Below are 266,289 nucleotides of genomic sequence, written 5' to 3' on the forward strand. Positions count from 1 at the left end.
TGCAAGTGCGATTTTTCTCACAAGCTACTGGCATGCTGTGGTTCACAGAAAGCAAAAAATTTTAACACTGTGGAAAGCAATGCAACAATTAGCATTGGTGTCAGTTAGAGAGTCAGTTAGATGGGTTTGCTAAAAAATGACCAAGATGTGGCTGCATGCTGTATGTGCATTTGTGTGCCTGTGCTCGGAAATTCGCCTGTCCTGGGATAGGCACTAGTGTATACATGAGTATGCATTCTATATAAAGATCTATGTAATATGTCATTGCTGTTTAAGTAAAAGATGTTATTAATAGCGGCATGAGCTGCTAGGTCTCGTTTTCCAAGACTGCCTTACTAGTGAACACAGAAAATGAATTCCCACTTTAAATTAAAGTTATCATCATATGCTATACATTCTAATCAGATTTTAATCAATAAATATACTAGTATCAGGAACTGCGTCAGTTACCCATCCTAACATTACAATAAGAAGATATGGCACAAAGCCAAATGTGACACCAACCTCTCAAAAACCTGGGGGCTCAGGAGTTTGTACGGATACCAGGGAGATCAAATTTCTTTATAAATGCAAGTTAAAGGCAAAAAAGCTTCTGAGCAATTTTCCTCTAAGCTGTGTGCTCGTGTGCATGCGCACAAATTTTGAGGCCAGCGCACACAACAAATCGTGAAAGCACAAAATTTAGCATTTATTCTGACCTGCACACACAGTTTTTAAAAATGCACACACAAAAGAATTTTTTTGCGCTCATAGCTGAGAAGGATTTAGAGGGAACATTGCTTTTGAGACCTCCTGCGGGTGCCAGCTCAACACTGGTTTCTATTTGACAGGCAATGAATACACAGACAGAGCAAGCTCAGGAATATTTAGCAGGAATGCTGCACATTAGAGTGAGATAACCCCCTGGTACTGGAATACAGTGTGTTGGTGGTTGTTTATGGCTGATTTAGTTACAGAATTGCAAATGTGAGTTTTTTCTTTGCCACTGGTCTCTTTCCCTCCCTCTGTGTCTCTCCATCCCTCCCCCTCTTCCTTTCTTCTTCCTGTAGCACAGATCTGAATCAGCTGCAACTTCAGACACTGTTCATCCTCACCATCCCGGAGCCAGCAGGCAACTCAGTGGAGATGTTTTCCTCACCCAAACCCCCGGGACACAGCATTTAGATCCACGCATAGATCACAGACTGTTCTATTTTAACATTTTACTCTAACTTCTCTCACCCTGTAACCTCATCTCCTTTTCTCCCTGAAAGCCCTTTCCGTTCACCAACAAACTTCTTCAACGAATTCATTAAAACCCCTCCCCATCGATATTTATTTTGTAGTTATAGTCCTTATAACTATTATTTTTTCATTGCTATCCTGTCCTCTACATAGAACAAACTCTGTTTCACCACAAGGACGACTCTCTCTTTCCTTTCTTATTAACATTACTTGCTTTCTTTACTTTGCTTTTACTGGGGTGGTCGCTGCGTGGGGATGAGTGCACAGGAAGATGACAAGTCGGGTGGTTTTGCTCTGGATACAGAATTTCTCAGATCTCCAAAAGGACGAATACTTATTGCTGAGCTGGTAACTGCAGAATAACCACCTTACTCACAGGACGCAATCTTACTTTGCTTTCTTACCTTGCATTTCATTTTAGATCAACAAATGTCCCACAATGCACACACATGGGGCTTGCTTTCTGACCCTATAACAATTAGAGTATCGCTACTGTAATACAAATTAACTCTGTCTATGCTGTTCTGGCTTTCACTTACAAAAATCCCCATTTTTTTAAAAGACCTTTTTAAACCTCTCCAATTATGAGTGCCCTTGCTAAGCATTAATATTACCCTGCTGATGCTCCAGCAGTTTATAATGTAGCTCCCACTCTGATCACTAATCTACACATGCTACCTACATATCTTCTTCATAATCCAAATATCATCTTCATGAAGCAGTTCCTTCCATAGTTACAGTACCTGCTGGAATAGTGGGGTGTTATCCACAGAGATTGTTGGCATTCATCATGGGTATATTTTCATTGTAAATTGTATCCTGATTAATTCTTCTTTTGTCCCCAGATCCTCTGCTTTGTGGTTTTCATCTGCTTTGCTGCCTACTCCTCGTCTTATTTGGCAGCCCCACTGCTTGAGTTCATCATTACGACTGTCTTCTTTATCATTGTCTGCAGCCGATACCATCTTCGCTTAACAGCTCTCAACTGGCCTTGCATGGTGGGTATTTTGGGTTTTGAGACATTTGAATAGGTGCTCAGTAACATACTACTGTATATGGCCAAAAGCATAAAGACACCTGCCTCTCCCGCATCTCATTCCAAAAGAAGTGTTGTTTTTTTTGCTGCTTAAACAGCCTTTGCCCTATTCTCTTCTGGCTCATATAGGACCTCATCAGTTCAGATGCAGGCCAGTAAAGTTTTTCCATTACCATCTTAGCAAACTAAATCTTTATACACCTTGCTTTAAAGCAGTGGTCCCCAACCAGTAGCTTGTGAGCAACATGTTGCTCTCCAACCCCTTTTATGTTGCTCCCAGTGGCCTCAAAGCAGGTGCTTATTTTTGAATTCCAGGCTTGGAGACAAGTTTTGGCTCCATAAAAACCAGGTGCACTGCCAAACAGAGCCTCAATGTAGGCTGCCATTTCACATAGGGGCTACTAAATAGCCAATCACAGCCCTTATTTCGCACCCCAGGAACATTTTTCATGCTAGTGTTGCTCCCCAACTCCCTTTACTTCTGAATGTTGCTCATGGGTTCTAAAGGTTGGGTATCCCTGCTTTAAAGGATTGTTATGGCAGTGACTCAGGAAAGGTCTACAAACTGTTGCCACTTATTTGTCAAGAATGTAATTGAATGATTTAGTGACACTGTATCAGCTGTGTAAAGCCAATTCCGATAATTAAAAAGGGTGTCCACATACACATGTTGTGTATATGTGGGTGTTACGTTAAGTACTGGGAATAGTAGGAATTATGGAAAAATCAGTTGGCACTCACGTAGCAATTGTGCTGATATTTTCAGTGCTTTATTGAGATCTCCACAGAATGTTTTGGGGGCTCCTCCCCCTTCCTCAGGTGTTAGCCCCCGAAACGTTATGTGGAGATCTCAATAAAGCACTGAAAATATCAGCACAATTGCTACGTGAGTGCCATCTGATTTCTCCATAATTCCTACTGTTGAATGAAGCTGTCCTAATCAACAGAGCTTCCATTATATATATATTATATATTATAGTGTAAGTACTGGGAGTACCCACCAGAGGATAATGTAAAAACACTCCCAAATTTGCTCCAGGTCTACTAACTCACAGCAAGCAGACTTTAGACCAATGAAGTGAACAGCATACCAGTAAAGGCTACCTGTTCTAGTATACCAGGAAAAACTGTCTCAGTGTAGTAACCAAAAGCAACCAATCAACTATTTGGTTTTGGTATTCTATCTGCGGCAGACTGAGCTAGGTGGCTGAACAAAAACAAAGGATATTTCATTAATTTGTTTATAAATATAACTTTTGCTATATTAATTTCTTATTTTAGCAGTTTGCACTGTTTATGAATTAATCCAACAATAATACTGATAGGTAATCCAGTAGTATAAGAAATCTTGCAATAGGAAAAACTAATATGGTTTTTAGTTAACTGGAATAAAAACTCTTTAGAATTAAAATGAGTAATCTGTATTTAGCAAGGGCTTGCAATGTTATCTTAACAGGTGCTCAGCAATGCACTGCTTTCATTGCTTGAATTTATTAAATGTATGTTCAGGTGCATACTTTAATATTTTCCATAAGCAGAGGGATGCTGTCCTTTTGGTGGTTTGAGTAACTTTATTAATTTATAATCTCTGTAGGATTTCCTGCGTTGTGTCTCTGCTGCATTAGTTATTCTGGTTGTTTCTGTTGTGGCCGCAGCTCGCGGGGCAGGAGATGGTGCGGCAATCACAGCAGCTGTAAGTATTGGCACTCCCCCCAATTACCGTGCTATCTCATGTCTCTACTTTTTTACCTTCTCCTACGTTTTACCTACGTATATTTATATTTTATTATACCTAATATAAATTATTTCCAAACAACAGCTTTATCCCGATTCAGTTAATTATGCCACTCATGCTGGACCTAAAACAACAATACTTGTCACAGCACTGCTACAAATTTCCAGTCATTAACTGGCTTTACTTCCCTCTCTCTGTTAATTCCTTATCCTTCTGCTGTGTTCTTCATTCTATTGTCTAAATCAGTGGTGTGTAACCTGTAGGTCATGACCTCATTTAGCATCACCATGGGGGGGGTGGGGGCGATTTGTGGGGACGCTGATAACATTTAGGATACTTTCAGACTGACTAAGGTGGCCATAGACGTGCAGATTTACCTTCATATCAGACAAATGATCTTTTGTTGCCATCTCTTGACCTGCCATTAACCATTCAGATCAAGTAGTAAAAGAACAGATCAGACGATTTTCTGCCACTAACAGCAATTGTGTGAAAGTTATGTCCGAAAAAAGCTGGTGACAGTCTCCCACTGATATCGTCAGATCAGCAATACATGCAGTAGCCGACACAAATGCCCTGAAAATCGCACAAAATGGAGATTCGTATGATCAAATCTTTTTATCTATGGCTAGCATTAAGTAGTATAAATTATGGCAGATCTCTACACTATTGTTTTGATTCTTCACCCTTATTATTGCTAATTCACACTTGCCAGCAGTGGCGGAACTACCGGGAGTGCAGGGGGTGCGAGCGGGCCAGGGTCCGCACCCCCTCAGGGCCCTTCGGCAGCTTGCGCGCCACTGAAATGCGGGCCGAAAATCGCGTATGGAGGGGGCTGGGGCCTGGCTTCACGTCACGCACTAGGGCCCTTCCCCCTCTAGTTAAGTTACTGCTTGCCAGCACAATAATAAGGCTACAGTCACAGTCACACACGTAGGGGGTTATTTATCAAGGTACGAATTTATCTCAATATCGACTGCTACAAACTCCGATCTAACCCGCTAGGGTTTTTTGATTTATTATTACATTTTCCTGAAAATTTGCTTTGCTTTTCACCCGAAAGCTCCGAAAATATTGTGAAATTGCCCGAAACCCCCAACACAACCAAAAATCAATGGGACTGTTCCCATTGACTTTTATGCAACCTCGACAGGCTTTTTAGCCCTCGGGGTTTAATAAATTCCGAAAAATTCGTGATTTTTTTAAAAGTTGGACTTTATATAAAAAATCACAAATCATTTGGATTTCGGGGGAATTTCGGGTATTCAGAGATTAGTAAATAACCCCCTAAGTGTATCCTAGTACATGGCAGGTAGTGCCCTCCTTCTCAGGGGGACTGGGCTCTTAGCCCACTGCCTGCCCAGACCCTCTAGGTAGTGGGCCCTGCCTACTAAGTAGCATGGGGACACAATTTAAAAAAAATCACTTAAAAAAATCTACAGATGATCATGCCCCTGATCTGGCATGCCCATATTCCCTTTTATGCCCTGTTACACCCAAACACAATAATCCCACTTTCATATGAAGTGTTTTATAAAGGCTTAGCTATCCTTCACATATATGTTTCACTGAAACACCAAAAGTGACAATGATAACAAGGTACAAAGTTAAACATGACCATTAAAATATCACAAATATTAATTAAAAAAAAGAAAAAACTGAAATAACTATTTTACCTGGGACACAAAAAGCTTTGATAGATCTGAAGTTTGTTCATGAGTAGAAGCTGCCACACCAGGCATTACCCACAGATCTTCCTTAGAAATGTGTATTTTTGTATAACCACTAGATGCTCCTTTCTATGATGAAAGCCTAACAGAACAATATTTTCTGTGATTTCAGGACAAAACTACAACTTTTACACATCACAAAGATCTATGATACTTTCACATTAGCACTTACTAATCTATTTATTACCTCATTAGACTCATTACTCAATAGGGGTACAATACACAATAACCTGCATGGAAGCGTTTGCACACCCCCCTGCTTGGACTTGCTAATCTTATGTGTAAATCTTTCATAGATACGGAACCCAGCTGCGATCTCATTTATTGGATTCTAGTTCTTCTTTTTAGTTTTGTATTCCATCTGTTGAAGTAGATTGTTTAGCTTTGAGTACTTATCCAACAACTTGGATAGTTGCCTTGAATGTTTTTTTGCCTTGCCCTTTATTTCATACAAGGGAAAGATGTAACATATATACCTTCTAATTTAGGCTTCATTACAATTATCATTTATAATATGGTTTATTTCATTGCTGCAGTGACAATTCTCTGCAAAAGTTTAGAGCAACCTATCAGATATTAGAATCAATTATGTTGTCACCTTTGCTACCTATTATTATATGAACCACTACTGGTAAAATTACTGAGATCATTTTTAGCGTGACTTCTTATCAGCAAAACATTGATTTTAATAAAATAAATTCTTGAGGAAATTAAGAGAATTTGGGCAATGACACACAGACTTTTGTCAAATGACACACAGCACTATTTGTCACTCCACGTTTTGTGAGAAACAATACTGTGAATTGGCTCTGCTAAAACACAAAAAGAACATAATTGCTGAAATATGCATTCGAAGGCATTTTGAGCGATTATGCCATTTGATTGTTTTAGCAGAGATAAATCCCAGTATTTTCTATGGCAGGGTATTTGCTTAAGGTTTGTAGCCACAACAAAATACTGAGCGACAAATAGCGTTGTGTGTCATTGACTTACTTTACACTTCCTGTTGTTCTATTCATTCAGACTGTTAGCATAAATAAATAAAACAAGAGAATGGTGGCCATACCATGTATGACCCCTTGTATGGTATCTGCCTGTTTTTTCCACATGAGGGAAGTCTAATCCTATACCAGTGACGTCTGGGAAAGGTAAGTAAGATGACAACATTGCATTGCACTTCTTTTTTCCCGCCAGTGTATTTTTTTCTAAAAGGATTACTACTCCCAGGGAAAAAAATGAGTGAATGAATTCATGGGGGTGCCTAATATATTGGCACAATGGCACGTATCAGTGAATTTGCCTTTTCTTGTTCTTTGAATGAGCAAATTTTTGAATGTGTTTTAGTACTTTGCATTGGTTCTTCCATTCTTATATGTGCATAAAGCTGTATGTCACGGAAGTGTTTTTTTTTACATTTCTGAATGCTGTTCTCTTCTGTCTTTCAGCTTTTTGGATTTTTGTTAGTTTGTGTGTTCTGCTATGATGCATTCACCATTTACAAATCAGAGACCACAGCAAATACAGCAGAGACAAGAGATGGCGAGTAGGTATGTGAATGCTCTAGTCTAGTGGTACTGTAGTACGATTGAGTATTTTGCAGTCTCTTTCACAAATATAGAGAAAGCAATGCTGTTCGTACATAAGCAATGATGTATAAGTATGAATTGCTTTTATATAGAAAGCTATACCATAACTATATGCATGTCAGTGATTCCTCTGACCTGCACTTTATATCCACGCACCCCAAATATAACCCATATTCAGCTAACAGAGTTACATTGACCCCCTTCACACAAACATCTAATAAGTGCACTGTTAAATTCTGACTCACATGTTGTTTCATTGAAAACGTTGATACCCAACCCTATACATTGCATGTGTCACTAAATGACCTTAAATTCTGTTCTAGGATCTAACATCTGAAACTGGAAGTACATGGAATTGACCATCACCAGTCTTCTTAACTCTGCAGATAACAAAGTTGTCACATATCTTCAAAATATTGTCTTCACAAAACCTGGAATGAACCAAATTCCAGATGAACCATAGAGTTCTGAGCTTATTGAGCATAAACACAAAAATCAGAGGCGAATGCTCAAGTATCAATTTTAAATTATTTACTACTCTAGTTACCAGAGGGTTATTTGCATGTATGATGGCAGTGTTAGTAAGTTATTCATAGTATGCCTTACGTTGGTGCTCTTTATATGTGACTACACTATACCAAATGTATGATGAGATCTCTAATCTCAGTATCCATGGAAGCCCCCAGAATACAGCTTCTTTTGATTGGTCTACATATCACATATACATTAGCAATGGTTTGGCCATGGCTTTTATTTCAAGAGTTTTTTTTTTTTAATACACCCCAGGTTCCTGAAGACCTCTTTGGATGACATGATTTTATTATGTCATCCCTCAAATATCAACTAATAATGATGTGAATAATGGCTCACTGGAAAAAAATGGACAACACTACAACGCTTAGGAAAATATATAAGTAGGGGTTCAGTGGTATTTTTTAACTGATTATTTTCTTCATGCTATTTAGAATTAATATTTACATTTATGTTTACATTTTGGCCTAACATAATTAAGGGTTACTTTTTTTCACACTACGACTGCGGCTAGTAGGATCAAAACAGTACTGCAGAGAGGGCTATTATGTCCCTGCACTAGAAGAGACAAATTTCTAGTTAAAAACACCTTGAAGCACTTTGCTACCATAGACGTCTTAAGGCAAAGGCACATTGTACGTTTTTGTCACCCATGCTTAATCTTATCCAACATGGGTGACCAAATGTTTCACAATACCATTGCATTTGTGTCAGTGTAAACCACCACCAGAAAAATATTTCAGTTGTATAACCATTTTAAAATCTGGAATAAGACTATTTCTGCAGATTATGCGACGGACAAGTTTTAGTGGCAAAGATCTACACTGAAACCAACAGAAAGGTATTTTCTGACATTTTGTCATATAACTGTAGGGGATTAAGTCCGACAAAATGTATCATGTGCCATTAGCCTTCAGGCAGTATCACGTGTTAAATCATTTTTTTTGCTAGTAGAAAAGTGGGGAAAAAAACATGACTGACGTGACCCTAAAACAGTCTAATTCAGGAGAATGCAAATAAGGGAGACTTACCTGCTGTGGTGACAGACAACTAGACAAGCCCATTTAAGATAGCATTTAACTAGATTTTTCTATATGCCTATATTTTGAACAAGTTATAGAAGTGCTGTGCAATGGCTTCTGTGTTGTGGGCCTGTGATCCAACAGAAAGCATTTTTGAGGGTCAATCTACTGTATATTAAAATGGTGATGTCAGAGAAAGCAGCTTTTTCACCATTGACAGAATGAAAGATGCTGTATTTTTATAGCATTTTCTCTCTAATTTTCTAAACTATGTGACCAAAATTTAAATTAGAGTAAGTTAGGCAATTTTTTTACCATGTTTGATATTTTATATTACTTGCTAATATAAAAAAAAATCTTTTAAGTCACCCTGTTTTATGTGTTTTTTTATTTAAGGCGTTCTCGATATTATTATTATTTTGTTTTTGCACAATAACTGACAAAAATAAGCCTATATTTACAAGGAATAGAAAGACAAACTGGCATATATAGTGTTAGATTGGCATTGGCTTAAAGGGTCAATAAAGGAATCACTTGTTCAAGATGAATGCAGTTAACAGGATCATAAGTATATATGTAGGATCCAAGCAATGCCTGAAGAAATACTCACAGAATACTGGTGTCCACCTGATGGCGTGAGACCACTTCGAAATAAACTACAATTATGGACAAGGAGAATGACTTACAGCTGGTTCAAATATTGCATTAGTCTAGCATTATAAGCAGAAAGAGATAAGGGAATGGCAACAGAAGAATGGCTAGACAAGTGGTTCTCAATTTTTTCACAAAGACATTATGTATATATTATAGTTAAAACACAGACCTCATCTATTCAAATATTACATTTAGGGAAAAAAAAGAACCAATTAAACAATTGGAATGCAATATTTTATGTTAGAATACAAAAAAACCCTTAGGACTAACACTTCTAGCATACAATTTTGAGTTAGGATTCAATGCAGTGCAAAAAATGAGAAGATTGCACAAGATCTTGGGTTCCTGTGAACACTGAAGATTACCAGTATAAAAAAGAGAGAATGTCACAAGATGGTAATGCTAGACCATCTGAAACTATATGTCACCTCATGGAGACCATTGTGCGATGCTATTGGAAAAAAAAATGGCAAGAGCCTAATCCCTGACACAGAGCAAGGGGAATCTATGAGAAGCATAGTCTTTCCATTGAATCTGTTGTTTAAAATTAAATTGCTACAGATCTCACTATACCATTAGTATCCAAAGCTGTCTTAGTACTGCCTCAAACAGTCTGTTGTGGATACTCTGATCAGCAAATGTAGATCAATCAACAGCACAGGGGGATCCATCAGAAATGCCCATCAAACAAAGCATATGTCTGGGCTCTGTGGGGATATAGCTGCAAGGTATGCACTGCTGGGAGCCTCACGACAGGTTTGGGAACCCTTGGCTAGGTCCTCTGTAGACTCTGCAATCAATAATTAAAGACCATTCCTAATACAATAAGAGGCTTTGTTTCTATTGTAGTGAATAAAAGACTGAACAAACATTAAACTCATCCCCATGCACCACATGTCCTGATTTTCCTATCCCTATACATATACAGAGATGGATTTTGCATTTCTTAGTGCCCCTAGAAATGGCAGACCTTCCACCATATTAGTTACTATACTATCTCTCTAGTTTCTTTCATAAGATTCATGTGTCCTCCAGGCTTGCACCAAAGCAGTTCCCCATAGCAACTAATCATATCAATATTTTCGAACTTAAGATAGTAGATATATTGTAGTAGATAGGTCAAAGTTAATTGTTGGTTACTAAGGACAACTGCAATTGCTGTGTTGTGCTGGTTTTGTACTTTAAGCCTTGTCACGTATTGGATATAATATTATATAACAACTCTTTAGATGAGGCACCAAGCTGAATTTTGTAGAGTTTTTGGGTAAGCTGGTGATATCTTCTGATTTGTGCAGTTTATTACCTTAAATCTGTTTACACCAAGTACCCCAATCTTTGTTTATTTGACCATCACAGTATCTAACATGGAACGCCTAAGGCTAGTGGTACACTGTAAGATTCGGGGGAGATTAGTTGGCCAACAACAAATCTCCTCTTCTTCAGGCGACTAATCTCCCCAAATGCCTTCCCACCGGCAAGAATTTGAATTGCCTATGGCAGGATGGCATACGTAACGCTTCGTTTTCCGAAGTCGTCCACAGTTGCCTCACGAGGAAACTTCTCGCGACTTCGGAAAAACAAATCGCTATATATGCCATCCCGTCGGAGATTCACATTCTAGCCAGCGGGAAGGCATTTCAGGTAGATTAGTCGCCTGAAAAAAGAGGAGATTTGCTGATGGGCGACTAATCACCCCCAAATGTTACTATGTGCCACCAGCCTAAAAAGAGCTATTTCTGCAATTAAACCATTCTGTTTGATGTAGCAGTGTCCAACTTGGAGAACTCCAACTGTTGCTAAACTACAGAGCAGACACTATGACTGCAGGGTGGGGGGGTGGGATCAAGAGGAGTGTTGCCCCTGGGGTGGCCCTGAAAATACAATGGCTTTTTCACTTCTGCTGGCCCCCTGACCAAGAACTGTGAATTCATTTAGAACAGTGTGGAGGGTAGTGGGAACTCATCAGAAGCATTCTCTTCACAGGACTACAATGATCAAAATGTCTCCTCCAAGAGCCAATTCATATTCACTTAAATGGAAAACTAATTATTTATGATAGACACTAGCCACCTAATTCGAACATCATTTGGAATACCTGCATGACAGCACTACAGTCTGTAAAGGTGGTATTGTATTCAAGTAAATGTGGCAGACTGGGCTATTTAAGGCTGTCTAGACAACAAGACATCCAGGGCCCACTGTCACAACAATTAGACAAAGTTGCTGCCAAATGGTTTAAAGGTTATATTGGCTTACATTGGAAATAAGAAATGGCCGGTGAAAAATATCCAAGATCTTGGTCTACTGGGAGATATTTTTCCTGAAAAATAGTAAGTAAAAATGATAAAACACACTGGATGGAAATCAGGGGAAATTTCAGCTCATTTGGCATAAACAAGTAGATGTTATGATGTATGGCCAGCTTTAGCAGTACAAGGATCAACTTTGCCAGTTACAGAGTGTTCTCTTTGGTAAAAACAGATTGTATCCATAGTTAGTCTGCAGGCCTTACTTTATACATTAGGGTTGCCACCTTTTCTGGAAAAAAATACCGGCCTTCCTATATATTTATATAATTACCATTGGGATCAATCATTATTTTTACCTGCCAGGACAGTAAAATACCAGCCAGGTGGCAACTCTATTATACATTAACCATAAAAGTCAAATAAAACAGGAAAGAGGAAGTGTACAGCCGCAGGCCCCAACCCAGATCCCACCCACTCCACACCACAGTTAAAAGACCACACAGACATCAGCGCTAAAAAAGGTAACCCCCCCCACACACAAGTTATAAAAACTTATTGATGGTTAGGGCCCCCTTATAAGTTAAAAAAAACTGTGGCTCCAGGGGTCCCCATAAAAGTTTTTTTTAAAACTTTGGTTGCCAGGGCCCCTCTTCAAGTTAAAAAAAATAATTGGTGACCAGGGCCCCCCATAAGTTAAAAAAAAACATTGGTGCCAGGGCCCCCATAAAAGTTTTTTTTTTAAAATTGGTGCCAGGGCCTCCCTTACAAGTTAAAAAAAATTGGGGCCCCAGTGAATATTTTTAAAAAAACCATTGGTGGCAGGGGCCTATAGATTATTAAATAATACATTGGTGGCCAGTGTATTAAAAAAAAAACACACACACATTGGTGTTCAGTAGAATTGAACTTGTGGCTTCAGGACTTCAACTTCGCCTCCTTTAGTGACTTCGGGCTTTTCCCCGCTTCAGGACTTCAATTTCGGCTGTTTTAGTGACTTCGGGTCTTTTCGCCGCTTCAAGACTTCAATTTTGGCTGTTTTCGTGACTTTGGGTCATTTAACCACTTCAGGACTTCAATTTTGGCTGTTTTTGTGACTTTGGGTCTTTTCGCTGCTTCAGGACTTCAATTTCAGCTGTTTTCGTGACTTTGGGTCATTTAACCACTTCAGGACTTAAATTTCGGCTGTTTTCGTGACTTCGGGTCTCTTCGCCGCTTCAGAACTTAAATTTCAGCTGTTTTCGTGACTTCGGGTCTATAGCGCGTTCAGGACTTCAATTTCGGGCTGTTTTCGTGACCTGGGTCTTTTCGGCGCTTAGGGACAGGCCCGGACTGGCAATCTGTGGGTTCTGGCAAATGCCAGAGGGGCTGCTATAAGGTCCCATAGAAAGTCAGTATTTAGTGGGCTGGTGGGGGATGTTTGGGCCTCTATGTGGGCTGATTGGGCCTCTGTGTACCTGAAATGCCAGGGCCTATTTTAATTCTCAGTCCGGACCTGCTTAGGGACTTTGGACGCATTCAGGACTTCAGGAGAGGCAGCATGGCTTTGGTGCGGTCAAGGGGGGCATGGCTATTTTGACAAGTGCAGCACAGCCGGGCCCCCCTTCAGGCCCGGTACAGCAGTACCCCCTCTGCCCCCCTGATGGCGGCCCTGTGTACAGCTCAGTCTTTTATGGGCTAATACTGTGAACATTTGAATATACAAGTGAATGCACTGCCCAGCCCACTTCACTCCAGCACCTATTTACTGGTGTTGTCTGTTTAACATTCTAAAGCTGGCCATAGACGTGCAGATATTCTTTTAATGACAGACGTTCAGATATTGACCGTTCATTTTAATGTAACGATCTATAACTAACCACTCAGATGAAATAAAGTAGTAAAAGGAACAAATCAGATGATGTTCTGGCCATTGACTGATAGACAGCAATCATACAAAAGTTATGTTCGAGAAATAGTAGTGACAGTTACCAATTGATATTGTCAGATATGCAAAACATGCAGATATATTATCGTTATCCAACAGAATTTTTCTAACCTGTCGGATCGCCTAAACGACTGACCACCATGGTACAAAAAATGTCAGGCTGATCATTCTCTATGGTCTGAAAATCATACGAACCTTTGTTTCTTAAAACTATATCTTTGTATCTATGGCCAGCTTAAGATCTTCAATGCAATTTTGGAACAATAAACAAGGGCCCGCAGGGGCAATGCTTCTTTTTTCATGGCTTTGATTCTCATGTATACAGAGTGCTGCCTGTCTGCAAAGTGTGATTGGCTAAAGAATCCACTAGAAAACCTCTTGCTATTATTATTAATAATAACAACAACTCATATAAAACACCAACATATTCCACAGCGTTGTACAATAAATGGGTCTATACATTAAACATAAAAGAATACATACAAAAATGACCAATTACCAATACTTGAGGTAAAGGGCCCTTCCCAAAAGAGCTTACAATCTAACACATAGAATAAGAGTGAAAATAACTGAAACCATTATTTAATGGTATTTTTAATTGTATTCTATGAAAAGTAATGCTCCAAAAAGTGTTGTATGCATTTTCTGCCATTCTGGTAAATGTAGACTTTGCACTTTGGTCATGGATATATAAACCATATGTATAGAATCGGGTAGCTGTGAAAGTACTTTTGGCATATCTATATATATATGTATCTCCAAATACTTACACCCTTCCACACTTCAGCCATAGCATCTGGCACTGAGATCATGTTACACCACTTTAGGAGCACTAGTGACAGTGTTTGCACATCCCCCATTACTATCCAGCTGTCCTGCATAGTCTCCAGCTGCTCAGCTGCTCTGCATGTTCTCTGCGACATACTATGAATAAACAGCAAGATGTGTGATAGGGAACAGTCCTGCAAAACTGAGCAGATTGACTGCGTGGTCTGCATCAGAAACCATAAGTTTTAATGGCATCAATAAATATTTTAAAAAACGATAGGCACTCCTTTGATGCCAGGCTGAGATTATACATGCTGCTTAATGTCCCCAAAGATCTTTTGTTGGTGAACGTTCGATTTCAGTGCAATCTGACCAATCGGTCAAATTATTGAAAGGTTAGTGGGAATCGAACGATCGTGCATCTTACGATTTTTCATCCATCTGTCAGACAAATTGATCGGCCAGGTTAAAAAAACTGTTATCGGTCCCAGTGCAATCCATCTATGTTTGCAGGGCCAAGCAGGCAGCTACCCTCAGTTTTCCTTTTTTTAAACCAGGGGTGTCCAAACTTTTTGCAACGAGGGCCAGATTTGGTAAGGTGAAAATGTGTGGGGGCTGACCATTCAACCGGACATCCATTCCGAGGTTGCTAGCTTGCGATCAGGATCATTCACCCCTGGAGATGGACACGTACACTGCGTTTAGGTGGTGGAGAAGTGGAGTCTGTTTGGACTTATTCTCCGCTCCTCATTTAGACAAGGAATCGAGTAGCCGTAGCATCAATGTTTGGGCACATGATTAGTGAAATGATTGTCTGTACTGCTGCCTGTGTGCTGAAGGTGTTAGTAATAGACACGTGCTGGCACATAGTGATGCACCGCCCTCGCCTGACTTTGGACATGCCTGGTTTAAACAATCGTTTCGAGATACTCGTGATCTCACGATAACGAAAAGATCTTTTAAAAATCTTTACATCTATAGCCTGCTTAAGGCTTAAGGGGAACTGCTTGGAAAAATGAAACCAAATTTGCAAAAAGTGCTGAGCTGCAAAGGAATCACAGGGGGTCCTCATTTGCACCGGACCACCCCCTACTCTCTTCCCCAAATAGGCAGCTTGCCACCACAGTGTCACAGTCCTGCTGCCTCAATGCCGACAGGCAACTCCAGTGCAATTTTACCCCATGCCCATGATAGCTACAGTTAGTAGTGCACTTTTGCCTTGATTAGAAGGCTACATCTACAGAGATTGTAAGCGCTAAGGAGTCGGGCCCTGGTTTGATTTGTCTCTTTAACACTATGGGTTTATTTATCAAAATCCAAAAATATCTCATTATTTTCTGAAATATACTCCGACCAAATCAATACGGTATCAATACATTTTCCCAAAAATTTCCTGTGCAGGAAAAAACTCCAAAAAATTTTGAAAAATTTGAATCGTACGAGTTTTTCATTTTACATTTATTTTCACTTCTTTTTGGTTTTCTGAAATATGTGTATTTTTTTAGACTGCTAACACCAGGGGTTTGGCCCAATAGGAAATGTATAGAAAGTGCATAGACAGTTAGGGCATTGCGACCTTCTTAGCACGTTTGGACTAGGCCGACCCGGTGGGCCCCGGCCCACACCCTCTACCCTGTTCTGCTGGCCCCCACAGAAAATAAACCAATTATATGCTGAACTCGCTTCGGCTTTCGTGCATTCACATCAGCATTCTTGCATGCACAACGGCATTTGCAACAGCGTTCAGGGATGCTCGGGGGACCACTGGAAGTCGGAACCCGATAGGCCTCCAGTTTGACCCTGCTTCTAAGAGAGCTATTAAGCTGAAAGCCTGACATTCAAAGTGTAAAACTGCTAAAATCTAGTGAAGCACTAAAGATAAAAAATGTATATGAACTGCAAATATGCTTAGAGGATCACTATAGGTTATAGAAGGTTACCTCATAGGCTAAACAGCAATTTGGCAGGTTTAAGGTGGTGAAGTGTCAAAGTTTTTTAAAGAGACAGTACTTCGAGTTTCGAATGGTCGAATTTGTGAAGTATTTTCAATTCGAATCAAATTTTGGCCTATTGAATGGTCGAAGTACCCAAAAATTACTTAGAAATTCAAAGTTTTTGAATTCTAAAATTCACTTCGACCTTTGATAAATCTGCCGCCTTGTGTCTCATACCCCTTCACCTTAAGATCGTTTAAGGCAGGGCCATCTTTCCTATCACTTGTATCAGTTATATTTTTGTATCTAATCTGTGTTTACACCCATTTATTGAACAACACTACAGAATATTTTTTGTGACTGATCTGACAGAGCTGTCTGGCTAATTGTTGTTAGGCCATCTGTGCTCCAGGTGGGGTAGAATCTCAGTAAGTAGCATTGAAAGTCTAGGGTTTCAAAAGGGTTTATTACTCATGGCAATTGTTCATATTTTAGTGAAGATTCCATCATTGGGGAGGCATGGGTGTCTTTTTCATTTATCACAAGGGGCAAAACAAAATAGGAAAGAATGCGCCGCCCTCCAGGCAATGCCCTGGCCTTCTTTCTAAACATTGTAACAGAGTGAGCGAAGACAGAGGAGGCTGAAAAATGTAGGGTGGGCCAAAGGGTTTTTGGTTAAAAAAGGTGTAGACAGGGGCCAATTAAAACACATGACAAGCAGAAGACCCTCAAACTAAAGCTGGCCATAGATGCAAAGATCCGATCGTACGAATCATCGTACGATCGGACTTTCCCATCTCCCGACCCGCCACTAACCATTCCGATCAAAGCCTTACCAGTCAGATTAGTTAAAGAAGAGATCAGCCAATGTTCTGCCCCTGACAGCAATCGTACGATATCTATGTCCAACTAAAGCTAGTGACAGTCTCCCACAGAAAATCTTATGATCGGCAATACACGCAGAGATATTATCGGCAGCCGACAGAAATTTTCTAACCTGTCCGATCGACCAAATGACCGATCTCGGCCGGACGAAAAATGTCGGGACTCTCCACACACGGTTCGAAAATCGTACGAATCCTCGATTCATACGATTAGATCTTTGCGTCTATGGCCAGCTTAACCTTTCCTTTTGTTTTCCATCTCTGGCAGACTGAAGAGAGGAAAAATAAACACACCGGGGCAGATTTATCAAAGGTCGAAGTGAATTTTCGAATTAAAAAACTTCAAAGTTCGAAGTAGTTTTTGGGTAGTTCGACCATCGAATAATTTGATTTGAATTGAAAATACTTCACACATTCGACCAGTACTTCGAAAATCGAAGTACTGTCTCTTTAAATCGTACAAATCGAACGATTCGAAGGATTATGATTTAGCGGAAAAAACCTTCGACTTCGACTATTGTACTACACCTATTCGATGGTTGAAATTCAACCCTTGATAAATCTGCCCCACCATGTTGATACAGGGACCTTGTCTGGTTGCCATTAAGGGACCAGAAAGGAACGTATTCCCCAAACCAACACAGGTTGGCGATAGTGTTAGTTGGGATTTCTGCCATATACTTTCATTGAGGACCCCCTCTGTGGACTGGGTGATTTAGATATAAATTGTCAATAAAATTACCTCCACATTTTGCCACTTACAAATTGTGTCTCTCTCCTGATTTCATTGTTTAATATTTCAATTCATGGTGTATGTTAATATTTTATTGAAGGCATTGGTTTTCCTTTCCTATCTCACACTAGTGTCACTTGCAAACTACACAGATCCAACAAATGTGTAAAAACAAAAAAACTTTCTATGCTCACAATAGGGGGCTGATTTACTATGGGTCGAATATCGAGGGTTAATTAACCCTCGATATTCGACTAGGAATTGAAATCCTTCGAATATCGAAGTCGAAGGATTTAGCGCAAATGCTACGATCATACGATCGAAGGATTATTCCTTCGATCGAACGATTAAATCCTTCGAATCGAACGATTCGAAGGATTTAAATCCAACGATCGAAGGAATATCCTTCGATCAAAAAAACATGGGCAAGCCTATGGGGACCTTCCCCATAGGCCAGGGGTCCCCAACCTTTTTAACACGTGAGCCACATTCAAATGTAAAACGATTTGGGGAGCAACACAAGCATGAAAAAGTCCCTTGGGGTGCTAAATAAGGGCTGTGATTAGCTATTTGGTAGCCTCTATGTCGACTAGCAGCCTACAAGAGGCTCTACTTGGGACTATAATTAGTTTTTATGCAATTAAAACTTGCTTTCAAGGTTGGAATTCAAAAATAGGCACCTGCTTTGAGGACCCCGAGAGCAACATCCAAGGGGTTGGAGAGCAACATGTTGCTCACGAGCTACAGGTTGGGGATCACTGCCATAGGCTAACATTGACTTCGGTAGCTTTTAGCTGCCGAAGTAGGGGTTCGAAGTTTTTTTTAAAGAGACAGTACTTCGACTATCGAATGGTCGAATAGTCGAACGATTTTTAGTTCGAATCCTTCGATTCGTAGTCGTAGTCGAAGGTCGTAGTAGCCCATTCGATTGTCGAAGTAGCCCAAAAAATACTTCGAAATTCGAAGTTTTTTTACTTCGAATCCTTCACTCGAATTTAGTGAATCGGCCCCCAATTGTCTAGCCACAACAATCTGATGCTCCCACAAAAATGATTTGCTTGAATTTTAGCCTATGAACTTGAAGGGATTTTTATGATATAGTTTTTATTTCTAAATTAAACTGTTTACACTGCAATTAATTCACTCAACAATATTAAATTTCATTCCTGAACCAGCAAGTGTATTTTTTTTAGTTGTATGCAGCCATCTCAGGTAATTTTGCCTGGTCATGTGCTTTCAGAAAGAGCCAGCACTTTAGAATGGAACTGCTTTCTGGCAGGCTGCTGTTTTTCCTACTCAATGTAACTGAATGTGACGCAGTGGGACCTGGATTTTACTATTGAGTGCTGTTCTTAGATCTACCAGGCAGATGTTTTCTTGTGTAAGGGTAAGGGCACACTGGGCGATTTGGGAAGATTTAGTCACCTGGCAACTAATGACCTCGACTTTGTGGCGACTAATCTCCCCGAACGCCTTCCCTTACTCTGCGCTGGCTAAAATGAAAAATCGACGGGGCTAATCACACAGCGATTCGTTTTCCGAAGTCGTAGTTTCCTCACCCATTGTGTCCTTACCCTTAGGGAGCTGCTATCTTATTACCTTTCCATTGTTCTGAGAATTAGAATATGCACTGCTAAGTATCTGCAGGTGTGGGGAGTGATGTCATTACCTTCCAATATTTGAACCAAAGGAAAGAGGGACAAAATATCTGCTGCACCTTGAGTGGCAAAATTTTGAATATGCCCATTTTATAACCACACCCCTTAAATACCATGCCTGTTTTACAGAATTTGGCAATATATGGAAAGTTTGAACACATTTGTGGTGTTTTAGGGTCATGTTTTATGTGTTATTGCAGTTTTACTTATGAAGGTGAATTGCCCTTTCAGCTGAAAGCGTCAGTTCTCCCAAGAGACCTGCTTTTCTTAAATAGTTACAATTGTTTTTTTGCTTATCTTAAATTGTTACAAATATATCTATGTGCAGGGGCTGAGTGTTCTGAGCTTTCTGCCAAGAGCCTCTTATTTATGTACATTTCAGAAATACTGTATCTTTTTCTGGCGTCAGTGCAGGAGAACAAAGACAAACTTAGGACATCAACCCAGGACTGCGGTCTGAGCTGCCAAAATCAAAACTGTTTCGAGAAAAACAGGACAGTTGGTTGGTATGTCACCTGGGGGGGGAGTTCTCTTCCAAGGAACCAAGAAGTGTGTGAAAGTGCACACAAATTAATTTTCAAATACATTTCTTGGTACTAATATGACAATATCATATTGCAGGCCTATGCAGACCTGTTAGGATCTGTAGAAATGCCAACCCGGAACTGAAGGGATTCCACACCTGTTTTGCCTTGGCATGTCACTCGGCCATGCTTCCTATTTCACTTCATATATTTTAGAGGCGTTTAACTACATTTCAATGGTTTCAGATGCATATTACTAACATATAGTTATTGACCTGTTACTGTGGATGATGGCTCTGTTACTGCTGGTCACTGGATAAGGAGGAGATAAATAGAGCTGACATGTAGCCATGAGATCATTTTTTTGCCAGCCATCGATTTGTGGTGAAAGTCTGCATTTCATTATCTGCAAAAATTTGCCACAGAAACATTTGGCGCGACAAAAAAGTCGTCAAGACAAAAATGTTGCAGAGTCACAATAATAAAAATGCCCATTGACTTTAAAGCATTTGGACAAAAAAAGTTGGGCCAAGAAAAAATACACAATTGACTTTAATGCATTTGGAGCAAGAAAAATTGTTGCACTTAACGTAAAAAAAATGCTTTCTTATAGATTGATACCCTATTATATATTTTAAAGCATCTTGTAAGTAAAGACCATAAAGATATTAAAGGACGTCCTTTAGGGCAGGGGCAGGTTCTTTTATCCAGTATAAATAAATAGCTTTTAAATTAAATACGTCATCAGATAAAGATGGAGGTGAATTTCTATTTTTCACTTGAAGGTTATCTCTAAGATCCAATAAAGAAAACTGGCAAAACCCTCATTTTGGCTAATAAGCAGCAGTGTTGGCAGCCAATGTGTACTTGCAGCTCGTCAATTTAAGATTGATACATAGAGACAGGTCTATATAAATGCTCACATTATAGATTTAACAATAATATTTGACAAACATTGTTTATGAAACATCCATTGTACCTTGTTATGTTTTTAAACACAACACAACAGTTGCTTCTTCTACCCAAAACTGATGATTGCATAATGAAATGAATTGTGATTGTTCCCAGTCTATATAGATTAAATTAAGTTTCTGTGGTTTTATTTGTTTATGTTATCGCAATTGAAAGCAGCATTTGTTTATCCCTTTCTGCTTTCTGAAACAATGTAGCAGAAGTCAGTTCTTCAGGCCTGTAAATTAGCTGGCTTAGACAGCATTGTTCCAGGAGTCTGAACCAACAGTGCAGAGACCGTAAAGAGCAAGACAGATACTGCTTTGGGTAGGAATTACTTTTAGATTTAGAATTGGAAAGTTGTTTAGATTTCTTCTGAGGCCTTTGTCTGACCTTAATTTTTGTGGAGTTTGTTGTAATATTTCTGTACACTAGATGGCTCTGCTCTGCAACTAATAGGTATCAGTCTCTTACTGTTTTATCCTCTTGTTTTAGTAGAATGAAGGTCTCATTGATGAACACTGTGCACAGTACAACATTGTGATGGCAATTGCCACAGTGCAGTATTTCCCCCAGAATTCCAGTATTATATTGGACAAAGTGAGTATCGTGATGCACCAATGTGGATGCAAACTACAGTTTTTTTCTGCATTTGAGTGCAAATTGTGTCAATTCTGGTACATAGTGAGAAAACAGCATATGATTCAGTTGGTGCAAAGCAGATTTGCCTACAAACACAAGTGTCTTGAATTATCTCCAGGTACTTCAAGCAAATCCAGGGGTCCCTCATGTCCATATGCGCAATAATTCATCAGAGGCGTCTAAAATTTACCTTTGTGGATATCTTCAATGCATGGTCATTTTTGCACTTGGCAATGAGCCCTAGTATAGTTTTGGTACAAATGAAGTATTCTTTTTTTTTTATATTATGAGGTATAGGATCCATTATCTAGAAATCCACTATTCAGAAAGCTCAGAATTACAGAAAGGCCACTTTAATCAAAATGTTAAAACACATTTCCTTTTTCTCTGTAATAACAATAACAGTGCCTTGTACTTGATCCTAACTAAGAACAAATTAATCCTTAATGGCGGAAAATCAATCCTTATCGGGTATATTTAATGTTTGAATAATTTTTAGCAGACTTAAGATATAGAGATCCACTGGGAGAGATCCCTTATCTGGAAAACCCCAGGCAGGGGCGCTCCACCGATGAGGCGAGTTGAGACACTCGCCTCAGGCAGCAGTGCCCCCCCCCCTGGTTGCCAGGGGCGGCAAAAATGTTGCCCCTGGTAACTAAGAGCCGAATTTCTGGTTTTCAAATTCGGCTCTTCTAGTGCAGAGAGCGCAATTGCGCTCTCTGCACTAGCGACGTGCACCGCCCGACCCCCTCAAGCGCTGAAAAGGTGAGCGCCGTGAGGAGGGGTAGGGGCGGCAACGGAAGGCCGCCTCAGGTGGCATAAAGGCAAGGATCGCCGCTGACCCCAGGTCCCAACCATTCTAGATAACAGATATCATACCTATATCTTATTTAATGTGTAATACAAAAAGTTTGATACTGTTCTACTGTTTATACTTTATGTATCTAAAATATTAAAAACTTGGTAGTATTCCATAAAAGAATTTTGGAGGATTTTGTAAAAGGTTTTGCAGGAGTCAGTGTCAACAAAGTGCAAAGTCAGGAGTTACAAATATAACGCAAAATGTAGACTCAAGGGGGCAAAAAATAACCTAGATCTATCAAGGTGCTGTATTACTTCAATAGGGCTACACTATTTTGGAGGGGTGTACTTTTCGTGGGAAATACACTAGTGTAGTTTATTTTCAGTTAATATGTACTGAAAAACTGCAGTATGACTTTTTTTATCTGGAAAAGGTAGGCCTGCAAAAGGATTATGGATACAGAAATTGCACATGCATCAAGTTCCTGAGGCCCTCTATACTCCTGTTCCTGTAGCAGATATTGTCATGCCTAATGGTACAGACAACCACCCTAACCGTAACCCTTTAAGTGCTTTAGAACGTGAAATCTACAATGCCTGTATAAAAGCTAGCTGTCCCTTTCATAATTTGCTGTGGGTAATATATAATTTCGAGCACACACACAATATCAAACAAGGCAATGCCAAAAACTGTGCAGCAACTCATAATAGTTTTTTTATTGTTTGGCACCTCCCAGTGAACAAAATTACTAACTTATTTCACTGGTGCCTCTTTTAAAAATGTGCTGATCATTCTATGAAGATGTATTGCTCATGTATCTGCTCTTGGAGGAGCAAGGGATAAAAAATGGAGCCATGATATTCTGAACTTAAAATGTGGGACTTTGATCAATGTGGAGAGGGTGTGCCTAACAAACTGTCACCTTCCCTGTTTGCAGCTTTCAAGGGGTCTGTTTAATAAAGGTCATAAATGAAGTTATTGCATAAAATGGAGGTCATTTTTGTATTTATATCCCGGTACTACAGGAATTATTTTGCAGAGTTCCATTGCTGTAAGTGGAAAAGAACATTAAAACCAAAACCATAGTGGTCCAAGATCCTATCTGAACTTCATTGTTTTCATAATTGCAGGACTTAAATAACTGATTTTCAGAGCATCTGTAATACAAAAGATCAAAAATACAGAGGTGACAACTCCACAGGATAATAATTTCATGGAAAATGCATGTGGATATTTGTATGACACCAGACATGCAGCCCTGTAAGGGGACATTACATTGAATGAAGACATGACAAGCATTGATTGTGCTGAATTTAATGGTCACATTTTATTTCATGCTGGTTAACAGGTTATATACAATTTAGGCATTCATGTGGTGCTTCTGTGGTTCCATGATTTCTACTCTTCCTCACTGAGTTTCTGCTGTAGAAAAGAAAGTTCCGGCATTACTAAAGGGAGCAATACATTGAGGGGAACCCAAACCATTAGTCATATCCACAATGGAACAAGAGCCATCAACATAAATAATCCAAAAATGTGCAGAGCTGATCCAATCATAGCTAAAATCAAATCAAATATCAGTGGGATAAAATACTTGACACAAAATGTTTCAACAAGTGACAATATTGGAGAAACAAATATTAAAGTTATTAAGTTTATCTTAAAAAGTATCATTTGAGGGGTTATTTAATAAATTCACGAAAAATTCTTAATTTTTTTTAAAAATAAAATTGGACTTCACGAATTTTTTGGAATTTATTAAACCCTGAGAATGGAAAAGTCCGAATCAGAAAATCCAGCATCTCAGACCTGTCGAGGTTGCATATAAGTCAATAGGAGAAGTCTCAGTGATTTTTTTGATGTGCGCTGGGTTTCGTGCAATACCCCGAAGTTTTCGGGCAAAGATCAAAGTTTTCTGGTTAAGAATTCAAAAAAATCATGAAAATCTGATGAAAAATCCGAAAAAAAAACGTGAAAATCAGATTTTTTTCCCGCAAAGCAAATTTTCGGGAAAATGTAATAATAAATAAGAGGAAAATACTAGAGCGGATTTGATCGGAGTTTTTAGCAGAAAATATTGAGATAACTTCAGACTTTGATAAATAACCCCCTTGATATACGACATACCTGCAGTCATGCACTCTGTTTAGATATGATACCTGAATCAAACTACCTTAATTATACCTGCTGAACAGATGGCTGTGAACGCTTTTACAAATACAGTATAAAGAAAAAAAAAAAATGGATACATAGGTAAAAAAAAAAATCAAAAAAAACATGCCAGAACTTTATTACAAAGATCAAGTTTCTAGCAGCATCAAGCGTTTTTTAGGTTTATAGTTGGAATTCAGGAAATGAGTGAAATAATTTTCATATTTATTGGGTTTCAGCTCTAGATACATCTCCTTCTCATGAGCACCAAATATTTTAACCCCAATCCTCTATACTCACCTTGCCTCCCACATCCCGGCTTTTGGCTCTCAACTTGTTGACCTGAGACTCGGCAATATCTGCTCTTTCTTCAGCCTCATCCAGCTCGTGCTGAACTTTACGGAACTTGGAGAGGTTTGCGTTGGCTTGTCCCTCCTATACATAGAAAAGACAGAAAAACAAATTGAATAGTTTTAGAATAGTTCTTGAATAGTTGTGGAAAGAAGAAAAAGAACAATCAAAAACAAGAATACAATTAAGTAGAAAAATCAGATGTGAAATAAGATTTGTAGCTCATAAAAGCACTTACAGCTTCCTCTGCCTGTCGCTTGTAAGCCTTTACTTTGAGCTGCAGCTTGTCTACAAGGTCTTGCAGGCGTGCCATATTCTTCTTGTCTTCCTCAGTCTGAATGGGGGATACAGGTAGATATTTTAGTATGTTATCTAAGTCTGTAACTATCACATAGTTGTGATGTCTGATAATACAATTTGTGCATATCCTGACACAGATAATAAATATAATAATCTCTTTGTGTGTAGTATGGTGAGTAGTGGTTGGGTGATTAAACCATGGTAAAGTAATAATAGGATAAGCATAGTATTAGCAGCATTTGGATTATGCTTGCAGCAGCAATGGGGGAAGTGCAAAAGTAATTTGCTGGCACAGTCTTTACAGACATGGCTACCATTGGTGTGTATAGGGTTGCCACCTCCTCATAATCATACAGGTCTTGTGCTTGATGTAAATGTTATTAATTGGAAAAGCTCTAGATAAAAATATTGAAAGATCATCATTTTTCCAGACAAGGTGGGAACCCTGGATGTTCCCCATAGGCCAATATATAAATTTTCAACTTGTATGAAGCACCCTATTTCTGTCATACCTGGTAGCTTAGCTCCTTAATGCGCCTCTCATATTTTCTCATGTTCTTAATAGACTCAGCATTTCGCTTCTGTTCAGATTCCAGTTCATTGTCTAGTTCTCGGACTCGGCCCTCCAGCTTCTGTAGCTGTTTCTTGCCACCTTTCATGGCAAGCTGCTCAGCTTCATCAAGTCGTTGCTGGAGGTCTTTGATAGTCTGCTCCATGTTCTTCTTCATCCTTTCCAGGTGGGCACTTGTGTCCTGCTCCTTCTTCAACTCTTCTGCCATCATTGCAGCCTTTGGAGATTCAGAAAGACAAGTGAGACCCATACCAATCAAAAAAAGTAGTTGAAATTCAAATTTCAGATCCATAAAGATAGCATACATCAGTAATAGCCTTCTTAGCCTTCTCCTCTGCATTGCGACATTCCTGAATAGCTTCTTCCACTTCTGTCTGCAGCTGGGCCAAATCTGTCTCTGTCTTCTTCTTTTGATTTATAAGACTTGTATTCTGGGAGATACAGAAATATAAGTATATAAAGGACATAAAGAGGTATGTGTTGTTATACTGTACACAAAACAGATATACGCAATTGTCAGTGTACATTAAGAGATATATTCTCACAAATAGGGATTTTGTCATGATTATTATGGTGTAGTTTTTATTTCTAAATTACACTGTTTACACTGCAAATAATTCACTCTACCATACTATACAACATTTTATTTCTGAACCAACAAGTGTATTTTTTTTAGTTGTAATATTGGTGTGTAGGGAGGCATCTCTGGTCATTTTGTCATGTGCTTTCAGAAAGAGCCAGCACTTCATGATGGAACTGCTTTCAGTTAAGCTATTGTTTCTCCTACTCAATGTAACTGAAGGAGTCACAGTGGGACTTGGATTTTTACTGTTGAGTGCTATACTTATATCTACCAGGGAGCTGTTATCCTGTGTCAGGGAGCTCTTATCTGGTTACCTTTCCATTGTTCTGTTATTAGGCTACTGGGGGGTAGGGAAGGGGGTGATATCACTTCAACTTGCAGTGCAGCAGTAAAGAGTGACTATAGTTTATCAGAGCAGAAGTCTCATGACTGAGGGCACCTGGAAAACTGACAACATGTCTAGCCCCATGTCAGATTTCAAAATTAAATATAAAAAAATCTGTTTAAAAAAAGGATTTCAGTGCAGAAGTCTGCTCGAGCAGCGCTGTTAACTGATCCTATGACAGAATCCCTAAGTTTTGTGAGATAATGATATGGCATTGTAAGCCTGTTATTTCATGATGTTATCCTTGTGTGTTAATTTAACTACCGTTTCTTATAATGCTATTGTAAAATGCTGTGTAATTTACGGGCGCATTATAAATGACTGATAACCTTTGTATAGAAAAACTCTATTGAGCAATTTATATAATGGGAGGATACATGACAAATAAAAATCAGTGAAGGTAAATGTAAAAATAAAAATGAGAGTTGATACTGTAATTAATAATACAATAAAACAAAGAATATTAAAACTGAAGTACAGCAAGGACGTCAGATCACTCCTTACCTGGGAGTGAAGGAGTTGGACTCTCTCACTGGTTTCAATCAGCTCTTGTTCTGCAAGTTTGCGTGATCTCTCTGTCTGTTCTAAAATAGACCGCAGTTCCTCCAGCTCAGCTTGAAGCAACATGTTCCTTCTCTCCACAATAGCAGAGTTTTCTTTGAGATCATCATTGGCTCTTATAGTATCATCAAGCTGTATCTGGGTGTCCTGGAAATGGCATATATAGGACAATTAATATTGGCAAATAATTCTAGTTAGAACTCATGTTATAATTCCTTTCTTCCAATTAGATCATCTTGGAGGTACCTTTATAATAAATATGTACACCTATAGCCCCAGCACAAGCTTCTTACCTTGAGACTTCCATGTGCTGCCTTCAGATGTTTGTGAGCCTCAGCTGCTGAGCGGTTGGCCTGGCTTAGCTGAATCTCCATCTCATTAAGATCCCCTTCCATCTTCTTTTTTACTCTTAGGGCCTCGTTACGGCTCCTGATCTCAGCCTCTAACTGGGTTTGAAGTGCATCCACCAAGCGCTGATTGTTTCTCTTTACTTGGTCCATTTCTTCATCTTTCTCTGCTAATTTGCGATCAATCTCTGACTTTAGCTGATTGAAATCAAGCTGGGCACGTAGAATCTTGCCCTCTTCATGCTCTAGCGATGCCTATAAAAAAGCAGAAAAATGATCATGGCCTTACATTTATTCTAGGGATGGGTATACATTCATGCAAATAACCCTATAAATAATTTTATCATTTCATATCAACAGGCCCGGATTTGTGGAAAGGCCACCTAGGCCCAGGCCTAGGGTGGCAGGATTTTAGGGGAGTGGCATGCTGCCCAACCACACCCCCATTGGTGCAGATGATGAAAATTTGCACGAAAAAAGGGGAAGGGACAGGGGCGACAAACGGCAGTGGGCCTAGGGGCGCCCACTATGTAAATCCGGCCCTGCATATCAATGTGTTTTATATGTTATGTATGTAACATATGAATCTTCTGAAACAAATATGTATTGCAGTATTTAGCTAACAGAAATTTCCTAACATAAAATTTCCTCACCTCAGCTTCTTCCAGTGCAGTCTGTAACTCCATTTTCTCTTGCTCCAGCTGCTTGCGAACCTTCTCTAACTCATGGATACTCTTCCCACCCTCTCCTAGCTGCTCTGTCAGGTCTGATATTTCCTCTGTGAATAAAAAATCCCATTAGTTGCCTAGTGTGGGTATGTCTTTGCACCTATTAATTCGGATTTGGGTACAAGACACAGTGTGCATTAATATAGAAAAAGGCCTATGTATTTACCACTTGCCATTGAACAAAGCTAAAGGGTACCCTTTGTGTGCTATTATTTTGCAACTACTAAATTGCCTGCAAATGGAGGGCATGTAAGTGAAGGCTCAGGACATGTCTGCATGACACGCATATATTTGCAACCATAACATTAATTATGTATTAAGTCGTACATCTAGTGGCAGATGCAAAATTATGCGAGGAATACAATGATGAAAACATGCTGCATTGTGGGACTGCTCTTATTAAACGAGATGCAATGTTTTAAGTGTACTACTGAACAAAGCACAGTCACTCCTTAACTAGTGACCATTTACATGGCATTTGCTCATGATAGTCACTGGTTGATCACAGTGTAGAACAGGTGGATCTATCAGAATTACCTATTTAGTGAATAATTTGCTTGTGCTATTCACAAACACTGTGATGGCAAGGGTTGGTTACCTACTGTTAAGATTTTTCCTCTCACCTTGTAAGTTTTTGTTTTCCCTTTTAAATGTCTCCAGGTGTTCAAGAGACTCTTCATAGGCATTCTTCAGCTTGAAGAGCTCGGTGCTCAGGGAACGAGCATCTTTTTGTGAGGACTCCAACTCTGTCTGTGACTCTTCGAACTTTTGCTTCCATTCAGAAAGAATCTGTAAGGTGCATAGACAAATAGTAGAAATGTAGTTCTGACTCTCTCGCTATCTCTTATTATTACTACCTTCAATAAACACTTTTTTCACCTTGTCAAAATTCCTCTGTTTCTTGTCTAGAGCAGCAGCAGCAGCATTTGACCTCTCTAGGTCCACCATTAGATCCTCAATTTCATTTTGCAAGCGGTGTTTGGTCTTTTCCAAGGATGAGCATTTGGCATTTACAGCCTCTACTGCCTCCTCTGCCTCCTGCAGTCTTTGAGCCAACTTCTTTCTGTTGGGGTTAAGGGGAGATTAAGAGTGGTCAGGGAAACCAGATTCTTAAGGAACAACAAACTAAAACTAAACATCAAATTGACAACAACACAAAAAGCTTGTTAAAAGATTATGCCTATTGCTTATGTTTCTTCAAATGTAGTCTCCCACCTCAGCAGCATAGGGCGAAGCGCAGCCTTCTAACAAACAAGCTTTATGCTCGTCTTATACAATAACAGGAAACATAATCCAAGCAAAAAGCTTGCCTGTTGAAAGGAGTTGTACATGTAGGGTTTGCATAGGGCACCTGAGCAGGAAAATGTTAGGCTAGGGAGTGATCACCAAAGCAAAGCAGGACATAGACAGGAATTACTTGATGGGGTACAAAAAGAATATGTGGCAGGGAGGTAAAAAAGCTTCTAAACAAACTGGTAAATAAAGAAGCAGCGATGAGTTAAAAGAAAGCCATCCATGCAATATTGCTCACTTGGCCTCTTCTAGCTCCTCTGTTCTTTGGATAGCGTCAGTCTCATACTTGGTCCTCCATTGAGCTACCTCTGCATTGGCCTTGGACAGTACTCTTTGCAACTCTGCCTTGGCTTCTTGCTCTTCTTCATACTGTTCCCTCAAAAGATCACAGTCATGGCGGGCTGATTGCAGTCCATGAGCCAAAGCATTTTTAGCCTAGCAAAAATGCAAACGGGAAAATAACAAAACATTAGTTTGCAATAACAGCTTGATACCCAGCCTTTTATAGAACCTTTTTTTTTAGGTATAATATAGAAACTGGTTTAGTGCCCGATCATCTTCATGACATCATTTTAACTTTATACCACCAACTTGGGCATCACTATTAGATAATGTATAAAATACATTTATAAATAGATCTATTTTTATTTTATTTTGATGTTACCTTGCTTTCCTCTTCTAGCTGTCGCTTTAGGTCTTCTAACTGCTGGGAGAAAGTTTGTTTGCCACGTGTCATCTGCGATACTAGTGCCTCCTTCTCATCCAGTCTTCGGGTCAACTCCCCATTCTCTGTTTGCAGCTTTGCCTTCTGGGAAGATAGGTCATTAAGAGTCCTCTGAGACTCTTCAAACTTGGTGCGATTTTCATTCATCTGATCTTCTAATGTGCGACACATCTTCTCAAGGTTTGCCTGCAAATCAAGCACAAAAAATTATATTAGTGGAAATGTAAGAAAGATATTAAGATCACAAACACTGGTAACAAGGGCAGAAAGGAAGAAGACATGACCAGAAATGCATACAGAAAGAAACCATGCAAGAAAACTTTTTAGAAGGCAAAGTAAGTTACAGTGGAGAGAGGGATTAACATTTTAGTTTAAATAAATCTCACCTTGGATTTAACAACTTGTTCCATGTTAGCTGCCACATCATCCAGTTCCAGTTTGAACTCACTCTTCTCTTTCTCAAGTTTCTGCTTAACCCTCTGCAAATTGTCAATTTGCTCGCTCAGTTCTGCCACAGAGTCTGCATGCTTCTTTCTTAGTGTGGCTGCAGTAGCCTCAGATTGCAATGTGGACTCCTCAAGATCTCTTCTAAGTTTGAGGAACTCTGCCTCCCTCTTCTTGTTTAACTCCATCTGCACTGAGGTGGCTCCTCCAGCTTCCTCCAACCGCTCACTGATTTCTTCAAGTTCTCGAGACAGATCAGAGCGAAGTTTTTCCACTTTGGCTCGAGCTGTTCTTTCTGCTTCTAGTTCTTCTTCTAACTCTTCAATGCGGGCCTTGAGAGAGAAAGGGATTAGTATGAAATTATTGACAGGGAGATATTACTGATATAATTATAGTAACATATGGTGTATAAGTGGTAATACGATAAGCATTTGTTTAAAATAGGAGGTTGTATTAAAAAAAAATTTACCTGGTGCTCTTTCAGCTTCTTCTGTAGTTGCATACCCATGATCTGTTCATCCTCAATCTTACTGTTCAGCTGGCTAATCTCAAACTCTTTCCTGCAGAATAAATTTTTTTTGAAGGGTCAGTATACCCTCTTTTTCAACAATAGTTCTATGAACTAGGTTTGTGGTAAAAATACTTTTTGCCTTTAGAAATATCTTGGGTTTAAATAGGGCAGAAACTGAAAGTAAAGTCACATTGAATTTCCTGTTCTTGCAAGCACAATCAAAGCAAATTACCATGCTAATTAGAAGTTCTACAGAAAAAGATCTGATCCTTATTTCAAAGTCTTTCAAATACATAAATTATTTTCTTACTATTTGTCTCAAATATTCATCTTATAATTCCACACACGCACACTCACTTTTTTGACTTCTCTTCTAGTTGCTGCTTGTCATTCTCCAAATCCATAACATTTTCTTGTGTTAGTTTGAGATCACCTTCTAGCTTTCTCTTGGCTCTCTCCATATCCATTCTAAGTTTCTTTTCTTGTTCCAAGGAACCTTCTAACTGTAAAGGCATAGTGATTAGATGCCTTTAAGGGAAATATCAAATCACAAAAAAACACACACTTCTATTATTACTTACATCATCCACTTGTTGCTCAAGTTTGGATTTGGCTTTAGTTAAGGTATTGACTTTGTCTTCCTCAGCTTGTAGGTCATCAAGTGTTTGCTGGTGGGCTTCCTGGAGGGCTTTCTTCTCCTTGGTCAGTTTAGCAATAATGTCATCTAAACCGGCCATCTCTTCAGTTAGATTTTTGACCTATTAAAGAACAACTATGCTTGTAAGATGGGACAAGAGATGTGGTCTGATGGTGGTCTGATGGTAATCTGATGCAGAAAGTTCATAGTAAAAAACAAAATCATACCTTATTTTCTGTTGCATGCTTCTCTTTTTCAACTTTGGCCAAAGTCAGCTCAAGGTCATCAATATCTTTCTTTAACTCAGAACACTCATCCTCCAGCTTCCTCTTTTTTGCTGTGAGCTCTGCATTCATTTCCTCCTCATCCTCTAATCTCTCTGTCTGCTCCTTTAGCTTTGCCTCCAGCTGGATTTTATTTTTGATGAGCTGTTCACACCTCTCTTCTGCATCATTCAGGTTGTCTTGTTCCTATATGAAAGTTGATTATGAATGCCTGGCTAAAGCAGATAGCTGGTAGAACAATTAAAGACTAGATCATATTTGATTAATTGTTCTTTAAATTAGGGATGCACTGAATCCAGGATTCGGTTCGGGATTCGGCCAGGATTCGGCCTTTATCAGCAGGATTCGGATTCAGCCGAATCCTTCTGCCCAGCCGAACCGCATCCGATTCCTAATTTGCATATGCAAATTAGGGGCGGGAGGGAAATTGCATGACTTTTTGTCAGAAAACAAGGAAGTAAAAAATGTTTTCCCCTTACCACCCCTAATTTGCATATGCAAATTAGGGTTCGGATTCGGTTCGGTATTCGGCCGAATCTTTCACAAAGGATTCGGGGGTTCGGCCGAATCCAAAAAAGTGGATTCGGTGCATCCCTACTTTAAATTGTATACCTCTTTAAATTAATGAAGTTTTATTTTGTATTCTATATTCTAACATTCTTATATTCATTCAATTAAGACTCACAGACTGGACTTGCAACTGAAGATCATTCTTCTCCTGCAGCAAGGACACCATTTTCTCTTCTAGTTCCTTACGTCTGGTCTCAGACTTCTCTAGGGCTTCCTTCAGCCTGTGGAACTCTTCCTTCATGTTTGCCATCTCCTTTTCAGTCTCCGCTGTCTTCAGCAAAGGTTTAATCTTGAAGTAAAGTTTCATCCATGGCCAGTTTTTGACACCCATGAAAGCACGGATGTTCCACTGGATAACCAGAAGAGCATCTCTGCAGAGAATAAAAGAATACATTTTAATAATGTTGCTAGATTATTTGAGGTGTAAAAAATAGTTAGATTACATTTTACAAAATCCAAATCCAGACTAGTGCAATCCAGACTTCAGGTGAGATGAAAATAGGGTAGGTAGGAATAAGAGGTACACACCAGTGCCACCACTCTGTTTGCCCCAAGGCACGTGCCTTTCTGCCTACCCCTAGTTCCAACCCTAATAATGGAACCTGCATATGAAACTCACCTGCGCTCCACAATTTTCTTAAACTCTCTTCTCATTAGCAGTCCTCGAGACTGTGCCTGGATTCGAGTAATAATCCTTGAAAGACGCTCATCTCTCATTTCTTCCAGTAAACCCAGTAAACCAGCCTTGAAGAATACCTTTAAGGGGGTTAAAAAGAATGTTTACCTATATTTAAGGAGGGTTGTGATGCACAACAGTTGACTGAAAGAACCACTGGTTTACCTTGGTATGTCCAAATTTGTACTGGGTATGATCAATGTCAAGTGAACCCAGGAGCTTCTCTGACCCCTTTCTGCTGTCTATAAATTGCCCTTCAGGGATGGCTGCAGGGTTCAGAATTCGGTATCTTAAGAGAAAATCACATCCAAAAGTTATATCATCTCACCATTTAAATGATCTGCTTTATCCTTGTTGCATCTTAAGATTTATAAAGGAAAATGTACCTCTGCCTGAAATCTCCATACAGGATACGGTTGGGAAATCCCTTTCTGCAGATTCTAATACCTTCCAGCACACCATTACAACGCAACTGGTGCATCACTAGAGGATTGTCCATCTCTCCTGCAATGAAGTCATGAAAAGGCAATTGACAAGAGAATGAGAACAACATGGGGATGAATATTATTAAATACTCAAAAGTTGACATGGTTTGCCTTTTTATTACACTTTTTATTTACAACCATAGATGGCATGTTCTAACCTTCTGAATTTTAGATTTCTTTAAATTGTGACAACCAAATGGTTTCTATCTATAATATAATTATTTTACCTGGAGATTTGCGTTCATTGGGGATGATGCAGCGCACAAAGTGTGGGTGAGTGGTTCTCAGATTTGTCATTAGCTTGTTAAGATTCTCCTGTAAGAAAAGGCATTCAGTGAAACTATGTAATGGCAGTAAATGTTTTAAGGTGTTATGTCAGACTGCTCAAAAATGCATATGTTTATATAACTCCTTTTAAATAAAATGAATATAAAACTGATTCACTCCTGCCCCCATGCATCTGCAACAACAGTTACTATGTCCCAGTAGGAATGATGTATTCAGTAAGTGAAAAAGATACAAAGACACACAGAGAAACAAATATCAAAATGTGCACTGTAATTGCAAGAACATTTTATATGTAGGATAAACCCCTTACCCTGTGCAGAGCAGATACTGTCTGGAAAGAAGAACCCTTCTTTTTTCCTCCTTTTCCTTTGCCACCAGCATCTTTAGAAGTAAATTGGCAGATGAAATTATCAACATCTCTCAACAGACAAGTACAGCTTCACTGCAATGCTATCTATGGATGTTTTACTTTTTTGCAAACTCAAGTATCTCCCTTAGACTTGGTGAAATCTATTTATAATTATAATAAATTAATTTTAGCAGAGAGTTGGAGAGTTCAGCATTTTAAGCTTATCCATTTAGGCTATGGGAAAATGTTTTCTAAAAGTATTTCTAATACTCCCCCATAATTTTGCCCTAAATGTGATGAGACTAATGTTTCACTTTTCCATTACTTATGGTCCTGTCCAAAGATTCATTTATTTTGGAAGGAAGTCACTAGTTTTTTGAATGCAAGATTGAAGATAAAATTTAAATTGTCTCCGGGTTTTGCATTACTGCATCTAGATAATAATATGCTTTCTTCAACTTCTAAGTCAATGTCTATCTCACATGAAAATGAATTACTTACTACTTATTTTCTAGCTGCTTCCAGGAAAGCTTTACTTAATTTTTGGCTACAAAAGGAACCCCCCTCATTATCGGACACCATTTCTTATATGAATCAGCTTTGCTGGCAAGAAGCCTTAATTATTAAATCTCAAGGAAGTGATTCTAAAGATTTTTTTAGGCAGATTTGGTCTCCTTATTTTGAAATATGCAACTCTAAAACTGGTGATCATATTATGCGGTTTCTTCAACTGTAAAAGATCTATCTGACATTCCAGATTATTAATGGGTTTTTTCTTTCTTTCTTTTATTATATTTGCATCCACTGACTTAGTTAGTTAGTTCATTTTTGTTAGTTCTTGTTAATTTTCTAATATGGTATACTTTTTGACAATAACATACTATTTAGTTGACTGTACCATTTTTTGTTTTGTTTTTTTTCTCTTCTTCTGCATAATATTTGCTGTCTATCTATTTTATTTGTTTAATGTGAAAAACTGGATGTTTTACCTGAATCAGCACCAGTATAGTTAGCAAACAAATTTCCTAAGAGCTTGAGGGAGGACTTCTGGTAGAGCCCAACAACAGTCTCATTCAGGGGATCCTTGTTTTTTTCCAGCCAGCCAAGGATGTTATAGTCCACTGTGCCAGCATAATGCACAAGAGCAAAGTGGGCCTCAGGCTTTCCTTTGATGTTTCTGGGCTTTTGGAAGTTGTTTGACTTGCCCAGATGATTGTCATATAGTTTAGCCTTGAAGGTCACATCACTCGCTTTGGGAAACATGCACTCCTCTTCCAAGATGGACATGATGCCCATAGGCTGTAAATGAAGCAAGGTGTCAGAACTGCATAATTTAACATGTAAGATATAGATCATATACATAAAACCTTTAAACCTATACCCAAAATGCTATATCCTAAACGTAAGAGCATTAAATATAAACACTAGTGTTAAATGCAAGCAATACTAGAATAAAAAGGGATAGGAGTCAAGATAGTTTGACAATATTTGACTGCATATCTGATTGCATATGAAAGATAGTTTACATTTGCAGCTCATACTGGAAACCTACCTTCTCTATAAGATCGATGCAGGCCTGCAAGTCCATACCAAAGTCTATAAACTCCCATTCAATTCCTTCTTTCTTGTACTCTTCCTGTTCCAGCACGAACATGTGGTGATTGAAGAACTGCTGCAGTTTCTCATTTGTGAAGTTAATGCAGAGCTGCTCAAAGCTGTTAAACTGAACGGGATCAGCAAAGAATTGAAATCAAGAAAGGTAAAAAAGATATTTTTAAGGCAAAGGGTACCAAGAGAATTGTTTATATTCAGCGAGAAGTTACATTGCATTTTATACTATATTTTAAAATCAACACAGGGAGTCACAATTATCAAAGGTCGAACTTCGAATTCATGTGAGTTTTTAAAAAACCCCTATAAATTCGAAATTCGAACAATTGAAATTTATTAATAAAATAGATTTTCTCAGCTCTGACAGATTGAATCTACCCGAAAACTCTAATCAAATTCAATTTGAATTAGAAAAACTCAATTTGAATTTGATGCAAATTAGAAAAACTCGATTCGAGTTCGAGATTTTCTCCTGGACCTCTCCCATTGACGTATACAGTAATTCGGCAGGTTTTAGGTGGCGAATAGTTCTTAAAGGACCAGAGTATGATAAATCTTGAAATTCTAACTCAAATTAAAAATCAAATCTAGTTTGGATAATTAACAATTTAAATTTGAGAGATTTGACCAAAAAAGAAAAATTTGAATTTTCATTTCGACCCTTAATAAATTTGCACCTTAAACTAAAAATAGGATTTTTTAAAATTCCAGTTTACAAGTGAAATCATGTAATCTGTCCCTTTTATTGTGAACCCAATGGCGCCATTCTGGCTTACATCAAAGATCTCGAAGCCTGCAATATCCAGCACTCCTATGAAGTATTGTCTGGGCTGCTTGGTCTCTAGGGTGGAGTTGATTCTCACCACCATCCACAAGAACATTTTCTCATACACTGACTTGGCCAGAGCACCAATAGAGTAATAGACCTAAAACACACAAGAATGCAAAAATCAACAAGACTGTGGACTTACAAACTAGATATAGAAAAAGCAAAGGAACTCATGGAAATGGCAAAAGCAATAGGTCCAACAGAAACTACAATAAGCAGTATATGGAATACAAATAAGTAAAACAGAAGGATAAGAGTAAATGAAGGTGTGGCATATCACACAATACTAACCTGCTGGACACTCTGTCCCTTAGTCACGTACTCATTTCCCACCTTGACACGTGGGTGGCACAAGCCTTTTAGCAAGTCAGCAGAGTTAAGTGCCATTAAATAGGCAGCTTTATCAGCCTCTGAGAAAAATACAGTGATAAAGATATAGAATTAATCCTGTAGTGAAATATGTTAGATATTCAATAAGACTATTTGAGAGGAAGGTCATTGTGTCAAAGAAGGCATTTGTTATAAACCCTTTCAGTGTATTGCATGTAGACTCCTGAGACTTAATTTATTAGCAATGTGCAAATTTGCACCAGGGCTATTACCCGTAGTTGTGGCAATTTGCCCTAAATCCAAGATGGCTACTGCATCTGCTTGTTGCAATTGGTGATATCAGTGGCAGGCCAGAGACAGGTCAGCAGGAGGAGCAAGTGCTCCCACATCCAGTATGGTGTCACTCAAAATGCAGTACACAATTATACAAAACTTTGTAATTATAGAAAAATAAATAAAGGATAAATATTATGTTTATATTGGTTTCATATTCTCCTAACATTTTTAGGTTATTCTCAAGCAGCAATGCTTTCTGTGTTATATGATATATATGTATAAAATAAATATTTTAATTATATTTGAAAAGGGCATTTTATCTTACCTTCTGTCCCATCGGGTTCAGCTTGCTCCTCACGCTGCTTCTGCTTGAACCTCATGTTTCCAGAATGCATAATGGCTCCGGTCAGTTTGTACACTCCAACTTTTTCCTCAGCAGTGAAGCCCAGCACATCAAATGCACTCTGAAGGCATCAAGACAATAGGGACATTAATGCAAACCACAGACAGATAAATGTAGGTGTGGGGTGAGGGTGCAAAATAAGATGTATTTTTCATGTATTTTCTACTAAAATAGTGGAACTATCATGAAAACAAACATTTACTACAAGCTTCATCTTGTGAAAATAAGACATTTTGTAAATATGATAAGTTAAACATTCTGAAATAACCAAGTTACTCTTCACTACCCACCCAATCAGCAAAGTGTCTCTCTACATGCAGCCTTTGTGCTGGAGTATACCTCTAACTGTCTATTATAAAAACTGACTCCTGTATGTAGCAAGAAAAGTTGTGGAAACAGAGAGAGTGATTATTTAAGAAATGCTACATAATGAATTAGCCGTTTTATTTAAGGGGCAGATGTATCAAGGGTCGAATATCGAGGGTTAATTAACCCTCGATATTCGACTGCCGAATTAAAATCCCTCGACTTCGAATATCGAAGTCGAAGGATTTTGCGCAATTCGTTCGATCGTTTGAATAACGAATAATCGTTTGATCGAACGATAAATCCTTCGAATCGAAGATTCGAAGGATTTTAATCCATCGATCGAAGGATTATCCTTCGATCAGAAAATTGTTAGCAAGCCTATGGGGACCTTCCCCATAGGCTAACATTGACCTCGGTAGGTTTTAGGTGGCGAACTAGGGGGTCGAAGACATTTTTAAAGAGACAGTACTTAGATTATCGAATAGTCAAACGGTTTTTAGTTTGAATCGTTCGATTCGAAGTCGAAGGTCGAAGTAGCCAATTCGATGGTCGAAGTAGCCAAAAAAAACATTCGAAATTCGAACTATTTTTCCTCTATTCCTTCACTCGAACTTAGTGAATGGGCCCCTAAGTGTCTTATTTTAAATGTATTTATTATGACAATAATATCCCTTTAAGATTATATACCTTTGTTTTTGTGATATTTCCCCTTTAGGATCTTATGGGCCCTATTTATAAATGATTTAAATAAGAAAATCAGATTTTATAAGTTTTGACTGTTTATAAAAATATTTTTAGCTTTTTAGCTTTTGTCATTACTTGTATATTTCCCCATGTGTAAAACATTACACAAAGCCATTGAAATGGTATAACGCACTTGCATGTCTCAGGTATTATATTATTTCAAAATAGTGCCCATTTCTAAAAAACATTTTTCTTTTCTATAATTAGATATTTCTGGATTGCAGGCATTAGTGAGCAAGGCCCATCTGTATTGCGCATTATTTGTATGTAATCTGTATGTGTGATGTATACACCCATGTATTAAATATATTCTGTATTGAATATGTTGGTGCTTTTAAATACATGTCAATTAACAATAAACAATACTCTCACAAAACCCATCAAATGTCTAGATTCCTGTTTTACTTTTAAATTATTTAAAAATAGGCTCTTAATAGGCAGCATAAAGTATAAATGTTCACACTGTTATATATTCCTATGATAAAGCAAGATGTTTGTATATTTCTATTTATTTCTTGTAAGGAGATTTAATTGTCTTACATCTGTTGCCATCAGCTCATCAGAATCATCAATGGAGGCTACTGTTACTTCTCCTTGGGAGATGTAAGAATAGTCATATGGATTGTTGGTGACTAGCATCATGTCTGCAAGGAAAGAAACAAGGATAACATATATATCAGTCTAACAAATACAATAAATGACTACCTATCAAAACCTGAGTTGGACATCCTGTGTGTAGTATATCTTCCTAGTGTGCTTATTTAAACTGCACAGCACATAGATAGAGAGTGAGTCAATTACAGAACTTAATGCCTTAAAGGTTTTGTAACATAGGGACATTAATAGTCTGACAGATGCTTCTTATATGTATTTTCAGGATTCAGAAGCACCATGTTCAAGAAGCTTAATTCTTATATGACAGCATTTTAGTATTATGAGTCTTTTGATTCCCTGGGCAACAATCTTTATTGCTATGTAGTCTAAGCTAAATAGTTCTCATGACAACAAGCTACATATGCATTTTAACAAATTACAAAAGGCATTTCTTATCACTCTATTGTTTTAGTTGTACTGAAGCAAAATATCCATAATATTAACTATTGGCTTTCAAAAAATGTACCCAAAAGCTCTGGCTTTTTGTTGGACAGAATCTGATAGAAGATGTGATAATTTCTCTCGGACTTCAGCTGGAAGATAACTCGAGATTTCTCCAGGAGATCTGCAAATAGATAGAGAACCTAATAAGTTATTGGAGGAGAGACAGAAAGAGCAGCAGGTGTGGAAAGAAGAAGAAAGTTACTTTACTCACAGGTTTCTATATCAGCAGATGCCAACTTCCCAGAGGCACCAAAGTGAATTCTGATAAATTTACCCTGAGCAGTGGATAGAGAGAGAGAAAGGAATTTGACAGAAAGATAGATATTAAAGAAAGGAAAGGATAAAGAGAACACACCAACAGTATATGAACAAGGGGAGACTGAAAGATTTATGGAATTGTAAAACAGGAAACAGATTAAGCAAGAAATTCTATTTTTAGATAAAGAGATACAAATGAATTTAGAGTTATTGCACATTAAGTAACAGAATTTCAGCACATAGAAATCCAACGATAATGGATAAATGATTTCCCTTAGGGATGTACCAAATCCAGGATTATTTTTTAGTAGGATATACATTTATCCAGATCTGAAGTGCTTTTACAAATTAAAGATGTAAACCCTAAACTCATGTAACTTTAAGGGGCAGATTTACTAAGGGTCGAATATCGAGGGTTAATTAACCCTCGATATTCGACCAGGAACTACAATCGTTCGACTTCGAATATCGAAGTCGAACGATTTAGCGCAAATCCTGCGATTGAACGATCGAAGGAATATTCGTTCGATCGAACGATTAAATCCTTCGAATCGAACGATTCGAAGGATTTTAATCCATCGATCGAAGGATATTCCTTCGATCAAAAAAACGCAGGCAAGCCTATGGGGACCTTCCCCATAGGCTAACATTGAGTTCGGTAGCTTTTAGCTGCCGAACTAGGGGGTCGAAGTTTTTCTTAAAGAGACAGTACTTCGATTATCGAATGGTCGAATAGTCGAACGATTTTTAGTTCGAATCGTTCGATTCGAAGTCGAAGTAGTAGTCGAAGGTCGAAGTAGCCCATTCGATGGTCGAAGTAGCCAAAAAAACACTTTCGAAGTTTTTTTAATTCGAATCCTTCACTCGAGCTTTGTAAATGTGCCCCTAAAACACAAGACTTTTGCTAGACGGATAATCAAGTGGAACTGCCAGATTTTTAGGATGATGAGAAGTAACAGAATTCATGGTACATATCTGGCAGAACAGTAAGAATTTCGATATCCCGTATGAGGTTTTAATATGTAAAACATAGTGGACAAATCCAAAGGATTTCGATTTAGCCAATTCAAAGCTGATCCCCTGATGTCATGAAACTTTAAAGCTCTAGACAGCCAAAAACAACAGTTTTTGTTCAGAAATGTTACAATGTTTATGGTTTTTCAATTTTAACATGCAATTTAGGATTTTGTGCAGTTCTTAAAAGGATAGATGGCAATAGGCGCAGATGTTTGAACTTACAAAACGTGAAGAGTTGTCATTCCTGAGGGTCTTGGCATTACCAAAAGCCTCCAAAGCAGGGTTGGCCTGGATGATTTGATCTTCCAGAGTTCCCTAGAATGAAACACAGTGAATAGCATTAGCACTGTATAAACTCACTGACCTTCCTTTGTAACATCAGTGATGATATACTGGGTAAAACACTGAGTGGCTGCCTCCCAAGTGTAGCTTTAAACAAAAAAAAGCCCCCCAAAATGCTGTTTTAGTGGGAAATATTTTCTTTTCTTTCATGCAGCCATGCCCTGCCTCTAATACCTAAAACTGTATCTTTGCTATAGCTTCTATATTCACTTCTCTCTCATTATACCAGCTTATTTTACTGTTTATTGATGTTCAAACTTTAGTTTCTTCAGTGCTCCACTCACCTTATTGGAATTTGCTTGATCTTTTTTGCCTCCAACAGATGCAATACTTGCAAAGTACTGGATGACACGCTTTGTGTTCACAGTCTTCCCAGCACCAGATTCTCCACTAAGGTAGAAATAAAAGATTCAAATAGAATGTTTTAATAAGGAGTAGCAAGAGGAGTAAAGGCTAAACAAACAGTTGGAAGAAAGTCAACTTACGTGATAAGAATGGACTGATTCTCACGATCTGCAAGACCAAACCAGAAAGGTTTAGTCAACAGCAATGTCACAATCCACACAGTGCCATATATAGAAGAATAATATGGGAAAGGGACATTAAACATTAAAATGAATGTGTTGATTTGTGCAGTTATCTAACTTGGCTTTTCAAATGTTTGGTCCCTATGACCTGGCCATACCCCTGAATACATCAGGGACATTCCACAGGAGTAATAAGTTGGAAGGTACCAAATTCAAAAATCAGTTCAGTATTTGGATAGGATTCTGCCTTTTTCAGCAGGATTCCAAATGCCTGAGAAACCAAATTATATTGCTTAAAATGATGTGACTTTTCATCACACAAACAAGGAAATTGCATTTTTTTCTTCCTTGCATATGAAAATTAGGGTTCAGATTTGGTTCTGTAGTCAGCTGAAAGATTTGTGGTTTGGTCAAATTACAAAGTAGTGGATTCGGTGCATCCCTATAGAGAGATATGGATGTTTATAGAATAAGAACAAAATTGTTGTGCAAGGCAGAGCCTAGAGAGTCACTAGTATATTCATAAGAGCTAGAGAAACAATGAAACATAAAATACACATTAATTCCTACTCTTACTGCAGGAGTAAGCTCTGAAAATCTTTAGCCCTATTACAGTTTATAGCAATACTGTACCTAGACCTCAATTGTCTAGTACTGCAAGAACAATGAAGACAAATATCTGATTTCTATGGGGTGCTAAACCACTCAGGATGCAAAGTTTATTTGTCTATACACAAAGATACTGACCCGTCAGCATGTACTGATATGCATTATCAGAGATGGAGAAGATGTGTGGGGGGGCTTCACTTCTTTTCTTCCCACGGTAAGCATTCACAACCTCTGAATTGTACACAGGAAGCCACTTGTAGGGATTCACAGTCACACAGAAGAGACCCGAATATGTCTATAAGCATTGAGAACATGAATAACAGAATTCATGGCACATATTTGGAAGAACAGTGAGATTTTGAATATCCAGTAGGGGATTTTAATATATAATGCATAGTGGACAAGAGTAAAATTAAGCAAGTTTTACAAACTGGATGATATTCAAAAAATACTCTTGACTATTATTCATAAGATACTTATGAAAGTAGTGGCTCAACAGACATGCAATTTAAAAAGTCACATAAAAATAGGTCATACATGTGATTGGATACTTACGTAGATCATCCAGGCTGCATAACGCTCTTTGAGGTTATACAGTACGGCTGGCTCATGCAGAAAGGTCAACATCGCCATGTCCTCAATCTTATCGAACTTGGGAGGATTTTGCTGGTGAACATCAACGTCTTTCACTGTGACTGTCTGAAATCAAAAACAGATGATAGCAAATGAGAGACAAGGAATTAGTATAAAAATTCAGGTACAATATACAGACCACTACTCTGGCTGAAGGTAACTTATTAAAGGATATGCATTGCGACCCCTGTAGGGTAATGCTGTTCAATTTTGCAACCAACCACATATTGTATAATTGCACAATACTGCTTAAAGGAAAACGAGGGAATGTCTAGAATATACAGTGCAGTTTTGGTCTAATGAAATAAAGAAAGTCCTAAGAAACATGACTAAGCTGGAAGGTCACAATTATGAAGACAGATTCTTTACGCTGGTTAAAGGGGTGGTTCACATTCAAGTTAACTATTATAGAATGGACAATTCTATTGGTCTTCTTTATTTATTTTTAATTGTTTTTAAGTTATTTGCCTTCTTCTTCTGACTCTTTCCAGCTTTCAAATGGGGGTCACTGACCCCATCTAAAAACAAATGCTCTGTAAGGCTACAAATTCATTGTTATTGCTACTTTTTATTACTTCTCTTTCTATTGGGTCCCTCTCCTGTTCATATTCCAGGCTATTATTAGAATCATTGCATGGTTTTCAGGGTAATTTGGACCCTAGCAACCAGATTGCTGACATTGCAAACTGGAGAGCTGCTAAATAAAAAGCTTAATAACTCAAAAACTACAAATAATAAAAAATGAAAACCAATTGCAAATTGTCTCATACTAAAAGTTGATTTAAAGGTGAACAACCTCTTTAAGGGGGTGGAAGATAACTATGAATAAATATGAAATGAGACACATATAATAATCTCTTTGGTGCTTTTTTTAGTGGTAGCTCCTTTCAGTGAACACAAGGGCACTTAGATTAAAGAAAGGAGACTTAATTTTAATAATCCTGAGGGTGTCAGGTCCCAGGGCATCTAGTTGAGTGGTCTTGACATGTGGTATATAAGTCAACTGTGAAGGCGTGCATCTAATTCCTTGATATTTTCTGTGGCATGATATGCTCATGCACTAACCATTTCACTTAGAAATGTAATACATTTCTATATAAATTACATGTTAATAATAATAATAATAATAAAATAATAAATAATAATACCTTTCCATCCTCAGTTTCAGCTGTCGCTTTGCCCCCTTCACGACTGATAATTTTTGCTTTCACATATTCTTTTGTGGAGTCAGGCACAAAGACCTCAGTCTTGATGTCAAAAATCCGGGTCTGAGCCTCCAGACGTTCTTTGTCTGATTTTCGGAGGAAGGGGGCTGCAGGCCCAAAGTCTGCCATCGCGGCATCACCCATTGTGGAACCTGCAGGGTACAATAGTAGGAAATTAGGATATCGAACTGGAAATTAGGATATGACAAAAAGAGTGACTGGCAATAGGTGCAATAAACTGTTTCCCTTACCTTGTGTTCAGCAAAGGACCAGAGACAAATTCTGCATAGAAAGAAATGGATTTGGGAGTTAATAAGAGGAAGTGAATGTAAGAGAGTTGTCTGTAGGCAACCTACAATGAAGGGGAACACAAATGAGAAGCACACATTTGCTAAATACTAACTGAACAGCAAAGTCAAAGAAAGATGCTTTACCATAAGAGGGAAAAAATATACAGAGACCAGCTGAGAGATAGCAGGATGGACATACAGTCGTTAAAATGCATTTATGTCTGCTCTGTTATACAGTCAAAATAAATAAACCTGCATACAGTTTTATATGCCACCCACATATACACCATTAGAATGGAACCCTATTTACACAAACACTTTATGCTTTCCATTATACTGTTATTAGAGTCCAACCAATTATACAGACAAAATATCATACATTATTTACTCTGGTGAGTTGTTATAATCAAAAGCTACCATCATTATGACATTAAAAGATGTCAACCAATAACTGAACTATATCTAAAACCAGCAGCATACTCAACAAATTCAGAGATTGGACATGGTCCAAAAGAGAGGAAAGTGACACAGAGATAAAAGAGATAGCAGCATGGTGTTTCGGAGACAGACAGTAGATAACTGATATTTATAGAATAGGGAATAGTAAAGGGTGGGGGCATAGGAGTGAGTGCAAGATAGAGAGAGTGGATGGATAAGTGGAGAGATGAGCTTCCAGAAATTGCACTGTTTTAAGAAAAGCAACTTGCTTTGAGGTTGTATGATTTATTTATGCTAATAAAAATCCTATGAAAAGGTATTATGACAAAAGGGATGGCTAAACTGCAGACCTTCCAGCATCCCACTGGAGATTTCTTAGTTTAATAATAAGAACTAGAGGACAGCACTTTGGAATTAGACCATTGTATAACAATACAGTAAAGCTAAAGTCTATTCTATTGATATATTTTAGATGCTGTGCTTGTGGAGTGTGCCATTGAACTGCCTGTAAATTCAACAAATGCACAGAATATAAGCTTTCATCTAGACCTATGTTGGGTTGCACAACCCTTTCCTAGTTAATAATATATGTCAATATACTGCCCAGGTATACAGGGATAACATATCTCAGGTCTGTTTACTACACAGATCTTTTTTTTTTAATGTATACATCACAGTTGTATAGAATTGAAATTGCTACAAAGACACCCTTATAATAAACCCCTATAATAAAGATACATTTATATTTTCCTTTTACACTTCCCTACAATAAGACAAATATTGCAAGATAAAGTCCTCTTTTAATATCAGTGCTTTAGCACACAGGCAACATTTACAATCATTTTGCAAGCAATCCCGTCTTCATATCCCTGCCTCCCATGAAACATGCTAGTTATAGGGAGACCAAGGCATCCTCTTATAACTATGCTCCCTGTTATTTCGTACACAGAGCTACAATTTATAGCCGCTACAGAATGCTAACCCCAGTTACAGTGATTATTTACGTATTAGATAGTCAAACTAGAGAACCAACACCTATACCATAGTGATATCTCATTCTATAACAGAAATCCCAATTATACTACCATCCCTCTAGAAAATAAACCAGAAAGAGAAATATCCCATTAAGCTTTTTCTGACACATATGCACTGTAATGTAAACTCTTCAGATGTGCACACAACTCACAATACAATGCAAAATGAAAACTCATTCTGCGGCATAGAAACGCACAAACATCTCATTACAGTGACACCCAATGACACATGCAAGAAGGCAGCTCTTAACGGGAGTAGTCTCAATTTTCCATAAGATTTTGTGTTGATTCCCTGCATACTGGAAGAGTTTTCTTGTAATGGGACTGGCAAAAAACCCAATGAAAGGGAGACAAGCACTAATATAGCGAGAAGAATGAGGGTAAGGTAACAGTGCAGGGTTGAATCTTGTCTATATGCTTGTTTACTCCTTTGCACACATTACTGCCTTGCTTGTCATATACTATGTCAAGGGAAATAAGAAGTGAAAAGTGAAACATATCCTCATTATAAATAAGTCGTGCTTTGTCTTTATATTCCTTAGACAGCAAGGTGAAAGATTGTGCAAAGAATAATCTTTCCTCACTGCATTTATTTATGCAGTATGTATTCTGACCCTTAACAAACTCTTTGATTTGTATGCATAACAATTCCTATAATGACATTTTTGTTCACTGTGTATTTTATTCCAAAGCATACATACATACATACATACAAAAGATGCTTTTTACTCATTTGTAGAGGCTCCCTCTTCAGCAATAAAGTGCTTTGGGGTATGTATATACTGTTCAGTAGTGAATATGGCACATTTTTCCAGGCAGATCCCAAGGGTTGTTCAGGTTATTGGGGGATATAATAGTGCCAAAGATTCATTAACATATTGTGATGGTAGCATTGTGCTGTGGGGCTGGGAATCTTGTTAATATAGAAAAAAGAATGCAAAAACTGAAAAAATCTGCTAAAAAATCTGAAGCTTTGGAGAAAGTTAATTGTTCAGCAGGACAAAGGCATGATGGCTTATTTTTCGAAGTGCAAAGTGCAAACACAAAAAACACAAAGCACTATGGCTCCCAGGAATTGCGTCTCTAGAATGGAGCACAAAGAATGGCACCTGTCTCTGTATGCCAGGTTGCCTGCATCTGCCAGCATCACTCATCACTCTCATCCTAACCTCCCTCTGGTTCTCTCTATGTACTTGATTGTGCCTCTCTGAGTTACTTGACCCTACTTCTTCATTCGTGCACCTACTAGCTTAGTCTCACATCCATATCTACTTGACTCTATTTTAGCAATATGGGTTGTTGCTCTGGCTTTTAAAGGAAAGGCCATATAGCTAAACAATTGCACATGCAGCTGGAACAGAAGAATCAACTGGTGAACGGGGTATTAGTTTTAGTGGAACACTGGAGTATTTTTTGTCCAGAATTCAAGGGGGTTTAGTATCAATGGTTAAATAGAATACATTAGCAACTTGCCCCAGAACTGCTAGATTGTTAGCCTTTGTGACTAGTATAAACCCAAGGTTAAGTGTGAATGCTCCTCACAGACTCCTCAGTAAACTCACCAGCTGCAACTTCTTCTCTCTGCTTTGGTAATAGTATTCACTGGCCACTCTTTTGTTCTTTTATACTCTTAGCTCTCTACCTTATTAGGAACGTGTCCATTGTCCAATTCTATTGTGAGCTTTTCCCCTCCCCATACCAAATCAATTATCTTCCCATTTACCTAGAGCACATTGTCTCTGCCTATAGGAGGGGGGAGTGTGTGTAACACAACCCCTGAATGACACAGGACAGATTGTGCGGAGCTGACAGAGACACAAAAAAGCAGGTTTCCCATGTAAGGAGAGGCAGGGGCCTCTTAAAAATTCACACCATTCCCTCCCCCTCTGCTCCTTGGACCCTATGCACTTTACAAGAGCTGGATATAGGATGCACTTGTACACATTCCTGAGCATAGGACAATAGGCATAGAGAGAGTGAGGCACTATTTCAGGGAACGAGATGGCCTTGAGCTGTCCACATACAGAGGAGAGGGGCTCAGTCTTCACTATGGTCTTTCCTCTCATCCTTTTGTTTCAGAAAGTTATTTTTAAGAAGCAGCTGATGAGGATTCTCACTCATTTAACTCCTAACCGTCTGATGTCTGGGAGACACAATAGCTCTTTATTTAGCAAGCAGAGTTTGCTTCTTCAGTGTAAACTAATATTATGCTACGGGAGAAACTAAATATGGAAGCACTCAAGAATAATGGAAGACTACTGCAGATGATATAGAAATAAATGTTCAAAGTTTTTAGAATTTTAACAATACAAACAATACCACAAGCATTTATCTATGATTTAGTTATAGCAATATCTGTGTTGCAGTGGAAATGAGAAGGCAAGAAAACATATGTGTGACAGTAGCATCCTATGGTGCCGCAACTCGCCATTTTGATTGTAAGCACATATGAACAATGCTTTTTAAACCTGTTATTACATTGTGCAAACACTGCATTTATATATGCATTTCATTATGTATCATTTTTTGTGATCATTTTTTTTAACTTTTTCCTTTATTTTTGTATAACTTTAAATAGTGTTACTATTATCCACAGAACATTTTTACAATACTGACATTGTACAAAGAGGGAGTAATAGGACACACACTGTAATAAATAAATACATAAAAATACACAGTTACAAAAATATAAGCTATGGCCAAGGAGGCACAAGAGGAAAGAGGTCCTTGCCCTAGTCTAAGCAGGCAGGTAATTTACAGCTACAAACAAAAGGTTAATAAATGCTACTATTCACAATGGTTCAGAAATTGGCCCATGAGTATCAAGAATGGACCTAACACTGTTCTAGAGCTCCAAGCTCTCAGGGTTCATTTTTAAAGAGTCTTAACTTTAACACCTCGTTTACAATTAGTGTAAAGAGATAACATGGATGCAAAACTCAGTGCACATTGATAGGTACTTGTGCACAATCTTTGCACTTTGAGTAATTTTGGAGAGCACCACAGCACCTGCCTGCTCTGATTAAAAGCAGAGTTTACAATAGACTGCTGGGGTAAAAACATGGCAATTTGCACAATGACATAAGCAACATGCTCTACATTTGTAAATGAGTCTGTAAAGAAGGAATTCAGGATTGGATTCCAGAGGTGAAGAGCAGCAAGAGAGGAAATGTTAAGATCAAGGTGAATAGATTCAAAAAGGGCATTGGTGAGTGTTTGAGTAGCTGCATGAAAGGAAAGGGGGTGTAACTCATATCTCCCAACATTTTTATGATATAAAGATGGACAAAAAGATTTGGCTGATGTTTTGACCACGCCCATTTTTGTGGTCACACACCCTAATTACCATGATCATTTTACAAAATTTGGCAGGTTATGAAAGTTTGAACATGTGGTTTCTTTCAGTTACTTCAGTTTTGCTAATGAAGGTGAATTGCCCTTTAAACTGCTAGTCTCAGACCCGCTCATCTTAAATTGTTACAATTACTTGTTTGCTTATCTTAAATTGTTACAAAAGTATCCAAGTGCACCTTATGGCTGTTCTGGGCTCTCTGTCAAAAGCCAATTAAGTTAGAAACTTTGTATCTTTTTTTTCTGCCTGTTCAGTGCAGGAGATCAAAGAGAAATTTGGGACATTTCAGTAACAAGCCAGGACTGCAGGTTGAGCTGTCAAAATCAGGACTGTCCTGCTCAAAACGGGACAGTTGGGAGGTATTTATTTGCAGTGGAATTATTAGCATTAACGAACGAGAGAAAAGGAAAATCGAGTCAAAGTTCACCCTAGACAGTGTTTCTAATCAGCTTTTAGTTTATATAGTGACCAGAGCCCCAAGATGTTTAATAATGCTGATTTCCGTGCTTGTGTAGGAGCAGCACATCTACCATGCATAATGCCATTCCTTGCTATGGGACACTAAATGACTTAAGTGACTAAGAAAAAAATATCAACTATGATGACAGGCTTACTTTAAATTCCTTATACAGTGAATGTAGCTAGTCACCACACGTAATATAACTGCAAATGCCCAGGGAACAGTAGGATAGGGCATAAATAAAGTTTTGGGGTTATGGTTTTATTTAACGAATTTAGGCAAAACTGAACTTTTTTATAGTAAATGACACCCATGAGTGTAGGACTGGCCAGACCAGGTATGACTTTGACATAGTTGGCCAGTTTAAATATATTGCAATATATGGACAAACAATCCCTGTTTTGTTTAAAAGGTAAGGCATTTTAGTATCTTAAGACAAAATGTCTCTATGTCCTTAATATGTGGGTAATGGGTGGAGTGCAGAGGATCTCTTGTATTTGTCTATATGAATTTTGTGGTCACAACCTCACTGTGCTTTGGACTGATGAGACAAAAATTGAGTTATTTGGTCACAACAAAAAACGCTTTGCATGGCGGAAGAAGAACATTGAATTCCAAGAAAAACACGTGCTACCTACTGTTAAATTTGGTGAAGGTTTCCTCATGCTGTGGGGCTCCATCATGCTGTGGCTACGCACCCCAACTTTTTGTCCATGCCTGTTTTTGCGGCCACACCCCCTACTTACCATGTTCGTTTTTACAAAATATGGCAGGTCATGAAAGTTTCAACATATTTTATGGGTTTTTTTTCAGTTATTACAGTTTTGCTAAAGAAGTTGAATTGCCCTTTAAGCTGTGAGTCTAACTTTTCCCAAGGGACCTGTTAACTTATATTGTTACAATTACTTATTTGCTTATCTTGAAATTTACAAAAGTATCTTATCTGCAGCTGTGGCTGTTCTGGGCTCTCTGCCAAAAGCCTATTAGGTTAGAAACTTTGTTTCTTTTTCTGGCTGTTCAGTGTAGAGAAAAACGGGACTTTCCAGTACAAATGAGGGACTGCAGTTGGAGCCACATGGCATTTCTGTCTGTAACATAAACATTCACCATGCTTCTCTTTTATTTAATAATTTCTCAAGATCTCCTTTTCTCTTTCCTAGCTTCACATGCTCAATACCTTGAAATGATATACAGCTGTCTTACCATTGTGCTTGGCTAAAATATGTTCAGCAATAGAGGAAGATCTATCTTTTCTACCAATGCATGCTTTTCTACCAATTTTCTACCAATGCATGCTATATGTTCCAAAATCCTATCTTTCATTCTCCACCTAGTCCTCCCTACATACTGACGTCCACATATACAAGTTGCTAAATATACAACATAAGCTGTTTTACAACTTATATATGTTCTACAATCATACTCTTTCCCAGTAACTGTACTCTTAAATTTTTTAGATACATTAATATAACCACAGGCTTTACAAATTCTTGCTCCACATTTATATGTACCCAAATAGCGTATCCAACTGGATGTATTACATTTAGGGTTGCCACCTTTTATAAATTTTTTTACCGGCTGCTGGGGTGGGGGCCTCAAATGGGCGGGGTGTGACATCAAAAGGGGCGGAGTGTGACGTCAAAAGGGGCGGGGCCACGTGGCGAAGACCCGCGGACGCTAGAAGAGGCAAAAAAAAAGGTAAGTTGCAGGGGATTGGGGGCAGGCCGAGGGCTCCTTTTGATCGTATTACAAATTTACCGGCAGCTACATTAAAGTAAAGTAAATTTGTAATACCGGCCCCGGCCTTGGCAGGTATTTTATCGGCTAGGCCGGTAAAATACCGGCCAGGTGGCAACCCTAATTACATTCCATTTTATCAGGTAACATACTAGGAGATACATGACTCGCAATCGATCTATCTTTTCTATATGTAAACCTAGGTTTTTCTACATTTAGTAAAGGATCTGAATTGATCAAATGCCAATGTTTGAGGACTATTTTTTTGATTATACATGCCTCTTTACTATAATCTGTCACAAAGTACGTGTTATTTTTACCTCTCTTATTTCTTTTCTGTTGTTGTCTATGTCTATCCTTTCTCCACAGGCCTGCCCACTTCTGTTTGCTTATTGGTACATTTTACAGTCTGTAAGAAGAGCTGTGCTCTGATTGGACAAGCTTCAAGGTGAAAGCTGGTTTCTATAGTAACATAGCTTGCCAGCAAGAAGGCTGAGATTTATGAGATTTGTGGCAGGCCTGGACTGGCAATCGGTGGATTCTGGCAAATGCCAGAGGAACTGCTGTAAGATACCATAGGCAATCACTATTTATTGGGCTGGTGGGGCTGTTTGGGCCTCTGTGTACTTGGAATGCAAGGGCCGATTTGTATCCCAGTCCAGACTTGCACTGTGTGGGTAAGCCCACTCCCCCATTGCAACCCAAAATGGTATATGTGAGGGATCAGGCTGAATGGTAAAGTGAAGAGCTAGAGAGCTGCTGAATAAGAAGCTAAATAACTCAAAAAACACAAATAATATAAAATGTAAACCAATTGCAAATTGTCTCAGAATATCACTTTCTTCATTGTACTAAAAGCTAATTTAAAGATGAACAACCCCTTTAAAGTAAATGCTTATCTGCTGTTCTGAGTACTGTTGTAACTGATAGAGTGTGACAGCAATGGCAATGCTATTATGTATCTGTAGCACTGCTTTGGTCATATGGTGCACTGAATGATGTAGTGTGAGAAGAAGTTTGAAAAAAAAATAAAAAAAATTACCACCATAAGATAACCTTGTAAATCAACTTGTGTTTGGGGAGGCTACAATAGAAGACTTTCTGTGTTTGGCTTATGTCTCATAGAATGTCTGTAGAAAGAGAATGTGGACTGTGGCATTTCCAAGTAATAGGTGCTGAAGTGAGCCATAAGTCAAGCTCTTTGTTTTTACAATCATCAGAAGTGATTAACAACAGTTCCTTTCCGTGGTTTAACTACAGGCTGCTTTGCCTCGACACTAAAATAATTCCAGCTCGCACCTAAACTTTTGGAATAAGACATTTTTTATAAACATGTATTAAAACACTGCTTATCAATGAGTGCCCCAATTGGTCCCCTATAACTGCTGGGCCCTCAAGCAGTCTCAGGGTCTGCTTTCTCTATAATTATTAATCAGGTACATTTGATGGATCCCAGAAATACTCTAACTGGGGTGAAACTAGAGCTCACTTCAGTCCACCAGAGTGAAATTCTGCCAGTCTCTATTTACTTCTGTGGGGCTTTTATGGACACATTTATCAAAGGGTGAAAGTGAGAGTGGAATTTCCCCTCTGGAGATCTGTGGCAAGCTCTATTTCACCTTTTGATAAATATACCCCAGACATTTAAACGCCATTATGCCATTATTAATTATATAGCACTGGCATATTTGCACATCACTTTACAAAGATTGTTCATATTAGTCCTGCTTCAGTGGAATTTATAAGTTCCCAATACATTTACATACACTAGAATCAGTTTCATCATTAGTAAATAGGAGTGGGGAGAACAAACAAATACTTGGGGTATTTACTAAAACTCGACTTTTTATCACTCTGATAAAAAAAATTTGACCAAACTGCCAAACCGGAATCTTCTTGTAATTCTTCTCGAAAAAATCAGTGAGAAAAAACTTCAATTTGAATTGTGCGACTTTTTCTAATTAACGCTCTGAAAACTCAACTTCATCAAATTGTTGCCGCAACAACCCGAATTTATCAGATTATCGAACGAAAACCAGAACAAACAGTCCGAAACTATCGAGAATCTTGAAGGTAAAAAACATGTTCCAGTTGTTAAAGGGACTATCTGCCATTGACTTCAAGTTTCAAATTTCAAGTTTTAAGAAACTCGACCAGAAAAATTTGAGGTTAAATAAATAGGCACCTTGGAGTACATGGCCTATTATTATCCTATATTTATATAGTGCTGACATACTCCACAGCTCCTCTTAGACATTATGCATCATTAACAGCAGCCTGTGCCCCAGCAGAGCTTGCAATCTAAGTTTCCTCTTACACACACTATAGTCAATTTTATCAGGAGCCAATTAACATTCCAACATACTTTTTGGAGTGTGGAAGGAAACCAGAGAACCTAGATCAGAAACAGATTAGGATTCCAGAGCTGCAAGGCGGCAGGGTTTACCACTGAGCCACTACAATGCCCAATAGCTACAGATCTTGATGTACCCATATCAGACTATTTGGTTTAAATAATTAGCACAGATATACTATATGACATTGTTTAACAAGTCAAAGGATTACCTGCAGTTCAGTTTAATCACAGCCGCTGCATTTTAAGTAAGATTACAAAATATAACACTGACTTCCGTGCTAATCTTCTGACTTCTCTCAAGGTCACAGTGACCTCTAACTAGAGCACAAAGACTTGCAAGCACTAGTAACATCCAAATAAAACATACAACAGAGATGGCTTCACCTTTATCCTGTATTAGAGCATTTGCCATTAGTATGGTCAATAGAAATACAGCAAAGGGCTACGTAATTTAAAATATATGCCAATCAAATCATTTAAAAATATATATGGATTTCCATGTTTGACCATGGCAAATATATTTACATTTTATGTACAGTTGCTTTGTATCTGAGTGCTACAGCTGGTATTTATAGTGTTTTAAAGACAGTCCAGTGCAAATAGAAGAGAGAAAGAGAGTGGCAGAATGTCCCTCTGGAAAGCTGTGGTGAGCTTTATTTTTACCTTTTGATATATAATGTATGCCCCAATGGTTGCAGCTTGATTCTGTAAATCTTTAGGCCAAAGACCAAACAAGTGACTTATCTGTCCCTGCCCGCAAAGACTGGTAGCTGGTATTTGTAGCTGTTGTCAAAGGTAGCGTGTTGCACACCCACAGGAAAGTATACTGATTCTTACACACAGAGTTTGAATGTGTATCTTTTTAAATGCAAGTTGAACATGAATTTCTAGATTTAAATATACTTTGAGCATGCATCACACAATAACATAAAAATGCAGTATTTTGCTTTTGGAAAACTAAATGGAAAGCCTTTAAAGTGAATGACACAAGAAGAGACGGTCAAGTTATTAATTTTGCAGCATGAAACCCCTTGTTCCTGCCTTTGTAAAAGCCTCCTTTACTAAAATATGGGCACAGTGCAGTATTTTCCACTTGCCCTATGGGTTGCACCCAGAAGTTGATGTTAAAATAGATGATTTGTGTTTAATGTCTATGTATTACCTACACTATTGACATAATTAAAGGGCAAGTCAACCTCAAAATAAAAATGTGTCTAATAAAAGAAAACAGAAATCTAAGCAACTTTATACATTTATTAAACATTTTCATTGCTTTAAAATCATTTGTAAAAACAATTGCTATTGAAAGCAGCATTTTGCTGTTGTTGGAAAAGTGTTAGTTCTCCAGCAAAGACAGGTCTGTTAATCAGCTGCTTTACATTGTATCAATTGCCTCACGAGGAAACTTCGGGCAACTTCGGAAAAAGAAGCGCTCCATATGCTTGCCCCCAGGCAATTTACATTTTAGCTGGCAGAAGGCAGGGGAAGGCAGATTGGGAGATTAGTCGCCTGGCAACTAATCTCCCTGAATCTGCCCGTGTGGCCAGACCCTAAACCATACACAAGCTCTGTAAGCCCTGTGCCTTCTTTGATCCATCAATTTTCCCATCAGGGAACAGATAGTAGTCCTGTTAGGAGCCCTATCGCAGTGGGTGGGGTACAGGCCTTCCTGCTCACCCAACCATTTAGCCTTTTTTGTCTTTACATGGCAAAAGAGATTGTGCTTGTTGGGTTTAGGTGGATCATGTGTGTGCTTTTGTATAACATGAGTGTGACCATAGAAGACTAGGGGTGTTGCTGCTGGGGGGGGCAGATAGGGAGTTGGCTTAGAACCTGGTCCCCTTTGGGAAAGGGTGATAGTATGGGTCTATGAATTCTGATGTCAGCATTGGCGTTATCTCTACAAATGATTAAATGATGTCTGTGCAGAGAGAAGCCAGTCACATAAAGCATATCATCCTCATGCTAAATTAGCGTTTTGGCTTCAACATCCAAGGGCATCTTTGCAGGGGCTGCAAACGGATATGTCCACCCAGTTCAAGTGACAATATTGTCATGGAATTGCACCTCTAAATTTGTACAGCAGCCCCGTGATATTGCTTTAAACAGCAGGAAATCTTGCTACTAAGAATTTTATTTAGCAATATGCTCGCCTCCAAATAAATATGTTGTGTAAAATATAAAAATCAGTAACTTACATGAGATCTAAGACACAGAAGTACAAATGTCTGCACATTAATTAAAATTCAAACCCAGATATAGTGTGACGCACACCATGCCCTGATACACACAACATGCCAGGACAGGATTATTACTGCCTTGGAGTTCCATTCTTAGAATCCCAAACATGCCATGGGGCTAGTGTTCCACTTGCTATCTCCCAGCCGGTTGTGCTTTGTCTGTCAGAGGAGTCGGTAAAGTGAGACACAAGGGGCCTTGTAATTCCCCCGGGATGGGGCCCAACTTTCCTCATGTCTAATCTGATAATGGCACAGGGAGGGGAGAACAAGAGAAAGTACAGATGATGGATGGTGCCAAGTGTAGGTACATAGGGGTAGTGCATGGAGGTGTAGTGACATGAAGGAACAGAGAGTAACACAGGAGCAAATATAGAAATGCCAGATAAGAGTGGAAGAAGGAAAGAGGAACGGGCAGGCAGAAGGTAGCAAAATAACTGTATGCAGAGAAAGAGAAAGGGTGGAAAAGATCATCATCAAAAGATGAAGGAAATATGAAAATACAGGGGAGTTAGTTTGCGCAGAAGATGACATAAAAAAAGACAGGGAGGATGTTTTAGAGAAAAAGAAGAGGTGATGCTGCCAAAGATCACATGTGCTATATTAAATGACCCAGAAAGAAGAAGGGGAACTAGTCCCCTGGGGTCTTCATGGAGCCCACACTTTAAATCTTCCTCAACAAACTTGCATGCCCCTTCATCTCACTGTACTAACACACGTTAACTGCAACTTGTCTCCACCATTTATTTGAAGTTATTACATCTAACAATCTCTCTCCCATAGCATGCATTTTATTCCCCCAAATTGCTTTTCCAATCAGTATTCAGAATTTCAAGTCTACTTGCTGCTTCTTTGACCTGAGCATCTCCCAGCTCCCAATTTGTGTAATCACCCTACCTGTATACCTCAGTGGCAGAAGGTAAGTTCTGACCTGCTATGTAATTGTTAAGCACTGGATGGTTTGAAAGCAGATACAGTTAATGTGGAGCAGTAATTCTATTTTGGAATAGTATTGGATGCATTGCCATTTCTGTTATGCATTGTCTTGCAAGCTAATGTGTTGTTGCAGCCAAATCATCACACTGTTACAGCCTTTGTGACCTTAGTCATTCATTTCTATGCATTGAGAAACAAATACTTTATATACAGTATGTTTAAAATTTCATGGGCGATATCACACAACAGGGGCTTAGTGCAAGCACAAAAGTACAGATGTGGGATCCATTATCTGGAAATCCATTATCCAGAAAGCACCGAATTACAGAAAGGCAGAATTCCTTTTATCCAAATAATCCAAATTTTTAAAAATACATTTCTCTCTGTAATAATAAAACACTATCTTGTACTTTATCCCAACTACTATAAAATTCACCTTATTGGAGGCAAAACAATCCTACTGGGTTTACTTAAGGGCATATTTATCAAGGGTCGAATTAGAAAAACTTCGAAATTCAAATTTAAAAAGACCAACCGAAATTAAGTCGAAGTCTGTTTTCGAATAGGTCCGTATTCGGCCGAATTTGAATCATACGAAGTAATAGTGCATTCGATCGAATTTGAATCAAAGTTTTTCCCAAATTGACTCCAAATAGGTTCTAGGAGGACCCCCATAGGCTACAACAGCAATTCGCAGGTTTTAGATGGCGAATGGTCAAAGTCTAATTGTTAAAGAGACAGTACATGATAAATTTTGATATTCGAATTTTTGAATTGTTTTCAAATTCGAATCGAATTTGGACTATTCCCGAGTCGAAGTACACAAAAAATAGCTTGAAATTCGAATTTTTTGAATTCGAAAAATTCACCTCAACCTTTGATAAATCTGCCCCCTAATGTTTAAATGGTATAATAGTAGAGTTAAAGGAGAATTCAACCCTAAAGTAAAAAAAACCATACCCTACATAGACCCCCCCCCCTGCCTAGCTGGGGGCAAATGCCCCTAACTCTTTACTTATCCCTCGGTGCAGATTCTGTCCAGCGGAGTTCACTGCAGCCATCTTCTTCTCTTCGGTAATCTTCGGGAAGTAATTGCCGTATTGGCGCATGTGCAGTTGGAGCATTTTCCCAGTTTGCGACAACTGCACATGCGCCGAAAGTGCCGAAAATTGCTGAATCACTGCTCTCATTCCGAAGATTACCGAAGAGCTGGAAGATGGCTCCCGTGAACAGAATCTGCACTGAGGGTTAAGTAAAGAGTTAGGGGCATTTGCCCGGGGTAGCAGCTAGGCTGGGGGGGGGTCTATGTAGGGTAGGTGGTAGGGTTTTTTTTACTTTAGGTTTGAATTCTCCTTTAAGGAATGAAGATCCAAATTACAGAATTATCCATTATCCAGAAAACCCCAGGTCCCAAGAATTCTGGATAACAGCTAAAAGGGCAATGGTGCACATACACTGTAAAACCGCTGACGAAGAAAACATCTATCCGCTTTGATTCACAGTTGAATACAGACTGGCATCTTATTCGACTTTTAGGCTTTGGGCACAAAATGCTAATGCTCTTTTTGCAGGCTGAAAGAAGTAGATCCGCTGTGTGCCCCTGCTCCATTTATCTGTGGTTCACACAGCAGAGCGCACGCAGGCGGATCCAATTCAAATCAACTGAGATGGGGCATGAAGTGGATCCACTTCTCTCGCAGCATACAGCTTAGCTTGCCCAAAACCTTAGAAAATGGTGGCCCTTAGAGCCCCCTGTATATAAGTGGTGCTTTGCCTATACAGAACTTCCATTTGACAGAGCAAGAGAAGCCTGTGCTTTATGTCTGCTATAAGCAGTTAGTGACTGTGGCTTGTGTGTTTTGATTGATACCAGATGGTGCCCAACTCCCACAATTTTTTGAACTCCAATTCAGGTGTGCAAACAGTTCAGGGCTTCAGGTACAAATTCCACTGCAAAACACATAGGACTCTAACGAACCATGATTTTTGCAATTTACTCCTTTTTGATAAACGAGGCCTTAGGTGTTTTGGCATTATATGTAGCGGTACAGTATATGAAGTGGTGAAAGTGCCTACGATAGCGAAAATTTATTGCGGGCGACTAATTACCTCTTGTGCCAGTACCTTTAGGAATAAGCAAGTAAATCTACTAACACATGGTTTTTTCTTATCATTTAAAGAGAAGTCAGTATAGTGCTTTGGGCACAACTTTGCAATATATGATGTAGTTCTTAAAGTGCATTTTGGTGAAATGGTTTGAAGTTACAGCACTGTTAGATGGGCTGCTATGTCCAGATTTGGTTGGGTAGTTTGTTAATTTTGATCACATTGCTTGAATGTGTGTTCATATATGATTGAGGTTGATGGTTGGTTTCAACAGACTGTGCTACAATCCTGTTCGTACTTAGAAGATGATATGCCCAGTTTGCTAACACACCATACTGAATAGTGCATGGTGCAAAAGGCATATAAGAAAGTGAAGAGGCACCTGTAGTTTCACTTGTATGATATTTATCAGATACTGTGAAGGACCAGTCAGTTTTTGGCCACCTTAAAAACGACATGAATCGCTTGCAGATATTTTGCTTTGCTTTCTGTCCAAATTTTAATCTTATTGATGGGCACCTGAGTCAATAATAAGACTGGTAACGTTGCAATTCAGAACTGCTGTGCCAAAATCCTGAAATAGAAATGAAATACATTTTAATAAAACAGTTTTTTAGGCTTAGGACCCTGTGGCTTTATTTCAATTTTCCCAAAGCTATCTATGTTCTCCTTCTTCCCATAGCTATCAATTCTCTCCCTATATTTATGTGATTCTGAATAATATAAGTACATGGGCAGAAACAATTGCCATAGGCTCTGCATAAAACATTGAAAATAGATTTGGCTGAAACGTTTGTAGAGGTATTCCAATGCCAAAAATGACAGAATATATACAATAATAACCGATAATATATACACATACATTTCTTATGGAAATCAAATTGATTACATAAGGACGAATGACTGTTATAAATACAAGTGCCATAACAGATTCACAGCAAGTGCTTAAACAGTGACACCTAGAGGCCATATTTGTTTTTACTTTGCTACCTATATTCTTTTATGTACTTTCTGGCATTCTGATTTATTACTGATTAGGCTTTCAGCCATGTTATTTGTATCTCAATGTATTCTTTATTATTAGTTAAAAAATATATTTAAAAAAGGCCAGGACAACATACTCCTCATATATTTTACTTTATAAACAGGATTTTTTTAAAACTCTGTTAAATAATCAGATGTTAAGAACAAGGTATTCTTAATCGCTTTTTCTTTTCTTTTTTCAATGATATGTATGAGAGAAATAATGTTGTGTAGTATAATACCTTAGTATGCTTTACAACCGTTAAATGGAGACCTTTACTCTGGCAATCGAGTGTGTACATCATTCTGTTCTTTTCGTAATTCCAAATTCCTTTGTATTTGTTTATTTATTTTATTTGCTATGAAAATTTTTTTTTCAATAAAGACATATTTAAAAAAAAAACTCTGTTAAATTCGAATATACTCGAAATTCGACCGGGGGTTTATTTATAAAAAAACCCTTAAATATCTAAAACTCGGACGAATTTTACCGACCAGAAAACTCAAGTCGAATTCTAATTGACCAAACTCGAATCGAGTTTTTCCTCTGAAAAAAACTCTAATGTTAGGAAGGCTACAAACATCTTTAAATTGGTCACTGAACCTCTCCCATTGACTTATACCTGAATTCGGCAGGTTTTAGGTGGCGAATAGTCGAATTTGAATTCTTAAGGGGCCAGAGTTTGATAAATCTCGAAAACAGAATTAGAATTTTTTTAAAAATTCAATTCGAGTTTGGATAATTCACTAGTCGAATCTGACAGTTAAGACCATAAAGAAATTCAACCCATAATAAATCTGCCCCTAATTTGTATTACTGTATTATTACTGTATTGTAAAATAATCAGCATGTATGTATAAGTAGTGCAATACTGTATCAATTAAGATATTCAGATGCAAGTTTCTGGGCTGAATTTTCTAGAAGTGTCCCAGATTTTTCACATGATCTGACAACCTTAATGTATAATAAGCAAAATACATCCATCCCCTGCTGTAAAAAGCAGTCATTAACTAGGCTTCCAGCTTTGTGCCAGGCAGCTTTTTAAACCCCCCCCCCCAATGAATTCATATGCCCTCATAATATGCTATAGGGTAGGATGTGTTCCTTGTTGTTGTGTTATTGATACAGATGTTTTCCCAATTTAACCTTAAAATTAATATGGTATAAATATTTTTTTTCTGTCTGCTTCAGCTCTTTTGAAACCCCATGACAGCACATTTCAGTCCTGGCTATATCTTTTCATTAGCTATTTTGAATTTTGCAGATGACATACTATATAAAAATCCCTTATTATGTGCTCCTTTAGGGAGCGCATAATAAATCCTTAATTTATTTTTGTTTGTCAGAAGCTTTTAACATAACTCCTATAATCCAATTCTCTAAAAACATTTACATAATATATATATATATATATATATATATATATATATATATATATATATATATATATATATATATAAAGAATCCAAACTGGTGCACTCCACAATGAAAAAGTTAAATGCCTAGGTGCTGGTAAAACTTGCATATATTCAAAGAAAAAAGACCACACTCACAGGACTTGTATGGAAAAAAAGCCACAAGGGCTGTGATTTATTCCTCAATGTTTCGGCTATCAAACTCTAGCCGTCCTCAGGGTGGTCTTTTTTCTTTGAATATATATATATATATATATATATATATATATATATATATATATATATATATATATATATATAATCTTTGAAATGGACCAGCACTCCAAACATTTTCAATTCAATTATTTATTAAAAACATCACTCTTGTATCCAACGTTTTGGCCCTCATTGGGATGTCCGAGCACCCACGAGTGGACTAACGAGTAAGAGTGCGGGCACCTCCAGAAGCATTATATACATATATATATATATATGATCCTTGATAAAGGCCCCAATGTGGACTGAAATGTTGGATACACGAGTGATATGAAAATAAAACGATTTTGAACACTTGAGAATCTGGTGTGCTGGTCCATTTTGAAGGCTATATAAATGGTCTCAAGTGCACCGGTGGACAATATATATATATATATATATATATATATATATACACAACAGATACAAGATGGCCACACAGAGAAGAGTTCATTACACACATGCTGCCATAATAACCAAGGCTTTAACTTCAAAGAAAACTTATCTACATCTATGGGACAGAAATAGATGGTATGTCAGGTCAAGACCTTGTAAGAAGGGATCCTGGCACTTGCAGTTTCAGTTCAGCTACTTAGAGATAAAAGCAACAAGCTGTCCCTGAGGTTACATAGTTACATAGACAAGTTTGAAAAAGGAACATCAATCAAGTTCAATTGTGTGTCCTGGCTGACTTATAGATGATTCAGAGGAAGATGAAAAAACAAATGTGAAGCTATAAAATTACTTTTTCCAGTAATGGATCTTCAACCTCAGTGCAATGAATAGGGCTTGTGCTGAACATACCTTTTGCCAATTGTTTTAATTACAATTTTTTTTCTGTGACCAAAACAAGAATTTGAACCTACTCTGTGTTTGGATCTTGTGACATAGATAGTTAGAGTACCAGTGCACAGATAACCTCCCTGCATAATGGACTTCTGCTAGGTTTGCCACCTTTTCCCCCAGTAAAAACTGGGCAGGAGGCGGGCCATGATGTGGAGGGGCAGGAGGCGGGCCATGATGTGGAGGGGCGGGACTGCGACATTGAGGGGCAGGACTATGACACAGTGATCTGCAATTGCCCGATTGCCGTGTCAATCACGGGGAATCCTGCAGGAAGTTTTGACCCAGGCATCCCAACAAAATACCGGGCTGTCCAGGTCAAAACCGGACAAGTGGCAACCTTGACTTCTGCTAATTAGTAAACCATAAGAAAAGGTGATGGGAGGGGGCTGTTTATACAGAGCTCAATATCACAAGTTAAACTAACACAGCTAAATACTGATAAGATAGGAAATGGGAAAGCATAAGAATGTTCTGTTACTGCTTTATAATAAAATTAACTAGGAAACATTCCATTTCCCCAAAAGGTGTACAAAGGTATATAACGCCTATATTATGTTACCTGTGCAGAGGAAACACCTCTTATATTATTGTACAGTAATGTAAAATAGGTTGGTATGATGGAAAGGTTTAAAGATTAAAATAGTTGAAAAGCACAAATCTTTTATCAGTATATTTTTAACTATATATATGAAAACTGAAACACTGGTAAAACTGCTGTGTTTGCTTCAGAAAACTATAAACAAGCTGCTGTGTAGCAATGACTGAAATTGAAAAAAGGCTATGTGGCACAGGATAAATAGTGGATAACAGGTAAAACCATTATGTTCTACAGAGCTTATCTTGAATAACGTGATATGAAGAACACCATTCTCCGGCTTTGCCTTTAAAGCATTTTATTACAGCAGAAAAGTAACACAAGCTTTCGGGGAGAACCCCTTCCTCAGGTGCAATGCTATCTGCTGTAACTTGAACCTTTTCTCCTTTAAATAGCTGTCCCCATGGCTACACAGCAGCTTATTTATATAAACAATAGTAGTGTTTCTGAAGCAAACACAACAGTTTTACCAGTGCAGGGCAACACTGCATTATATTTGTATTACTTTAAGGGTCTGGACACACGAGCAGATTGGGGGAGATTAGTCGTCCCAGCGACAAACCTCCTCTTCTTCGGGGCGACAATCTCCTCAAACTGCCTTCCCCTGCCCTCCGCAGGCTAAAATGAGAATCGCCTTCAGCAATGCACACGCGGCACTTAATTTTCCAAAGTTGCCCCACGAGGCGGTTAGGTGGTCCTGGACTTTAGCCATATATGAGTTCACTTGTGTTGGACGGTCCTGGACTTTAGCCATATATGAATTCACTTGTGTTGTACTTGGTGTTTGGGTGAAAACAGATGGTGTTAAGGAAGAATTGAGTGGTTCCCAAATTGTGGCGTTGTCCCCTGGGGGCCTGGAGCACTGCCTGGAGGAACTATCCTTAATGACAATTAGGGTGCCCTTTAGAGAATGATTCTAATTGCTCTCCTAGAAACTCTCAAATGCTAAAATCAGTAAGAGTCAATGCTTATTTATTGTCTTAAAAATTAACTAAAAAATAACTATAAATAGTTATACAATAATTTTAGCCTCCAGTAAAGTATACTAGTATCTTATTGTATATCCCAAACATTCTTTTGTAGTATGTGCATTTGTGCCTTTCAGATAAAGAGATCCTGCCATTCTGAAGCAACTGCTCTGACCCAGAATGTTCTTGTATATATGTGTGCGTTTGTTTGTATGGCATGAAAACATTTATAGAGAGATAGGCCATGCCATAAAAAATGCAATGATTAATCTTATGGAACAGACTTTTGTCACCTTTGTGTACCTAAGCAATATGTCAGAATGAATTCACAAAGGTGTCACTATCACAAACTGCATTGGGTAGGCATATATATTGGGTCTAATGTTAGCTTGTTCTTTTCTCAAACACGGTAGCAGAGATATTATTTGACACTGTGCATTACTGTATGCTGGCATTATCTTATGTTGGCAGAATTGCTTACCTAAACATAGCGTAATGAGCAGGTAAGGCAAAAAGTGTTAGCGATAGATGACATATTCTTTATTCTATGTGATATACGTGCCCTTAGGGCTCATTAGTAATATTTTTGGAACAACAACACTATTTTCCAGTAGGTATTTTGATAAATCCAAAATGTCCTGAATCTATCAGATTAAATAAAGACAAATATAAAGACAGATATGCTAGCTGTTGGCAATGCCTGTGAGCACCAGGTGTATCTTAATTTCTGAACTCTGGTGTGGATATTGCAAGTGTGGCATCCAGCAGGGCATAGTTTATTTTTCAAAGTGTTAGTTTTACTGCAAAATCTTCTAATAAAAAAAGAAAATTCAAGCAAATGTAGTTTGTGCTCTTTATTCTTAACAGGGAGACAAATTAAAGGAAGAAGGGTCTTGGACCCATGGGTAAAGAAAGAAGCTTGATTATTCCTCATTCAGACTTTTCTGGAGAGGGAAGTTGGGATCCCACATGAGACAGAAAGAAAAGAAAAATAAGGAGAGACAGAGAGAGAGAGAGAGAGAGAGAAAATCAGTTATTTACATGCAATTTATATCTTCCCTCATTCCCCATTCCTACTTTACCTATTGCTATGACACCATTCAATGGTGTGTTGTTGACTGTTCTCATAGTATCCTTCCATGCAGCATTTACAATTTATGGTCTGTACTATATTGTAGTTTGTAAGTGTCTTTATTGGTTTTCTGGTATCAGTTGTTAAACTGCTATAAATGTCTTAGTAATATGGTGGTGAAACAGTACAGGCATGCCAAATGGGAAAAATGATCATATATATACTTTAACTTATTTTTGTTATGGCTTCACCTTTTTTACCACTTCAGATTTCAGTTTATCGTGCTCTATCATTTAGTTTTTCTCTCCTTTTCATCCCTCCTTTCCTCTCACTCTGAAGGCCATAACACTCACCTTGCCACCAATATCCCGGCTCTTGGCTCTTATTTTGTTGACCTGGGACTCTGCAATGTCAGCTCTTTCTTCAGCCTCATCCAGCTCATGTTGAACTTTACGAAATTTGGAGAGATTCATATTGGACTGTTCCTCCTAAAGGAAGGTAAGGAGATAAAAGAAGGTAAGTCACAACTCATGAATGAAAATCAAATGAAAGGTCATCCAAAAACACTCACAGACTCTTCTGCCTGCCTCTTATAAGCTTTCACTTTCAGTTGCAGCTTGTCCACAAGGTCCTGAAGACGAACCAAGTTCTTTCTGTCTTCCTCAGTCTGCATGAGTAAAAAGAGAAATATAGATGGAAATAGAATTAAGACAATCATTTGATTATGGGGTAGCAAAGTTATTTTAGCATGGTTTGCAAAGTGTATACAGCAGAAGCCTCTGAATGAAGTATTTTATACAAAATCTTCTTCTCAAAGTCAGTCCCTGTACAGTTTGATACCTGCCCAATCCCCTGTATCTGAATTTTTTTTCACCTTTTCTCATTTGACCAACATGTGATCTATTTTCATGAGGTACTTTCATACATGTATGTACTGACACACACACACCTGATAGGTCAGCTCCTTAATGCGCCTCTCATACTTTCTCATGCCCTTGACGGACTCAGCATTTCGCTTCTGTTCCGCTTCCAGCTCACTATCCAGTTCTCGGACTCGAGCCTCCAGCTTCTGTAGCTGTTTCTTGCCACCTTTCATGGCAATCTGCTCAGCTTCATCAAGTCGCTGCTGGAGGTCTTTGATGGTCTGCTCCATGTTCTTCTTCATCCTTTCCAGGTGGGCACTTGTGTCCTGCTCCTTCTTCAACTCTTCTGCCATCATTGCAGCCTGTGTAGAAATGGTTACAGCTAAGATACAGATACAGACACAGGTTAATGACATTTGTTAAATACTCATATGGCCAGTTGTATCCAATCCAACAATATAGAAGACAGTAGAATCAATATATGCATTAGGAAATTACATCGGTGATGGCTTTCTTGGCCTTCTCCTCTGCATTGCGACATTCTTGCACTGCTTCTTCCACTTCGCTTTGAAGCTGGGACAAGTCATTCTCCATCTTCTTCTTCTGATTAATCAGACTGGTGTTCTGTGTGTAATTTGATTACATGTTTTTAGATTTGACACACAAAACCATAGAAAAATCACATATGGGTTAGGAAGTGTTGAAAGGGTAGGGGTATGGGTGGTGGAGGTCAAACTATTGTTATAAAGACAAAAAGCAATGGAAACAGCCATTTATAGGATAATGATACTGATCTATATATGGAATAGTAAGGCAAGTCAAGGGGAGTTCTATTTTGGGATTGACAGACGGAGAAAGAAGAAACCATTGTTATGAAAAGCATGAGCTATTTGTGTATTTAAATGGAGTCATAAAACATGATGCCAGTCAGACCTGGGAGTGAAGGAGCTGCACTCTCTCGTTGGTCTCTACCAACTCTTGTTCTGCGAGTTTGCGTGATCTCTCTGTTTGTTCTAATATAGAGCGCAGTTCCTCCAGCTCGGCTTGAAGCAATACATTCCTTCTCTCCACAATTGCAGTGTTTTCTTTCAAATCCTCATTGATTCTCAAAGTATCATCCAGCTGAATCTGTGTGTCCTGTGGAAATGGAATCCCAAATAAAAAACTGTTAAACTGAACATTAAAATTATTCTGTCTAGTGAATAATTGATCCCAAACTTCGGTTATACTTAAACATACTGAGGCCATTCTTAACTATTTAAATCTTCATTCCTCTGGCAGACAAATTTAGACAATATTCCAGATAAACCATGGTCTTTGAGCATGTACTGTACATGCTGTACAGACAAAGAGGCAAAACAGACAATTTTTCACAGTACCTTTAGGACTCCTTGAATGTTTTTAAGTTGTTTCTGTGCTTCGGCCGCTAGACGGTTAGCTTGGCTTAAATGGATTTCCATCTCATTTAGATCCCCTTCCATCTTCTTTTTAATTCTGAGGGCCTCATTGCGACTCCTTGTTTCAGCTTCTAGCGATGCCTGAAGGGTATCTATAGCTCGCTGGTTATTTCTTTTGGCCTGATCAAACTCCTCATCCTTTTCAGACAATTTCCGTTCAAATTCAGCCTTTATTTGCTGCAACTCCAACTGTACACGCAGAATCTTGCCCTCCTCATGTTCCAAGGAGCCCTGGGTTTTGAAGGAGACAAATTCATGAAGGATGACAGTTTAATACATGACATAACTTTGTGTGACACAAGGAGAGTTAAAGAATTCTATAGATCTGCATAAACATATTTACTATACTGCATTTAAATATTTACTATATTGTGTGTTTGATACAACTGTAAATGCCCCCTGTCAGGTCCTTCATTACTACAACCTTCTCTCTGCAACTCAGACCGAAAAGACTGCAATGCCCATTTACTAATAGGGGGCAATGTAAAGGACTTGAAGCAGGTAGTGTTTTCCCCACAGCAACACAATTTTGTGCATGGTGCTAAGAACAACCTAGTCTGTAAATTGGCACACAAGTTGCATATACATCATTACTTGTGCCATCCAGGAGAAGTCATGGGTTTTCAATCTACTCCCTCCAACTCCAGCTTTGCTGACACAAAAAAAGCCACATGGGAACAAAACTCAAATACAGCCCAGTAATTGTACCTGGCTATTGGTAGGTGTAAAATAGAGGGCACCTGTGCACCTTGCACACCAGTCACAAGAATATATGCATTGATGTAAACCTCAAGAAAACAAATGTTTTGTGCTTAATGCTGCACCTCTTAAGGCTAATGGCACACTGGAAATTTGCCAGCGGAAAAATGCCAGTCACTGTCTGCAAGTCAATGGAAGCACGAGTGTTAACAGGTGTTTCTCTAGGGGGGGGGAGAATGCCTGGTGTGCCATTAGCCTAAACATAAATAAACATGGCAAACTGATTTTCACCAATATCAAAGTCAATATTTCAGATAACCTAATGTGTCTTTCTTGTACACTGTGTGATTCAGAAACATTGACTTTAATGAGAATGTTTTGATGAACAAGATCTTTTGAGTGTATGGTGAAAGCTGTATATATAGTTTGAAGATGATGCCTCTCAAAAACATATATTTTTATGTATGAGAATTGTATATATCGATGCACAGTAATGATGGTTATTGTTATACTGTACATGTGATTTTTGCTAGTGTCCTTGCAGCAGATCAACGATCCTTGGATGGCCTGTAAGGATAAAGATATGGCCTCACCTCTGCCTCCTCCAGTGCTGACTGCAGCTCCATCTTCTCCTGCTCCAGCTGTTTACGGACTTTTTCCAGTTCATGGATGCTCTTTCCACTCTCTCCCAGCTGCTCTGTCAGGTCTGAGATCTCCTCTGTGTACAAGGTAAACACAATTTTCTTAACAAGCCTATTCTAAGGGATATTATAATACAGTATGGTATGAAACACTGACCAGCAGCGTGTATAAACAGGAATGCTTTTTCATATTATGTTGACTGTATGATGTGATCCAAAGCATCCTGAAGCTGTTAGTACCTATGAATGCTCCTTATTTCTCTTACCCTGCAAGTTCTTATTCTCTCTCTTGAAAGTCTCAAGATGCTCTAAAGATTCCTCATAAGCATTCTTTAGCTTGAAAAGTTCTGTGCTGAGGGAACGAGATTCTTTCTGTGAAGATTCAAGTTCTGCCTGAGACTCCTCAAACTTTTGCTTCCATTCAGAAAGGATCTGCACAAGAGATGACAATTAACATCCCCACCTACTACATTTTCTCTACTACAACTTCTATTTCAGTTTCGACAGTTATCACCTTGTCAAAGTTTCTTTGCTTTTTGTCCAGTGCAGCAGCTGCAGCATTTGACCTCTCTAGATCCACCATTAAGTCCTCAATCTCATTTTGTAGGCGGTGTTTTGTTTTTTCAAGTGATGAGCATTTCGCATTTACAGCCTCAACAGCCTCTTCTGCCTCTTGTAGCCTCTGTGCCAACTTTTTCCTGTAACAAAATATTGATGATTACCACAGACAAGGAGAAGAGAATATTAATATAAATTGTAACATTTCAATGCAGGGATTTTGAATAAATGCAAGGACTGTTAACATCTAGAGATGTTTCTATGTTGCCTATTGGGGTGACAAGGCACAGTGAAATCTTACTTGGCCTCCTCCAATTCCTCTGTTCTCTGAATAGCATCGGTCTCATACTTGGTCCTCCACTGAGCGACCTCTGAATTGGCCTAGGACAGTATTCTTTGTAACTCTGCCTTGGCTTCTTGCTCTTCTTCATACTGTTCCCTAAGAAGGTCACAGTCATGGCGGGCTGATTGTAGAGCATGGGCCAATGCATTTTTAGCCTTAGAAAAAAAAGGATACCCATTAAAATGCTAGATTCAGAGTGGACATTAGTATCCATTAACAACACTCACATCTATGATAAAGGAGAAAAGCAACCACTCAACCACTGGCATCAAAAGATGGATTTCTCTTTCTTCTTTTCACTTTTCAACATAGTAATACTGACATCCTCAGCTGTATGCTATATACATACCTTGGCTTCCTCCTCTAGCTGCCTCTTCAGATCTTCTTGCTTTTGGGTGTAAGTTTGTTTTCCCCGTGTCAGTTGTGATATCAGTGCCTCCTTCTCATCTAGCCGGCGGGACAATTCCCCTGTAGCATAAGAGTCAGAACTTTATAACCCATTGCTTAACTAATTTACAAAAGGATTAACAACTATGTACTTATTAATTAGACATATAACTAACTGAAATGTATGAATGAAAAGATGTTTCATGTTTCATCCTGGGCAAAACAATGACATTTCATATACATATGTTTGGAAAGATCATGCAAGAGTCTGGCCATCTTGGACTGCCCCACAGGGACTGGACTAGCAAGTAACTAGATATGGATTTTGTTTTCTTGTGGTAGATGAACCAGTATGATGTTCTCACATCAGCTCCTGTATGTGATTTATATAAAAGATCTATCACACATGTACTGTATTACTCATAGTAAACTGAGTATATTTCCCCTTTGAATTATAGGGGTGTAGAACAAAAGTATAAGCAAGAATGATACTAACACTGCCTACTTGGAGAATGTATACTATGTACTAAGAGCTACGAGTACTGGAGCTATAGCTGAAGAACTAACTGCTTGCCAGAAGCTTTGTATGCATTTCATGCAGTGTTCCTTCAGAGGATTCCTTGCTCCTCACATACAGTGACAAGCTTCTGCTATTCTTACTTACAGGATTGAGTGAAAAAAATTACGGCTAGTGTAGCAGGTGTCTCCATACTGCTCTGTTTTATTTGCTGATATTTGCACTATGGATCATTATACAGAAACAGTTCTGCTATTTTTACCATTATTTTTTACAATACAAAGGATGTGCTTAAGCTCAGTTCACTACTGTGTTTTCTCTGTCCAGAAAAAATAAGTCTAAGATTGTGCCTGAATTTACAATGTTTCTTTACCGTTTTCAGTCTGGAGTTTGGCACGCTGGGTGGAGAGATCATTGGCCAGTCTCTGTGTCTCCTCAGACTTTGTGCGATACTCATTTGCCTGATCCTCTAATGTCCGGCACAACTTTTCCAGGTTTGCCTGCAATGAATTATAGAAGAATTGCATTAAGAAATTGGGAGGAATGAAACAGAAGTAAAACAGAAATGTTAATTTAAGATTGTTCACTATAATGTCTGAATTTAGACAAATAATGTTCTTAGCATAAATTTGTTTTTATAATTCCACATTAATTTCATTTAACTACTTAGAAAATCCTGACTACAAAATGTTTATCTTTGATAAATGTGCCCCCTAGTGGGAGAGATTAATATTGCAGGTGATGGTTTATAAATGGGTTTCAGTGCTTCACTACAACACACTCTTGCCTAGTGTATATTAAAAAGTGATTAAAACCCTATTTGCCATTAAGGGGCAGATTTATCAAGGGTCGAATTTCGAAGTAAAAAATACTTTGAAATTCGACCATCAAATTAAAATACTTAAAATTTGAATATCGAAGTCGAAGTATTTTTCACTGAATTTGGCCATGGAACGATCGTAGTAACGAACGATTAAATAGTTCAAATTGAACGGTTCAAACTATTTTAGCGTACAATCAAACGATTTTACTTCGATGTGTAAAGACTTAGAAAATGGTTGTAGAAGGTCCCCATAGGCTAACTTAGCACTTCAACAGGTTTAATTTGGCGAAGTATTGAAGTTTTTTTTAATCAAATTCGAAGTAAATTCGAAGTCATAGTATCCTATTCGATGGTCGAAGTATCCAAAAAATTACTTAGAATTTTGAATTTTTTTACTTAGAAAATTCCCTTGAATTCACTTCGACCCTTGATAAATCTGCCCCTAAATGTTTTGGATTGAAACAGAATACATTTGCATGCCCCGTGTTTTTCACAAAGCATTTCCTTAAAACTAAACGTTACTCTCCCTCTCATTTAGGCATCATTCAAATGGACCCTGTACTTAGGTTGTAAGAACAGGTCAATCCTGTACTTGATCTGCATCCTGCATTGCATTTTATTATGTGCCTCAAAGTGCAGATCACATCCAGACCTCAAACAGAAGTGCAAGAAAGCAATCCCTTATGTGAATAGTATGGGACATGTGAATAGCTTCTCTTATAAGAAGACTTTCAGTGCATTTATTGGTGTGAGGGCTTTTTGACTCATTTTAGCCCTCTTCACTGTAACCTCTGGTTTCTTCATTTAATTTCAGCCAAACATTTTCACTGTAAATGTAATAGGAAATATAATAAATGATCCCTACCAAAACTAATTTTGTTTGGCCATTGAAAAATATTTGGAGGGACAATGGCATGTAATCCTGGTGCTTAAAACTCCATCTTACCTTCCCCTTTACAACCTGTTCCATATTGGATGCCACATCATCCAGCTCCAGTTTGAGTTCACTCTTCTCTTTCTCCAGCTTCTGCTTAACCCTCTGCAAGTTGTCTATTTGTTCACTCAGTTCTGCCACAGAGTCTGCATGCTTCTTCCTTAGTGTGGCTGCAGTAGCCTCAGATTGCAATGTGGACTCCTCAAGGTCTCTTCTGAGTTTGAGGAACTCTGCCTCCCTCTTCTTGTTTAACTCCATCTGCACTGAGGTGGCTCCTCCAGCTTCCTCCAACCTCTCACTGATTTCTTCTAGTTCCCGAGACAGATCAGATCGAAGTTTTTCCACTTTGGCTCTAGCAGCTCTCTCAGCTTCTAGTTCCTCTTCCAACTCCTCAATTCGGGCCTGTGTAAAGAATTAAGAGATAGTGAATGAGGGACATTACAGGTGGTGCCTAATAACTCAAATGACTCAATGGTCTACCTGTAACTCTTTCAGCTTCTTTTGGAGCTGAGAAGCCATATTCTGCTCATCCTCAATCTTTGTGTTCATCTGGCTGATTTCAAAATCCTTCCTAAAGCAAGACAATGTGCACAAATAATATTTAAAGGATTTTTGCTCAGAAAAATATCAATTTGCCTTTAAATTCACAAATGAACAACTACTTTGCATAATTATTTTCCATTTTAATCCCAACATTTAATACAGTTTGTCTAATATCACTCACTTCTTCAGCTTTTCCTCCAGTTGCTGTTTGTCATTTTCAAGATCCATAAGACTTTCCTGTGTCAGTTTAAGGTCTCCTTCCAGCTTCCTTTTTACTCTTTCCAGGTCCATTCTTACTTTCTTTTCCTGCTCCAGAGATCCTTCCAGCTGTACCCATTAGATATAAGTTTATTATTATTGTGCTTTCTTGTTAAAAATGAAAACATCTGCTTTTGGTCTGTGATTTCACTTACATCATCCACCTGCTGTTCTAGTTTGGCTTTGGATTTGGTCAGGCTATTGACTTTGTCCTCTTCTGCCTGAAGGTCATCCAGTGCCTGCTGGTGGGCCTCCTGAAGAGCTTTTTTTTCCTTGGTCAATTTGGCAATAATCTCATCAAGAGCAGCCATCTCCTCTGTCATGTTTTTGACCTGCATAGGGAAATATTAATTCCAAATTACAAAATTAAGTAAGGGGACAAAAAAAGCAGGTGATATAATGCATTTAATGAATGAACTTAAAGAGACAATTCTCACCTTGTTTTCAGTAGCATGCTTTTCTTTCTCTACTTTTGCAAGTGTCAGCTCCAAGTCATCAATATCCTTCTTTAGCTCGGAACACTCATCCTCCAACTTCCGTTTCTTTGCTGTCAGTTCTGCATTCATTTCCTCCTCATCCTCTAGTCTTTCTGTCTGCTCCTTTAACTTTGCTTCCAGGTTGATCTTGTTCTTGATCAATTGTTCGCATCTTTCCTCAGCATCTGACAGATTATCTTGTTCCTAAAAAAACCAAAACAAAGCAAATTAGTAAAATGTGTAATGTAATGGAAGTCATTCAGGATTTCCAGATTTAATTTTGGTAAATCCAGCCACATGTTTTTTTGCCCACCATGAAAAACAAATTGTGTCTGCAGCTCTAACAAATCTTTCGGAGTTTTTGGTATGAAGTCTGTTATGTAGGGGGCATGCTTGTGGGTTTAATGTCACAGGAGTTGAACTTAAGTTAAAAAGATGATTGTATCATTCATGCCAATGTATTGAGGCTTTTTGGGGCCATAACTCTTTACTTTTACATACACAACTTATTACAGGGAAAAAATAATATTGTGTTGAGCATATTTTGGGAATTGGTTTGATAAATGGGCAGTCCACGAATATGAAATTGAGGGAAAGGGCTTTTCTTAAGCTCTAAGTCCATGGTCATTCTGTGCTCCTCAAACATGGCTGCAGCTATTCCTATGGATTTGTATGTTTTGCAACTGAGCACTCACAGCCTGTACTTGCAGCTGCAGATCATTTTTCTCCTGTAGCAGGGAAACCATCTTTTCCTCAAGCTCCTTACGCCGGGCCTCTGATTTCTCCAGAGCTTCTTTCAGTCTCAGGAACTCCTCCTTCATATTCTGCATTTCCTTTTCAGTTTCTGCACTCTTCAGTAGAGGTTTGATCTTGAAATAGAGCTTCATCCAGGGCCAATTTTTGACTCCCATAAAAGCTCTGATGTTCCACTGGATGACTAGGAGGGCGTCTCTGTTGAGGACAAAATACGAGTATTTTTAAACATAAATGTAGACATGAATATATCCATTCATATGTTTATATAATGTCACTGTCAGGGTGGCAGCCTTTTGGTGAATAGGGTTGCCATCTTTTTTAATGAAGGTCAGGGAGTGGGTGGTGATGTCATGTGGGGGTGGGACAATGGCATCACTGGGCAGGGGAGCCTGTACTTATAAGCGGATATCTCTCAGTGGAGAGGGACAGGATTTATATGGTATTACAAATTTACCAGCAGTTATATCGCTGTAAATTTCTAATTACAGCCCCGGCCCTAACTGGTGATTTACCGACTGGGCATGTAGGATACAATATTGGTAACCCTATTGTTGAATGGAAAATATGTACAATGTCTTTATATGGTTCACTTAAAAATTACACGTCCAGTAGGATTAAGGAAACACTATATGTACAGCTTGGCATATAATGAGCTGGTCATTACACACATTTTTAAAAGTATTTGAGATAGGAATTACCTGCGCTCCACCATCTTTTTGAATTCTATTCTAGACAGGACACCCCTGGACTGTGCCTGGATACGTGTGATGATCCTGGAGAGGCGTTCATCTCTCATTTCTTCTAGCTGACCCAGCAGACCAGCCTTGAAGAAGACCTAACAAGGGTACACATATTTAGGTTATTAAACCTAAACGGATCTGCTACATTACATCCTTGCTTTAGTAAAGGATGTTCTGTTACCTTGGTGTGTCCAAATTTGTACTGAGTATGATCAATCTCCAGTGAAGCCAAGAGTTTCTCTGCTCCTTTCCTACTGTCTATAAACTGGCCATCTGGAATAGCTGCAGGATTTAGGATGCGATACCTGAGAAACAGAGAAACTCAGAAACATTTTATAGCAATATTAAATGTTAAAGGACTACTATACATTCAAAGAAAAATAATTGTTCTGATTTATGTTATTACTCTATACAGTCTATGAAAAAAGGGAAGTACTCTAGTATAGAAAGTGCCATTATAGCATGTTCAATTGGCCAATGCCCAAAATGTTTCAGTTCATGGCTCTAGCATGCTAAACCATGGCCTCTTTTGGCTTCTTTTTTGGTAAATATAACACAAAAGGAGGGCTTTTTAGTATACGAGAAATGAGGAGAGCACTCAATAAGCATAAATGCTGTGGTTACTTTATTCAATGCCGACCACCAGTACACGACATGTTTCGGGCTTCTTTGCCCTTTATCAAGTGTAACATACAATCAGAACGTGCAGGTTTTTAAACAGGTTTTTAGACCTGAATTCAAGTATAGACTACACCAGCAACATATACGAATAAAATTAATGGTAAGATAAATAATAGCTGGTGTAAAGTACTGATAAAAGTTAAATATTAGACTTGAGTTTATTAGAAGGTAGGCACAGAAGTGTGCAGTACTGTTTTTTTACCTTGTATCAGTTAATCAATTGACATATGGTAACAATTTCCCTTTTTAACAGATTGGAAGCAACATAATAACAGACTTTTTGATACTTGAATATGTGATTAACCTTGTGTGAAATGGACACAGACACCGGGCTGTTTTTGATACTTTAATATAGAAGGCACACACAGTGGATTGAATATCCACATATGGACTGTAAAATGGACTTAATACACACCTCCTGTTTTTTCTGGAACCAATTACTCACAACGATGGTGGGGGATGGTAGGGGAGTGTTTAAAAACCTGCACGTTCTGATTGTATGTTACACTTGATAAAGGGCAAAGAAGCCCGAAACATGTCGTGTACTGGTGGTCGGCATTGAATAAAGTAACCACAGCATTTATGCTTATTGAGTGCTCTCCTCATTTCTCGTATACTAAAAAGCATAGGAAAGTGGTGACCTGTAAGAGGAAAGTTGCACTAGCATCCTGCACTGAATAGGCAGAGCGTTTTTGGACATCTTCAGTATTATACAAAAGGAGGGCTGTGAGAAGTAATCAGAATAATTGTGGCCAACTAGAGAGACAGTGGCTATAGAAACAATGCTACAATGTCACCATTTAGTAAAAACCCATCATCATATAGCCTCAACTTTAAACTTCATGACCAGTTTATTATCTTCTTCTATACCTCACAATTTACAGGCATTATAGCTTAAATAAAAATATATATCTCAGAATATTGTAGAGTTCTTAAGCTGATATAAAAGATATATCTGCTATTTCTGAGAGGTGATTCATTCTAATATTATTGCAGTTAGAATTAATTGATAAATAGGTTAACAGAACATTAGTTCTACATTAGTTCTGATTTTTTCTGCAATTTGTGGGCTGCAGATGGCCTACTTTGTCTTTAGTAGCTAAATTATTTAATATTGGCCCAGGTCACTCATTTAGGGTCCTGGTAGTGCAAATTAATTACAGCTGGCGACAAAACTCCTTATCTGCCAATGCCCTTTGCAAAATAAAGGAATTTGGTTCAAAAGCGACAGATTGTTTATCACCTTAAGAATTGGCTTTCTTGCTCCATATCACAGAAAGATTTTACTAATTGGAAACCCCTGCAATGCAATTGTTATATACTTTACTGTGACTGCTTGGAAAAGTTACCCTGTAATGGGGCAGTCATTTATAATTCTGATATTTGCTTTGTGTATGTATTATTGACTCACCGTTGCCTGAAATCTCCATAAAGAATGCGATTTGGGAATCCTTTCCTACAGATTCTGATACCTTCCAGGACACCATTACAGCGAAGCTGGTGCATCACCAAACGGTTATCCATCACGCCTAAAATGAAAGCAGGAAAAAGGTGAATAGATAGTTTTATCATGATTTATGTGGAGTCAGCTTGGGTTCATTTAATCTTCAGTAGAAAAAGTAATCTTATTAGAGCAACAACAATAAGAAGTGACATTTAGCACCTGGTGCCTTGGTTTCATTTGGAATGATGCAGCGGACAAAGTGAGGATGAGTGGAGCGAAGGTTTGTCATCAGCTTGTTCAGGTTTTCCTGTGAAGAAAATAAAACATAAAGTACTTGCATGCAAGAAGTAGACTTAAAATGGCCGTGCACTTGCTGAGATTAGCTGTTGACAAAGTTAGCAACTTATTGGCTTGTACGGTGTCATATTCTGGCAGTTTTGAAAGTTCAGTTGAGCGAGGGTTGTTGATACCATCCCTTCCTGGCGGGACTCCACTGGCGCATATTGTGATCCCATTGTTGGCCCAGAAGCCAAAATGATTGGATCAGTTTTAATAACTCATATAATGAATATATAAAAGAAAGCAATAACAAGGTAAAAGGGAACAAGGTGAACAAAACTTTTGTGTTTTACTTACACGATGCAAAGCTGACACTGTCTGGAAGGTTGAACCTTTCTTCTTTGTACCCTTCTTTGTCGATGGGTCAGCTGTTGAATACAACATCAGAGAATTTCTTATACAGAATCCTTATATAATAATGCATATTATATTGCCATTTAGGCAATGATGTGTATGGTCTTGCAAAAATGTTTAACAAAGTTACAAGATGATGACCCACTGCGGTCAAATTTGAAAACATAAATCATTTGTTTAATTAGGCTTCTGGTGCAGTAAGTTCATGTTTATGTTTTGTATACAAAATACAGCATTTCTAGCCTTATTCTATTTTAGACTTTAGTTCCCCTTTAAGTGTCTTTTTCCAGTTAACACTGGAGAGGAAAGATTGAAGCCTTGTGGGGATTGGACAAATTCAATCAATCACTGCATGACACCCATTATATATACTGTGAGTGTTGATTATTAGCATTAAAGCTAAAAAAATATACAACAAAAATATAATTAAAGGTAGGGAAAAAAAAAACAAGGAAGCATGTGTGGATCCTTTATACTAGAAATAGAGAGCCGAATAGTATGGGTTATGGTTGAGAAAATAAACAGTAAAATCTTGGCTGGTTTTTGGTGTCCAAATGCCCTCAATGTACCTGAATCAGCACCGGCATAATTTGCAAACAGATTTGCTAGAAGCTTGAGGGAGGACTTCTGGTACAGCCCAACTACGGTCTCATTCAGGGGATCCTTGTTCTTTGTCAGCCAGTTTAGGATGTTATAGTCCACAGTGCCAGCATAGTGCACAAGAGCAAAGTGGGCCTCAGGCTTCCCCTTGATGTTTCTGGGCTTTTGGAAGTTGGGTGACTTGCCCAGATGATTGTCATATAATTTGGCCTTGAAGGTCACATCACTCGCTTTGGGAAACATGCACTCCTCTTCCAAGATGGACATGATGCCCATAGGCTGTAGTGGTAAAGTATTGGAGTTTTTAAGTAAAAGTATATAATGAATACAATACAGATCACAGCGCAATTATGATATATAGTTTCACAAGTAAGCAAAAGCATCACCCATGCACCTTTACTGTTTATATTGACAAGATTGTATACGGTTATTTCATGTTGACAAAAAGGCCAAAAAGGTCTCCAGATCTCCACTAATAAACTCCATGAAAATTCGCCTCTAATAAACTCCTTGTTGATATTCCTTGCTTGTGGAAATATACTATATATATATATATATATATATATATATATATATATATATATATATATATATATATATATATATATATATATATATATATATATATAGAGAGACAAATACAAGAGTCCTCTGCACTCAACTCATTATCAATATATTTAAGACATAGACATTTTGTGCATACTGCTACTAAAAAATGCCTTACCATATATATATATATATATATATATATATATATATATATATATATATATATATAAAAACATCCAAAAATGAAGGTGCACACGGGGAGCCTTTGAAAAATTATTTAAAAATCCATATAAAAAAAACAGGGGGTCAACATTTCTGTCTGTTCCTAAGACCTTTCTCAAGACCACATATAGATATATATATAACTAGATAGGTGCACTGGAACAAAAAGTCACTTCCGCACACATACAGTAGGTCTTGATAAGTGAAAAAAAAAAAAATATATATATATATATATATATATATATATATATATATATATATATATATGTACAATATCCCAACAAGCAGAAAAGTAAATTGGATGAACATATTGTACACTAAAAATAAGTTCTAAATATAAAGAGTAAAATTTAAAGAGTAATAATAATATTAATAAAAGTATGAGAAATGTAAGTATTCATTCATGCCTAAAGCTCACTGAGATATAATGGGTCATTTATGACCCCTGGGCACTAAGGGGCACGGCATTCAGAGCAAAGAGCAGTGTTAGAAGGCGCACCCCAGCCCTGTCCTTACCACCTTTATTCCCAGAAACAGTTGAGCGAACACTTCCACCAGTGAAAGAAAGAAAGATTGCAAATTTTATCATGCACTAACTATGTACTAACCTGACAGTAGTTTACCTTCTGGAGAATATGCGACTAGTCTTTCTTAGACTGTACTCACCTTCTCTATAAGATCGATGCAGGCCTGCAAGTCCATACCAAAGTCTATAAAGACCCATTCAATTCCTTCTTTCTTGTACTCTTCCTGTTCCAGCACGAACATGTGGTGATTGAAGAACTGCTGCAGTTTCTCATTTGTGAAGTTAATGCAGAGCTGCTCAAAGCTGTTAAACTGCACAGAATTGCAGGACAAAAATTGAGACACATGAGTGGGAAGTGTAACAGAAAAATAAGAGTAAATTAAAGTGGTTTGTAAGAAGGTTGATAGGAAAAAACAAAGAAAGCAAGAATAACAGAGAAGAGCAAAGGATTAGATAAAAGATAAAGTAAAATACAAAAATAAAACAACACTCCTGCAGCACCCCCACGATACACATCATTCATTTTAATCCAATTAGCTATCCTCTGTTACATAACCAGTCTGCCTGCCTCATCCCTGATGTTTCCTCGCTATAGTGATTTTGTTTATTGATGCTTTCATTATCTCTTTACAACGACCTGACTAATCCACTTAGGAGAGTGCACATTTATCAAAGATTTAAAAGACAATCGGAATCATTTATAAACACCTGGCAAATAAATGAAATAAATGAAAACTTTAAAGATGCTATACACTATCTAGAGCTGTCTGCAGGCCCGGACTGGCAATCTGTAAGATCTCATAGACAGTCATGATTTAGTAGACTGGTGGTGGGGGCTGGTTAGGCTTCTGTGTAAATGAAATGCCAGGGCCTATTTTGAATCCCAGTCCAGGGCTGGCTGTCTGGGTGTTCTTTGGAGAAGTGTCTGTTATGCCTTTCACCTACTCAAACCAAAGAGTATTCCACAATGTTTGGTCTTCTTCATAATTTCTTACCAAGCCCACACTCCATAATCAGTTTAACCCTCCTCCTCAATAAATTAGCTCTGCCTCCTTCCTATACTTCTTTTCTTTACCACTGGTACCAAAACACACTCATGTTTGATTCGTACATCAAAGATCTCGAAGCCTGCGATGTCCAGCACTCCTATGAAGTATTGTCTGGGCTGCTTGGTCTCTAGAGTGACGTTGATTCTCACCACCATCCACAAGAACATCTTCTCATACACTGACTTGGCCAGAGCACCTGTGGCATAGTTGACCTAGAAAAAATAGGTTTTTTTTCAGTGCTTTTGTAATATTGTTTTTTATAGTAGCTTAGAAGATTAACTAGATTTACATACATTAGATATTATGGTTAAAATGCACTAGTTTATAGGATGTGAGAATGACACTAACCTGCTCGACAGTTTGTCCTCTAGTCACATACTCATTTCCCACTTTGACACGAGGGTGACACAATCCTTTTAGCAAGTCAGCAGAGTTCAGTCCCATCAGGTAGGCAGATTTATCAGCCTCTGAAATAATCAGACAGAATACATGTAGAACACTCTTTATCCTTTATACCAGTGATCCCCAACCAGTAGCTCGTGAGCAACATGTTGCTCTCCAACCCCTTGGATGTTGCTCCCAGTGGCCTCAATGTTTGTGCTTATTTTTGAATTCCAGGCTTCAACGCAAGTTTTAGTTGTATAAAAACCAGATGTACTGCCAAACAGAGCCTCAATATAGGTTGACAATCCACATAGGGGCAAATGGCCAATCACAACCCTTATTTGACACCCCAAGAATATTTTTCATGCTAGTGTTGCTCCCCAACTCCTTTTACTTCTGAATGTTGCTCACAGGTTCAAAAGGTTAGGGATCCCCGCTTTATACTGTATATTAACTACTTAAATTTATAACACCTGAAATCTGCTTGTCATCCTTTGTGTATATACTCTACAATATATACTGTACATAACTACTCTTCTAAACAAATACTTTACAAGTAATCTCCTGCCCATATGTTATGGGTATATTTAATACAACAATTTATCTTGCAATGTTAACCATCATAAAATTTTCTGTATTTTGTAGCGCTAGCAATGCCCGGTCTTTCACAAATTCATACATAGTAATAAATTATAGGGGACAGCCAACATGGAGTAAAAAAAAGTGAAATGTCCAATGCATACTTTTCTTGCCAAGAGTCCATAGTTTAGCTGACACATGGAACAGTTTATACTCTCATGTCACTACTTCATTTTTATATCTAGATAAACTTAACTATTGACTTTGTTGCTCTGTCTACAACTGGACTGCATTACACAAGCCTGTTATTGACCCAGAATAAAACAGTTATATTTAGAAGGCATTTAAAGTACTGATATATTCCATGCAAATTCAGCATTTACTAAATCCACACTTCTGTTTAATCTAATAACCTCCATTAACCTTTTTCAGTTATTAAAATTCAACAGTTATGCCTTTTGCCATTAAGATAGGCCCAAAAAATTATGCTAATGTAGATCTGACTTTTCTTGAAACCTTACATTTGTTTCTATTTTATATTTAAAGTTACAAAATGCCTTATCTCTGAGTATGTTGAAAATCATACTTATACTATCTATCTCTCTCTCTATCAAACATTTTGATGAAAAAAGTTCTGCAGTAGGTAAATAATCAGCAATATAGGCAAAAAACTTGCAAGGCTTACTAAAAAAAGCATTTGAATAAATAGGTGTTAAAATGGCACACAATGCATTACTGATTTTCTAAATCCTTAGTTGTATAAAATTGCTTTTAATAACTAACAACCTCTATCCTCCCTCTATCCTCACTGTTTGGTTTTGGAGTTATAACTTTGGTGCTTCTTTTTGCACTCCCTTCTAAAATATACAATAAATGCAAAATGCAGAGAATGTCTATTGGAATAGGTTTTAGAGGTGCTTTGACCTAGTAATTATCTGAAGTGGGAATGTTGGGGTTGGTCTGTCCTGTCTGATTAGTAAGGTGCAAACATGCATGTCTCACCCTCAGTCCCATCAGGTTCAGCCTGCTCCTCTCGCTGCTTTTGCTTGAACCTCATATTCCCATAGTGCATTATGGCTCCAGTCAGTTTGTAAATAGAGTTTTTCTCATCTTGAGTAAACCCTAGAACATCAAAGGCACTCTGTGGAAATGGATCAAAAGGGAAAATCTTAATATCAGTTATTTATAGATGTTTATAAAGGGCAGCAGCAGCTCTAGGTGCATATCAGGTTGATGCAAAATAGTGTATTGTTTATCTTAAACTTTAGTGTTACAATCCTCCTCCTCTCATCTAAGAGAGAAGATAACTTACAAAATCTCTTCACTTCTGTCTCCATATATTTCTGATTGTCTCATTAGTTTCTCTTCATCTCCTGCCTTAAACCTTCTTGACTCTAAATTCTTATACCTGAATTCATTTGTAAGGGACTCTCCTACACCCAGAGGAGTTTCAGCACTATAGGAGGCTTTCCCAATGCCACCCCCTCACCCCTGTGCTTACCTTTTTCAGAGGAGTTCTGGGGGCCGAAATCTCTAGCTGCACTCTCTGCACTAGAGAAGCCAAATTTTTTGGTTTAATAAGTAGTAACTTAGTTACCAGGAGCATCATTTTGCCACCCCGGCTCACTTGCAGGTGCAGCCATCTAAGGCAAGGTTCACACATTGCCTTGTGGCAGAAGAGCCCCTGATCTCACTTTCTTTAGAACTAAAATCCTAGCAGAGTATCTAATTTAGTCCTAGTACTAATGGACCAACACCCGAAGCACGCAAATATTGTGAATGGCTGCACTTATTACTTTCCTGTTTGTGTAAATTAGCCACCCACAATGGGGTAAGCACTGTGGGACAGATACCTCATTTCTAGTGTGTCTCTTAACACATAGCACTTCATTTTTGGTGCTATATATATTTTTATTTATTGCACCTCTGTACTATTAGGGGCACATTTACTATTGGTCGAATATCGAGGGTTAATTAACCCTCGATATTCGACCGTCAAAGTAAAATCCTTCGAAGGATTTACCGCATTTCCATCGATCGAACGATCGAAGGAAAAATCGTTCGATCGACCGATTAAATCCATTGATCGAACGATTTTCCTTCGATCAAAAAAAGCTAGGAAAGCCTATGGGGACCTTCCCCATAGGCTAACATTGGTGCTCGGTAGGTTGGAGGTGGCGAAGTATATGGTGGAAGTTTTTCTTTAAAGAGACGGTACTTCGACTATCGAAATGGTCGAATAGTCGAACAATTTTTAGTTTGAAACGTTCGATTCGAAGTTGAAGTAGCCAATTCGAAGGTCAAAGTAGCCAAAAAAATACTTTGAAATTCAAAGTATTTTTTATTCTAATCTTTCACTCGAGCTAAGTAAATGTGCCCCTTAATGTATTTCAAAAAATATCAGAAAAGTATCAGAATAGGCTGATTGCTGCTTAAAGATTGAGCAGTATCCTATAATTTTGTAACATTATTCCGGTGTTATTTAGCAAACAATGCTACCTATATTATAAATGTATAATATAATGATATTTTAAAAAGGTATGATTTTACCCAACACACTCCCTACAACAAGTGCCATTTTATAAATATAGAATATATACTGCCTCTCAATTATAATATTATATATAAAATGTGTACTCACATCTGTGGCCATAAGTTCCTCTGTATCATCAATAGAAGTCACAGTTGTTTCTCCCTGAGAGATGTATGAATAGTCATAAGGGTTATTCGTCAGCAGCAGCATTTCTGTAAAATAGAAATAGAGCAATGACATGTCTCTGTGCCCAAGTCAGGTAGGCATTGCACATAAAAGCATGGATAGGTTTTGCTTACCCAAAAGCTCTGGCTTTTTATTGGAAAGAATCTGATAGAAGATGTGATAGTCTCTCTCAGACTTCAGTTGAAAGATAACTCGAGATTTCTCCAGAAGATCTGAAAGAAAATTATTACGGAATAAAATCTCAAAGGAATGCAGTACAATATAGGAAGTCCATAAGTCTAGTGCCACACATGGCTTCTCTGTCTGCACTGACAGACACTGTGTTGGTTCGGGTGCAGACACACGGAGCGGATTTCAAAGCGAAAATGTATACTCTTGCATTTTGCCCCTAAATCTACTCCATGTGTCAGCACAGAGGCTAACACAGTGTCTGTCAATGCAGATAGAGGATTGAGGGGATAGGCAGCTTCATGGCCTGAGTTTCTACGCATGTCATGTGTGGTATTAGCCTAAGAGAATCAAACTAAACAAACAGAATGGAATAGTATAAGCGGGTAAAGTGGGTAGACAACATAGAAAACAAATGATAGTATGAGAGAGAGAGAGAAAGAAAGAGATAGGCCAAGAATGGAAAAGCTCCTCACAGGTTTCAATGTCAGCAGATGCCAGCTTCCCAGTGGCACCAAAGTGGATCCGGATGAATTTACCCTAAGCAGAAAAGAAGAGTATATTTGGAGAGAAATAACCACAGATGAAAGACAACATACGTCATTATGCTTTTTTTTTTTTACTGTCAGCTTCAAAGACAGAATGATGTTGAGATAGAGAGAAGCGGAAGAAAAAGAGAGGAAGAAGAGGAGAATGGAAAAGTAGTAATAAAAGGGTGATGAATAAAAAAAATTGCCTTCAGAAAATGCAATTACCTCAGGCTATTTTGTCTCCTGTTTTGAATTAAAAATGTAATCCAAAAATATATTGTTATACGAGAGATAAAAAAAATTTAATCTTTTAAACTCGGACGAATGTAATTGACCCGAAAACTCGAATCGAATTCAATTTGAATTTTAAAAACTTGATTCGAGTTTTTTCACCAAAAGAAACTCGAATGTCAGAAAATCTGCAAACAACTCAAAATGTATCCCTGGATGTCTCCCTTCTTCAGAAGAAGGGAGGCTGTGTTCCCCCCGAAACGTTGATTGTTGGTGGCATTAATAAAAGGGGCACAATCCCCGACTGCAACATTGGTGTGTGCGGACCGTTTTTTGAAATTGCACAGCAGTAAGGAGACCGGGCTTGGTCAACGGAGAACCAGCACCACCACGCAGAATAGTGGAAGGAGGTGTGCGGTAATACAAGATTTCATTCCCTGGATGTCTCCCATTGACTTTAACAGCAATTCTGCATGTTTTAGGTGGCAAACAGTCGAATTTGAGTTCTTAAAGGGACAGAGTATGATAAATCTCGAAAATCTAATTAGAATTTTTTTAAAAACTCAAATCGAATTTGAATAACTCCCTAATTGAATTTGACAGTACTGACCATAAAAAAAACATGAAAATTCTAATTTCGAATTTTCAGATCAACCCTTGATAAATCTGCCCCTTTGTGTATGTAGATTTCCACAGGAGCCCCCCTGACTTGGATGGATTCTGTTCTCAAGCTAGCCTTGGTCTTAGTACCCTGGCCTTGAGGCAGAGCCACCTTCTTGAAAGCAGTTAAGGAGAATAGATAATTAAAGATAGATGTAGCTGAAAGGATTGAAGGTAAGTTTAGGAAGTGAAATAGGAATATTGAGATTTGTACAAGGTGTGATCAACAGCAGAATACTCACAAATCTTGAGGAGTTATCATTTCGTACAGTCTTTGCATTGCCAAAGGCTTCCAAGGCAGGGTTTGCCTGGATGATTTGATCTTCCAGAGTTCCCTTTGGTTTAGGTGAAAAAAGAGAGTGTGTGTAATATAAATATACATGGAAAAATGCTCAAACATAAACTTATGGGGTTATATACTAAAATCCGAATTTTTCTGATTATTTAAATAAAAAAGTCAGACTAAACTAGAATCCACGATTTGACCTTATTTATTCTTATAAAAATCATGATTTAATCGGATCAGGGGAAAACTCGATAAAAAGCCAAGTTTTTACAGAAAAGCCAGAAGTATCAGATTTTTGCCCGAAAAGCCCGGGCTAATTCCAGAGCAAACCACAGAAACTTCCAAATAGGATAGGGACCTCTCCCATTGTCTTATATACAACCTCGGCAGGTCTGAGATGGGGGATTTTCGGATTCTGACTTTTTGAAGAATTGGACTTTAATAAATCCCGAAAAATTCAAGTCTAAAAAAACAAAAACTAAAAATTCGAGTTTTGCACCAAAAAGCCCGACTGGGCTTTAGTGAATACCCCCTTAATGTATTAGCTCAACTAATACTGTTAATGCCAAGAATTAGGGATGCACCGAATTCAGGATTCGGTTTGGGATTCGGCCATGATTCTGCCTTTTTCAGCACGATTCGGATTTGGTCGAATCCTTCTGCTCAGCCGAACCGAATCGAATTAGGGGCGGCGAGGGAAATCACGTGATTTTTTGTCACAAAACAAGGAAGTAAAAAATGGTTTCCCCTTTCCACCCCATATGCAAAGTATGATTCGGATTCGGTTCAGTATTCGCCCGAATCTTTCGTGGAGGATTCGGCCGAATCCGAAATAGTGGATTTGGTGCATCACTACCAAGAATATTATTCTATAATTCTAAAAGCACAGGGCCAACTCAGATTGAAATTATGTTATCTCACCTTGCCACTTGAGTTAGTATCTTTTTTCCGATCACCAACAGATGCAATATATGCAAAGTACTGGATGACACGTTTTGTGTTCACAGTCTTCCCAGCACCGGATTCTCCACTGGGAGCAGGAAAAGGTAAAGTAAGAGTAATAGCCAGATGTATACAAAGAGACAGAAGCAGCAATTTGTAACTATAACTTACGTGATCAGGATAGACTGATTCTCTCGATCTAGGAGAACAAAAACAGAAAATACGTTTTCAATGATAAGATATAGCAACTGAGGGGGCAAGTGTAGAAAACCCCAATCAGGCAAAAAAAAAAATTCCACACAAAATAATATTCTTCATGATTTCCAGACACAGGTAAGCATCAGCTACAGTATATGTAACTCCCCTTTCCCCCAACAGGGTTATTTGTACTGGTTACATTATGAAACAAAAGTCGGGCTCATTTTTACACACAATACTATGTTCTTAGACAGCATTTCAGCGTAATTGCGCTTATTGTGCAACACAGCTTGCACCTTTTTCATCAATATGGACATTTGATAAATTAAGTGCATGTTGCAGCACTAATAATACTATTTGAATGCAGCATCAATAGTGCTATTTTAATGTGATTCATCTCAAGGCAGATGATAATTCTTCCTATCCTATAGGAAGATATTATCAGCTATTTTGTCAGCCGTGAAGAGTGTCCATGGCCCTAAGGCTAAGGCCACACTAGGCGATAGCGCCGCGATTTGACTCGCGGCGACTTTTCGCGGCGACTTTTAAGCCGCAATCGCTGGGCGATCTTTTTTCTATTGTCGCTCGAAATCGCCTAGCGAGGCAATTTCGAGCGACAGTAGAGAAAAGATCGCCGCGTGTGTTTTTACGCTGGCGATTTTTCGCGATTCCCCATAGACGCCAGCGCAAAAGTTTCCCCAGCGATTGCGGCTTAAAAGTCGCGGCGAAAAGTCGCGGCGAGTCAAATCGCGGCGCTATCGCCTAGTGTGGCCTTAGCCTAAGGTTTGCATTTTTTTTACCCCTAAGTATTTCAGCTATCAACTGTTATTTTATAGTTAGACAACAACTGGGATTGCACACTGACATGAATATGCTCATGAATCCCCAATACTCCTCCCCACCTCATTTTCTATTACTTATTTGCCATAATAATGCTCATATTAACTCAAATATGTCAAATAGAGGTATATTCAATCACAGCATTACTCTTATTAGTTAAGTAGCATAGTTCATTAAAAGTTATATAGCCCTTAGCTGTTTCTTTTTACACTGACTTGCTATTTCTTGCTTTTGTGTAATCCTGCAGGCTGCTTGTACTCTTAAATATATATTGTACATAAAAAGCTAGCAAGTCCCCAAAGAAAATTGTTCTCTCAAATACTTGCAGCGGCCACATGGGTTATTATAGCCCTAAACTGGGTAGCCCCTAAGCTATCGCTACTACAATTACACCAAAGACTTAATTATATTCAAAATATGCATATCTCACAGCTAGACTGGAGGACAATTTGGATGCACATTCAGAAATATGGGCCTTTTGGGACACATATAAAATTATCAATGACTTGCTTAAAGAATTTGAATTCGGTACTAGTAACTTAATGAACGTGAATTAACACTTTTATGGGAAAAATGCATAATTGCTACAATATGTCATAGAAATGCTATTCAAGCCTGTTATTTTATTTTGATTTTAATTCTATATTTTTTGGCCTGTTTTTTGTTTTTATTCTTTGAAAAATGACAAAAAATTATAAATAAAGAGATTTTAAAAAAATACATATTTTACATATAGTTATTTGCAATTAGCCGAAGTCTTTGGAGAAACCAGGCGCCATTTTTAGTAGTAACGACCACAGAATATCTTTGTAAATTTGAATTTTTAGGTAAAAGGTGGCGTAAAGTATTTTTGTTGAAATTCTGCTATGTGTAGCTACCGCAAGACATTCCGTACCTGTGAGCATGTATTGATATGCATTATCAGAGATAGAGAAGATGTGAGGTGGGGCCTCAGCCCTCTTCTTCCCACGATATGCGGCCACAACCTCTGCATTGTATACTGGAAGCCACTTGTAGGGATTCACAGTCACACAAAACAAACCTGAGTATGTCTGGCAAAACAGAAATTATTTTCATGATTATAAGACAAATGTATTAAATCTAATTTGGTTTCCCATAAACTTTCCATTTTGATAAAACATTAAATGTTTTACTTGACTTGAATATGGCACTTTATTGATCTATTGTGCAAACTCAGATGTATCATTCTAGCTTATCTTATATACTGTATGTATTATTCTAGCTTATTTTTTATACTGTATGTATTATTCTATCTTATCTAGAAGGCATTTTGCAGGATTTTATGACATAACTGATGAAATTATCTAGCAATATTATAAATAAGCTATAAACATAGTCATTCAGCATGGTTATTTTTTGCCTCAAATGGGAGATAGTTGGCATGTGAGACGCCAATATGAATGTTCTGAGCAATGAATAGTTGATAGCACCTCATGAACTATATAGTTGACTACCCTAGACATGGGGTTTGGAAATACTTCCCAAATGCCCAAATACAGAGTTTGGTGGTTCCTGTTTTTTTCATAACTGTTAAGGGGTAGAGTTTACTAAAAGCGTGGCAGCTCAGGTGGATAGAGGCAATGCTGTACATAAGTGGACATGACTAGGCAAACTGGATATGTTTGTGTGCAGTCTGAATTGTTCTTGTTTCCCAAATGGGAATGTTAGTATGGGCAAAAACCGTAATTAATTAATGAAACAACTGATGGGCCATTTATGAAAGTGCAACAGAATGCAAAAAAACAGGTGCAATCTACTATGTTTTCTGAGCTGCACTTCTTGCTTATGCACTCCTAAACGGAGCTCAGAGGCCTATATTTCCTAAATGAGTACAGTCTAAATTTGGTGATGTTCTATTCATGTGGGGCAAGCAGGGGGGAACTTTCCCCCGCCCTCCCATTCTCTAACATCAGTTAGATTAGTAAGTAAGGCAGCACTGACACACACAGGCCTCAAGGCTCTGCATAAGGCAGTAAGGACAGGGCTGTGTTGCACCTGCTGACACAGTGCTCTGAATTTATTGCAAGATTTTTAATCCGGTGTGAGGTGCAAATTGCAGCCAGACTCCATATGCAAGTGCTGTTTTGCTCCCTTTAGTGTCCTTGCTTCCCGCTGGAGTGTTAGAAAGAGAGTTTAAAGGAGAACTAAACCATAAAAATGAATATCACTAAAAATCCAATTGTTTATATACTGCACTTATTGCACCAGCCTAAACTTTCAGCTTGTCAATAGCAGCAATGATCCAGGACTTCAAACTTGTAACAGGGGGTCACCATCTTGGAAAGTGTCTGTGACACTCACATGCTCAGTTGGCTCTAAACAGCTGTTGAGAAGCTAAGCTTAGAGGTCGTCACACATTAACAAGCAGAAAATGAGGCTGGCCTGTAATATAAGATGATGCTACAGGACTGATTATTAAATTCTGATGCTAGTTGTACTGGTTTCTGTGCTGCCATGTAGTAATTATCTGTACTAACTACTAATCAGCCTTATATTGTGACATTTATATTCTATGTGTACTGTATATTGTGAGTGGGTCCAGGGCCGGAACTAGGGGGAAGGCAGAAGAGGCACGTGCCTAGGGTGCAAAGTTGGAGAGGCGCCAGGCACAGTACCTTTTCTGCCGGATTCCCCCTAGTTTGGAGCCCTGTGCCTCCACCTGCCGCAGCAATTTCAGCATTGCGTGCACTCGCGCCCCTCCACGCATGCACGTGTACGCATTGTCAGTGCGTGCGCTGGGCATCGCATGCTCACGAATTTGTTAGCATGCACTAAATTGTTCATGCGCACGCATGTGAAGGGGAGCGACATAGTCGGCTGGGTTGCCTAGGGTACCCAGCCAACTTGGCCTGGCACTGAGTGGGTCCCTAAGCTCAGTAAGTGACAGCAGCACAGAGCATGTACAGTGAATCAGCAGAAAAGAAGATGGGGAGCTACTGGGGCATCTTTGGAGACACAGATCTTACCTGCTACAGGGTTGTGGTTGCCTTGCGCTGGTACAGAAACTCAAAACATAATGTACAACATTTCTAGCCTACTTCTTAAGTTAAGCTTTAGTTCTGCTTTAATAGTGGCATCAAATGAAAATTATGCCCAGATAAAACTTTACAAAATTTTCAAATAAATAAGATCCTCACATAGATCATCCATGCAGCATAACGCTCTTTGAGGTTATACAGCACAGCCGGCTCGTGCAGAAAGGTCAGCATCGCCATGTCCTCAATTTTATCGAACTTGGGCGGGTTCTGCTGCATCACTTGAGTGTCCTTCACAACAACCGACTGGAATACAAATATACACAAACCCATGACTTAAAAAGATATGCCTTGTACACGTATTGGGATGTATTAAATGTAAATAAAAAAAATATATCAGTAGTTAGCATCATGAGTTACTCTGGAACATAAGATTACCATTTAAAAACACGCAGGGCAACAGGAACTTTTCACTGATATAATTGGGATATGTGTGTGGAATAAGGAGTATTTTGTCCTCTGCTTTAGCAGTGATCAAAGCAGCCCATGTAGCATTGCCACGGTGTTATTTGCACAATTACAGTAACAATAGATCCCACATTCATGTTTGTAGCTTTGCCCATTTGTTCAGACATTCTGAGGTCCATTGATAAACCAGTCTGGGGCTCCTGTTGGGCTAATATTCCAAAGAGTGTAAGTGCCTTGCCATTCCATATTGATGGAGACAAATCTCTTCAATTTATAAGTGCTCCCAGAATATTTGAAGCATGGTAAAAAAAAACACTAGTGCATGTGGGGCAGTAGAGGTCATAGTTTCCTTTTTAATCTTTGCTTAGGTTCTAAAGCCTCATAGCCCTTCCCTAATGCTCACTATTAGGTTTAGTTCTGATTCAAATATCCTACAAATACTGGGACAATTGGATAATTCAGATGGAGAATAAAGGTGGATCATTATACCAACATGTTCCATATGGTATGAGATAGAGCAAGAGAGAGAGAACACATTCAATTATTTCATCCCAGTCGCAATTTATGATTTGAATAGGTGTTGAAAAAGTCATTAATGTTCCTTCTGTACATATAACAATATGGTATGTTGTTACCTTGCCATGCTCAGTTTCCGCTGTGATCTTTTCCCCCTCACGGCTGACGACTGTTGCCTTCACAAACTCTTCCTTGTCATCGGGGACATAGATATTCTTTTTTAAATCAAATGGCCGTGTTTGGGCCTCCAAGCGCTCCTTATCTGACTTACGTAGGAAAGAAGCAGCCACCCCGAACTCTGCCATCTCAGCATCACCCATCTTTGATTCTGCAACAAATAAGCATGGCCATCTTAGAATATACAGGTATGGGATCCGTTATCCGGAAACCCATTATCTGTAAAGTTCCGAATTATGGAATGGCTGTCTCCCATAGACTCAATTTAATCCAAGTAATCCAAATTTTTTTCTCTGTAATAATAAAACAGTACCTTGTACTTGATACCAACTAAGATATAATTTATCCTTATTGGAAGCAAAACCAGCCTATTGGGTTTATGTAATGTTTACATGATTTTTTAGTGGACTTAAGGTAGGAAGAACCAAATTACAGAAAGATCCCTTATCTGGAAAACCCAAGGTCTGGATAACAGGTCCCATACCTGTATAAACAAAGGACTGTGGCAAAATTATCAGTGAAAATACTGGCATGTGTGTATTGTATACCCAGTTACCCTCTTCTTTCATGTCATGTTTTACACATCTGATTTAGATAAGGACCATGAACCATGAGTATTTTGTGCTCTAACATTATCAAAAGAATATAAGACATTGTTTTACTTTTTTCCCAGTCACATCTCAATGCTATAAATAAGTGTTATTCATATTTATCATACATATATAGTTTGGTTACCATTTAATGGATGGAACAACTGCAGTATATTGATAAAGATACCTTAATACATTAATTTAAAAAAATCACTGTACATTATGGAGGAACACACATACAGTGAAGACAAAAGTAAAAGAAAGGAGATATTTCAGTTTCCTGTAGCACTGTATCTGTTGGAATGTGGTTTGACTACTAAAGGGGTAGTTCACCTTTAAGTTAAAGTGATACTGACACTAACAAACTACTTTTTAAAATATGAATGTACCATAGCTGGTACAGCGGAAACATTTATAAGGTACAAGGAGGCCAATAAATCATGCAAGGAAGCTATAAGGCAAGCTAAAATTGCTATAGAAAAGGATATTGCAGCTAGCAGTAAAAAAAATCCAAAATTATTTTTTAAATATGTTAATAGTAAAAAATGAAGCAGGAAGGGGTGGGACCCTTACTATCAGAGGGCGGTCAGCTGGTTGATGAAAACAAAATAAAAGCGCAGATTCTGAACTCATATTTTTCATCTGTCTACACAAATGAGGAACCAGTAAGTGAAGGTTTCCTACTTAACAGTCCCAATTCTAGTAATACAACTAATGATGCATGGTTCACACATGAAGAAATTCAAAAGAGGCTAGAACATGTTAAGATTAACAAAGGACCAGGGCCAGATGGTATTCATCCCAGGGTAATTAGCGAGCTTAGCTCTGTGATTGCCAAACCTCTTTACTTAATTTTTCAGGATTCATTGAGATCTGGCATAGTGCCGAGAGACTGGCGAATTGCTAATGTGGTGCCTCTATTCAAAAAAGGATCCCGTTCTCAGCCTCAAAACTATAGGCCAGTTAGTCTGACATCAGTGGTAGGAAAGTTTTTCGAAGGGTTAATAAAGGATAAGATACTGGACTTCATAGCAAATCATAATACTATGAGTTTGTGCCAGCATGGTTTTATGCGTAATAGATCTTGCCAGACTAACTTAATTTCTTTTTATGAGAAGGTAAGTAGAGACCTCGATTCTGGGATGGCAGTGGATGTGATTTACTTAGACTTTGCTAAAGCATTTGATACAGTGCCACACAAAAGGTTACTGGTTAAATTAAGGAATGTTGGCCTGGAACATAGTATTTGTACCTGGATAGAGAACTGGCTAAAAGATAGACTACAAAGAGTGGTGGTAAATGGAACATTTTCTAATTGGACCAGTGTTGTTAGTGGAGTACTGCAGGGCTCTGTACTAGGTCCCTTGCTTTTCAACTTGTTTATTAATGACCTGGAGGTGGGCATTGAAAGTACTGTTTCTATTTTTGCGGATGATACTAAATTGTGCAGAACTATAGGTTCCATGCAGGATGCTGCCACTTTGCAGAGTGATTTGTCTAAGTTGGGAAACCGGGCAGCAAATTGGAAAATGAGGTTCAATGTTGATAAATGCAAGGTTATGCACTTTGGCAAAAATAATATAAATGCAAGTTATACACTAAATGGCAGTGTGTTGGGAGTTTCCTTAAATGAGAAGGATCTAGGGGTCTTTGTAGATAACACGTTGTCTAATTCTGGGCAGTGTCATTCTGTGGCTACTAAAGCAAATAAAGTTCTGTCTTGCATAAAAAAGGGCATTAATTCAAGGGATGAAAACATAATTATGCCTCTTTATAGGTCCCTGGTAAGGCCTCATCTGGAGTATGCAGTGCAGTTTTGGACTCCAGTCCTTAAGAGGGATATAAATGAGCTGGAGAGAGTGCAGAGACGTGCAACTAAATTGGTTAGAGGGACGGAAGACTTAAATTATGAGGGTAGACTGTCAAGGTTGGGGTTGTTTTCTCTGGAAAAAAGGCGCTTGCGAGGGGACATGATTACACTTTACAAGTACATTAGAGGACATTATAGACAAATAGCAGGGGACCTTTTTACCCATAAAGTGGATCACCGTAAAAGAGGCCACCCCTTTAGACTAGAAGAAAGGAACTTTCATTTGAAGCAACGTAGGGGGTTCTTCACAGTCAGGACAGTGAGGTTGTGGAATGCACTGCCGGGTGATGTTGTGATGGCTGATTCAGTTAAAGCCTTTAAGAATGGCTTGGATGATTTTTTGGACAGACATAATATCAAAGGCTATTGTGATACTAAGCGCTATAGTTAGTATAGGTATGGGTATAAAGAATTTAATTAAAAGTAGGGATGGGTGTATGTATGAATGCTGGGTTTTCATTTGGAGGGGTTGAACTTGATGGACTTTGTCTTTTTTCAACCCAATTTAGCTATGTAACTATGTAACTATTAAAAGTTACCTATAGGTCATGCTGATCGTTCAAGGTCTGTTTTTGTAAATAATTGTTAGTTGAAGTTTCTAAACCTGGCTGTTTTGTCAACCTGACTGTCCCATCTTAGCCTGTCAGTTAAAGTTTCTAATGCTAACGGACTCCTGCTGCACAAATATGGCAGCCCCCTCATACAGGAACATGGGACAGGTAATGTAAAAGCATGGTGCAAATACGTTATGGGAAAGTTATAAGTAGCTTTCAAAGGCAACTATTATGATAGATGTAAAAAGGAGTTTGATTTCTGGTGTCAGTGTCTCTTTAACTTTCAGTATGTTATAGAATGGCCAATTCTAAGCAACTTTTCAGTTGGTCTTCAATATAGTTTATTCCATTATTTTCCTTTTTCTTCTGACTCTTTCCAGCTTTCAAATGGGGGTCATTGACTCCATCTAAAAACAAATGCTCTGAAAGGGTACAAATGTATTGTTATTGCTACTTTTTATTACTCCTCGTTCTATATAGGGTCTCTCCTATTCATACTCCAGTCTATAATTCAAATAAATGCATGGTTGCTAGGGTGATTTGGACCCTAGCAACCAGATTGCTGAAATTGCAAACTGGAAAGCCACTGAATAAAAAGGCTAAATAACTCAAAACCCACAAATAATAAAAACATTGTCTCTGAATATCGCTCTCTTCAACATACTAAAAGTTAACTCAAAGGTGAATTTATGCAATATGTATTGAAAAAGCACAATGAAAATGTATGGTGCATTTTACAGGGAGAAACGCAAAATGTTAGACAAATGTAAGGAAAGCAAACATTACTTAATGTTTTGATTATAAAGCTCATGCTCACCTGGTAGATTTTACAGTCTCTGTGCAAAGGGATCCTGTGGTAGCACAATTATTAGAACTTTATTATTCACACACACATATATATATCCACACCTGTCTCTCCCTAATTGGGCTTTATTGTCTGAGCGCCACCCCCACACACACCCCCAAATACAGCCCAGAGAACAATTGAGGGTCTAACGTCATTGTGCTGGAATCAAGGTGGGGTAAAGCAGGGGGGCCAAATGAGAGACAGCTATATAGCAAATGTGATCTGTCCTTTAGGATTTGCCATGGAGCCCTTATTAACCCCTTTCCTTCTAGAGAGACTAGACAGTCTTATCCTAAACTATAAAGATCTAGTGCTGAACAGACTTCAGCCTTTTGTTGCCAGAATGGCAATATAGTAAATGCTGTCAGTATGAGGGACTTCTCTGTCAAAGAAGAGAACACACAGCTACACACACAGACACAAACACACATACTTTAAACAGTTATGCATGCACCATACATGCTTACAGCACTGAGCAACCCCTACCATTTTTTTTAAAGTTTTTATTTTACATTTTTCAGGGAAGGGGAGTACAAGGGGATTAAAACATAAACAAAACATAACATGGTTCACAGGCATAGTTGGATTATACATACATTATCTCAGTGTCTCAATATACCATAGTACAATGTCACAATGAACCTGTGCTTAAGAACGCATTATTATCATCTTGTCCCCAGCCATGGGTACTGAGGATCTTATGCTGAAGGATAGGGCTAGTTCCTGTTTTGTCAAAGGGGGCTTAATCTGGAATCTCCACCAGGTTTATGTCTAACCACGGGTTCCATATTCTATCAATATGCCGGGCAGCCCAGAGCCACATATGTAGGTTTAATGGATGGTAACAGTTTATTTACTAATTTGACCCAGACATTTATTATTGGAGTATAATTTCCCATCCAGCCCATCACCACCACGCATAGTACAGCAGTATTCTCATGAGTGATCAAGTCTTATTCAGGGGGAGCAGAACATCCTCTACCAACCCCAGTAGACAACCCTCAGGGGAGCACACTTGGGGTAGGTTCGGATTGTCTGCTAAGTATTTTATAACCTCCTCCGAAAATCTATGTACTGGGGGGCAACTCCATGCCAGATGCAAAAAGGACGCCTCAGCTTCCCCACACCGTGGACATTCACCTCTAGTCTGAACAACCCCTACTTTTACAGAATCCTATGGTACAACAAATATAACAAAGTATACAAATATAAGCCTACATGAAAGCTAATGTAATACTTAACTGTACAGCAATGCATTAAGGGTGCTCCATAATTCCCCTACAGCAATATACAGCAAAAGTATTGGTATATATAAGTTCAACTGACCCTGAGGCTCAAGTCCAGAAGATGATGATAAAAATTTGCCTGCAAACACTTTTCTGGTCATTTGGCACACTTTAAGAGCAGGGGTAATTGAGATCACACCCGATGGTGCTTTTAGATCTGTTTAAGGTGCAGTACATTTGTATATGTGTCAATTCCACCATGTAAAGGGGTCAGTTGAATAACAGGAATGAAGTATGGCTGAATCACAGCTACACACAAGTTGCAATTGGTGCACTGTTTTTTCGCGGAGTCTGAGTGTGCCATTCACAGTTTGGCCTAAAGTGTGTTTCTATTTTATTCTTTTAGATATGCTCTGAGTTTGGTGCACATTGAAATTACAATGAACACATACACATGTAATGCAACATTAATACATGTAGAATAGCCAGTGGTTTAAAGCGGATCCATCAGGAATTGCAATGCCAGTATGAATCTTATTGTTTGTACCTGCACATAATCAGACATGGTTGTTTATATATGATAGGTTACTGCCACACCGCAAGCATTTACGGTCCTCTGATACAGAGCCTCTGGGTGCAGACACCAGGGGGGTTATTTATCAAGGTCCGAATTGTATCAATATCGGCTGCTACAAACTCCGATCTAACATTTTCCCGAAAATTTGCTTTGGGAGAAAAGCTCAGATTTTCAAGATTTTTTCGTGAATTTCCCCCGAAATCTCGAGTTTTCACCCGAAAGCTACAAAAACATAGTGAAATTGCCCGAAACCCCCGACACAACCAAAAATAAATGGTACTGTTCCCATTGACTTTATGCAACCTCGACAGATTTGAGATGCTGTGTTTTTATATTTGGGCTTTTTAGCCCTCGGGGTTAAATAAATAACGAAAAATTAGTAATTTTTTTTAAAAATCCAATTTTATTACAAAAAACACTAGCTTTTCAGATTTCAGGGAATTTTCGGGTATACAGAGCTTAGTAAATAACCCCCACGAGTGGATTTTGGCACAAAAAATGCATAATCAAACATTTCAGGGCCAAAATCCTTTCCATGTGACACAGGAAAGAGCAGATGTGAGCAGAGGAGCTGTTTCTCAGCTTGCGCTCATACACAGCACATTATTATTACCTCCTGAGAAATCATGAAAATTAGTATTGAACTCATTTATTAAGGGTGTCAAGCAGCATAGAAAGTGCAGATATGAGCCTTTACAAATAGTTTGGCATGCACAAAACCGTAATTTATAAAGGGCAGTAGGATGTGCCATGTGCCTGCAAATACATGTGAAAATGATCATATTGAGTTAGCATAACAGATACGTTTTGTGGAAATATTTGCACTTTCAACACAAAGCAAATTCCACCAACCTTTTGTATGAATTTATCATATTCGAAGAGGGAGACGTGAGTTACATGGAATTTAAATGACGATCAACTTTGGCTCCCGCACACCCTCTGGTAAATAACAAACGATACCTGGTGCACAAGGGTAGAGGATCCGCCGCTTCACAAAAAGTATAGCAGAAAGAATCCCAAGGCACACAGGGTCAATGCAAGCAAGATGCCTTGCGTGTTTATTGCAAAGTGCAACGCTTCGGGGTCACGCCCCTTTCTCATGCTTGAGAAAAGAGCCTGACCCCGAAATGTTGCACTTCGCAATAAACACGCAAGGCATCTTGCTTGCATTGGCCCTGTGTCAAACAAAAGAACCAGTTTAGTTCTTTTGAGAGATGGAAGGGCCCAGTTAGAATCCTTAAAAATATAACTAGTAAATTATACCCATGAGCTAAGGGCTACTCTTGAACTGCAAACTGACTTAAAGTGTAAAAGCAGAAAAACCTAAAATGATGGATGGGAAGGCAGTTAGCGAGCCATTTTGGAAGATTGGGATGAATGCTCCCTGTTAAATAGTAGAGCAGGGTTACACTTACATTATTATATACATGTATGGGACCTGTTATCCAGAATGCTTGGGACCTGAGATAATTCCATAACATGGATCTCCATACCTGAAGTCTGCTAAAATAATAATTTAAAAAAAAACAAAAACAAAAAAACAAACAAATGGGATTATTTTGCCTCCAATGAGGATTAATTATATCTTATTTGGGATCAAGTACAAGGTACTGTTTTATTATTACAGAGAAAAAGGAAATATTTTTTAAAAATGTGGATTATTTGATTATAATGGAGATGGCCTGCCCATAATTTGTAACTTTCTGGATAATGGATTTCTAGATAACCATACATGAATCTGAAACTTTAGAGCAAGCCCGGATGTTATTATTACAACGAAGAAGTATTCACAAAGCACCCAACTATTCCAAAGGAGAAGGGTTCATATACATTAAAACATACAGATACAGACTAATACAGAAATTCCTGTTCACTATAGCTTACAGTCTGAAAGTACTAACCAACCAATTCAACACAAGCAAGGGACTTGAATCTGTACAGTTTGAAAACGGTCCTGTGCGCTGTTTAGCCTAGACCCACTGCTTACTACAACATCTAGAATATGATGAATATCATTTGTCAGCACTTGTCAAACAGACGGCAGAACATCACAAGGAGCGGGTGCAAAGGTTAATATGGAGGGCGAGGGTCTCTATAAATATCGAGGTATCAGTGTCCTTTATCTGCATATCATAGCTTTATAAGGCAGAGCAGGTCTGCAGAGGTCACTTCTACTCTGTTATACAGCAATTGTTGTCAGCTGCCCCTTTCTGGCTAAAACAAGAGGGGGGAGATACCATTCTACCCTTGTTGCAGCTGGTTGAATAGTTTTTACTTTAATAACAACAAATAAAAAAAACAAACAAATACAAAAAGTATTGTAGAAGTGATACTTATATTATTAGTATTATTGTATTATTACTTTAATAATACAAAGTGATATATATTTTGAAAGCTCCACGTTTATAGGGCATTATAAAAACCCTATCCTTTCTAGGTAATACTTTTTTTTTTCTAATAAGCAAAATCTTGTGAACCGCTAACCATTTCCACAGCTTTGAGATGCTCACAGTGTTCATTTAATTACAGTACATTTGACATTACAAGTACTTAAGTTTAGCATGAAGGATGTTTTGGACTCCCCCACTTACCTTTCCTTTAAACAGGGTTTTTAGATGTAGATGGTTTCCCTCTAATTGGGGACTCCCTGGCTGTTAAGGGGTATATTAATAGAATGAGTACAGTCCTAAACCATTTACAGGTATACTGTATGAAAATGTTGTCATGTCAGGTATCTTGTCATAGATCTTAGAATAATCAGAACAATATATAAATGTTCACTCTAAATCTACCCATACAGGCTTTATCCTAGGCTTCCAAATAAACCATGGAAAGAAAATAATAATTTACCTTAAAATGTCACATTAATTAGTGTCTAGTTTTGCTTATTTATGATTATGTTTGTCCTCTCTGTGTGTAGTTTTTTACCTTTTAAAACTGTAGAGCACTGCCTATCCCAGTAGTGCTAAAGCTATACACACATTCATATACTTGCACTCCCATCTCTGCCTAGGCCCCATACATTTATACCCCCTGAATGTGGGTACAATTAATATATTTGACTAGGGGGCAAATTTCCCTAGGGTCAAATATCGAGGGTTAATTAACCCTCGATATTCGACCGTCTAAGTAAAATCCTTCGACTTCGAATATCGAAGTATTTCCCGCTATTCCTACGATCGAACAATCAAAGGAATAATCGTTCGATCGAACGATTAAATCCTTCGAATCTAAGGATTTTAATCCATCGATCGAAGGATATTCCTTCGATCAGAAAATTGTTAGGAAGCCTATGGGGACCTTCCTAACATTGGCCTTGGTAGGTTTTAGGTGGCGAACTAGGGGGTCGAAGAATTTTTTAAAGAGACAGTACTTCGACTATCGAATAGTCGAACGATTTTTAGTTTGAATCGTTCGATTCGAAGGTCGTAGTCGAAGTAGCCCATTCGATGGTCGAAGTAGCCAAAAAAAACATTTGAAATTCAAACTATTTTTCCTCTATTCCTTCACTCGAACTAAGTAAATGGGCCCCCAAGTGTCCTATGGGCATGAAACGTGTAAGGCACTTTAATTAAAATTATATTTTTATCTGCACCACTTTGAACACGTTGGTTCAGTTTGTGCCAGAAAAATGACGGGACTCTCTACACATGGTCCGAAAATCGTACGAATCCCTGATTCGTACAATCTGATCTTTGCGTCTACGGCCAGCTTAATTCAGGTGCAGACTTTAACCTGTTACAATTTTGCAACATTTAGTTGATACATTTCTCAGCAGCTTCTCTGGAGTATTAGCAACTATTGTATCAATTCTAACAGCTGCCTGTAATGAAACCCAGAGATTCTGCTCAGCTGGAACAAAAATAAGAAATGTATCAACTATATGTATGCATTTAGAACAGGATACACGACGACCCCCCCTCCCAGAGCTGCTTCAGAAGGTGAAAAAAGACACTTGACACTTCGATATTAGAAAAATGGTCACACATAGAAAATAGAAAGTCATTGGAAAAAGTCATTATTTCTGGTGATCTATCTGAAAACAACTAGTTGTTTGAAGGTGAACCACCCCTTTAAGTAATCCCAAACCTGTACAGGTATAGGATCCTTAACCTGGAATCTCATTATACAGAAAGCTACAAATTACAGAAGGCCGTCTCCAATATACTCCATATTAAACAAATAATTTTATTTTTTTTAGAAAGAATTTCCTTTTTCTCTATAACACAAACAGTACCTTGTGCTAAATCATAAGTAAACTTCATAAATCCATATTGGTGGCAAAAAAATCCTACTGTGTTTATTTAATGTTTAAATGATTTTTTAAATACTTACGGTATAGAGATCCAACTTATAAAAATCCTTCATCAGGAAAACAGATAATACACCTTATACTTGTATAAGGAAAACTTTAAATTTCAAAGGACCCTCAACATGGTAATGTGGTTATAAAACGAATTTTGCCACCACCAAAATACAAATGAGTGTGTTGGGTATCCTACTGTATGTTACTTAGAAGTTCTAGTAAGTTATGACTATTTCTCACACATACTAGTGGAATTCAACAAATGTACACATAACTAAACAGAATATATTAAACCCAGTCCTATTAGTTTTCTATTAAATAGACCCATGTTCTGAAATATAAGTGCCTAGCAATGGTCACACATATACATATCACTCTTACTCAAATACAAGGAGAGAGAGCGACACAATGCGTATGGTGCTTACTTTTCACACAGCTCAGCTTTCATTTAAGAGGGTAAAGGGCAATGCCTTTATGAGCTAAATGCTTCAGTTAAGTCTGCTACAGGCTGTAAAAGAGTGTGTGTGTGGTCCATTAGTGAGAGGAAAAAAAAGTAATTTGTTTATGCTGAAGTATGTATGTATGAATGTATATCTTTACTCATATAGTGCTACTTATGTACGCAGCACTGTACAGCAGAGCAATACATTAATAGAACAAACAATAATACATTCAAATAAATACAAAGTACAGTACAATTACATTCAAAATTAAATAAGAATAAATAAGAGTATGGGGATCCCTGTCCTGAAGAGCTTACAATCTACAATTGTACTTGTCACCTGTAAAAAATATATTTGATTTAATACAAAAGATGCACTGCATGTTCTTATGTTTGATTCCTTCATTACTTCCTTAATGTTACTGAGATAACACTACCATCATTTGTGCTTGTTGGACTGTGATGAATAGTTGCATATTCCCTGGTTATATTTTTTACAAGATATTTGTTTTTGAAAGTTTCTACATTTTCATGAACACACATTTTCAGGCACAACAAGTTTTCACGTGTTTAAAACTTGAACCTTGTTATTTTTCAGAGCAGCTGTGTCCTGCAACATTGTGCCAGATGTACCCTTGATAGAAACATTGGCCTAACAATGTAGTGATCAGACCCCCAGTGGGGCTTGGGGTACTGGGGCCAGGTATAGAACTTTAATGGCCTCATGCTGCCAGATTTATAGGTAAGGTAGGACAGCAGGTCTTGCATGCCCAGGAAAAACTGTCTGGGGAAACTAGGACAGGAGTATTTCTGGATAGGAAGTCTGGCACAGATTGATATTAGTAGAGTTGTAACTCTGATATCTTTATTATACTAACCGAGGCCTATCTAATTCAATTTACTCACAGACCTACTGGGAGTGTCACGGCACCAGATAAACACAACAGAGAATGACAGAGACCTGGCATTTGAACCAGCCTGGAATGCATCACAGACTTTGGGTATAAGTCAGAGCTTTAATATAATCAGTGTGGTCAGACTGTTTCCAATCTGTGGATCATGATAAAGATATAAATGCTATTCTCTGGAGAGTGAGGGTGAAGTCCGATAATAGGAAAGTCAGAAAACATCTGTGCTACTGAGGCTTACCCAGAAATATCATAACACATTCATAACAACTGATCTTGGGTGTCTTGTTGGGAAAGATCCATGATAGAGAAAGTGCTAGGGATAATGAATAATAAAGTTGTTACATAGAGGTATGTGCATATATTTATGTACAAAGGTAAGTATGTGTATGCCAGTTCTTCTATTATTTTACTCTTTATTAACCAGAATGCATTTCCACCCATGCTGACACCTGCACCTTACCTGAAGTGATCTAAACTCCACCATGTCTGTAGCATTTCCTTATTGCATAGTGAATCATAAATCTAAAAATCTGGTAGGGGTGTCTTTAAGTAACTACAATAATCCAATAACAATAAAATGAAATTGAATTATTAGCAGAGAAGAGTAAGGGGGGATAGGCCTAAATGGCCAAATGGTTGAGTGATAAAGATGGCATACTGTCATTTGGTCCTTGGCAATTTGGCAATTCCAACGAAAGTGAAAAGGCAGGTATTGTTGGGCACTTCATCGCCTGCGGTAGTGGAGATTTCCAAAACTTTCAAAAGTAGAAAACTGGTTATAAACATTTAAAGATTAGATAGGAAGTATAATTAATTGGATATGAGAATAGCTGACACTTGAAACACATTCTTTGGCTTTTATAAGGGACCAACATATGTTCGGAATGTTCTGCTGTGGTTCCAACACATGTACATGCTTAAAATAACACATAGATGTCTAAATATGATTTAGGTCAAAAAACATTTTGTCAGTGTTTGATACATGTTCTAACATTGGGGTTTTGAAATAATGTGAAATGCACAAAGATGGATCATTCAAGTATATTGTGGCCACATTTTGGTTTATGGGTATATTAGCATTCTAAACACATGTACTTTCATGGTAAACATCTGGCTCTGGTGAACTCCCCACACATGCTGACACTGGCTGCTCAAAACCGGCTATTATCACAACAAGGTTTGTGAGTGCCTGTGCACCCTGAAGCTTATCCTGAGCACCATATGCATAAAAGAACTTTTAACCGCAAATAGGCACGTCCGCATTAGGTAAAAGGGGTGAATATATCTGCAAGCACCTTTGTGAATGCCGATTTTAACTGGTACAATTCTATGCCTATTTCTATACCAAGAGCTAATGATCAATTTTAAGCCCTGTATTGTTTATAGTATACCACTGGCAGTAGTTTACAAAGTATAAATACCTCAATTTTACATGAATTTAAGGGGCACATTTACTAATGGTCAAATATCGAGGGTTAATTAACCCTTGATATTCGACCCTCGAAGTTAAATCCTTGGACTTCGAATATCGAAGTTGAAGGATTTAGCGCAATTCGTTCAAACGATTCAAAGGATTTTAATCCATCGACCAAATGATTTTCCTTCGATACCAAATTGGCTATAAAGCCTATGGGGACCTTCCCCATAGGCTAACATTGATGCTCGGTAGGTTTTAGGTGGCGAAGTAGGTGGTTGAAGTTTTTTTAAAGAGACAGTACTTCGACTATCAAATGGTCGAATAGTCGAACGATTTTTAGTTCGAATCGTTCGATTCGAAGGTCGAAGTAGCCAATTCGATGGTCGAAGTAGCCAAAAAAATACTTCGAAATTTGAAGTATTTTTTATTCTAATCCTTCACTCGAGCTAAGTAAATGTGCCCCTAAGTTTCCTCTCATTATACACCATTTTCTGTGGTCATATTTAATGCATTAAGCATTTCCCTGATTTTCCTTTTTTCCTGGACTGTTTTTTTCTGATTCCCTGAAAAATGTAAAATGGGGGTTCTACTGTATATTAAGCACTCTTTTACCCAAGCAAACAATTATAGAGGGATGGTAATCTGATGTTTTATTGGCATTTCATAAATAAGGAATGTGGATAGCTTTGTGGAACACAATTGTGTATGCATATGTAGATAAATAGGAACCATGCCATTTATGTCACACCTGTAGCTATATGATTGCCGTAAAATAGTAATAGTAATTTAGGTTGAAAAAAGACTAACATTCATCAAGTTCAATCTTTTCGCATTAATGAAACCTGCCTAACTGCTAGATGATCCAGAGGTGAAAAACCCCATCTGAAGCCTCTCCAATTTGTCTCAGAGGGTGAAATTCTAACTCAGAACAGTCTCTGTCCCTTTACTAAGTTAATTACAGTAATACTGTCTTTTCCACCTTGAAACCTATTCAACCTCTTTCTTGAAGCAATCAAATAAACAGTTTTAATAATATAACCCTCAACATATGGTTGATCCAGGTTCTAGACCAATTGCTATAAAAAGGCAGGCTGCAGTAGCATTACAAAAAGCCTGTGGGGGGTAGACCCTTTAACCATGAGTGATTCTCTATTGACTCATAGGTGAGGTTCAAAAATGGTTATCGAAAGTTTTAAAAATAAACATTTTGGGGCAGATGTAAAACTGAACTGAAAATTCTAATTTGAATCTTCTATTTTTTTTATGGTAAAACCGTCAAATTCGACTAGGAAATTATCCAAAATCGATTCGTCCGTGTTTAAGATATTTGATTGTTATAATAAATCATTGAATATTCGCATTAAAGTAAAATCCAATTCATGTGAGTTAAAAATAACTATCATGAATTCTGAACCTGTGGGAAGTCAACATTATATTTTTGCAAATGGCTCATTTCTAGGCTAACATATACTAACAAATGAGACTCTGGGGCCAATATGCTAACATGAGTGTAACAATTTACCGCTGCGGTTAGCAAGAGGAAACAATCAGCAGTTAGTTAGTTGGAATGTGAACACTAATGAGTATGAGTAACTCTATCCACCATGCTAAAATTGATAGATTGAAGGCACTTAAAAACGTAAGTAATTCTAGGGGCACTGCCCTAACTGGTGCTCAGATGTAATTACTACTAAGCTAGACTAGATAAGTACGTTGGGAGTCAAACTGTAAAACAGTGAGAACTTCTAGAACGTTTGTAAAACTGAATATTTAGAAGAAAAATCTAAAAACCCCTTTTGCTAGAGCAATGCATTGCTTGGTACTAATATCTAGAAGACAGACAGGTTAGACCCTATAGTCAGAATAGAAAGTGTGGGTCATGAGGAATAACACGATCTCAGTTAAGTAACAATAGGTAAATGATGAAGACAAAAGGAATGAGTTTCGAAATATGGATGTGGTCTATTCTCTCTAGCGCGCTCTCTACTTTACTCCTATTGCTGACATCTAATAACTTTAATGGACTGACATAATAAAAAAATATCTCAGAGCGTATGTGTTATTGCAGACATTTAATAATCGCAAACATGGTCTCTTGGAATCTGTAAACCTCTTAATCTCTGTAAACCTTATTTACTTTAACACAGTAGATGGCTGGGTAATGACAGGTGGTGGCAGACAGTACCTTTGGGAAAATAAATCCAAAAGTGAAAAATGCAATTTTTAAACCTTCACAGGAAGTGCTACTCTCACAAGTGTGTATATTACATGTGCCTCAACTGCACATTTCTACGCCTAAATGTAGAGCATACTCCTACTCCTAAAGTGAGTTTTAAGGGCTATGTCTCACAGGGAGATTTGTTACCCATGTTACAAAAACTACTGCGGTTAACAAATCTCCCCAAAAATGCCTTGCCATTCACTTACTTTGTAGTCTCATCAAGTAAATGATGTTACTTGCAGTCTGTGGCAAATACAGGGTGTAGCAGGGCATTTTCGGGGAGATTTGTTGCCAATGGTAGCAATTTTTTAACGCATGCCCTAAGGCAGGGCAGAGACAGCATTTACTGTAGTCCCCTTTGCTAAAATACGTATAATAATTATTGCAAGTCATATTTGTTAGTTTTCTTTTCCTCAGAGGTAAAGGGTGTCAAGTGTGGCATCCCTGATTTGGAAATAGGAAGCAGCTTAAGAAAAACTAACGCTTCAACATTTACAATTTGGATTGGCTTTTATAATTACATGTGCAAACATTTTCCTTGCACCAGTTACTCATATTAACCAATTATACATTTTCATTTACTGATATAATTCAGTTAAGGGAAATGCAACAATCTATTTGGCTGCTATTGATTATTGCATTTTATCAGACTTTGCCACTTCTAATATAGGTATGGGGACAATTTTCTAGAAATCTATTATCCACAAAGCTCCTAAATAACAGTCCTATTTAAAGTGGTCCTGTCACCCAGACACAAAAAGCTGTATAATAAAAGTCCTCTTCAAATTAAACATAAAATCCAATTTCTATTTTTTATTAAAACGTTCATAGCTGTTGTAAGCTCATTTAAACATCTCAGCTTTCAATCAAATATTGTCTGCCCCTCCTCTATGCCCTGGGCATAGAGGCTGGGCGGACAATTACTTTCACTTTCCATTCAACACTTCCTAGAAATCGCTGCTCTCCACACATTCCCCCGTTCTCTTCACCATTTAATTGTGTAACCAGTGCACGGGGATGGACATCAGGTCGCCCATTCTGGTGCACAAACAAGATTCTGAGATGATGCAAGGCTTGTCTTAATAACAGTGTCCACAAAATGGCTCCTGCCTGCTTGCTATAATGATGAATTCCCAGACTGAAGGAAACAAGATTCAAAATAATTTATATAGTTTAATTAAAGTTAATTTTGCTTGACTAATCTGATAAAATAGGATTATGAATATCTTTTTGGGTGACAGGTCCCCTTTAGTCAAATATTTTTGAATATTTCTCTGTTTTTCCAAATTATAGAAAGACCTGTTATGCAGAAAATCCCAGGTCCCAGGCACTTCAGAGAATAAACCCATACCTATAAATACTACCCTCACCCCCCAAGTTTCTAAATATGTATTGAATAGTGCATTAGCTTTATGTAGCTAACAAATACACATTGCAATGAGGCCTTTCTAAGCTGAACAAGTAATTTACCAATTCTGGTAATGGCTAAAAACTAGATAATGTCTTGCCTGAAAAATGTATTCTTTGTGGATGCACTGGCGAACTAACAAGATTGATAAAGGTTGTTGTACAGCTGGATTGGAAACCCACATGCTCACTGCCTGCCCAGAAATTACCATTTGAATATTACATAACATGAAGCTTAAAAATTTCTTTTGCTAGTGAGCACATGTCGTTCTCATATTATAAGCTTTTCTGCTTCATGCAGTAATTTTTACAGAATCAGAGGGGGAAGATATTTTCAGTGGTGGAAAAAAACCACTTCAGGTGGCTCATGCAGTGTGAAATGCCTCCTCATCCATAAGAGTCGCTTTTAATAGTGATCAATAGGACGGTGATCACAGACTATAAAGAAATTGCCTAATAAAGGGATTATAAAACCGTGAGATGAAGGCACTATTTAAAGGGCATGATGCTATAAAAACAGTTGCTGTGCATTTGACACACATGTATTTTTTATAGCTACCCCCCAATGTCCTAGATCTTAATTTATATATATGCACATACAGCCCATTACCCTTGGAATAATGGAGAGACACAGAGAGGAAAGATTGACTGTGGCATTAACAGCTGTTGTTTATCCATAAGTATGTATAATCCCTAGCTCCATTCTGGGACTTTCTGGGGTTTAATAAAAGTATTTCGGCTATCTCAGAGCTCTGGGAGGAGACAAGCCAGGTGCAGAGCAATTTATGGGGTCTATTATGTGTACTGAGAAACAAAAGATCCTCTCCTCCTTAATGAAACATTAACATTGTGTTCATATGTTTTCTTACCCAAACTCTGTTCTCTTTCATTTATGTGGAGTGGAACACAGTTTGCGCTGTATGTAAAGAATAATATCAGTCTCTCACATCAGGCTTTGTGCACTTTAGTTCTCATTGAAGAAGCACCAATGCTCTTGCTGTGCTCTGCACCTCTGAATGCCAGCAGTTCAGTATTCATTTGGAAAGCACAGGGTCTGATAGCAGGGCAGGGTGCAAAGTGTAAACGGCCCCTTACATTTTGTAGTATGTCATATAGTAGAGATGTCCCACAGAGATAACACTGTCCCAATAGAGAGGGATTGCTTTTTCTAGGAAGGGAAAGTTACTAGTAATGAGACTGATGCCTTTTATAGTAAAATACATCTATGAAAAACAGGGATGAATGAACAGGGCTAGAGCCATATAATGACGTCACCAATCTGTGTATCTGTGTATGCTTTATGGTTAGTAAGAAAGATCAGCTTAGTGCCCAGGCATGTAGAGACACACCAGTCAGGAACATTGTCTATTGCCACTTTTTAAAGGGGTGGTTCACCTTTAAATTAAGTTTTAGAATATTATAGAATGACTAGTTCTAACCAACTTTTCAATTCATCTTCATTAATTGTTTTTTATAGTTTTTTTATTTATTTGCCTTATTTTTTTACTCTTTCCAGCCTTTAAATGGGGGTCACTGACCCCATCCAAAATTACATATTCTGTAAGGCTATAAAAGTTTTGTGATTGCTACTTTTTCTTACTCATCTCTCTATCCAGGCCCTATTCTATTCATATTCACATCTCTTATTTAAATCAATGCATGGTTGCTAGGGTAATTTTGACCCTAGTAACCCTGACCTTTACATTCAGTAACTGGTGTGCCAAGCTTGGGCAGCAATAGCTGCAACTACACTTTTCTAGTAACTACCATACAGAAGTGTATGCTGTATATTTTTCCCTCCCTGACCCTTTCCGACACATTAAAATGCCTACCTGCCACAAAGTCAGTAGATGGGCAGACAGTTTAGCGGCAGGTTTGGTGTGCACCTCCCACCTCCAAACATTCTTTTGGGCGAGGGCAGCCGTGTCAAGTTATGTCACTGTAGTAAATATTGACCAGTCCTGCACATTGGTAAATTTAACACACTCCTTACTGAAGCAAACAGATTGAACTGTTGGTGGGATTCCTCATATGAACTGCACACTTCAGGTCTTTACTCAATATTTCTATAGGATTAAAGTTAGTACTGTAGACTCTGCCATTCCAAAAGATTTACTTTCTTTTTATTAAACCATTCTTTTGTAGATTGACTGTGTTTAGGATTGTTGTCTTGCTGCATGACTTACTTTCTCTTGAGCTTAAGTTCAAGGATGGTCACCCTGAAATTTTCCTGTAGAATTTGCAGGTACTTTTCAGAATTTCATAGTTTCATCAATGACAGCAAGCTATCCTGGTCCAGAGAGAAGTAAAGCAGGTCCAAGCCATGACACTGCCACCACTGTTTCACACATGGGATAAGATTCTTAGGGGTATATTTATCAAAGAGTGAAGTTAGAGATTGCCATAGTCCTCTATAGTGAAATTCCGCCATTTCCATTAGTTTCTGTGGGATTTTGAAAGGTGTATTTATCAAAGGATGAACTTTCACTTTCACCCATTGATAATACTTTAAAAATCCAATAGAAATGAATGGAGAGTTGGGGAATTTTACTGTAGAGGACTGTGGCAATCTCTAACTTTTTGATAAATGTATACCCGTATTCTGAAATGAAGTTTGCCTTTTATTAAACATATTATATTTATGTTTTAGTCTCCAGTGTCCAGAGAACATTCTTCCAGCAGCCTTCTGACTTATCCACATGGATGTAAAGGAAAACTATACTCCCAAACGATGTAGGTCTCTATAAAAATAAATTGTATAAAACAGCTCACGTAACAGGTCCTCGCTCATGTAAATAAACCGTTTTCATAATAATATAGTTTTTTAGTAGTATGTGCCGTAAAGTAATCTTAAATAGAAATTTGCCATTTTAAAAAATCAGGGCTGCCCCCTGGGATCCTACGATTCATGGTGCATACAAACAAACCATTTATTTTAGGTCACATGAGGAAATTAACAGACAGAGTTCTGTCTTTTACTTCCACACTTCTTCCTGTTACAGTTAGGGTTGTAGTATTTCTGGTCAGGTGATCTCTGAGGCAGCACACAGACCATCACAAAATGGTGGTTCAAGGCAAGAGATGTAAAAGGGCAATATTTACTTAAAGGAAAACTATACCCCTCAAACATTGTAGGTCTCTATAAAAAGATATGTCATAAAACAGCTAATATGTAAAACCCTGCTTCATGTAAATAAACTATTTTTTTAGTAGTATGTGCCATTTGGTAATCATAAACAGAAAACTGCAATTTTAAAAAAACAAGGGCCGCCCCCTGGGATCGCATGATTCACGGTGCACACAAACAAACAAAACAAACTATACTTGTAAGGTCACATGAGCCAATAACCGGAAGAGTTCTGTCTTTTGCTTCCACACTTCTTCCTGTTACAGTTAGAGTTGAAGTATTTCTGGTCAAGTGATCTTTGAGGCAGCCCACAGACCATAACAAAATGGTGGTTCAAGGCAAGAGATTTAAAAGGGCAATATTTACTTAATATATATTCCAAGTTGATAAGATTCTTTAATATGCCACTTAATTTGATATAAACTATCTGTTACTTAAATATTCATTTTGGAGGTATAGTTTTCCTTTAAATATATATTCCTGTTTGGTAAGATTCTTTAATATGCCACTTAATTTCATATAAACTATCTGTTGCTTAAGTATTTATTTGGGGGCAATTGTAGATAATAGTGGCTTTCTTCTCTCCTTGCAAACCTGCTGTGCATATTTATGTTGTTCAGTGTTCTCCTGGTGGTGGACGATGATGATTAACACCGACATTTGCCAATGCAAGAGAGGCATTTAGTTCCTTAGATTGCAACCTGGGAAATCTCTGTCCTCAAAAATCTCTTTTGACACACGTCATGACACACTTCCACAAACCTGTATTAGGGTTAGTTCACACGAGGAGAACTGCCTCAGCGTGTTTTCCCATAGGCTATAATGAAAAGTCACCTGCGCTAATGCACACGTGGCGATGCGTTTTCTGTAGTCGCCCAAAGTTGCCTCAGCATCACCGCGTGTGATGAGTTTTCAATATAGCCTATGATGAGCACAGGCGAGTTTTCAATATAGCCTATGGGAAAACACGGTGAGGCAGTTCGGGGACATAGTCGCTCAGAAGCAGGGGCGATCCGCCAATGAGGCGAGCTGAGGCGCTCGCCTCAGGCGGCATCGCCAGCTAGGTTTCCAGGGGCGGCAAAAAGCCGCTCCTGGTGCCTTTAAGAGCCGAATTTCCGGTTTTTGAACCGGAAATTCGGCTTTACTAGGGCGAGAGAGCGCAATTGCGCTCTCCGCACTAGCGTTGCTGCCTCCCCCCGGAAATCGAATCGGGCTGGGGGGGCGGCATTACTGGAGCTGCCTCAGGCGGCAATGCATACAGAAACGGCGCTGCTCAGAAGACGAGGCGATTAGTCGGCAGGAGACAAAATCTCCCCGAATCTCAGAAATCCTTTTCAAATTAAACATGAAATCCAAATTCTTTTTTTTATTAAAGCATTGATAGCCGTTGTAAATCTCAGTTGTAAAACAATTTCTCTTTCCATTCAGCACTTCCTAGATGTCACTGCTCTCCCCACAAAAAACTCTGTGTTTACCATTTAATTGTGTAACCAGTGCATGGGGATCGACATCAGGTCCCCCATTCTGGTGCACAAACAAGATTCTAAGATGATGCAAGACTTGCCTTAATAAGTGTACAGAAAATGGCTCCTGCCTGCTTGCTATAATTATGAATTCCCAGACTGAAGGAAACAAGATTGAAATAATTTATATAGTGTAATTAAAGTTCATTTTGCTTGGCTAACATGATAAAATAGGATTTGGAATCATTTTTTTGGGTGATGGGTCCCCTTTAACATCAGACTTGGATAGTGAAGATTTCTGTTATTTAAATAGGGCAGAGCCTCTCACACTCACACCTGATTATCATCCCATGGATTCCAGGTAAAGTTGTTGTACCGTGTTAGCCAGTCACAGGGCAAGAAAAATAACAAACAGGGGGTATAAAGGTGATACCTTTATTGGCTAACTAAGATAATCATAGCAAGCGTTCAGAACATTTTAATTCCTTAGTTTCATTAAACTTGAAAAAGGAATTTAAATGTTCTGAAAGCTTGCTATGATTATCCTAGTTAGCCAATAAAGGTATCACCTTTATACCACCTGTTTGTTCATTTTCTCATCCCATGGATTGAAACACCTGGCTTCGCATCTAACAGGAATTGAGAATCCTAGAGATTTACATACTTTTGCCACACATAAATATCTGTATCTTTAGATCATTTATTTCAATAAATAAATGCACAAGCATTATGTTTTTTGTTTGTTTTGATTTATTGATTTTCTTACACAAAACAATAAGACAAAAAGAAAAGATGGTGTAAATCTGGTTATCTTCCCATACAGTAAGAGCGATTGACAGTTCTTACATATGTAATTAAACAGACTTTCTAATTTACCTCTTGTGGAATGCCAGGGAATTGTTTGGTTTACTGGTGATTTTCATTATCTGTTGGATGGATGGATATCTATCTAAGGGGACCAAACCTGTTCAAATTTGCCTGGATACCCTCTGCTTTCGTAGGTGAGTCTAATGGCAGGAAGAATTTTATTGACAAGATTAACCCATTGGTCAAATAAGCATTATGTTTTTGACTTATTTGTTTAATTTGGTTCTTATTATTAAGTTTTAGGACTTGCATGAAAAACAGATCACATTTTAGGTCATATTTATGTAGAAATCTACACACAAAGAAAACCTTCTGCTGAGCCACAGGCTACACATACCTGATGACAAACTAGTCATATGTAAATTGAATAAATGAGCAACAACAGAGAAAACAATAGCAGCTCATTAGCTAAAGTATCCAGAAGCTGATATATGACTTCACACTGCCATTCCACAATGCCTTTACTGACCGTCTGGTATCTGGTTTGGATGTTCTGCATTCTCCCAAAACATTGCTGACAAATGTGCCTAATAAGTTGTCTGTTTAGTCTAAAGGTCACATTACCCTTCTGATTCTTTACCACTGACAGCATTTGACTCAGGCATTAACTTGTTCAAGTTCACACATCTCAATATGTCTAATCAAGTTGCCTCATAGCTCATGACTTTCTTTTTCAGTCACTTCTTCTATGCATACTTCCTTGCCTTTCATCCAACTACTGACTACATCCACATTTAGTCCATCATCTGAATGTCTTTCAACAACTAATCTGTAGAAAAAAGGCCATGAAATGGTGTCTTTTTACATTTTGCTTCAGTGGGCCCATGCAGGCTCCAAGGATGCATTTTCTGTTCACATCTATACCCACACTTGTACTTATACCTATACTCACACACAAACACACACAAGTGTGCACCTATATATACAACTTTACTTAGCCTTTATTATAGTCTCTTCATTATCACATTTTTTAAAAAATTTGGGCAGTCTCTCTTTTAAAAGCCGCATATGCAGATGGTGGGGGAGGATCTAGTCCATAGATTGAAACCAAGCTTCAGGAGATTTTTACTCCAAGTAATGCTGTTAAGCAGAGAGGTATATGACCTTTTATATCTTGATCACAGGTAAACAAGTTAGGGACCGCCGTATGGGGTTTACCTTGATGTGGTATGGTCGCTTATCAACTTTATGATCATAACTTTGTAACATAAAACCCTGTTTTTCTTTTTTAAATACATGCACTTGCCTTTTCATTGAATCATTTAGACAGGGGATTATTGTACTTAAATATGTTTTTATATGGCCTTAGGAGTGCACCCACAACCCTCCTTTTTTGTACCTCCAAGGATGTTACCTTCAATACTTCAGCCCTGATTTTTGAACTCTTCGCCAAAGAGCTACTAGAACTGTTCTTATCTCAGGATTCTTGTTTGTAATATTTTTAATTTTCCACGTGTGATATTGTCTGTTTCACTTATTCACAAACACCAGTTTATCCAGGAAATGATTTGGGTTATAGACATGGACTTGTCCAGGTTTAGTATTGGTATTGTAGCACAGTTTATTGGTCTTATCATCTTCTTTGCACACTTTTACTAGAAAATCCAAAGAAGGGTTAGGACAGCTAAGAGTTGGCCCTGTTTTTACAGTTGTGAAGGGGTGTTTCTTTTCCACGTCAAAGTATTGTCCTTATAGTTCATTAGTTGACCAGGAGGTGCCAGGATTCCCTAGTTTATAAAAAGGGTCAACATGTGCTTCGCCTCTTTCTGTGGATCCCACTTGCTGGAGGGGATGGTTTGTGCCAAAAGAGTCTGAGGTGGAGGTAGGCTTAATTAGTAGGAGAAGACAGTGTGAGGGCAGTTTCTCTAACATCTTGCTCTAGGAGTGGAAGACAGAATCAGGGTAGCCAGTAGAGCAGCCAGAGGCCCCAATGAGGTGACCAGAAGTTAGTACCCTGCGGTGTCATTCACCAATATAAGGACTTAAGTGGTTAGGCTCAGGAATTTCTGGAGTGAAGACAACTGCGAGCATTGACTAGCTTTGGGACAAATTGACCCAGAAGTGAGTACAAAGACATCAACCTGACCCATGTCATGAGGGAGATAATGAACCACCCCTCGTGACATGGGACTGGTTGACATCTCGTAAGCTGGCCATAGATATATGAATCAACGTACGATCGGACTTTCCCATCTCCCGACCTGCCACTAACCATTCAGATCAAATAAAGTACAAAAGAACAGATTAGCTGATGTCCTGCCCCTGACAGCATTCGTACGAAAATTATGTCCGACCAAAGCTAGTGTCTCCCTCTGAAAATCGTACGATTGGCAATACATGCAGAGATATTATCAGCAGCCGACAGAAATATTTTAACCTGTCCGATCGACCAAACGACCGATCTCCGCCGGACGAAAAATGTCGGGACTCTCCACACACGGTCCGAAAATCATACGAATCCTCGATACGTACGATCAGATATTTGCGTCTATGGCCAGCTTAAGAGCAGTCCCAAACTGCCAATCTGTTACACAAGTGAGAATAATGACGGTGCTGTTTGTTACATATACTAAACGGAGCTAAGTCTAAGGTTATTTATCTAAAGGAAATACAGAGCACCCATTGTCTTAAAATAGTGTTACATCAATGAAGAGGGCCGCCATGGGGAGGGACAGAAGATGCAATCATCCCAGTGGGTTTTCTGTGGGGGGGCAGCCACACTGCACCTTCTTGAAATAGCCGGCCCCCCCTGCTGTCAGTGAGCTGAACATTCGTGTGGGAGTTCCAGGGGTTGTTTTTTTTTTTCTGATAAGAACTGTCTGTGAGCCCATTGGTCAATGATGTTAAGTTCTGGTAAAGCCGCATGGGGATTGGATAGACTGGAGGGGAAGTTTATCTTTACCCATCCAATCCCTGTGCAGCTCTACTGGGACCTAAATTTCAGTGACCAATGAGCTCACTGACAGCTCTTACAGGAAAAAAGAAGCAGGAATCAATCAAAATTTTGATTCCTGCTTTTTTCGAGGAGAAACGAGGATTGTCGGGTTGGATAACAAAGGGGAAGATTCAGAAACTTTGGTCACACAACTTTTTATAGTAAACTTTATTTTATTAGGAAAAAAGAAGCAGGCATTTGAGTACCCACCCTCCCTTCTGAAGTGTACAGCTCACGGACAGTTTGTAGTATGCATATTTCTACACTTTACATGCTTAAAACATTTGTTTAGCATGTAGAATCATATGTTGTTCAGGGAGTGAGCTGAACACTACCAATATATAACATATAAATTGCTTGCAGTGCATTAGTTGGTGCTCCATGATGTGCAAGACTAAGCAGGTGTCAAGTTATTGTGCAGTTCCTAGCAAATGATTACAGTGTACAATGTTCCATTTTCAATACAATATATATATTTTTAAATGAATTGAAATGCTCTATGTCCTATGCCAGGATAATAAACCTGCAGAAAGGTTATTTTCTGGTGTCAGTATCTCTTAAAGGTAAGGCAGTCCAACTAGAGGCCCGCTGCCCATATAATTAGAAAAGTGAGGAGAGCAATCCAGGGCAGAAGATCTGCAACAATGTAGTTTATTAGCAGCTACAAAACACACAACATGTTTCGGGCCTCAAACGCCCTTTATCAAGTGTAACAAAAATGGAAACAAAGTGACCTTTTAAAACATATCCTATTGGAATCCCACCCCTTAATTGCAGGGTCAAAGTTCATCCCCTCCATGTTTCATGTGAAAGTGCCAATTAGCAGTGTTAATAATATAAATACAATAAAATGTGGAATAAAATTGTCGATCTTACTCATAAAAAGATTTTTTAAAATATTAAAGTGCGTTTGTGAAAGTGTACATATAATCTTTCAGACATTTACAGATTAGGCATATATCAAAAAAGTGTATATCAAAAAATAGTCCAGCATTATACAAAAAGAGTTTTTTCGACCTTAATCCATGGCATATTCAGTCCATTGCCATATCGCCAATTACCACCTATAAATAAAATAAAATTCACTGATATAGCGCCTGGGTACTGCACATCACAGTGCCTACCTAGGTTTCACGAAGCATGCAAAAAACATTCATAAGGCAGAAACTAGAGTAGCTTCCATAATATTCATTCTGGCAACTTACATGGTAATATTCATTACTATAAAATAGTTAAATGGCCAAGTGCCAATATATAGTTGAATCATCTTACCCTTATTGCGACTAAGTTGCTAGTATTTTCTATTATCAGAACCTGTAATAGTGAAGACACAAAGTTAAAGTTAAAGATACGGTTTTAGGCTCCAACTATCATTCATTCCATCCGGAATAAGAGTGTTCAGCTTTCTGATCCATCTGCCTTCAAGTTGCAGAAGTTTGTTTAACCTGTTCCCACCTCTCTTATCTAGCACAGCTTCATCTAGGACACACCATTTCAATTGCATAGGGTTGTGTTTATGCTCTACAAAATGTCTGGATACAGACGTATCTGTTTGTGTGTTCATCTTGAAGTTCCTAATATTCCCTCTATGCTCTTGAATACGGATTTTGATTTCCCTTTTTGTTTGCCCTACATAGCCCATGCCGCAGGGACATTTCAGTAGGTACACTACATGGGTCGTGTTACAGGTGGCGTAAGTTTTGATTTTTATTTCATAACCTCTAGTGGGATGGTTAACAACATTGCCTTTCATAATTGATGAGCAACAGTTGCAGCTCATACAAGGAAAAGTTCCAGTTTTGGATTTTCCAAGAAACCTAGGCTTCTGTAACCTCGTGTCCGAGTATATCCTTAATCGACTGGCCTTTTTTTATAGCAAAACAGGGGTGGTTGCTTAAAGAGGTGCCCAAATTGTTTATCAGCTTGTAATAGTGGCCAATATTTCTTAACAGCTTGTTCAATTTTTCCACTATGCTAATTATATGTGGAAACTAGGTTTAACCTTAGATCTTTTTCTATTTTTTGTTTTTTTGACAATAGATCGATACGAGGGACTAATTCCACCTCTTCTACGGCTTTTTCTATAAGTTCAGGCCTATACCCCCTTTCCAAAAATTTACTCGTAAGGGCAGTTTTTGCTTCCTAATAAATTGGCCTTTTGGAATTGCTTTAGTAACTTTACGATTATAGAAGCTCTTCGCGTGAAGTAGATTATTCTTGTCTACAGGTTTCCGATATAAATCAGTGTGTAGTTTACCATCGGTCAAACTGATCTTCACATCCAGAAAATTAATTTCTGATTTCGACCATTCGTAAGTGAATTTTATGGTATCATGGCTTGTATTTGCTTCCCTCAGCATTCTGTCTAGTTGTTCAATACTCCCAGTCCAAAGGATGAGAATATCATCCACATATCTGTAATAAGCATGTATAGAATGGCAATACGGCTCCTTATTAAGAAAAAATTGTTTCTCCAAATGGTGTACAAACAGATTTGCATATGAGGGGGCAACCGTGGCCCCCATTGACGTACCCTGAGTCTGCCAAAAGAATTCATTCTCAAATGCAAGATAGTTCTTTGTTAACACCATGTTCAAACAATCTAATATGAAGAAAATTTTCTGATTAGGCAAATTGCTTTCCAATAGCACATCTTCAATACAGATCATACCTTCACTATGGGGGATAGAAGTGTATAAACTTTGAATATCTATCCCGCATAATATAAGATCGGATGGAAGTGTATCAATTGCATTTAACCTGACTAGAGGCCCGCTGCCCATAGGTGGCCCTCCAATGGATTTCTGTGGCCCCCAGTCTGCTGAATAGATTTCATTGTATGACATCATCATTTTAATTTAATCAGACTCTCAAACATGCTATATGAGAAATAATCATCCCAATAAATGTTATACATTGGAAAGCACTGATGGGTTTTGTTGAACAGACACAAACAGCACCTTCATTCTATTCACTGGTAGGGCTGCCATTAGAATTCACGAAGCCCCGTATAACGATATTATCATCTTTCTCCATATTATCAGCCCCCTGGCATTCTAGTGGAAAAAAAAATCAAAACAAGGTCCCTAATTTAACTGGATTAGCTGGGCTCCCCTGCTGTGAGCTGAAGACTTGCAGGGAGGGTATGATAATGGGTGCCTGCATGTTATTCCCCTACACTCACACATTACTGGATTGAAAGTTATAAAAATGCCTTTACTGCTTTATGACTCCAAAATAAAGTGTTCCTAAATATTAAAAAAAAAAAACCCTTTTTTTCTATCTATCATAACATTTGAATGCTATTTATTATTTTGCTATAAAAGTATTTGCCTGATGCTTTTACTTTACCTTTCTTAACCCCATGTCCTCTATGAGGAGGCTGCCATATTTGTGCAGCAGTAGTCCGTTAGCATTAGAAACTCTGAACAAAACGCAGCGAGAAGGCGCACACCCTTAAAGTAAGATGAGGGGTGCTGATCCATAGGGGACTCCCCATAAGGGTCTCCAAATAATGCTATAAATACTGAGATTAATGGATAGCACACCCAATTTGAAAAAATAATAGAAAACTGTATTACAAAAAAGAAAAGCAAAATTACAAAAATTATAAATAATATAACAGTGAGCCCAACGCGTTTCAACCTTAAGGGTCTTCCTCAGGGGCACAAATGAACAAAAAATCAAAAAGGCAGAACGAGTCTTAGCATTAGAAACGCTAACTGGCAGGTTAAGAAGGGACAGTCAGGTTGGCAAAACAGTCAGGTTTAGGAACTTCAACTAACAATTACTTACAAAAGCAGAACTATAAGCAAAAAAAAAGATCAACATGACATATAGGTAACTTTTAATGTCAATTAAAATTTTGAAAAGAAAATGTTTAGTGTCTTTATCACTTTAACTTACACATGGCAGAGTTCTTCTGGTACACAGAACCCCATTCACTGCTAAACCCATCTCGGACTCTATGTTATCCATTTCATGGCATGTAGCATGTTAAATAACAGGAACATGAGCCTGCCAATGTATATGAATTAGGGCATCGTGGAGCCCCTATAACTCATGGGGCCCCCTGCACCTGCAGGGCCTGCTACCTCTGTAGTCACGCCCAATACATTCATTTAGCAGTTCACTTTGATACGTTATATATGAAACTTAATTGCAGTCATTCGCTCACAGAAAATCGTTCAGCACTTTTACTCTTTAAGTCGTAAACTCTGCTTCACGGCCTGAAACGGAACCTTTTTGCCATTATCCCCATGGCTACCTTCTGCCTCTCCCTTTGCCAAGCTTCAGGTTCATTTTAATATCATCGGAGGAGTTTTATTACCTTCAAAACCCACCAGCAGAGGACGCGCTTGTGAAATGATGGGGTCTGCTAGCGCCATAATCTATGTACAGGCAATATGTCGCTGTTGTACTTTACGCCCTATTCTACACGGTGAACACCTTTGCCCATGTTAAATATGGACGCAGAACTGAGCTTCTTGAGCCTGCTGTGTTGATTGGCTAAAAGCTTATGGATACCTTGTCACGTGGATAACTTCTAATTGCTCTCTACCAATAGCTGCCCTGAACTTTAACATTACCGATGACGTTCTAAGCAGGTTGTTTGTGGATTGGTTGTTTAGAGGACAGTGCATGTTGACGCTCTAGTGAGACGCCGGGTAACACAGACGTGGGGTACAATGGCGGCTGCCGGGGTGAGCATGGGTTTAATGGGCTTGTGAATGCAGATTTGGGTGTATATAAGCTGGTTTCTTTAGTAGGGGATGTGTTACCGATGTTTATGTGCAGTGAGTGCTTTTAAATGGCTCCTGCCTGAAAGCACGAGATCGGTATTGGTGTATTCCGTGCACGTGGGAGTAAAAATGCCAGAATGGGGAATGAAACGCTGGGGAAAAATGTAGTGTCGCACACAGGCGCTTGATGAATATATTTAGCTTTATAGCATGTTGCCTCTTAAAGGGACTGTTGACCTTCAAAGAACTAGTTGTTTTCAGATAAATCACATGATAAAACGACTTTTTCCAATGACTTTGTGACTGCGTGTAAAGTGTAATTTTTCACCTTCTGAAGCAGCTCTTGGAAGGGGGGGTCGCCGACCCTGTAAACTGTTCTAAATGGATATAATTAGTTGATACATTTCTTATCTTTGTCCCTGCTGAGCTGAAATCTCTGGATTTCTTTACAGGCAACTGTTAGAATTGATACAATAGTTGCTAATATTGCAAAATTGTAAGTTTCGAATCAGCGCCTGAATTACCGAGCTGCCAGACACCAGAGACACAAACATTTAAAAAGTGGTAGTTCCCCTTTACAGTAAATTTTATGATGTTATAGAATGAACAATTTTAACTTTTCAATTGGTCTTCATTATTTATTTTTATAGTTTTTTTCTTCTGATGCTTTGCAGCTTTCAAATGGGCATCACTGTCCCCTTCTAAAAAAAAAAACAAATGCTCTGTAAGGCTACAAATGTATTATTATTGCTACTTTTTATCACTGATCCTTCTATTTAGGCCCTCTCCTATTCATATTACAGTCTCTTATTCAAATCAATGCATGGTTGCTAGGGTTATTTGGGATCTAGTTACCAGATTGCTTAAAATGCAAATTAAAGAGCTGCTGAATAAAAAGCTAAATAACTCAAAAACCTTCAATAATAAAAAAATAAAACAAATTGCAAATTATATCAGAATATCACTCTCTACATCATATTAAAAGTTATCTCAAAGGTGAACAACCTCTTTAACTTTAAACTTAAATTTTGGAAAAACAGTAAAAATAAAAAATGATCTTTACACTTTTATATATTCAGAAAAGCCCTTTTGCCGATAAGAGCTTCCATAGATATACACAAAAATAGGAACAAAGGAACACTCACTGCAATGCTTCAGCAAAAACTCAAATCTTTTTCATTTTTATTTCTGGTGAGATCTCACCAGAAATAAAATGAAAAAGATTTGAGTTTTCACAGAAGAATTGCAGTGAGTGTGCCTTTGTTCCTATTTTTGTTAATAGTAAGAACTCGCAGAATGTATTGATTCTTAAATGGGAAAACCATCATGTTTGTTCTTTTTTTGAAGTACAATGACACTGTTTAGATTATTTTGCCTGCTGCACAATATATGCCAGTGCCTATAGTGTCCCTATTGTGGATTTTATGCTATACATTATCACACTTCTTATGTAGTTGAATTTCAGTCCTGCAGAATTTTGATATTTATGAGAAGTACGGCTCAGATCAGAAATCCGTGTGAGATCATTGCTGCTTACTGGTTAGAAATGAATTGGAAGCAGCTTATTGCCTTGTCTTAAGGTGCCCATACACTGAGAGATCCGCTCGTTTGGCAATGTCGCCAAACGAGCGGATCTCCCTCCGATATGCCCACCTTAAGGTGGGCAATATCGGGCTGATCCGATCGTGGGCCCTAGGGCCCAACGATCGGATCCTAACGATGCCTAACGGGCGGTCGGATTGCGGGACCGCATCAACGAATTGATGCGGCCACGATCCGACAGGATTTTTTTGTCCCATCCGATCGAGATCTGGCCGACTTTTGGCCAGATCTCGACCGGTCAAGCCCGTCGGGGGGGCCCCATACACAGGCCAATAAGCTGCCGACACGGTCTGTCGGCAGCTTTTATCGGTTCGTGTATGGCCACCTTAACCTTTGTGGTTAGTGCCTCATAGTCTACTAGCCAGATGGAGCTGGCTGACAAACACTAGGTGCATATTGCTAGGACATCTGCCAGCTACAGCTATGAGTGGCTCTTATGGCCAGTGGCATAAAAATGTTAAAGGACTTTCTTCTGAACAATGAATGAATGAAAGGTTTTCTATACTGTGTGTCTAAGATTCTTTGTTTAGTTTCAATAAGTTAAAACACCCTCAGGTTTTCTATTTACTTATTTTCTTTTGAGCGAGACCCTCTTTACATCTTGTATCAATGTTTGTATGTAATCTCTGTTTACTGTATACACCAATCTATTGTACAGCACTATAGAGTATGTTTGTTACTTTATATCTGGGCTGTGGAGTCGGTACATAAATCTTCGACTCCAGCTCCTCAGTTAATGTTATTTCTGACTCTGTTTTTAATATACTAATGTATTTTCCATGTTGATTGAAAGAACACAACATACAAGGCATTATATTCCTGCCAAAGCTCAGCAGTTATAAAGATTTTTATCAAGATGGTGGCTACTAATGGCTAGGAAACTGATGCACTACCTCTACCCTATTAGCCATCCAGGCCTGTTGCTGCCAACGTCAATGAGGATACTGTTCAATTTTCGGCCTAAATCTATAGCTAAGCCTATGGTATTATGGCATTTTATTTATTAAAAAAAATCAAACAAAAATACATAAAATGTAAACAATACAATAGGCTTTATTCTTACAACAGAGAAGTACTTTACTATGACTGTTATCTGTGAAATAGGACATAGTAACATAATGTATTTTTTTTTCAATATAGTTTAAATTTAGTATGAGTACATTTTTGCCGACCATAGCGCAAAACTATGAACAGTTTCAACATGTTTTATTTGTATGATGTTTAATCTTATAGTGCACTGATGAGATGCACATTTTAATTATCTAGTAGGACGAGAGGGGCCATAGAAATTCCTTGGAGGTCACAGTTCTCAAATTAAATGCCCAGCACATTGTAATTTCTGTTTTTCCAGCATTAGCAGGAAACTAGGCTACATCTGACAGCCAAAGAGTGACCATGATTGTAGAAAGTGAGGACTATAGAGACATAGGAAAAGTGCCTTCTTTAATTCTTGTTCAAGGCATTTAAGTGCCTTCTTCTTTATATAATAATAATATTACCCATTCTTATTATTCCAAAGAACCCAAAACCCAATAGCCATATGAGTTTTACTTTTGTGTCTCTGTTTTCAGGATGTTATTTTAGAAGATGTGCCTGGATCAGTGAACCTGTTCAATACTCTTCAGGATCAGGTAAAGCTTATTATTATTATTATTATTATTATTATTATAATATTATTATTATTATAATACTCTTAAAGGTGTTGTTACACAAGCTTTCTACTAAAATAAAATGTAAAATAAAGAAATGTATATTTTTTGGGCTCAAGGGTCTACAGATTAAACAGGAAGTACATAGACAGTTAGGGTCACTGACCTTTAAAGAGGTCCTCTTAAAGGTCCAGTATCTCAAAAACCACTAAAAATATAAAAATAATAGAAATCTGATATAAATTGCAAAACTACTTAGAGGTCTACTATGAGTAAGTTTACATTTAATCATTCTTTGGGTTTAAATATCCTTTATCAGTTTATAATACATGAGCCATGAATATCCTGTAAATTATATCCTTATAAACAGTGCTTAGTGATGTAATTTCTGTCATGACACAAACTGGTGTATTATAATAAAGTACCCCCTGTTGCAAAATATCAGGATATTAGAAGCCACCTCGGAGTTCCATGACCTGTATAAAAACACTCTTCCTTCGGGCTTGTGCTTTTTATATATACCATAATTGCTAAGTACTTCCTCCTGGGGTGAGGGTGCTGTACTCCACTGGTGCTTGTGTTTTTGAAAAAGCTGCCAAGAAAAGTTTCAAGCCTGCATTTAAAAATCAGTAAATATATTATATATATATATATATTTTTTTTTGTGGTTCTTTTACACCTGGTAGTTTTGCCCCTTTTGAATGCTTCATATGCGTTGGTTTTTCTTCAGATAACAAAAGTCACAGCACATGTTCAAGACCTGACGCAGAAGGTCCGTAGCAGCATATATAACACTGACAAGGTGAGGTGCATATTCTGCATATAGTCGCGTGACTTGCTTATAGGTGTGTTGATTCAATTTGGGACACTCCTCTCACCTTTTACCGTCAGGGTCTGAGCTTCCTAGAGTTAAAGGATCAGCTTCTTCTGTTTTACCTCCAAGACCTGACCCACTTAATGCTGGAAAAGACAAATGGCAAATCCATAAAAGGAAATCCTGGAATTCTGAGACTTGTGGAGCTACGCACTGTAAGTGACCACCATAACAAGATAAGGATTTATTCTTACTGAGCTGTGATAGTTTATTATTTTATGATATTGTATTGTGTGACTTTTGTTTAGAGTTCATTTGGGCTAATGTTGTCTTATAGGACATGTAAAGCCTACATTTTCCTACCATGTATATAAGTTGGGCACATCCCCCCCCCTACCCAAATGGCATTATTTGTACTGCATAGATCCCGTCCGTTTCCAGCGTCTTTACATTTACCTAAAACAAATAGCAATTTTCACCTGGGGGCAATTTTCTCTCACACATCATCAGTGCATTTATATCTGCAAACCGCACATATGCAAGTAAAGAATGCAGGCTAACACAGGCAATTTACTATGGTGACTGGGATAGTAAATTGCTGCTGGGATTGAGCACTGTAATGGTTACTCTGATCTCAGGAGAGGGGTTATAATTTAAAAATATGAGCAGACATCTAGAGCAGAGTTTCTGTGGGAACCAGCAATGCCATCTCTTCATTGGCCGCTAGACTGGTGGTTGTGTTTATTAATCTGAGTTGAGAAGAACTGAGCATGCTCATGAACCAACAGCCAAAGGAAATTCCTGAGGGAGGGCGCTAAGTAGGTTAGAGGAGTAGAAGGAATCCTAAGTGATCAAGGGGATGCTCCAGCCTTACTGTTAACCTTTGAACAACCAGAGTGGCAGGTATTTAGAGATTTCAGAGGATCTTCAGTGATTACATTTTTGCATGGGGGGTTTACATGTCCTTTAAAGATAATAGAAGTTAACAAGGTTATGTAACTCTTAGGGACATCCTATCCTTATGCAAAAAAAACAAGACCACCTGTCATTGAAATTCATGAATAAAATCATGGAAATTCTTTGAGATACATTGTTTCCACAATGATTTCGATTTTACCTATTGGGGGGGGGGGGGAACTAGCAGCATAGGAAAATGTGACAACCTCACCTATTCATTCTATCAAAAAATACTCTTATACGTTTTAGTGAGATTTTTGCTGTTGCATTGATAAGGGATTTTCTCTTTTCAGGTATTGGAGAAAATGCGTCCCATTGATCAGAAACTGAAATACCAAATAGATAAATTGGTTAAAGCTGCTGTGACAGGAAGCCTGGGGGAGAATGACCCCTTGCGCTTCAAACCCAATCCGCAGAACCTTATGAGCAAGGTACGTTTTGCGAAAACTGTGAATTACATTGATGTATATGTTCAGACAAGACATTTCTTCTTTTACCCCAAATCAGTTCTGAAAGGACCAGTAAAATGAAAAATTTTTACAAAAAAATTCATTAGAATACAATGAAAAAAAACAACAAGACAAATTAAAATTTAAAATAGCTAAGCCTTTATTAAGAAATAACTTGCAGAAACTCCACTTCCTGTCCTCTACAGAAAGGACGACCATCCATCCTGCTGGGCTCGATTTCTCTTCCCTGGCTCTTCACTGACAGCGTGTCGATCTCCTTCTCCAGCGGTGTCATTATTCCTGTCCCCACTGTAAGATAGCAGACCGGCAGCATACCTTCCATGCACACTGGTAACCCAGAACCCCCTGCATTATTTTTAGACTCTCTATAATAGTAAATGCATCATTTCCGGATCAGCGAAACATGGCTATCCTGGCACCGAGTAGATTCCTTCTGCCTGCTGCTGCAGGCTGCTGGGGAGATGCGCAATCACTATGGAGCAGTAAAGGGAGCCGCATTTCTCTGCAGAGCCTGCCTTCGGGAAGTGAACCAGCTGGGCGGCGTGTTTGTGAATGGTTTGTGAATGTGAATAACCTCCGCTCCGGAGGAATCGGGAAAGGAGAGGCGGGAGTGGCGGAGGCTCTGTGCAGGGGACTAGGGCTGGAAGAGATTGGTGCCATCGTGAAGGCGGCAGTTCGCCTGGAGGATGTGAGGAGAGAGCTCTCTACAGACAGCATCTGCAGCTCACATCCGCAGCCGGATAGCATTGGGCAGGTCCCTGCCATTCATAAACACGCCGCCCAGCTGGTTCACTTGCCGAAGGCAGGCTCTGCAGAGAAATGCGGCTCCCTTTACTGCTCCATACAGTGATTGCGTGTCTCCCCAGCAGCAGGCAATATGAATCTTCTCGGTGCCAGGATAGCCATGTTTCGCTGATCCGGAAACAATGTATTTACTATTAGAGAGTGCATGGAAGGTATTCTGCCGGTCTGCTATCTTACAGTGGGGGCAGGAATAATGACACCACTGCGGCCCTCTGAAGAGCTGGAGAAGGAGATTGACACGCTGTCAGTGAAGAGCCAGGGAGGAGAAATTGAGCCCAGCAGGATGGATGGTCGCCCTTTCTGTAGAGGACAGGAAGTGGAGTTTCTGTAATTATTTCTTAATAAAGGCTTAGCTATTTTAAATTTTAATTTGTCTTGATGTGGTTTTTTTTTGTTGTATGCTAATGAATTTTTTTGTAAACATTTTTGATGTTACTGGTCCTTTTTAATGATTTTTTTTTTTTGATCCCTTCAGCTCTCTGAGCCTGATGAAAGAGAGTCAGACAGCGGTGAAGAAGGTGCTGAGGGTGGGGTTGCCAAAAAACCTCAAAGCAAAGTGAAGAGATACATCCCTCCAAGGCTTGCCCCAGTTCACTATGGTATGATTATGCAGAGTGCATAAAAATGGTAACCAACCTTCATTAAAGGGGATGTAAAGGCTTCCTATTAAGTTAAGGGATTCTGAATGAATCCATAAAAACAAGCAACTTTGCAATATAGTTGATTTATTTTATTCTTACTGTTGTAAAGATAAAGGACCCGGTGTCTTCAGCTCTAACGAGCCAGCCCTACTTCAGCTGTTCAAGAAGTGTATGCAGTCGCCAGCTGTCCTTATCTCTCAGTCAGAGCCCATTGGAACAGAGAATACACAGGCATCAACGAGCATGCTTGCCTCTGATTGGCTCCTGCTGCACACATGGGACTGAGCAGTGAGAGAGGGATCGGGTTATAGCAGAAATAAAGCAAGAAGCTGACTGAGGCCGCCGGTGGCTGCAGAGGAAATCAGATTGATTATTTCAACAACTGTAAGAATGAAATATATATTGGAAAGTTGCTTGTTTTTATGGATTCTGTAAGAATCTCTTAACTTAATGAGAAGACTTTACATCCCCTTCAAATGTGGAGTACATATGCTGTGCTTACAGCTATGGATATCCAAACGTAATTTTTTGGACTTTTGATGCTCTGTTTATATACTCTCTCCCTTTATAACAGATGACACAGAAGCAGAGCGTGAGCACAGAATTGTAGAAAGAGCGAAGAAGTTAGCCCTTAGCAGCTCAACTATACGAGAGCTAAAGGAGCAGTATTCCGATGCTCCTGAGGAGATCAGAGAGGGTCGGGCTTATCATATGATGCGCCATGATAAAGAAGAGCAGCATAGGTGAGAATTCAATAACTGATTCTGAACACTGACCCAGTAGCATACATTTTAAAACAATTAATTTTTAATGCCTACATCTAGCATTCCAGGGCCCTCTGATTGGCCAACTATGATGTATAGATCTTGGTGTTATAAACAGTCTTTTTTTCTTTGCTACCTTCTTCCTAACCCAGGATAAACCATGAGGAGTCCATGATGGTGCGTCTGAATATGACACGCAAGGAAAAGGCTCGAAAAAAGAGAGTGCTTTCCATGACATCACAACTCAACTCATTGACGCACTTCTCCGATATCAGTGCGCTTACTGGTGGAGAAGGCAGGGCAGAGGTAAGTTTGTTGCATGGAGATTCATGTCACATAGAATAACTATGCCAGTCATCAGGAATTTATCACTAAAATGTATTGTTCTTCCATGTTTAGGATATGGTCCCTTCTATGAAGAAATCAAAGAAAGGTCCCAAAAAAAGCAAAAAGAAGAAAGGTGCACATTTGATTTTTTTCACAGTTTTTGGCATGCCTTAGGGATTAGGGATGCACTGAATCCATAGTTTGTGGATTTGGCTGAATATTGTTTACTGCACAAAAGACCTTTCCCAAAACGAAACTAAAACTCTTATTTGAGCAAAATAAAAATGTTGACTCTTTCATTTGTTCAGATCTTTAAAGTTACACGACACACAAGGCTAATATTATGTTGTGTGTTCTCTGCTGGTGGAAACAACCACCAGTGATCTGTGCACCTTTTTGGGACAAAATCCTCCCTCTGTGAGTACTGCCAAGAGTATTTCTGCACTGTTAGTGAAAACACTATGTGATATAAACATAAGGGTTCCGATTGGGTTGAACACTTAAGGGTACAGTCGAAACCAAATCCTGCAAAAAAGAGCTGGGGTTCAGTGCATCTCTGGTAGGGATATGTTGCCTCATGTATATGATGTGATATATGTATCTGGATCACATGTAAATTTTTTCTTTCACAGGGTTCAGCAGGAGACGTCACTGAGTCATTGTCACAGCGAAACCAGACCTTTATTTTTTTTTTTATTTTCTTTTTAAATTGATGTTTGGTTGGTTTGTACCTCTAGTGTTGGACCATCATTGTAGCATTCAACAGCATTGTTGGTGACTGTCTACATTACTTTGATCTATATATATTTATACTCCTGAAGTGAATTAAACAAACTCTCCTTCTGTTGTCCTTGAATTCCAATATCATTTTCTAACCAGCTCCTTTCCATAATGACGTCCAAGAAAATAATATATAAAATATACTTTTTTTACTGTCTAAGAGACATTTTTTTGTGAGAATGGGAGTTTAAGTCTACATTTACAGTGAGACCAGACATTACTGATCTTATATTGCACCAAGTTGCACCAAAGAAACACATTTTTTTAAAAAAAAAAAATTGTTACTGGTCTTTTAAGTGTTACTTAAAGGGACACTGTCATGGGGAAAAAGGTTTTTTTTTTTTTCAAAACTCATCAGTTAATTCTGCACTGAAATCTGTTTTTTCAAAAGAGCAAACAGATTTTTTTTTATATTTAATTATGAAATCTGACATGGGGATAAACATATTGTCAGTTTCCCAGCAGCCCCCAGTCATGTGACTTGTGCTCTGATAAACTTCAGTCACTCTTTGCTGCTGATATCACCCCTTCCTTCCGCATCCCCTAGCAGCCTAACAGAACAATGGGAAGGTAACCAGATAGCAGCTCCCTGACACAAGATCTGCTAGATCTAAGAACAGCACTCAAAAGAAAAAAATCCAGGTCCCAATGCGACACATTCAGTTACATTGAGTAAGAGAAACAACAGCCTGCCAGAAAGCCGTTCCATCCTGAAGTGCTGGCTTTTTCTTGAAAGCACATGACCAGGCAAAATTACCCAGGATGGTGGCTACACACCAATAGTAAATTACCCTTATAGTGGCCAGTTCTTAAGTGTACATTAGAAGGTTTAAGGCAAAATGAATTAGTGAATGTGCTAACTGGCCCTACCACTTTATTCTGGAGTGATACGGTAGTTCACCTTTACAAATATTGTTCATAAATAGTGCACCACTTTTTTCCCCCTTACATTTCAAAAGTGAATGTATTTCTCCTACATCCTCTCCCATCCGTTTCACATTTAAGGAGCTCAGTAAGCCAGGTCTCCAATATACATATATATCAAATGTTAAGTTAACTCAGACTTTTAGGTTTACTTGGGAAAGCATGCTCTCAAGGGGTTGATGTTGCTAACAAACTTTTAACAGATATTTATTAAGCACCAACATATTCCACAATGCTCTACAGCATAATGATATACATAAGACATCGATTATATACAAATAGACACACATAAAAAAGGCTGTGGTAATTAATACTTACACTGTAAAAAAAAAAAAAAAAAAGCAATGTATGACAGAGCAAGCAGGCTTTCTGGGATGGTGCTATAAAGCAATTTTCAAAATTGAAAGCAGTAGCTGCCTATTTTTACACTGCCAGTTCAGTCTCTTGAAACAAAGTTTCAACTTAGAAATTTAGTTGTGGTACAATTAGCATTTCTGTCAGGGAATATATGTGGGAGTACATATGCTAGCATATACTGTTGTGATCTCTGAGAAAGTGATTTGTCCCTATTTCCTGGAAGGATGAAGAAGGTGGACAGCTAAGCATTGGCCATTCATTTCCATGCTGACATCTGCAGCATCTCTGGGTGCAGACACACCATTCTGTAGAACGGAGCAGCGGTTTCTCGGCCTGTGCTTACATTCAGGCTGAGAAGCCGCCTGCGTGGTAGTAGCCTTAGGGCAATGGCACATATTGTTTTTCCCAGTTTAAAAAAATTATTTTGCCCATTGGCTCCTTACCATATACCTTGTTTTCTCCCAAGAGCTGTGACAAACTACTTATGGTTAACAGTTAAACTATAAAGTTCATCCTTTTCAAGAAATTAAGTCTAGTTCTTTAGTTGCATATGGGGGGCAAATTTATCAAGGGTCGAATTTCAAAGTGTAAAAAACTTCGTAATTCGACCATCGAGGGGCATTACTTCGATAGTTGAAGGGTTTTTTTATCAAATGTGGCCATATTCGGTCGAAGTAAAATCGTACAATGAAATCCTTCGACTCAAACTATTTTACTTCGACTTCTAAAAACTTAGCCAAATGTTGGCTATAGGTTCTAGGAGGTCCCCATAGGCTAACATAGCAATTCGGCAGGTTTAAGGTGTTGAAGTAGAACTTTTTTAAAGAGACAGTACTTCTATTTTCACAGTCAAACTTTTTTACTTCATATCAAAGTCGAATTTAGGCCTATTCGATGGTCGAAGTACCCAAAAATTAGTACGAAATCCGAAGTTTTTAAATTCGAAAATTCACTTTGACCCTTAGTAAATGTGCCCCATAATGTTACCTAATTGATTTACAAAAGGAATAGGCTGGTAAATCTGCTACAAGTTCAGGGATACTGTCATGGAACAAAACGCATCCAGCTGCTGCTCCACCAGAATTCTGCACTGAAATCCATTTTTCAAATGAGCAAACTTTTTTTTTATGTATTTAACATGGGGCTAGACATATTGTCAGTTTCCCAGTCATGTGTCTTGTGCTCTGATAAACTTCAGTCACCCTTTACTGCAAATTTGAGAATCACCCCCTGCCTAACAACCTAACAGAGCAATGGGAAGGTAACCAGATAGCAGCTTCCTAACACAGGATAACAGCTCCGTGCTAAGAACAACACCCAATTGTAAAAATCCAGGTCCTGCTGCGACACCTTCAGTTACATTGAGTTGGAGAAACAATAGCCTGTTAGAAAGCAGTTGCATAGTGCAGCACTGGCTCTTTCTGAAAGCACATGACCAGGCAAAATGACCTTGAGATGGCTGCCTACACACCAATATAACTAAAAAAAAAAAATTCACTTATTGGTTCAGGAATGACATTTTGTATGGTAGAGTGAATGATTTACAGTGTCATTTAGAAATAAACAGTACACTATAACATTCACGGCAGAATCCCTTTAAGATATTATGCATGAATATTTTTCTACACCACTGAGACTCTGAATTCGGCATGCTCACAGTAAAACCAAACAGAGAATTGCTGATAACCGCTGCAAGTATACTCACTGTTATTGCCAATAAGCTGCGCTTGTGTATTAGTCATTTATTGTAGGAAAGCTTGCTGAACCCCTCCTGATATGGTCAGTGCATGTCCCTTTTCCCTTCTTTCCCACACACTCACCTCTCTGGCTAGAGCAATCTTGTTAGGCTATTAGTAGGAACTGGTGAGATCGAAGGTATTGAGCGGGGAGAAGGCAGCGGATTTCAGACAACTTAACACTGATCAGCACTAAGTGAAAGTCAATATGCACAAGCGGGAAATCGATTCAGGGCAGGGAGGGTGCACAAGGGAGTCTGAGGGTGATAGGAACTGACTGAGAGGGTGCTAGAAAAATAAAGTGAGAGATCTTGACAGAGTTAAGAGACAGACAGCTGAGATTAACACATACTTCTCCACATTCACGTCAGTAATTGTACTGTTTGAATCAATGTGCTTCAGGCAGTATACAATATCTAGACTTAAATTCTTCAGGATAGAAAAATAAGGGTGGAATTTAAATGAAAACATGGAAAATGCAATCATGTGACTAGGCAGAGGCTCGCCCCGGTAAATATTATGTGTCATGGATAAATTGGATGATTCAGTGTATTGGAGGATGGTAATTGTTGTCACATGATAGTGTGGGAATCGGTTTGATACAGAACAGTGGTAGAGGACATATGCTAAAATTAAAGCAGGCTATCATTAAGCAAAATCAGCCTTAAGAAGGGACCTCAAAGTTCTGAAAGGCTGCTTACTTAATATTCATATAGTTAACATTAAAAGGTATCAAAGAAAAACAAAGGAGACTTAAAATACTTAATTATATTGTGGTTGCTTGATGCATATATATGGGACTGCAACTAACAAAAGACATGGCAATTGTATCCTGGGGTGGTGCATTTTTCCAGGTTGCTATGGTTTATGTACGGCACTTTATAGAACATGTGCTTCCAGAAGCTGCTTGTAATGATCTGCTCGATTAATCTTGAGAAATGTTGACATTTTCCCTGGAACTGGAGAATCGCTGAGTACACCTAGGGCAAAAACACAACACTACTAAGTAACACTACTCAATACTTAATTACAGAATATATGTGTACTACAAACCATATAAAAAAAGGAATAATACTCTAGCCCCAAATACTTACCTAGCTGCTTGCAAATCCCTTCTACTTCCTTAAGGGCACTCTGCACTTCTTCTTGGGTCTCCACTAGAACCTCAACCTCGCCCACAGAAAAGCCAAAATCTGCTGTATCTAGGTCGACAACCACCTTATGCTTCGATCCATTCCTCGGTGGAATATCAAATCTACGCCTCTTTGTCACAAAGCTGGCAAACTCCTGCAGTTCCAATAAGTCCAGGCTACAGGGGCATGGGATATTGAGTTCTTCACTCACCCTGCGGGCAATATCTGTTTCACAACTCAGCTCCAGGTACTGTGTAGAGGCTCCATTCAGGCCTCTGGTTCCCCGCTGTGGTGGGTATTTGAGCTCCCAGCTGTCTTCCCTTAGCCGCAGCCAGACGTCACCCAGTGTTAGCCGACAGTCAGAGGTGTCATAATAAGAATCTCGGAATGTCAGTTCCTTCTGCAACTTTGCTCCCAATCTGTGCAGTTTATCCTCAAATTGGGGGCCTGGAACAAACTTTCGTTCCACTTCAATTGGGCCAGATAACTGTGTTGGCGAATACATGTTCTTGTAGAGAACTGTAGACCTCTATAAAGCAATACAGGACCTGCAGGCAGTTATAGGATGAAAGGAAGATGCAGAAAGGAAGAGAGAATAAAGTTCACAGTTAGATGAATATCTTGCTATCACAAGACCTGGAGGGCAGAGATTAACCACTTCTATACAAGAGACCTGCTGAGCAGCTATTAAAGCAATCCATTCATTATTGAATGCTCCCCTGCTAGAGGGTTTTGAAGGGTGGTGATTAAACTACTCTGTGTCTGCAAGTAGCTGTTTTGGATTTTAGTGATTATGCTTTCCCTGCCAGAATAATGTGACATTTTAACAGTTCCCTTAAAGAAACCCAAACCTGCAATATGCAGTTGTTGGAAATACAGGTTATAAAACTAGCATAGAATGAAAAAAGTACCCTATGGATTGTTAATGGCATTTCATATTTAATGTGCTGCCTATGTTTCCAAGGAGCTGCAATTTAGCTCAAGCATATCTGCATTAAAATTCTGATAATAAAAATATATTCCTCCATATTCATAATAGTAGCTTAAAGGGGCGCTATACCATTTTTCTCAGCAGAAAATGGGTTAATTTTGTTTAAAGGGGTTGTTCACCTTCCAAACACTTTTTTCAATTTAGTTGTTTTTAGATTGTTCCCTAGAAATAATGACTTTTTCCAATTACTTTCCATTATTTATTTTTTACGTTTTTTCCAAAATCTAAGTTTAAAGTTGAATGTCCCTGTCTCTGGTGTTTCAGTCTGGCAGCTCAGTAATCCAGGTGCAGATTCTGAACTGTTACAATTTTGCAACATTTAGTTGATACATTTCTCAGCAGCATCTCTGGAGTATTAGCAACAATTGTATCAATTCTAACAGCTGCCTGTAATGAAACCCAGAGATTCTGCTCAGCAGGGACAAAGATAAGAAATGTATCAACTAAATGTATCAATTTAGAACTGTTTACAGGATCGGCGACCCCCCCTCCCAGAGCTGCTTCAGAAGGAGAGAAATGACACTTTATACTTCAATATTAGAAAAACCGTGACACATAGAAAATAGAAAGTCATTGGAAAAAGTCGTTATTTCTGGTGATCTATCTGATAACAACTAGTTGTTTGAAGGTGAACAACCCCTTTAAACACACACTTTCTTTTTGACATAAGTCCAATTCTTAATCAACACTAAAATAGCCAAACATTTCCTTTCAGCATACAGAGGGTTGAAGCACACAGCTACACACTTTGGGCTATGGGTTCATTTAGAGCAGCAAAGATTTAATGTATATAACCTTATATTTAGTATTACAAATAGGTGAATAATGCATATGTCTAAAGGATATTACAAAAAGCACAGACATCTATGTGCAAAGTATTTAAAGGTTTGTTAAGGGAACACATTCAAAGTTATTTTCTGGAGATAAAGGATAGATCATGCCAGACAATTTTGATTGCCGTTTATTATGAGGTAAGTATGAACTTGGACAGTGGGGTTGCAGTACATGTGATCTACTTAAGATTTTGCCAAACTAATGTCTGTTAGGCTTAGTAAAGTTGTTTGTACATGGATAGGAAACTGGCTTAAGGCTCTTGTACAGGGGGCGGTTGTCAATGGAAAAAGCTCTGCTTGGAGAAGGGATATTATTTGGTTGCCCCAGGGTCTTTATTGGGCCCACTTTAATGTGTTCTCTTTAATTTGACTTGGGGGTGCACTGTAAGAAATTTTTCTCTGCTGATGACAAAAAGCTTTGCAGGCAAATTTTTCCTCTCTGTGACAAATTGAAGAGGTTGCACGGTGGTGTTTGTGTTTGTCTTCCTTTAAATTAACTAGCTGTTAGACAGGTTTTCCAAGTTGAACTTAATGGACATGTATCTTTTTTTCAACCTCATCGACTATGTTTCAGTATATGTAGCTTTTCTGTGTTTCTGACTCCAAAATTCTATACGTTCTATGCAAGATGTAACTCCACGAGGCTGCCTTGCATACTTCTTCCTTCGAGACTTCTGCCTGAAAAGCCTATGAAGCACTAATTGCCCTAGTAGAGTGTACCTTTATTCTTCTTGGTAACTGCACTTCAGCATTTTCACATTCCAACTTAATGCAATTAATTATCCACCTACGTATCGTAGCTTTTAAGGCAGCTTGTCCTCTTCTGCTTCCCACTGGGATTACAAACCATTTCTTTGACTTTCTCCAAATCTTTGTTTTAGTCAAGTAGACCGATAGACATCTGACCATATCTAAATTATGCCACTCCTTCTCCTGTTCTGATACAGGCTCTGGAAAAAATGATGGCAACACAATTTCCTTATTTAGTGCTATTTTACTACTTTTAATAACTGGTACTGCTCTCAACAATACTTTGTCAGCTTGAATAAAAGTATGAAAATACCTGCAAATCAGAAATCATCTTCGCTGAAGTGACTGCAACCAACAAGGTTGTTTTTAATGTTAATAACATGTCTGGAATTGTTTCCAATGGTTCAAATGGCTCTGTGGCTAGTCTTTTTAAGACTAACAGCAAGCTCCAAGTCGCAGACAATATACTAATTGGAGGTCTTAAATGAAGTACTCCTGCCATAAACTTTATAACTTTTTAATTTTTCGCCCATTGTCTCTCTGTTAGGATTGAAATCGCAGATGTTTGCAGTTTCAAAGTTCTCATGCTCAGATTTTTTTCAAACCCATCTTGCAGAAAATCTAACACATGTGACACTGTCACTTGTTCCATAGTACTTTCTCGGTCATGTAATCAAGATAGAAATATTTTCCAAATCCTTTGATAAGTTTCATTTGTAGACAATTTTCTTGCTGCCAACATTGTCTTTATTACTGCCTCCGAGAATCCTTCTCTTGTTAGCCTGACCCTTTCAACCTCCATGCCTTCAGAGGTAATGTTTGTGGGCAAGGGTGGCTGACTGGCCCCTGCATCAATAAGTCTCGTCTGTCCCAAAGATTCAGAGGCTCATCTATCATAGACCTCAACAGTGGGTACCAGACCCTCCTGGGCCAATCCGGCAGTACTGCTATTATATTGGCTTTCTTTTTCCTTATCTTCCTGAGTACTCTTGAGATCAAAGGAATTGGGGTAAAAATGTACAATAGACCTTGACTCCAATCTTGAGCGAGAGCATCCATTGCCAATGCTTGGTAACATTGCTTACTCGAGAAAAATTGATTCACCTTCCAATTCCTCCAAGTCGCCATTAAGTCTATCACAGGTCGTCCCCATTTCTGGACAATTTTGAGGAATATTTCTTGATTCAACTCCCACTCGTGTTTGCTGATTACACTGCGACTCAAGAAATCTGCCACTTGATTGTTCTTCCCCCAGAATGTGCAGTGCCGTTAGTTCTTGCAAATTCTGTTCTGCCCACCTCATGATGGGATTCATTTCTTCCAACAAACTCATACTTTGAGTTCCCCCTTGCTTTTTTATATACATTACTGCAGCCAAATTGTCTACTTGCACCTTTAGACAAGACCCTTTCAGCTGGTGATGCAATCTCTGAATTGCCTTCCATACTGCTCTCAATTCCAACACATTGGACGACAGGTACTGTTCCGCCGTACCCCATCTTTCTTGATGCCAAGTTTGTCCCAGATGAGATTCCCTGCCCCATGGGCTGGAATCTGTAGTTAACACTTCCCAATGAATGTCGTCCAAAAATTTTTCTCTGGCTAAATTCACATCCGACAGCCACCATTTCATCTCTTCCTTCCTTGGTTTGGAGTGATCCACCTCTGATTCCAGGATTGACTGGAATCTCCATTGTTGAATGAAAACCTGCTGCAAAGGTCTTATATGCCACTTCACCATTGGCACCACTGAATTTAACAGACCTATTATACTGGATATCTCTCTTGCCGACATCACTATTGTCTATAGTAGACTCATACTCACTTCATTTATCTTGACCTTCTTCTCTTCTGGCAGAGTTACAAGTGCTTGTTCTGTCAAAAATCTTGCCCCTAAGTACACTAGGTCCTGTGATGACAAAAAGGTCTTGTGATGACAGAAGTTGACTTTTCTCCATATTCAATTTCCACCTGTGCTTCTGAAGAATACATATCACAACGTCTCGATGTCTTATCAATGTTGTCGGATCCCTTGTTCTTAAAAGAATTACTTTACTTTTAGATATGCATTTATCGGTCTTAAATCCAACACGGGACGATAATTTCCTGTTTTTTTCTCCAACAAAAACATCACTGAATAATTTCCTTTCCTCCTGAACTCTTTTGGAACTGGAACAATCGCTCCATCCACAAGCAGCTGTTGTACATAATTCAACATGATCTCCTTTTTCTCCTTCTGCACAGGGATTTCTGATGAAACAAACAAACAAACTGTGTCTTGGGGCCAGAAAATAGCCTCTCCGTATTGTTTGCAATACCCATTGATCTTTGATGGACTCTGTCCATCCTCATCTGAATTGTCTGAAAAGGCAAAATCTGGTTGTTGTTGAACTTTTATATGCAGTGTCCCCTCTGGTTCTTGCTCCAAATCTCCACTTTTTCTCTTTGTGGCTGCTTTCATTCCTTCAGTTACTGCTTCTCTAATCCATTTAATGATAGCTGCCGTATCTGCTGCAGCATCTCCAGCTAATTTCCTTGCACATCTGTCACAAAATTTTGAATGCTTCTGTGCTTGATTTTGACAGGCAGCACAAACTTTATTTTTCTCCTTGCTGCTCCTTTTTCTAGGTGAAGACACACTGCCAATACATAAATAATAAATCCATTAACACCAATGCGCTCTTTTTCCCAAAACCAAAAACCTACCTTAAACATGGCTCACCTCCTAACATTGCAGGCAGCAATTTGATGTCGTCACGCTGCCTGCACCTGGACGTAATGATTTCCAAATTTGCCCACAAACAAAATGGCGTTGCGGCTACTTTCTCCCTATCTTCTCAACGGAAAGAAAACAGAAGTTCCCTGGTGCAGCCCTCAACTGGTGTAACACTCAGGTATAACACACATGCTACCTCTGCTGCCCAGATTAAATCCAGCAAGGCAAAAGGAGCTTTTTAAAATTATCCCAGGCTGCCGGCTAGCTGGCTCCTCTGTGAGGTAGCACCCTGCAACAGCCCTTCCAGGGAGATAGGCCAACTCCCCAGGTCAATGGATCCCATTTTTCGGGTCTTGGTGAGCCATAAAAAAAGCCCTTGAGCTGTAAAAAGCCCATAAAAAAACATCCACCCGTCAGCAGCGAGGACAGGAAAAAAGACAAAGGGCAGATGGGGGAAGGGGGTATTTATAGGTAATTAAGTTGATGAACTCGGAGGGAATTTGTTATTAACCTTTCCTGTCGGCTTGAGGAGCAGGGGAACTCCCTTAGTGTAGAGGTTGCCATAGTGACCATGGGAAAACTATTTTCCCTGATGCAAAAGCATGCATTCAAAATTGATATATACTAATGAACTTTTAAATCAGGGGCCTTTATATTTATATTCAGTACTAGTAATATACAATATTACCCATGTTAACATCTCTATGTGTTCAAAATTAAGTCAGGGCAGTTTTCCATTACTATGCATATTTTAAAGGGGTAGAAGGAGAAGGAAAGGTTAAAACTAAGTAAGCTTTATCAAAAAGGTCTATATAAATACACCAGTAAACCCTCAAAGTAATGCTGCTCTGAGTCCTCTGTCAAAAGGAATGCTGCATTTCTGTCTTTCTATTGTGTACACATGGCTTCTGTATCAGACTTCCTTCATTCAGTTTAAACCTCCAGGGCATGGGGTTGAGCATGCTCAGTTTGCTCCTTTTCTCTCCACCCCTTCCTGCTGTAATCTGAGCCCAGAGCTATGAGTGAGCAGGGAGAGACTCAGGCAGGAATTGATGTCACACCAAGCTAATATGGCAACTGTTATCCTAAACAAACAGAGAGAGTTTCTAGAGATGTTTACTCAAGTATGGTAAAGCATTCTAGCAAAATCATGGAACTGGATGGCACTCTGGATAAAACGCAGGTTTTTTGCACAAGACTGATGATTACACCTGATGCATTTTGGGAATCACTCCCTTATTCATACGGAAAAGCATTCTATAGAATAAATGCAGTATAGCGTTCTAGCTTACACTATTGTGTTCAGTGCTTGAATTGGGAACAAAAAGGTAAAGGGATGGTGGGGTGTGCCGTGTGTAGCCCCGCCCACTGAAGAAAGTTACGAGAGCGAAGAAGTGTCGGCGCGCGCAACGCGCCAAATTTTTTTTTAGGCCATGCCCCCTTTTATGGCCACGCCCACACTAGCGCAGGATATAAATCAGGACTAAATCAGTATTAGCATGTACCCCCAGAACCCATAGCACAGAGGCAATATCACGTATAAATACCCCCAAAAGTCATAGAGGGTGTCACAGTGGCAATATCTATAAATACCCCCAGAAATCATAGCAGTGACTGATTTACAGAAGGCATGGAAAGATTTAAAAGTCAATGGAGGTCATTTATCAACACTGGGCAAATTTGCCCATGGGCAGTAACCCATGGCAACCAATCAGATTGCTGAATTCATTGTTCTACTTGCAACTGGCTTCAAAAAGCTAAGCACTGATTGGTTGCTATAGGTAACTGCCCAAGGGCAAATTTGCCCAGTGTTGATAAATGAGCCCCAATGTGTGGAAGAAATGATTTAAGGGAAGAGTTAGGGGGCGAAGTGCCAGCAGGCAGTACAAGTAATAAAAACTGCTTACAATTATACTGCTGCACTTATCAGTTCAGGGGGGAGAGGGGGAATCTGCAGAGTAGCCCTGCCAGACACCAATTTCTATTAGCCAAATTCCAGGAGTCCAGTGCAAAGAATCTGCTTTCCAACCCCTTCCCAACAGTTAGTGTGTGGGCGGGAGATTCGAATATTGTGATTGTCACCTATGCATGCTTCATATATACAATACAAAGAAGCTTTAAAACAGGGCAAACATTTTTAAGGACTTTATGTATGATGGTTGCTACGGCCAAAATTACCCTAGCGTCCATGCATTGCTTTGAATAAGCAACTGGAGTCTATAGTAACATTGGGATAATAGTCTCTGGGAAGGGAGTGTGACTGTGGGATAGCAGGTATAGTAGGGAGGGACGGTGTCTATAGTAACAGTGGATAATAGTCTCTGGGAAGGGAGTGTGACTGTGGGATAGCAGGTATAGTAGGGAGAGATGGTGTCTATAGTAACAGTGGATAATAGTCTCTGGGAAGGGAGTGTGACTGTGGGATAGCAGGTATAGTAGGGAGAGATGGTGCCTATAGTAACAGTGGGATAATAGTCTCTGGGAAGGGAGTGTGACTGTGGGATAGCAGGTATAGTAGGGAGAGATGGTGTCTATAGTAACAGTGGATAATAGTCTCTGGGAAGGGAGTGTGACTGTGGGATAGCAGGTATAGTAGGGAGAGATGGTGTCTATAGTAACAGTGGGATAATAGTCTCTGGGAAGGGAGTGTAACTGTGGGATAGCAGGTATAGTAGGGAGAGATGGAGCCCAACAGATGAAAAAGATTGAAACAGATCCTAGGAATAGTTCTTTGACAACAAATAAAGAAGTATTTCTCCTAATTGTTATAAATAAGATGTCTATGCCATTGCCAAGTTAGATTATCCCACAATCCAAATGACAAACCAAATAATATTATACATATTAGTGGGCACAAAGCAGACCAGGGCATAGGGTCACAACCATGTATATAGACATAAAAACGATATATATGTAAATAAAATACTCAACATCCTACTCACTTCCTCGGTTGTTTTCTGCTTTTCTTTTCTTCTGTTTGCTTGTCTTTCTCTCCTGCTTTGCTTCACTACCTCTCTGTATTTTTCTCCCTGTTACAGCATTTCTTCTGTGCTGTTTTGCTTTTTTATTCTGCTCCTACTTTTTTTTTTAACCATTGTGCTACCACTTTCCTTCCTCTTCCCAGGCTTCCTTTTGCCCTTACATGAATCATCCATTCTCCCCTTAAATATTCTGTTGATCTGCACCTTTCTGGCAGTGTTTTCAAATGGGTGCTCCATCCTGTGCAGAGATATGCCCCAGCGCACAACTCTAACAGGCAGCTGCTAACAGACATGTCCAGCCCACAGGAAAGAGCCTGATGCGCGCCAGCTTTGAAGCAATTCAAATACACTGCACAAGAGTTGCCAAACAGTTCCGCCTGGGAGTCCTCCGCACTGGCGCCAAAAAAAATAGCCCTTTGTGCAGACAATCAAACGGCGCGCCATGAAGAACCTGATGCTCCGTACAGAATTTGACTCCTTTGCTGGGGTGCGGGCCCCATACGCTAATGGTCCCACTGCTCTGAGGACTTGGCAGAGCCGCAGAGGCAACCAAATTTGCAGAGATCCGGGAGTGAGGTGGGCTCCTACGTCCAGCCTAGCGTGCGTGTGTGCGTGCGTGCCCCCATTTGCGCCGCCCCTCTAGCCCTGCTCAGCCCGCCCTCCCTGTCCTGCTCAGCCTAGCCAGCCCAACGGACGGAGACGGAGGCGGAGCTAAAAAAAAAAAAAAAAAGCTCCGTCTGGCCCGGGGAAAGCTCCGGTATTCAAAAACGTACTGGCAATAGCCTAAGTAGCTTTCCTTCTCCTTTATGTTAAATTTTAGTATGTTATAGAATGGCCATTTCTAAGCAACTTTACAGGTCGTCTTCATGATTTATTTTTTTAATTATTTGCATTTTTATTCTTGCTCTTTCCAGCTTTCAAATGGGGTCACTGACCTCTTTTAAAAAAACAAATGCTCCATAAAGCTACAAATGTATTGTTATTGCTACTTTTTATTACTCATCTTTCTATCCAGACCCTCTCCTATTCATATTCCAAATTACCCTAGCAACCATGCTTTGATTTGAATAAAAGACTTAAGTCTTTTATTGAAATCAATGCATGGTTGCTAGGGTAATTTTGACCCTAGCAACAAGGTCGCTGAAATTCCAAACTGGAGAGCTACTAAATAAAATGCTAAATAACTCCAAAACCACAAATAGGAAAAAATAAAAATCAATTGTAAATTGTTTCAGAATATCACCCTCTATATCATACTAAAAGTTACTTTAAATGTGAACAACCCCTTTAAAAGTAGTGTAACCCTAATGGTAAGTGACTATAAACAGCAGTATGTAACATTGCACCTGTACTGGCAACAGCAGACCTAAGCTGCTGCTTATTTTAGGAGAGCAAAAATAGTAGCAGTGCCTCCAGTCAGTATGCGATTGGCATAATAGTAGTTATGGGATCTATTATCCACAATGCTCGTAACCTGGGGTTTTCTGGCCACCAAAATGGATTTATGCAGCTTTGTTACCATCAATACAAGGTACTGATTTATTATTATAGAGGAAATAATTGTAAACAAGTAGAATTATATGCTTAAAATTAACCATATTGGAGATGTCATTTCTGTAATGTAGAACTTTCTGGATATCAGGTTTGTGAATGAGATCCCTTACCTGTACAGAAAATTCTACTTCTCATTCAGTTCAGTGGTTGGTGCATTATTAGCAGAATCGTTACAAATAGGCTGCAACTCATTCCCCAGATAAATGTCCACTGTTGCTATATCAAGCAGTAGAGTTCTCTGTGGAATATGTGCCATTAATACAACCTGAAATTGTACTCTCATCTCAATCCAGGGCCTTCTCACACAAGAATTTCAGCTCCCCGTATGTGCACTCTCCTTCATCTTTCATTTTCTGGAAGGCCTTTTTTTAGCAGCATTCAAATGAGGAAGTGACCCCGCTGTGCCGAACAGCACACAGCAGCCATCTTGGAGGAGGCAAAATACCTACTACAGGTAAAACATTCCCTACAGTAGTAGTACTCTTCTTTTCAGTGCCTAGTGCTAGCTTTCATATCTGAACAAGTGAACAATTATTAGTTAGTGCCTAAATAAGCAAAAGATTTCAGGTATATCTTACCTCTCACTGCTCTGAAATCTCAGGTGTAAAGGATGACAAGACTGCTGTTTTTTACCAAATTAAAAAAAAAAAAAGTCACATGAGTAACCGGAAATCCTTTCAAATATAGAATTACATACCCCCACACACAGTTTAGTAAAATCACTTTTCCCATAAATTGCTCCTATTGACACAATGTCCTAGGGTTGCCACCTGGCCGGTATTTTACCGGCCTAGCCAGTAAAACACCCGCCAAGGCCGGGGCCGGTATTACAAATTTACCGGCAATGTTGCTGCTGGTAAATTTGTAATATACCTAACTAAAGCCCTTGGCCTGCCCCAATTTTCACAAAATCTACCTTTTCTTCGTGCCTGCCAATTGCACACCGCGCCCTACCGCCCCCAGCACCGTCCGGTGCAAATTTTATTGAAAGGTGGCAACCCTACTTAAGGTGCCAGTACAAATCAATCTACCCACGAAAAAATCCATTTTGTGCTTCCACGACAACCTGTCTGGAATTCACCTGACTATTTTTATTCACCTTTTGACAAAAATTCTTACTCTAGTCAGTTTCCTATCCATGTACAAACAACATAAGCCCAACAGACCTTAGTTTAGAAAGCAGTCATTTTGTGGGGATCGGTATCAAATGCTTTGGCTTGTCTTCTAGAAAGCGTCAAATGAGCCATACAATGGCAGTACTCTATTGGCCTGACTATGGGTAATTTCCAACAGGCTGGCTGTTCGTTACTGTATAGTTGCTTAGATATTCTTTTTATGACTACCATTTGCTCATTGGAAATGATTTTCCTTATTTTATACCCCTCTCAGCTAACAAAGTTCATACTCTGGATGGGGCAAACAATAGTATTTTTTCCGATCCCCACCCCCATGAGTGTTCTTGTTGCTGAACCAGGATGGAGCTCCCACTGCGGGCAGCTATGTTAAAGTGCATGCATGCACATAATAAAGGAGCGCCTTCCCATTATGCATATGCGTGTGATGTAGGAAAAGGGGGTGCACACAGATAAGATTTCATCTGACCCCACATCCCCACAGATGTTTTGACATCCTAGGCAACCTAACTTTCAACCCCTTCAACATTTGTTCTCCTGATTTCTATTTCCTTTCACTCTTTTAAAATTGTTGGTGTTTATTAATGTCATATATCTATGTTCTCTGAAATTTCCTTCTCTTTACTGCCACTTTGCTTGAATTTATCCTTTCACTTTTCTTCATACTGTATGCTATTTTATCTGCTTCCCACCAATTTCCACCTGCAAAGTACTCTGTCCCCGCATTCTTTCCTTTACCCCCATGTGCCCTTACCCTCTATGCCACTCCACTGCTTGTGCAGTCTATTTAAGAGCATTCAAGTAAGTGACAAGTAGGGTTGAAACTTCACAACTTTAATAGCCACATCCTATTGAATCCCCATCTAATGGTGGCCATAGCTGTAGAGATCTGCTCATTTATTCCGGCAAAAGGGTTGATCTCTCCCCGATATGCCCACATTGAAGTGGGCGATATCGGGATGATCCGATCATGGGCCCTAGGGTCCAATGATCAGATCATAATGGATCCAATACGGGCGGTCGGATCGTGGGACTGCATAGACGCACAGATGCTCCCACGATCGAACAGGATTTTTTAACTTGCCCGAACGAGATCTGGCCAACTTTTGGCCAGATATCAATTGGGGAAGCCCGTTGGATGGCCCCACACACAGGCCAATAAGACAGACCGAGTCGGCAGCTTTTTATCGGCCCGTGTATGAGGGCCTTAACATGACTAGTTAGCAGGTAATGTAGTTGCGTGCTGCATAGCCTAGGGCTGAACTCGACAAACGTGTTTTGACGGATGGTGTCGCTGCGATAAAGCGCAGGCAACAGGTCAGATTTAGTCACATGATGTGTCCAAATATAATGGGAAATTGCAGGTCTTCATCCGACAGTCTTGTCATGTGTAGTTTATACCTGCAATTTTTCTATCAGTCCTGCAGTACAAGGTGCCTGCTGTCATGCAAAGTAAAATGTAACACAGGGACAGAGCAAAAAAGTAAGAAGGGGCACTGCTGACGGCCCCCTATATGACCAGGCACCCAGAGCAGATGCATTGTCTGCCTATCCATAGTTCCAGCCCTGGAATTCAATGTCCGGATCATTGTGTAATTTCAAATACATGAAATGCAGATTTCTTGGAGGGGATTATTTTACCTTCATTTCTTTCAGGGGAAATATTGTGTAATCCTAATCTCCTAGTATTATACCCCCCCCCCTCCCTTTATATGTATAGTATCCCAGCAAAAAGATTATTTAAATCATATTTTTACCTTTAAAACATGTAATTATATCAGAGCTGCAGAGAAGTCCTCTCTGCTCTGTCTCTGTGCTCAATTAAGGGCTGGATCCAATACGGGCGGTCGGATCGTGGGACTGCATAGACGCACAGATGCTCCCACGATCGAACAGGATTTTTTAACTTGCCCGAACGAGATCTGGCCAACTTTTGGCCAGATATCAATTGGGGAAGCCCGTTGGATGGCCCCACACACAGGCCAATAAGACAGACCGAGTCGGCAGCTTTTTATCGGCCCGTGTATGAGGGCCTTAACATGACTAGTTAGCAGGTAATGTAGTTGCGTGCTGCATAGCCTAGGGCTGAACTCGACAAACGTGTTTTGACGGATGGTATCGCTGCGATAAAGCGCAGGCAACAGGTCGGATGTAGTCGCATGTGCATACCTCCCAGGAAGTTGTCATAACTGTGAGTGACACACAACCCTCCCTCCCATTTTTCTTTGCTCCCAGCCATGTCATACTGTCTCAGCTTGTTTCTGCTCAAGGTTGCTAGTAGAGCATCAGCTTTCCCACAAAATCAAATACTATTTTGTCCCATTATCTATTACCAGCACTTTTTATTTGCACTTTTTCTGTTAAATAGTCTTCATGTGTGACATACACCCAGGGCCGGCCTTAGGCCAATTGGACCAATTGGGCCCAATTGGGCCCAATTGGGCCCCGCACCTCTGGGGGGCCCCGCACCACAGGGCAGCACAGATAATATTTCCCTCAGCACATGATGCTGCCTGGCCTGCCCCCAACTTTGAGAGTCCAGCCCATCCCCAAATCCATAGGCCTAGCCTGCCCCCAACTCTCATAGGCCCAGCTTTCCTCCAACCTTGATAGGCCCTGCCTGCCCCCAATCCAACCAAGCCTGCTCCCAAGCTGAATCGGCCCAGCCCCAAACTAATTGGCCCAGTCCACTCTCCTATTTCCTCCCTCTCTCTCTTACCCTGTGTGCCCCTATTATGTTACCTTGTCTGCCCCTTTCCTTTCTATTTTGTGCCTGTATGCCCTTATTTTCCTAAATACTTGGTGTGTCAGTAGCCAGCAACACTTTGTCTAGGGGCCCCGCCAACATGGTCCCAATTGGGCCCCACATTTGATAGGACCAGCCCTGCATACACCCTCCATTAAAGCTGTAGATTTCATACTTATATCATACATTTTATTTCCTACTCTATCATCCACTTTTATCTGTCTGTGTGTATATGTTCAGGGCTAAAATCCACCCCTCGTGTGCAGGCAGATGATATACGCTGGTTTCTGCCAGTGGAGAAAATGCCACCTAACATTTGCCTTATAGCATGTGGCCTTACGGCAGCAACAAGTCCCTTCAATATTAGACACAGAAAACTGTCATTTGTGACACTGAATAATGAAAAAATATTTAAATTCCTGCATTTGGCCCTCCTGCTTGCACAGGAACAACAAGCTTGAAGAGAAACGGCTGTAGTTCTATGACAGCTGGAGGTCCACCTGCTCACATTGAGAAAAAAGCTTTTTTGCTATCTAGAACAGGGCTGTCCAACTGGCGGCCCGCGACCCCCCCTCATGTGGCCCTCCACATCAAAGTCTGCCTGCTGTGTCTGTTTACCATATGTAAACTTTAAAAGGTATCACTACAGAGATTAATTGGCCCCTGCATTGTTTAAAGGCTCTTACTGACGAGCGTTTTTACCTGCGCTCCCTTGCGCTCCGTTTTTCTGCGTTCAGCCGCAGGGGAGCGCAGGAATAGACGCATTACATTTTTTCCAAAGGGGCTGTACTCACACAGGCGCGTGTAGGCGCCGAACGCAGGAAAAATGCAGCATGTTGCATCTCAACCTGCATTCGGCGCCTACACGCACCTGTGTGAGTACAGCCCCATTGGAAAAAATGTAATGCGTCTATTCCTGCGCTCCCTAGATAAACACTTCAAGTCCCTAAATAAACACTTGAAAAAAGTGCGCCCCTCAATTATGGCATCCTAGACAGCCGCCTACTCTGCCTACCCCTAGTTCCAGCCCTGATCCCTGCAGTGAGCACAAACCATTTGGTTTTTTGGTGTGCTATTAATGTGGACATGGTCTTGCGGTAACATGGGTGTGGTTTAAAGTGGGTGTGGTCTAAAAACAGGGAGTGGCTAACACTGGCTTCCGTTATCGGCCCTCCACCATGTAGATTGGAAAAATTCCGGTCCTCGGTACCATAGAAGTTGGACAGCACTGATCTAGAACATATCAAGGTGGCCTTCCAGTTACAAAATAAGAACTGTCTGCACCTTTGAACTACGGTAGTTGTTGTACAGGTAGAAAAATCAACAAGTCAGCACACACTCCTCCACTCTGTAGGTGCACGTTCCAGCAGTGGCCACAATCCACTCAGTACGGCAAAAATCTTAGTAACGGACAGCACCTTTTCATAGATAAAAAGCCTTTATTGTTGCATGGCTACGACCAACGATACAGTAACGTTTCGAGCCAAGTCCTGGCTCTTTGTCAAACTAACTGATACATTTATCAGACTTCCTTTTAAAGCACTCCAGATAGCGCCCTCTGGTGTGGTAAGATAGATACAAAGCATGGTCATTTTAAAACAATACACACAAGGTTTTCCAAAATTATACAATGTAACGGTAAACAATATATTCTGTTGCCACTGGCACTTATCTGTCCAAGTAATCCGAATTGTTCGCCTTATTGTGTGTACATAAATCTGTAAAATATAAATATTAAAATTGCAATTAAAATTAGACTCTAATATATTGTCTGCAAATCGTACTCTTTATTTAGGCCTTTAGGGGTTAAGGTCTCTAGGCGGCGGATCCAATATGCCTCCCTTTTTAAGAGTTTTTTCACTCTTTTGTTGTACAGGAACAGCTGGAGGGACACCTGTTATGCTATTGGATAAGCATGTTCTTTAATGTGAGCAATAATATATATAACATCACTATTTGCTCAATGTAAGTTTGAAGAGAGTTGTGGCTGACAGCAAGAGGACCACAGCATAATATAAGAGCAACTGCTTTAATTGAGGGAGTTGTATCAAAAATATGAATTGTTGTGGAACAAATCCAGGGCAGCAAACTCGACTGCAATATTCTTTATTGGGAAGCAGAGTTACACAACATGTTTCGGGCCATGCCCTTTGTCAAGTGTCAAGTGTAACACTTGACAAAGGGCATAGCCCGAAACATGTTGTGTAACTCTGCTTCCCAATAAAGAATATTGCAGTCGAGTTTGCTGCCCTGGATTTGTTCCACAACAATTCACATTTTTGATACAAAATGTGAATGCACCCAAAGCAGGACCACCAAAATGTAACTTTTAACACTTTCTAGTAAATATAGGTCAATATATCATTGCCTTTACTTCTTCCCACATAATTGTAGATGTACATACCTAAGAATTACCTTCACTTTCTTTTGGCAAACCAATGGAATATTTTTGTTACAACCAATAACCCTAGATCCACCAAGATGGCAGGGTAATTGGTCTGAAATTGCGCCCAACTGGCTATAAAGATGGTTGGGTAGTATGGTCAAAATTACCAAAATGGCCAACCAAATCCAAGATTCAGTTGGGATTATACCAAATCCTAGTACTTTTTGCAGCATTTGGACAAAAGCCAAACCAAATTGGAACACTTTAAAGCTCTGTATGATGAGAAGCAACAATTATATTCTATTTTTGGATCACAGATGTTTTTCTTGTATTTTAATATGCAAGGTTAGGTTTCAGAATTATGGTTGAGGTGGCAGTAGGGTTGCCACCTGGCTAGTATTTAACTGGCCTGGCCGGTAAAAATGATGGTTGAGTCCAATGTTATTAATAGGGAAAAAAGATACATTTATAGGAAGACCGGTATTTATTTCTGGAAATGGTGACAACCCTAGGCACAAGCCCGTACGTGGCTATGGAGATACTGTGCTATATCTTCAACTGGTAGGATTTCAGTTTAGATTTGAAGAATTGGAGGAATGTAGTTACAGAGAAAACAAGCAACAACAGAGAAAAAATTTAAATTAGAGATGGCAATGGATATGGCTGCTGTGGGAATTTTGTAGTTATGCGAGGGACATATTGGACCACCAGGAACATATAGAGATGCAAGTGACGAGAGAGAGAAATATTTGCTAGAATCCTTCACTCACTTCAAATAGAACCCAATCCTTGCTAATTATATCTTTAATTCTATGTTAAGCAAACGTAGTCACAATAAAGATGTAAAGAGCAGAAGTGGCTGTTCAATTTGAAATTTACTTTTAGTATGATCTAGAGAGCAATTTTGCAATAACAATACATTCGTAGCCTTACAGAGCATTTGTATTTTAAATGAGGTTAGTGACCACCATTTCAAAGCTGGACAGAGTCAGAAGAACAAAGCAAATAATTCAAAAACTATAAAGAAAGAACTAGTGATTCTAGAACATACTAAAAGTTAACTTAAAAGTGACCCACTGCTTTAAGCACGATGGTTGTATGTGTGGGCTGGAACCAGTAATTATATGTAGATGTGTTCATACAAACGGAGTCTAGACGATCACCAAAAGATGCTATCCAGTCTTAAAAAAAAAGATTGCAAACACTGACTCTATTTCATAAAGTTGTCCCTGGAAAAATCTATGTCCTTATACTTGAGTCAGAACCAATGTCTGTCCTGTGCTGAATGCAAACTGGTAGCCTGACTCCTTCAGAAAATAAAGCAAATGCAAAGTGGATATCAAAAACTACTGAACAATATGGTGCCATATGTAAAAAAAAGTTATGATGAAGAAATTATTATAGGAGTAGGGCCTTCTTCTTAATATGGAGTTCTAGAAGGAGGCATCCGTTAAATAGATAAGATATACATTCAGCAGTGTCTCTGTCACTAATCACAGAAAAGCTATCCTTTATGATAGTCATAAATCAACCTTCTTTATAAGAACAGTTTCCTCATTTTATAGCCTGCCTTTAATCCTTGATTATATATAGATGTTACAAAGAAAAGTGTCCACCTTGCTCACAAGCTATTAATAGCTGCTGACTTCCATTTGCAATAATCACATTGAATCAGGCCTGGATTTGTGGAAAGGCCACAAAGGCCCATGCCTAGGGTGGCAGGATTTTAGGGGTAGCATTCTTCCCAGCCACATCCGCATTGGCTCAGAAGCACTGGGGATGTGCATGAGTTTTTAACATTTTGCATGCGCCAATCTCCAGTGCCCCAGCCCCCATGATGAAAATTTGAGCATGTGCACAAACGGCAACTGGCCGTATGTAAATCTGGCCCTGCATTGAATTATCACTACGTATCGTAACTAGCAAGTAACATACTATCCGTATGAGAGCCAGTGAAGGGCAGAGAGCAGCAATAATAAATTGGTGGGTTTAGACTCACGCTCTCACTTACACAAATTTACACAATTTTTGACACTTGCACTTTCCCTAAACCAGGGGTCTGCAACCCGCGGCTCCGGAGCCTCATGTGGCTCTTTATCCACCTTGTTGCGGCTCAGTCTTGTGGCTTTGCCGTCTTGTGGCTTTGTCGTGTGCGAGGAATGTATAGTCATCGCAGGAGTGACAGGGGTCGCTTACTCAAGACATAACATCGACCCATCCCTGCTGAACATATCCGCAGTCACAAGGATAAGTCAGCCCAATCTTGAAATGGAACTGGTCGACATAGCGGATAAAGACTTATGGTTATGGGTGTCCAAGTTCAAAAGCCTGACAGCTGATCTTGAAGAAATCACTCAACAGAAGGGAACTCTCGCTAAAGAGCACAAGTGGAATGATATCGAAAACCTCCCCAAACCCGACAAACTTTTTTTTGAAACATGGAGTGCCATTCCCGACACGTATATGAACATGAAAAAGTCTGCATTTGGAGTCCTGTCCATCTTTGGCTCAACATACTTATGCGAGCAAATTTTCTCGAATATGAACTTCATAAAATCCAAATATCACTCCCACTTAAGAAATGAGAGCCTACAGTCCTGTGTGAAGATCAAAGTCACATCTTACAGCCCCAACATAGGGAAGATCAGCATGGAGCTTCAGATACAGAAGTCACATTAAACAGATGAGAACACTAGCATTTAATAGGGCTATTCAGTGTTTAATTTATTTCAAAGTAGCCCTGCATATACACAATGCACTTCTGTTTGTTGTATTCTGTTGTTGTAACAGTTGAAATTAAAAAAAGGTTAAAACCTTTAAAAGTTTATAATCTGTGTTATGTTTTGCGGCTCCAGGCTATTTTTCTTTAGTGGAAGAGGGGGCAAAATGGCTCTTTTGATAGTAAAGGTTGCTGACCCCTGCCCTAAACTATTAGAACATTATGAACTTTCGCCTAGGACCCAGTCTCTAGGTAGATATTGGACTTGATTACTCTACTATTAATGTCCCAAATATACAATCCCAAGTGCCCTTTCTTCACACTCAAGCCTAAAATTGTAAATCTTAGGTTGTTTATATACCTATATATCCTGCACTTCTATTCTCTTGGTGCAGAAACATTGTGGTGGACCAGAAGGTTACTTTTTATAGCTGTAGAACATTTAAATATATTTTGAGAGATAATGAGGGACCAATTTATTAAACCAAAGTACCACAAATTGAACTCATCAAAAATTCTTCTAGAAAAATGTGTGCGTCAATTCAATTGTACCAGTGTGCTCCAAAAATTCTACTTTGTTGAATTGTCGCTGCAAAAACTCGAATTTATAGAATTTTTGTACGAAAACTCCAACTTTATCAGATTATCCAGAGCAGATCAGAATGTCAAGAAAATACTTAAGGGACATGACATTGACTTCTACAAGACAACAACAGGTTTGAGATGGAGTATTTTCAGATTAGGATTTGTAGCATTTTAGGGGTATAATAAATCTCAGAAAAAAAAGGTTTCCTTTAAAAATTTAAATTTTACCCTTTAAAAACTTGGCCAGAAAAATTTGAGGTTTAATACATAGGCCCCACAGTAACTTCTGAATTATGATGATGGTATGGGAAAAATGTTATTTACAGCGAAGGATATTTTAGGAATATAATGAACTTTATAATTTATAATTTGGTCAAAGCTGTGGCCGACTGGGAGATTATTTAGCACTCTAGTAAACCAGTCTGTTGAACTGGTGTTTTTCTGGTACTTTCTTAGTTAAGGAGAGAGAAATAAAAGTGCTATTTATCAGCCTACCTAATAATCTCTGTGAAATCGTTATTGTTTTGTGTGATTTCCTATCTGTAGTTATATACACATGCCTGTGGTATTGGAAGCTTACTCCTCATTTTATACCACCAATTTCTGAACTCAGTAGGCAGAATCTAATGCAAGTGGTGCCATATTGATTTATAACCTGAAACATACACACTGTTTTTACATCTTTAGTTGCATAACCCATTAAAGCCAATGTGCAACATCCAGGTGTTATTTTTTACCACCAGTTATACACAGCACAGCTTTATAAATCCCAGCATGGTGAGATGTGGTGAATTGTACATAACTTTTGAAATACTTCCCTTAGTTATACAATTGTTGCTAAATGTGTTGGATTTGCTCACTAAACTTGGAGTCCACAGGTCTCTATACTCAATTGTGACATTATTACAACTCAGCACCCAACCCAAATTGCCATAATTGTGTAAGAAACACATGCATCCAAAAAGATGAAAAAGAGTGTTGTTGGGAACCCCAGATACAACATTGGCAGCTGTACAAATGTTTTTATTGGATACTGTTTGCGCATATGTTCTTCAGCCTGTGCATTAGATAAATGTCCCCATTAATAGAGTTCTGTTCTATCTACTGTTTTCCAGATGGAGAAGGGACCCAATATTTATTTGGCTATCCATATTTTAGCCAAAAAGCTTCTACCAAAATTTATGCTGAAGCAGGGCTTTAGGTTTTCCTTTGATATTTTGATCCTTTGATATTTAGGTTTTCCTTTCAGTGTAATCTCCCCTGCTCCTGCCATGAATCTTAAACAAAAAGCAAATGTGGTGAAAATTGACAGAAATTTCCTATAAGAAATGGGCTGATTTACCCTCCAGTATCAACAGAACCCACTATATTATTACCCACCAATCACTATCCCTGCTTGTCTCCTGATAATGTTGTTCCATAATTTCATACACAATGCAAGTTAAGGTCGTGTACTTACCCTCCCCACCACGTATGACCCCCACCCCCAAGCATTATGCCTGATTCTTGCATATATCCTAATTACCATCACCACCAGAAGTGGTTCTGCTCAAAGATTCGTCATGACTGGCCATGGCACAAATGAGAAGGCAGGTCAGACAGCTGCATAATGGGAGTTAAAAAAGAGATGGCTAGGGAGTTTGGGGGCTGTGGTCATAATTGAGCAGCATATGGTTCCTTTATGTGGGAAAGTATGTACTTGTGCAAGGGACTTGTGCATTACTCTTTACTTATGGAAGCAAATCTGTGAGGCTTTAGCTCCCCTTTAAGTGCAGAGGTTGAGTGGTATAAATTCTTTAAGAGATTGAGTGGTAGAAATTTCCAGCTTTGGCCAAAGCTGGAAATGAGACATTCATTATAATCATTCCAACTGCACTAGAGTAATCAAATGTGAATTTTAATTGGTTGTTATAGCTTACTGCACCGTAGCAAATTTGCAACATGTTACTGCAAAAGACTGTTTAGTGTTCCTTTAAATGCAATCACTGTTAATTGCATTTTTTATAAGCATCCTTCAGTAATTATGTGAGCTGATAACCTTTGCCCCAGAGATACTTCTTTTTACTGCTCATTGATTGGCAGCTGAAACAGGGCTGTTACACTAATTTGGTAGCCACATTATTAAAAAAAAGTACAATCTAGATTACCCATGGGTCTTATTGTTATAGTTTATTTATGAAGCTCCAACCTTCATCCCAGTGCTTTGCCGTAGATATAGTCAACAAGATGTACCCACATGATTATACACTCTAATAGTTGTATCTTAATTCTGTGTTTTTTACTACCGATTTGAAGGCTATCAGATTCAAATTATGACATGCTACATAATGTTGATTATAAATTGTAATATTTAGAATCTCTCCAGTTAAGCTCATTTGTATGGATCAAAATGTGCTAATCCTGTCCTTACAACCTCCAGCCTCCAAGTCACCTGAAATTATATTAAATTTTAATATCATGCAGTATTTAACCACAGGGCGGAAGAACTTGTGCTGCTAACATTTTTGTTTGATAAGCCACACCACTCAGGGACATTGAGGTGTTTATGTTTGATACTTAGTGATACGGGCTATTCCTGAGGCTGCAATTTTTATTGCATTAATAATACAGTACAGCCTAAGAGATTGTTTAGTGCAGCACTATTCCACTGGCAGAGTGCCGCTGATCATACTACAGTATCATTTTATCTAAATATTTTTGGCCTTTTAGAATGTTGGCCTGAAAAATAACCACTGAAGTATTCATTTCATGAATATTTTATTTGTTTAGTTTGTATTTCTTTGAGATAATTTGATCATCAACACTTAATTTTATAACTACAGCTTCACTACAATAAATAATGATGTTAAAAGGATAGTATTCCATAATACTTGGGACCTGGGGAATTCCTGTAATTTGGAACAACATTCCTAAAATGTAAAAAATCCAGAAAATAATCTCTGTTGGATTAGTAAACATTATATACATTCATTGTCATATTATTACAGAGAAACCATGAATTAGGGAAGAATTAATATGTTTTAAACTTAATAATACATAGTGCACTTTCTCATCTTTGGTGCATACAAAGTAATGGGATTGTTTTTTTTGTTTTTTGTAAACTGATTTTTATTGATTTCAGTTAAGTATAGAACAGGGGGTACAGAAGGGAAAAAGGGGGGGAGTGAATGACAGAGTTGCATATCATAACAATAACAAGACCTTGATTTGCCCTTATGGTTCATTTATGTAGGAGATATGTGGCATGGGGACATTGCCTACCTAAGTGAAATTCTAATTCTATGTTCCGCTGAACATTTCCATATATGTTTTAAGAACTCAAAAACTGCTTATACTGGGTAGTGTCCCCATAGAAACCAGCGTATCCAGGTATCCCTAAAGGTAGAGTACTGTTTCCCTGTGAATGTGGACAGCTCCTTAAATTTAGCTATCTCATTGACTTTCTATATCCAATTCTTAGGGGTCGGAGGAATAGGAGATTTCCATAGACCAGGAATGAGTAATTTGGCAGCGTTGAGTAAGTGTCTTTCTAGTGTGCAGTCGGGGGTCACTTCTGTGTTTTCCGCGTCCCAGAACAGTAGGGTTCGAGTAGGTGAAGCTGGTATATGTCTACCTAGAATCTGGGTGCAGGCTTGTAAGATTACTGGCCAGTAACCTGTGAGATTAGGGCATTCCCAGAATATATGGAGTTAAATTCTCTTTGTTTCATTATAAAAAATCTCAGCAATGACTATCATAAATTATAATGTACAGTGTACAGTACAGTCACTTATATTATATGAATCAAACATTTGCTATTAACTTATTGTGCACATATTTGTGCAGTGAACTAAAACTACCATTTGGGATAGGCATACAGCATTAAGCTCATGTTATGTTTTTGATGCAGTGTTAAAAAGCCAGCATCTGTTTAGGTTTGGATGCCCAGACCATGCTGAATGGAGTGCCACTTGAAATGTCACTGAGCTGTTGTAATGAGAAAATAAAGGCTTTTATTGGGACTCAGGAGTGCAGTCATGACAAGCACATGGTATGCCTGGACCACCCCATTATTTCTGTCATTGACAGTAATATAAATCTGCCTGACACTGCTGGTACAGTTGGATTTTGCCCCCAAAAAAGCTCAAATTCTGCACTGCATGATTCCTACAGCCTGATACAGCAATAAGTATCGCACTGCATGTCCTAGATAGATGCAGAGGTCAAAGTAGGTTTCTGAGTGGCTATGCACAAGGCACTACATTCCTAATCAGAATGTCTGTATGTAGATGAAAAAGCAATCCAGCATTATCATTACATGCAAAACCAACCCTATATTAAAGGGGCAGTATATCCCTTGTTCAGCATGAGTTTGGTGAATAGGGAACATACTTTTTGTCTATTGTTTCAATCATGAAAAATCTATGGTTGTCTTATTTCTAGAGCTAATTATCACAAAAACTGAAATGGAAGCTTCTCCATGTTAGATGCTAGTGATGTAGAAAATAGATTACCAGTACAAAAAAAAACTCCTCCCTTTGTGCTATGCTATAACTGGGCTGGCTTACAGATAAGTAGTCCATTGAACACAGCCTACCCAATGATCTCTGTTATATGATTATTGTTTTGTGTGATTTCCTATCTGTGGTTATATACACAGGCCTGTGTATTGGAAGGAGGTTAGCCTTGTTTCCCATACATTGCACGTAGCTTATCCATCTAATAATCAGTCCAAAATTCCTACTGCATTAGAGCAAGGTTGTCCTGTCAGTATATTTCATCCTACTCAGAGAAAACCAGCGCTCATTCTGTCATTAGCATCGAGAACCATAACATTACCTGATCTATTTTAAAGCTTTCAAATTGACCTATATGTTTACCAGCCTGTCACATATTTTCATAACATGTTTTTATTGTTTTTACAGTTGGTTGGCTATTTAATATGTGATTGTTTCCTTTATTTGATCCCCCCGCTCCCATCTCTCTTCCTCTGTGTCCCTTTCAATACTCTAACCATCTCTGTGGCTTCTCTACTATTTCCTGAGTTTCAACTGAAAAGGTGAATGCTCTGGCTCTAGATTGACACCTCTGATTTCCTTTGAACTGTCCCTTTGCCACCTCCCTCTGCTTACACCCTTTCACTGCCAAAACTGAGCATCTAGTTCTTCCCAGCGTCTCTCCCAGACTGCTTCTCTTTGCACCTGCTCAGTCTCCCAGCACTGTGCTGTGTGTGTGTGCGTGTATTGATTATTCCATTGTGCAAGGGAGAGAGAGGAGCTGTCTGTGAATGGATCTGGGAGAGAGAGGGGGAGAGAGAGGTGTCTCGGAGACTGTAAATCAATAGGAAAAGCCCTGTCCACACAGAGAAAGTACCTCACACCACAAAGACATTGATTTATTTTTTCCTAGTCTTCATCTTCCCTCTGTAAAGGGGGGAGCAAGAAAGCCCGAGAGAGAGAGAGAGAGAGAGAGAGAGAGAGAGAGAGAGGGAGAGGGAGAAAGAGAGAGACCGCCTCCTCAGCATCCCTCAGACACAGCTTTATCCTCTCGCACCAGCTAAGCTGTAAGTAGCATTGATTTTACAATCTATTTCTGTTTTTTTCCCTCTCTCTCTCTTTTCGTCTCTCTCCCCCTGTCTCTCTCCCTCTTTCACTCTTTTTGTGGCTTGTGGGTCAGAAGGCGATTGATTGAGGGCTAACCATTGCTATTTAAATACTGAGTCATATATACTGGAAATCCTATTCATATAGACAATAGTATTTTCATATATTGTTATACACACACACACACACATATGAATATGGCAGACATTTATAATAGATCGGTTTCAGCAAGTGTGCTTATACACGTATATTTGTGTGTGTATAAGTATTTATGAACAGGAATTCAAAGAAACATAAAGGTATTAATATATTAATATGGAATATTTAGTCTACAGCTTGGTAAGGGTACTTTATATAAAACATTTGTAATGTAATGAACAATTACTTTATCCAGTACAAATATGTGTATAATACCTACAGATGCACACATATACACATATCATATGTGCATGTAAGCATTTATGTGGAATCAAAGAGGTGTGACCAATGTTTTCTTTTTAATATAAATGTGTGAGTGTAAAATATTGGGATCTTGTATTTACATATGTATAGCACATGGAAGGAGGTATAGGTAATGACACAATATCTTTGTGTAGTCATTACACATTCCTCTTTATTGCATTTCTGAGGTTTTTATAGGTAAACCCAGGACAGAGAATGGTGGGGGTACTGGGGTCAAAGTGAATGAAAGACACAGGGAAACGTCAGCGGCCTGAGAGTCCTTCACACCTGCCCCAAATGGTTTGTGACATCACAAGCTTTGCGTGTCTGATTATCTGTCTGATTGATGGATTTTGTTTGTTGATGTTATATTTATTGAGGTGAAGAACACTTTTTATTCTGGTAACACAAACCACAATGTATAGTCAAAAGAAAAAATACTAATGTATACCAGTGTATAGACATGTACAGATAAAAGGATATAAAAGGAACCTGTTTGGTACTAGCACATAGAGATGCAAAGGGGAACTGTGCCACAGTTATACAGGGATGCAAAATAAACTAGAGAGACAGAGCAGTAGATATAGAGAGTGGAAGATGTATTTATGTTGGAATAGAAAGAATCAAATAGTGGAATGCACTGAAAAAGCAATGAACAGAAAGAAGCTAGGGAATAAGGAGAGAGAACATATACATGGGGGTTGGAGAAATATAGGCAGGAAAGCATTTCATCTGGTAAGACAGATGAGTATAGGCAGTGTGGGTGGGAGAGATGTGCAGATAAAAAGAGAAAAGCATATAATGTATGCAGAGAAACACAGCTACATATAGAGGTAGAGATAAAAAAGAGGCAGATCTGTGTATGGAGAGGTGCAATATAAATACCAAAAGAGAAATAAACACAGTGGAAGAAAGGAGTAGGATTTACATAAATAGGGTAGAAGGTTAACGAAAATAAAATATATGTGTAAGTGCATATGGCTAGACAAAAAGAGATATGAAAAGTAAGGGTTCATGTGAACAGCGACCAAAACACAAATAGGGTCCAGTTTAAATAAGTACATACAGTATATAGATTTGTATATTAATAGAGATGCAGAATGATATAGAAGGAGCATTGAAAGGAGCAGGACACAGAGCACAGATGCAGACTGTACTGATACATATAAGGAAGAGGTTATATTATACAGTATGGGGAGAAAAACGATTCATCAAATGGATATAAACAGAACTGTAGTGGAATACTGAAGAAATGGGACAGTCACAAAAGAAAGTAGTAGCCAGAGGAAAGAAATTTGATGGAGAAAGGGATTTAAAAAGTGTAATTCAAAAAACATATGAGGACCTACAAATATAAATATTCAATGAAAAAGGTGTAGAAGAAGGTAGAGATGGAATGAGATGGCTAGAAAACGGAATATATACATATGGAGGCACCCAACTACACAGTGATATATAAATGCTATTAAGATCTCTCTGTTATGGGGCATTAATAAAAAGGATAGTAGACACTTGTACACAGAAGTACCTAAATACAACTTTAGCAGGAAAGTATAGGGATGCAGTGGAGCAGCATAGTTAACATGTGTAGCAATATTGAGAAATACACAATATATAGAAAGCTGGTGGGCTACATAAAGGAATGTCCCTATACTGTACGGTCAGAGGAATATATGCCTAGAGGAGAAGACGACAAATAAGGCAAGCCTGTGCATTGTAAAAATGAATGGATGGGCTAAGAGAAACTGAAACACAGAAAGGGTGAAGTGGACAGGAGATTAGAGGAACTGATTCATGGTGAGTATAAAGGGGACATGAGATGTTAATGACTGATGCACAGTGAGGATAGCAGTCACCACCGAGTAAGTGGAAGATAATGTAAAACAATTGTGAGAGCAGGAACAGTGAAAATGGGAAGCTGTCCAGCAAACAGGTATATTGACAGGGTGGAATAATATAGAAAAACAGATCTCCATTAAGGAAACTAATAATTTGCAACATCCTACCTCCGCCTGGACCCATTTATCTTTGCTAGAAGTAAACCAGAAATTTTCTAAGTATTACAAAAATGTATTCATTATTAATTTAAACTGAATCACTCTAACTCAGTTCTAGTTACTGAGTCAGTCATGTCATTAAAACAAGTGATTGGCAGAAACACTTGGGAATACCATGTTTAGGTGGTCCAGACGAGACGACCCAAGAGTAGGAGTATAGCTACAGCTCATGTGCTGCAAACACTTTTACTTAATGGTCAAAGGTCTGGGTATTTCAGAAAGACATATATCACAATTTTTAAATCAGTTGTTTCTGTGGGTGGAAGTTATTTTTTTTTCTTTTTTAATAATAAAAGTTATATTTACATACTGTATGAACACAGGTATATGGTCCAGGTGAAGGTGGAAAGGTGCAAATTATTTTTCTTCTTTAGTAGGGTCTATTTTCATCTTTTAATTCATACTGTTTTTTTAAACTCTGTACATCCCATTTTATTTATGTAAGCATAATGATTTGTTGAGGGTGCAACAAACCTTTGCTGTAATATATTGGCAAAAGGCAGTATATATAGAAAAACAGGAAGCAACGCTAATAAAAATGTTCTGGGGCCAAACAGTGATAGATACTCCATCCCTATTTCTGTGAATTGTACAAAGTGAAGTCCTAATTTAAATTTCAGAAAAATGGGGTTGGGCACCTACCATATATACATTTCTCATGTGGGCTGGAATAGTATGTGCTTGTTACTTCTATTTGCACTTGTACAATGTGAAATTCTAGGGAAAGTTTTATAGTAATAATCTCCTGCTATTCTAAAACATAAATAACTCTAGGCCATAAGCCCATAAACCCTGTGTGGCTAAATACATTGCAATTGAGTTAGTGAGGAGTCAAGATAAAAATGGTGCCCAGTGAAATAAGAGGGGACATAGAATAAAAATAACTGATGTACAGTAGGTATGAAGGAGAACTGATGTGCTGGATAGAGGCAACAGAATGACAGGAACTAATATACATTTTGAATGGTGGGGTAGGGGTTTAGAGGAACTGATGCACAGTAAGGATAAAGGGGCATAGTGAAGAGGAGGAATAAAGGCCATGTGTTGCACAGTGCAAATGGATGGAAGGGAGGGATCAGAGTAGCTTATGCTAGTAACAACTGAACTGATACCCAGTGAAGATGAAGGGTGTAGGAGATTCCAGGTACTGATGCACAGTAAGAATGGAGGGTAAGAGGAATAAAAATAAATAATGCACAGCAAGGGGAATGATACTGATTCTCTGTGAGAATTAAGGAAATAGAATGACAAGACCTAAATCACATTTATAATGAAGGACCCTGAACTGATATACAGAATGTATAGGCATGGCTATAGTCATGGACGTGCAGCTCTTTTCAAAACTCCCAACGTTTGTTGCCCACACGGCACACCAGAGCCCACACAGTCTTCAATGCCAGCGGTCCAGTGTCCCAATTTCTCAATAGAGTTAGCGTACAGCATTACCTTCTTGACACCTTGAGGCTACTTCTGTCCCACCGCCCTCATTGGGATTTCACTTTCAGCTCCTGCCCTCAACAAACCAACAGTCATCATTGGTGTCCCCTTGTTATTCCAGACAGGAATTTTCATGATCGCTATGGCCTGTGGTCCCCCCTCTCCAGCTTTTGCTCACTATCCCTGTATCCCTGACTGGTGGGGTATTCACCAGAAAGGCTGCTTCCACTAATCTCCTGGGCCTCTGAGCTGCCCTTTCTTGCTTTTCTTTGTCTATTTGGTACACCTGGTGCACCCTATAACATATACTCTCCAATCACTAGCTGAACTTGTCACCTGTTGTTCAGGGCTAGGCTTCTCTCCTCCAGCAGCTGTTCTTCACTGGACCAAACCTGCCTACAACAGACCTCTCCTCCCTTTTTACTGCCCTTGAGATACTCCTCTCTCTGGTGGCAGGTATAAAAATTACACTACAGTATACAATTAACAGGACCCTGCCACCCTCTAGTGGCCAAACTCCTACACTGAACATTCCCCACATCATACTTTTCCAGCATGAATAACCCCACATGCACACATGACATTCATTTACATGCTTGCTTTACACATATTCCCATAACACTCTGTACCTGAAGATGTTAAGGCAAGGAATGAATTATGTATGTGCAAATTTTCTGTGTGATGTCCATTTTGTGCACGCAGATTTACTAGCATGAAAGCTGTACAATGCACATAGCTTACAGCACACTTTTAATGAATGGGACATAATATGAACTGAAGTACTGAGAATAGAATAGGAGAAAAAATGTACTTCCTTGTTTTGAAGTCGCGCAATTTCCCTCCCCGCCCCTAATTTGCATATACAAATTAGGATTCGGATTCCTGCTAAAAAGGCTGAATCCTGGCCGAATTCCAAACTGAATCCTGGATTCGGTGCATCCCTAATATATATATATATATATATATATATATATATATATATATATATATATATATATATATATATATATATATATAGATATTTATATATATAATATGTGTGTGTATATAGTGTTCCCTAAACCTTATTCTCAAAGCAGTATTAAGCAGACTCAAAAGAAAAATATGACCTTTTTTGTCAAATGCAATTTTTTGCCTGAATTGTAAAATATACACAGAAATACAATTTTGTCAAGCTAGGTGACCAATACTGCCATGTGCATGTCTCTGCCTGACGCACTCAGGTGTATTCTTTACATACAGACATAGGAGTAATTGTTCTGCGTCACAAGGCTAACTGCCCTCCTCTCTTTTTATTTCTCTCTTACATCTTTCCTCCTCGCTCTCTTTGTCTCTCTGCGATCTTCTGCATTTCTCTCCGCCCCCAACCATCTCCGACTCATTCTGTCACTCTGCTTTTGTCTTCCTCTGTCTCCCTCTGTTCCCTCTCATTTTCCACTCCCCCTGTCCCTTTATTTGTATGCAGTATCTGCGTATCTCTTTAGGGTTCTCATTTGGCTTTTGATTTTTTTCTCCTCTACTGCATTTCCAGTTCTTTGCTTCCAGGTTATTTGCCTCTATGTTTAATTTCATATATCCTGCCGGTGGACAGATTGGGTGATAGTTGTTACTCTGTTCAAATGGAAAGCAGAGATTCCAGAACCCTTTCATTCCAGATGGTAATTTGCTGGAGTCTGCTGTTTGATTAAACAAGACAGTACTAGCATTGCTTTTTTAATATCAGTTGAAGAGTATAGATCAGGCATGCTACAGATTCTCACATTTTCAGCACTGGCAGCTGTAGCACATGCAGCTTCCCAGAATAAATCTATATCTAATTTAAATGCGCCTTTATTGTAAGAACGAGTGCCAGGTTGTAATATTTAGAGTTATAGGATCTATTATCAAAACTGCTTGAAACCTTGGGTTTTTTGGATAATTGATCTTTATTTAATTTGGATTAACATGACTTAAGTCTGCAAAAATCAATCAAACACTAAATAAACCCAATAGGGTTTTGGGTATTGTCTTGCCAGCAATATGGATTCATGCAGTTAAGTTACCTATACAGGGTAATGTTATCACAGAGAAAAAGCAATCTTTTTGAAAAATTTGATTAGACTATTTATATTTGAAAGGATTCATCTTCGCTCTGCAGTTTTAACAATAAGTATAAAATCATTGCCTCATGGGCCTCTGGCATAAAGTAGCTACTTCTCAGGATTCATTAGCATTGTTACCTTTTCTGGAAAACACTGTACTTCCTAAATATCATCTATTAATGGCATTGGCATCAGGCATAATTTTTACTTGCTTGTCCAGTAAAACATAAGGCAGGTTGTAGGCCTACCATTTACTAGTATGAATGTATTAGCCTGATGTAGATTGCCTGCAGGCCTAGCAAAGATAGGTTCTGCATACTATCTTGTTTATATCAAATTAGATGCAAATATTTCAATCCTTCTTTTATTTCATCAAAATCAGCTGTTCATCATCAGCCTACCTGAATGCATGCAACAAAGCGATGGTGTCTGTAAAAATGATGAGCTTAACAGTAAGCCAATGAGTGCCAGGATACATCAATGGATGGGTTTAAAAATACAACGTCTGCAATCATAGCACTGCCTTTGGCTGCAAATTATATATCAACAGCAGCAGGGTTGGACAACACTGTTGTAAATATGCAAGCACTGCAGCAGAGCACTATTTATTGTGCTTTCCCCGCTATATGTAACCAAAGGAGGACATATTAAAATGCAGTAATAAATGTAAAACACCCACATAAGAAATGCATATTCACTGCACATGTTGGACAGCACATAGGCAAGATAATACCCTTTTAATATTGTGTAAGGCACACAATAACCTATACTGCAATCAGATATATATGAACATAAGGCCAATACCGGCTAAAAGCTGCCAGGCACTGCCAGTATATCTATCGGGAGCTCATATTTTCGTGCACAGACAGTGTGTCGACACCTCACTCTCTTAACACACCGTTAGAAAGTCATTGTATTGATTTTTCCATCCTTCTTCATCCCCCTCCTCTGCTGTCCCTCTGGATGTCTTCCTGTGCTCTTCTGTTTCCTACTTGCTGCTTTTCAGAGTATGTTGCTCTTTCTCTTCTCTTTATCCTCTGCTGTGTTTTTGGTCCTGTTGTTCTGTTCTGTCCCTCCCCTGTCACTTGGGATTTTCTATTCTCATATCTGATTTCTGGGTTCTCTCTGAATAACAGTTTTTTTCCCCTGACTCTTAGAATATCCCGTTTGTTTCTGCCATTCCAGATACTATTTTCTTATTACAACTGATATTTCTGTCTCTAAATATATTGTGCTCTTCTGTGACTTCTCCTCTCCCTCTCTGTTTATTTTTGAACATCTTCGTGGTCATGCATTTTTCTTTTGTTTTTTTTTCCCCCTTGTGTTCTTTCTGGCTTCTCTCTTGTTATTATTTCAATCCCCTGTGGGTAATATGTCAAATGTGTGCTGCATGCACCCTCTTCCACCATTATTTGCAGCTTTGTGATGCCTCCAGCACTTTTAATTAAGTGTTGCCCATGTGGGTTATCTTCTTTTCAGTCCATCCTAACAATCCACTGACCTTCTCCTCCTTCCATTATCTTTTTAATCACTAGCTCAGATTGACATTCAGCCGCTGCTAGTTAAAACAGACTTTGCTTCCCTCACACAGCCCATCATTGTACCGATCTGATCCCATCAACCCACTAATCTTGCCCTTTTACTAAAACAATGTGTGTGTGTGTATATATATATATATATATATATATATATATATATATATATATATATATATATATATATATATATATATATATATATATATATATATATATATATATATATATATATATATATATATATATAAAAAGAGCCGCACTCACAGGACTTCCTTGGTGAAAAAAACCAAAATTTATTTCAACGTTTCGGCTTACGTTACAACTTAAGCCGAAACGTCAAAATAAATTTTGTTTTTTTCACCAAGGAAGTCCTGTGAGTGTGGTTCTTTTTGTTTGTATGATGAATAATTTCATTTAACCAGCACCTAGGCATTTCATGATCATTTTGGAGTGCACCAGTTTCCTGTGATTGATATATTCACTTATTTTTGTCCTTATTATTACCTTCAGTACTGTGTGTGATGTTTTTTTGGATTCACTTATTAACTCTCATGCAGCTCCATAAAATGATTAAGTAAGTTAGTTATCTTCAGCTTATTTCTTGGATGCTCAAGAAATAAGATATTGGAAAGCCCCCTCCTTCTGTTTAAACCTCTCCTCTGTCTTTCTGAACTTCTTTTTCTTCTTCCATATGTTTTTTTTTGATATCTGTCTTTTTTGGCCATTTTACTTAGTTGTTCTGTTACTTCTATGGTTTCCTCTGTGAAATCTTCCTCTTTAGAATCCTCTTCTTACTTTTCTAAATCATCTTCATTTAATGTATTCGCTCTTTCTTGTCTCTCTAAAATATTCCTCTCTATTTCCACCTTGCCATCTCTTCACTGATTTTTCCATTGGTGTCTATAGATAACATCTTTATCTCCTGCTATCATAGTCCCAGTGTTCTTTCTGCAGTCTCTCTCAGTATTTATTGGCATTTCTACTCTGTGTTGTCTCTTTGAACATTTAACTTTTAACCCATTTAACCCAATACATGTCTGGCTCAATATCTTTCTCCTTGCATTTACTTTGCTGTCTGTTGTAATGCCTCCTCCTGTTTTGTCTTTGGTTGTCTTCCTCCTGGTTCCATATGCCATTTTTATGTTTAAATATGTTGCTCTCTGTATTTTCTCAGTGGCTTTTATGTGTTTCCAATTCCAATTCACCTCTCTGTAGTGACTCAATTGTGTGGGTATAGACTCTATAGCTCATCTGATGTTACTCTATATTCCAGCCCGACCCAGTGTCGTTGTGAATATCCTTATTTCACTTTTCTGATTTAATTTTGTTGTAGGTAAGTCATTTTCTCTGGGTCTCTGGATCTACAGCATAGATTTTTAACGGCAGGCCCACAAGATTAAGAAACTGGTGATCATTTGAAGTCCGGAGCTACAAAGTGAAAAGGGACAGACTCGATTTAGCTACATTTGTGGTAATCTTAGGCCCGAGGAAATCAAAATGCTTTTTTGCATTCCTTATATTTAAGAGGGGCTTGAAAATCATGTGTCTACAGGAAGTTGGCAAAAAAAATAAAAATGTAGATTCGGCATATGGACACTGTTTTAGCAGAATCTTTAATGAACAGGTTGCTCTTGAACTTAGTATTTGCATGTACTTTCTGTTGTACAGCACTACTTAACCAAAATAAAACCCATAAACACATATATTTAAAATACAGTTATGAATGTTTTTTTTCCCTGAAAGCTAGATAAATACAGAAGAGCATATAGTAATATAGTATGAACACGCTAATAACTGCAAACTTATACAGTTTACTTTTTGTGCTCATTTGTTCTATTTTAAGGGGGGTTGCCTTGGATCAGGTGCACTTGCCATTCTTTAGGTCAGTACTATAATTTTCCCCCAGTATTCTCCATTTGTTGTTCTATTTGAAGAGGGTGAAGCCTGTCTCAGTTTATCATTTAAATTACACTGTAATCCGTAATATAAATTTCCACCATGAGGCAACATTTCTGCCGACTCTTCAACAATGTGCCATCCAGGGACTGAAAATAAAAATGACAGACAGTTGGCAAACATGCTATAGGAGCATGATTTCCTCTCTTATGCTCCCAGTGCTGCCCGATGTCTTTTTTCTTTTAGTTCAGAGGGAGATATAGTAAATCCCATGCTTGCCCCTTAAACCAACTGACATGCTGAGTAATAACCTGCATAAAGAATTTTGTGTTCTGTTCATAAATGAGGCCTCATGGGTTTAATTTTAGGGCTTGTCCACTCTACAGATGGTCTGTAAAGTAAATCAGAAGTCAGACCTGGCATTGGTACAGTGGTACTCAAACACTAACATATGCCGAATCGGACATATATTCCGTTGAACTAAAATTACAGCATGCTGCAGTTTATGTTACTGATCGAATCAGATTATGGTGATTATTTCACTCTGGTATCTTCTATGTATTCAGTAGCTCCACCGATTCCTGTACGTACATGTGATTTACACTACATACAGGCCAGCTGCAATGAGAGAAGTGTGTCCTATGAATGAGCCCATTATCTATTTTTAGATGTTCATATTTTATACCCTGAATTACTATGTCTTTTTGGCTTGTTTAAGAAGACACCACTACTATGAATTTTAGTAGGTTATTTCTGTATCATTTGGTTATGTCTGTACTGATTTATTAGACTGTAATAGACAGTAATAGCTATATACGTGAATTTAGTTTAGTTTAACAGATTTATTGACTGGTTATGACTGTGGGCCATATTGTTAAATGTTCTGGTTATGGTTTTATTGACAAGTCTGTTATTTGACATTAGTGACATTGATTGTTTTTGGTGCACTGACTATACTAACAGATTGTTGTTGTTTATTATATTTTCTGATGTTGGCATAACTGGTCCACAACAGTTAATATTAGTGATTATTATTTTATGGGTATGTCAGTGCTATGATGATATTAAATGTTTTATTGCTGTGTTGCTGCCGTGTTTGATAGCTTTGATTTTATTATTTGTTGGATGGTTTCACTGTATTGAAATCCATCCCTACCCTTAATGATTTCTGTAGTCCAGTCCTGGCCTCTATGATTGGTATTGTTAGTTCAGGTTGTTAAAACCAAACGTCTACTTCTGCTTGCGATCATAAATAGATTGTATTTAACTGAGCTAAATTAGGATTTTTTTAAAATAAATATTAAAGACTTGCCTATATAACAGAAATATTAATTCTTTAGTGTTTGCTTATTCCTTAATTTCTTTTGCTGTTTCGCTCCCATACTTACTCCACGGCTTTTCCCTACCCCCTCCTCTACTAAGCTGTAGAATGAAACTCTTTAGTTAATAATTTCCATACTCATTAACATGCTAATGTGCTCAGGCTCACAGCTCTTTAATCACCTCAATATCTGACTCTGTGGGGAACAGAATTATAAGGACTCAAGGGGGGGAGGAGAGAGGGGCAAAATATTGATTAACCTCACCCCTACCAGAGAGATCAGAAGAGCCATACAAACCAGCCAAGCAGTGATAGATAGTTTAAGCTTTTTATTAAACGAAAACAAAAACCAGTGGTCTAGTCTTGTTGAGGTGACCGGCAATTAACCCCTCTCGTGCCACAGACTGTCAGAAACGATTCTCCCCTGCACAGAACATCTAGCTTCTTAGAATTTATTGTCTGTGATGTGACTTTCAGAGTGTTAATTTACTCTTATTTTGCCAGAAACTGGACAGTAATTAACTTTAACTAATGGACACAGATCTGCCAAAAAATGGTGATCTTTATTTATTAACTGTCTGTCTGACAAAGAATATCAGCAGCATTGTCTTACCCACTTGGCATTTACATTATGCCTTTTTTATTTCCACAGGGCTGTGTGTGAGATGACTCTTGTATTTCTAACATATCGCCATGGATGCTGGTGAATGCTTCCTCTCCTCTCCCGGGCAGGATGAGAGAAGCTCATGGCCATTGGACCTCATTCTCACCCCTTGCCCAGAAGCCACCAAAGATACCTCTCTTCTGCCCCCCATTCCCCCCCTCGACATTTCCACCTCAACTTCAGCTTCCACAACTGGAGGAAGTTATCAGGCACTTAGCCCCCAACCCTCGACCTCACAGTCCTCCCTTCTAGTAGCTACTAGTCCCCATCCAACGTATCTGCCAAAGCTCAGAACTCCTGTAGAGTCTAACTGCCAAGAGGAAGAGGAGGATGAGGGGGAACCCCTACTGGGTCGTGTGCTGTTCTCTGGTGACGGATATGTCTACCTCCTGAAAGGGGAGGGGAAAAAGAACCAAACAATACCCTCCTCAGCGTCACCACAGGACTCCCTGAACAGCACAGTGTTGCCCTATACCCCTCCCACTACATTCTGTCTCACCGCCACCTACCAAGGCATACGCTCTAACCAAATATCCCAACATACCTCAGCTGGGGCAGCCAATCCCAACCACCTGGTGTCTGGTGCCTCATCTAAAATCCAAGACCAACCCAAAGAAAACAAGGTGGTAGAGAGAGGACAGGAAACCAACAAGACACCCAAACTAACCAGAGGCTCCCAAAGGACCCAGATAGTGGAAAGTGTGTTTATCTGCCTCCCATGTCAGCTTACCTTTAGGTCTGGCAGCAAGTTTGGGTGGCACGCATCACACATCCATGTACTGGAACACCCATATCAAGATCATTTAGAAATGGGAGAGACATCTGGTATTATCCACAGCTCTAGTGGACAGCTATTTCTTAGCCTAATAGAACCAAAAATAAATCACAGCTCACTTGAAGCTGGTCAGGAACCAGAGAATATAGCTCTTTTAGGGGATCGGTCTCCCTCACTTTTAGAAAAGATCCAAACTGTTCTAGAACCATCAGGAAAATCAAAGGATGTAACTTCCCAAATCCCAGATATAATAACCAAAAGCCAAGTAGCTACTCATCCAGAAACAAATTTTGTCACTCTTGGCCTAGCACGCCAATCGTCCTTAAGCTTTCACTGCTGTGATCCTGCTGGAACACCCCACTTAACTGAAGCCAAAGATTCCAAGGCCCACATGAATGAAAAGAATGGAGGAGCCTCATTGAACCCAGCAGAAACAGAGTCACAAGGTGAAGAGGATGTTGAGGAAGAAGAAAGGCCTCCCCGAAACTCCCAACCCACTGATATTACTGAACAGCTACTTGCAAACCAAAGTTTCTATGGCCCAATGATGACCAGCTCCTTTCCTCAGATAGGAGTTGCCCCTGGCACTGATAAGAGAGGGGACCAAACAGACACTGAATGTGGGCTTCAGGCCCTTGATGACTGCACAGCAACCTCAGGCCCCCAACCATTCCAAAGCCTTTCTCTCCAGGGCCAGCTTTCTCTCCTTCATTCCCGCAATTCTTGCAAAACACTGAAATGTCCCAAGTGCAACTGGCATTACAAGTACCAACAGACGCTGGATGTCCATATGAAGGAAAAGCACCCAGAGAGCCAAAGTCACTGTTCTTATTGTCACAGTGGGCAGCAGCATCCACGTCTGGCCCGTGGCGAGAGCTACAACTGTGGCTACAAGCCGTACCGCTGTGAAGCATGCAACTACTCAACTACCACCAAGGGCAATCTCACAATACACATGCAGTCTGACAAACATCTGGCCAACTTACAGAGCTACCAGGGGCCAGGCACAACACCTAATGCTGCAGTCCCTCCATTGGCATCCCCAGTGGCTAATACTGGCCAGGGAGAGGCTGGCCAGCCTTCACCACCTGACCGGCAACTAAAGCAGAAAGCATCATGGCACTGCAAAGTGTGCAATTACGAAACCAACATCTCTCGAAATCTGCGTATTCATATGACCAGTGAAAAGCACATGCAGAATGTCCTAATGCTTCATCAGGGGTTAGGAATGGGGCAAGACACCTTCCCTTTCTATGGAAGTTCCCTTGCTCCAGATCAGGGCATGGACCACCATCTGCTATTTAATCCCATGCACTTCGGCTCATCTGGGAACCAAGGTAAAGAGAAGTAGACGTTACAATGGGGGTAGGTGTATGGTTTATGAAATTATTTGAAGAACTTAATAAGTTGTTTTCATACCAAAAAAAAACAACAAAAAAACAATACAATACAGTCTTTAGGTGCAGTATTTAGGTGCCTTGTGGATTGTACACGCACATATGATACCGGGAAATGGAATTGGAAAACAGTATTGTTATATTCTTTACTGAAACATGTACATTTTCCATTGAGTTTATTTAAACAATGTTTTGTAGCACAATATTTACTATTCTGAAGCTATAATTTACATAAGACACAATTTTTAGGTATATTTTTAACTGTGTAGTCAATTAAAGCATTACAACATTTACAGCATAGTACGTCATATAACTGTAGTTATATTACTGCAGTATAGTGATTGTCTGGCACAGATAACTTTTTAATGCTACCTCCTATCTGTATTATAATGCATCTGTCTTTTCTCTCATCAGCGTGCAGCCTCCTTACCACAGAATCTGCCTCAGGCCCTCAACTCAACAGTTTGGGCCCTTCCAACATTCCCATTCCTTCATCTGCACTCTTGCAGGATTCATTCTCCTCTAACCTGGAGGAGGAGCCCTCAACTGGCATATTTCGGTGTCTGATATGCCGCTCCTTTACTACTGATAGCTTGGAGGGATTGCTTTCTCATGCAAGTAGAGGCCGATCTCTTCCCGAAAGAGAGTGGAGAGAAGTTAGAGGAGATTTGCACTGCTGCCGTCTGTGCTCCTATAGCACTCAACTTAAAGCCAACTTTCAGCTGCATCTGAAGACCGATAAGCATGCTCAGAAGTACCAACTGGCTGCCCATATGCGGGAAGGAGGCGCTGCACTAGCTACAGCCCAGGCCTCAGCAGTAGAGTTACCCATCAGTGGCTACAGTCAAGCTTCTTCTTTCCCTCCACTGAACTTGAGATGTAATCTCTGTGGGTTTGACAGCAACAGCAGAGAGAAGTTGCAGCTGCATGTGCAGGGAGGAGGCCATGAAGAAAGCCTCAGGGTATACAAGGTGAAGTTTTGAAATTGGTTATGTACCAAAACGTGTGGGTTTTTTTAAAACATGGAGCCTTGCAAACAAATGTTTCTCAAAAGGTCCCCTAAATCACCATTGCAGCATGCTATAGCAAGTGTTTTTCCATATAGTAAAGGAACCAATAATATTTAAATATAACACAATTCTCTACATTATGATCTGTTGGGAGATAATAAACCCTGCAGACAAAAAAAGTTGTACAGATACATATTATTTTTTCCCATTTTTGTGAAAGACGTTTGCTGTGGCTTATTGTGAAGTTCTTAGAATGTCTTAGAGCAGTAGTTTTTATTTACCTGTAAGGGATATTTACCTACCTGAGCATATGGCAGTTCTAGAGCATTGTTTATTTCTATCAACACCTACCATTCATTATAATACCAGGATTACATGAGTGATGTAAAACAGCCTGGACACGACTCTAGTTAGTAAATGAGTCCCACAGACTGCACATCATACAGTGTGTGTGACTTACTGTCCTTACGTGTGCTATATAAGCAGTGTCTGATATTGAGAATCAACACAATGGAGAACATTTATTAAATGTGCTATTTTGTCGGGATTGCATCTTCAAAATTTTGCGTAAATGAACCCCAGTATTTATTAAACCAGTCAGGAACACAGGGTTCAGTTTTTATCTTTCTGTAACATTCGAAATCCTGGCAGGGAAGGAGGGACTAAAACACTGATGTTACAACTTCTCCACACAGCTTACAGACAACATGCAGGAACTACATATCCCACAATTCATTTCACGTTTATATTCCTTTCCTTATTGAAATCATGTGTGCAGGGAATTATGGGGTTTGGAGGATGCAGGCTCAGGACTAGGGTTGCCACCTGTCCGGTTTTGACCCGGACAGCCCGGTATTTTTAGGGGTTGCCCAGGTCTATACTTCCTGCCCGGTTTTCCAAATAAGGAAAACTGGGCGGGATTCCCTTGATTGACACGGTGATCAGCCAATCGCTGATCGGCGCATCATAGCCCCACTCACTGACGTCACAGGTCCGCCCACTGATGTCACAGACACGCCCACTGATGTCACGGACCCGCCCAGTCTCAGCCAGACATAAAGGTAGCAACCCTACTCAGGACAAATGGCTGTTGATACAAAGTAACTGTAGTCAGCCAGCTCAGCAAAGTAGTCAGAGAGATCAACAGGAGAGCAGGGGGCTAGTCTTAGGGAACTGTCAGAAACCATTAAAAATCATGAAAAGTCTGCATATTTTTAAATGAGATATATTGCAAAGTATATTGCAAAGTTGCTTGAAATTATGTTTATGTTTACGTTTCAAAAAGTTATGTTTCCCCTTTAACTTCTTATTTAAAATTATTCTGACACTTGCTGGAACATCTTTAATAATGAACTATAGATATATTACGGGTTTGTTGTAAATAAGATGTTATAATACACAAGAGCCATGAATATCCTGTAAATTATATCCTTATAATACACAAAGGCCATGAATATCCTGTAAATTATATCCTTATAAACGGTGAGTAGTGATGTCATCAGTTATAAACGGTGAGTAGTGATGTCATTTCTGTCACATGACTCACTAAAATTTGTGTATTATAATAAATAAAGTACCCCCAGTTGTAAAATATGAGGATATTAGAAGTTACCTCGGAGTTCCATGACCTGTATAAAAACACTCGGCCTTCGGCTTCGTGTTTTTATATGGTCATGAAACTCCTCGGTAACTAATAATATCCTTATATTTTACAAGAGGGGGTACTTTATTCACTATATAATACAAAAAAGCCATGAATATCCTGTAAATGATATCCTTATAAACAGTTCTAATGTCACCAGTTATAAACGGTGAGCTCTGATGTAATTTCTGTCACATGACTCACTGAAACTTGTGTATTCTAATAAATAAAGTACCTCCAGTTGCAAAATATAAGGATATTAGAAGTTACCTTGGAGTTCCATGACCTTCGGCCTCGTGTTTTTATATGGTCATGAAACTCCTTGGTAACTTATAATATCCTTATAGTTTACAACTGGGGTACTTTATTCACTATATAAACTGTGCTTAGTTATGTCATCTGTTATAATTGGAGCTTATTGATGTCATTTCTGTCACATGACTGATGGATCATGGAACTTCTCTGTTATTATAATATCCTTATATTTTACAAGAGGGGTCACTTTATTCACTATATATAAACCAATCAGACTGTGTCTAGCATTTTTTTCATCGTCTCATGCTTTCATGGATACTGCTGTATGGGCCTATTCATAAGATTAGCATTTCAAGGTAAAAAGTTGCAGGGTTTGCTTTTGGTCTAATACCCCACAGCAATCAATCAACATGTAGAATTTACTACCTGATTTTCTGCTATGGTGCAGTAAGAGTTGGGCAAACTTTGCACCTTTCATTACATTGCTTTGTTGATCTCCTCCAAGTCCTCACTGAGTATTGAAACCATGTGTAATTAAGTTTATGAAAACTAAAAACTACTTCTAAAAGGATATAATTCAAAAGCATTCAAATTGAGTTCATTCGAGGTAACCTCAGAAACCTCTAAAACTCGACCTTTGATATGTCTTATCGACATATTAAGTTATTATTTATAGCAACATATGATCTGTTTCTGAGATTCCTAGAATGCAAGATGTTTTGTTCATGTCATCCACTTGGCATGATGCTAATCTTTTTTTGTTTAGTAAATACAGTAAAATATTCTGTGTTATTCTGACCATTAAACTTATTAATTTGCATATTCTTGCTCTTATGAGTAAGAGTTAATTTAACTAAGATAACTTTAGTACAGGCAAATAGAGTGGCAGTAATGTTTTTATAGTTTCCCTCTTGCTTGCAAACTGAGGTTCAGAAAATCATGCATTTCCCTCAGCCTGGCCTGTCAGCATCAAGATTGGGTAAAAGGTGCAGAATTCCCTCTCTGAGTAGTAACGAGTTACGAGAGCACGCTTGTTTTACTCAGCAAGACAAGACAGAATAATTATAATGATATAATTATACTGAATGCCAAGAAAGCCAAGGAATGTTGAAGCAGTACAGATGGGATGACTAGGTTAAGCAGAGAATCTGTACAAAAAGTGTTCTTTTCTTTCAGGTACAGGTGCCAGCACTTAGTTACCTGTGTATTATTTTAATTCCTCCATTCCTGGTAACAGCTTACTCAGCAGTCAGATGACACAATGTGCTCCAGGGACACTAAAGTAATACTGGGAACACAGAAGCTTATTCTTTTCTATAACCATGACTTATCTGCAAAGTGTTGCTTTAATGCAGTTAGAATAAAATAGGAAATCTGGTTTCATTGTGAATAATCTTGATTTTACAGAAAATATTATAAATCAATAGTTCCAGTGCTTGTGTGTATGACATACAACATGTTATCATGTGACACTTTTATATCATGAAAACTATATTATGTGTAACTTTTGTGAATCTGCAGACTTCACATGCAGTCTTACAAGCCAGATATCTTGTCTTTATAACAAGGGTTGTGCAAATACGTTTACTGTATTTTGCTAAGATTGTTTTTTTTGTATGTCTTTTGTGTAGTTCTTGAATTCAATGGATGGTGCCGGTGAAAGTGACACAAGCTTCCGCTGTAGCCCATGTGACAGTATAGTTAGCTCTTGTCTTGGGATGACGGCGCATTTGCGTTCACCAAGTCACCATCAAAGCCTTGCACAGTGGAGGCTAACACAGGGGGAAGTTATGCTGGAAGGAATCATCAGTGTCTGCAGAGGCCCCCTTCCACAGGAACATGGTAAGAACTGCAGAATATAAGCAATCTGATGCTGAAGCCAGGTAAAATTATATTGATCTTGTCATTAGCTAACCACATATGGCACAATACTTTTTAAATAAAATTGCAGCAAGATTCAATAAAATTGCAGCAAGATTCAATAAACTGTAAGTCTTTAGGAAAATGTAAAATTATATAGCACTTCAATATATATTATATTAAATAATCAATGATAATTCACTGTTTCTCAAGGCAAATTTTCTGGACCAAAATTTCATTTGTACCCTTCATTTCTTTCCTTTACATAGCTTGCAGATAGCATACACTTATAGAGATGCCTAAAAACCATAAAATATTTATGTGCGCCGCTAGAGCAATTCATCAGGTATTTTCAGCAGTCAGCAGGATCAACATTTCATTATCAGAGGTTTAACAAAATGGCAGAATAGATAAGTCAAACAGCTTCATTTATCTAACACTATTTCCACTACCGTGTTAATTTCATATGTGAAATAAAGATTATACTTTTGTGGCCCCCAACTATCCCCCCCCCACCTGATGAACAATCCGATAAGAACTGAAAAATGTGACACAGCAGCCAGATGCCTAAATAATACTGTAGAAGCGCCTTCAGAAGTAAGAAGAAATTTAGTTGTGGTTACCAAGAAACATTCTTATGAGGTTCATTTCTCTCTTATGAGTTCTCCCAAAAGCTAACTGTTTGGGGCCTGGAGGTTTTAGGTACTATACGTAAGAATATGGTCTGGTAAAAATAAATACTTAACCAAGCTGTCAAGTTGTGTTACGTTTTTTATAAATCAAGTATAACGTAGTGAAACTCTTCCACTTGTCTACTTAAATGTATATTCTATCTGCAGTACATCAAAGCTACTTTCCTACTAAATGCCTGGCACAAGGAAAACTAAAAGTGGGCAGTCAAAGTCTTGTGGAAACATTTAAATCTCTAAATATATATATATATATATATATATATATATATATATATATATATATATATATATATATATATATATATATATATATATATATATAGTGATATTACTGAAAAATAAATAAATAAATATTTAGGCCTGAACAGTCAATAAGCCACTTAAATAATCCATTTTTTCTTTCATGAGCTGCTGTAACATGGGGGTTACACAATTGTATTTATAAATTATGCATGTTAACTAATTAAGCCTTCAGGCGTGCTTAACATGAAGCAATGCAAGATACCATACAAAAAAAAAAAAAAAGCTTTTAGCTATTTAAATAAAGTAGCTTTCAGGCATACATTTATATAAATTCAGTAGCTCAAGTTTTATTTAAATTTAAGGTGTGGTGATCTAGATTACAGGGAAAAAGCCCTTTTTCAAAAAAATCCCAGGTCCCAAGCATTCTAGATAAAAGATCCCACGCCTGTACTAACAATATACTATCTGTGAATCCAGAATAAACTCTTGACCATTTCAATAAAACACAATTATATCTACGAATAATTGGGTTTTGCTGGTACACAATCCGTTCATCTACAGAAAGCTACAGCTTTCAATTAATATTCTTCACTGCAGTTAGTAAGAGCTGTTTCTGATCCTGTTGCCTGTTGTAAAATGCAACATAAATGTCAGTGCTTTAATTGTTGTTTTTAAATTCACAAGAAAATCCACTGATGCAATCATTGACTTGGAACCACATATACCTAATCTTAGCCTTAACCTGTCCTGCATTCTTATCCTCTCAGTTCCTTTCTCTCTGTGCCCTCCCTCTTTCTCCCTCCTACCCCTCCTTCTTGTCTGGCTCTGGGCCCATCTCCTGATCAATATTTTATGATTTTGGCGGCTGTTGAATGGTGTTAAAGAACTTTAACACTTTAATTAGCTGAAACGGGAATAAATTCCCCACAACTGTCAATTTTCAGTATAATCGTTTATCTGGTGACACTGTGCCTGTCCCCTCACCCAGTCCTCTCGCGTCTCTCTGCCTTTTAAATTGCCTGTTCTCATTGCTTCCCTGAATAATATGTCCCTTGTCAAACTCTCTTTGTCCCTGTTTGAGAATGCTTGTCTTTATAACCATATAATTATACTATCCAGTTGAATATCTGACATTATGTTTGCTTCCTATGGTGTGTACTGTCTGCACTAATACAGTAAATATATTAAGGGTTGGGCAATTTTACATTTTGATTTCTCAATTATTTGGCACTTAACAATTGGATATAGGGTATTATTTATTTTGGCCAGTGGTGCATTTATTTGTGATTTTTCCCTCTTCTGTATTGCCGGGTCTGAGCATGTGTATTATTGACACTGTATTGTACATACACTGAGCCAGCAGGAGATCAGCACCCCCCATCTTGCTAGTGTACCCCTATAGAAAATATGGCCTTAAAAAAGGCCATGGGGGGAGCAGCTCCGACAGCCAACCCCCTCTTAAGATTCTTTTCTCAAGGACCCTGCATGCTCTTATTAATCTGCTGCCCCTTTCCTTAGAGTTGGTTTCTAATAAAACAACCCATAGTGTGTGTGTGTGAAATTGATATGGATATTAGGTTGTAAATTTCACTGGGGCAGGGACTGTTGTGAATGAGGAATAATTTCTGTAAGAAGAATAATTATAATACTAAAGCCCATCCCTCTCACTTGCATGAGGTGCTGATCTCAGGCACAAACAAATGACATGCATACATGGAAGATTACATCAGCCAGTGAATGGGTAGACCTATGTCTTTTCCACACATTTTTTCCTGTTAGTTGTCCAGTGAGTAAAAATGCAGAATATTAAAAAGGGAGCTCAAGGTAAAATATGTAAAAGGCCAATATTACTGATATGTGCATGTCAATTTGATATGATTCTTTGATAAGTAACTTATTAATCTGTAGGTTATGTTTTATTTCAAAAGTATTTTGAAAGTATTAAAGGTTCTTTTAACCTATATTTTTTTTTTAGTTAAAACACTGAGGTCTTCAGAATTCACTCCAAACCCAGAATCAGACGAAGAGAGCAAAGGCATGTCCCAAAGTGAGTAAGAAGATTTCCTGGGTGGAATTTGTTGTTTGGGGGCTAAGAACCTACAGTATGTGCCTTTGGGGCTAACAATAATTTTTGCCCAAAATGCTTCCCCCTTTTACACAAAGGTTTATAGTGTAGCCGCACAGCTATGTTGGAACACAGTCCATTGTTACCTTTCCTCACACTTACCTATATCTGAGGCTTTCACTTCCTTAGCAGAGCCACAGCATGACTAAATCAAGTGGGCAGGAGTTTACAAAAATTGTATTTCCAACCTGCTTATCATGTCACAGCAGTGAACTCTCCTGTGGTAAATGTAGCCTGCAGCTGGAGGCAAGAAGCCAGAAGGAGGGGTGAATAGTCCATGTAACAACTGACAGAATTAAATAAGCTTTATGTCAAAAGCAGAAGCAGTGCCAGACTGGGACATTCAAAGGCATTTTCACCACATACTCTCTCTGGTACTTCTGGAGAAACTTTATATGCTGACAAACATTGTACAAACCAATACGATTGCCTAACTCTTTACTGTTGCATCCTCTCCCACTCATCTTAATGTAGGCCCTGGACCAGACGAAGCAGCCAGTACAGAGTGTGAAAAACCTGCAGAAGGGACAACGGTATGTGTGTTTATTTGGTGCACAATGAAGATTTTATGTATCACAAGCATGAAAGTAGTGCTCCAACCTCTCTATATGTGTGTGCTTGTTTTTTGTCTGTTCATTAAACTGCTCAGATGTAGGCTCCCTCCTGAATCTGACCAGCTGGTGTGACTGCTGTGGCCTTTGTACATAGTGTGGCCAGTGGCCTGACAGAAAAGCAGTTCAAAGCAGTCAGTCTGTGGGAAATCTTAATAATAACATGCATAAGGCCCCAATACACAGGCCGATAAAAGCTGCAGACAGACTGAGTTGGCAGCTTATTGGCCCGTGTGTGTGGCCATCCGACCGGCTTCCCTGATTGATATCTGGTTAAAAAATCCCGTTGGATCGTGGCTGCATCTGTGCGTTCCCAGGGCCCATGATCGGATCAACCCGATATTGCCTACTTCAATGTGGGTATACCGGGGAGAGATATCTCCAAACAAGCAGATCGCTACATCTATGGCCACCTTTAGTCACATCTGAGCATGTAGTAGGAAGGGACTATGGCTCTGGGAAACCATGAAGTGCAACTGCAACTTCAGAAGCACAATACTTCTCAGCAGTTTCCCAGCCCAGTGACAGACCTTTAGGTGCTTTGGGATGTGAGGGCTCACTGGAGCACACAGAAATCATACCCAATGATTAGTATTGATGTTAGAATGTGGTGTGAAAAGTGCATTTCAGACACAATTCTTAAATTTTTTTTACTCAGAATGCAGCATTTTTTTGTGTGCTTTAAGCAAATCAGATTCAGTTGAGCTGAAAATGTGTAATTTTTGGCACTCTGTGTCAAAATTACATCTGTAGCAGAATCTTTAGGCAAAAATACACTGTGCCTACTGATGCTAGCTGCTCTATAAACAGTGAAGCTACATTAATAGACTTATTTACGCCTGATGCATCTGGACTACTGGTGGGGTGCAATGGTTCACCTTTAAATTAGCTTTTAGTTTAATGTAGACAGTGATATTCTCAGACAATTTGCAATTAGTTTTCATTTTTTATTATTTGTGGTTTTTGAGTTATTTAGATTTTTATTCAGCAGCTCTCCAGTTTGCAATTTCAGCAGTCTGATTGCTAAGGTCCAAATTACCCTAGCAACCATGCTCTGATTTGAAAAAGAGACTGGAATATGAATGGGAGAGGCCTGAACAGAAAGATGAGTAATAAAAAGAAGCAATAACAATAAATCTGTAGTCTTACAGAGCATTTGTTTTTAGATGGGGTCTGTGACCCCCCATTTGAAAGTTGGAAAGGATTAGAAGAAAAAGGCAAATAACTCCAAAAGTAAATAATGAAGACCAAATGCAAAGTAGCTAGGAATTGGACATTCTATAACATACAAAAAGTTACCTCAAAGGTGAACCACCCCTTTAATGAATGATGTTGAGTCATGTGTAGTGGCGTAACTAGTTGCCAGCGGGCCCTGGTACAGGATGGACACCTGGGCCCCCCTGTCAGACTCACCCCCTTTAAATCATACGCTGGAGTGCTGCTGGCATGCATGCTGTAAAATCTCCCCTTGCGCCGCCACTCGCAATAACCGTTATCCAGTGTCGGACTGGCCCACCGGGAAACCAGGAAAACTCCCGGTGGGCCCAGGTGTCAGTGGACCCTCTTGCTTCTAACCATTTGACATATTTCATGGTCATTCCCTATTTCTTTTTAGGAAAAAGAGGCTTAATAATGGAACAATAGAGTATAGTAAGTAGATATAAAAGACTTGGAGAATAAAGAGGTTTAGTGAGTAGAGGAGGAATAATAGTTTGGAAAGTGGGCTCCCAGTCTAAGGTTTTCTGGTGGGCCCCTGGCATCCCAGTCCGACGCTGGTTATCACGGTTCCAACAGGCCCCTAGGGGCTGTGGATCCGGGTGCAACTGCACTCTTGGTAGTTATGCCACTGGTCATGTGTGACTGCAGCCACAAAGGAACCCTGAGGTATTGCGCCAAAGTCTCAAGTCAGATATCATATTCCGACTTCAATAAACGTTAGTCAATGAGATTTCTGGATGCCCCTATGAGCCCTCAAATGATGTGATTCGATATGCAAGCATTTTTGCGCTTCTCACACTGTAAGATGAATGGGCCAACTCTGAATAATAAGGGACACGTGTAAAGGTGCTACTGGCCTTTTGTGCAAAATTCCCCTGATTATTCAATCTTGATAAGCACAAAAAAAGCTCACACTCACAGGTCTTACGAATGGAAAAGGGTGTTTATTTAGAAAATATTTTTTTTTCTAAACACCTTATTTTTCCATTTGTAAGACCTGTGAGTGCAAACTTTTGTTATGCTTATATGTATATCCCATATAAAAATCCTGCTTTGCCAGATACAGTATATAGCAGAAATAAATCAAAAAGGCAGTCAATGTTTTGTGTAGAAACTAGTTTTGTGCAAGTTCCCCGCCAGCTGGTGTTTACTATAACTCCCAGAGTTCCTCAACAACCATATAGTTTGTAGTTGAACAGCAGCCGGTGCTCTGAGGAGAGCATGACGCTTTTGCTCCGATGTGTTAATTGCAGCCAGTGACTAGCCCCAGCACGCCCTGCAGTCACATGTCCTGCATGAAACAGCAGCCGCAGGAAGCAGCGAGGCCTTCTTCCCAGGGAAGGGCCGGGCAGGCGAGGGTTAAGCATGGGCCCAATTCTGGAACACCCAGCAGGGGTGGAGAAAGGAGGGGGAAGAGGATTTTGTTTACCAGCTAGGCCGAAAGAAGCAAAGAGCGACAAAAAGCAGCCCTAATTATAGGGGTAAAGAGGGCAAAAAGCGGGGCTCTGCCAATAGAGAAAGTAGGGGAGAGAAGGAGGAGGGGGTACAGCGTGACAGGAAGCGAGGAAGGCAAGCGAGTGCTGGGGAAGCCGGTGGGGACAGTGGGAGGTAGCGGAGAAGTTAGAAAAAGAGTGAGGAATTCGGGGGCAGAAGGAGTTTAGAAGGAGCCAGTTATACGCTAGGAGTGGGGGGAGATCAGTAGAAAGGAGGGTGGGTAGTAGCACAGGGACAAGGGAGCTGCATGAAGCCGCCGTACTGGGACAGGAGAAGCCCTAACTTGCTCCTTAGTCTCACAGTGAGCTGCATGGATATGGAAGATGAGTCTTGTTTGTACAGAACGGTAAGTGGCCACTAATCACATGGGAGACAATGTTACATTGCATGAAACAGGATCAGCGTCACTGACACAAGGCAACACCCATCATCTAGGAGGGCATGGTGGGAGCTGTGGTTCAGCAACAGCTTAAATGCCTGCGCCTTCTTCTCGCTGTTGTAAACTGAACAAATAGGTTCCTGACCTATAACACACATAAACTATAACACAACTAAACAAAACAGGCCTTACACCAAGAGACAGTCAGCCTTATAAAGTATGCTCCAATACAGTTAATTATTTTCTCTAACCATAGTATTGCTACTATTAGTCAGACCCTCTCTCTTCTGAAACTGAACTCTTTTAGCAGCACACGATTTAGCGTGTTAGAATTTAAAGGGATACTGTCATGGGAAAACATGTTTTTTTTCAAAGCACATCAGTTAATAGTTCTACTCCGGCAGACTTCTGCACTGAAATCCATTTCTCAAAAGAGCAAACAGATTCTTTTATATTTCATTTTGAAATCTGACATGGGGCTAGACATATTGTCAGTTTCCCAGTTGCCCCAGTCATGTGACTTGTGCCAGCACTTTAGGATGGAACTACTTTCTGGCAGGCTGTTATTTCTCCTACTTGTATCTGAATCAGTCTCAGTGGGACTTGGCTTTTACTATTGGGTGTTGTTCTTAGATCTACCAGGGAGCTGTTATCTTGTGTGTTAAGGTGGCCATATACGGAGACATCGCCAAACAAGCGGATCTCTCCCCGATATGCCCACCTTGAGGTGATCAGTATTGGGCTGTATCGGATCCTAACGATGGGTAACGGGCGGTCGGATCGCAGGACCGCATAAACGAACAGAGATGTCCGACTTTCTGCCAGATATCGATCGGGGAAGCCGGTTGGAGGGCCCCATACACGGGCCAATAAGCTGCCAACTCGTGCCCATGTATGGCCACCTTTAGGGAGCTGCTATCTGGTTACCTTCCCATTATTCTTTTGTTAGGCTGCTGGGGAGGAGAAGGGAGGGGGTGATATCACTCCAACTTGCAATACAGCAGTAAAGAATGACTGAAGTTTATCAGAGCACAAGTCACATGACTAGGGGCAGCTGGGAAACTGACACCATGTCTAGCCCCGTGTCAGATTTCAAAACTGAATATAAAAAAATCTGTTTGCTCTTTTGAAAATTTGATTTCAGTGTATAATTCTGCTGGAACAGCACTATTAACCGATGCGTTTTGAGAAAAATATGTTTTCCCAGGACAGTTATCCCTTTAAACGCCATACTAAAGCATTAAATGCTGATTAATTGCCCCCCCACACACACACAATATGCATCACCGCTAATAAATGGCAGAGATGGGCAGATGGCACAATCACAACTGCACACGCTATCACTTATAGTGACATACCCACATCAATGCACCGAAAACCCACACTAACCTAACCAAACCCATCAGTGGTTTAACTATGACATGGTTTAGATTTACAGGCCCATTCATTAAACTCCCTGTGGCTGTTTGTACCTGAAATGCTGGGGCCTATTTTGAAACCCAGTCTGGACACGGATGCCACTGTCAGTTGTAAATATGCATAAGTGTATTTTGTATGCTGCGGTTGGCCTTATCTCCTAGCTGGCCAAGTTTGTCTGCTTTACTACAGACGAGTAATGTCTCAGCCTATCTGACTCGCATGTAATAAAAATGGCTCTGCTTGGGCAGTGACTAAAGTAGTATTTTTCCCCTTGTACATGGGCTCTGTCAGTAGTCCGAAACAGATTTCAGCTGAACATTGTTGGTTTCCTATAAATAACTCTCCTCTAACTGTGTTCACTTTATTTTTTTAAAAATAAACATGATACTGTTTATACTGAGATATGTAAAACAATGTATCTTTTTAGATTTCAAAATTACATCTCTTCAGGCATAATGTATCCAGGATGTTACAGAATTCAATGGAACATCCTGAATCATCAAATTGGAAAATCCCAATGACTGTGACTCTGCATTGATGCAATATCCTCCCACTAGTTGCTCCCATAATGATCTGATTGATCCAAATTGGATTATTCCATATTTCACCTAAAATGACTAGTCTGGCTTACTTTTCACCTCAGCACTGCAATATCTGTACTGCAGAAGTGCTCCCCGGGGCATTGACGTGCAGGGAATGCTAGTAAACCAGAGCAAAATGGCTTTATCATGGCACAACCCCCAGTAATTTTACCTTTAGTTGCATACTAAAATAGGTTTTACACTTCTGTTAATACAGTGTGTTAGTATCATCTACTTTGTCCCAAGTTTAGATCTCATTTTTCAAGGTTTATTTTACTTGATGTTCCTACGCTTCCCATTCTTTATCCAGGCTTTATTTTTGCTTTCTTATTGGTTCTATTTTGTGCATGATTGTTCCTCTCCATTTCCTTTATTATCATACTTATTGGTTCATTGCTTCTCTCCACTTCTCTCCTCCTTGATCTCTTGTCTCTCAATTATCCTATAATATTCTTACATGTCTATAGACTGCCCTGCTCAGCCATAATAGCTTCATGCAAATCAGTCACTGTCAACAAGATATGGAACTAACATCATAATACTTTACTAATGGAGCTGTCAAGTCATTTCTGTGTAAAGTAAAGTCACGTTATTATCTGCACAAGAAACTCAAGCAGCAACAAAGCATACACACACACACACTATATGCACATTATATAAATATCTGTAATTTTTTCCTATAAAACCATCAACACAAGGTGCAGTGGTATTCCTAATTTTGTAGCATGTCGGTTGGCCTCCTCCATACTTTTAACTCTTCCCCACAGAAAAAGTCAGCATGTTCCAGTAACCGGTATAGTACATAATCACTCAGATCTCACTACGCTTATGCAAGGTATTTGTTTTCTAATGAAGAAAATGTCTAATTATGTTCTCGTTCTTTCTTTCTACTTCAAACCTGTGCGTGTCAGAAAATATTCTTCGAAACTAGAGATCACACATTTGACATTAACGGACACTGTTCCTGTTAAATGCACTTAATATGGAATGTTTTAAAATCTCTTCAGTCCCATATAGAAATGTATACCTTTTTATATAAAAATGAATTATATGAAGTAATAATTCCTAAGATGTCATTTAGCAAAGGCAATATATTTTTTTTTCTTGCAGATCATTCTTGGAAAGAGCTGACATATTGCCTGCAGCTCTTGCCAGTTCAACCACATTCTTTAACATACAACATAATTGCAGTTACCTAACTGCACTAATGTCGAGAATAATTCTCATACACACACTAGAGTTGTTGTGAAGTACCATCTGTCATATATACCCATGAGGTTCTAAATGAGCTGTAAAAATAGAATGACGGTTGCAGTCCAAAAACCCTTAGCAACAGCCCCTCTGGCATTTGCCAAAAGTGTTGGAGAACTGTGCTTTGGGTCTGTGTGGCTCTGTTGGGCCTTTGTGCAGTTGAAAGGCCAAGGCCTAATTTAAATCTCTGTCCTGACATGTTTCACATTTAAAAATCAAATGAGACAATCGTGCTAAATTGTTATGGGCTTTGAACACTAAATCTGTGGGTTATCTTGGTGCAGAAAGTATTGGTGATGCAAGTCTGGGAGCTGCTGCATTTAAAATGATTACTTGGCAGCATATGTTAAATAATGTTCATTATCTATGTGTAAAGCAATAAGGTTGAGAGACATGCCAAAGCATTGCACCTTACAATCAGATTTCTGTTCAAATAAATTAGGGAATAAACCCTTACATATCCTACTGAGGGGACTGGTGATATCCTTTGTAGTGCCACTGTAGGTGGACCAAGTTTATGTTCGTATCAAAATTGCATCCTCCTTTAGGTTTGAATATTTATAAAAACATAAAGGGGGTAAAACTAGAAATACTTCTTTTAAAAATAAATGCTTATTAAAGGTTTTCAAAATTGTACATGGTGATATGGTCACTGGGTTAATGTGATGAATCCACCGCACTTCTGCAATTTATTTCTACTGCACTGGTGGTTCTGGCCCGGCTAGGGCCCTTAGCAACAGCAACATTTTTTACGGATCTGCACACACACAATTATCTGCAGTTGGGGAGCTTACCCCTTTTATTGTACCCCCCTGAAACATTGATACTGTTGGTGATACAATAAAAGGAGTAAGATCAGTGTAGTTTATGGTTGAGATTTGATTTAATCTCGGCAAAGCAGCAGGATGATTCCACTCAGACCTGCAAATAATGGTCTCTGGGTAGAATAACCATCACACATTAAACTGTTTTAGAGTGCAACTGTAATTAAGTAAAGTAACCCTTAACCACTCTTTACAGCCCACTGTTGATTAGTTAAGATCTTCCCTTTGTCTCTGTTTTTGTTTTAGCTTTCTGGCATTAATTTAATGAAAAATGTTTCCAATGCAGGTTTTCTGCTGCCCATTCTGTGCCTACGTCAGTCCCTCCGAGGATCAAGTGCAAAGCCATGCAGTGTCCCAGCATGCTCTGCAGCCTACTTTCCGATGCCCTTTGTGTCAAGAACAGCTAATGGGAACTGCAAACCTGAGGGGTCATCTTGGGCATGGACACAATGTTGTGTCTGAATGTGTGGAGAAACTGTTGCAGGTGGTAAGTTGGTGCACCATATAATACAAGCAAAAATAATTAAATATTCTAAAAATATAATAATAACACTGCCTTACTTATGCAACCTATTCCCTTTTAATGTATTCCAAACAAAGCTCAAAATAAGGAATAGTTTTTTTCACAATGCAGTGAGTGCTTAGAACAGTATCTAAAGCTTAATATGATTTTAATAGTCCTAGCACAGATTTCACGGATATTCAAACCGGCCAGTCCCCAATTAGATATTTCTTTGGCTGGCCAACATTTTGGAACCATGTGTATGCCAATGACAATAGCTTCAAGTTCTTTACTTATCCTGTTTAGTTTAAGAAGTAACAAAATTCAAAGAATTTTCATCATTACAACAATAGGCAAAATCTATGTTCAGCAAAAGCCCTATTCAATTAGATCATGTTGAATAAGGGGATGCCCAACCCTTTTAAAACTCTTGTTAGGACGAGGACTGCACCAGGCCAGTTATGTGTTACTCTAACAGTGCATCTGCATAGGTCCCTGTCATAACCTAATTATAGGCCTTAGGAGCAAATAAATGTATTAGCCCAACTTAGCTAATGATGACTAAACAACTTTAGAATGCAGTACAGGTATGGGATCCATTTTTTTCCAGAACCTGGACAGCTGAAGGTGATGGAAACAATATGAGGTGTAGGACAGAGCTGTTCAGTATTCCAGGGTGATTTTATTATTCTCTGAAAGAATACCACAATATGATAATGAGTATTGTATAATTCTATTGATTACATTGAAGAAGCTGGCAGAATTATTACAGTGACTTCAACATGACTCCGCATTAAAACACGCAAGGCAGTCTTGCTTGCATCAATCCTGTGTGCCATTGGATTTTTTTCTAAAGAATTATTACAGTGCCTTCGAAATAAAGGATTGGTGCCATGTGGGCTGATGTTTACTACCCATTTCTCTGTCATGGTCAGCCATCAGCCAATCCCTTTGCCTGTAGTTTGTGTCTCCTCTTCCCATGACAAAACACTTCTTTATGCAATTAAATAAAATTATAATAACATAAAGAAAGTGTTACACAAATTTGGTCTTATGGGGGTATAAAACAAAATATTTTTTGTACTTTATAACACAAATCAAATCTGTGGTTGGTGTGTGTGTATACTGGTTTACACTTAACAGGATTGTACAATTGTATTGTACCCATAACATTTTTATCTTTTAAATTCTGGGAAATAATTTATTCTTATAAAAGACAGACATGTTGTGCCTACAGTTCAACTTTAAATTTTCTCTGAAAAAGTTTGACTTCCTCTAACCCTAGATAACCATTAAACTGTGCATTGGTATTATCATACATTATTATTTGTTCCTGTTTGCCATAGTGAATCTGACATATTTAATCATTTAGATTATGCCTTTTCTCTATAAAAAATATAAACTGTGGTGGTCAAAAAGATATAATTATACAGGCTAGTTTATTCCCTCACAGTTCACCCTTCAGAGTACCTTAGAGGTTTAATATTTTTCTGAGTTTAATGCAAGGATGTCGTAAAATTATATTTTATGTAGGAAAGGTGTTGCTAACAATAGCTGCATATTTCTAATTCTACATATTTCAGTATATGTACATTTCTTCATTAAATAGACATTACAAAACTGGATGTAAAATGTTTCAGTAGCTCACCCAGAGTATGCCCTAATTTTGACTCTCATGCTATATGTTCATTTATCTGCAGCAATACTTACATCTATTGCTAATCTTTTACAGGCGCAAAAAGTGGAAATTAGTTTTCATACCAGAATTCTTCCTATCAGAGTAACAGAAGAGCCATCACAGCCCTCCTCAGAGGCCCATACTTCCTGTAAGTACCATTTATGCAGTACCTGTAATGTATTTTCATAGGTAAATCTTGCTACTAGATATAGAGCTTGGTTTACATACTTTTTCAAAGAAAACAATATGTGTATATCAAATATTAAAGGCAAAGTATGCAGCCTTTCTAAAAGTATCACATAAAACAGTCCATATGTAAACACTGTTTAATATGAAATGCCTTTCATCAAAAATAAACTTTTCTAGTTGTATAGGCTATTGAATAATACTATATAGAAAAACTGCCATCTTAAGTACTCTGCCCTTTAGCTTGCATGAAGGGCACTGTACTCAAACAATCCAGGAGCATGCATACATGCATCACCCAGTGAATGGATAGAGTTGTCTCTTTAACTCCCAGTCTTTTTTCTGTTTCAGTTAAAATCCACATTATTTTCTGTCAGGTGTTTGGTGAGTGACACACTCAAATCAATCTGTTGGTAACCAGTGGTTACGTATTCATTCTGAAAATATATTATATATTAACTGATATGGATAAAATGGGTTATCAGATCAATTCTTTATGTGTTACGCTGGATGTTAAGCTGAATACCCTGGTTTGAATTGCTTGTGATAATGGAGATATCACTTTTGTCTTGCTACCCAAAATGTACACATTCCATGTCACATCTGTAATGTGATTTTATAAGACAATTTCACAATTTATTTTCTACTCTTAAAATAATATTCTTTTGCTTTCTCATAGGTGACATCCCACATCAACACTCCCCTCCAGAATCGCCTTCTGAAATTTCTACAAGTCCAGTTCAGGCAACAGAATATTCAGGGGACCTTGAAAAGTCCCAAGAAGATAATTCATGCACAATGTGCCAGCAGTTATCCAACAGTTCCAACGACCTACGAGCACATTTGGAGAAAGATCATCTTGAGCTTAACCCATCTGATATTCAACAAGCTTGCGAAGTCAGAAGCAGAGAAATTGAAGTCTTAGAGCTGGATGACAAGACTGGCTCCCAGGAGAATGTACCAACTCCCCCACAGCAAGTAACATACCGCAAGATTACCAATTTTGCCATGGACAAATTTTTGGACCCCTCGAGACCTCACAAGTGTGTAGTGTGTAAGGAATCATTCACACAAAAGAACATATTGCTTGTTCATTATAATTCTGTTTCCCATTTGCACAAGGTGCGTAAAGCTTCACTCGACCCTTCTCTGTCCAACCGACAAGATCAAGGGGCTGCACTTCAAAGCCACGGAGCCCAGTCTGGACAGGACAAGCCATACAAGTGCACTGTTTGCCATGTTTCATACAACCAGAGCTCAACTCTTGAAATTCACATGCGTTCTGTGCTTCACCAGACTCGATCCAGAGGGTCAAAATATGATCTTGCTAAAGCTCCTACAGAAAAATCTCATGACACCATTTGCAAGAATGAGCATATGAATGATGGGAAAAATGAACCATCTGGGGACCTGCAAAGTGTAGATACCCAAAAAAGGAGACCGCATATAGCTCCCTGTTTGGGTGTTCCTATCTTACCTTCTGTCACCCCTGCTGCAATGCAGCTTTCTTTGGATTTGCCCCGGCCTCCACCACTTGTTCAGCCTCCCCCTCTGTTTGCTTCTTCTCTGCTTCCCTCATTTCCTTTAATACCAGAAGCCCTTTTGAAACTCCAGCGTCAACAGCAGCAGCTTTTGCTTCCTTTCTACCTTCAAGAGCTGAAGGTTGGTGGAGATGGAAGTGCTTCTCCTGTCTTGCCTTTTGGAGGTGCTCAGCAGCCACCATCTATAAAAGAAGAGGGTGATCAGTACAGTGCAACACCTAGAGCAGCAAAGGAAAAGGAAGATAAAATGCCTGATGAGCAGGAGGCAGCCACGGGGGAAGCAGATGGCTGTCAGAATTCAGAGTCAAAATTAGAACACGCACCCAAAGAAGCTGGAGACCCAAATGTGTCCACAGCTCGTACTCTTTTAGAGAATTTTGGTTTTGAGCTAGTTGCGCAGTACAATGAGGGACGGCAACCAACAAGCAGCCACCCCCAAGTTCAGCCACCACCTCCTGCTGCACCACGTAGTGACTCCCCCACACCACCTTCTGCAGAAAAACTCCAATGTGGAACTTGTGGGAAACTATTTTCCAACAGACTGATTCTTAAGACACATGAAGAGCATATGCACCAGCGTCTGCTTCCATTTGAGGCTTTGAGTCAGTATGCTGCTCATTACCGACGCAGCTATGATAGCCACAATCCTACAGGGGTTCCTATGGAAACACCATCTTCATCTGTTACCCCACTCGATTTCTCAGTCACTTCACAGTGCTCACAACAAACAGAAGAAAAAGAGGAATCTGCTGACTTTGGTATCACAGCTGAGCAGCTCAACTGTCTTCATAGTCTTTTGGACCTTTCAAATAATCCAGTAGAGGAACATTTCCTGTGGGCGGCTAATAAGACTGGTTTGCCTCTTACAGCCATACAGCAATGGTATGCACAAGAGAAAAAAAACTATGAAGGGCAGGAAGAGGCAGGAGCGGAGGCTTCAAAATATGATCGCATGGGCAACAGACGCTTCTCACGAACAAAATTCTCTGACTTCCAGACTCACTCCTTGAATAGCTTCTTTGAATACAGCGCTTATCCAAGGGACAGCGAGGTGGAAAATCTGTCAACTTTATTGAGCTTGCCTGGCCGGGTGGTTGTTGTCTGGTTCCAAAATGCCCGTCAGAAAGCAAGAAAACAAGCTTTTGAGACTGGCACTTCTACACCCCCACTGCTACCTAGTCCACCAGGGGAACGACCAGCTTCTAATAGTAAAGTGCCTCCATGTAAGAAATGTGGTATCACAATGCCATGTATATTCCAGCTCATCCGTCATCTTAAAGAATGCTACAGTGAGCAGCATGAGGAAGTGGCTGATGAAGAAATAAAACAGGAAGTGCCAAGAAATGTCAGCCAAGAAGATTACCTTTCAGTTAAGACGGCAGCTCCTGAAATTCCCTTAATATCCATACAGGTCAAGGATGAGGAGCAAAAGGCATTGGAAGAGACAAATATTGTGCCATCAGATGCAAAGGAACGTGTGAAATCATCTACAATTAATGAGGAAAACCCTCGATTGTCAGAACAAAAAGGTGTTCTTGAAGAGCAAAAGCTGACTTCCACTCATCCTGAAATGGTAGATCAAAACCAGTCACAAGCAACCAATAATAATGTTTCAACTAACTTAATGGACCTCTCGCTGGAAATACCTGCAGGACCTAGTGATACAGGTACTCAAAGAAAAAGAAAACATGAGGAAGAAAGTCTTTCTCCAACTTGTAGTGAAGGTGGAGATGAGCCCCCAAAAGACAAACGTCTGAGGACAACCATATTGCCAGAGCAACTAGATATCTTACATCGCTGGTACTTACAGGACTCTAACCCAACACGCAGCACTCTTGATCGTATATCTTATGAAGTACACCTCAAAAAGAGAGTTGTACAAGTTTGGTTTCAGAACACTAGGGCTCGTGAACGTAAAGGTCAATATCGTGGCGCACCCCCTACTGTAGCCTCAGGTTCTCGTCAACAAGATGATGCACCAAATGAAGGAGCAAAAAGGGAGGCAACCACTAGTTTTTACTACAGTGTTTCGCCAAGTCAAGTAACACCTTCTATAGTAACCAAATCAGTGTCCTGTCCAGGACAAGGCTCTTCTCCACTGTTATCTAAAGCTCAGACTTCTCTGGGGATGACTTCAACACCAGTCACCAGTAAATCTCTTGTTAGTCCAAGCCAGGTTCTCTCAGGCATACTAAATACTACACAAATACTGCCAAACCTAGTTAATCCTTCCCAGGCTATCCCAAGCCTTGTTAAATCTGCTCAGTCTTTGGCTGGTCTTGTTAATCCTCCTCAGGGTTTACCTAGCCTTGTAAACCCAACTCAAACTTTTCCAACTCTGGTTAATCCTGCACAGGTACTTTCTACCCTTGTAAACAGCCCTCAGTCATCGCCAGGTCTGCTGCTAGCGTCTTACCCAGGCAAGCATCCAGCAGCTTCCATTTTGTTGCCTATGGCCTCAGACATAAAACCTCAATCCACACCTGGCTTATTAAGTTCTTCGCAGCTATCAGGAGATCAAACACAAAAACGTGACAAAATAGAAGCCTCTGCTGTTGTGGACATCCCAGATCAAAATAAAGTTTTGGCTTCTGAGCAGCATGTGCGTCCACCAACTCCTGAAAATCATCCTTTGGAAAGCCAAGGAGAAAGCAATCAAAAGTCAGCTGAGAAAGGTGCCTCAAAACCATTAGAAAGTCTGATACACAGTCCACAGGGAGGGGAAATGAGTGATTCGTCCAATTCAGACCCTGGACCACCAAGCCCTGGGAAGGGGGGATTAAACTCTGATGGACTGTTTGGATCTACAGGAGCCAGACGTTTTAGGACTCAAATGAGTAGTCTCCAGCTAAGGATTTTGAAAGCATGCTACTCAGAGTATCGTACGCCGAGCATGCAGGAGTGTGATTCCTTAGGGGGAGAGATTGGCTTACAAAAGAGGGTTATCCAAGTTTGGTTCCAGAATGCCAGGGCTAAAGAAAAGAAAGCCAAGCTCCAAGGTCTCAGTAGCACAGTCACAAGTAATGAGGGGCCACAACCCACAGAGTGCACTCACTGCAATGTAAAATATGGGCCCACCACTCCATGTCGTGCTCATATATTTTCTCGTCAGCACATTACAAGGCTCCGTGCAGCTATCCAGCAACAACTAAAGGAAGAAAGCCGATATAGAGACAACCATCCAGCAGCGGTGGCTCCCCTTGTTTCTGAAAACAAACAGACATCTCAGATGCTCAGCTTCCAGGGAAGCAACTCATTGTCACCCCAAATCCAGAGGATCACCCCACTATTAATACCAGGACAAGGCATCCCTGCACCAATTGGTGGGCTGGCAACATTTAATGCAGGTAAAACACAGGTTGACCAAAGAGAATACTTAAAAGAAGTGGAGTTTAGTGAACATTTTTGTTTCAAAAAAGTGTATATATATATATATATATATATATATATATATATATATATATATATATATATATATATATATATATATATATATTTAGGATTGTAGGAGTGGTTTTACAGAGGGTTACGTGGGCAGACTTTAAGATAAGTGAAATTTATGCTGGATCTACACAATTTGCCTTAAAAAAAAAACTTTCACTTTATTTCACAGCCTTAAAAAAGTTGTCAATTTCAACAAAATAATACATTTATATACATTTGTATTTTAAAAAAAAAAATTTTTTTAATATATCTCCACTATTTTATCTTGCCATTACTCATGTCAGACTAATTACAGTACATGAGCCCGTCACGTGACTGGCAGTTATACATACATGCTCAAAATTAAAATAAACCAGTTTTCGCTGTTTTTTGGGAACAAACACCGGTAATTCTTTTGATGTCAGTGTGTCTATGCATGTTGGCACAAAGCAGGTGTCAGGACAGCAGCAATGGAAAGAAAGTTACTTTTTCACAGTATTGTGCAACATTTAAAGAGAAATTTGGTTATACAGAGAGAGGCTAATTCTTTGTGCCTTTATAGATGGTTGCTTTGCGTTTGATTTGCCTGCACATGTAGATGCTATATTTTTCAAGTAATGAGACCTGTAGGCCTCATCAATCAAAATTACACAGGAAAGGGTAATAAGTAATGGCCTTTGCCATTTCCAGGTTGACCTGTGATCTTTTATATATGCCGGTGGTCAGTATTGATATACTGAATTTCCATTTAGGTCAGACTAACAGAGATCCTATGGGAATGCCCATTAGCCTTAAGGATGCGTAATAAATATGAAAACATTTAGCAGGCAAGGTACACAGCAGATATCTATATGATAGAGTGTTATGTTATTTAGCAGGTTACTTTAGACAGAAAACATTTTGGAGTGCTTCAGCCTTCCACATGCAGCTGGAGGAGGGACCTAGAAATGCTTTCATTCCTGTTTCATAATCATTCTTACATTGTAGAATGTTGTGGTTCAGGAAGGTACATAAAGCAGCACCAACATAAAACTGTCATTATTATGGGACTTACATGTTTCTGTATTAACAAAGGGAAGCGGCTGTTAAGGCCATCTGAGAAAGTATGATATTTTAAGTAATGCAGGTTTAATGTGAATGGCTGTTGACTCCCTAATGAAGCTGGCAGCCCATTTATAAAGCCATCCTGATCAATATCTAATTAGCTTGGTCAGATATTACTCGGGCGAGGTAAAAAATTCCAGTGGCCAAGGAATGCATCTGACATTTACTCGGTTTAGTAAAGTAAATGCTCCACAAGAGTATGGAGATTTTCTGTCATTAATGTCATGACAGTCCAAATAAGAAAAAGCTCAATACAGATAATTATGTAATTTTCCGTTTGATAAAATGTGGTCCAGTAGGATTGCAGGATGGTTTGCCAAAACTGACTGCATTATATAATGTGTCACCTATTAAGAATCACATTTACTATTGTCCTCTACCTGCTGGCTGGAGCTAAACCATTTTATATTACTGAACAGCATCACTCAATATCCAAAACTTTAGTCAGCAGATTTATAATTTCCTGGTCATCGTGTTCCCATTTAAATACTAGTCCTTTATTGGCTTTATGCCAATCTTCTGGTATCGACCCTCCGTAGCATGGGAGTCTATAAAGATGAGGAATCGCTATCTATTGATGAACTTCACCCCTTCATCACACTCGGCTCTTTTATTTTTAATGAAGAGATATTTCAGTATTTTCAGCCTGATATCAAAGGGCTTCGAACAGACAAAAGGTCTGTAATTTTAAGTAGCATTTAAAAGGGACTGCGACACGTATTTTTTTTTTATGTATAATGAAAGAAAATTCTAAGCAACTTTCTAATATACATAAAGTAGTATTTGTGAATGTACATACTTATAAAAAATCTGCCTATGCTACAGAATCAATGTAGTATAAATCAACATTCATCCACTCAATTTTCCACTTTGCCCTTTATATTTGGTTCAGATTTAAACAATACATATTAAAAGCTTTACCATGACACTGGAGCAGTTTCTTAGCATATTTCAATCAGCAGAGTGTCACATAAAGGGGCTCAAGGAGTGGTGCTTACTATATTGTGCTGCTGCCAGGTTTCACTCTAGTACTTAGTCTCCACAAAGACAGGCAAGGGTGCCAGACAAATAAATAAGGAATAGGGTGAGACTGGACAACCAGATGAAAGAATATTCAGAAGCCAGGCAAAGGTCCGTTCTTATAAAGCCTACACTGGACAGGTAGGAGGTAAGTACTAGGGATGCACCGAATCCAGGATCCTTCTGCCTGGCTGAACTGAATCCAAATCCGAAATTGCATATGCAAATTAGGGACAGGGGGGGGCAAATTGCGTGACTTTTTGTCACAAAACAAGGAAGTTAAAAATGTTTTCCCCCTCCCACCCCTAATTTGCATATGCTTCTTCCACGAAGTATTCCGGGGTTTGGCTGAATCCAAAATAGTGGATTTGTTGCATCCCTAGTAAGAACAGACCAGGAGCAGGAAACAGTTGCCCAGATTCTAGCGTTACTAGTAATCAGGACTACAGGGTAGGAACTATAAAACTGAGCACTATCTCAGACAAGGACAGGGAACAGGACTGGATTTTTAAAGACCTAATGTATACATAAATGCTAACACTGCACAGAATTGACAGCCCCAAAAATGTTTTTTGATTGGCTTAATAGATCAAGGAGGCTCTTCCACCATCTTGTGTGCTAGTACTATTTTTATATTGTGTATATGTGGGATTACTATCGTCCAAAGGTACAGTGCACTATTAATATAAGTAGAGGCAAGGGTATGCACATGGATTTTTTAAGTGAGCAAGGCACCTACTGTATAATGCAGTGACGTTGGTCCCTATTAATAGCAGGTCTTGGAACATGGAATGTATTTGTAGGTTTTCTATATGCAGTCTGCCTTTATAGAACAGGGAAATTCAACACAAAAGACCCTTGGATGAAGTCCATCCTTAGGCTGCATATTACATAGAGAAGCCACTGCTGTCTTCCATTGACTTCAATAAAAACTGACTCTGCTAATACATATGCTCTATCATCAGCTTTACAGTATAAAGGTAAAAAATACTTTTTTAAAATATAATTTATATGGACAATTCAACATTCAACAAGTACAGGCTCTGTGATTGACAACTACAAGTAACACAAGCAAGCAAATTCAATACTTTTTATCTATACATATAAAAATAATATAATTTGCAAAGGCTAAGGTCCCTTTTAATGAATGACAAATTAAACTGCAGGGTTTGGGTTAATGGCCCTTCTCTAAATCTTCAACTGAGTTGTACAAAAGCTTTACCAAAGTTTGTTCTTGTCTTCCCAGAATAAAACACATACACTCTCTCTCTCTCGGTTTTCTAAAAACCTGTCTGTACATAATCTTCATATATGAATCCCAGAGATGTCAATTAAACCCATGCTGTGTTTTTTTTAAACCTAAGTTCTCTTCACTCTGAATGATAACATAAAAGAAGAAGGGGGCTTTATCATATGCTAATAAATTAGCTCTAAGGTCTCAAATATGGGACTGGTGAACACAGCAGGTGACATTGACACTAACAAGTTATTTCTTATTGAAGAATGGATAGAACAAGAGGTCATCTATTAATTTTAAGAGTTTGAGGGGGGGGGGGTTTAAAGGGTTCTCCCAGAGAGTTATAGAATTCTTTCTTCTAGAAAGGTGTTTCACAGCTTACTTAATATAAAAAAGGTCATTGCATTCCACTTGTAGGAAACATTGCTTTCATTAGCAACACCAAGGGCCACATTGTCCTAACATGTAGCTTGTTTTACTGAAGGAAAGATTGGGAGTCAATGCAAATATTTTGGTTTGCATCAGTATAATAGACTACTGTTACTGTTTCACATGCAGTAATTGCCTCTGCTCCACATTCTAATCTGCAGCAACACAACTTAATGTGACACCTGCGACTTCTTTACAGAAAAGTAGCAGTGACAAAACACCCGTAAATTGTGTCTGTTACTCCTCTGTGGGTAATCGGATGATTGTGTAGATGCATCGTGTTTTTTTGCAATTACAGGCCTTTTCACGTCAGTAATAAGAGAGCTGTGCTTCGTATGCAGGGAGGGTGGATGGTGCAGCTGAAGAACTATGGTAGAACGTACATTTCTGGGGTTATGCTAACACATTCTGTTTGGCGTGAAATGGTAAAAATGTATATAGTAAAATACCTTTTTTTATATGGAATTCTGTGTGACATCAACAATTGTATTCTCGCAATCATGTTTTGTCTCTTTTTAAAAGCAGATTTTTTCCTAAATGTCTGATTTACTTATTCCTCTCTATAATAATTTCTCTATATTCTTAGGCCCTCCTCCAAGCCTTCTTGGGATCACTTCCACTGTACCTTCAACTCTACTTCCCCGTGCGACTCCTGCTGCCCCCACATCTTCCCATTCAAACTTAGAAACCATGGTGGATTCCTTACAGCCTACAGCTACACCGGAGAACACTGGTTCTGCAGCTCTTAAAGGGGCCTCTCTCATGGGAACTCATTTCATGCCTTTCCCACTAGCTCCAGCAGCCACACCCTTGTTCACCCCTCAGATACAGGGCCCATACTTCCAGCAGCTTTATGGCTTGAAAAAGCGCCTCTTTCCCATTAATCCAGTAATTCCCCACACACTCCTTGGGCTTCTCCCAGGGTCACTTAAGCCAAATCCTGAACCTTCACCCCCTGAAAAAACAGATTTCCCCCAGACCAAAGCAACAAATCAGTGTAGTGGGGAACAGGAAGCAATGACAGGAGAGGAAGAAAGTGTTGAAAATGAAGATGACCTAGAGGATGAGGACATACCCATGGTGGATGTGGCAATAAGGTACCAGTGTCAGCGTTGTAAGATGTCCTTTGATGAGGAGGGAGAAGCTGAAGCTCACCAAGGTTCAGGCTGCTACCCTGGCTCTCTGCCTCACCAACCTCCGCTCAGGCTGAGGGTATGCACCTACCACTGCCTGTCATGCCAAGTTCTGCTGCAAGGTCCAGCAGCTCGCAACCAACACCTGAGGTCACAGCAGCACCGTGCACATAGCATGTGCGGTGATGGAGCATCCTCTGCAATACCTCAACTCAGGCCAAAGAGTGCTGCTACCTCTGTGCTCATGGCTTTATAGAGATGCTTTTAAAGTGTTCTCACTTTCTTCTTTAACTGTCCTTTTAACTCTCTTTCCAAGTCTGTCTCTTTATTCTGTCTTTTTCTGTGTTTGTGTTTCTTGTCTGTTACAGGAGAAGCACTCCCTCACTTAAGGATGCTTCCTCATACTTCTCCTGCTGAAATGAGCCACACTGCTCCCTTGATTGTCTTTTTCCCATGTCTCTTCAGCAGGGAAGTTCCACACAAAGATACCACGTGCAGGCCAAAAAGAAAACAAAAACCTAAAACCTCTACAAAGATTCTGAAGAACCCAAAGCTTTTCTGCATTTCCTAATTCTGGTGCCAAAATGAGCATCCCTTCCCTGACCTTATGTCTTGCATCCTTACTCCTTTCTAAAGGAGAGGTCAATGATGGATAAACTGGGGGATAAAGGGAGGAATAAGACTGAAAGTAACCAAAAGTTCCAAGACTTTAGGAGCAAAAGCAGAGACCGCATCCATGCCTCTCCAACACAGTGGATGTGTGCACACAATATACGTGGGGCTTTTACTTCAAAGGAAGGAAATTGTACCTTCCAACATTTACGTGACTGTGTTATTCTTGGGGTTAAAGACTATACCCTAGAAACTCTAATGCTTTAACCATTCGTGGAGGGATAAAGGGAAGGGCTTTATCTTTTTGGGGGAGGGTAGGGGCGTTTTTCACTCCCTTAAACTCTTTATCACACTTCCCATACCTCACTCTATGTTTTAAGCTTGGGGTATTTGGGAAAGGGGGGTGAATTGTTAAAATTGCCAAACAGCATAAGAAAAAACTTTTGAATCCAAAGTTATGTGGAAATGTGAGAACACCAACCAAAAAAAAACAAACAAACAAAATGTTAGCATCGAAGAAGAAAGATAAATGAAAAAAAGGACATATATTTGTATTATGTGGAAAAAATAGCTACAAATGGAGGAAGCTGGGTCACAGCACAGTGCTTTACAATGAGCAGCGTGTATTCTGTAAATTTTTGTAATGGTACACATACATTTTGCTTTGTCATTTCCAGGGCCAAAGTAAGAGAGGGTGCAGTGTAGCCTGATGCCACCTATTTAGTGAAAATAAACCACACATTTCCAGCCTGTGGTCCTACTCTTTTTCCCTTTTTTTCATATAGTGCTGGCACAACATTTGCCACATGGGCCAGTATATATCAAAAAGCTACCAGCAGTACTCTGTTGCCTTTTATATTATTTTTACAGTCATATTTAACAGAGAGCATAGCAAGGTTTATTCTCTTTTATATAAAAGACTGTATCCAGCTGTATTTTCACTTTTTGATACATATGGCCCGCACTGTTAACATAAGTCCCAGTCTTGGTGGGACTTTCATTCCACGTCCGCAAATACAGGCTAATAGACTAGGCTTGGTTTAATCAGAGGCCGATTACACTACCAGTATAATTATGGGCTGTGGGAGACAGCGAGCACTGGGAAGAGTCCACTCAAATTTAAGTACATCATACAGACTCTACTAAGAAAGAGTCACATTTGAAACAATTCATAAAACTGTGTCATGCTTGGAGCAGGAGGACCTCAAGATGGACATTCTTAACTTAATACTAAAAAATTCAATTACCACATCATGTAATAATATGTCAATTGATCGTTGGCATTTTTGACCAAGGGTATTTAAGTATGTCAGAAACCGCTATACTGCCCCACTCTAAATTGGGCCCTGGGAATTTGATTGACATTTTTACAACTAAAGAAAGGGTCGTCACAATTCAAGAATCACCTTTTTGATTTCCAGTCTTTCTGCCTTAACTCAGCATTGCTTCTTACACATGCTGTCCTTTCTCATTGATGTGCGCATCTTATTCTGTGCTCTAACACCCAACTAAGGTATTTTCTTTTGTTACACTTTCATCATTTTGTAGACATTTGTGCACATTGCGGCACAGTTAATTGGGTATTCTGGCCTAAAATTGACAGCTGGGGCATTCTGTGTTAACTGGAAGGTTGCAGCAATCACCTGCTGGCCTGTATTAGGGGCAGATTTATTAAGGTTCGAATGGTAAAACTCACAAATTCAAATTTAAAAGCACCAACTGGAATGGAAATTTGGATGTGAGACGTATCACACCTCGGCCATGGAAACAGTTCTAATTCAAAAGTTTACCACCAAAAACCCGCCGAGTTTATTTACAAGTCAATAGCAGAGGTCCGTTGAACCATTTAAATATGTTAATTGCCTTCCTGACATTCAAGTTTTTTTTTAGGGGAAAACTCGATTTGAATTGTCAGGTCGATCGAATATTAGACTTCAAGTTTTTTCATAATTAACCCCCTATTCGAGTTGTGAGTAAATTCGAATTTAATAGAATTAAAAAAAATTCACATAAGTTAGAAATTCAACCTTTGCTAAATCTGCCCCTAAGTGTATCCCAGCATTCGCAGTGATATACCAGTGGTGAATGTTACAAGAATGCTATGCATGTCACCTGCAGATATAAATGCTAGGCTTTAATTACGCCCCATTTGATCAGGTTCACTTTTAATTATAACATTATAAAAATTTGATGCATTATGTGTCCTATCTATTGCACAACTCTCAGTATGCCACCCTTTTCCAATTTTAAATTTGGCTTTTCTGTTCTAAAATCTTCACTCTCACCAGCATTTACTTTTCTGCCCATGCCTATTGTCAGCACTTTCCTATCCATAGTCTCCTGCTCCCTCTGTTCTTCCTTTCCTTTGTCTCTTGCACATAAACCATCCCATTTTAATTTTTGACCAGGTGTTCAGATATGTAATGATCTATCATTTTTTTTGTATAATCTTCCATTGTATTCCAGACTTTATACATTGTGCTGTGTGTTCGTGTTTTTCTTATTTTATTTTTTCTTTTGTAGGTATTCATAATTTGTCTTCACCCTCCCAATGCTTTATCCCTATTGTTCACAATTTCTCTTCTCAGCCCTAGATTATCAGCTTCCATTCTTTGTCCCCTACTCAAGTCTATTCTGTCTTGTTTCCTATCATTCTCCCTTCTCTTCTCCATAGACACCTGCTTTCCCTCTGTTATTGCAGGTACTATTTTTTTATCCTTCCTTCTCAATCAAGGGATTTCTTCCAGTTAGGAGAATCATGCCAAAACTGTCATAGATATCTGGCATTCTAATTCCCTTGCATAAAACAGAATGACTATGAGTTACACACACTGTTTTGAATTTCAAGATAAGATAATAATATATATATATATATACATATATATATATATATGCTAGGTCAATATGTTACATGCTAGGTGACCCTTAACAAATTTGTACAAATTTCCCAGTTGTGGATTTTTTTAAAGATTAAATGCAAAGATACAATACTAGAGTGTTTAGGGTATTTACCCATCCAAATTAAAATGATACTGCTTAATAACTTGCATAAATATATTCTGTTCTTTGCCCTTTGCCAGTTTAGCGTATGACAGTGTGCATGTCGATGTTTATGGTGGCCAGTATTTGAGGTTCCTCTCTTCCTTGAGCTACACAAACATCATCTGCACTTAAGTCTGTTTCCCGGCTATCAACAAAACCAATGTAGTATTCTGTTTTTATCATATCCACTTCCGCTCACATTCATGTGTGCCACATGCAGGTTGGGCCTGCAGCTCTGGTTGAATATTCAGGTAAAATGGCAGATGCCTCAACAACAAAAAAAGAAAAATTCTGCAAACATTAAAGCAGCACAGTCGAGCACAGCTTGCCCAACCAGAGCACATCTTGCCAGCTCATTGTGTATGAGTTATGTGTGTCCCATGTTCTACCTGTATCCTCACCCTGTCTAGTGACCAGCTGCTCACCCGCCATGGATTGTCGCATGCAAAGAGTTTCTGAGTGATGTATAAATGGTAAAAAAAATATAAAAACTAACATAAAATGTTATCCTGTTTGTGTCTTCTGTAATTTATATCCCTGCCATTAAACACTACAAAGTAAGATATAGCATACAGATTATCGCAGAGTAAAATATTTTGAATATTTACACTAGGGAACAATCATGCTTGGTAATGAACCAGGTATTTGAGACCACCTTTGCAGAATTATTTCAGATTAACCTACCGCCTTTGCAGAATTATTTCAGATTAACCTACCGCCTTTGCAGAATTATTTCAGATTAACCTACCACCTTTGCAGAATTATTTCAGATTTACCTAAAGCTCTGGTTTACGAGACTGTGAACATACAATTATAGAAATATTGGCTGGTCATGTATAAATGGGTGTGATCCCCATGCACATTTCAATCATTTTTCATAAGAGGCACAAACACTGCAGTAAAGTGCCCATAGACACACTTTCTTTAGATGTTGGAAAGTATGGCTATAGTACTGCCCATTCAAGTGGCAGCTAGGTATATGATGGAAGATACACCGTGCCCAGTCTACCTTGCATAGGGTTACAGTAATACCATAGTAGTTTTACGGTTATGTATTCTTTGTGCATTAGTCTTTCTCACCATTCTCTGGAGGTCTCTTGTATCCTTCCCTTGAAGTCTCGCTGACAGCCTTATGCGATGATCATATGGATGTCTCGCTTTACTTTGCACAGTTCCCTTTGCACATCTCATAGGCCATGACTCAGTGTGGCATGGTGGACACGTTGACGTAATGACAAGGCCACATATATGGACACATCACATACAGGACAAATGCACACAAAGGGCAATCTGCAGCGCATGGATGACAATCACTTAGTGACTATGTCGCATTATAGAGTATCAAGATTAGGATGGATAGTATTCATGTGCCAGTCTTTCTTCCTTTCTTGTGACATGTCTCATGTCACATTTCCTTTCTCGCCTTTTCTCCCGCACTCAGTTTTATGCGTTTTCTGTTCCACACAATATAAAGTACCAGGTGCCAGCTCTGAAGGGGCCACATCTGTGCCAGCTTGTACGCTAGCGTTGTATCTCTGCCAACTCCCGCTATATGCCTCTTTCTGCCCATCTCACTGCCAATTCATATCTCTCATGCTGTCTTGTTCCCCGTCTGTGTCTCTCTCTGCCCCACTCTCTCTTTTTCTCTCTGCCAGGCTCTTTGCCTGGTTACGCGCACGCAGGGCATACACAAACGCAAATACATGAACACGCACACAGATGGTCAGTGCCCACAGCTGCCAGCTCACACCTCAGGGAGCTCATGCGGGTGGGGGTGAGATATATATGGCTGGATTTTGGTGGGAGGGTAAAAGAGATGCTGATTTTTCAATGGCGGATGCATCTGCTACTCTGCGCACACTCTCCCTGCTCTTTTACTGCGCTGTCTCTCTATTTGTCCCTGTTGTCTCTTGCAGTCTGTCATCTTGAAGGAGGCAGGTACAGGCTGGCTCTGTGCCACTCACATGAGCCCCCTTCCATCACAGCGGCCTGCATCCCCCGCTTTCATACAAATTCAGTCACCCCCCCCCCCCCCTCAACATCACCACACAGCATTAATTAGCTGGAGAATTCATTATGCTTACAAATCCTAATTAACACAAACAGCCTAAGGGAATTGCCAGCTTTATTTATATGGAAGCCAAACGGGTTAACAGTGGCTGGGCAGATCTCTGTTAGTTGCTCATACTGTTCATTAGACTCCTGGTGCCTCTATTTTGAGTGCCTTAGTGCAGAAGGCATGCCAAAATTGCAAGCAAGGAAAAGGGAGTTAGTAAGAGAGCACCACCAGCAGGTGATAAAGAGGTACTGTAGTTGCTATAGAAAAAGTATAAAACATATAGTTAAACCATTACATTGTAATAAAAAAACATTTAATAAATCTAAAATAAAGATGGTGTGATTAGGTTGGCACTGTCCAGAAAATATATTTTATTTTTAAAAATCGAATGCTGCTAATTAAAATTGCGAATTTCTGTATCAGTATTTCAACCTGCATGTACTTATGGGAAAGTGGAGCAACATGTATGATTGTATAAAAAAAGAGATCTTTATTAAGAGATCTTTTAACTTCCAGACAAATTAACTTTTACACTAGCTTGCCCCCTGGTGTATAGAAAGTTCAACCCAACTGTAAACGTTTTATATACAATGGTATTGTCGAAAACAGTATGTGTAACGTCTATAGCAAATGTAACATGCTCGGTAGTGTAATACTGGAATCACAAGTGATGGCCTAGCAATGTTTTGCATATTTTAATATTTGTTTTTGTTACTGAGTTGCTGCGTCACACTGTTCATTATTCCTATTTAAGCACAAAGTCCTTATTTTTGCACCAGCCCTACTCTGTGGCAAGATCCCGTCTCATGTTGTTCATGTTGCCCTTCAGGCCAGACTATATCTTCCCAGATCCCTTCCTCCCTTTGGTTTACTATTCAATGTATTGCAAAAATGGATCATGGTAGTAGGTCATACTTATTTAGAAGTTTAAGATGCTATGCCAAGATTGTGTGAGATATAATCTTTTTTAAGCAAAGCAAATGAAATCTCTTAAATGTTCAACTTTAAACAGGGATTGTTAGTTAGCCTAAATAAAGCTATCACTTACTAATGAAATACTATGTTTGCAGTACTGCAATGGGGCTAATGCAGATGCAACATCTAAATTATTTTAGTCATCCTAATTTCTCATTAACAGTACTAAATTCTCCATCGGTTATTAGTCAAACAGGTCACTGTCTTGAAAATTCTGGCAGCTTATAGATGTTGAACAGCCTAAAGAGAGCAGGGTCACTGCCATGTCGCAGGAGGGAAGTTGCTGACTTCACACATTTCTTGTACGCTATTTCCATTGTGCAGGAATGAAAAGCGAAGCCTCATCTTGAGGGGCACCTGTAAGAAAGAAATTAAAGGAGAAAAGTTAAGAAAAAGAAGTAATGTGTTCAGCAGTGTATGTGACTACTTTCTCCTTATCACATGTTCCTTTGTACCTTTTGTGGATTCAGGACTCTGATACATTGCGTAACGGATCCTCCATCAGAAGCAGGGACTAAAGAGCCGCTTGGAGCTTGCAGTTGTATTTGGATGTTCTTTAGTATAAAAAAAAACACATAAGATCAGACTAGGAACCTACTGAATATCAAACTTTTACACTTTACTGGCTCTCAGTGTAGACTAGATTCCCAGCATAGCATACAGTTGAAAGCAATGTTTATGCAAAGTGTATGCCATTGAACCATGTAACAAAAGTAAAATGTGGACAACTGAATGCAAATGTTTTTTTGTTCACACAATACAATTCTTTTTTTTTCGTTTCAGATTTGAATATGCATATTAGGGCTCAAAAGCAATTTGGTATTCAAATGGATACCGATTCCTCCACATAATAATGGGTACTACAGTGTAATAAGAATTGGTGTTTCACTTCTTAAAAGATAGTTTCTATTTAATCATGCTTACTGCAAGGGGTTACCTGTATACTCCCACTCAAAATGATAACAAGAAATATTTATTATCACATAGCTCACAATAATTAACCCAATGCAATCAATCCCCCTTTATTTCTTTGTCAGGGGCACAATTAAATACAGGTATGGGACCTCTTATCCAGAATGCTTGGGACCTGGGGTTTTCCGTATAACAGATCTTTCTGTAATTTGGATCTTCGTACCTTAAGTCTACTAGAAAATCCCTTAAACATGAAATAAACCCAATAGGCTGGTTTTGCTTCCAATAAGGATTAATTATATCTTAGTTTGGATCAAGGCATTGTTTTATTATTACAGAGACAAAATAATAATTTTTTAATATTTGGATAAAATGGAGTCATTCTGTAATTCGGAGCTTTTTGGATAACGGGTTTCATGGATAACGGATCTCATACCTGTACAGACAATTTGAGTAGCATACAGACAATAAATCCCTTTAACACAGGGGAAAACAGGTTCCAAAACTGAAAGAGCACTTTGAAATCTGTTTATACATTGTTTGCATGCTACTCAAATTGCTTGCATTTATTTGTGCCCCTGACAAATCCCCTCAGATATTGAGGAGGAGGGTTAAAAGGCGTTGGGGTATATTTATCAAAGAGGGACTTTAGAGATTGCCACAATCTGCTAGTGTGAAATACTGCCTCTCTCTATTCATGGCTATGGGATTTTTAAAGGGTTATTTATTAAATGGTGAACATTCACTTTCACACACTGATAAATACGCCTTTAAAAATCCCATAGAAATGAATGGAGAGAGGTGGTATTTTACTCTAGAGGACTGCGGTGACCTCTAACTTCACTCTTTGATAAATATGCCCCATTGTGTTAATGTTTGTGACTACATCATAATAAATATTTCTTTTTATAATTTTGAGTGCCCTGCTTTCTGCCAAGTTTCCAATACGTATTGGGCTGAATATCAAATTTAATGCAAACCTTAATTTGCAAATTCAAATTTTAAAAATTTAATTTGTGTCAACATAAAAAAAAAATCACACTCAGTTGTTAAAAAATGATGGATTCAGTGCGTCCCTAAGTAAAAGTATAGATATTTTTTTTTTTTACACTTTGACAGATCTGTGTCTGAAGCAAGACCTGAGAGGTGTTTATAATATTCTGATGAATGCAATCCTATCTCTATACTGGACAGGTCTAGGCTACTTAACTGCACAAAATGATCTATCGTCCCCTTCCTTTTATATTTCTTATATGTCTGATGTCCTAAAAGGAATGCAAGTGACCTAGCAAGACACAACATGGTCCAAAGACCATAATGACAACAAGGACATGTATAATGATGGCAATCTTTATGTAGAAACATCTTTATTGATATTCCTTTACCAAGTTATATTAAGTGCTATGTTTTCTAAAAATAAATGCAACAAAAACTATAAACCAAACAGGGGAAAACAAATTCCAAAACTGAAAGAGCGCTTTCAAATCTGTTTATACATTGTTTGCATGCTACTCAAATTGCTTGCATTTATTTGTGCCCCTGGCAAAACCCCTCAGATATTGAGGAGAGGGGTTAAAAGATGTAGGGGTACATATTTATCAAAGAGTGAAGTTAGAGATCGCCACAGTCTACTAGCGTGAAATACTGCCTCTCTCTATTCATGGCTAATGGATTTTTAAAGGCGTATTTATAAAATGGTGCGTTTTAAGAGATTTCTTGAAAGCAGAAAGGTTGGGAGAAAGTCGGACAGACCGTGGGAGAGAGTTCCAGAGGAGGGGTGCAGCCCTTGCAAAGTCTTGAATGCGAGCATGTGAGGAGGTAATGAGAGAAGAGTTGAGTAGCAGGTCAGTAGAGGAGCGTAGTAAGCGATTGGGTGAGTATAAAGAGATGAGTTCAGAGATGTAGGGTGGGGCAAAGTTATGAAGTGCTTTGAAAGTCAGTGTCATTAATTTGAATTTGATTCTGAAAGGTAATGGAAGCCAGTGCAGGGATTGACAGAATGGCGAGGCAGAGGAGGAGCGGTTGCTGAGGTGTATGAGCCTGGCAGCAGTGTTCATTATGGACTGGAGAGGTGACAGTCTCTGGAGGGGAAGGCCAATTAAAAGAGAGTTACAGTAGTCTAGACGTGATATGTGAATAAGAATTTTGGCAGCATCTTGGGAGATAAATGATCGTATTTTGGATATGTTCCTTAGGTGGAATTGACATGATTTAATAAGTGACTGGATATGAGGAGTGAATGACAAGGCAGAATCTAGTATAACCCGGGCTGTGTCACGAAGGCCAAGCGAGTGGAGGGACTGGAGGAGGAGAGGGTGATCTACAGTGTCAAATTCGGCTGAGAGATCGAGCAGTATTAGTAGTGAGAAATGATTGTTGGCTTTAGCGGTTAAAAGGTCATTAGTTAGTCGAGTCAGGGCAGTTTCTGTGGAGTGTTGTGCCAGTGGGTGAGAATATCAGGGTAATAGTTGAAGGATAATAACCCAGTTACCTTTGGCACAGCTGCCTGCAGCTGAAAATCAGCAACGGTGCTGGATGAGGAGCTGGTGGCAGATGAAGTAATTACAAGAAGTGCAGGATTTGAGGGTGGGCGCATAAATGAAAATTCCACTTGTAATCCATCCTTACTGTACACAACTAATGGTGGCATTGCTATAAGAAAGAGCATGCATTTGAAGACACATATACTTTACACGGATACATGGAAATCAGCATAGCATATTATATATGATAGACTGATTGCTATTCCCAATATAGATTCTCCCACCACACCAGCCTTTACATCACTCTCAAAACTTTTTTACTTCAATTACACATAGAAAATAAAAAGATCTCATAAAATATTACAACATAGTTTCCCTTTGCTGATGAGGTCTGGTAACTACAGGTTGCTAAAAATTGTCGTCTACAAATAACTCTCCAAGTGAACCCATCATCCATCAAAAACACTTCAATATACAGTATTTCTGGTGTACTTTATCCAAATATCTTAGTCATACCCGGCACCTAAGTGAAAGCTCCAGTGGCACAACTGAGACACATTTCCCTTATTCTTCCATGAAGGTGTTCACACACATACATTGGAGGAAAATGAAAGATAGCAGCATTAGATGGACATGGTAAAAACAATAAACAGACAATATGACTACACGTACCATCATTTATGGGCTCGTCTAAAAGGTCCAGCAAACTACTTCCACTTGTGACATTCTGAGGTAGAGGTGGAACTGCAACTGATGATGGATTCATTGTTGTGTCGGTGCTCACTTCCAAAAGGCCCAAGAGGTCTGTCATCTGCAGAATTATACTGTTAGCCACTAGAAAAAGTAATACAGAGCCATTCCCTCACTCCACTTACCTGGCTTGCTGGCTGTATAGAATTAATTTGGGAATTATCTAAGGGTAAGCTCCCGGTAGATTCACTAAGTTCAGTCATAGCACACTCATTATCCTCTGTAGCAGATTTCTCTGGCAGGGGCATTTTTTCCAAGATGGCAGACCTAAATAGGTGGAAGGACAGAAACCATAAGAAGGCACAAATCAACAAGGAAACAAGAGATGAGTTGATACTGTTGCTACAGCCTAAGAAAGTTCAATATTATGATTCCCTTCAGACTACAAGATCCTTTATTCAGATATTATTGTTAGTAGAGCCTTGATAGCAGTCACATATGTGTTTATTATGTTTGCTGCATCTATATACTGTATACAACAAAGTGCTAAATCAGAATGGATCAAGTCCTAGGGGCAGCTTTAAGTTTAAGCTTAATAATTAAAAACTCACCCACGTTATATTCATTCCTGTTGGATTTTTAGAATTGTATTTATCGATGTTAAGTAAGAACTCACCATTTCATGAATACGGTTCTAAAAATCCCATAGGAATAAACAGAAGCTCTAAGAAATAGACTTTGTGCTAGCTTCCATCTTTACATAGTACAACTCCAACCCACAAACAAACACCAATTGCAATACAGGATATGTCACCCCACCAGGCAGTTTTTGAGACACTTAATCAGCAGTCAGTCGTTGTAAACTTTTTAGTAGCAGTTAATTGTGGCTACAAATATGTTTCCATTGGGGAAATAAGAAAAACGCAGTGCTCCGTAAAAAACAACTAGATACAAAATAGATAAAAGTGACAATTGACTTTGCTAAGACACTACGAGGCACATTTACTAAGGGTCCAATTTCGAGGTTAAAAAACTTCGAAATTCTACCAACAAATTTGATACATCTATAGTCAAAAGAGTCAAAGATAGTCAAAGTGAAGTAAAAATCGTTCGATCGAACGATTCGAAGGATCATACAAAAAAAACTTAGCCAAAGACTAGGAGGTCCCCTGTAGGCTAAACAGCAATTCGGCAGGTTTAAGGTGGCGAAGTGTCGAAGTCGAAGTTTTTTAAAGAGACAGTAATTCGAATCGAATTTTGGCCTCAAAAATTACTTAGAAATTCGATGTTTTTGAATTCGAAAATTCAGTTCGACCCTTAGTAAATGGGCCCCTATGTGTGTTTCAGCAGATGCGATTCTCAGTATTGTCTATGGCAGGGTATTTTTTGGGAATTTTGTTGCCACAAATTATCCTACTATAGATAATACTGAGTATTGCCTCTGCTAAAACACACGTAGTGTCTTAGCAAAGCCAGTTATCACTATTGTCTATTTTGTAGCCTTGACAAGTAGCTGCTACTAGTAGCTCTGTGTGTCTTCCAATTAGGGGCAGATATATCAAGGATCGAATTTCGTTATTGAAAAACTTCGAAATTCGAATTCAAGAAGACCAACCAAAATTAAATCTAAGTTTTTTTTTGGCGAATAAGTCAGTTTTCGATTGAATAGGTCCGTTTTCGATCAAATTAGAATCGTAGTAATAGCACATTTTTCCCCCCCAAAAAACTTCGATTTTTCAAAGTCCACCAATTGACTCCAAATAGGTTCTAGACGGTCCCCCATAGGCTAAAACAGCAATTCGGCTTTAGATGGCAAATGGTCGAAGTCGAATTTTTAAAGAGACAGTAAATGATAAATTTCTAAATTTGAATTTTTGAATTTTTTTCAAATTCGAATCGAATTTGGACTTGTCCCTAATACACAAAAATTAGCTCGAATTTTGAATTTTTTTAATTTGAATTTTCACTTCGACCTTTGATAAATCTGCCCCTTTTTGTCTTTTTTTTACCCCTAAAAAGGATTAATTTTGCATTAAGAATTCTTTAAGAATTATAGCCTTTGATGTGCTATGTTGCATTTCTTATCCTTTTGTTCCATGCTTCCGAAACTAAAGTTGTTGCCAGACACTCTTATATTCATGTACGTAACATCAATTGTTAACCCCGCCCCTTAACTAAGGTAGCCAAATCTATAGTCCATGTTTATTTGTATCTCAAGACTGATACCTCATGTGGTCATATTTCTTAAACAGGGCATTGTATTCCACTGCTCTCTGTTGCAACTCCACATCATGACAGCTGCTGTAGATAGAAACCACGCGTCGTATACGGCTAAAAAAGAAGAGTCATGTGAAAATATACAGTGAAATCTGATTTGACATTAATGCGTGTATGATGACAGTGACACACTGCTACTAGAAATTAAAATGAACATCCTTATAAGGAAACAGCAACTGCATTGTTGATTATGATGCTTTTCATAAATACTTGAATTCTATAAGTTGTATGTAGATGGCAAAATGTGAATGCCATTTTTGAATGTTAATCAAAATAATGGGGCCTATGTTTTAAAGTGTGAAAATAAGACACATTTTAGGGGGATTTTTAATTTTATATATATATATATATATATATATATATATATATATATATATATATATATATATATATATATATATATATATATATATATATATATATATATATATATATATATATATCCCTAAAAATACTACACAAGTGAACAGAGACTCTTCAAATTCGCCAGTGCTATTGTTCTGCCTTATGCACATGATGGCCTATTTATGTTGTGTAAAACTAAATTCACCAAAAAACTGTGTAAAAAGCTGTGTTAAATAAATGACGAATTTATCAAGGTGTGTTTTATTTTACGTCATGCAAACTCCAGATTTGCCGCTGTTATTTTACATCAATTCAGACCTATGTAAGTATGTTCAGGTGGAAGTTGTTCTAAGGAAAAAAAATGCATAGTAAAACTACTTGTTTTTTTACATGGCAAAGCCTGGAGATGTGTGGCGAATTCTTTTACACTGCATAATAAATCTGCCCCTTGGTGACTTACATTCATACATGGTACAGATTTATAGTGTGCTACTTACTCCACACAGTGAGTAAACCGTGTGCTTAGTTTCATTATGGCAGTCAAAGTGTAAGACCGTGTGCTAGGCAAAGAGATGTGGGATTGCAAAATACCCTCCAGGACATCCAGAACATCATCTTCAGTTACCTGAGGAATAAAAACCACTCATTTAACACTTCCATCCTGTTATATTTAATGTTGGATCTTTTGCCAATAGATCTGCCCAACAGGGATCAAATGTCAATTGATTTACCCCATTGTTTTACTACTACATCTTTACTAAAGGCGAGCAATCTTGACACTTTCACAATATTATAATAGTAAAAGGTTATTTTCTGTGCTGTGACATAAATTTGAGGATACAGTTCTATGGCAACTTTGTGTAATATCATGTGTTTGTTCTGTAACATCAAATGACACCTTTACTGGCTCTTCACTTGATCCAGATATCAAAAGTTCTCCATATTCCCCAATGCACCAAGCAGCGACCTGCACCAGTGGTTGCTACAATGAAAGGAAAAAAATGATTATAGCCTAAGGGACAAACAATACATTGATGCATTTCCTCAATTCATATGATTATTCTGTTCCAATTTAGCTAGGTATCATAAGTATTTTGAATCCAAAACCAAAGGCAGTGCTGATGCTTTTTGCCATAATAGTTCCAACACATACAATCACACATATGTTCAAACCTCCTATCTCTCACTTATCATGCTCTATTTCTTCCTTTTGTATCACAAAGTTTTAATCACGTGTCTTCCTGCTGTGCCTCTCCTGTCTGTCTTCTTCTGGAATCTCCATTTGATACATTCCCCTTGATATTCTCTGAATCTCACCTGCCCAATGTCTTCGCTTACTGCTAAGTAAAGTCGGTGTACAATGTAAGCATGCAGCTCTGAGGCTCCACTGATTAAGTGAATAAGGTGTGAGACTGTGTCATCACGGACACTTTCGCCAGCCTGAGGAAATGAGCAGAGTATGAATAGACATAATATTAAAGGACATGTAAAGCCTACATTTTCAGTACATCATCAGTAACATTGACCTCTGCTAACAGGACATGTATGCTGCAAAGTTCATGCAATGCCGAATGCAGGTTTACACAGGCACAACAGATTTTTTGAGCACTGTAAACTGAGCTCAGGAGAGGCGGTTAGGAGAAAAAAATAGGATCAGGCAGCGAGAGTTTCTATGGGAACCAGCAATGCTATCTCTTCATTTGCTGTTAGACTGGAGGGTGTGATTAGTAATCTGAGCTGAGAAGAACTGAGCATGTTCATGAGCTAACAGCAAAACTAATTTCCTGAGGGAGGAGCAGAGTGGTTTAGAAGAGGAAAAGGAATTCTAAGTGATTAAGGGGATGCTGCGGCCTTACTGTTAACCTTTTAACAACCAGAGTGGCAGTTATCTTAAGATTTACATGTCCTTGAATTGTATGCCACAGCTGATTTATACTACAAACTTGATGTTAGACCGTGTCAAGCTAAGAATGAAAGGAACTAACATAGAATCAGAATTTAGTTTTAAGCAACATAAAAATGGTTCATAAAAGTGCTTGCATATATAGCTTTATTGTAGTATATCACATACATACAAAATGACTTGCAATACATATCACAAACACTGTGTGCTACCATGATTTCACAAACAACACAGGCAAATACTTACTGTAACCAGTGTCCCCATTATAGTATCAATATGCCACCGTGTGGATGGAGAAAACCTGTAATAGAAGCATTCTGTTACTGTATGTAAAGGGATTTTTGTTTGGTCTCCTGCACCAAACTTATATAACCTATTCCATTCAATGTTTATATGCTCATTTTTATTCTTCCAACATATACAACTTCCCACACATCTAAATGGCTTTGTAAACAATTCTGCTTTCTGTTATCACAGATACTCTAACAAAAGTCATGTGATATGAGTCTTACCTCTCTGCACACAGGAATATTCCTGATGTGCATTGCTGTTTCAGCTCCAGAGGGCAAGTCTGCAGGAATCGCTGAAGCTCCTTCATCATTGGTAGAATATTTGTCTCATTTACTAGGGCAAAACACAACTCCAAAGCTTTCCTAAAAGAAGGCAAAATATAAGGTTTGTAAAAATCTCATCACTGAAAGTTGCTACAAATATTTTTACCAGTTGGGTGACTATTTATTTACTTTTTGTAGCACACAGCCTAAAATACCCCATCTATACAAAATCACACTATCGTCTAGATATGTGATATCACCTATATAAGCTCCTGCAGGCAATTTGTACTGCTCATTCCCCAGACTAACAGTTTAAGGCAATGCATACCAAATATTGCAGCAAGCAGGCAATGGGCTATGATTAAGGCTATTTGTGTACCTTATATGTCTGTTTGTGGGATTTGTGAGTGCCTGATGCAATATTTTACATGTCCAACCAGGGCACTGAAACTACTACTTGCTCTAGCCAAGGTGCAGCCCAATTGGCAGCAGCATAACAGGCAGTTCACTCAACTGCATGTGGAATTTCTGCAAATACCCACAATGTCAGTCCAAAAAGACTACTGACAAAATCAGCATTCCTCTTTAATCAAAAGACTTGGCATTTCCATTGTTTTAACGTACATAACTTTACAATGGAAAGTCTTTGAGAGACAGTACAAATAATTTAAAGCAGACAAAGGAAACTTAAGCACATTTACAATGTATGTGTGCATACAAATCAAATGTCTTATCTAAAAGAAAATGATTATTGCTTGAGTTTTACTTCAAAGATACACTTTTCTACATGTGAAAAAGGAGCCAACTATTACATAAATGGTTGTTCTCCAAGCAAGTTGCTATAAGTCTGCTTGTAAGTCAGTAGTCATGATCCAGTGAGCAAATGCTACTGGGATAAACAAATCATGAAAATTTCCCTTGGCGGTCAGAGTCTCACAGAAAATAAAAGGATTTTCTTACTTGTTTAAGGAGCTGTCTGTTTGTCTGAGACATTCTACAATAGTGCCTCGATGTCTCTGAACAGCTGCATAGTCTGACTGTACCAACCGATTAAGAGATGTGAGCGCAACATACCTGCAGAAAAAAATAATTAAGTTTTAAAAAGTAAACTATAGCATAAGTACATGCACATGAGAATGTATATTTAGATGTTTTATGAGTTCATGTAACACAATATATTTTAAAAACCATCAGGTACCATTAGGGTCATGTCACATGAAGCATATTCTCTATCTATGCTGGGGGAAGAAAACACTGCTACTTTGCTTCTGGCCTGAAATCACTATGCATTGACAGGCCCAACATAGGCTGGACAGGATGGATTTTAGTGTGAAAATGCACACTTTCACATTTCTGTGCCGAAATACTCACAACAGTACACTAACAGGCCAATGCCGTGACTACGAATGCACAGATATTTTCGGGCAGAAGGAGGCAGCACTAGGCAGTATGAAGGGGGACAAAGTGTATTGTGATGGCAATAGTTGCTGAGAAACAGTACTTTCAAAATTGATAACTTTGTTATCTTTTAGAGAATCCATTTTTTAAAAATGTGTTTGCAGTAGGAGGCCAAGTGCAAATAACTGTACAGCAAAATAGATAAAAAGAACGGTTCAAAAAAGGAAAAACAGGATGCATTTACCATTAGCAAAATCTTGCTGACTTTAGCTAGGCAGTTAGTACAGGGCCCTTTGCACTAATTTTATTACCATTCATGACAATTACTCACCTGCTGTCCACTTCATTCCACCCAAGGGACACCCCATTGAGACTGCAAGAATAATTATAGTTTACATAATCATGTTCAAGGGCAAACAGTGGTGGTACCTGATGTTTTTATCATTACTGAGCAAAAAACGCCCCAGGATGTTAACAGCGAGAACCTGTAATCGAAAAAGAGAAGTAGTGGGCTGGTAAGGATCTAATCATAAAGGGCTAGTCAATCTTGTTACATAGTGTTACAGTAAGACACACTAGATCTAAAGTGCTCTCACTGTTTTTGTTTTCAGTTAAAGAGTGTTTGACTTATCTACACCGTCACACACAGACATTCTTGAGAGGATTTTGACATTCTGCACTGTGAACATACAGGCAGAAAGACAAAATGTACAGATAAAATATTATGTCCCTTGTACTAAAAGAATGTATCTCAAGCTGAGCATGAGAAATATGTGGCACATGGTCCAGTCCAATTGCTCCAATACAATATGCAGAGAGTGAACCTAGGTAATATAATGGCAAGGTTAAGAAATGTTCAGGTTTTAATAGGATGTTATAGTGAGCTCAGTCTGTGATTCTGTCTATATAGGTTAACTCGTAGTATATACTTGTGACTGATTATTAGAAATGTGTTATTAAAAAAAAAACAAAAAGCAAACACTTGATAACAAGCCTACGTAGACCAGTGTAGAGACTGGTCTCTCTGAATTTAATAATGAGAAAATAAATGGTCTGGGTAAATGTTCCCTGCAGATCTCTTAAAGCAACCCCAACCCAGTACTCACCCGCAAACCACTTGCAGATTTAGTATCCACTATTGTGAGCACGGTTTCATATAAGACAGAATTTCCAGCATTAGACTGTGTATCTGTACAAGTAGATACCTACAAAGAGATGCATATTCTTGAAGTCATGTGTGTATGTATCACTTTTGTAATACCACTTTTATTCTAATGCTCCTTCATTCACCTGAGCTAGCAGATCACTCATTGCATCACATACACTTTCATCCTTTTGTCCCAAAATCTTCAAAAGACGCAGTAGGCGAACCTGAGAACAACAAGGTTAAAGTATAACAAGGTAGGTAATGCACAGGCACAACGGAAAAGATTCACAATGCGATTGTGATCACAGAGGAAGAGGGGAATATATAGTTATTAGTGTGAGCACAGAAGAAAAGCAAAGCAATATAAAAAAATACTGCCACTGAAAACAAGTGCAATCGGTGGAAGATAAGAGCTGGATAAAGGAATAGAAAGAGGATAACAGAAAAACAGAAAAATGAAAACAAGGCCAGTCAAGCTCAAAATGGAGGAAAGAGGAATTTGGAGTGGAAAGGGGCATTATAACCAGCAGGGATTAGCTGGGGAAGGGTGAGGCACAGAACAATAGTGAGTTGGGCAGGACCAGTATGCATTTACCTGTAAGAAAGGGTCAGTAACACCAGATACTACATGATCCGGAGAATAACCAGACATAATTTGTCTGAGCTTCTGCAGGAGTAGCGGGAGGAGCTGGAGAACCATACAGAACATGTGAGGAAATAAAACATATACTTTATATTGCCATTGTCTTATCTCCAAACTGTCCCATAAAAATATAATAATGACAGTAAAGCAATGAAAACAGAAATTATGTTTGCTGTTTTGATCCCAACACAACCATGGAACATCATTTCCCAGATTGGAAATACAGTATACTGTCATTCCATTAAATTTTGTATTCAACCACAATATATTTCTCCAAGGTTGCCGTCATCACTAGCTTAAGTACCCTAAATATTTCTACATAGTCTACTATGGCGACTGTTTCAGATAAGAGGAGAGTGGATTAGATGCAGTTTTTAAGCCTAGTCAATATATTTAAAGGTAGTTTTCAAATTACAAATCCCACAACCATGGAACATCATTTCCCAGATTGGAAATACAGTATACTGTCATTCCATTAAATTTTGTATTCAACCACAATATATTTCTCCAAGGTTGCCGTCATCACTAGCTTAAGTACCCTAAATATTTCTACATAGTCTACTATGGCGACTGTTTCAGATAAGAGGAGAGTGGATTAGATGCAGTTTTTAAGCCTAGTCAATATATTTAAAGGTAGTTTTCAAATTACAAATCCCATAATTTTTAGATAGCCTTTGGAGGCTTAAACTAGGAACATTTACCAATGGATGAAATTTCCAACATTGAGGGAAAATAGATATTCCTCACCTTGCGGAAACGTTTACAGGCCTCTGGTTGTCTTTGACAGATCTCTGTGACCAGCAGAACGGCTCCATAAAGCACACCTGAAAATACTCCCAGAGTAAATAATCAGAAAAACTATGCTCGAGTAATACATTGTTTTTCTCAATTGCAATATGCTTGTCTTCCCCTTAACTGGCTTTACACTTGGTATTCTTTGTCTGTAGTGCCTCTCCTAAATATTGTGTATTGTGTGTATTCAGTTTAGTGCTGACTTACTTTCTTCTAACTAAACTGACCATTTGGTATTACTACTTAAATAACTCCTTCCATATGGATGTAATATTACAAAGGGATCATGAGTCTTATCATTCACCCTGCCTCCTCTCTTCATCCACATGATATACCTTTATACCTTTGTGTCGAGTGCATTAAATATGTGTCCTATTATGCATTGTCTGCACTACTTTTGCAGCTTGTCACCTTATGCACCCTGTGCACCCAATGAACCATGGACAGAATACATGTCATTTAAGTGACTCTAAATTGTCATCAAGCCAACAGAGATAAAAGATTAATGCCAATTTGACCATGATTTTTATCCTAACTCATCTCTCTCTTCATAGTGTTTCTGTGAAATCAGTCCCCAGTGTCTTCATAACTTCCCGGCCACTGTTCCCTTAAATGTCTCTTACTGAGTCCAGTCTTACCATGCCTCTTCTCTCCGAGCAACTCCTCACTGACTGGGACAAACATTTCCACCAATTCTGGAACCTTCCTGATGATATGCACAGCACATAATACTGCCTGATGGATACATTTGGGGTAATGCAGGATCAACGAAAGAAGAATAAATTAATTTACTTAAAAATCTAACATTTCCTATCCCTTTCCCTCTTTTCTTCTTTTACCTTTTTTTTAACATGACCAGTGGAGTTTTGCAGTAAGTGTTCTACCTCCCCAGCCAGATCTCGACACATCTCTGTTGATCCCAGGCAGGCCAGAGTGCAAAGAGCCAGCCCCTGAACCACTGGGGAGCTATGTTCCAGATCCCTAATAATAATTATTGTAATAAAGAACTTGAGTGAGGAAATGTGACACTATAATTTATAAATAAAAAAAGGCTATCTAGATAGATGAAGCCAAGGTTTATTTGGCAATATCCAGATTGAAAGGACATTACAACAGAAAAAGAAAACAACTTGTTTCCAGATTCTGTGGGTTGTATAGTTAAGAATCTCAAGTATAAGACCATCAGTTATGAAATGTAGTAGATAAGCAAATACATTTCTTAAACATTCTTATTTGTAAAGAAGATAGAAATATGAATAGTAGAAATTCTGTTAAAGATTTCAAGGAGTCTATCTGTGCTAAAGTTTCAGGTTAGCTGCACAGAGCCATGCAATATCAGCAGACCTGCAGGAATGGTATTTTTTCAGATGCACAGATCCTGTACGTTTCTTACATTTATTGGATCAGTGGTTATATAATGGACTTTTTTTCACATTCTCACCTTTTCATACTATTGGTTATCAATAAGTGAGCATCCTGCCTCTCATCCAATAACATCATTGCACCAAGGTATCCAATACGTTTGTCAGTGAACTTCGAAGATGCAATCAGCTTCAAACACTCCATCTAGCATTAATGGATACATTAAATGGCCATAAATTCATTTTTTATAATAGGAAATAACGTAGACAACAGCAGTCAAAGAACAATTCTAAGTATTCACTTTATGTATATGTGGTGCTGAACACAGTTTCTCGTTCCTTTCGTTCTATTCAACATATAAGCTTGCCTAGGAAATGCCTAGACTCTCTTCATAACAATATAAAGCTGAGCTTCTGCACATATCTACATTTATTAGCTTGTTCCAACTTTGAAAAGCTATTTTATCGTGATAATTACACTGTGGGACTCATTTAAGAAATACATGATGTAAAGGTGAAAACTGCCATGTTTTTTGCACCGTCTGCATGTAGCACCATAGGCACATATCTTTGTACGCCAGAATGGCCTGCTTCTCTCCAATAGATACATCACTACTTGCTTTTAGTAACACCGTATTCACGAGAGGCAGACTGGGAGTAAAACATGGGCCATCTAGCTTGTGTGTTTTTCAGACGCTCAATCTAGGGGTGCCAAAAGGTGAAAGATGCAGCGGGTCCTGTTCTCACTGCCTGTCTGTGGCAGATCACAGGGCTCTGTTGCACTCATGGCGCTGTACTTGATGACACTTCATATACTGAGTTTTGCTGAAATCTGACACCTCCCAGTCACCTCAGTGGGAACCACCTGACACCACCAAAACAAGCAGTTTTCAGTACCAGTGGTATCAGGACAGCCCCACTGAAATTAGGAGTTATTTAATGCACTTTCCTGGCTGATGTATGCTGGAGAGAAAACACTCTGTGTGCAACTATCCTTTCTTCATAAGCCTGTAAATAGTGAAACCTGACACCACAGATCTCCTAAAAGATAACATGAATTATTTTACATTTATAAGAGAGTTTGCTACTAAAAATATTAATGTTCCTATCCCACAAGAATTACCACTCAACAAGTCTGGGCTGAGAATAAAAATAGGCCCTGGCATTTCAGGTACGCAGAGGCCAAATCAGCCCACACAGAGGCCCAAACAGCCCTCACCAGCCCACTAAATACTGACTTTCTATGACACCTTACAGCAGCCCCTCTGGCATTTGCCAGAACCCACAGATTGCCAGTACGGGCCTGCCACTCAATCAACCCACATACCTGTCCAAAATGTGCAGGATACCCCAGCATATGAACATAAAGTAATTTGGCCAGGCTCCGGCCCCGGTACAATGAGTCCTCATCCCGAAAAGAAGAACGTATATCGGCACACTCTCGCTGGATCACCTCTCGCTCTTCACTCTGTGTTTTCACACTGCGGATCGCTCGGATCAGCTCATGCAGCTTTAATGGAGGGCCCATTGTACTATAAATATAAATAAATACAAAAGGTTGAACTCAATGTCTTTTTCACCTGTTACTACATATGTTAAAACAGAAAATCACAGATGTAAAACATATTTTAAGAAGCTCTGCTTCCCAGAAAACACATACCCACTTGTTCCTTTAGTATCCCCTTCTAATAGTTAATTTTTCTCTTTCGTTCTTTCTTGCTCTGACTCTTACACCTGCTTCTCACCTGGATCACTTTATGACAGCACCTCACTTCCTGAAAAATAGTGACACGCCTGAAGTTGCACGGCAACTGAGGACTTCCCTGTTCCCTGAGAGAACTGTAGATTATTGTGCAGTGCTCCTTCAGCACAATAAAGACCTGCAGAACAAGACATTTGTTTTCAAGGACAGAGCTAAAGAGCTGTCATTAACCCTAACTAGCCCAACACATAAGTGATTTCCATTTCTGTCTTTAGGGCCAGTGCATTTTTTGCCATGCAAACTGGTATACTGATTCCCTAAAAAATACAGTGGCTAATCCCTTTACAAGGAAAAAACCTATCGTTCATATATATTGTTTATTTACCAAATAAATACAGCAAAACTGTGTGAAATGGAAACGTATGAACTGCCCATTGTGCTTAGATCTGATGTGTTTTGTGGATATTCTTAAAACTAGCTGTAACAAAATACAAAGCAATCAATTGCAACATGTAAAAAAAGAATACAAGAAATGGAGGTTTTAATAGAAACTTTGTTGTATTTAAAGGGGTGGTTCACCTTAAAAGTAAATTTTATTATGTTATAGAATGAACAATTTTAAGCAACTTTTCAATTGGTTTGCAATATTTATTTTTCATAGTTTTTTTTCTTCTGATTCTTTGCAGCTTTCAAATGGGCATTGCTGTCCCCCTTCTAAAAAAAAACAATTGCTCTGTAAGGCTACAAATGTATTGTCATTGCTACTTTTTATTATTGATCCTTCTATTCCGACTCTCTCCTATTCATATATGTCTCTTAGTCAAATCAATGCATGGTTGCTAGGGTAATTTGGGCCCTAGTTACCTGATCTCATTAGATTATCTCAGAATATCACTCTCTATGTCATATTAAAAGTTTTCTCAAAGGTGAACAACCTCTTTAATAAAGATTTGTACAGGTTTTTTTAACACTGTGGGAGGGAGAACAAAAGGACATTTAGCTATCTCTAAGTAAAAAAAGGATACTTATATGTTTGATTATTAACAGAAATATCAGCAGAAACATAATCCAAGTCTTCATATAAATAAAAAGCTTATCCACAAGTAAATTTGCGGTTTAATATGAAGCAGTATGTATTAATTACTTTATGTTGTTTTTGCTTTGATGTCCTGCTGCAACTGAGTATGTGAACACCATACCATAAATGTGACTAAAAGCTCTGGGGAGCGGTGGGTGTTGCTGTGGGGAGAGGTGGGTGTAAGTGCAATGTTTGCAACATCACTCTTAGCTAGGGACGGGTTGTCACCTGGCCAGTAAAAATGTTGCTTGGTGTCAATGTTATTCATAGGGAAAAACTATAAAAATATATTTTATATATATTTTTTATATTTTTTTCCAGAAAAGGTGGCAACCCCAATCCATGAGATTGTCAATAATATATTTTAGGGATGCACCGAATCCAGGATTCGGTTCGGGATTCGGCCAGGATTCAGCCTTTTTCAGCAGGATTCAGATTCGGCCGAACCGAATCCGAATCCTAATTTGCACATGCAAATTAGGGACGAGGAGGGAAATCTCATGACTTTTTGTCACAAAACAAGGAAGTAAAAAATGTTTCCCCTTTCTTACCCCTTATTAGCATATGCAAATTAGGGTTCGGATTCGGTTCGGTATTTGGCCGAATCATTCGCGAAGGATTCGGGGGGGGGGGTTTGGCCGAATCCAAAATAGTGGATTCAGTGCATCCCTAATATATTTCTTAATATAAACAGCTTCCAACAAAACAAACATATAGATCAATGTAATAATATATAACCCCCAACATTTTGGAAATAGAAAGAGAGACCACGCCCATTTGTGGCCACACCCCTAATTACCATGTTCAGTTTACAGAATTTGTAAGTTTATGAAAGTTTGAACACAATTCTGTGGTTTTAATGTGTTATTACAGTTTTGCTAATGAAAGTGATTTTCACTTCAACCCTAAAGTTAAAAAACCTCTAACCCCCTACCCTACATAGACACCCCTCCCTCCTCCCCCCAGCCTAAATGTTACCCTGGGGAAATGCCCCTAACGTTTTACTTACTCATTGGTGCAGATTCAGACATCGGAGTTCATGGGCGCCATCTTCATCCGCTTTGGTAATCTTTGTAATGAGAGTTTCAGCGCATGCGCAGTTGTTGTGAAACAGAAAGTTGATCGAACTTTGCATGCGCTGCCACGCCAATCTCATTCCGAAGATTTCCGAAGAGAAGAAGATGGTGCCTGTGAACTCTGATGCCTGAATCTTCACTGACGGGTAAGTAAAAAGTTAGGGGCATTGGCCTGGGGGGGGGGGGAAGGAGGGAGGGGGTCTATGTAGGGTAGGGATTTTTATTTCAGAGTTGAATTCTCCTTTTAACTCCTAGTTACAGTTTCCCCAAGAGACCTGCTTATGTTAAATTGTTAAACCTTTGTGTTAACGTTTTAGTATGATGTAGAGAGTGATATTATGTGACAATTTGCAATTGATTTTCATTTTTTTTAGTTTTTTACTTATTTAACTTTTTATTCAGCAGTTCTCCTGTTTGCAATGTCAGCAATCTGGTTGCTAGGGTCCAATTTAACCTAGCAACCATGCATTGATTTGAATGAGAATATGGAATATTAGGGGAGGGTCTGAATAGAAAGCTGAGTAATAAGAAGTAGCAATAACAATACATGTGTAGCCTTGCAGAGCATTTGTTTTTAGATGGGGTCAGTGACCCTCATTTGAAAGCTGGATAGAGTCAGAAGAAGAAGGCAAATAATTTAAAAACTATACAAAATAAATAATGAAGACCAATTGAAAAGTTACTTAGAATTTGCCATTCTATAACATACTAAAAGTTATCTTGAAGGTAAACCTCCCCTTTAAATTAGAAACTTTGTATCTTTTTCTGGCTGTTCAGTGCAGGAGATCAAACAGAATGTTGGGACATTTTTTAGTAACAATCCGGGTTGAGCTGTCAAAATCGGGACTATCCTGCTCAAAATGGGACAATCGGGGGGTGTTGCTGGCTACGTTCTTTAGAACACTGTCAAAAGACAGCGTCCTAGGAGTCTACTTGTTTCATTCATCCTTGATGCTAGGTCTCACAGTTGGCATTTTTTTTCCATGCACATATGCCCATCCTGCTAGGTGTGTCCTTTCGCTCACTAATAGGAGAAAGAGTGACTCAGTGGGAAAGCTGTATAAAGTAAAAACCAAACTAATGAATTACAGGCAATGTTCCCTCTAATTATGAATCCAGTGCAACAACAATTTGCAGGGTGCACAAATAATTTTGCTTGAAAACATAATTTTGTACTCAGTCTGACCCACAAACACACAGATTTTACCATGTGATTTTATAAAGTACACTTTTTTTTTTATTTGCCAGTCTAAATGAAATGAGAACATTGCAGCCTATGTATGACTTACTTTAACACTGTACACTTAAAGGGGTGGTTCACCTTTAAATGAACTTTTAATATGTTTTAGAATGGCCAGTTCTAAGCAACTTTTCAATTGGTCTTTATTATTTTTTTATATATATAGTTTTTTAATTATATGCCTTCTCAAACCCTTTGAGCTTTCAAATGGGGGTCACTGACACCATCTAATCAAATGCTCTGTAAGGCTACAAATGTATTGTTATTGCTACTTATTATTACTCATCTTTCTATTCAGGCCCTCTTCTATTCATATTCCAGTCTCTTATTCAATTCAATGCATGGTTGCTAGGGTAATTTGGACCCTAGCAACCAGATCGCTGAAACTGCAAACCAGAGAGCTGCTGAATAAAAAATGAAAACGAATGGCAAACTATCTCAGAATCTCACCCTCTGCATCACACTAAAAGTTATTTAAAGGTGAACAATCCCTTTAAATCTAAATATTATAAACGCTAAATATATACTTAAAAGGTAGATAGAGGAGAGCAGTAGAAGAAGAGAGCAGTATTGGCTGTTTCTTCCCTTTACAAGTCTTTTACCAACAGCCAGATAATTGCTAGCAAGCAAACGCCAGGGGAAAAAACACAGCTCGTTAAATCCTGCACTGCTTCCGCTGTAATTGCTCGAACGCCATCATTTTGCTTCGTGTCACTTTCAAGAAGTCACCAGCTGAGGGCGCACAACTTGCCACACGTAATTCCGAGAGCTCGCGAGCTTTTATACATTTTTACGCTGACAGGAAGAAACCATAGCAAGGTGAAGGGAGGGGTGGCAGAATACAGAGCTGTGGAAATGAGGGATAACAGCTAGTTTTAGTTAAGACACCAAGGACACAGAAGTTATGGTGTCTTCACACTGACCCTGACTTTCATAGCTTTTGGGTGGGGAACGCTTGCAGGATAAAGCTAAAAAAAAAAAGCAGTGTATTCGTCTTGCACTTTTTGTGTGTGTGTGAGCAGTGTGAAAGGGTACATGACAGTTTGCTTTCTCACTTGAGTGAAAGCAACAAGGTCGTCCATGTGTTAGAAGATGGGAACATATAACTGTTTAAATATTTATTCGTGTGCAAAATGAATGTCTAACCTGCAAACTACAACTCCAAGAATCTATGTGACAGGCAAATGCAGGATGCCAGGAGTTGTAGTTTCACAACAGCTGCAGGAAGGGCATTACTGATGTGCACAAATGAGTTGTTGTGATAGTGTGCAATTGCAATGCACTTTGCCCCTCACTCCCCACCTCTCTTTCTGTATCTGGTGCACAGGTCACTGATCCTGCCTCATGTTTCGCCCTTACCTTCTTCGTCGCTGTCTTTCCCTTCCATCTCCAAGAGTAGGGGCCTGCAGAATGCAGAGTGCAGGGGGTGTAACGACCCCAAAGAAATTGCAAGGGAAAGTGGCACTTGTGACCGCATCCACAGAAGGGTAAGGATGATACCATACATATAGCTCCACAATGTACTTCAGCCACAGTTACTGACCAAACTGATGAGAAAGTGACTTCTATTTAGTTGTATGTTTAGATATCATTTATTACAACTGCATGTGCAGAGTACACTATACTGTAAATGAATGAAAAATCCTTTCAGTAAGGCTAAGATGAAACCCAGAGATTTGTAAAATAAATTTCAGCAAATACATAATTGGTGGGGGCCTATACTTTAATAAAAAGGATTTTTTTCCTGTTCTAATATTCATTGTTACAGAAGTGAGTGAGGTCATGAGTCTGTTTTCCTCTCCTACAAGGGGATATGTACAGTACAATGTTGTTGTTTTTCAAGCCATTTAGCCCTCAGGCTAAACCTTTGTATTTAACCAATTTGGCAACACACAAGCATGAGCATTTACAAACAAGTTCTTGAAGAAGTGCTTTGTATCTTTATGAAATAATAATTTAGCTTGATAATTTGTACGGTATAGATAGTTGATACTATAGCTCTATCTTGTTTGCATTTATTCTTAACCTTGCCAATTCATTTAATAGAACAGTTTGTGCTCTTAACAGTATATTTACATACTTTTCACCTTCTTATCTCAGGATTGGCTTAGCAATTGCTCGGCGGCTTGGCCATGATGGTGCCCGTGTGCTACTTAGCAGCCGCAAGCAACAAAATGTAGACAGAGCAGTGCAGGATCTGCGCAATGAGGGTCTAGAGGTGGAAGGAACTGTCTGCCATGTTGGAAATAGAGAAGACAGGGAGAAACTTATAGAGACGGTAAGAGAGAGAAAGAGAAATGTTTACTCTTCTCTTTATGGCCTTATATAAGTCTATTATTTTCATCTTAAAGTGGAACTGTCATAGATGTTGCTTTTTAAACAAATCTTCAAAACTTAAAAAACATTATGATTTGACTGTATTTATACCTCAAGAAGGGCAATTGTCTCCTAAATTATGCTGCCAAAGGAATCACAGACCCAACAGCAATAAAGGAATAAAGGGTGTGTGAGTGTGTTATTTGTCATTTCATAAATAAGGGGGAATATGATTAATTCTTTTCTTATTTTGAGTGCTGTGCTACTTTGCAAATATTGATTCTTCATTGGTAGTTTAGAGGTAACTCTCTGAAGTAAGTACCTGGAATGGAATGGTTTGCATCTCATAATGGATTCTAGAGAGAAAGGAGAGGACTAAAGACAAAGTAGTGTATATGAGGGCTAGAATAATGCACGGTCCGCAGTGATGGAAAGGAATGGCATAAGCGACAAAGAAATGTTTTAAAAGTACAGAAAAACTTTTGCAGAAAAAAGCCAGATGTGTCTGTAACTGACCTCTTGGAGATAGTAACATTTCAATTTTTTGTATTTACTATCTTTCTTTAGGCTGTGCAGCGGTTTGGAGGAATTGATATTCTGGTTTCCAATGCAGCAGTAAATCCATTTGCTGGAAGTATCTTGGAATCTAATGAGGAAGTGTGGGACAAGGTAAGACGTAACCCTCCTATACTGCCCACCACCACCACCAGATATTGTAAAAAAGACCTGGTGATATTCTCTTGACTTGCCCTGCACCTTTATATTTACTGTTTCAGCCACTTTACCAAAGATATATTATTGTACCTTCAGATTCTGGATGTTAATGTTAAGGCCACATTCTTGTTGGTGAAACTTGCTGTACCCAAAATGCAGGAAAGAGGGTAAGTATGATGACTTTGGATAGGGAAAATGAAAGTAAGTAGTGGAATAAAAAAAGACAAAAAATGAGAAATGGTTATAAATGATATCTCTAATGGGTAATGAGAATGAAGTGAGCAGATCTATATACCTATATTTGAGGGGAATCGAATAATGTGTGGGTCAAAATGTAGAAGAGGATTTTGGACTAGGTTCATCACTACTACTTGTTAATTCCTACCATTCCTTCATATCTCTACTGTTATCAAAATTCCTGTCATTCATTCACAGGGGTGGCAGCATTGTGATTGTCTCATCGGTTGCTGGTTTCACTCCCTTTCCAGTAAGATGCTTTATTCTGTTTTATATTCCTTTCAGTTTTTCACTGTCTTTTCTTTTACTTTCACACACACTTTGTAAATATTTAGCTGTATTTGGCTAAATACAGATTAAGGTTAAACTTTTTTTTCTTAGACCCTTGGTCCATACAGTGTCAGTAAGACTGCCTTACTTGGCCTCACCAAAGCTTTGGCCCCAGAACTATCACCTTTGAATATACGAGTGAACTGTCTAGCACCCGGGCTCATCCGCACCAAGTTCAGCTCTGCAGTGAGTAAGATATATATGGGGTATATTGGGTTTGTAAATGAATTTGTTAAAACTGAGGTGCCCAGTTTTTATCAGTTCTGTCATCTGGCCTTATTTTTAGTCTGATACAGGTCAGGTGGCAAAAGCTTTGTAGCTGATAGATCTTGTTGTCTGAACTATACCGCCACAGTGATGACCCAGTTTTAGTTTGGTAACAGAAGGAATGTAAATGTTTAATTTCGGCATAGCATGATAAAATGTTTTGATGTGTGTTATGATTTCATGACAATATTTTACCATTACATCATTTCATTTGGGTTGTCTTTTTTCAGCTCTGGAAGAATGAGGCTGTATGCGAACATCTAATGAGCACACTGGGTATTAGCAGGTATGAGTGAAACCCTGAAATGTTTGTATATCACCCTTATGCTTTCTGAACTGAACTATTGTGAAAATTTAAATTTAATATAAGCTTCATCATACTGAAATAAGAAACCTTCTACATACAATCACTTTAAAAATTCTGTACAGTTTCTGAAATAATCAAGTTAATCTTCACTATTCCTCTCTCATCATCTGTTTATCTTCATTCTCTCTTCATGCAGGAGTCGAGTGTCAGATCTAATAAATCTTATAGGGGGGCTCCTTTTGCATAGAAAATGTATTAGAGCTCACTCTATTATAATTACCAGACATCATGTCTCTCTACATGCATAATTTGTTCAAAAGGTAGTTATTTTGTTTGTACTGGAATCAGTTATTTGAGTGAGCTCTAATTCATCTGCGAGGAAAGGAAGCCCCCCTATAAGATATATCGGATCCAACTGTAAATAAATATCTGACACCCAACTGTGGCAAGGAGCTGAAAAGTTAACAGATTTAAAAAGCATAAAAAGTAAGGTTCATCTTAAAAAGATAGATTGAAAATATGTCATCTAGAAAAAAAGAGATAAGCTGAATTGTTTATTTTTTTATGTTATTCAACCTCCTTTAGCTGATTCTTTATATTGTGCCTCTTTATTACCTTAAAGCATTGTTTAGCTAGATGACCATAAATGGGAAGATCTTCACTTTGTTTGGCTACTCGGATAATATTTTGCCGTCGATTTGGTATCTACACAGGCCAATAAGCTGCTGATTGGATCTAACATCTGCCAGATATCTATCAGGCAGGTTTATTTCCCTTGTGATGAGGACCGTATGATATTAGCCAGTTGGTGACTAAATTGGGCCTAGATCCTTGCCAAACGGGTGCATTTTATAGTGTGTGGCCAGCTTAAACCTCCTAACCCATGTGGGACTTTTGTATAAACAGTGGAGACTTTATATAAGTCTACATGTGGGTTTATCATCAAACAAGTTTATTTATGTATCAGATAAAAGGAACCATAACACTTGTTTAGTTTATGTTTACCTGCCCAAAATTATGCTACAACAAATTTGTAAATATCCATGACATGAACTATAAACAAAGGACATCTGTACAGGCGAGTTTTACGCTGCTCTATGCCTGGCAAGATGACTATGGCCAAAATGTATTCTTCTTTGTGTCCACAATCCAGGTCCTAAATAAGTTAAATTGATTTTTGGTGTACCATGCTGTCTGAATTTTGCTTAGAAAGTTAGTGTTAACGCTAATATTGGAATGTAGCTCCATCTAGTGCTACAATGTTTGGCCTACAACTAAAGTGTTGTACAGAGTGAAAATTCCCTTTTACTATGTAGTTTCTTTACATTATTAAATACTTATCTACATTTCCAGAACAATATCACACAGATGAAAAGCATCCCAAAACAAGGCATGTCATTTAATGCAATTTTAGAGCAAATACCATATTTTTTTCTGGCAGGTATAGCAACATTTTAAGATTATTTTCCAGTGGGGCAGTGTGAAAAGGTAGGGGGTGCTGGGAAAGCTGTTCATGTAGGGAGCCTTCTGCCAGCATGTGTAGGACATCATAGCCACTGGAAAGACCTGTCTTACTGGGTTGGGTCATCATAACCTGTATTGTGAAGATTTTCCCTGGCAAAAGCATCTTAAGATGGCCATATACGGGCCGATAAAAACTGCAACAGACCAAGTCAGTAGCTTATTGGTCAGTGTATTAGGCCCTCCTACAGGCTTCCCCCAAATTATATCTGGCAAAAATGTCCAGATGTTGATTGGGCAGGTTTAAAAGTCCTGTCTGATTGAGGACTGCATTGGTTTGTTGATCTGGTCCTTGCAGTGACCGCCTGCATTCCTGGTGTTGGGTCCTAGTGCCTATGATCAGATCAACCCTATATCGCCCACTGAAGGTGGCCATATCGAAGCAAGATCAGCTCGTTTAACAACCTCTCCAAACGATCGGATCTGCCCATTTATGGCAACCTTTATTTACATATTATTTCAGTCCTTTTTTCTTCCTAAATCTTTGAATCACTCTTTGTAACCTCTCCACTGTGTTGTCATGGTGTCATGCTACACTGTTTTGCTACAGATATAAAGATATTTTTTTTCTTTTGAGTTATCTTTAGTAGAGTCAGCTCCGTTGTCTTTAAAGGAGAAGTAAACCCCCTTACAGCTAAAAGCCTCCATTTGCCACCTTCCACTGGCCCCCTCCCTGCTTCACCCCCCTCATAGTGCTCTATTAGAAAAAGTGTTACGTCCAGCAGCACTAACCTATATGTGAAGAGTAGTGCAGCGGACCTCAGGGGCACCATGTTCTGTAGCTTCGGTATCCTCTTTTTGGTAATCTATGGAGCTTTCCTCCTCCAACTGCTTATGCACCAAAAGTGATAATTTCAGGAAGCTACCGAACATGGCGCTACTATGTACATGCTGCGCTACTATGCACATGTAAGTCAGTGCAGCTGGAGGGGCCAATTTTTCTAATAGAGCACTATGCAGGGAGGGGAGTCAGTGGTGGGTGAAAAATGGCGGCATTTTTAGCTGTAGGGGGGGGGGTTTACATCTCCTTTAATATATAATAGATTTTAGATAATTCTAAATGATACAGCCTGAAAGGTGGTTTAATTTTTACATTATAGGGTTAAACCCTCAGTGACCGCTGTAGATTTAGTTACAAGTGAGACTGTTCTCTCTTACATTGTTGTTCTCTCCACAGGATTGGGCAGCCTGACGACTGTGCTGGAGCAGTTTCTTTCCTGTGTTCCCCTGATGCCTCATATATCACTGGGGAGACAATTGTAGTTTCAGGAGGGAGTCATTCTCGTCTCTGAGGAAGAATTTTATGATTGTAACCAACCCCCATTTTTAGTAATGTTCTATATAATTACCACAACAATGACTCAACCTTTACCCATGAAGTGTTTAATTTCTCTGGGAGCATCCACTTTTTACAAATGGCAACTTTTGCACATCATTCAGAAATTATAATCAAAAAATACAATCACAGTAGGTATTTTGCTGGGTAAATCTAGCACAACAGAGGGTACCTGTATGGGCCGATATACAGTAAAATATCTTCATATAGTAAAAATGTGATAATAAACATCAAATATGATAACATTTATCAATCCAAAGCTGGTTTTACATACTAACATTTGCATGTTTTATGAGTATGCCTAACGGGTTCTTTGCTTGTTTTGCTGAGTGAACAAGTTGGGCTGATCCAGTCGTATGTTCACAAGTACAATGATTTGATCACATGGGACGCTTTGCTAGAGAGGACTGTAGTCCTTGCCTAATTGGATATTACAACCTTTCTGACTGATATTTGACCAAGCCACAGTCTGATATTCCTTGGGGAGGCTGTCATTTTGGCCATTAGGAAAGCATTTTCCTGTTTTTTCAGTAGGATACAGTAGATAAACATATCTAAAAACTAGTGGTGTTGATATTTTGCTTTTAATTAAACTTCGGGGAAATAATATGCATCTCTAAAAAAAGAGAGAAAAAGAAAGGAATCCTACCAGATAAAAGGGCATCTGAATTATTAAATGTAATCTTTGGACTAATTGAGGAAATTGAGGTTAGGGACAGACAATTGCAGAGAATCCGCTGCTCCTTCACTCCTGTTCTGCCTGAACCAGATGCATTGTCTCCGCTTCGGTGCAGGCAGATGAGGATTTCGGGGCAGAATGCAACATTTCGCACTAAAATCCACCCTGCCTGCAAGGAGAAGGGGAGCAGCTGGGCAGCAGATTCTCTGCCTGTGGAGAAAATGTATCATCTGGCCCTATCCTAAAGCTACTCCATGTTTGGTCAGTACTCCGATAAATCCCGTACATCAGTGCTGTCCAACTTTTGTGGTACCGAGTGCCAGAATTGTCTGTCTTCATGGTGGGGGTTAACCACTCCCTGTAGCAGTTAAGGAGCATAGGACAGGCAGAGTATGACACACCCAGGGAGCTTAGGACAGGCAGAGTATGGCACACCCAGGGAGCCTAGCACAGGCAGAGTATGGCACACACAGGGAGCATAGGGCAGGCAGAGTATGGCACACACAGGGAGCATAGGGCAGGTAGAGTATAGCACATACACGGAGCATAGGGCAGGCAGAGTATGGCACACACAGGGAGCATAGGGCAGGTAGAGTATGGCACACACATGCAGCATAAATTAGGCAGAGCAGGAACAGGGAAACCTATCAGGCTCACTCTAAGGTAAACAGCTCATATTGTGCTACATACAGTGACACAATGCTGGTGCCCCTTCATATGAGGTGTAAACAATGTGTGTAAATTTGAGTCTGGGCCTGAGGTGTAAATAGTACAGGGCTTTAGGGTGTGAACAATAGAGGTGTTACAGGTGTGAACAATTATTTGAGGTATAAACAATACAGGGGCCAGTTAATCTCTGTAGTAATACCTCTTAAAGCTTACACATGGTAAACAGACATAGCAGGCAGACTTTCGTGTGAGGGGGCCACAGAAGGGGGGGCAGCCCCCGGGCAGCCAGTTGGACAGCACTAACCTACATAATGGACTTCTTGGAGTAAGGATAGGGGTCAGTCTCCCTGTATTGCTCAATAAATAACAAAAACTGTAGATTTTCAGCATAAACCCACTTCATTACGTTCATTTTGAGCAAGAGAGTAAACTGCATCATAGTAAAATAGGCACAGGTAGTTTCAGACTGTATGTCACATTAGCACAATGTGTTCAGAAAATATTGCTTTCTTTTGCAATTGTTCTTTTCAAAACCCTGGCTTATTTTGACCTTATCTGGGCCTGGAACCCCAAACAACCATTAATCCGCTACAGAATTTATTAAAATGATGTTGAAGAGAATCCTCTGGAGCTCTGGGTAGTCAATAAGAATGCCTTGGAGATCCTTGGGCCTCCAGTTTGACAACTCTGCTTTTATTGAATCATGTTCTTCCAGTGATGATCTGGCAGAGCATAACACCAGCCCTAAACTGGGTGTAGCACCAGGAATGGCACAAACTAAGCACTGCACTCCTTTGTGCCACACATGTGTCCTAATCTGTGGCACCCCAGGAATAGGCTGAAATGCAGCATACTGTATTTAGAAAAAGAACATTTTTATGAAAAATAGTTATGATCTATTTATGTTTGTATACATTCAAAATGGAGGCAAATCAAAGGGAATTCACATTTTCTGCAATCAATTTCTTCAGAAAAAACAAAAGCAATTCATTGCAGAAAACAGAATTCTCTCATATTCAGATTTCACTGAATAACAGGTTCCAGCATCCTTTGCAATGTGCTACAAAACTGTAAAATAAAGAAAACCTGATAATTTAGTTTTCATTTTAACCCTACCACATAAAAAAACATACAAACAGGTTAATTGGCTCTTGCTAAAGTTGACTATAGTGTCTGCTAATGTGATAGGGACCTTACATTTTAAACTCCCCTGGGGCAGGGACTGTTGTGAATGATGTATAGCCTCTGTAAAGCACTGTGTAAATGTGTTGGTGCTGTATAAAGAACAAAAATATCTGAACCTTTTTGCATAAGCTCAACTGAATGAGCTCATGTCATAAAGTGGAGTATTTCTTTTTCCCTTTAACTATTTTTTTTATCTCCCTACCCTATAAAGCCTTTTGTGATTTAGATACGGACTGCAGATCCTGCTTAGTCAGACAGTTGGGATCCTTTTACTGGAGGAGTCAATGAATGTTTTTATTATGCCACAAAAATAATGTGGAGGTATCTTGAAATTTGTATTGTATTTTTACTACAAATGATTGTATCCCTTTAAATTATGGTTTTTACTGCCGTATATAAACAGTGCTCCCTAGTGGTTGTCACTCTTGTATAATACGCATAGACTGGATGCAGAGAATAAGAATCACTGTGAGGCAGGCAAAGACAGTACACATTCAGTGCATCACACTATTGTGCAGATTTACTAAAGGGCAAAGTGGCCGTTGCTACCGACAATTTGTCCAGAAATCTCATCCACAGGGACAACGGCAATTAACTAACAGACATAGAGGACAATTCGCTAGCAAAAGAGAATGTCGCTAGCACAGTTTCGCACCCTATCTCCAGGCAAATTTTCTCTCTTTATTACTCTGCAAATTCACTAAAGTGCAAAATTTACAGAAAAGTTACCTCTTTCGCCAGAGTTTCCTTCACCACCTTAGACCAGGCGAACTGATAAGACGAAGCTACATCCTCCTCAATGTTATGTCAGTGACATCATATCCTGTATGCCGGAAAGTCATAAAAGTTGTAAAAAAAACGCTGGCGTCTTTTCATTTTTTAAAGCAGGATAGCCTTCAAAAGTCCTACCTATTAAACATTTTTGTGTTAATTTTTTTAACCAATTACTAAGGATCTAGTACAAGGTTCTGTTATATTATTAGAGAGCACAAAAGGAATTCATTTTTAAAAATCTGAATTATTAGATTAAAATAGAGTCTATAGGACATGGTCTTCCGATAATTTTGAGCTTTCTGAATAATGGGTTTCCAGATATTGAATCCCATATCTGTACATGTATTTGCAACGGGTTAATACACCCAAAAATAAAGCTGCAGCTTGCATTTATAACCATACACTTCTGTCATCGCTATGTAGCGCTGTTCAAAGTATTACCGGAGTCTGGCAGGTTAGTATCAAATAAATGGCTTTATTGAGCGCTTTAAAATAGCTGAGGAGGGGGGATTCACATCTAACGCGTTTCGTGTCAGTAAACCTGACACTTCATCATTTATAACCAACATGTCAGTGACTGCTACCATGTTAATTAAAAGGGCGGTTCACCTTTCAGCTAACTTTTAGTTTATAGGACAGCCAATTCTAAACAGCTTTTCAATTGGTCTTCATTATTTATTTATTTGTTATAATTTAATTATTTGCCTTTTTTTCTGACTCTTTCCAGCTTTCAAATGGTTTTTTTTTTAATAAAAAACAAATGCTCTGCAAGGCTACAAATTTATTTTTATTGCTACTTTTATTACTTATCTTTCTATTCAGGTCCTCTCCTATTCATAATCCAGTCTTTTTTGCAAAACAATGAATGGTTACTAGGGTAATTTGGACCCTATGAACCAGATTGCTGAAACTGCAAACTGGAGAGCTGTGGAATATAAAGCTGAATAACAAAAACCACAAATAATAAAAAATGAAAACCAATTTCAAATTGTCTCAGAATATCACTCTCTACATCATACTAACAGTTAACTCAAAAGTGAACAGCCCCTTTAAGAAAGCACCCAATCCAAGATCTGGCTGAATCCTAGCACTTTTTTGTATATATACTTTATTTAGCTGCTATTTGTCTTGAAAAACAAACCAGCAGATAAAACAATTTCCAGCATTATGCAATAACATTACTGGTGAAAGGGGAAATTATGATAAAAAAACATCAATGGTTTAGCAACAATTTTATAAACAACTTTACAAATATATATCAGGAAACATAAATGGCATTCCACAGTAGAAATATAGGCAAGAAATGTTATAGTTCATTATACAGTAGGTAAAAGGAAGTGTATCTGTAAGTAGAGACAACTACATTATGTGTGAAATGCAAGAGATAAGGAAGACTTGTAAGTGCCTGGAAATGTTGAAATATTAAGCACAGTTATACTGTATAATATTATGAGATCTGATTAAACGTGTCAGGGAAAAGCTTATTTCTGGGTATAATAATAATTCATCCTTCTTGTCAACAATCAGCAGTCTAGCCATATTTCATGACAAAGCTTTAGCCATGACAGCAGTAGTCAGTCATGTGCAGATCAACGCTTTTTTGTTGCTAATGCTGTATTAATTGCTTGTAAGTAAAATCTCAATTTGTTTTTTTTTTAAATCTCTGTTTTGATCAATAGCACGCAAAGCCATTCACTAATCTTTAAAAAGAAATGATTGTATTTATGAATAAGTGATTAAATTACTTGTGGCTGCAGAATGCAAATGGCAGTGAAGCCAACACTTTCTCTTCAGTGATGCCATCATAAAGTGTGCAAAATATGGCATTTCTACCCATATTCAATCTTAGGGTTAAATTCTCCTTTAAGTCCTTGAACACGTTATCTTGGTTGCCTACCTACATGCCTTTCAAGCCTGGCGTGAGCAATATTCCCTCTCTCATTTGTGTACAAACTATATGTGGTACCTACATACACACACAGGGTCGGACACAGGCTCAGGCACGCTATTGGCGCTGTCCCTGACCTCCCTCCCGGCCCCCGGTTGTGGCTGTGAGCAGAAAAAAGGTAGATGTGGGACAGGGTGGAGGGGGGTTGCGGCTGGGGCGGGGGGGACCTGAGGTGCCTAATGTGTCTTTGCCGCTAGGGTGGGGGGGGCCTTAAAGGGGTTGTTCACTTTCCAAACACTTTTTTTAGTTCAATTGTTTTCAGATTGTTCACCAGAAATAAACACTTTTTTCAATTACTTTCCATCTTTTCTTAGATTTTTCCAAAATCTAAGTTTAAATTTTAATGTTCTAGTGTTTCAGTCTGGCAGTTTAGTAATCCAGGCGCAGATTCTGAACTGTTACCATTTTGCAACATCTAGGGGCACATTTACTATTGGTCGAATATCGAGGGTTAATTAACCCTCGATATTTCACCCTCGAAGTTAAATCCTTTGTCTTCGAATATCAAAGTCGAAGGATTTAGCGCAATTCGTTCGATCGAACGATCAAAGGAATAATCATTGGATCAAAGATTAAATCCTTCTAATCGAACGATTCAAAGCATTTTAATCCATCGATCAAACGATTTTCCTTCGATCTCAAATTGGCTAGAAAGCCTATGGGGACCTTCCCCATAGGCTAACATTGATGCTCGGTAGGTTTTAGGTGGTCGAAGTTTTTTTTAAAGAGACAGTACTTAGACTATCGAATTTTGAATCATTCGATTCGTAGCTGAAGTCGTAGTCGAAGGTTGAAGTAGCCAATTCGATGGTCGAAGTAGCCAAAAAAAATACTTCGAAATTCAAAGTTTTTTTTATTCTATTCCTTCACTCGAGCTAAGTAAATGTGCCCCTTAGTTGATACATTTTTCAGCAGCATTTTTGGAGTATTAGCAACTATTGTATCAATTCTAACAGCTGCCTTTAAGGCAGAGACAAACAGCCAGATTCGGGGAAATTAGTCGCCCGGCGACAAATCTCTTCTTCGGGGCGACTAATCTCCCCAAACTGCCTTCCCGCCAGCTAGAATGTAAATCGCCAGCGGGATGGCATTTGGATCGATTCGGTTTTCCGAAGTCGCCCGAAGTTTCCTTGTGAGGTGACTTCGGAAAACAAAGCTTTCCGAGTGCCATCCCGCTGCCGATTTACATTCTAACCGGCGGGAAGGCAGTTCGAGAAGATTAGTTGCCTGAAGAATCTCTTTGTCGCTGGGCGACAAATCTCCCGAAATAGCAGCGTGTGTCTCTGCTCTAAATGAAACTCAGGGATTCTGCTCAGCAGGGACAAAGATAAGAAATGTATCAACTAAATGTATCAATTTAGAACAGTTTACAGGGTCGGCGACCCCCCCTCCCAGAGCAGCTTTAGAAGGTGAAAAACTACACTTTACACTTCAATATTAAAAAAACAGTCAAGAAAGTTATTATAGAAAAGTCTTTATTTCTGGCGAACTATCTGAAACCAACTGAACTGAACTGAACATGCACAGCTAACAAACATTAGTGCAACACGTGTATATTATTTCTAGATGTTTTTGTCTTTGTTACAGTATGTTAGAGTAATTAATTGCTTGCTATTATGTATGCCCTTTGCGGCTGCATTAAATTGGGATGTACATGTAATATCTGTTTGCAAATCATGGTATAACTGAATCTGTAAAGGGAACCCAAATCTAGATATGAGGAGGACAGCAACCGTCATAAAGCACTTCTACCCATTATGCAGCAACATACTACAGCTCAGCTCCAATGGAGGGCACAGGGACAGAATTTCACAACCCCTTTCACATAATTTATTATCATCATTTAAAGCAGCAGCCGCCACTGTCAGTATCACAGCTTAGTGTTCCAGCTGGCAGCTCTGCATAATAGAAAAGTAGCCATTAATTTCACTGATGATACAGTATAATGAATTGCTTATCCTCCAAAACAAATTGGTTCACTTTTTTTTTCATGCAAAGTTCATGTCAGTTTTGAAAAATAAGACACGAGTCCAAAAGACTTTCAGTTAATCCATTTATACTGTATATATGCAGGTCATAATGTTGCCGTACAGTGGAAACGTACTTCTATAGTCAAAGAGAGAGATCTCTAGTACAGGTATGGGATCTTTTATCTGGAAAGCTGTTATCCAGTAAGTTTCAAATTATGGAAAGGCTGTCTCCCATAGACTCCATTATAATCAAATAAATCCAAATTAAAAAAAATACATACTGTATTTTTCATTGTAATAATAAAACAGTACCTTGTACTTAATCTCAACTAAGATATAATTAATCATTATTGGAAGCAAAACCAGTCTATTGGGTTTATTTAATGTTTACATGATTTTTTAGTAGACTTAAGGTATGAAGATCAAAATTAGATCCATTATCTGGAAAATCCCAGGTCCTGAACATTCCGGATTACAGGTCCTATGCCTGTATAATTTATTGTATGTCAAGGGCAAGCTTCCTTTGTTAAGCCTGGCCTTTGGAGTGTTAAACACAGCACAGTGCTTGGCACTCATTTGTTAGACAGTCTCTCATTTATAGGGAAATTAGTCTCCTATTGCACAGGCTTGTATGGTAGAACTGCTACGTTTTTAACACTATTAAGCAATTACTATTACCTTCACTTTTTTTGGAAAACATTTCACAGAATGTGTAGCATGTCTGACAGCATGTGTATTTGAGTGTATGTTTTTTTTTGTAACATGATAGCGGAGGATTCTGCAGCGCTCTTCACCATGGTTACTGTTTCTATGGGTCCAGCCTCTCTTCTCCTCTTGCTGCCATGGTGACTGTATCCATGGCACAGCAGTAAGGATGTTACTAGGGAGGGAAGGAAGACTTTGCAATGAACAGATTTATACAGAGTGTAGAACGCTTTTATGCATTGTGGGTTTTACCTATTTGAAGGAGGTGATAAGGCATAAATATATACATTTAACAGAAAGATTCAGGAAATAGAACCTAGCACGTATTTATACATATCACTGCTTGAGATTAGACAGGTATTTATTATGTCTAAAATTTAAGCTTCCTGGGCACTAACAAGTTAACTGTATTGTGTTTCTGTATACCACCTCAGACCCACCCCCATGCAAATTTGTCCTCCCAGTGCTCCATCTTTTACTATACTCCACCCCTATGCAACTCTCTCACAGCACAAGCACCCCCCCGCTCTATTTGCACAGAAGCACTCCCCCCTGTATACCTATCACACCTACATACCATCCAACTCCCTCCCCAGGTATATCCCCATCCCTTGCTTTTCTTTACTGCCATACCCACCCTGTGCAACCACTCCCTCAACACCTCCCCAAAGGATTCAATTCATATCTACACACTTCTACACGTTGTAACCAAGCACCTCTGTCTAATACACTCATTTCTATAGAATGATATACTCCTACCCTGTTTCCTGTTAAAACCATTCACTGGTTTGAACACCCCTGCTGAAGCCTCCACCCCAATATTCCTTGTTTCCCAGCCCTCCAACTTAACATAAATGCAGCCTTTCCAAACCACCCCTCCAGCCCTCTGCTCCCTTAAAACATTTAACAACCCTCAATTCCTATTCTAGCCTACCAGTATCATCACTCCTATCCTTTGAAAACCTCCACCCCCTTCAGCTTTTGCAGCCTGCATCTATATCAACTGTTAGGTGAGTACGAGTTATGGGAGCAGATTCTGATGTTGTCGTGTCTATCGCTACATGTGTGTGTGAGTATTTGTTTAGAATCTGTACAAGGAAAGATCTCCCTTTTATTCATCTGCTGCCCAAATGTTATGCATTGTGTTGTTTTCATTCATTTATCTTTGTTGCTTGGAATAGAAGGATTTTTCAAAGCGCTGTAATTTTGTTCCTGTGCCGCATGCATTTCTATATTGTCCAGCTGTGTGTGCAGATGTGTAATGTACCCGTTGGGATATGCTGTTCATATATGTTTTTTCATACACACATTTTTTGTCAGTGTCTGCATTTATATTAATACATGTTATATACCCGCATTTATCCATTTTAACCTATAGCTAGTTTTTATGGTATTTATTTGTTTATCTGGGGAAAGGCATAACTGTGATTACAGGTACCAATATGTAAAAATAGGAATCATTTCATTTTAATTACAGTGAGACTGCATATTTTGCTGTTTATTGTAAACAGAATTGCAAGTTGTCGATTTTATGTTTACTTATGCATGCAAAGATCCAAATTTAAATACATTTAAAGGCCAGTTGTTAATTGTGATTTAATAAATAATGGGTAGACAATTACACAGTAGCACCTGTAATCACATAAACACATCACCTGCCATCAACTTATTATTCAGACAATAAATATTTGCCTATGTGATTGTGTATATGTACTCTATTAGGTTTCCTTTTTTCAATATATATGTCATGTTTTTTTTCTGAATAGTTCAATGCTATTTTAGATACTCCACGAGAAATATCCAGTGATCCAGTGAAAGTCATAAAGTCTGGAATAGTGACTTTCAGAGAATGTCTGGAAGGCAAATCCAAGGCACCTTATGATAGATGGCTTAGAAAAGGTAAACCTGCAGCTACAGCTTGGAATAGACTTTTTTAGCAGCCAGTTGTAAAGAGAAACTTTCAAAGGAATTCTGGAAGCAACAAGAGCAATTGCAGGAAAGCCTAAAAAGACATTGTTGGTGCTCCTAAAAAAGAGATATATTCCAATCGACAAATATTAGTCTTGCCATGACTTGCGTCCAATGAACTTCAATACATTTTCTTCATTATGTCAGTCTTGAATGTGTGAACTTCAGGGGAAGAATAAAGATGCTTGATGTACAGGGCAGGTAATTGGGGAACATCCTGGTGGACTATCCAATAGATGTGAGACCGGCTCATGCATGTTCAGCGGAGGGACATTTGGGTTTTCAGATGGAGGTTGTTACATGGGGGACTGGCAGGATGGTCGGGCACATGGTTATGGAGTGTGCAAAGGTCCTACAAGACAGGGGGAATACAGTGGCCTCTGGAGTAATGGTTTTGAGTCCCTGGGAGTTTACACCTGGCCAAGTGGAAACACATATCGTGGATACTGGGACCAGGGCAAGAAGAATGGACTTGGCGAAGAGCATAAAGGACGCTGGCTGTACAGGGGCGAATGGACTCATGGTTTGAAGGGGAGGCTTGGCATGAGAGAGAGTCTGTCTGGAGCAAAATACGATGGACTATGGACAGATGGACAGCAGGATGGATATGGGGTGGAAACGTACTCAGATGGAGGTAAGTAACACAGATAGGTAAAATAATGTATAATCACTTAAATTACGTTTGGTAAAATGGCAGCTGGAAAACCAACTTTATTGCTATGCTGCTACATTGTTTTAAATGTCAGAACCAGCAGTGAGTGCAGAAAATGTGTGTGCAAGTGACAGCTACTGCTTTAAATATCAATTAAATTTATATATTACTATACTACTATATATATATAAATATTAGGGATGCACCGAATCCAGGATTCGGTTCGGGATTCGGCTAGGATTTGGTCTTTTTCAGCAGGATTTGGATTAGGGGCGAGGAGGGAAATCGCATGACATTATGTCACAAAACAAGGAAGTAAAAAATGTTTTCCCCTTCCCACCCCTAATTTGCATATTCAGATTCGGTTCGGTATTCGGCTGAATCTCTAGCGAAGTATTCGGGGGTTCGGCCGAATCCAAAATAGTGGATTCGGTGCATCCCTAATAAATATATATGCTTCGTTATCGCAAAAAACATTTCCAAAAAGGCTTCCGGCCGTTAGCGACCATGTTTGCTCCATTTTTGACTGATTAAGACCTCAATGACTTACTTGCAAAGTTTGAGAATTTTGCAGTGTATGTAATAACATTTTGCAATCACAAACCATTTTTTCCCACAAAATATTTAACGAAACTCCAGAGCAGGTGTTAAAGGTTCACAATGCGCAATTAAGATTCGCATTGCAATAAAAGCCTAATAAAGAATATTACATTGTGACAGGTGAATTTTTATTCGCGAAATTTTGCTCTTTGCAAATTTTATTACATTTCCCCCTATATATATTAAAAGATGGAAATGTGGCAAATTCCTTTCTTTTCTTTTCACTGTTTCCAAATAGGTACATATCAAGGACAATGGCAATCTGGTAAGCGCCATGGTTATGGAGTGCGTCAAAGTGTTCCCTACCATCAGGCTGCCCTCTTACGTTCCCCTCGTACACCAACACTTAGCTCTTTGCCTCAATCCCCCAGTACCCACTGCCCCACTGTTACTAGTCTTCTTCCAGGAAGCCCAGCCTCTGGATCCCGAGGGGGATTTGTCTTGAAAGTCAGAGGGGTAGGTTCAGAATCCCATGGAGGTGGAAAGCCCAAAAAAAGGAGCTTCTTCTTTTCACGCTCTATCATTCTAAGTGGTTTTCGATTACATCGTGGATCTGATAATAAGACTCCCTCAAATGGTCGAGATAGCCAGCGTAGTTCCCTTCGAAGTGAGACAAGGGGTGCTGGGGGTTCTTTTGGATCAAGTGCCAGTCAAGATGGCTCCAGTGCAAGTGTGGCAGACACAGATCCAGAGTTGCCAATAGCTGCCTGGGAGACCGAGATATATGCAGGGGAGTGGAGAAGTGATCGACGCACTGGGTATGGTGTCAGCCGCAGGTCTAATGGACTCTGCTATGAGGGAGAATGGCTGAGGAACCGTCGACATGGTTATGGTAGGACAACCTTTCCTGATGGCTCACGAGAAGAGGGAAAGTATAAGATGAATACACTGACCAGTGGCAAAGTTAAAAGTCTGTTCCCACTAAGAAGGGGCAAAGGTCGAGAGAAGGTGGAGAGAGCAGTAGAAGCTGCAAGAAGAGCAGAGGGTACTGCCAGACAGAAACAGGAAATGGCAGTGGCCAGGTAAGAGACTATGGCAGACCCATTGTAAAGGATATGTTACTTGCACTCTCTGTTTACCAGTTGTAAGAGCTGCCACCCAAATATTTTAGTCCAGATTAGGAGGCAATGTGCACCAAACCAAACCAAAATACACTAGGTTTAGCGTTACTGCTTGTGACTTCATATTGTGTGTTCTATATAAAATATTTCATTATCGTTATGCTTTTTCCTTTTGCAAACCTTTTTAAACAGTCCATTATAAAGAGAAAATAGAGAAGGAATTCTGGGATGAAGCAAGAAAAAATTGCAGGGAAGCCTAAAAAAAACATTGTTTGGGCTCCTATGAAAGAGATACATTGTGTCAGTCATGAATGAGTGAACTGCAGGGGAAGAGCAAAAGATGCTTGTTGTACAGGGAAGGTAATTTATTCGGGAACATCTTTTTGTGGACTATCCAATACATGTGAGACCAGTCCATGCATGTTCAGTGGAGGAACATTTGGGTTTTCAGATGGCGGTTGTTACATGGGGGACCGGCAGGATGATTGGATAAATGGTTATGGAGTGTGCAAAGGTCTCTCAACCTTCAAAAACAACAATTGCTGGGTAAAGTTGGAGTTAGGGTTACTAAAGATGCCTCCCCTTACAGTCAGTGAGAATTAACCCTTACTGATGCTACTACTTTTAGCTCTCTGTGGCCAAAAAATGTCTGATTACCTGCTTGTCCAACATGTACTTTTAAATCCAGGCCCGGATTTGTGGAAAGGCCACCTAGGCCCGGGCCTAGGGCAGCAGGATTTTAGGGGGGGCGGCATGCCACAGTTCAAAAACACTGGGGATGCACTGGAGATACAATCATTTTTTTAAATTTCCAGTGTGCCAATCCCCATTGCGACAAACGGTAGTGGGCCTAGGAGCGCCCACTATGTAAATCCGGCCCTGTTTAAATCCAGTGATATTAATATGATTCTGGTCCTCCTTCTGCTGCCATAATAGCCTTGATGATCCTTGACTAGGCAGTTGAACATTATTGATGAGATTTGCTTCTTTTTTAGCCACATAAGCATTAGTGTAGCACTGGGCACTAATGATTGTCACTAAGGTCTGGCTTATAGTCAGTGCTTCAGCTCATCCCACAGGTGTTCAGTTGGATTGAGATGAGGGCTTTAAGCAGGCCAGTCAAGTTCTTCTACTCCTGTCTCACCATACTTATTCTGTACAGATGATGCGAGGAAGGGCATTATCATGCTGATAAAGAAAACGGCTTCCCCTGAAAACATTGCTACAAAGTAGGAACCAGAAAATTATCAAAAATGTCATTGTATATGTTAGTATTAAGTTTGCATTCACTGGAACCATAAACATACCAGTTACCTTATAACAACCATCAGTTCTTTGCTTTAGTTTTACAGCATGATTGGTTGCTATCTGTAACTGATGGTTCCTGTTTGCAATTGGCGACTGCACAAGAGAGATGTAAGATGTATTAATAAATGAGTCCTTTATGCTAATAGCACTTAGGGTGTTCTGGCTGCTGCTTTGCTCAGTCAGAATACAGTAAATGCTGAAATTTAATGACTTTCGCTGATTCCAATAGAGGTGTATGGGAAAAATGCTGCAGATATGGACAGGCTGACCACCTTTCCCTGTCAACCCACTTCTGCTTTAGGGAACATGTACATCATAGTTTTCTATCAGAAGTGATTATAGGGAATAGGGCACTTTGACTGCTGCTACATGGTGGCCAAAAATGCCTTGTGCTTCATAGGCTTTCAGGTTTTATTTAAACAAGCAGTGTAATCCATATTAGTCACTCAGTTGTCATTTAGGGGCAGATTTACCGGAGGGCGAAAATTCACCAGCGACCACTTCGCACCTATCTGCTTAGACAACACTAATTCACTGGAATCCAGCGTTTCATTGTGGGTGCCGAACGATGGCGATATTTCGCTAGCGTTACTTCGGCAATGCAAGCAATTGAAAGCGAAGATGCACTAGAGTTCATTTCTGCCTAGCACAAATTTGCTAGAGGTCTTGCGCTCAGATTAATTTGCATACGGCGGGAAATTTAAAGTTGAATGGACGTATATGTTGCAGCAAATACATTACATTACACAAGTCCAGGGAACCTTAAAAATGAAAATAGAGTTGTTATAATGTCCTACACATGAGCCCACTGTATAGTTAATGTTCCACATTTTATAAAATGTATGGGGGAAGCCGGTTACCCAAAAAAAAATTTAAGGACTTTTCCAGGCTATCACTCTGAAAAAAGTAAAAGACGCCAGCATTTTTTGGACTTTTGGAAGCTTTTTCCACTAAAAAATATGATGTAAGTAACAAAAAATTGAGGAAGATTTATGCACTCCAATGCACTTCTCCTGGTCTGAGCTGGTGAAGGCAAGTCTGGTGAAAGAGGTAACATTCAGTAAAATCTGCATTTCATTGAATTTGCGGAGTTACGTCCATTCGCCAGATGGAATTGTCGCCTGTCGATAGAGTGCAAATGACCGATAAAGTCTATCACTTTCGCTAGTGAAGTGACGCCTGCGCCCGTTAGTAAATTAGCGATGACCCTGTGGGCGGTAACACTAGCGAATTGGCCATTTCGCCCTTGAGTAAATCTGCCCCTTAGTCTGTTATTCATAATAGACACAGATAGGACTGCAGACAATAATGTAATCAGGGGCCTAGTATACAAGCTAATCTTGATCCATTTATGATCAGACTGTATGTGTTTCTTTGTGTGACATTGCCCTGCCAACTTATAACTATACTAGTATGTAAATGTGCTTGTGGTGTTAAAACCAAGCAAAGTTTTGATCAGCCTGCAACAGACAAGCTAGCTATATGTTTACAATTTGTAATCCTCTTGTAAATTAGGTTTTATGTGCAAATAATGAAAAATATTTTGCAATATAATGGACTTTTTTATTGCCGGCCTAGTTTGCATCATGTGGTTTTTTTTTTTTTTTACATGTAACATGATCCGATATGATTTTTGGAGGAAAATACATTGTAAAATTGGATCTGACTTTTTGTATGGAAATCTCATCAGCTGAACTGGGTTACTATTCTTAGTATAAGTGCTTGGCTGCGGCATGCAGGTGCTCCTTTATTACTCTGTCACATTAATATCTTACAGTGTATGTGTCCCTGTCCGGTGTCCTTTTATTTGCTCTCTCCCTTAATGTCTCTGGGGTTTTACCACTGGTCATTGAAATGTCTCACACTGTACCACAGCACAGTTTAAAGGAAAACTATACACCCAAAACGTATAATTAAGCAAATTAAGTGGCATATTAAAGAATCTTACCAAACTGGTATATATATTTAAGTAAATCTTGCCCTTTTACATCTCTTGCCTTGAGCCACCATTTCGTGATGGTCTGTGTGCTGCCTCAGAGATCACCTGACCAGAAATACTTCAACTCTAACTGAAGAAGTGTGGAAGCAAAAGACAGAACTCTGTCTATTAATTGGCTCATGTGACCTAACATGTATGGTTTGTTTGTGTGCACCATGAATCGTAGGACCCCAGGCAGGGGCGTAACTATGGAGGAAGCAGACCCTGCATCCCCATGAGGCCCTAACTCATATGCAATTTCAATAAACACTGGTAAAACCAGTCAACCTCTAAACATTTTGGGGGCCTGAAAAATAATTTGCTGTAGGGCCTAGTAATATCTAGTTACGCCACTGATCCCAGGGTTCGGCCCTTATTTTTTAAAATGGCAATTTTCTATTTATGATTACCCAATGGTACATACTACTATAAATGTATATTATTATGAAAATGGTTTATCTACATGAAGCGGGGTTTTACATATGAGCTGTTTTATGCAGTATATTTTTATAGAGGCCTACATTGTTCGTGGGGGGGGGGTGTATAGTTTTCCTTTAAGCTTTTCTTGCACCTCATCTGGATAACTCTTAGTAAAGTGCAGTGTAACTAGTTGAGATATTCAAGGATACAATAAAAAAGCAGAGAAGCACTTCTCACCTCCAACAATACCTTTTATTGGGGCAATGTGCCTTCTGCAGGTTTACAGTAAGCACAACGCTGCCTCCTTCAGGGGTGCCTGCTGAAATGCTAGTACACTGAGCTCTCTTTATTGGAGAAGTAGGCACATTTCCAAACACACAAACATAACTTGCTTTATGGTCTAGTGCAGTGATCCCCAACCAGTAGCTCGCGAGCAACATGTTGCTCTCCAACCCCTTGGATGTTGCTCTCTGTGTCTTCAGAGCAGATGCTTATTTTTGAATTCCAGGCTTGGAAGCAAGTTTAATTGCATAAAAACTAAGTATAGTACCAAGTAGAGCCTCTTTTAGGTTGCCAGTCCACAAAGGGGCAACCAAATAGCCAATCACAGCCCTTATTTGGCACCCCTAAGGGACTATTTTATGCTTGTGTTGCTCTCCAACTCTTTTTACATTTGAATTTGGCTCACGGGTAAAAAAAGGTTGGGGACCCCTGGTCTAGTGATACTAACAAGTTATTCTACTTTACCCGGAAAGAGGAGGGAAATTGGGTAAATGCAACAACCAATCACACATTGAGCAGATTTGTTTATGTTCTGAATGGACAGAGGGTGATTTTTGTGTTGGGGAGGCTATTAAAGATATTTACTATGCAGTTTCCTTCATTGTATCCCAGGACCAGTTTCCTGTGTAATATACCGGAGCACATGGCATGATAAATCCAGTGCAAATTTCATATATAATGCCCACAGAGCACATGGTAGTATATATACTGTATCAGTTTAATTTATAATAACCTCAGAACACACAGCAGAATAAATGCAGTGACAACATCCTGTGTAATACATAATTTCTGATTGTTTACTAACTGACCCCAGCCTAAAGAAATGGTTGTTTAGACTGAAAGACATCATATCATGTTATGCTGGTGATTGCTGTAGTCTACAGAAGTTGATCAAGACCAATAAGTGCAGGCATGTTAAATACAGATAGCAGTCCCTACATGGTTTGGAATGTGTCCTGAAAGATGCACAATTCTACTTAATGTGTTACTTAATGTAGAGAAAGCTTTTGCTTTGGGGCCTGTACCTTCTGGCCTCTGAGTATTTAATATCTCTGCAAGACATGATTTATTACTTTATTAAATTAAGCTGCATTGTCACATTGAGTAAATTATTTGGCTCAGACAAGCTTATCCTTATTTTAAAGCACCTTTGAAATGAGGCATTTTATCAATGTTAAGGGAAATAAAGTACCTCTTCTGTTGCTTCTGACAGTGCAATGTGTGTAAGTCGTGCTTTGGCAGCTCTGTCAGAGTTCTGTGACTGTTCATGGCATTGCCAATTAGTTTGTCTCTCTATTGCTGTGGCTGGCACTTGCCTTCTTCTCCATGACTGGAAGGACACATCAGTCTTATCTTCTAGCTGTTTCTGTTCTCTGGCCACGCAGTTCTGTTTCTCACTCTGGCAAAGTAATTCCATTTGTCTTTCCCTGGCAGAGCTGTTTATTAGATTTTCCTCTCTCCCTGGCAGTGCTGCAGATGCCCGCCTTCAAGCTGACGCAGCGTCTGTAGCTGCTCAACAGGCTCTGGAAGCTTCTCGAGCTGCACAGATTTTGTCACAAGACCTAGAAGAATTGCTGGAGACACCAAGTAAGTGTCTGTGTACATACAAAGCATGCACAGTACTAGAATATACATGTACTTATCAATACAGAAAAAGTGAACAGAATCTATGAACATTAAATATGTATGTGCATAGCAAACTAAAAGATAGACCATGTTACAGATTTAAACTCTTAAAATCTTTACTTTACAATGGCCAATTTCACTCTAAATTTTAATGATCCAACCCAAGCACAGACTTCCTTGGATAATTCACTCTACATGTAGTGCAACTTTCTTTACAATGTATGCATCTTTAACCTCTTGAACAATGATCTACAGAATATCACCAATAGCTGAAATTGGAAAAAAAAAATGACATGAGACAAGGGAGATTGCTCATTTGTCTTCTCACCCATTTATTTTGAGAAACAAGCTTTTCCATCTAAAAACATTGATTGACTCGTATCGTACTATCAGGGGAGGCATTGACCTCGGTCAAATCAAGTATCCTGTCTGCTAACTGGTGTTCTTTTTCACCAGACCTGGCATTTTCAGCTAATAAAAAAAGCATAACATAATAAACGTTGTTAGCAAAATTTAGTAACCAGTGAGATGTAGAGAATAAACTGTGGAAATCTGTAAGGGTTGAAAAAATTACCACACCAATTTTTCTTGACAAAGCCTAATGAGAATCTTTGAAAACATATAGACAAATATAAGAGGTCCTCTGCACTCTACCCATTATCAATATATTTAAGACTTTGAAACATTTTGTGCATACAGCTACTAAAAAATGCCTTACCCTTTAAACAAAACAGGGATCGCTTGTCCCTGTGTAAAATGTATAATGAAGCAATAGAATTCTTAATAAATCAGAAAAAATTGAGTGTAGGACTGGCCAGATATGGGATGACTTTGGTGTAGTTGGCCATCTTAAATATATTGCCATATATGGACAAACAATCCCTGTTTTGTTAAAAGGGTAAGGCATTTTTCAGTAGCAGTATGCACAAAATGTCTCTGTCTTAAATATATTGATAATGGCTTGAGTGCAGAGGACTCTTTTATTTGTCTATATGTATTTTGTGGTCACAGTCTCATTGCACCCCCGCCTAATGGTTTTAAAAATTAGTGGTGAGCACAACTTTCCATTGTTTGTTATAACCTTTGGATACTATTTATACAGGTGCAACAAAAATGTTACAGTTGCAACAGACAAAGCAACATTCTTCCTGAATTTTTACATATTTATAAGGTCTAATATAATATTGAGATAGATTTTATTAGGGATGAACCAAATCCACTATTTTAGGTTTCGGACAAATCCAGAATCCTTTGTGAAAGGTTCAGCCGAATATTGAACCGAATCTGAACCATAATTTGCAAATGTAAATTAGGGAACCAAGGAGGAAAGAGGACCACATGCTGAGTGAGCCATTAAAAGTTTTTTGACTTCCTTGTTTGTGTGATGAAAAGTCATATGATTTTTTGGATTCAAATTTGGTTTGGCCAGTTACATGGCACAGAATTTTGGCCGAATCCCAAACCAAATCCTGTATTCAGGGCATCCCTATATGTAATCAAAGACCAATTAGCAAATCCTACAGGTTTCGTAGCAGTTCTTTGTAGCAATTTTAAACAGACTAATTCAAGTATCCTATCAACTCAGTTGAAACTGTAGGATAATTCTCTTTTGATCCAGGCCCGGACTGGCAATCTGTGGGTTCTGGCAAATGCCAGAGGGGCTGCTGCAAATTCCCATAGACAGTCACTATTTATTGGGCTGGTGGGAGGCTGCTTGGGCCTCTGTGTACTTGGAATGCCAGGGCCTATTTTGATTCCCAGTCTGGACCTGTTTTAATCTATAACAAATCAGTGTGATTGATTATAGACTGTTCATTGTATTAATAAGTAGCATTGATCTTTACGGATTGATCACAATCACTTGATCAATCTGTGGTGTCAGGAGTTAAAAAATGTAAAATGTGGCAAACGGATCCAGCTGCACTGTACCCATAAGGATTATTTTTGTTCATTAGGTGAGATGCACCCTCTGCTTCAATTGATCTAACTAAATCGTAGACAAAAATACTTGTCTAATATTCCCAGGAAAAGCTGTCAGGACAAAATATAAATTGTCAGGTTGTAAAAAAAAAGTAAATTATGTGTAAATTAGAGAGTAATGAGCAATCAAACAAAGACACTTTCTGACTGATGGTTACAGAGACAAAACAGAAAAGTGAAAGCAAAGACAGATAAGCAAAATAGCCAATTAAGGGTGGTGGCACATGCTCAGATTAGAGGAGATTAGTCGCCCAGCGACAAATCTCCTCTTCTTCGCGTGACTAATCTCCCTGAAATGCCTTCCCATCGGCTAGTATGTGAATCGCCGGCAGAATGGCACTCGGATCGCTTTGTTTTCTTAAGTAGCCCGAAGTTGCCTCATTAGGAAACTTTGGGCGAATTCAGAAAGCCGAAGCTATCCGAGTGCCATCCCTTGGCGATTCACATTCTAGCTGGTGGGAAAGCATTTTGGGGAGATCAGTCACCCGAAGAAGAGGAGATTTGTCGCTGGACGACTAATCTCCCCGACTTGCTATGTGCGCCACCACCCTAAAATGGTTTGGGGTGATAACTACAGGTGTTTGTTATAGCCTCCATTGCATAACATTGTTGCTTTATAAGTAGAAAATATACATTTCTGTGCAAACTTTGCAATAGAGATAGAGGAAAGTGACTGTTAAAATTCAAACACAATCCAAAGGAGATATAATTTGTCACATAATTCCTGTCTAAAGCTACTCCAAAAAGAGGGTTTATGAGCACCAAAGAAATAATCGGAAGTGAACCAAGGAATTAATTTGTTTGCTGCCATTCAGTCCCTTTGTATCAACACAATTAAAGAGGTTGTTGAACTAAAACTCCACTGACAGCCTGGCATACTAAGGAATCCTGGATTCATTTATTATTTATTCATTTATCATTGAAGGATTTGAAGGCAGAGACTTAACTGAAGCAGTTGGAGTATTTATTGAAATTATTGCAGTGTTGATTTGATTATTGTTGGATTAACCTATTCATTTTGAAAGTGACATTCATTTTCTATGGAATTATTTGTTTGACTCCATTGCTCAGAACATAATTAAAGAGCTGTGTTTTATCTAAGAAAATAACAAATAATTCAAAGAACATTGCCTGGTCTGAATTGCTAATGCCAATACACATTTGGCATTCTAAATGTATAGTCAATTCAAATGGAATTGTATATACCTCAATGAAAAGCTGATAAAAACATTCTAGCCATGGATGATATAGCTACACTCCTTTAAATATAAAATGCTGCACCTGAATACATATTTCCTCTTAGACCTAATACATATTTCCTCTTGGAAGGTCTATTAAATACTAGGGTATGACACAAAAAACAATATTCTGGCCCACCCCGTGTTAAAGAAAAGGGAATCTGTCAGGTAAATTAGGATCTACACCAGTGATCACAAACCAGCAATTCTTTTGATATTGCTCCCAATGTCCTCAAAACAGGTAATCATTTTGGAATTCCTGTCTTGGAGTTTTGGAGGCCTAAAGACCACGTGTACTGAAAAACAGAGCCTCCAGCGGGCTGCCAGTCCACATGGGCAAACAAACAGCTAATCGCAGCTCTAATTTAACACCTCCCAGTAACTAGTTTCCAGCTTGTGTTGCTAATCAACCCCTTTTACATTTGAAAATAGCTTACAGGTGAAAAAGTTAGGGACCACCGATCCACACTATTATTGAAGATTCCACATTCATTTTTTAGTGTGTCTAATCCCTTGGCTCATATCAAACTGGTCAGACTAACATAGAATGTTTTGTTATAAATTCAGACTTGATAAAGTTACTATTAATGCATGTTTGGCAAGGTCGCTAAATGAGCAGATCTTTATGTGATTTGGACACCAAAATGGTGGGCCAGATCTGTACTAATCTTGTACAAGTTGTAGTGCACACCTATAAGTAGGCGGTAGTTATTATGCTGGACCAGCTGTATCCCTCTTTCTCTCTCAGAACACCCCCCCAGTTCCTTTCTTGGTAGAGTAGCCATTCCATTCCATAAATATTTTTGCCCTCTTCAGCCAATGCCTAGTGGTGAAAAATTAGCATGATACTCCAGAATGGAATGCTGAGTATTTTTGAAAGTTTTCATTGATAGATGAAACTAACTGAAGCTAGGTTAATATTAAGGCTGTTCAGCGATACAGTGGAGTAAACTTCAGATTCAGTCAGTATTTTGCAGAGACAATAATTGTCCTTTCCATTATGGTTCTAGGAGAAAATATTTCTCTTAATTCAGTTCAAGATAGACTTCAATTTAGATTTTAAGTGAGATACAGTTTGATCATTGACTTGAGTCTTGACCATAAGTTGTTATAATGAAATCTAGCTTTCAAGTCAAAAAGCACTGGGCTCATGGCACATGAGGTGTTTTATATGCCTGTGTTTTTCAGCTGCCTAAACCCTGCCGACAAGCCTGTCATTAGCCTGCAATTAGTTTTCAGCCAGAAAAAGCTGATTCCGGTACAATTATTAATGGTCTCCTGAGAATACATCCCATATGACATGAAACTTGTATAACTGCTACTTTAGAAAGGAATGAAATAAGTACACATTGATTTTAAGCCTTTTTTTCTGAATTTGCCAATATTATGCATTGCATTATGTTTATTAATTGATATTTGGAACTGCTTTGCTTTGCTGATGGGCATAATGGAGCTTGATATCTGTATGCTCTAAATTCCAGTTTGGGGTGTACCCAAACTTAACATGGAATGGCATAGCTGTTTCCTTGAATTTAATTTAACTGAAGTTTCACTGCAAATGCAAAAAAATTACATGTTTTTACCCAAAAGTCAGATGTAGTTCACATAGAATTCCAGCATAATAACTACCACCTACTTATAGGTGTGCACTGCAACTTGTACAAGAATAGAACAGGTATGGAATCCATTATTTGGAAACCCGTTATCCAGAAAGCTCCGAATTACACAAAGGCCATCTCCCACAGACTTCAGTTTATTCAAATAACCCAAATTTTTAAAAAATAGTTTCCTTTTTCTCTGTAAGAATAAAACAGAACCTTGTACTAGACCCAAACTTAGATATAATGAATCCTTATTGGAAGCAAAACCAGTCTATTGGGTTTATTTAATGTTTACATGATTTTCTGGTAGACTTAAAGGGCACAAATCATAACTAAAATCATTTACTATGTGAAAGTTCAAGAAATCCGATTTATAAAACAGTTAGAATTGTTTGCATAATGTAAATCATCAGCTCACTATTCCTTCTGCAAGATCTTCCCTATCTCCACTGCAGTTCTAGCTGAGGCAGGCATGTTGGATTTCACTGGCTCCTCCTACCTATATCTTCCCAGCCAACTGTAGCTCTGAAATCTCGCACATGCTCAGTTGAAATTCCTTGGTTGCTTATCAACCCTTCTAAGCTATTTTTAAATCAGCCAAACCTCTGTGTTAGCTGCTGTTCAGTAGTGCTGCCACCTGCTGGAAGTTAGTGTGTGCCCTTCATTTGCATAATAACATCACCAGCAGGGGACAAGATAGGGAAATCTTGTGCTATTACTATTGGAGGGGTTTACTAAAACAAGGCATTCTGGGTAGAATACTCAAGGCAATACTACAATCTGAGCATGCTCCTGAAATTTGCATGATATGGTCACTGTTATAGTCACTGTATGGCCTCCCTCAGTGAAAGAACCCATTTAAAAATGTAAGTTTTTTTTTTAAAACGACAGTTTTTTTTTCAAAAAACGATATCTGTAGTTTGTGTAACCTCCAGGGTTTCCATTGTATTGCAGCTGGTTAAATTATAACCAACTCTGTGTTCATGTGCTCCTCTTTTTAGCAATTGTAGGCAACAGAGTGAGAGCAGACAATGAGAGGAATACTTTATGACTATGTGCAGTTGATCAGTTTTAAATCCAGGAACACAGAGTCAAAAGTGACAGTCTCTGGAAATTAGACACAGTTGGTAGCTATGGTATCAAAGCACTCAACATTCCCAGTCTCTGCTCTCAGTGGGTTCCGTGCAACATTAGCTGAAGAAGAGTGTCTATTCTGATTCCTCAGCTAATTTCAGTCCCCATGGAGAGATACATTTCAGTTTATTCTTTCTGCTATGTCTTTGCAAAAGCAAAACATTATTATGCAGGCTGGCTTCAGTGAGGTCTGTAAGGATGCTGATATTAGAAGAATAACCAGTAAAATTCATGACCAGTTCCTTATAAGTGCTGCTTTATTTTATGCTAAATAAGCCCCTTCTTTAACCAGTGACATTTTTTACTTCACGGATATGGGCATTATACTAACCATTTGGGATATAGAAAGCAACAGTTTTGCATGTTTTTCATGTTGAATATAATCTGGTGTTGGGAAATAAACATTGCCTACCACATTTTTTGAGCAACAATTGCCTGACCCGTAAGACCACCTGCATGTCTATGTAATTTCCTTAGGAATAAATAGAGACAATTTTGTTGCCTGCTGATCTTGAATAGTCAATAGGCGACAAAACGCATTGAATAGTCCTGTCTGCCATTACCCCAAGGTTTACAGCAAACTGAATTAACATTTAAATACTCATTGCAATGACTTGCCATTGTGAAACAATGTTGTGAATATTTCTGTGATTCATACACAGGTCACTTTAAAATGAAGAATATTGCAAACCTTTTATCTATAGGTCTTTTTTTGTGAGTTCATCCTTGACTTTCTTTGTAGGTTCCCTGTGTGTGCAGGACGGGCAGGAGAACATAGCTGAGGAAGGTATACCATGGCTTAGGCAGTGTCCAGAGTTGAGTCATGATGGGACCCCTTTACCTGATGGAACCCCTGAGCCCAGCTTGCCTCCCAGTCATCCTGATACTCCCCCTGGTTTCAATTGCACCCAACACTGGGAAACAACTCTATGCCCACCTATACAGGAAGAGGAGGATAACTCCACTGAGGCAGGAACACCTGCGCACCTTCCTGAACACTCACAAGAACAAATGCTGCCTGAGTCCCACCCTCCCACAGGACTGAACAACACCAAATCCAGCATTGACTTTGTGGGAGAAGTTGATGTGGAGATAATAGAGCCTCCCCAAAAAACAAGTATGCAAACGGTAATCAGCACATTCTTATATTTCAGTCTTTTTTTTTTTTTTTTGCATTTTGCTTTCCTTCTTCTTTTCTTCTATTGTCCATTCCTGGAGTAACTGTTTCTTTTTCTTGCAGGATGCTGACCCTCTTGTGGTGGCTATCGTGCTGTTTCTTGATGTCTCGCTCGCATTCCTCATCTCCTATTTTCTGACATGATGAGATGAAGGAGTGTCCCTTTTCTGACACTCACTCGCAATCTGTCTCTCCTTCTCTACCTCTCTTCCCTGATGTTTACATATAAAGGGCTCTATCACTTTCAATCATGCTCTCTTTCAGTCTCTCTCTTGCTCTCTCTGTCGCTTGTGATCTGAGAAGCAGTCTCCTTAACGTAGTACAAAGTCAATATGGACTATGACTGTTCAACATTCATCTTCCTTTTATCTCTGTCTCTCTGTCTTTTGTTAAACCATTCTCCTCTGTTGTAGCCCCTCTTAATGTTTCTTGTGTTCTTCTCTTACTCTCTCTTGATATTATCTTCTTTCAAGGAATGTAATGATCCTGTTCAGCATATCTGCAAGAATTTGCCTTTGCAGAGTAAAAAAGCCTCCTACCCAGCATTCCTATACCTTCCTTTGCCTCCCACTCTTGCCTTATGCTCTTTCATATATTGCCTTCAAACATCCTTCAGTCGTTCTCTGCTAATCCCTTTAATATCCTGTGCCATCTTACACAAATTCCACATTTAATTGTCCTGCACAATACTCTCCCATATCCTTGCCCAGCATTTCCCTGGTTATGCATTGTGCCTGCCCTTTTCTACAGATGCACAATTTCTTTCTTGCTATGATGCCTGAATTCTCCTGCCCGTTCTCTCCTACCAACTGCATTGTGCACCCTCTTACCTCAAGCTTGATTTCCCTGTCAGAGCATGCACTTCATTCCTATTTTTGTAGCAGTATTTTGCCTACTTATGAACCTGGAAATGCAAAAAAAAAAAAAAGAAAAAAGTGTAAAAAAAAAATAAGAAAAGAAAAAACTGAGATAATAAAATGCATAAAATACCAACATTTGTGTGTTATATATCATTACTTCTGCATCTCTACATCTACTAAGCATGACTAAAGGTTACAGCAGCCATACACAGGCCAACTTCATACAGTATGTGACCAGTCAGCCCATTGGCCAAACTGTAGATATTTCATGAAAGGACCGTATACACTGCATGGATTTCTTACCATTGTTCCATTAGTCAGTGTAGTCAGCTTGATAAATCAGAACAGTGGGAAGTGACGGGAACTGCAGGACCCTTAATTTCTTTATCTGTCAGTTTACTATACTGGCCCGGTACTATTGGGGCCAGGGCAAAAATCTTATTGGTGGGCTACAGCATAAAAAATTTGTGGCAGTAGTATTACCATCAAGCAGGTAAATTTGAATATAATAAGGTAGGCAATAAATGAAGCAACTAACAGATTTCTTTCTGTGTTCATTGCTTAAAAACAAAAAGCCAATCGTCCACCTCTACATGTTACACTACTAGAAAAAAAGTCACCATAAAAGATAAAAAAGTAAAAACAGAAAATTAATTAAATGTTGTGGAGTTATTCCACTGAATAAACTTGAGGGGTCTGTAATTTGACGAATGGGTTATGCCAAAGCCATAATGTCTTTGTGGACCCTGGGCAAATGGGTCTTTTGCCTATTTATTAAAACAGCTCTGGATATCATGCATTGGTCAATAATGCCTGATCCAGGAACTGACTCATATCTATAGTACATGAACATGCATCTGCTGGGCCACTATACAAGCACTAAAAAACATTTTATACAATTTTATCAATACATGTATGGCAAGCCTAAATCATAACTAATTTGGCCCACTATAGCCCGTGGGCCAAGAAATCAAATCTTTGATTTCTTGGATTTCTTGAAAGGTCAGTTCTTGTGCACCAAACAGGAGGTGCAAGTAAAGTGCGACTGGCTGACATGATATGCTACCATAAAAGACTGAAAGGCATTTTGCTGCAATTCTAACTAGAAAATCCTGAATCCAGGATTCCCAGAATTTTCGGTTTTTCATAGTTACAAAACACTTTTCTAACTCTTGAGAAATTGTTTTTTCAATTGGGTTGTTCACCTTTAAACTAACTTTTATCATGCTGCAGAGAGTAGTATTTTGATAATATTTGCAATTGGTTTTAATTCCTTATTATTTGTGGTTTTTGAGTTATTTAGTTCTTTATTCAGAAGCGTTCAAGTTTGCAATTACAGCAGTCTGGTTGCTAGGGTTCAATTTACTCTAGCAACCATGCATTGATTTGAAAAGTAGACTGGAATATGAATAGTAGAGGGCCTTTATTGAAAGACAAGTAAAACAAAGTAGCAATGACAATACATTTGCAGCCTTACAGAGTTTTTTTAGATTGCGTCAGTGACCCCCATTTGAAAACTGGAAAGAGTCAGAAGAAGAAGGCAAATAATTCAAAAGCTATCAAAAAGAAAACTATCCTATTTTTGGACCGTGTGTGGAGAGTCCCGACATTTTTAGTCCGGCGGAGATCGGTCGTTTGGTCAATCGAACAGGTTTAATTTTGTCCCGACCGTCCCACCGGAGCCCATTGCGCTCTCATCGTAATCCGATCGTTCGGCCATAGGGCCGAATGTTCAGATTACCCCCGATATAGCCATGCCCGTTAGTGGCATATCGGGGAAAGATCGGCTGGTTTGGCGATGTCGCCAAACGAGCGGATCTTTGCATCTATGGCCACCTTAAGGGACAGCATGCCATATTGCTGTCTTGGTTCACTGCATTTTCCCTGCATTAATTATAGGATGAATACATAACTCAAATAGAATGTCTTTAATGAGGCTAAATCATTTTCTTTTTAATTTCATTGTTAAGTTTATATTTTATTATTCTATTCAAAATTAAGAGCTGAATTTATTTTCCATAGCTTCTTAAAAAGGCAGTAATGTCCATTTGCAGGCCTGCAGCCTGTATATTACCCTCCAGGGGATTTCTATGGCTCACGGACTTTTATGGGATAATCATGTAATATAATCCAACCATCAAACATGATGTGTAAGAAATATTTCTGTCACTCTGTGCAGAGAACTATAACCCGGGGGGCAAAAGTGCTGTTAAAAAGCTCGCTTTTTGCCCCTTAGTGCTCTTGTACATATGCTGTTCAGGTAGCTGTAGAGGAAATCGCACACCCACGACACCCGTCCAATATTGTAGTACCTGGTGCCCGGTGATGGAGGAATCGGCAAACCTCTCAAGTAGATACGAAAAAGCACACCGGCACACAGGATTTGAAGCTGCAGGGCAAGCCCTTGCAATTTTTTTAATGCAGTGCAGGTGCAAAGTTTCGGGGTCACGCCCCTTTGCTTGACACCTGCACTGCATTAAAAAAATTGCAAGGGCTTGCCCTGCAGCTTCAAATCCTGTGTGCCGGTGTGCTTTTTTGTATCTACTTGTACATATGCTGCCCAGGATATAAATCTTCAGGTATCTCTGTAAATGATACATATTTGGTACTGGCATGCTTGGGAATATGTGGTTTTAAAATCACGGGCTAGATTCTATCCAACAAGAAAATGTTTACTTCTTATTCAGTCCCAGATTTCCCCATAGATTTTAGTTTTCCTAAATAAATATATCTTCTGTAAACACATATGGAATTACACACTGGTTCAGGCATCTTTAGAAAAAAAATTATATTTAGTTTACCTAGGTAAGTTGAAGGAGAACACAATGTTGAAATATGTAGGGGCACATTTACTAAGGTTCGAATTTCGAAGTTAAAAAACTTCGGAATTCGACCATCAAATTTGATACTTCAATAGTCAAAGTATTTTATCGATCGAAAACGGGTGATTCGAACGATTTAAGAAAAAAAATACTTTGACTACTCAAAACTTAACCAAAGTTTATAGGAGGTCCCCCATAGGCTAAACAGCAATTCGGCAGGTTTAAGGTGGCGAAGTGTCGAAGTTTTTTTAAAGAGACAGTAGTTCGATTTTCAAAGTCATTCAAAATTCGAAGTTTTTGAATTTGAAAATTCACTTCGACCCTTAGTACATGGGCCCTGTAATGTAAAAGAAATCTTATAGACTTAGGGGTTTTGGGCCCATCAGAGGATCCTCTCATATTCAGTAGGGCAGACCCTGTATAAAATTTCCTAGCATTGAGAGGGTTAAATTAGCATATACCTACCATTTTTATTTTTTATTAATAATTTGCCTAATTAGACATTAGCCTATTGTCCATCTGGAAGGATGGCCTGAGAAGCATTCTCTAGTTTTCAGTTACAGTATATAAATTTTAAGTTTGCCAAAGTATAGTGGGCATGAGTTTGGTGTATCCTAAAATAATGGCTACATTGAAGATTGACTTATGTCCCTCCATAATCATTGGGGGTAGAGGATTACAGTAATATTTAATAAAGATTAGGCTGGAAATATATTGACAACGTTGCCGTGATGAGATCCAGAGTCAGCTGGTGCTTTTCTGTAAATAACAATGTAAGTTATCCTGCAGCGTACAGTAAAGTGATAGTAAGGTCTGCAGAAACACAGAAGCAGCATGTAATACATACATGAGATTGTTCATACATGTTTATGACTGATGTACATAGCCAGAGCTTTTGGTGCATGAAAATACTAAAAATGAATAAGTTCATTGGCAGAAAGTATTCCTATTTTCCTTCACAACATCTCTATAGCAAAACCATGGTTACAGTCTCCACGGCAGCTTAAAGAGGAGAGAGAGAGAGAGGCTGAATCCATGGAAACAGTAACCATGGCAGAGATTGCTGCAACATCATTTGCCATGTACACAGTTACATAATCATGAGAGCACATCCATTCTTCATGGCTATGCTACCTAATATTCTTCTTTACCGCTAACCTCAAACAGGCTGTATACCTATGCAGTTCTTAGCCCATTAAAAACATTTTTCTCAATATTTTGTACTGTTTCATGAATAGCTAAATTAGATTTTACAGGCTGCCATCACTTTCCATTACACACAATATTGGTTGCCAGTTTTCCTGTTCTTATTGTTTTGTGCCTCTCAATTGGATGTTCAGGTAAATCCTGCTGGGTTATTGTTGCAAAAGAATACTGTTTAGCGCTTAGAAGGGCTTTGGGCATGTTTAAGGTAAAGGCCCTGCCTTGTGACAGACAAGTAGGCCAAGCATATCTGGAGTTGTTTGGCAACTCAAAGCCCACTCACTACCCAGAAAGCACATGCCTTTTTCAACCAATGAATCACACCTTTCCATCTTAGGGCCTCCTGTTTGCCAGAGGACTCCTGACTGCCATACCCCCTGTACTCATGTGGTGGTGCCCAGGTCCAAACCTTAAGAAACTGCACTGTTTTTTGACACATATCTGGACATCTGGTTTGCTTTTTCATTGGCAGTTCAGTGCCACACTCATATAATTAATAAACAGAACATGACTTTCCTGACAATAATTATGAGAGAACACCCCCAGCAACCACGTGTTGTTTAGCATCCACTTTCTTCGCTGTTCCTCTAGAGAGCAGTTACTAGGTTCCTCTACCTCTGCTTCTTTGCTCTGACTCTAACTGATGTGCCTTTGCAGCTTTAC

General features: G+C 38.8%; 9 protein-coding genes across 18 annotated transcripts; 5 read left to right on the plus strand and 4 right to left on the minus strand.

Moving 5' to 3' along the window:
* The first annotated feature begins 720 nt into the window (after nt 1-720).
* Nucleotides 721-9,232, plus strand: cmtm5.L (CKLF-like MARVEL transmembrane domain containing 5 L homeolog). Its single transcript, XM_018259418.2, has 5 exons — nt 721-1,572; nt 2,070-2,222; nt 3,855-3,953; nt 7,171-7,272; nt 7,635-9,232. The coding sequence occupies exons 1-4, from the start codon at nt 1,480-1,482 to the stop codon at nt 7,270-7,272; spliced, it is 447 nt and encodes a 148-aa protein (XP_018114907.1). The 5' UTR covers nt 721-1,479; the 3' UTR covers nt 7,635-9,232.
* Nucleotides 9,233-23,885: 14,653 nt separating this feature from the next.
* myh6.L (myosin, heavy chain 6, cardiac muscle, alpha L homeolog) lies at nt 23,886-48,411 on the minus strand. 3 transcript variants are annotated; one of them, XM_018259432.2, is made up of 39 exons: nt 48,341-48,411; nt 45,268-45,298; nt 44,960-45,168; nt 43,734-43,877; nt 43,317-43,473; nt 42,528-42,555; nt 42,327-42,432; nt 41,923-42,015; nt 40,637-40,700; nt 40,448-40,546; nt 39,868-39,971; nt 38,197-38,335; nt 37,557-37,675; nt 37,213-37,362; nt 36,378-36,548; nt 35,815-36,124; nt 34,787-34,857; nt 34,416-34,503; nt 34,090-34,207; nt 33,869-33,992; nt 33,647-33,783; nt 33,143-33,398; nt 32,401-32,643; nt 32,118-32,294; nt 31,894-32,039; nt 31,495-31,585; nt 30,968-31,357; nt 30,522-30,767; nt 30,096-30,292; nt 29,444-29,627; nt 29,188-29,353; nt 28,490-28,614; nt 27,783-28,091; nt 27,433-27,636; nt 26,266-26,391; nt 25,902-26,177; nt 25,328-25,423; nt 25,039-25,173; nt 23,886-24,006 (listed from the first exon to the last, which is right to left on the minus strand). In XM_018259432.2, the coding sequence occupies exons 3-39, from the start codon at nt 45,158-45,160 to the stop codon at nt 23,986-23,988; spliced, it is 5,811 nt and encodes a 1,936-aa protein (XP_018114921.1). In that variant the 5' UTR covers nt 45,161-45,168; nt 45,268-45,298; nt 48,341-48,411; the 3' UTR covers nt 23,886-23,985. The 3 variants fall into 3 exon arrangements, with proteins under 3 accessions (XP_018114921.1, XP_018114913.1, XP_041420853.1); XM_018259424.2 differs by having other exon boundaries at nt 23,886-24,009; XM_041564919.1 differs by lacking the exons at nt 40,637-40,700; nt 42,327-42,432; nt 42,528-42,555; ... (3 more) ...; nt 45,268-45,298; nt 48,341-48,411 and having other exon boundaries at nt 23,886-24,009; nt 41,923-41,941.
* A 17,472-nt stretch (nt 48,412-65,883) lies between these two features.
* LOC108714868 (myosin-7-like) lies at nt 65,884-122,806 on the minus strand. The gene is given in 40 exon segments (XM_018259437.2): nt 65,884-65,988; nt 66,470-66,604; nt 66,688-66,783; nt 67,066-67,341; nt 67,478-67,603; nt 67,913-68,116; nt 68,359-68,667; nt 69,729-69,853; nt 70,043-70,208; nt 70,291-70,474; nt 70,636-70,832; nt 71,027-71,145; nt 71,955-72,081; nt 73,351-73,740; nt 73,819-73,909; nt 74,063-74,208; nt 74,295-74,471; nt 74,577-74,819; nt 75,311-75,566; nt 76,070-76,206; nt 76,293-76,416; nt 78,204-78,321; nt 78,456-78,543; nt 78,873-78,943; nt 79,499-79,808; nt 80,967-81,137; nt 81,938-82,087; nt 82,224-82,342; nt 83,841-83,979; nt 85,480-85,583; nt 85,671-85,769; nt 86,202-86,265; nt 87,389-87,481; nt 88,354-88,462; nt 88,546-88,573; nt 90,308-90,464; nt 92,571-92,714; nt 93,512-93,720; nt 119,602-119,643; nt 122,660-122,806. Coding segments are annotated over 38 exon segments (5,814 nt in total). The 5' UTR covers nt 93,713-93,720; nt 119,602-119,643; nt 122,660-122,806; the 3' UTR covers nt 65,884-65,967.
* A 198-nt stretch (nt 122,807-123,004) lies between these two features.
* ngdn.L (neuroguidin L homeolog) lies at nt 123,005-131,942 on the plus strand. Its single transcript, NM_001095388.1, is given in 10 exon segments — nt 123,005-123,032; nt 126,245-126,304; nt 127,053-127,124; nt 127,214-127,351; nt 128,387-128,524; nt 129,843-129,966; nt 130,583-130,751; nt 130,925-131,078; nt 131,172-131,232; nt 131,732-131,942. Coding segments are annotated over 10 exon segments (954 nt in total). The 5' UTR covers nt 123,005-123,017; the 3' UTR covers nt 131,755-131,942.
* Nucleotides 131,943-135,304: 3,362 nt separating this feature from the next.
* thtpa.L (thiamine triphosphatase L homeolog) lies at nt 135,305-208,098 on the minus strand. 3 transcript variants are annotated; one of them, XM_041564944.1, is made up of 3 exons: nt 207,204-208,098; nt 135,991-136,577; nt 135,305-135,876 (listed from the first exon to the last, which is right to left on the minus strand). In XM_041564944.1, exons 2-3 carry the CDS (start codon nt 136,532-136,534, stop codon nt 135,776-135,778), a joined length of 645 nt encoding a protein of 214 aa, XP_041420878.1. In that variant the 5' UTR covers nt 136,535-136,577; nt 207,204-208,098; the 3' UTR covers nt 135,305-135,775. The 3 variants fall into 3 exon arrangements, with proteins under 3 accessions (XP_041420878.1, XP_018114937.1, XP_018114931.1); XM_018259448.2 differs by lacking the exon at nt 207,204-208,098 and adding an exon at nt 146,120-146,284; XM_018259442.2 differs by lacking the exon at nt 207,204-208,098 and adding an exon at nt 145,965-146,109.
* On the plus strand, nt 160,647-206,630 carry zfhx2.L (zinc finger homeobox 2 L homeolog). Its single transcript, XM_018259455.2, has 10 exons — nt 160,647-160,965; nt 172,429-174,552; nt 175,027-175,583; nt 179,151-179,361; nt 182,290-182,361; nt 182,914-182,972; nt 190,503-190,703; nt 192,451-192,544; nt 193,262-197,470; nt 201,923-206,630. The coding sequence occupies exons 2-10, from the start codon at nt 172,470-172,472 to the stop codon at nt 202,723-202,725; spliced, it is 8,289 nt and encodes a 2,762-aa protein (XP_018114944.1). The 5' UTR covers nt 160,647-160,965; nt 172,429-172,469; the 3' UTR covers nt 202,726-206,630.
* Nucleotides 208,099-208,231: 133 nt separating the features above from the next.
* ap1g2.L (adaptor related protein complex 1 subunit gamma 2 L homeolog) lies at nt 208,232-229,498 on the minus strand. 4 transcript variants are annotated; one of them, XM_018258751.2, is made up of 23 exons: nt 229,361-229,498; nt 225,323-225,542; nt 224,990-225,194; nt 223,743-223,867; nt 223,141-223,282; nt 222,940-223,036; nt 222,257-222,333; nt 221,462-221,554; nt 221,010-221,090; nt 220,826-220,924; nt 220,149-220,204; nt 219,282-219,395; nt 218,280-218,420; nt 218,014-218,068; nt 217,182-217,304; nt 216,763-216,846; nt 216,362-216,489; nt 215,469-215,573; nt 213,428-213,569; nt 213,225-213,363; nt 212,561-212,721; nt 209,613-209,711; nt 208,232-209,514 (listed from the first exon to the last, which is right to left on the minus strand). In XM_018258751.2, exons 3-23 carry the CDS (start codon nt 225,188-225,190, stop codon nt 209,413-209,415), a joined length of 2,364 nt encoding a protein of 787 aa, XP_018114240.1. In that variant the 5' UTR covers nt 225,191-225,194; nt 225,323-225,542; nt 229,361-229,498; the 3' UTR covers nt 208,232-209,412.
* Nucleotides 229,499-230,089: 591 nt separating this feature from the next.
* On the plus strand, nt 230,090-236,021 carry dhrs4.L (dehydrogenase/reductase (SDR family) member 4 L homeolog; the record flags this gene model as incomplete). The annotated part of the gene is given in 8 exon segments (NM_001092873.1): nt 230,090-230,245; nt 230,859-231,036; nt 231,642-231,743; nt 231,885-231,955; nt 232,224-232,275; nt 232,407-232,541; nt 232,853-232,908; nt 235,628-236,021. Coding segments are annotated over 8 exon segments (786 nt in total). The 3' UTR covers nt 235,743-236,021.
* Nucleotides 236,022-244,252: 8,231 nt separating this feature from the next.
* On the plus strand, nt 244,253-261,779 carry jph4.L (junctophilin 4 L homeolog). 3 transcript variants are annotated; one of them, XM_018259459.2, is made up of 6 exons: nt 244,253-244,726; nt 245,483-246,318; nt 247,175-247,958; nt 253,454-253,572; nt 260,307-260,692; nt 260,805-261,779. In XM_018259459.2, the coding sequence occupies exons 2-6, from the start codon at nt 245,940-245,942 to the stop codon at nt 260,883-260,885; spliced, it is 1,749 nt and encodes a 582-aa protein (XP_018114948.1). In that variant the 5' UTR covers nt 244,253-244,726; nt 245,483-245,939; the 3' UTR covers nt 260,886-261,779. The 3 variants fall into 3 exon arrangements, with proteins under 3 accessions (XP_018114948.1, XP_041420894.1, XP_041420891.1); XM_041564960.1 differs by having other exon boundaries at nt 245,499-246,318; XM_041564957.1 differs by having other exon boundaries at nt 244,712-244,785.
* The last annotated feature ends 4,510 nt before the right edge of the window (nt 261,780-266,289 follow it).

Source organism: Xenopus laevis, chromosome 1L (assembly GCF_017654675.1).
Source record: "Xenopus laevis strain J_2021 chromosome 1L, Xenopus_laevis_v10.1, whole genome shotgun sequence".
NCBI lineage: Eukaryota > Metazoa > Chordata > Amphibia > Anura > Pipidae > Xenopus > Xenopus laevis.

Coding starts and splice junctions, on each gene's coding strand:
- cmtm5.L (XM_018259418.2), top strand. CDS start 1,480: ATGAGTGCACAGGAAGATGACAAGTCGGGTGGTTTTGCTCTGGATACA. Junction 1,573..2,069: donor GAATACTTATTGCTGAGCTG/GTAACTGCAGAA, acceptor TTTTGTCCCCAG/ATCCTCTGCTTTGTGGTTTT. Junction 3,954..7,170: donor GTGCGGCAATCACAGCAGCT/GTAAGTATTGGC, acceptor TCTGTCTTTCAG/CTTTTTGGATTTTTGTTAGT.
- myh6.L (XM_018259424.2), bottom strand. CDS start 45,160: ATGGGTGATGCCGCGATGGCAGACTTTGGGCCTGCAGCCCCCTTCCTC. Junction 42,016..42,326: donor ATCAAGCAAATTCCAATAAG/GTGAGTGGAGCA, acceptor GTTTCATTCTAG/GGAACTCTGGAAGATCAAAT. Junction 28,615..29,187: donor GGAAAACAAAAACTTACAAG/GTGAGAGGAAAA, acceptor TTTTATTCACAG/AGGAAATATCAGACCTGACA.
- thtpa.L (XM_041564944.1), bottom strand. CDS start 136,534: ATGTATTCGCCAACACAGTTATCTGGCCCAATTGAAGTGGAACGAAAG. Junction 135,877..135,990: donor AGGGATTTGCAAGCAGCTAG/GTAAGTATTTGG, acceptor TTTTTGCCCTAG/GTGTACTCAGCGATTCTCCA.
- zfhx2.L (XM_018259455.2), top strand. CDS start 172,470: ATGGATGCTGGTGAATGCTTCCTCTCCTCTCCCGGGCAGGATGAGAGA. Junction 192,545..193,261: donor CTCAGAGGCCCATACTTCCT/GTAAGTACCATT, acceptor GCTTTCTCATAG/GTGACATCCCACATCAACAC. Junction 197,471..201,922: donor GCTGGCAACATTTAATGCAG/GTAAAACACAGG, acceptor CTATATTCTTAG/GCCCTCCTCCAAGCCTTCTT.
- ap1g2.L (XM_018258751.2), bottom strand. CDS start 225,190: ATGGGCCCTCCATTAAAGCTGCATGAGCTGATCCGAGCGATCCGCAGT. Junction 223,283..223,742: donor ATAACCAATAGTATGAAAAG/GTGAGAATGTGA, acceptor AATTATTATTAG/GGATCTGGAACATAGCTCCC. Junction 221,091..221,461: donor TTACTGACCCTTTCTTACAG/GTAAATGCATAC, acceptor TGTTGTTCTCAG/GTTCGCCTACTGCGTCTTTT.
- jph4.L (XM_018259459.2), top strand. CDS start 245,940: ATGTTCAGCGGAGGGACATTTGGGTTTTCAGATGGAGGTTGTTACATG. Junction 246,319..247,174: donor GGAAACGTACTCAGATGGAG/GTAAGTAACACA, acceptor GTTTCCAAATAG/GTACATATCAAGGACAATGG. Junction 247,959..253,453: donor CAGGAAATGGCAGTGGCCAG/GTAAGAGACTAT, acceptor TCTCCCTGGCAG/TGCTGCAGATGCCCGCCTTC.